Raw genomic sequence first — 255,393 nt, 5'->3', positions numbered from 1 at the left:
ACAAAAAGCATATGGTTTGGAAGCCTTAATACTATTAATCTGTCAATTTGATGAAAACAATCTGTAAATTTAATGCAATCACTATCAAAATTCCATTTTTTTTTGTTTTGTTTTGCAGAAATAAAAAAGTCCATCCTATTCACAAAGAGGATCAAAGGATCTCTAGTTAGTAAAGCAATGTTAGAAAACAAAAACAAAGATAAAGGGTGTAGTCTTTCTAACGTTAAAGCTTAATACAAAGATAAAATGCCCGAAAGTGTGGCTCTGTGGCTAGAGAGAGATCTGTGCCACTCAGACAGTAGAGTGATTGTGTAGCATGCACAGAACTCTGGGTTCAATGGCCAGCATCACACAAACCCTGCATGGTGACACACTCCTGTGACCCCAGGTCTCACCGGTAGAAGGGTGAGGATCAGAAGCCCAAGGTCACTCCTGGTTACAAAGTGAGTTCAAAACCAACCTGGATTACAGGAGAATCTGTCTAAAAAGACAAAGCAAAGCAAAACAAAACAAAACAAAACAAACAAAAAAAAAAAGCAACAACTGCAAAAGTGTGATTCTGACATACGGACAGAATGACTGACCAAGGGAATTGAATAGAAAGCCCAAAAGTAATTGCTTGCCTTTATCAACAAATGATTTTCTGATAAGGGTTTTAAGAATGCAGATGAGGGAAAGACAATTTCCAAGAAAGGCACTAAGAAAGTGGATGTGTACATTCAGAAGACCCTTAACAAATAGAGTGCACAAAAATCAACCTGAAATGAGTCAGAGACCTCACCTATTATAACACTCATAGTGATTATAATAATAAAACAAGCAAGCAAACAAACGAACGAGCAGGAGCTGGAGAGATAGCTCAGCCATTGAGAGCACTTTCTGCTACTCCAAAGGACTCTGGTACAGTTCCCCACACCCACCTAATAGCCATCTGTATCTCCAGTTCCAAGAGATCTGACCTCCTCTTCTGGCCTCTCTGGGCACCAGGCACCCATGCAGTGCACAGACATACATGCAGGCAAAACACCCATCACACATATGCAAAAATTAAAGTATTAATTAATTAATTAATTAAACATCCAAATCTTCATGGAATTGATGTGACAAGGATGTCATGTGTATGTCACTAAAGCATAATAGACAACCAAAGGAAAAATCCAACAAGTTCAACATAAAAATGTGTGCATCAAAAAACAGTTCCAACTGGGCAACAGTGGCACACGCCTTTAATCCCAGCACTTGGGAGGCAGAGGCAGGTGGATCTCTGTGAGTTCAAGGCCAGCCTGGTCTACAAAAGCGAATTCCAGGACACACAGAGAGACCCTGTCTCAAAAAACCAAACCAAACAACCAAACAAACAAACCCCAAACAACCCAACTCACAAACAAGATGTACATGAAAAGATACTCAACACTGTTAACCATTAAGAAAATAATGAACACTATGAGGAAACACCACTTCTTACCCATTCAGTGGCTACTATCAAAAAAAGATGAGCCATGCCTAGTGCCACAGGCCTAGAACCCCAGCAGCTTAGGATGCTAAGGCAACAAAACCACAGGTTCAAGGTACGTCTGAGCTACAGAGTCAGTTCAAGGCCAGCCAGGGCAGCTTAGTTAGACCTTATCTCAAAACGCATATCAAAAGATAAAGTCGGAATACAGCTCAGTGGTAGAGAACTGGCCTAGCATGCTTGAGCCCCTGAGTTTAATCAACGCTACCACAAAAAGATAATAATAAACAAGGTGTCGAAGTCAGCTTCAGTTGCCAACTTGACACTTGGCACCTTCCATGGAGGAATGGTATCTCTTGGATTGGCTTGCGGCATGTCCGCAGGGCAGGGCATTTTCTTGATTGCTACCTGATGCAGGGGGGTTACAATCACTGTGGATGGTGCCATCCCAGGGCAGGTGGTCCTGGGTTGTATGAGGAAGGTGGCTACGCAAGCCAATGAGCATTGTTCCTCCATGATCTCTGCTTCAGTTTCTAACCCTGGGTTCTTGCTTTGAGTTCCCACCATTGCTCTATCAATAACAGACTAGAATCTATAAACCAAATAAACCCTCTTCTCCCCAAGTTGTTTTGGTCACAGTGTTTTATTACAACAACAGGATAAGCAAATTGGGACATTAGGAGATCAACAAAATTTTTTTTAAAAAAAAAGAATGAACAATAACAAGTAGGGCTGGAGAGATGGCTCAGTGGTTAGGAGCACTGGCTACTCTTCCAGAGGACCTGGGTCCAATTCCCGGCACCCACATGGCAGCTTACAACTGCCTGTAACTCAAGTTCCAGGAAACCTGAGACCCTCATACAGACATATATGCAGGCAAAATACCAATGCACATAAATTTTAAAAAAAAAAAAATTAAAAAAAAAAAAAACAGAATCGGCAAAGAGGTAGAGAAGCTGGAACGGTGTGTATTGTTATATTGTTACTGCGGAATGTGAAATGGTGTATCCGTTGCAAAAACGGTGGAAAGTCTTCAGAGAATGAAAAAGTACATCACTGTCTGATCCAACAATTTGAAAGGAGGTGCTGAAAGAGTTGTTTGTTCATCTGTGTCTGTGGCAGCATTATTCACAGCAGGGAAAGGTTGAGAGCAGCCGCAGTGTCCACTGAGGAAAGGAAGCAAAACACAGCATGATGAGAAGCAAGCCACCTTTCAAAGGAACGGAATTCTTGGCTGGAGAGGTGGCTTAACGGTTGACAACCCTTACTGCTCTTCTGAGGGATCAAGTTTGGGTCCCCGCACCCACATCGGACAGCTCACAAATGCCTGTAAGCCCAGTTCCAGGGAATCTCACGGCTCTGGCCTCCTTGGGCACCTGGACTCATATGCACATACCCATACACGGTTTTATATATAGGGACACATAGTTTTACAAATGGAAATAACTATTTTAAAAAAGGAATGGAATTCTGGCATTTGCAATACTGTAGGTGAACCTTGAAAAAAGTCTGCTAAGTGACAGAAGCCAGCCACAAACATATAAATACTGTGTGATCCCACTGACAACAAGTACTTGGAACCAGGCATGAAGACGGAGTACAATATTTGTTGGTAGGGTGTTGCTGGAGAGCTTCTCTCCAGGTTCCATTAAGCCCCGCAGTCCCACAATCCACGTATAAAATAATCACTCAGACGCTTATGTCACTTGTAAACTGTATGGCCATGGCAGGCTTCTTGCTAACTGTTCTTAATCTTAAATTAACCCATTTCTATAAATCTATACCTTGTCACGTGGCTGGTGGCTTACCGGCGTCTTTACATGCTGCTTATCCTGGCGGTGGCTGCAGTGTCTCTCCCTCCTTCTTCCTGTTTCCCCAATTCTCCTCTCTCCTTGTCCTGCCTATAGTAGCGGCTGAGAGGCAAGGAAGAATAAGGGGGTGTTTAAGACCCAGAGAGTTTCAATTTTACAAAATAAAAATGGACAATGGCAATGGTTGTAGAACAGTATGTAACAACAGCATTTAATATCCCTTAAAAATGGTTAAGATGGTATGTGTACTTTAACACAATAAAATAACAGAAACGAATAGAAAAAGGCATCCGGATGCATACTACGACGTGGATGAACACTGAAACCATGACAACGCAATTACACCAGACACAAAAGGACAAACACGTGTTTTCGTTCCCTCAGGCACCTGGAAATAGTCCGCTTCGTGGAATGTGAGTGGAACAGCGGTTCCCAGGAGGAGTGAGGGGGAAGTTAGGCGCTAATATTTCCGGTGGGGATGATGAAAAGTTCTGGAAATGAATGGTGGGGGTGGTGTCATAACTAAGTGTAGGGGTAACTTTGTCTGTACTTTACCCTGAAGCATCGCCCCTAGTGAGGCAACAGGTAACTGCTAGGTACCTGCCCCCCACTCCCGGCGTGGCCCAGATGGGGACCCCCTTAAGACTTGGGAGGAGTACCTGCTCGATCTCTCTTCACAACCTCATGGTCTTGGAGGCTGGTACTGCCAATCAAGGCAGAGCTCTCCTGAGAAACTGGACTGCACCCCACCCCTCCTGGATTCCTAAACCTACTCCACTATTCTTGTGAGTTAATCCCTGAATAAACTCCTGTGACCTTCAAATAGACTCCGTGGAATTTCCACATTAACGAAGTGTGCATACTTTCTTTCTTTGCACTATGTTGCCTAGGCTGGCCTTGAACTCACAGCAACCCTCTTGTCTGAGGTCAGGTTACAGCCCTGTACCACCAAGCCTGACTTCTAAGTAAATATATTTAATATCATCAAGCAGTATACTTAAATATCATTAGAGTGGTGATTTTTACGCTATGTCCATAATGAAAACAAGAGATTTCTCTATAGAATTTAGAGTTGGTATGTATGTAGAAAGCACGAGAGAATAGTCAGGCTGTAAAAAAGAGTTTCCTTCTAAAGAGACAGGTTTATCAGACAATTATGTTGCTCCTTCCTATAAAAGCCAGGAAGGAATTGATGTGGGGATGTGAAACACTCTCTCCAGCGTGGTGGGACATTACAAGGAAGTCACTGTTATCTTGATCCCTGTACCTGAACAAATCTTCTGCTCATGTTTGCTGAGACACTTTGATGTCTGCCCCCAGCCAGCAAGCCCTCCGTGGCTGTGTAAACTTCTCCTCTTGCCCTCCACCCCGGGGGTGACCTGGCACGCTAGTGACTCCTCACTGAGGTAAACGATACCGCACCGTAATAATGGCCACAGTCAGATCTTTCCCTTTTATCCACCTCCTTCCCCTGTGAAGTGATTCTCCCTCACTCCCTCCTACCTGGTATCAAAACCCCAGATGAAGAAGAAAGCTGTTACCTGAAGCATTGTGTGCCCCCTGTAAGAAATCCAATTATTTGTGGTCACAGGAGCCATTTTTTTTTTTCAAGCCCGTTCGTGAATGACCTAAATGTACAGTTTTCTTCCCGCGATCAACAGCGTTTTTCCTTTATTCTGAATTTACAGTCTTAACAATCCCTTTTCTTCTTCAAGATGAAAATAATATCGGACCTGGTTACAATCGCAGGCTAAGCTCAGGACTTCTCTACCTCAGGATTTGCTTCCTTTACTTTTTATTTAATAGTTCCTAGGACTCTAGCAACTTTTTTTTTTTTAAAGATGGCTATAAATAAGACCATAGTTCCCAAAGATTTCTGCCTTGTCTGTGTTCTGTCGAGGGTAGGGAAATAACAAAAAATAATTCAATCGTAGCAGCTGCTATCACTGTCCTGGGTATGCGTCACCGGGTGGAAGTCCTGAGTTGCAACGTGTAAAGCCTCAAATGTCACATGAGTGGAAGAATTCGTTTTGTTTTCTGAAAAGATGTCACACTGCCCTAGCCTGATGCCAATGACACTCCCACAGCTGGAGCATTCTACACATGACCTACTCCAACGAGCTCCATGAACTGGAGAGATGGCGACTCTTTTGAGGACCGCCGTTTGTTTCTTGAAGGCTTTCTGCCATTCCTGTGTGTGAGTCAAATCCACCAGGGATCCTGAGGAGTTAGAGAAGAGGAGATCGAGAGGAGACTTGGCGATAGGTTATGTCTATTAGGCGTCGTCTGTTCCTTTTCTGGACTTCCACATTCAGGAAGAACGGGTAGTACCAGGAGCCCTATTATAGGCCACACAAAGAGGGGGTTGGCCAATTCACTTAACAGCTACCCTGGGAGAGTCAGGATTTTCTTTTTTCCCTTTGCCCAACAATGCTCAGCCTTAAAAATAAAGTTACTCCCACCATCAGAAGAAGGCTCTCAGGCATTTCCCCCCAAAGACTCCCACCTCCCTGTGAAATTTCAGTGCCTCCAGACTACTGGATATCTCTTTCTGCTCTATATTAGTACTTCATAACAATGCTAAGATTTCTGCATCTTTCCAAGAATCAATTTTAGCCCCACTGTGGACAATGTTGTCCCCACTTGAAGGTACTTAGAATAGAGGTGACGAAGACGCGATATGTGGTATCCTCCCGTGGCCAGTCTGGCAGAATGGGAAGGCACACTGACTCTGGGCTGGAATACACCAGGTTCCACTCCTCCCTAGCAAGACCATTTTAGAGATGTCACACTTTCTCGAGGCTCGGCACACTCAGCTAGAAGATGGGAACCGTTCTTCCCTTCAGGACTGTGACGGCATGTGTATTACAGCGGCATGCACTTGTTCGAAATACTCCGAAATACCGCTTCCATCTGAAACACAAAATTCTGAGGCTAGGGATGGAGTCAGTGGAGTGATTGCCTCGTGTGCATGAAGCCTTGTGTTTGGTCCCCAACACCATGTCACACTAGGTATGGTGGTATACACATAGGATCGCAGCCCCAGAGGGGCGGGGGCGAGGACCAGACAAGGTCATCTCCAGCTCATAGCAAGTCCAGCGCCAATCTTGGCTACATCTGACTCTGTCTCTAGAAGGAGGAGGAGGAGGAAGAGGAGAAAGAGGGGGAGGAGGAAGAGAAAATACAACATTCTGCTTTATGAGATTTGCTTCGTATTCTTAACGCCATTCATCTCCTTTCCCAGAAACACATCGGATTGAAATCTAATTTACAAATGAATGTAATAGTGTGAAATGTTACACACCAGGAGCTGGCGAGCATCATCACACATCAGGGTAAAATCAAACGTCACACGCGTGCTCAACCTTTACGACTCGCTGGGACTCCTCTGCACTCTCGGGAAAATCCAGAGACATTAATCACTCTCCTCTCCGCACGTTCCTTCTGGGATCAAGTTTTATTATTCTTTAGTTTCAGTTCCATGGTTAGGATACCGATGAGATAGAAATTGTTTTTTGGTTTTTTTTTGGTTTTTTTTTTTTCTGAGAGAAGGCTACATCAGGCTCCACCAGGCTCCTCGTAAAAGAAATGTAAACCAACCTAGCCTCCTGGGTGAAATTTCAAAGATGACTGGTTTCTCTGGTCCTTTCACCTATATGTTACTATCTATCTCTAAGTCGGGGTTAGTTTTCTTTATAGTTTAGCCTATTGACGGTGACAGTGTAAAGCATGGGAATGTTTGGGGCAGTTAAAGTGGGGACGAGAAGGACTTCATGGAAAATACATACATATGTATGTATGTATGTATGTATAAAACTTCAACGCAATGTGTTTCCAGGATATTCATCTCCCATACATACTTTCATACATGCTCACAATGAAGAACATCAGAGTCATTTTACTTAAGTAAATAGTCAAGATTGGATGACACTAAAAATCAAAAGCTGGAGCTGGAGAGATGGCTCAGAGGTTAAGAGCACTGGCTGTTCTTCCGGAGGTCATGAGTTCAATTCCCAGCAACCACATGGTGGCTCACAACCATCTGTAATGAGATCTGATGCCCTCTTCTGGCCTGCAGGCAGAACACTGTATACAAAATAAATAAATAAATATATCTTTAAAAAAAAAAAAAAAGAATCAAAAGCTAAGCTGAGCTTCTGGCATCACGGCCCACGCTTCCTCCACAAGCGTGGGTGGTGAGTGACAGGTGTTCTTGAATTGGGTTGTCACAAGCCTTTAGACTGTGTGTGTGTTGTCTGTGACCCCAGGGACACTGAGTGGTGAGCCAGAGTCCCTCACGGAAAACCGCTCCCCTGAGAGAAAGCTCACAAGTCTCCTGTGTCCCTTTGCGCATCCTCGGGCCATGATGTGTACTGACGCGTGGGTTTGTTCTTGCCCTGGACAGAGATGAGCAGTCTTCAGTGTGTGCAGTGTGTAAGAGCAATGACGGATCTTAGAGGATACGACCATAAGGTTCATTTCCAGTTCCCACACAGTCCAGTATGGACCCAGTGACCACCCAGGGCTGAGTCTTCTACGTCCTTACACCAGGTTGCTTACAGTGACTGATGGAACCTGTTTCACCTGCAACTTCAGTTCAGAAGTGACACCCATCTCCGCTTCCCTTCCGCCCAGAACCAGTCGCTGCCCAAATGGGTGGGGGAATGCCAGCTCTGCAAAGGAGTCTGAGCGGCCAACATGGTCCAAAGGTGGGTTCTTCCTCAAAACCCCGGGGGAGGGGCTAACTGCAACCTTTTAGTAAGGGTCTAGAGCCTACTTCTCCTCAAGTGTACAGGCATAAAAACATTTGTACCCTGTCTGCTTTTGAGGATAAACTCTGCACTCTTGGCTCCAGCTGTGGGAACTATGAGTTTAGAAAGCCTTGGCTCTAGCAGATGGCTCTAAGCTGGCTCCTATTTAAGGAATAATTTTAAGCTTAAGAGGCCAGTCTATAGTGCTTGATATAACAAATACTCATCGCTGACCATTTACGCATCTTATCTACAAATAACTTTTTTTTTCAAAGCATTTCTGGAATCAAATAGGATTTTGTCTCCCCGAACTGCATTGCTTTTGGTAAAGGCTAATATCCAAATCCAAGCTTATCTGGAACGTCCAGGCACCTGGGACCACAGATAGTGACAAATGAGACTGTCCCCGTAAGCGCAGATGGCTGGTATAAGCTTGTGGTACCAGGACTCATTTTCAGGTATGTGATCAGGCATGATGGAGCCAAGTTATTTTCTTTCATGAACTTTTAATGTTTTTGGCACACTTGAAAAGCGCAATAAAAACGGGAAAAGCATTCATCAATATTAGCAGATCTCGGTAATCCTACTGTTGCATAGTAATATCATCAATTATGTATGGTTCCCACAGGGCAGTGGGGTTCAGGGGACTGAAAACGGAATGCAAAGACTTCTTGCATTTTTCTCCAACTCCCGTCATTAGTTCCCCAGCGTGCCCCCCCCCATCCCTGCCCGCTCACAGCAATCCGCTGGCAAGCCGGGGGTGCTAGACCTTGAAGGACTAGGTGGGCTTCCTCCAGTTCCTGGCGAGTGAAGCATGGCCTTTTAAGAAGTGACTTGGTCTAAAATAGCCACTTGTTCTTCGGCCCATGAAGCACAAGTTTGTTTTGAGTGTGACATACGCGTTTGACCTTTTCCCCCTTTGGTCTGACAGAACCGCTTGACATTTGGGCTACCATCACACACACACACACACACACACACACACACACACACACACACACAGAGTGTAGAGACAGAATTCGACAACAAGCTAGGAGACAGAATTGTGCTTTTGCGTGTGGGCTTCTCCTCACCAGAGGGGCTCAGGTTCTTGATATGTCCTGGTTAATCACGCCCTGAAGTTCAGACAGCCAATGGAACCGGCTTGCAGGGCTGTCTCTCTCCTGAAGGTGGCAGTATGAGAGCCCCAGCCTGAGCAAGAGACTGGCCTGGCGCGAACACTAAGACATGTAGACCGGTACTGGTGGAACAGGACAGGATGGGGAGAAAGAACGGTGCTGAGTCCTCTTGTTCGTTGTCCACAGGACGACCAGCCCTTGTGTGCACGTGGCTGGTGGGTCCCCACATCATGGAGCCTGTTCCCAAGCAGGTCAGGAGCACCTCGGTGGGACTCAGTCGTCCCCCACACCCCCATTCCTCTCAGATAGAATGTCTGCTTCAGGTTTTAGCTCTTTCTCCTTTCTGACGAGAGCATCTCAGTTTCCTGGTGGTGTGTGTGACACAAAGAATTAGGAATTAGAGACCCCAGACCTGAAATGGGCAGAGATAACACACCCCTAAGGACCTGCAACCCAGTGCCCTACTTCCTTCAGATGGACCAAACCTTCCAAAGTTCCGCAGCCTCCCAAAACAGCGTCAGGCGCAGAGAGCAAACCACACAAAGCATGAGCTTGTGGGACATATCAGATTCCTCTGCCGAAGCATCTTTACATCGTCTGGACCACACTCCCAGTGAGCTGGATTGGCCTGAGGGCAGCACCGAGGTTAGGAACCCAGGCCAGGCTTGCTTCAGCTGTGGCTGAGATCTGCCAGGCTGGGAAGGACTCGGGGCCAGATTCATAGCTAAACCTCAATAGGTGGTCAAATCAGGTAAGGACTAAGCGTGGTCTTACAGCTCCTAGACACTGGTAGAAGCTTTATAGGAATCATCACCATCATCACCATCATCATCATCACCATCATCATCACCATCATCATCACCATCATCACCATCATCATCATCACCATCAGCAGCATCATCATCACCATCACCATCATCACCATCATCACCATCATCACCATCACCACCATCATCATCACCATCATCACCATCATCACCATCATCACCATCACCACCATCATCATCACCATCACCATCATCATCATCATCACCATCAGCAGCATCATCACCACCATCATCATCACCCATCATCACCATCATCATCATCACCATCAGCATCAGCATCATCACCATCATCATCACCATCATCATCATCATCACCACCATCATCATCATCATCACCATCATCATCACCATCATCACCATCATCACCACCATCATCATCATCATCATCACCATTACCATCATCATCATCACCACCATCATCATCACCACCATCACCACCATCACCATCATCACCATCATCATCATCATCATCAGGACACTTAGAGCACTGGTTTACACAATCAGAGTGATTAGGTTTCTGCAAATGGAAATCTTACAAGTTGCCCTCATCATTCAATGTGTTTTGCTGTTTTATTGTTAAGTAACCAACCAGAATGAATCCTCCTTACAAGAAGTTGTGAAAGGTGTGGTGCCAGGTAGAATTCTTACCAGCCAGTCCCACAGAAGAGGGACCCAAGCTAGTCAGACCAGGTTAAACTTATCAAATAACGTCATTGATGGAGTCTCCTGTGAAGACACTGAACTACTCTGACCTTGTTGGCTGGTGTCTCTGCTGCATCCTCTGGTCTCTGTTCTTTCTCTCTGTGGTTCTTTGGACAGAGCTGGCTGTGTGACATGATGAATTTGGACTCGGCACACACAGCAGTTTCAAACGTTTCCATTAGGTGGTGACATTCAAATATCGTGAGACCTCATTTTTTTTTAAATCTAGATTTCCATCTTCTCATTTAAAAAAAATCAGACATGGAGGTGCATGCTTGTGATCTCAGCACTTGGGAAGCAAGACAAGAATTTAGAGGTCAGCATAAGCTGCACATAGCTAGCCCCTGTCTCAGAACAAACAAATGAAAAACCAGAAGCTAGAATATGAGTGTTCAGCATGAATGACTGGGGGCAACACGAAGCACACAGAGTGACTGTCGGTGGTTTGTGTGAGAACAGTAGTAACAGTCAATCATATGGCCACAGCCCCTGTGAGATGTTTAGAGTATTTAATTCTCACCCCATCCCTACGAGGAAAGGGTGAGGTTCACAGCATTACCCTGTGACGGTTTCTGCTTTGACTCTTTTCTCCCCCAAAGGAAAGAATTCAGCTGAGAGGCAAAGACAGTTACGGTAGAAGTTTATTTAACAAAGCAAAGTGGATCACATACTCCAGAGAGGTTGGAGAGCCTCCAGAAAGCAGGCGAGTAACGCAGCGGGCCTGTGATGTGGGGTTTTAGGGTGTTTATGAATGTTTAGGAGACGAGTGGCATATTCATGGAGTAAGATTACTGTTTCCCTTCTCAAATCGCAGTGAACTGAATCTCACTTTTAAGATATTTCTTCCCATGATCCTCTTGACAAGTCCATAAAAAACAGGGAAGGTCAAAAACCTTCTGAGGGCATCAGATGCAAATGGCATCGGAATTAATGCAGGGCTTTTCGAGGATGAGGACCTTGGATTAGTAAATGCGTGTAACTGAGAAGGTGCCCTGACCCCTTAATTCCTGAGGCAGTAGGAAGAACCAAAATGAGCTTCAAGGATATTTATCCTACAAAGGGGCAATCTGAACATCAGGAGCCACCACTACCAAGATACAGCTGCAGTCACCTTGGTCCCTTCACGTCTAACACCCTGCCTAACTGGAACGCACAGCTCCCAAGATCTACCTGCCATTGTCCTGGAGGACCTCATACCCAACTATTTGCCTACCCAATCTCAGACTGACAAATACCTCCAATTTCTAAGTGTGGCAAAGGCACACTGCTTTCAACGGCAGAGCCAAGATTCCAACCAAGCAGAACCAAGTGGTAAGGACCAGTTAGTAAATGTGGCCTCCCAAGTGATACTGAGTAAGAACAAACGACCATTGGTATGTGGAAGTCTGGGCACACGTGCCTCTCTAATTAACCACACAGTTCAAGATAGTAAGGAGTCTTGTGCTCAGACCTTTGAATGTTTCTAAGCCTTCTACAAAGGAGGACAATGACCCACGTCCCTTAGATAGTCAGACTCTACACAGCTCAGTGAGGTAGTAAAATCTCATACATAAAAATGCTCAGTTGGTGTTGGACAGATGGCCCTGCAGTTAAGAGCATGTATTTCTTTTGCTAAGAACCTGAGTTTGATTCTCAGCACCCACATCAAGTGACTCACAACCACATGTAACTAACTACAGGTCTAAGGGATCTATCTGATGCTCTGTTTATCCTCCAGGGACACCTTTTCTAGATTCTCAGCACCCACATCAAGTGACTCACAACCACATGTAACTAACTACAGCTCTAAGGGATCTATCTGATGCCCTGTTTATCCTCCAGGGACACCTTTTCTAGTACACACACACACACACACACACACTTAAATAAAAATAATTTTTTTGCAAAAGAAATGCTCAATTACATTCATTGTTATTCTGTCAGGCTTGCTCAGACTTTATTGTGAACAGTCTTAAACTGATGCAGTACCCTTTCTCAGATGCCTGCCCCTTTTTAATTTTAGATAGACACTATCTGGTTCTTGGCCTCATTAATAGTCCTCGGCAAAGACTGCTTAACTGGATGGCAGCATTATATATAATCAAGCTACGCTTTAGTTTTGGTTTCCGTCCTTTGGCAAATATCTACTGAGCATCTATTAGGGTGTATTTATCACGGTAGCTAATGCTTTTAGCTGGTTCATTGTAGGCATTCACATAAATACACGCAGAAAGGCAGAGGTGACTTCTGTTGGCAGGAAGTCAGAACTCAGTGTGAAAATCAAGTAGAGTCAGAAAACCAAAGCTTATCAAAGACATTTTCCTTGTTCAAATCAGAGAGCATCAGCACTAATGAAAACAGGACGCAGACCATGTCTGACATATTTTAGACCATTTAAAGGCAAGCATTTGTTCGCTGCGAGCCACAAATGAGTTGGTACTCCAATGAGGACTTTATAAGCCATCTGCTAGTCGCCTAATGAAGCTAGTAACTATCATTGTTTACAGTTAGGCACCAGGGGTCACGGGTATTTGTTTATAATGAAAGCTTCAATGCGTCACTGTAGAAGCTAACGGAGTCTTCCTTCACGGAGGCTAATTACAGATATAATAAAACATGTTTAAACATCTCTTGGAGTCCATAGAAGAACCTGAGTTGGCACAAGTACAAACCATAGGACTCAGTCTGTTTTCATCTAGTGAATCCTGATTATGGAAGCCATCCATATTTAATCACTAACAGTCCCAGGCTACTGACGGGTCCTTTGCTCCAGATCGCTTAATCACAAGATGCTTTGTGAGCCATCTGGATCCAAGGGTGTTTGCACTGAAGATCTGTGTGTGGAGTATGCAAACTCTCAGCAAGGCCCACAAGTGGTTTTGAGCATGCCTTGCTTTGTTTTGTTAAACAAGAGGGTACTTGAAAGTTCAGCTCTCCGGGTACCCAAGCTGAACCTTCCGGCTTAGTTAATTCATAAAAAGAAAAGGGGGCACAGGAGAAACACTTTGGCTTAGAATCATAGAAACAAAGAAATTGAAGGGCCAAATCAAATTTGACTTTTCAACCAACATTAGAGACCTAAAGATGTAATCCAAATTACATTGGCTTTAGTCTTTAGATAATGGCAGTATCTCCACGGTCCATTTGGAGGAAAATTGGGGCCTGTTGCATTAATGGATGGCAGCCTCCTCATTGTGGCATCATAACTAGGAAGACTTAGCCACAGTACGTTCATACACTGTTTCCTACCGGTCACACTGCCAAGGCCTGAGGTGTCAGAGATGAGAAAAGGCTTTCTTCTTAGTTATAACTGCCTGGGGGTGGTGATGTGGTTCCCAGGTATCCCGTGCATAAGCACCCAGGTCTGATCCCCAATACTACGGGGGGTGGAGGGAGACAGAGAATATACAGCTATTAATAGGAGTAAGAAACAACCACATGAAGAAAAAAATATCGGTACTCGTGAAGTGTTTTCCACTTATTCCAAAGCTTCACGTGTCTCAGCTAGCTCACAAATATATCCATGCCTTGGGGAAGAAGAGGAAATTTGAAACTTTAAAAATGGAGGCAAAAGACAGGGAATAGAGTTGACATAATCCAGGGATGATCTAAAGGGTCCTCCAAGAATGTGCTGTAGACACAGAAGTTAGTGTGCGTGATAAAGCTGGTGTTTAGATAAATGAAGAAAATCAAATTATTCAAAAATAATGCTGATTATATTCATTTTCAGGGAGAAGCGATACCTTTGAATATTGTGTTAAAACAAAATCTGAAGAACTTAATCATTTAAAGAAAAAAACTTGTAAAATCCTGGGCTAATATTTATACAATCTGAATATCCCTTATTTGAAATACTTGATAATAGAGGAAGTTCAGATTTTGTATGTTTTTTGAATTTGGGAACCTTTGGCATATATAATGAGCTATGTGGAGAGTAAAAACAAAGTATAAAACCCAAATTAATTTATGTTTCACATTTACCTTTTGAATATACCCTAAGCCTAATTCTATACAGTATTTTCAACCATTGAATATAGGAAGTTTCTTAGGATAGGATTTTCCACCTGGGGGCATCATCATGTTGGAGCTCAAAATATTTCAGATTTTGGAGCATGTCCAATTCTTAATTTTCAGATTAAAGGTGCTCAATCTTTATGACTTCTGAAGATGACAGAAACCACAGGACAGTCTATAATTCAGACCATAAGTCACTTCTAGAATTCTGTCAGGCTGCAGGCAACTTCAGCAGGTAGCTACAAGCTAGCTCACAAAACATAAAGACAAAAGAAAGGCTGCAATTTTCACAGAAATGCCTAAAATCGATGGGGTTTCAAGATTGCGTGTAGCTGTAAGCTCTGGTTGATCATTTTGATGGATATTAATATCCAGTAAATACGGCATACTATTTCTTGGCTTGTGTGCTTCCAATTAACATACACGATACTGTTTATTACATATGCTTTTCAACTTTTCTTCTTGCCTTACATTTTACCTTCATTTCACGCAAGTGAGTCAGTGGCCCAGAATGGTCTGTTGGAGCATAAGAAACAATAACGGAAACATGCCGTCCATATTGCAGTTCAGAATAGCACCCCCCCTGTGAGTAATCAGCAAGACTCTGGTGCACATGCCAGATGTGAATTCGTGCAAGCCGGGACAAAGGACTCTGATGCTTCCCACAATCACAGAGAAGGAACGGGAGGATAGGAGGCAGGATGACAACTATCTGAAAATTAGATTGCATCCAAGCAGTCCTATTACTTTTTATTTTTTCCGTGTATTGTCTGGATCAAAATTTCGTCACCTAATGACACAAAACCATCCAAGCGTCTGCATCATGCTCGCACAAACTAGGTGGCCTTTCTAATACCCACAGGAAGTTTTCAGACATAAAAACTAAGTAGTGTTTTCCAAGTAGGAGATAATCAATTGTCTTGTGGAAAGCAAGGAAGAAGAAATATCAGTAACAAGGTCAGGGTTATGACAACTAAAAATCAGGGTTGGAGGGATAGCTCAGTGGTTAAGAGCACTGACTCTTCCAAAGGACCCAGGTTGGATCCCCAGCACACTGTGGGGGCTTACAAAGGCCTGGAACTCCAGTTCTAGGGCATCCAGGACCACCTTCTGGCCTCCAGAGGCACCAGGCATGAACTCAGTGTACGTGCCTACATGCAGGCAAAACACTCAGACTAATTTAAAAATGAATGAATATTTTTAAAAGACAGCCTGAGTTTATAGGAATATGACTTAAACAGACAAACAACAACCAAAAAAACAAAACAAACAAACAAAATCAAGCATAAAGACGGGGTCTGTGAGATGGATTAGAGGGTAAAACCCACATGAGGAAGGAAGAAGAGAATTGACTCTGTGAGGTTGCTCTCTGGTTCCCACATAGGTACCGTGGCATGAGAGCCACATACACACATCATACACACAACAACAATAACAACAGTAAATACAACATAAAAGAACCATGAAGCCAGCCCTGAAGTTCATGGCTGACATTATACCCTAGAAGCAGAAAGCGAACAACTTTTGGCAAAAACATCTGTATCAGAAGCCACTGGGTGAACAAGACATTGAACGGCGAAGTGAGAGTAATGAGTTCCATGTTCTACTGTGACAGATCTTTTCTCTGAGAGAGAAAAGGAGAGTTGGGGCACAGGACAGGAACCCTCTCCTTGTATGTGTGTGGCACACCTCAGGAAAAAGACTCTATGGCTTTTAAATGTATTTATCCCTAAAGAGCCATGTTATATAATGCAGACATTTTCTTGTTCCATGAAGGGTTAGTTGGGAAGCGGAATGGTCTTTAAGACCACAGGCATCAAAGCTGATAGAGTACCAGATGGGCATGAACCAGAGAAGCGATATCCTAGGATTCCGAAGGGGTGTGCCCAGGACTGGGGCTGTGGCATCGTGGTAGAATGCCAGCCTGCCAGGCAGGAGGCCTTGGATTTGATCCCTAACCCTGCTAATGAATAGAAAAGGAAAGAAGCACCTCGAAGCTAATGCATCTACTGTCTTAGTTATGGGGCAAGTGGTTGGACAAAAGATATTGTTGGCTCCCAATGAGAGTTGAATGAAATAATGGAATATGTCAGCATAACTGAACTGCCACACTACCTGTCCCCTGGGTGAAGAAAGGGACAGTGATTAAGGCCTGCTTTTTCTTTCTTTTAAACGTTTATTTGTTTATTATGTATACAGTGTTCTGCCTGAATGCATGCTTGCAGGCCAGGAGAGGGCACCAAATCTCATAACAGATGGCTGTGAGCCACCATGTGGGTGCTGGGAATTGAACTCAGGACCTCTGGAAGAACAGCCAGTGCTCTTAACCGCTGAGCCATCTCTCCAGCCCCGGAGCCTGTTTTTCTAAGCTGAGGAATGCTGGTAACTTGGAGAAAAGATGGGCACACAAAATTTCAGTCTTTAGACAACTTTGATGAAGTCACTGTCATCCATAATGACCCATCTGTGCTTGGCAGGGACTTCCTGCCAGTACTGCAGTGGGAAAACATTTGCTAGATCTCAAGTCCAAACTCTATGTCTTGCAGCTTTGACTTGACATGAGCGTTGGCTTAGAGTTCTACAGAGCAGTGAAGACACACTATAGCCAAAGGACTCATCGTCTTTTCAAAGATGCAGACCACAGCATGCAGACCAGCCTGAGAAGCTGTTGAATACCCCCTGACATCCTGGGAGCCGCCAGAAACACAATAACAATACACTAGCCTGTGAGGACATCGTAATAGGGTGAGACAGCGAAAGTGGACTCTAGGTCACTCCCTCACAGGTTCTCCTTCCCAGTTGGGTTCCAAATCAGTAACTACTGACCACGTGCCAGGTCTGGGTTAATGTGTTCTGATAAAGACATCAGAGCCAGAACAGCAACTAGAACTGAGTGTGGCATGGCTGCCTTGGTGACTGTCTGCTGCCACGTGCCACGATTCATTCATATTCATCTTTACTTTCTGGAGCCAGAGGGAAAAACTAGATGGCATTATGAGGAGCCCGTCTTTGAACCACATAAATTCTGAAGGCTGTCACTAATCCCGGCTATCTCAGTCAAAAGAGAATCGTGTTAGGAGCACCTATATGGCTCTTTCTTTTCTATTTGTTTAATTTCTCTTTTTCTTGTGTGTGTGTGTGTGTGTGTGTGTGTGTGTGTGTGTGTGTAAACCACCACACAAACGTGGAGGTCAGAGGACTGCTTGCCAGAATTATTTCTTTCCTTTCATCATGTGAGTTCCAGGGCTAGAACTCGGGCTATCAATCTTGGCTGCAAGTGCCTTTACCTACGGAGCATCTTGCCGGCCCATGTGGTTTTTTTTCTACATAAATATTATTCTGGGATTCAAGAAATTTTTGTTCACAAAACTGATGGCGGGACTCTGCCAGCTAACTGGCGCGATCAGTTTATGTATTATGTATTCTAGAACCAAGGCAATGACACCTGGGATTGGAGGGGGCCAGGATCAGTAGAAGAATGTTTCTGGAGTTGATAGGACCCAAGGATTCAATGTAAGGTGTTATTAAGGACCTGTATGTATGTATGCATGCATGCATGTGTGCATGTATATATGTATGTGAGAATATACGCTTATACTTAAGGAGGCCAGAAGAGAGTGTTGGGTCCCCCAGAGGTGGAACGATCAGTGGATGTGAGTCACCCAATGTGGATGCTGAGAATCAAACCTCAGCTCTCTGGAAGAGCAGCCAGTGTTCTCCACCCTTGAACCATCTCTCCGGCCTCCTGGTCTTGGTTGTTTTGTGAGTCTCTTATCCTCAGTGCTGTTGAATGGACAGATTCTATGACATCATCTCATGTCATTTTGGACCTAAGAAACAGTACACTGAGTTTCTTGATGGCTCCGGTACCCTCACCAGGGCATCCACATCTCCTTCATAAGTGAAGTGTCTTCCCAAGACACACAGTCAGCTGCTCTCACAGAGAGGCCTGTGCTAGCTTCTCTATTTCTCTCAACCTTTTGTTCTCAGAAGCCTCAAAGGCTCTGTCTTCGTGTCACTTCAGGTAATCCACGGCATTGTTCTGAGGTACAGAGTTACTCAAGCAAAGTGCTAGACCCGCTGCCTGGGACTCCTGCTAGGGAGCTAAGTCGTCAATCTCCTTCTGCTCCTACCTTCCAACACTTTGCTCCAACACTGTCGTGTTTATCAACCAAACATTCTCTCCATTTCCAGAGCATGCTAGCCACAGTCTGAGCTGCTCAGTGCAGCTCTTCCTCCCTGAGTCGGGTTACATTGACGTTTAACCCTGATTATGGGCTTGTAGCCAGTAGATAGATATGCTGGCAGATTCCACGAAGGACAAACACTTTCCTGGAAGGTATTGTCTTACTCCGGACTCTTCAGAAGATGGGCAGCTAGTATATTCTAACAAGGCAGCGAGGGCCACCTCTACAGCTCCAGAGCCTTCAATACAGCAATTCAAAGTTTTCACCTAGAACCCGAACATAAGCCATAAGGTCCTGATCTTTGCCTATCGAAGTCCTGGGTTCACCATTCCACCACATCAACTCCTCTGGTTCTTTCTCTTTCAGGTCATGAAAAGAAGCCCTTATGAAGCCCAGGAGCCGGGATGCTGAGGTATAAATGTGACTAGTGTCTACCTACTTTCATGAGACTTCAGTGTACATTGGCAAACAGAGAGTGCACATGAAGATGTATAAATATTGGGGTGATATGGATGGAACTAGCAAAAATCATCCTGAGTGAGGTAACCCAGACCCAGAAAGACAAGCACAGTACCCACTCACTCATGAGTAAGCATTAGCTGTAATGTAAAGGAAAACCAGGCTATACTCCACAGCCCCAGAGACGCTAAGTAACAAAGAGGGCCCAAAGAAGGATGCACAGAATTCCCTGGGAAGAGGATAAGAAGAAACAGAAAAGGTGTCCTGGGTAAATTTGGGGTGGGGGTGGGAGAGGAAGTGGGGGATGGGAACATGAGGGATTGGGTTGGTCTAGTTGGGGGCAAGACAGAAGGGGAGAATATTGAAAGAGATATCTTGACGGGCGGGGTTGGGGGTATTTGGGGTTTAGGGAGAAACCTGGTGCCAGGGAAACTCCCAGGAGTCCACACAGATGACACCAGCTGAGACTCCTAGTGTAGAGGGTGCCTGACTGGCCTTCTCCTGTAATCAGATTGGTGACTACCCTAATTGTCATCATAGAACCTTCATCCAGTAACTGATGGAAGCAGATGCAGAGATCCATAGCCAGGCACCAGGCTGAGCTCCGTGAGTCCTGTTGAAGAGAGAGAGGAGGGATTGTAGGAGCCAGTGGGGTCAAGGTCATGACAGGGGAACCCACAGAGACAGCTGACCTGAGCTCATGGGAGATCAGGGATTCTAGACCGACAGCTAGGGAGCCCGCATGGGACCGACCTAGGCCCTCTGCATGTGGGTGACAGTTGTGTAGCTTGGTCTGTTTGTGGGGCTCCTAGCAGTGGGATCAGGACCTGTCCCTGGCACTTGAACTGGCTTTTGGGAACCCATTCCCCATGCTGGGTTTCCTCTCCCAACCTTGATGCAGGGGGAGGAGCTTAGCGCTGCCTCAACTTGATGAGCCATGCTTTGCTGACTCCCATGGGAGACCTGTCCCTTTCTGAGCAGAGACAGAGACAGAGGAAAGATGGATGCAGGGGCATAGGGGAGGGAGGAGATGGGAGGTGGAGAAAGGAATGAGAGAAGGGGAGGGAGAGGAAACTGTGGCCGGTGGGTAAAATACATGAAATTTTTTAATAAATAAAAATAAATATTGGGGTGAGGTGTAGCTTTTGCCTGGTGCTATGGTTTACATCTAAAATGTCCCCTCAAAGCTAAAAGCTTTGTACCTGGTTGTGGGCTTTGGAGAGTGATTGGATTGTGAGGAATCTGATCTTATCAACGGATCAGTCCACCAATAGGTTTGTGATTGGGTTCTTGCTGTTTGTTTGTTTGTTTGTTTGTTTGTTGGCACAGTCTCATACATCTCAGGCTGACCTCAAACTCCATACGCAGCCTAGGGTGACCTTGAACCTGTGATCCTTGTTCCTCCACCTCCAGAGCGTTGGGATCCCAGACGCGCTCCACCACTCCTGCTTTTGATGAGTCTTTAATTTGCCTGACCGTTGAGGAGAGGTGGTAGAGACTACAGAAAGTGGAGCCTGGGTGGAGGAAGTGATCCCTGGAGCGTGACCTTGGAGACCGTCTCTGCTCCCCCTCTCCATCTTCCTTCTGGCTTACCATGAGGTTTTTCTCTACGCCACCCCCTCGATGTTGTGACCTACAGCGGCTCAGAAACCATGGAACCAAGCGACCACGGAATGAAACCTTCCATCCATGAGTTAAAATCAACCATGGCTTATTATTTTTCCCGGGGGATTTTGTCTCAGTGGTAAAAAGCTGATTAACACACCTGCTATGTTCCGTATAGTGCATAATAGATGCACAGATAAATACTACAGAGAGAGAGAGAGAGAGAGAGAGAGAGAGAGAGAGAGAGAGTTAAGGCAAATATCTTGTGAAGTCACAGCCCGTTTCTACGGCTTACATGGAACACTCCTCAAGGAGTACAACATGGGTTTCAAGGTCCTGTTTCCTTTCTCAGTAGTTTCCCCCCTGCCCAGCCCTACCTTCCCATCTCCAGGCCACAGACCGTGCTGACTGTAGGTTAGCCACGCCCAATTTGCTGTGGCTGATTTAAGTATGACCCTTCTGGTCATAACTGCCACTCTCGCACCGTCTCAGCTCAAATCCTGGCTCTGTGAACTCTGGAGCAGGCCAGCCTAGTCCACAGAGAATGCATTCGTCGTTAGCTCCGGACACCTTGGTCTGGGTTTGATAATAATAAACTCAGAACCGGAGACCCAGCTCAGATTCAAAGGAGAACAGACACTTAAGAAGCCAGAGCAAGGAAAGATGAAAACAAATTCTAGGCTGGTCAACACAGCCAACCAAAAGATGCCTGTCCCCAAGTAGAGGTGAGGAGCGTCCCACTGATGTGGATGGTCCTGCCTGTGGGTGCTATGAATCTTCCTTGGTGCCCCTGGGATCTCCTCCGACCCGGTTTTCTACATCACTGGGGGGCAAGTGGGACTGTAGTCTGGCTCCTTCTCTTTATTCCACATGCCTTGAGAGCCAGAAACTCTGTTTATGCACCTCCCCATGTCTTCTTGGCCCCACACAAGGACTAGATATCTTCCTTATGCGGCAAGGCAGGAAACGGTGCTGACTGGAAGTATCCGTGGCTCAAACCTACATGACTCCAGGATTAGCCAAGGAAACAGGCCAAACCACGAGAAGCTGAAAAGTAGAATATTATCTGCCAGACAGATCCAGGAAGCTGCCTGAACGACAATGCTCAGAGAGAACTGGGCAGGGACTCTGAGTTCAAAACCAGTCTGTGTTCAGGAACCCACAGATTACAGTGTCCATAAGGACACTGGGGTCAGGCTGACCGCTAAGACCCTGTGCCCCGAAGGAAGAGGGCTGGAAGCCCCACCACTCCAGGTTTGAACCAGTAGGATTTGGTTTTTCCGAGGGACTCAAGTATTTGCAAAGGGCAAAGTCTCAGGACTGTGAAAGTCTGGGCGCTTCTACAGTATTTGCATACTTTCTTTCCTCAGTTTTGCTGTTATTTTTTTTTTCATAACAGAATAATATAATGGTGTTGTCTTTTAAGTCTCAATCCCCAAAGCATAGCACAGTGGCTGAAGGAGGAACATCTCAGCATACTTTATTGAACAAAAGAATGTAAGTTGTTAGACAAGGTGCTTGAAGGTTTGTTTTCGTTTGTTTGTTTTGTGTGTGGGTTTTTTCTTGTTGCTGTTTTGTTGGTTTTTTTGTTTGTTTGTTTGTTTTGTCCAGTCTCTAGGTCACGAGGTTTTGGAAACATTATTCCCAATGTCCATTAGAAATCATTTTCGCACCTGGCACTGGTGGCACACTCTGTTAATCCCAGCCCTCGGGAGGCAGAGGCAGGCAGATCTCTGAGTTCAAGACCATCCTGGTCTACAGAGTGAGTTCCAGGACAGCCAGGGCTACACAGAGAAACCTTGTCATGAAGAAAAAAAGGAGAAGTCATTTTTGCTCCAGTCCACCTAGAAGGCTTATGTGGTACCGGGTCTAATTGCTTTGAGAATGGAGTCAATCTGTCAAGTTAAATACCATTTTCCATCACACTGGCCTCATAATTAATCGAGAGCTCAGGGTTAAGGATGTAACTGAACTGGAAGCAAAAGCATGCTAAAAAGCACTGAGGTTTGTGGGAAAGAAGCCCTTGGGCAACCATCATTGTCTCAGATCCTCCAACAATGCAAGGGTTTCAGTCACTTCCTCCTGCGGCATCTTGGTGGCCAGTATGAGAAACCCTGAGTGTCACTGGGGTCCTGAGAAAAGTATCAACATCAAGGGAACCCTGGGAGCAGAGAATGTTGCTGAGAGGATTTCTCTCGGGCCAATGGGAAGCCATGCTCAAACGGGACATCCTGCCTGTGTGAAACAACAGGATCGCACCTCTGTGGAAATACGGCATTATTTTCTCATGGAGTAGGGTCTAAAACCTACACCCCGGTACCGCAAAATCCAGGCCTGCTTTGTCATAATCCGCCTCGCTGTTTTATAGTTACCTGAAGAATGGTTTATGTCATTGTATTAGCTTCCCAACTTGATGGGTGGATCCGTGAATCCAGGTCTTTTCCTGGTAGAATGGGTGTCTGTAGAGGGCACTCAGTGTGTGCTCAATATATTGACTGAGTAGAAATTAAATGATGACCAGCTACATGAGAATAAACAAAGGCCATTGATTCCAAGGTTGCTATAGGCAGGAGTCACCACTGTTGGCTTGCATCTTGCAGAGACTCTGAGACAGAAAACTAAAGTAAAAATGTTATAGTGGGAAAAGAGAAGGCCTTGGCAGGCCTTGCTCAGGCCTCTTGGCATGGGAAGCTGCAAGCAGGCTAAGGGAAATGGGGTCTCCTCTGAGTTGGCTCAGGGATGCGTATTTGACTTTTTTTTGTTGATACTACGTGGGAAGTAGGGATTAAAATTAAGGACACTATAATTTGTTAATCAAATCTTGGCTATTCAGGCCACTAGTCAGAGAGGTTATGGTTTGGCTCCCTAGGTTGTTAGTAGGTACCAGTTGTTAGCAGTTGACTTTCTGGTAGACTATTTTGTGGCCAACTGGCTTCCTAAGCTAGGGTTACCATTACAATTAAGGTTCTACCTATCTATATATGCTCTAACCTTGACTGCTTACAGTCTCTTAATTAATTAAATATTCTTTCCCCCAGCTTATATCAAGGAACAGACTTCCCCAGAATAGTTGGGAAATTGTCACTCTTGCACATTTTTTAAAATGTCTCTAGTATTTTTGTTGCCTTGAGGGCTGATTCAAATCCAATCTGGGTTTGGAAAATCATATCCAATCTGTGGTGATATTTAAGACAGGTTTCAAAAAGAGAATAACAACTACACAATAATCAATTTGGAGGCTACACCTGGTGATAAAGGAAAGCTAGGAACTAGAAAGGTGTGTCTCAACCTGTGAGGTGCATCCTGTGGATTTACTTCATGCAAAATTGAAATCTTAGTAAGGATTAGGAAGGTAATCAATGGAAAAGTATTAATACATTTCACATATTAAATAATGTTAAATATGAAATAATGACTTAGGTAATAACATTTATAGGTATTATTATTCTATACCTTTTAATCTTGGTATTAGTCTTAATAGTTGTTATTAATAGTTGATATTAATTGGTGGGATCCCATTCAAAAAATTATATATATAAGTATGGACAAATAGAGCCATATGGTCGGTTCTGGAGCCTTATGGCAGAATTTGAGACTTGAAAAGTGCACAATAAACTTAGCAAAAAATAAGACTCTAGAATAAGTGTATGACCTTTGTTAGGCTTGGTGGTACACATCTGTAAGAGAGGCACTCAGAAGGCTGAGGTACATAGATTGAAAGTTCAAGGCCAGCCTGGGGCTACATGTTAAGTTCCAGGTCTGAACTGCATGGTACAACTTTGTCACAAAACTCAAGTAAACTAAACATGGAAGACTTGCTGTGTGTCGTAGTCCTGGTCTATAATCCAACTCCGAAGAATGAGGCTAGAGGACTAAGAGTTTGAGTCCAACCTAGGCAAACAGTGGGACAGTTTTGGTTTGAATGAGATATCCTGCACCGTGTAAGACATTTGAATAGTAGATTCCCAGTTGATGGCAATGTCTGGGGAGTCTCGGGAGATGTGGCCTTCTTGGAGGACGTTTGTCACTGGAGGCAGGCTTTGAAAGTGAGAAGACCCACACCATTGTGAGTTCATTCACTCTGCTTCACGCTTGCTGTTCAAGATGTGAGCCCCAACTGCTGTTCCAATAACAGTGTCTACTGTCACGTTTCTGCCAAGATGGACTCAAGCCCTCGGGAAACTTCAGCCCCGATAAACTCTTTCTTCTGTAGGCTGCCTTGGTCATGCATTTTATTACAACAGCAGGAAAGGAATTAATACAGACCCCATTCAAAAACTTAAATGAAAGAACAAATAAAAAACTTATTAACAAGAACTGCTCCCGATCATCAAGCTGACAGTTTAGAGCTACATCTTCACAGTATATGTTCATAAACTTTAATTACTACTATTAAAAGGGAGCGCCGCATATGGTTAGACTATCCTAAACTGTAAAGTGACAGATGTCTATAAATATTAAAATCCTGTAATTATCAGGACAGTTCATTAATTATCTGTCATGTGGATCTTACTTAAAAATAGGACTGATATTTATTCCCAAACATTCATCCATTTAACGAAGAGGCCATGTGTGAGGAAAATAAGATGTATCGAGCTGAGGCCGCTTCAGGTGCTGTCTCTCTTCAATAACCACACAACCAGAAGTATTGTGTTGACTTCAAATACACCTTCCTAGTTTGAATACTGCAAAGCAGAATTTAACCTGAGCTGCAGTGCATTTAATTCCTTTTTTCTGTAAGTCTGTCCTTCTAGATTCAAACTGCCATGTGTTTGTTCCTATTTTTCACTTACATTATCTTCTTCTCACTATTTCCCCATTTCTTATTCCTTGCAAGCTTTCATCTTTCCCTTTTCTGTTTCCTAAACCTTTGAACTGTTTATTGCCCAATCCATCTCCAATTATGAGGGCAACGGGGGAGCCTGCTTCTCATATTCTATTCTATTCCTTACCCAGAGGCTTAGGGATATAGAATAAGTGAAATAAAGTAACTTATTAATAAGCACTGTCTCTGCCGGTGGTGAACTTGGTACGTTTCTACAAGTTCTGCACAAAGCCTTAGGACAATGGGATTCACTTCAGAGTTACTCTATCATAAATTTAGATAAAGATTTGCAGTTGAAGGATTGACATCTGTTTGCTGATGGCCTCATTATAGTCAAATTACATTTTAAAAGTTTGATTTCTGCTGGGCGGTGGTGGCACACGCCTTTAATCCCAGCACTTGGGAGGCAGAGCCTGGCGGATCTTTGTGAGTTTGAGGCCAGCCTGGTCTCCAAAGCAAGTTCCAGGAAAGGCACAAAGCTACACAGAGAAACCCTGTCTCGAAAAACCAAAATAAATAAATAAATAAATAAAAGTTTGATTTCTGAAACATTGCCCAGTTTAAGTATCAAAGGGTGTGTGTGTGTGTTTGGGGGTGTTCAAATGCATTAAAGTAAATGGCAAATTGTTTTCTTTACATTTCATTACGGGGGCCTGTGAGATGATTCAGCAGCTGAAGGTGCATGCTGCCAAGTCCAATAATGAACCTTCAGAGCACTGTGGTATGTGGACACCACACAAACACACACACACACACACACACACACACACACACACACACAACACACACACTAAATAAGTAAATGTAAAAGAAAAACTTTAAATAAAGCCCCATTATTTGGTTAATCTATTTACATTTTTAAATTTACTTGTTAGTTTCTTATTAAATTTCTGGTGAGGTGTGATGGTAAACACCTTTAATCCTAGCGCTTAGGAGGCAGAAGCAGGAGGATCTCTGTGAGTTCAAGACCAGCCTGATCTATATAGTGAGTTCCAGGATAACCAGGACGACACAGAGAGATCCTGGTTTTTGTTGCTGCTGTTATTTAAATTCATCTTTTTCTTGAAATAAAAAAAGCCCTTTTGTCAGCTTTTTAGAATTATTTTTAACAATTTTTCCAATTCTTTCTCCAGTGTCCCATCTTATGCAGCATCATTACCACTTCCTGTTTTATTCCAACTCCATTTCCACTTAACATCTAGATGGTCTAAAACCAAACAGTCTGGTTCTGTAAATGCTACTGCAAACTCCTGTCTCCGAAATTTTCCTCGTCATCTCCTCAACTCTGCTTTGGACTCTCACATTTATAAGGTGGGTGGGGAAATACCAGCAAAGCAAGTCCTTGTCCCAATTTAGTTGAAACAAAATGGTGCTACGAGCTGATGTTTTCGATTTTATCAGATACTGTTTCTGAATGTTTTGAGATGCACCCATTTCTTCCCCTATTAATATGAAAAATTACATAAACTCAGTCTTCTCATCTCAGATGGTCTCTACACTCTGGGACAAGTGCAAAATGTCCAGGAAACACTCTTTTAACTCTGTGTTGCTGGACTTCATCGGTCAACATTTATTTAGGATTTTGGTGACTATTCATAAGTGAAATTTATTTCTCATTTTTCTGTCACTGGCTATCTTGGTTACTGGTGTAGTCATAAAGTGATTTCAGTAACCCTCACTCTTTTTTTATTTTTTTAACTTAAAAACAGGTTTATATCATCGAGGAAACCATTTGTTGCAAACCTAACACTTGTAGGTTTGGGCATCTTCTCACTGGTTGACATTTAACTACCTGTTAGAACTATTTCATGATTATCGATATATGAAGTTTTTCCGTTCCTTTTCAACTCCATTTTTGTAAATTATATTTATTCCAGGAACTCTCCATCTTATCTTTTCCCCATTCACTAATCCCGAGTAAATTCTCTTATAGTTTTTCAAAACCCCTATTCCTTGCATGAGAATGCTTGTTTTATTCTCTAAGTGTGTGTGTGTGTGTGTGTCGGTTTTTTTTTTTTTTTTCATGTTGGGTTTTGCTGGATGGCCTTTCCATTTTATTATAGCTTTTACATTTTATTATGGCTTTTACAATGAGTCTTCTGCATTGCTCATTTTACACTGCATCGATTTCTGCTTCTTATTGATTCCCTGATATTAATCCTTATTATGAATCCCCTTTACTATTTGGGGGCTACTCTGCTGTTCATCTCATTAATTTTTTAAATCTTTTTCTTTTGTACTAAGATACATAAATAAATGGCTATACTTTTCTTTTTTCTTTCTTTCTTTTTTTTTTTTTTTTTTTTTTTCGAGACAGGGTTTCTCTGTGTAGCTTTGCGCCTTTCTGGACTCACTTGGTAGCCCAGGCTGGCCTCGAACTCACAGAGATCCACCTGCCTCTGCCTCCCGAGTGCTGGGATTAAATGGCTATACTTTTCACGGAGTCACAGTTTTACATACAAACTGCTTCACAATCACACATACATGTACTTTCCAAGGGAAGTCCTTCAGGGCTGTGATAAAGAGGCCATGTCTTTAACCCCTAGGCAAGTTCTTCAATCACTCTACCTCAGTTTCTTTATGAAGTGGAGACAGTGACAGGTCTTTCTGGATGGGGCAGAGGATCAGTAAGCTGACACACAGAAACACATGGAAGAATGCGTGGTTCATGGTGATGCTCAGTTGCCGTTCAGATTTCTGAGCGATTATCATTCAACTATGGATTTCTTTTATTTGTTACTTTTAGAAGTTCTTCCATAATTTTTAAAAATATGAAAAGTTGCCCATCTGCTATTAACTTCAACTCAACTGGATTAAGGTAAGAGAATGGGAATGATGTAGTTAAATGGGTTAGTCCTTATCAAATCCCCAAATCATTTTTCATGAAGAAGGAAAATAGAATCCTTACATTCATTCAGAACCACGAAAGTATCCAAACAACCAAAGAAACCTTGGAGGAGCAAGAAAGAGGAAGAGGAGGAGAAGGGGAGAAGGAGGAGAAGTGAGGAGGAGAAAGAGGAAGAAGAGGAGGAAAAGGAGGAGGAAGAAGAGAAGAGGCGAGGAGGAGGGGAGAAGGAGAAGAGGAGGGGAGGAGGAGGGGAGGAGGAAGAGGAGGGGAAGGGGAGGAGGAGGAAGAGGAGGAGGAGAAGGAAGCAGCAGCAGCAACATCTGCTGGGAGGACTCATCACACAACCCAACAGCAAAATATATAGTGAAAAGTCATTGTAATCAAAACAGAAAAGGGCTGGTATAAAAAGACTCCTAGACAAATGGAACAAGAAGGGAGAGAGAGGAAGGGAGAAAGGGAGGGAGGGAGGGAGGGAGGGAGGGAGAGTGAGCAATCAATCCAGCACTTATGGCCAGATTTTTCCTGCTTTGCAAACACACAGCAGAGAAAAGTACATTCCCATCAGCAAATGGTTTTGAAGAATGAAATTATCTCCCGCTGCATATGAAAGTCCACTCAAACTGAATGCAGGACTTCTGAAACTCAAAGCTACTGGAAGAAAACACAGTGGGAAAGCTCCATGAATCTGGTCTGAGAAAACACTCAGGGAATAAAAGCAAAAAAGAGACCAATGGTGGGGTGGTGGGGTGGTGGGAGGAGGCTGCTGAGTTCAATCCCTGAAAGCAAAGGTGAAAAAAAAAAATCTTTGATGTTATGTGATCATTATCCCAGGACCAGGGCAGAGACAGGAGGACCCCGGAGCTTGCCGGTCACCCAGCCTAGCCTAGTAGGTGAGCCCCAGGCTGATGAAAGACCCTGTCACAAAACAAGGTGTATAGCTCCTGATGAACAATACCTGAGGTTGACCTCTGTCACAGACACACAGACAGACAGACAGACAGACAGACAGACACACACACACACACACACACACACACACACACACACACACACACCAGGGAGTGGGGAAAGAACTTATCATCAGAAAATAGAATGTCAAACATCAAAAATAGGTAGAAAAAATTAAAAAACAAAAAACAAACACTTCTCGAAAGAAGGGTATAGATGGCTAAGAGGCTCATGAGAAGATGCTGAGCATCACTATAGCATCCAGAGAATGCAGATTAGATTGTAATGAGATATCGTTTCATTCCCGCTAGAGGAAAAGGGAAAGTATTAGCAAGGACGGAAGGAAACATGTCTGTGCACTGTTGGTAGGAATGTTGGTGAGCTTGGCTATTATGGGAAATGGTGTGAACGTTCCTCAAAACAGGTAAAACTTGAATTACCCTATGATCCAGTAACCCACTTCTGGGACCATATCAGGGCAACTGTAATCAATGTCAGAATGATGTCTTCCTGTATTATAGCCTTAGTCCCAGGAGCCTCGATGTGGAATCAAAGCATCTGTCAGCACGTGAATGGGTAAAGGTAAACTCCATATACTTAGTTAGATCGGGAAGTAGTTTATGATGGTTAATGTTCATGGTCAGTCTGACTGGATTTGGAATCCCTGGGAGACACTTTTTTGACTATGGTTTTGAGGAAATTTCTGCAGAGGTTTGACTCTCACGGCAAGATCCATCTAAGTGTGGTCAGGACCCTCCCATGGACTTGGCTCCTCAACTGAATGAAAGGTAGAAAAGGAGAAAGTGAGCTGAGCAACAACATTTGTCTTTCTCTGCTTCCTGACTGCTGCTCTATGACCAGCCGCCCTGGCCTCCCACAACTGCTCCTTCCTGACAACTGAGAGTGTCAGCTGAGATTTACCTTCTTCCTTTACGTTGCCTGTGTCGAGAATTTTATCACAGCAACTAACACATTAATTGTCCCTAAAAAAGGAATCAAATTCTGTTATCTGGGACAACATGAAAAGATCTTAGAGACATTATTATGCTAAGTCAAGTAATTCAGGCACAGAAAGATTAGGACAAAATTTGGCATATATCTGGAATCTAAAAAGAAGCTGGGGGTTGGGAGGCTAGAGAGATGGCTCAGCAGTTAAGAGCACTGGCTGCTCTTCCAGAGGTCCTGAGTTCAATTCCCAGCAACCACATGGTGGTTCACAGTCATCTATAATGGGGTTCTGAGGCCCTGTTCTGTCTGATGCCCTGTTCAGCCATTCAGAATACGTAAATAGAGTGCTCATATGCATAAATAAATAAATCTTTTTAAAAAATGGAAAATTTAAAAAAAAAGTTAGATACATAGAAGTTGAGAGAAGAACAGTGGTGTCTTGGGTAGGGTTTCTATTGCCGTGAAGAGACACCATGACCATGGCAACTTGTTGTTGTTGCTGCTGTTATTTTCAAGACAGAATTTCTCTGTGTAACAGCTCTGACTGTCCTGGAATTCACTTTGTAGACCAAGCTGGCCTCAAACTTACAGAGATCTACCTACCTCTGACTCCCAAGTGCTGGGATTAAAGGCACATGCCACCATTCCCAGCTTACAGCAACTCTTATAAATGAAAACATTTAGTTGGGGTGACCCACTTACAGTTCAAAGAAGGTTTAGTCCATTATCATCATGGTGGGAAGAAGGTAGCATGCAGGTAGACTTGGTGCTGGAGCTGAGAGTCCTTACATCTTGATCCAAAGGCAACAGGAAGTGAACTGAGACACTGGGTGGTATCTTGAGCATATATGAGACCTCAAAGCCCACTTCCACAGTGACCCACTTCCTCCAGCAAGGCCACACCTCCTAATAGTGCCACTCTCTATAAGCCTATGGGGGCCATTTTCATTCAGACCACCACAGTTACTAAAATCTTAAATGTCTGTGCTATATTAGGATTCTAGAGGGACAGACTGATATACTGAATCTATACAAAGAATGGAAATTTATTGGAATAACTTACAGGCTGTGGTCCAGCTAGTCCAACAATGGCTGTCTACCAATGGAGGATCCGAGAGTCCAGTAGCTGTTCAATCCATGAAGCTGGATGTCTCAGGGGGTCTTCAGTCTACACAGGAATCCCAAAGACAGAAGCAGGCTCTAATGCTGGTGAAGGAACGGATTTACTGGTGAGATCAAGAGCAAGCAGTGCCGGGCGGTGGTGGCACACGCCTTTAATCCCAGCACTTGGGAGGCAGAGGCAGGTGGATCTCTGTGAGTTCAAGGCCAGCCTGGTCTACAGAGCGAGATCCAGGAAAGGCACAAAGCTATATGGAGAAGAGCTGGAGAGATAGCTCAGCCATTAAAGGCTAGGCTCACAACAAAAAAAAAAAAAAAAAAAAAGGAAGGAAAAACATATATATATATGTTCTGTTCTACCAGCATTTGTAGATGTTTTCTGGAGAAGGATTCCCAATATATTAGGTCCACAGTTTTGCCAAGTGTTAGATCTACACTTTTATAGTTGTTTTTTTTTTTTTTTTACTCTTTGGGGCCTGCCACTGAGCTCCCAAATAAACACACAGAGACTTATTCTTATTTACGGATGCCCGGCCTTAGCTTGGCTTGTTTCTAGCCAGCTTTTCTAACTTAAATTGTCTCATTTCTCTTTTTTTTTTTTTTTTTTTTTTTTTTTTTTCAGCTTTTCTTTACTTTGCCTTTCTTCTTTAGCCAGGCTGCTCGAACTCACAGAGATCCTGCTCTGCTCCGAGTGTGGTTAAGGCGTGCGCCACCCGGCTAAATTGTCTCATTTCTCTTTAACTACAATTTTCCTCTGGGCTTTTTACCTTCCTTTATTCCATATGTCTTTCTTTCCTTCTTACTCTGTGGACGGCTATGTGGCTGTGTGGCTGTGTGGCTGTGTGGCTGTGTGGCTGAATGGCTGGCCCCTGGCATCCTCCTCTCCTTCTCCTTTTCTCCATCCTCCTCTTCTTCCCTAGATTTTTCCTCCTATTTATCCTCTCTGCCTGCCAGCCCCACCTATCCTCTCTCCTGCCACACTATTAGCCATTCACCTCTTTATTACACCATCAGGTGTTTTAGGCAGGCAAAGTTACACAGCTTCACAGAGTTAAACAAATGCAACATTAAAAAAAAAATGCAACACATCTTTGCATCATTAAATAAATAATCCACAGCATAAACAAATGTAACCCATCTTAAAATAAAATTCCACAACACTAGTTTGGCTCACAAAATTTTTCTTTTCTAGACAAGGATCATACTGTTAAATCAAGCTCACATTATCATATATAAAAATTTCTCAGTCGCCAAAGATTTCAATAAATACTAAAATATAATGAAATAAAATCTTTCAAAGCAGCACAATACCGACTTCTCAGGTGGAGATGATAGAACACTTGCCTAGCATGAGAAAGACCCAGGTTTCCATTCTTAGAGTAACAGGGGGGAAAGGATTTTTTTTGTTTTTTTTTTTTTGTTGTGTGGGGTTTGTTGTTGTTGTTTTTTTGTTTTTTAACAAAAACAGCCAAAGTAAGTTGAGTCTGGTAATGCAGGCTGTAACCCCAACTACTCAGAGGCTGAAGCAGAGGCTTGTGGATTCAAGGCCAGCCTGTGCTACCTAGTAAATTCTGTCAAAAGAGAGGGAGAAGGGAGAAGGAAGGGAGGAAGAGGAGAGAAGGAAGGAAGGAAGAGAGGGGAGAGGGAGAGAGGGAGAAACCATGTACCCTTGTGTGGAATCTGCATTAAAAAAAAAAAAAATCTGGATTCACTAAACATACAAATTGTTTTCAGGAAGGAAAAAGTCCTTTAATATATAGGTGTTACAGATTCTCCAAAGGACCCGATTTTATGTAACACACACATACACATGTGCACACAACACTGGGTTGTCATTATTGCGGTTTTAATCCAAGTGTCCGTACAAGTATGTTACTGGGACCATCCCCAGTGGCCATGGCACAACAATGGTAGAAGAAATAAACACCAGAAAGAGAAACGCTGCCCTGGTGATGGACCCCTGAAGTGATGGAGACAAAGGGAAGTCTCAGCTGTGGACACCAGCGTCCTGGAGCGACCCTCTAGCTCTGCAGGAACATCCCCACGGCAAAATGAGTGTGACCCCGCTCCTCTTCCTGCTTCTGACCTCGGGTGTAGTAGCCATGCGCAGGGATGCCCCTCTGTGCTCCCCATTCTTGTCCAGAACAATAAATAGATACTTCAACTTAGCGTTTAGCGAAGAGCTATGAAGCGAGTGTGGGAGCACGATCCACAGCGACCACGTGACACACATCCTTCCTCCGCGCTCTTGCTTCCCTCTCCGCCCAGAGATGATGGTTGAGTCAGGACTTCTGTGCTCTTTACTTCCCACTTGTATACATTCTTGACAACAGAAAATCATTTTGCCCATTTGGGAACTTGACATCAAACTTGGAATAAACACAACGCGCAGGTCCCTTAGGGACCTGGTTTCCCCTTCGCATTGGTTCTTCGGAATTGTTTGCGGCTGTAACGGACCCCTTGGGGTGGCCATGTAGCAGACATCCCGCAATGTATTCATTACTTTCTCATTGCTGTGACCAAACCCTTGACCTGAAGCCACTTAAAGAAGGAGAGGTTTAAGCCAGTTTGTAGTTTGAGGGGACACAAGCCACAGTGAAGGAAAGGCATGGTAGCAGAGTTGACTCCATTGGAATGTTCAGATGGGGTTCCTCAGCCTCCTCACCCTTTGGGAAACAGGAAGCAGAAACAGAACAGGAAGTCCACCCCAGGAAGTAGTGAGCTACTTCCTCCAGCAAGACCTTCCTTCCTACAACTCCACAACCACCCAAGACAGCCCTACTACTAGTTGGGGATCTGATGTTCTAACACATGAGCCCGTGGTGGACAGCTCACCTCCAAAGTGAAATACCAGAGCACATCATGACTGCTGTCCTAGTCTATGACAATAATCTGCCCCAAATCCTGGTTTTACCTCTACCCCTTGAGGGTGGACATGTAACTATTTAAACTATTTGGCCAGGTTGTGTTTTATTTTTGCCTTTGACATCCAAGAAAACTGAAAGTTTTTTTACACCCCATTTAGATTTCTTGGAATGTAGAGCTGCTTGGTTAACTGGTGAATTAGATTCTTTAAAAAAATGTTTTTTTTCTACCTTTCACCGTGTTCTCCTCAGATAAGACATCTGGTCAGTGGCCAGCAAACTCTGTGGGTAATAATACTGAATTTCCTCTCTGGAACCAGAAACATTGGAGAAAAGATTTCCCTGCTTGATATATTTACAGCATATCTCTCTTGTCTTCAGCGTACTGGTTATTGAAAATAAATAGGCTAGGTGGTGGTGCACACCTTTAATCCCAACACTCGAGAGGCAGAGGCAGGTGGGTCACTGTGAGTTCGAGGCCAGCCTGGTCTACAAAATGAGTTCCAGGACAACCAGGACTACACAGAGAAACCCTGTCTCAAACCACACGCCTCCAAAAACAAATATCCAGATGTAGCCATGGGTGTAGCTCAGTTGCAGAGACTTTCATAGCATATGCAAGGCCCTGAGTTCAATTCCCAGCACTACAGAGGGAGGGAGGGAGGGAGGAGAGAGAGAGGAGGAAGAGGAAGGAGGGAGGGAGGGAGGAAGGAAGGAAGGAAGGAAGGAAGGAAGGAAGGAAGAAAAAGAAAGAAAGAAAGAAAGAAAGAAAGAAAGAAAGAAAGAAAGAAAGAAAGAAAAGGAGAAATTCATCTGATCTTTCTTTTATTGTGGTAAAATATGCATATCACTTTAACAGTTCCTTTTTTTTTTTTTTCGGTTTTTCGAGACAGGGTTTCTCTGTGTAGCTTTGCTCCTTTCCTGGAACTCACTTTGGAGACCAGGCTGGCCTCGAACTCACAGAGATCCGCCTGCCTCTGCCTCCCGAGGACTGGGATTAAAGGCGTGCGCCACCACCGCCCGGCCCACTTCAACAGTTTCTTAGACATACAAATCTAAGACACTTCTTAGACATTAGAAGCTTTCACATCTTTCCACAACCACCCCCATTTACACGGCCTTTCTGTCACCCCACACGGAAATGATACCCATCAAGCGCTCACTTTCCATTCTGTTTCCGCAGCTCCTGGCACCACGGTTCCACCCTCTGCCTCGACGGACCTTGGTGCTCTGAACAACTGAAGAATTACGAATGAAGCATCATGACAAGGTATGAGGTGGCGTCCAGCCCATCCACTTCACAAACCAGTCTCCGTGACGCCCTCGGCTCCTCCCACAGTGCGAGTCAAACCATCAGGAATGCTGGGGGGGAAATCCCGTGCGGGAGAAACCTTCAGATGAGCAGCGACGTAGCCAGCAAACTCTTCATTGCTTTTGCTGTAATGTTGCTTTTAATTTTATTTTAAAACATAAAATATATTAAATATAGAAGGTATTCAGATACACGTACATTACAGTTAAGGAATAGTCTAAACCAAATATCCACATAACAAGCCGCAACCCACACCACCATACCCCAACCCACCATACTCCACCCCACCCCACCCCACCCCACCCTACCCACCCCGCAAAGAAAATAAGTAACAGCCTTGACAGGAAGCCATGGACAAGAACTCCTAGAAACTGTGACTAGGAGCCTGAAGTGTCGCTCTCCACAGCTGATGGCTTCTGGCAGTGCAGGGGTGCGGGAGTGACAGGGGAGGGGTGAGGGAGACGGGGAGGACTCAGTTCTATTTAAGGGGCAGGCCACCGAGAGTTTGACCGTGCTCCAGTGAATATGCAGATACCACAAACTGATCTTGTTTTGTTTGTCTCTGTTTGTTTGTTTACCCTTTGCAGGGGAGAAGGTCACAAAAGGGGTAGACATGAAGGACTGGGAAGTTAGTGTGATCAGGGTTCATGATGGGAAATTAATAAAATGAAAAAAAATTAAGAAAAGAAGTAGAAGAGGAAGAGGAAGAAGAAGAATAGAAGGAGGAAGGGGAGGAGGAAGAAAAGGAAGAGGGAGAGGGGGAGAAGGGAGAGGAGGAGGGAGAGAAGGAGGGAGAGGACATGGAATGGGGTTGTGGACGAAGCTGTATGTTAGAGCACGGCCTAGCATGCAGAAAGTCCTGGATCCGGCCTCCAGCTCCACAAGAAAAAAACAACACCCTACCCAGAACCCTCAAACTCTCTCAGCACCCCGCGCTTCTCCACTAGAGACAGTAACCCATCCTCTGACCCTTACGAGAATCATTTCCATCTGGTAGCACGTTATTTTGTGGCCTGCTTTTGTATTTAAGTTATAGTATAAAAAAAAAAAAAAAAAAAAAAAAAAAAAAAAAACGATATCTTCACTACTTTACAAACCGCACTCTCCAGGAACGTGAAGTACTGCCACATTCTGTCACTACTGTCACTCAGCCATAGAAATCTTTTAGCCTTGTAAAAATCTCAAGTCTGAACCGATTGTGGGGCTGGTTTTTTTCCCGATCCCCAGCCCTGACAACGGCCTTCACCTTCGGTCTTTATGAATGTGAGGCCTCGAGGTCCCTCAATTAAGAAGGGTAGCAGTAGCTGTCCTTTGTGCCTGGCTTGTTTCCCTGGATGTATTGTCCTCAGAGTTCATCCATGGTGACGCAGTGACTAGCATTAGATGTAACACAGATCTGGTATGATTTATCACGGCTTGGGTGGCACAGTAAGAAGACATTAACAAACAGAAATAGAGTCCTGGGGTGTGGCTCAGTCATACTATATGGGTTAAAGCATGCTCAAAGCCCAGGATTCTGCCCCAGCACTGCAAATAAAATAAAATAAAATAAAATAAAATAAAATAAAATAAAATAAAATAAAAGGGGAATGGTCCCCCCAGAAGGCAGGGAGCATGAGGAATGAAGAGCACAGGACGCTGGAGGTGTGCCCCTAAATCTAGCAAAACATTGCCTGTATGGAGCTAGGTGGTGGTTCAGCCCATAGAAAGCCTTGCCTTGGAAACACAAAGAGCTAAAGTCCAGTCTCCAGGCCTATGAATGGGGGTACGGGGTGTGGGGAGCAGGCTAAGTGCTTGTGGTTAAGAGCACTAATGTATTTTGCAAAGGACCCAGGATGGTTCACAGTTAACTGCAGTTTCAAGGGACCTGACACTTCCTTCTGATCTCAACAAGCACCAGGCATGACTGCAATGCACACACATGCATGCGGACAAAGCATCCATACTCATAAAATAAATAAATTAAACTCTTTTAAAGAACAAAAACGAGCTAACTGGGTGTGGTGGTGCACACTTTTAATCCCAGCCCTAGGAAGGCGGAGACAGTGAAAGACCCTGTTTAAAAAAAAAAAAAAACTGGATGGACCCAGAGGAATTAATGATACCTGAGGTTGTCTTGTGGTCTCTGTGCACATTCACAAACACACACAGGTCTACCCGCACACATGAGCACATAAACACACAGCATTGACTACGTAGACTGATAACAATGTTGTCTTTGGGTGTTAAAAACTAAACCAGAGAAATACAATTGGTATCAGCCGTGATGGTGCACACTTTTAGTTCCAGCACTCGGGAGGCAGAGGCAGGTGGATCTCTGTGAGTTCGAGGCCAGCCTGGGCTACAGGAAATCCCAGGACTTCAAGGACTACATAGAGAGACCCTATTAAGAGAGAGAGAGAAGAAAAGAAGGAAGAGAAGGAGGGGAAGAGATAACTGCCATAATCTCTACAGAGGAGAGTTTGTGTGTCTATCAAAAATCTCAGCTATCCATACCCTTTGACTTAGCAATCCCACCACAACCTCTAGGGATTTCTTGGAAGGTGACATTTCCCATACCATGACTTGTCTTGACTGTTGCTTATTTTGTTTGCAAGTAAGGACATTTTGTGTAACTGCATCCTTGGAACAAACCGAGTTCTGAAAAGGTGACGCTCCTCAGAATTCTCTGAGTGTTGGTGGATGTGTTTGTGGCATCTTTGGGGTTTTACAAGCACCACTGCCTGAAAATGCTCTGCACTTGAATCTCCATTTAAATGCATTGGGAAAAAATCACATTATTTAGAGTGCATGATAAATTACTCGGGGAAGTAGCAAATATTTTTTCTAATATAAACAAAATAGCCACTGATTTATCTGTTTTTCAGTTGCAGAAAATGGCCTCGCTAAAGTAGTCTACATTTCCAAAGCTTTTAAGCTATTTGTTCAAATTCAGAATAAATTCTTCCCCCAAACAGTTTTATTACTAATGATTATATTCGCAAACACCCTTAAGAAGGCTGATTTAATCCACAGTGAGTCGAAATGATTTGAATATTTATGATAAAAATAGTAAAAAGCAACATTTATTATTTCTAGAAAATTGAAAATGGAAGAGACCAGTCAATCTTTTTTTTTCTTCTATGTCCGTGCCTCAAAAAAAAAAAAAAAAAAAAAAAAGTGTGTGGAAGACCCGCAGGCAACAGGGCGAGATGCCAAGGCGAAAAGAGGTTTCTGAAGGAGAATTCTGGAGTCTTCTGAGGCGTTTAGAAGAAGTTAACGGGGAAAAAAAAATCATAAAGTTTAGGATTTTCACTGGTCTGGGGAAAATGTCTAGCAGCATAACACTTATGCTTTAAAGTTGTGGGTAGTGTCGCTGATGGCACACACACAAAATAAAGGAACCTCGAAAAAGGAAAAGGTAAATTAGGGAGCCAAGCGAGGACTGAAAAAGAAAAGAGGATGGGAGAGGGGTTAAGTGTGAGTCCCAAGAGCGGAACTGTGTGGGGATAAATAAACTTGACTTCAAAGAGTAAAACAAAGAGAAGGTGGCGGCATATCTGTTCCCTGACAACTGTCGCATCTCCTGGCCTTCCTAGGAGTTCGGTAAGAGTTCGTCAAACAGAGCAGAACCCCGCTGAAGTCCAGGTAGGATGCTCCCGAGGGGTTGGGGGCAGATGTTAGTTACCCACATTGACCACCAGGTGGCAGCAGCAACTCATGGCCCCTCTGTGGTCCCAGCTAAAATCTGGGCACGCAGAAGTCCTCCTACAAAGACTCCTGACTTAGGAAGGATTCGTATGGTTTTTCTCTCAAGTAACCTCGTTAGTAGAATTTGTTTTCAGTGCAGTCTCCGCATACTACTCCCCCCCCCAAAATATTTCTGCATCTTTAATTATTAACATCAAGCTAAACACACATGGAATTGGGTCAATGAGATGGCTCAGTAGCAAAGAAGCTTGTCCCCTAAACTGGTGACCTGAATTGGATCCCCCAGACCTACGTGGTGGAAGGAACCAGTTCCCAAAGGTTGTCCTCTGACCTCTACAGGTGCTCCATGGTACATGGGTGTACACACACACACACACACACACACACACACACACACACATGTTTAAAAATTGAATTAAAAAGCACATGAAATGGGTGAGATAGCAATAGTTTTGATGGTCAATGTTCAGAAAGAACTATTGCTACACCATGATGCCTTTTAACTGCAGCCATGAATTGACCTATTTCCCCAAAATACAATTACTCAGTGCTTTATTAGTTCAGGCTTAGTCACATATGAATATTCCTCTAGGTATTGCTAAAATAAAAGCCAAGTAGAACAGATTAAAAACTATACTTACTAGCCCCCAAAGGAGTCCCTTTCTTTAAAACCTTCCTCCCAGTCCATGCTGAAGGATGGCACCAGAATAGTTTGAAAGTTGAAGCAAGTAAAGCAAATTAGGAAAGAAAAAGGAATCATTCTCAGAGCAGGTTGATGGAGATTGGCAGAAGCCATTAGGAAGACAGGAAACACAACCTGAGAAAGTGTTGTGGTTGTTTTCTTTGTGTGTTGCTGGGGATCAAACCTATGGCTTCACACATGCTTGGTCATTTCTCTACCAGTGAACTGCACCCGAGACCTGGGTGTGTGGCTTTTGTCTCTGAGTGAGCTTAGTGTTAGCCTCTGCGAGCCTTGTTCAATGTAGTCATGATCACTTTCCATATTCCCTATTCTCTATGTTCAAGCACTCCCTTTCTGCTCTCCGTGGCCAACTGTGGGGTCCATCTATCTCTTGACCCCGGGAAGCTCTGGGTACACAGCCCACACCCATGTCTCCTTTGCCAGCTCAGCCGTCTGTCTACTGAACATCTGTGACAACAAACGTGTGAACCCCAGGGCTCCCAAACCTTTCAAAGTGAGATTCCATTTCACGTTCATGTGGCTAAGGATGCCACACAAGAATGCTGACAGTTTAGGCACAGGTCGTCGGCCTCGCTGGACGTGCATTTGATCGCAATGGATTAGGTTGTGTGCTTCTGAAAGCTTCATGAGTGGCCCTCGACATGGACCATTAGAAAGGGTGCGGAGAGGGTATGGCATCCTTGACGTTCTAAGCCAAGGTGCACAAGGATTAAAGACACCCAGGTGAAAGTCATCAACTCCACAGCCATTGTATAAAGCTGACGAGAGTGAATGGAGGGAAAAACAGTGTCTCTCTTCAGGGCATGGTGATACATGCTTTTAATCCCAGCACTCAGGAGACAGAAGCCGGCAGATCTCTGTGAGCTCAAGAGCAGCCTAGTCTGTATAGTGAGATCCAGGCAATCCAGGGCTACAAAGTGAGACAGACCCTGCCTCAAAAAAGAAAAAAAAAATAGCTACCTTAGGGTTTTATTGCTACGATGAGATACCATGATCATGGCAACTCTTATGTAGGAGAATATTTAATTGGGGCTGGCTTACAGTTCAGAGTAAGTCCATTATCATGGCAAAGAGTACGGCAGTGTGCAGGCAGACATGGTGCTGGGGTGGTAGCTGAGAGTTCTGTATCTGGATTGGCAGGCAGCAGGAAGAGAGAGTGAGCCACTGGGCCTGGCTTGAGCTTCTGTACCTTCAAAGCCCACCCCCAGTGACACACTTCCTCCAATAAGGCCACACCTACTCCACCAAGGCCACATGTCCTAATCCTTTCAAATAGTGCTGCTCCCTATGAGCCTAGGGAGGTCATTCTCATTCAAACCACCACAACAGCAAAAACTCAGAATCTCCTTTATTTTATTTACCATATGGATACAGTTTGAAGGGACATCTTGTCATTTGCAAAAAACAAGGACAATCCATTCATAGAAAAAAAAATGGTTACTCTTTGCAGGGTCAGCCACCCCACCGGCTTTGGAACATCTTTCATGGAAGCAATTTAAAGTGCCTGGGGGATGTCGTAAAATCAGATTTGGTTTTTGTTGTTGTTTTAGTGTGTGTGTATGTGTGTGTGTGTGTGTGTGAATGTGTGTGAATGAGTGTTTTGCCTGCATGCATCTATGGCACTCTTGGAGACTGGGAGAGGGCATCAGATCCCTAAAGTTGTTCAGTTCCATGCAGGCTCTGGGAACTGAACCCAGGTCCTCTGCAAGAGCAGCCAGTGCTCCCAACCCCTGAGCAGTCTCTCCAGCCCCATTGTTTAACCGGGTTTTTGTTTTGTTTTTTTAAATATCCTGTGAAACTGAAAAGGAAGGGCATTTAGCAGATCATAGGAAGCCATGAATACCAATGGAAGTAATTCCAGCCTTCCCTTGTTAAATTAGGCAAAGAGTTACACCAAATTTCAGAGAGGAAAATAATACAATTTGTGCATTAGGGGAACATTTCTGAAGGGTAGAGATTTAAAACCAAAGATAAAACAGGACACAATTGCAGAATTTTGGGCAAGAGATGCTGAGTGTTGGATCCACGCAGTAACTGAAAAATGGGTAAAGGTGGAAATTGAGGACTGAAAAAGTGAGTTCCATACAGTATTTAGGGACAAGGGCTGATGAGGGAGGGGCATGAGTGATGACTGAATAACTTTGGTCATGAAAAGAGTATGGAAAAAACACGTATGAGAAATAATGACTGGTTTGGCTACTGTGTTGGCTGTAACGTACCAGCTCTGGTGTTGAACCCTCACACATCAGCATTGTAGGAAGCTATGCTGAATCTTAAAAAAAAAAAAAAAAAAAAGTCTAACAAGCTGATGCAAGCTCTATATGCAGATTTCAAGATGACCAAAACCAGAGCTACAGATTTAGGGTCCTTTGGCATAGAGAGGTCAGTGAAAAATAGTATGGTACAGGAAGAAAGAAAGAGAGAGAGAGAGAGAAAGAAAGGAAGGAAGGAAGAAAGAGAGGGGAGGGAGAGAGAGAAAGAAAAAAAGAGAGGAAGAAAGAAAAAAAGAGAGAGGAGGGAAAGGGAGAGGGGGGGGGAGAGAGAGAGAGAGAGAAGAGAGAGAGAGAGAGAGAGGAGAGAGAGAGAGAGAGAGAGAGAGAGAGAGAGAGAGCAGGCCAAGAAAGGGCTTAGGGAGCCCAAGACCCTCCTACCCTGACTCCACCTACTCTAATCTGACCTCTGATGTTTAACAGGGCAGGTCCTGGTTAGTATTTAGACAGGCAAGCCCTAGGAAACATTTGATTCTGGGTCAGAAAGTGGCAAAAGGACCAGAGACATAGCCTGAGAAGAATCCAAAGAGATAAGAGAATCAAGTGTCTGTGGACAAGGAACCTAAGGTCAAAATCCGGGGTTGCCAAGGTGTTGGGTTTACCAAGTCCGACACAATGAAGGACCAAACCACGAGTCACTAAACAGAAGTTGGCTGGCTTTGCATTCTGGAGAGAGAGGTCCGTGATCAAGGTTGCTTTCTCCTTCTTCTTCTTCTTCTTCTTCTTCTTCTTCTTCTTCTTCTTCTTCTTCTTCTTCTTCTTCTTCTTCTCCTTCTCCTTCTCCTTCTCCTTCTCCTTCTCCTTCTCCTTCTCCTTCTCCTTCTCCTTCTCCTTCTCCTTCTCCTTCTCCTTCTCCTTCTCCTTCTCCTTCTCCTTCTCCTTCTCCTTCTCCTTCTCCTCTCCTCCTCCTCCTCCTCCTCTCTCCTCTTCTCTTCTCCTCCTCCTTTTCTTCTTCTCCTTCTCCTTCTTCTTCAATTGAATAGTGTGTGTGTGTGTGTGTGTGTGTGTGTGTGTGTGTGTGTGTACTAGTGCATGTGTGCCACCGCATTATGCAGAGGTCAGGACCAACTTTTGGAAGTCAATTCTTTCCTTCCACCATGTGGGTCTTGGGGATTGAACTCAGGTGGTCCGTCAGGCTTGGTGGCAAGTACATTTTCCTACAAAGACATCTTGCAGCCCCAGGTTGTCTTCTCCTAACAGCTCTCTCCTAAACTAGGTGCTGCCTTCTCTACTGTGGTCTTCCTAGTGTGTACGACAGCATGGGAACACCTCCTCCTAGAAGGAAACCTGCCATATTGGATTAGACTTTTGCAGGGGTTCTCAACCTTCCTGATGCTGCAACCCTTTAATGCAGTTCCTCATGTGGTGGTGACCCCAACCATAAAATTATTTCCATTGCTACTCTGTAACTGTCATTTTTGTCCTGTTATAAATCATAATGTAGATATCTGATATACAGGCTATCTGATATGAGACACACACACACACACACACACACACACACACACCAAAAGGGTTGGAAACTGCTGGATTAGATATGACCTCATCTAAGCTTAATTACTTCTTCAAAGATCCCAAATGGTCCCATTGTGATGGGCCAGTGATTAGGAATTCAATGCATGGACTCAGCAGGGGACACATTCACAGGACACATTCACACCATGACAAGTTGTAATGTCTAGAAAATCCTCTCTGGTCAAGCATATGGGGTAGAGCAGCATCAGCTAGCCCTTCCTGCATAGACTATATGCTGGACCAATCACGAGTACTTCACGTAAGCTAAATCACTGAACACTTGCTATAGCGTGAGTATTGATCAAAGGCTTGTGTGTCAAAGGCCAGATCCCTAGCGCAGTGATTGGATCATGAGAGCTCTAGTCCTGGGAATGAATTCGTCAAGTCACAGGGTCATAGCTGAACAGGCTTCTGTAGAGGGTCTTTGTTACCCATGGGAGCTGGCTCTCTTGGCTTCCTCACTGCTGGAGGTCAGAGGTTATCCTCCATCATGAGCTGACTTCCTACTCACATAAAAAACAACCAGGCCTATGGACAACGGGCCGACATCTCTAAAACCACGGGTAGGAATGGACTTTTCCTCTCTCAAGTTGATTTGCCCGGAGTATTTTGTCACCATGACAGAAACAACACTGACCGCTGCAACACTCAACTTTATGAAGCAGGTACTGTGGGGTTCAGCACATCCTCATCCAGCAGAGGGCACCAAGGCACTGAGACCCTGAGTGACATCTCCACTGAGGACACCCAGACAGTAAGCAGCAGAATCTATCCACTCAGCTTTCGTCCTTGAGTGTGCTGTCCACAGCAGAGCCCTCGTCTTAGTTAAGGTTTCTGTTGCTGTGAAGAGACACCATGACCACGGCAACTCTTACAAAGATAACATTTCATTGGGGTGGCTCGCTTACAGTTTCAGAAGTTCAGTCCATCATGATCATGAAGGGGAGCATGGCAGCGTGCAGGCAGATGTGGTGCTGAGGCGGAGAGTGCTACATCTTGCAGACAACAGGAAGTCAACTGACTGTCACACCGAGGGAAGCTTGAGAAAAGAGACCTCAAAGCCCGCCCCTACAGTGACGCACTTCCTCCAACAAGGCCACAGCTCCTGATAGTGCCACTCCCTTTGGGGGGCATTTCCTCTCAAATCACCATGCCCTGAAGGCACGATGTGACTGAACACTAAGTGCACAGAAGCCACTGACTACTCACACTCACAGGTTTTAAGGTGAATCATGGTGGATCATAAGGCAGCCTGAGGAGAAAGGGGGGAAATGAACTATTAGGTGGCCCTAATGCCCCGGATTGAGAAAATGAAGAGAAAGCAACTCTGTTAGGATTCCAAATAATTTCATTTACTCCAGTTATAATTCTAACCTTTGGGGTTGAAGTCCTCCCCAAAGATACTACAAAATGCAAAGAAAACATTCAACAACACATTTTTTTAATGCTTAAAATAAAGATTTCCTTTTGACTCCGGGTTAGCCTCAAGTACAGGCCTGAGAGAAGGCCGCTCATACATGGACAGATACACAACACAGAGAGACACACATACATGAACCTCCACATGTATGCACAGAAATAAAATGACAGGAAAAGAAGTGAAACCACGATATCGGGGCTGTAGAGACGGCTCACTGCTTGGAATCACTGGCTGCTCTTCCAGAGGACCCGAGCTCAGAACTCAACACCCACATCAGGAGGCTCACAACCACCTGTAACTCTACGGTCAAGAGATCAGACACCCTTGGCTGGCCTCCTTGAGCAAGCACACATGTGCGCATTCACACAAAAGTAAATAAAAAAAATAAAAAATAAAATAAAATAAGCACAGGGCCCACGGCCAAGCTCCGGAGAGAGCTTGTAGCCTGTCACTCTGGAGAAACATTGTCTGTCACTTTTATCAAAGACAGAAAAATTCTCAAGAGAGTAGCGCGAAAGCTGGGAATTGGTTCTAGAAAGATCCGAGACACACATCACGTCTTAGATCCCTCTTCCTAGAGAGACAAAAGGCACACAAACCTGGCTGGGCTTGTCTGAGGATAAGCGAGGGTCTTCTGCAAAGACCGAGGTGAGCGTCCAGGGCGCACAGGTGGGTGTGGCTGCGGCCATCCTCCCCTGGGCCATCGATCACCCATGGGGAGTGCTGATTGGCTGAATCCCGTTCAGTCTCACCCACGGAACATCCAGTCAGCTAAATTCACATCCCTCCCTGCCGAATTCCTTCTCTGTTTCCTCCCTTCCTCAAGACTCCAAGGTACTCTTATCCCAAGCTTAAGAGCCAGGAAACCAGCTTAGATATCGGGAGGGGAGAAGAAGTCCTTTATAATTTTCAGCACTTACTAGCCAGAGTGGTCCGAGAGACCTGGAAGTGAGCATGGCCAGTGGAATCAACTAAGCAGGGATCGTGGGGCTCACAGAGAGACTGGAGCGGCCATCGTGGAGCCTGCGTGGGTCTGCACTAGGTCCTCCACGTGTATGTTATGGTTATTAGCTTCGTGTTTTGCAGAGACTCCTAACAGTGGGAGAGGGGGTGTCTCAGACTCTTTTGCCTGCTCTTGGGACCATTTTTTCCTCTCACTGGGTTGCTTCAGCCAGCCTTGATGGGAGGAGAGTTTGTGCCTGGTCTCATTGTGTCTTGTCATATCGTGTTCCATTGATGTCCCTGGAAGGCTTACTCTTTTCTGGGGGGAGAGATGCGGGGGAGAGGGGGTATGGATCTGGGGAAGATGGAAGGTGGGGAGGGGACTGGGAGGGTGGAGGGAGGGGAAGCTACAGTCAGGATGTACCGTGTGAGAGAAGAATAAATAAAATTTTTAAAGAAAAGAAATGCTGAGAGGTTCTACGTCATGAGATTTCTGGATTTAAAAAAAAAATAGTTAAGGTAATTAAAAAAAAAATATGTTGCCAGTGAGATGGTTCCGTGGATAAAGGTGCTTGTCCTGAAAGCTTGGTGATCTGAGTCCAGTACCCAGTACCCAGGTGAGGTTGGAAGGAGAGAACTGAGACCTCGGAGTCGCCAGCTGTCCTTCCGTCTCCACGCATGCGCATGGTGGCCCACTCTCCTCCACACACAGTAATAAAGAAGATTTCAAAACATGCTTTTCTCCTGAAGCTACTGTAAATGTCATGTTGGGGTAAGGAGATAAACAGAGGGGTGGCAAAGAGAGACAAGACCGTCAGAAGACTGTCGGGGGTGTGGAAGATGAGGGCAAAGAAAGATGGAGGGGGCCACCCAATTCTAAATGGTGCCTTCGGTCAGGCACACCCAGACACGTGATCCCAACACCCACATAATCCCCGAGGTGGCTGACAACTGAAAAACTGGGAAGCAAGGTGACCGGCCCCTCAGCTAGTGTAGTGGAACCAGGGACCAACAAAGATCTTTGTGACCTTAGACTGCAGGATCTTCCCTAAGCACCAACCAGTGGGCCATGGCATTGCGTCACACAACTGAAGCTAAGGAGTAGGTAGGCATTGTGGAAAATGTGGCAACCTTTAAGTAAAAGGTTTCTGAATACACGAAAACAAACAAACAAACAAAAACGTGTAACAAAGCTGAGATGTTTTCTCGCAGGGCTTGCACAAAGCTGAGATGTTTTCTCGCAGGGCTTGCCCGTGGTGCACGGTGCGACTTCACTGCAGCCCTGATTCCGGACTGCACGTGGGAAAAGCGCATTGCGCAGGAGTCGCCCCTAGCATTACCGCTGCCTGATGCAGTTCAGCTCGCACTGGACCGTGGAGCGTTATTGGCTGCGGTGTTTTTACTGTGTATGGAAAGTTCTCTGCTCTCACAGGAGGAACATAAACCATTTCACGTCGTTCATTTCAGAAAACAACGCCTTTCCTCTCTACACATCGCTTCTTATTAGCATGTAACGAGTTAGGGTATTTGGGGGTTGTGTTGTGTCAATAAAAGGTTTTATTGTAAAACTTGATCTTGGAGCTGCTGATTGGAGCTTCATCTCAAAAATTATGAAATACGTTTTCTCTTGAGATGAGGACAAACTTTTCAGCCATGTCTGAATGGTTCTGAATATACTATTGGGATTTTCGTGCTATGGATTTATGCAAAGTGGTACGCTCAGTTATAACATCAAACTATCAGCCAACTATGAAAAGTGTTGACAGTGCTCTGCCCTGCAGAATCCAATCCTCAGCTAAAACTTCGTTCTTGATATAAAGCTAAACGGACGTCTCGTTAGTGGGCAGATTCCCTTTAATCATGAACAAATGGTAAAATTATACGTATGCCAACAAGTTGTTTAAAAATAAATTTCTGTATGAGTTATTATCATTGTTTAATTTGTATTTCCTATAGACCAAGGGTCATATAAAAATTCCTCAGCTGCAAAGGGATACTCAATATCTCCTTAGAAAAAAAATTGTTGGGCACATGTGCAGAAAAGAAAATACATCCAGGAAAGGAATGAAAAGGGAGACTACACAGACATACATTTCTATGTATTCCAAATGTGTGTGTGTGTGTGTGTGTGTGTGTGTGTGTGTGTGTGTGTGCGTGCGCGTGCGCGCGCATGCGTGCACGTGTTACCTCTGTGTCATTAACAGAGAAAGAGGAAAGGAAAGGATATGGCAGACTTTGAAATAATGCTCAGGCTCTCCAGCTGGACTCTGAGCAGGGCTTCAAGAATCCGGATGTCAGCCCTTCCTGTGGCTAGTCAACTTTACAGAGCTCTCCAACAGCATGACCACATCATGTGGGTGGTGGTGAAGCTGCACACTCACAGAGACTCACAGGAGAGGTGTGAAGGCAGAGTGGCCAAGGTCTTCACCACTCAGGAGCAAAGGGATCAAAGGCTGGACTTAGCTGACAGGTCTCTTCCCTCTGTGGTGAGAGTCTCTAGCTTGCACCTTGAACTTTTCAAGAGGCCAAGAATTCTGCCTGCCAAGAAGGAACATGTAGTTGTTTCTACTAATCTCTTGTCAATTCTTTATACCCCCCGCCACACACACACACTGAGTAACTAAAGCAAAACATAGCAGTGAACAGTGTATCCATCTTCCTCCAATGAAAGTCAGGTTGTGAAGAATGTGACAGTGACTGGATGGCTGTCTCTGTGAGTGGCAGATGCTCGTGGCCATTCAAGGATACACATGTACATGGATTTGGAGACCAGAGGTCAACCTCGGGTGCCATTCCTCAGAACCTGACTGACCTCTCCCCAGTCCTCCATAGCTATGGTTTTTAACTGCACTTTTACAAATGTTCTTATACATTGCCTTGTATGAACTGGTATGCAAAATGGTTTTGTGATGGGCAACCTTTATACAATTCAGTGAAAATTAGTCGTAGTGCTCTGACATGTGTGTCTGCTCTCTCGGTGAGCTAGAAACCCACCAAGAAGTGCAGCTGATAGTCAATCTAGTGTACCATTAGTCACAGACATCCCAATCTGAGGTTTCTCCGGGCATTGAGCCCAAATCAATTCTGTGATGCTCAGCCTCTTACATTTGTTTTATTGGATGCTCCATAAATTCTTATTCTATGGTCCATGATACTTTGATAGATCAAAATATAAGAATGTACCAGCATGGTGGCACACATCTGTCATCTTGGTATATGGAGGCTGAGGCAGGAGGATCAGGAGTTCAAGGTCATCTTTGGCTATATAGTGAATTTGAGGCTCTCCTGGTCTGCATGAGACTCTGTCTCAAACAAAACAAAGTGTATTTTTTCATTATATATATTATATATATGTTCATTTTGTGTATATATATGCAAATATATTTGTATGTATGTCGTAAGATTGTATATTATATTTCTATCTATCATCTATCTAAAGCATAAGATTATAGTTTACAATCACAATAGCAGAAGAAATTATTTTTTATTAGTTACAATATAAGAGCCAAAATAGACAGGAGAATTTTCTGGCCTTTATGGCAGGTCAGCGGCCATCTGTTTCCTCTGTATTTAGCTGTCTGAACAGTTGGACTTTATTTCCTCTGCATAATGCTTAACTTTTAAGACCAAAAAGTTCTATCTAAGGATGGTGCACAGATGTGTTGCATTGCAAATTTAAACAGGCATTTATATGCGCCTCAGTTTTATGTCTGAGATAGCTGATGGAATTTGGTCTAGAATTATATTTTGGATCATTTAACCCATAATTGTCCCCAGCTTGATTAATATACTGTGTAATCTTGCTCAAAAAAAGCCATTTAAGAATACTGGATTTTTAAAAGATATTGTCAGCTCATACAAACTGTAAAAGCAAACAAAATTATTTATAATTAGTACTATTAGATTTTTTTTTTCTGGACTTGGGATGTAGTTCAGAACACTAATCTAGTATGGTCCGGAGGTTGACTCTCAGCACTACAGAGAAGAAAAAAAAAAAACATTGTCTGTGTGTATAGTCTGAAACTCTAATAACTGTTGTTTGACCAAAAAAAAAAAAATGTTATTTGATGAGGTCTGTATACAGTACGATAAAGATTATTGTTGCATACTAAATAAATAATGATGTTTTGAAGCAGCCTGTGTGACCTGTATTTTTTGGTATTCACCTATGGTAGTTTGAATGAAAATGCCCCCCAATAGGCTCATGTGTTTGAATGTTTGGTTTCCAGCTGGTGAACAGTTTGGGAAGGATTACGAGGTGTGGCCTTGCTGGAGGAGGTGTGTCCCTGGGGGTGGGCTTCGAGGGTTCAAAAGTCCACACCAGGCCCAGTCTGGATTTCTCTGCGTGCTTCTTGTGGATAAGATTTAAGTGCTCAGCTACTGTTCTGGTGCCATGTCTGCCTGCTACCATGTTCTCCGCCATGACGGTCATGAACTCACCCTTTGGAACTGTATACAAGCCCCAGTTAAATGCTTTCTCTTGTAAGATGTCTTAGTCAAGGTGTCTCTTTACAGAAATAGAAAAGTAACTAAAGACATTACCGATGCTGTATAAATTGAACTCAATCGAATGCCTATCAAGGCAGAATCACGGGTCTTGAAGAAATCTCAAGAAACAAAGGCCAACTTCATCACAGGTGAAAGAATTACTCTTCTCCTGGGGGAGAGAGATAGAAAGAGAGATAGAGAAGAGACAGAGACAGAGAGAGAGAGAGAGAGAGAGAGAGAGAGAGAGTGAGAATTATCTTCATACATTTAAAGATATCTTCCAACAAGGAGGGCTCACATTGCATCTTGCTTAGGCTGGTTTGATGTTTGCTCTTTTGAAGAAGTTGTCTCCTAAGTTATTTTCCTTTAGAGAAGCCTCTATTAGGAATAATTTTGCATCTGTGGTGTATGGTGTGGAATGCTCACACACAAGCTTCACCCAATCCCCCATAATATGAAAAGCCTTCAAAACCATTTGTCCAGTAAGAAAATCAGTGCTTTGCCGTCCACTAAATTCCAATCCAGGGAACATTTAGTCCTCAGACCACCGAGTCTACTCCGGCCTTGACGGCTCCTCAGCCTCCTCGACTTGTAGGCTGTCCCTCAGTCCTGGCTTAACTGAAGTTTTCTTGTGGTTAGATGGAGTTAGGGACTAGGGGAAAAGCACTCAACAGGATGGCTTCCCTTCTTACCATCGTGTATCCGGGAATATGCTAACCACATGTGACTTCTCACTGGTCATGTTAACCTTGATCCTGTAGTTTAGGGAGTGTTTGCCACTATGAAGTTACCCCATTTTAACAATGGTGTCTTGGCCGGGCGTTGGTGGCGCACGCCTTTAATCCCAGCACTCGGGAGGCAGAGCCAGGCGGATCTCTGTGAGTTCGAGCCAGCCTGGGCTACCAAGTGAACTCAGAAAGGCGCAAAGCTACGCAGAGAAACCCTGTCTCGAAAAAAAAAAAAAAAAACAAAAAAACAAAAAACAATGGTGTCTCTACCTCCAGACCATACTCAAGGGGTGAAGGATTAGGACTATTCCTCTCCTACTTATTCATTCATTCATTCATCAACCAACCAAACAATCAATCAATCAATATTTTGTATTTGGACCCATGTATAATTTTATTTTGGATTGTAATCTAACATGTTTGGGATTTTATGTTTTGTTTTGGTTTTTGTTCAGACAGAGTTTCATGTGGTAGCCTGACATAGCCTTGAGCTCTGCACGTAGTCAAGGATGACCCCACAATCCTGCTTCTCTCGTCTCCCCCTCTCAAGAGCTGGGACTATAGCATCATTGGTTTATAATCCAATTCTACGTTACTTACTCTGTTACTCAAAATATCCCAGTAGTGAGAGGGTTTACTGGGTAAAGTGCTCCATGTACAAGCGTGAGGTGAACTGGGGGCCCTGGATCCCATGTAAAACCCAGGTACAGAAGAGGTAATACATCTGCAAACCCAGCACTGCGAGGTGGAAACAGGCTGGTCTCTAGAGCTCACTGCCTAGCCCGTGTAGCAGAAATGGCAAGCTCCAGGTTCAATGAGAGACCATGTCTCAATATACAAACAAACAAACAAACACATAAAATAAGTAGATATATAAATAAATAATAAGATAGTGGTAGATAAAGACACTCAATATAACTTTCCGGCTTGCACACATGTGCACCCAGGTACATGCACATGGATACACACCTGTGCACACACACACACTCACACACACAATAACGAGTTTCATCGTGGTGTTTTCATGCCTGTATCCAACATGCTTCTATCATGTCTAGCTCCATGACTATGAAGTCCTGCAACGTGTTGCTCTTCGTTACTCTCCCCACCTGCCGCTCTGCGGTGACTGTGACGCAGCTAAAAACACAGATGTCGTCGTCGGGACCAGTCCCTTGACTTGAGTCCTGGCTTCATTACTCACCAGCCGCGTGACTTGGCTCCACACGTCCAATCACCCATGCTTCAGTTTCTTTGCGTCCCCATACAGTTGTGCCCAGGAGGCGGAGGCAGGTGGATAGCCACAGATCCAAAGCCAGACTGGATCATACAGTGAGTTCCGGGACAGCCTGGGTTAGAGAATGAGATGCTCTTTCTTGTCTCAAAAAATAAAAAGAGTCTAGCCCTGACTAAATGAGTGTATACAAGTGAGCACATAAAGTCGTGCCCTGCTCACAGTGAAGTGCTCAATAATTAACTTTGTAAAAAAAAAAAAAAGTCTCCATCAGATTTATTTGACAAAAATAATCAACAGCCAACAGGAGCCTGATGACTAAGTTTTAAAGGTGTTTGTAAATATTCAGGAATCGTTATATGGCATAAAGGAAAATCATCCCAGTATGGAAAAATCCGTTCATTTAATATTTATTCTCCAAGGGTGAGTGCGTGCCTCTGTGGCAAGTCTTTTAGCCATAGCTTCCCCACACTGCACCCCTGTACTTCAAGTGGAATGCGGTAGGGGCTGCTTTCACTCCCTCTTACCAATATCATTTTTTCTTCTGCTGCGCATATCTTCTTTATGCTTGAAACCTGAATTTTTTAAAAAAAATTTACGTCAAGTCGGATCTTCCTTTGGTTGTGAAGTTTTCGTTTTACTCGGTAGCAGTCCATCATTTTAATACTCCCAGTGAGAAAGCCGTGCGGCAGTGTTGGTATGCAGCTTTGGCATTTTAGGAATATTTTAAATCTCTGAAGTGACAGTTCCTTTAAAAATGGAAAAATATCTGAAATATTTAAGCTTGACAAAGATACAAACGATGTGTTCTGAACCCATCATTTAGACTTATCTCTCTGGGACACCTGCAAGTTCTGTAGGCAGCCTGTGCGACTTCCTTTGAAATGCAAGGCCATTGGTGCACAGGTAAATGAGGTCTTACATAGTCGGGAAAAATTAAAATATTTCCGAATCTGGAGAGAACATTTAGAAAACCCTCTTAACCAAAGAAAGAAGGTGGAGTGTCTTAAGTTTGGTTTCTATTGCTGTGATAAAACATCAAGACCAAAAGCAACTTGGGGAGGAAAAGGTTTGTCTCAGTTTACCGTTTAGAATGAGTGAAAGGTGGGCAGGACTTTAAGGCAGGAACAAAAGCAGAGACCACGAGGGCGTGCTGATCACTGGCTAGCTCTCCGTGTCCGCTCAGCCTGCTTTCTGATACCATCCAGCACCATCTGCCTGCTCAGGGGTGGCGCTGCCCACCTTGGGTCGGATCTTTCCACATCAATTACCACACAAGAAAATGCCCCACAGACCCCCCTACTGGGCAGTCTCAGGGAGGCATTTTCTCAGTAAGGATTCCCTCTTCCCAGATGACGCTATCTGGAGGTAAGCTGGCAAAACAACCAACCACCATGTGGATCTTATTCTAGAAAAGCTAAAGGCCATGGCTAAATACGTATTCTGACTCTCTTTCCCCAAATCGTCTAGTGTAATAACCTAGGCCTGTGACGAGGCATTTTAAACAATGATTCCAACTGACTTCTAACCAGGCAAATGTGGGGAAACTGATACAATCTAAGACCTGATTCTCTACGAGGAAACTAAGGCCCGGGGAAGATGATCCACCCATCCCTTATGCATTAAGCCCCTAACTTTCTAGAAGAACAACAGGACTGTACCCGAGAACTGGGATGATACACTGAGCTGTACATTGCTGGCGGGATTATAAATTGGCACAACTCTTCTGGCAGATAGTTAGGCAATACATGTTATAGTCCTAAATGTCCTTATTTATTTGATTTAGTAACTTAGGATAGAAAAGGCATTTATTTAAAATACAAAACAAAAACAACAAAACAAAACAAAACAAAACCCTCTTTAACATTTGTTTGTTTATTTGTGTGCATGCGTGTGCATGCAAGATCAGGTCTATGGAGGTCAGAGATCAACTCAAGGGAGTTGGTTCTCTCCTTATAGCACCAAATTCAAGTCATCAAGCTTGCCACCAAGTGTCTGGACCTGGTGAGACATCTGTCCAGCCCACGAAATTGTCGCATTGACCACTTGCATCAGAAGCACCCGGGGTTGCTGTGGACGATGCCGACCTCAAGGCTCCACTTGGATCAGCTGGAGCAGATTCTCTGCGTGTGGCATTTGGCAATCTGCATTGGTAGAATTTCGCCATGAAACGTAAATGTTCACTAAGGGTTAGAAAATGCTGTCTTAACAGGTGATCCAAGCCTTAAAAGAAGGGTAACAACATAGAGGGGTACCCGGAGCAGATATCAGAGTCCACCTGTGTGGGGAATGAGATAACCAGGTAAAGAGGGATTTCCTAGAGAAGAGCTTTGGGTAGAGCATCAGAACCCAAGAAGATGACAGGATGAGGGGACAGGATGCCCTGGTGTGGGAGTTTGAGGTCGAGGGGTGGAGGGGACCCCTGTGCAGGGGTGAGGAAGGTTTTGATGAGGGAGTTGACCTGAGTAAGGAGGACATCTGGGTGAGTGAAGGGAAGTGACAGTTCTGAGAGACGGTTCTACACAGAGGCATTGATGCAGGGGTATGTGCGTTAGGGTGAGGAGGGTCAGTTTCCCACTGCTGGAGAAGGCGTTCCAAACGTCGGAAGGAAACAGAAGTGTGCTGGTACTGAGCCTTGGGTTTGAAGTAAAAGAACTGTATGGTTTAGACAGACAGACAGACAGGCCTGCAAACACATCTAAACACGTGCATCCGCCTGGCTGTCCTCTGTCTAAATATTTTTTCCCTCTCAGAGGAACCAGAGTCCTTAGAGAAATAGGTGATGTCGGCTTTGGGATGGAGGAACTGAAGAGGAGTGTTATTTGTTACTTTTCTAGCTGCTGTGACCCAGTGACTGTCAGGAAGGTGGGGTGGGGTGGGGTTTGCTCTGACTTACAGTTCGAGGGAATAGAGTCCATCTTGGAAGAGACGGCAGGGTAGCAGGAGTGTGAGGCGGAAGGCCATGTTGCACCAACAGTCAGGAAGCAGAGAAGAAACAGAAAGTGCCATCCGTCCCACTGTACCCCACCTCCACCCGCATCCCCCACTGCTTCCTCCCGTAAGGTTCTACTTGCTACATGGCCTAAAACCTTTAGAAACAGTGCCACAAAGCAGGGGGCCAAGTCTGTAGGGGGCATCTCACATTCAAAGTACAAGGAGCCTGGATCCTTTCTCATTATTTGAAGCAGGGAGATCCCACCCCACCCCCCTCAAATGTGAGTGGAGCCTTCTGGTGGAAGCCCAGATAATGGACATGGAAGAAGGAAACTGTTGAACACTTGTCTTCACTCTTGTTGACAAGCTCATCTCTCCTATTTCTGAAGCGTTCCTTCACTGATGTTAGAACCCACTTCCAGCTGGGCGGTGGTGGCGCAAGCCTTTAATCCCAGCACTTGGGAGGCAGGAAGATCTCTGTGAGTTAAGGCTAGCCTGGTCTACACAGAGAGTTCCAGGACAGCAAGGGCTTACCTAGAAGGATCCTGTCTTGAAAATAAGACAAGACATGAGATCGAGTCTGTGAGTCTGTTTGTTGTTCATTGGAGCATGGGTCACGCTGGCTAATCTGTGAGCTCCAGGACAGTCTCCTGCCTCTGCCTCCCACCACCAATAGGAGCATTGTGAGCGTGTGAGTACAGACATGTGCTGGGCTTTGTGTGGGATCTGGGGATTCAAACTCATGTCCTTTTGAATGCATGACAAGGGCCTTATCCAATGAGCATCTCCCTAGCTTCTACAATCACATTTTTTTTTTCTGGGGGGCGGGGGAGTTGTTTGAGATAAGCTCTGTATAGCTTTGGAGCCTTTTCTGGAACTCACTCTGTAGCCTAGGCTGGCCTTGAACTCACAGAGATCCACTTGGATCTGCCTCCTGAGTGCTGGGATTAAAGGAGTGCACCACCACTGCCCGGTTCACAATTTTTTTTTTTTTTTTAAAGAGGTTGTTTTTCCATACGGAGGAAAAGCTGCAAATTCAGCCTGGTAAATATGAAAAGAGAATGCCGCATTATGTCTGCCCCAGAGTATGCACATGGATCTTCTGACAGCCTTACACAAGCTCGTGACATCTGAGCAGCTTTTCTTTGGAAGATGAGTTCGTTTTCAGCTTTCAAAGGAGGTGAGGGTTCAAACGTAGGGTTCTCTGGGTGCTAGGCAAGTACTTTACCATTGAACCACACTCCCCACTGAGACAGGGATTCTTGGTAATCACAGAGCCTGCTCAGTGGGGTCTCCTATGAGTGGTTAAGGTAAAGCCATTATCTGGCTGGTGTCGCTTACTATGGAGTCAAAAATGACTGTTTTGGCCTAAGGTGTGGGTACAATAATTAACCAGAAGAGAAGTGGTTAGTTATGGTAATGAGAAAGTCCAGTTTGGCCCAGCACTGGGAATTTTTAAAGGTCTGCATACTTAGCTTCTGAAAGACGTTTTAGATGCTCAAGCTTAGGAAATGTGGATTAGGTTACCTATTGATAATAACTAAATACATTATTTAACTAGCTTGGTTGCACAAGAGTAAAAAAAAAAAAACTCATAAGTTTGATTCAGAAAAAAAAAAAGGGGGTGAGCATATCCTTTTTATTTAGAATTTCCGTTTCTATAATCCTTGATCTCCTTGAGAAAACAAGGAATATTGAAATATTGGAACCAGTTCATCTTGCCTTACACAGAGTCAATTCACTAACAGAACAGTGAAGGCTGGGCACAAGGGTTCATTCGAAGTCGGTTTCCACACTAGCAACTAATTCTTACACACCTCACTGGAAGTGGAGGCCATAAAGAAATAAACAAAATCGTATCACATTACCGAAGAGGTCCAGGCCAAGAATAGGATTATGGACAAGCTACTTAATTCCGTTCCACTCACATTACTTCCTCCTCGAGACTCAATCCCGTAGCTTCAGCAATCTACAGACTTCCAGCAGGTATTCGAAGTCCTGACCTTTTCAATGAGCTTCTACCTTCTTTGCCGAGTATCTCTAATTTCTAAACTCAAATCCTGTATCAGATTCCCCTGGGGACTTCCTCATCTCCCCTCATCCGCAGGTCTGGGTTTCTTTCAACTGCCTACAAACTTGGACGCATCCCAGATTCCTCCTCCCAGTCTCCACTCACCTCTCCCGTCTTAATCTAATCAGTTGCAAATTCTTGCCAGGCCGTTCCTTTGCATCCCCCAGAGCCTTATTTCTTCTAATCCTAGCTCGTGTCTATCTCAAATGTGCACTATCGCCGTGACCTCCCTAACTGGACGGCTCCAGCCAGTCTTGGGTTCCTTCATGCCAGGTGCATTTTTGAACTGGGCTTGTCCGTTTCTTTCCGCAAACGTGTCCCCCCGCCGTGCCTGTCCATTTTGGTATCACATCTTGTGCCCTGACCTTTCTCATGATCATTTGCCTCCTCTTTTTTTCCCCCCGAGACAGGGTTTCTCTGTGTAGCTTTGCGCCTTTCCTGGAACTCACTCTGTAGCCCAGGCTGGCCTCGAACTCACAGAGATCCGCCTGGCTCTGCCTCCCGAGTGCTGGGATTAAAGGCGTGCGCCACCGCCCGGCCTGCGCCACCGCCCGGCCTGCCTCCTCTTTGATTCCGTGATGGGCTCTCCCTCACCATTCCACTCTCATAACAATCTCCCTCCACTAAGGGCTGTGCGGCTCTTCTGACGTGGAGCTGTAGTGTTTAGGAGACTATGTGGGTCTTTGCCTTTTCTCTTCCCAACCCCAACAGCATTATAATGCCACTGAAGTCACCCAGCAAGTGTCCCTTTGCCTCTTGATTCTTCCTCTGCTTATTGTAGCTGGGGCCACTTTCCTTTTAGATAAGGACGTACGATGTGCTTATCTGATGCTTTTAAAATACTTGCTGGATATAAATAGTTACTGAAGGCCGCCAGTGGGCTTTCCTGGTTTTATTAGTATCAGATAACTTCCAGTACACACCCTTGTACACCTTCGGGTACTTTAGACTCCGTAGGCAGATATCGCTGCAGTGGGGTTGCCGGATTCAAATTACGCCGATTTCCAACTGGGGTGGGGTGACAATTTTTGAAGCATTTTAATATTTATCTATGTGCTCCCTTATTTAGTGTGTGTATGTGTATATACGCACATTCCTGTGTGTGAAAGTGGACAGCTGTGTGGAGGTCAGCGGTCAATCGCAGGCCTAGGTCTATGTCTTTTATCTTATGTGAGACCGTCTTCTTGTTTTTCTGCTATGTAGGCCAGGCTGACTGGTCCAAGAGCCTCCCCTCTGATCTCTTAGGAGTGCTGCGGTTGCAGATGTTCAAGGCCGCTAGCTCTGTCCTTGGCTTTTAAGAAGATGCTGTGCATTCGAACCCATCTTCACATTTGTGTGGAAGACGCTTCTCCCCACCGGACCATCTCCCCAGCCCTCTTTAAAATGTGTGCTACCACGTCTGATTTCATATGGCGCTGGAGACTGGGTACTGGGCTATGTCCACCTGGGCTGTATCCCTTTGTGTTTGTGGGGTTTTTGTTTGTTTGCTTGTTTTTTTTTGTTTTGTTTTTGAGACAGAGTCTCATGCAGTCCAAGGTGGTCTTGAACTTACTATGTAGCCAAAGCTGGCCTTCAACTCACCCTCTAAGTTTCTTTTTCTGTCTTTCTTCTTCCTTCTTTCTTCCTTCTTTCCTTCTTTCTTTCTTTCCTTCCTCCTCTCCTCTTCTTTCTCTCTCTTCTTTCTTTTTTTTGAGACAGGGTTTCTCTGTGTAGCTTTGCTCCTTTCCTGGAACTCACTTGGTAGCCCAGGCTGGCCTCCACCTCACAGAGATCCACCTGTCTCTGCCTCCCGAGTGCTGGGATTAAAGACGTGCGCCACCACCGCCGGGCAACTCTCTAAGTTTCTTTATTGCACTGCATCCCCACAGACCATTAACTCTCGTGACAAGGTAAAACCAGGAGAAAGAGAAAGTGAACGGACCCTTTGGTGGGCAGTTCATGGTAACCTGGCATTCCCCAATGCAGCCTGTACACCTTTCCTTGCCAAGGATCGTCTGAAGCCCAAAGCCAACCGAAATGTGCCCATCCCGGAAAGGGGGTGAGCTGTAAATTTCACAGATGTGACGTTTCATTGCTTAACCCTTAGGGAGTCTCCAAAGGAATTAGATTAGAATTAGAAGTCAGAACTTGATCCAAACAGAAAAGGCCCGAGAGCCGAAGCCGTCCTCTCTGTCATTTCAACATTTTTGCCTGCTGTCTCCTCGGCCAACCGTTAGAAGTGAGCCTGTTTCTTCTTGCTTCGAAGTTTTGTTTATTTAGTGTGTCTTTTTGAAGTCTGATGATTAATGGGACAATAAATGCCACCAAACACTCTGAGCCACTTTGGATTCCTCACGGTCGGTCTTTTTTAGAAATTGAATAATATTTAGCCAAAAGCTTACCAAGCTTAGTTATCCTGGGGACTCCTGTGCAGTATTCGTCCCAGGGAAGCAGACTGAACAACCCTAACACCAGTGTGCACAACTTTTACTTTTGAGTTATAAGGTGCTGACGCGCTAGCACAATAAATACTTTCAGATTCTTTAGGGAAAGGGAGAAACTCACTAAGCGAGACTCAAAGGAGGGTGGTTGGTTTTAGTTGCTGATTACATTTTGGCCACGTGAATGGGCCAGTCAGGATAGAGTGTTAGAATCAGTAGGGCAAGAGGTTAATTTTAGACAAGCTCCCTCTACCCAAGAAGATGTCATTCCACTGAGGACTAGACCCTTGACCGACCATTCTCTGGATTGATAGGCCGAGGCAGAACACAGATTAGGGAGTGGAATCTTCCCTCAACAAAGCACAAAGCCCAGCTTCCACGGGCCTTGGCATGGAGACTGAGAAAGATAAAGTGAGATAAATTTTTTTTCTTGGGAACCTCTGTTTCTCTCTGGTTGTCCTTCCAATTCAGTGCTCCTGGCTTTCCCGTTCCTAGGGGATTTCAAATGTCTGCTGGTGCACAAACTGCTTCATTCCGATTCCCAAGATCCCCTCCAGGGATGCCCAGTGCCCTCCTGAAAGCTTGTTTCAAGCCTCGGCCCTTACTGTCTATAGGTCTATGCTCAACTTCTTCTGCAAATGCCCAGACACAGAAAATGTCCCGGCTGACTCCAGATCTCGACAAAAGGAGAAGCTGTTACATGAGCAGGTTATTACCTTGTTGTTATATTAGCACGCAGGATTCACACCACCAGACTGAAGAATGACTGGACTCTGGGACCTTCCTTCCTAAGCTGCTGCCATTTCCAAAGAATCTGCTTAGGGACCCCGAAGAATACTAATAAGGGTGGTGGCGCCCAGCAGCAGGCTGTAAAGGTTTGGGGGCAGAAAGGCTGAAGGACATGGGACCTTGCAAGCTCGGTGTCCACTCTACCAGGGCTTTGTCTTCTTGTCTGACGGCCTGCTCCTACTCAGTGCCGACCAGCACTTAATAGCTGAATAAATAAATGTTTGTGAGAGATCTCCATCTCAGACCAGATGGACTCTTGGTCAAGGAGAGTGTGGTCTCTGCCACCATCCCCAACCCCCCCCCTCCACTTCTTCCCTTCGGGTGATAGCCAACCCCTTCTGGGGGCCCCCCGTCTGGGATCGAGGTGGGGAAGTTCCCGGGACAAACAGCTGGAAGGAAGGGACTAGAATATTGGACGCAGCCATGTCCCTTGGCCTCAAAGCCAGCCAGGGATCGCCAGATGCAGAGGGCCCTGACCCCGCCGGTGCAGCGCCCCGACGCGGCGGCCGGAGGGAGGCGGGGGGGAAGGCGCTGGTGATTCGGATCCCCGGGGCCCCGCGCGTGGCGGCGAGTGGCAGCGGCGGGGTGGCCCTGTCGCTTCTTAAGATCCAGCCAGAGGTCCCCGCCCCACCGTGGGCCCTTAGGGCTGACGTGTCGCGGCGCTCACGGGTCGGGGACCCGCCTTTACTTTGCTCCCCGAGGCCCCGCGAGGTCCCCGGTGAGGTCACCGAGGGCCAGAGTCCCAGCAGAGGGCTGGGGAGTGGGTGGATGTGTGGGGGGCGCCGCGGTCCCCGGGACACGCCCCGGACACACTCCCAGCGCTTTTTGCACACTTCCCCCCCCACCGCCGCCGCCGGGAACCGCCAAAGGCACGGGGGGCGCAGCGTGGGCGGCGGCGGCGGCGGCGGGGGGGAGTTTCTGTGCCCTCGCTGTTTGTTGGGACTTCTTCCCAGGACAGCACGCCCCACCCTTTCCTCCCGAAAGTCTTGTGGTTTCCCTAGAAGACCGAGGGAGAGAGAGAGAGGTGGAGAAGAGTTTGCAGACTTTTTCTTTCTTTTGCCGTCTTTCTCGTCCCGAAACTCTTTAAAAAAAAAAAATCCCTAAAGGGTCTGTCTGGGCCGACGGGAGATAAAAGTCCGGGGTGCTGGAGAGGAGGGAGCAGAGCGGTGCATTCCTTCGCCCTCCCGCCTCCCCACCTGGTCTCGCCGCTCCCTCCCTTCCCCCGCGCGGGGTGTGTGTGCGTGTGTGTGCGCGCGCGTGTGTGTGTGTGATCAAGCCCCGCGTCCCGCCGCGGCCATCCTCTCCCCCACCCCCGATCCCCACCCCACCCCTTCCCTACCCCCTCCACCCACCCCCCACCCCCCGGCAGCTGCAGGGTTAAGCTCAGGAATGTGGCGGCGAGGAATGTGCATGCAGATGAGGCGGGCGCGGGGCGGGGCCGGGCCGAGGGGGCGGGGCGCATGCTAATCGCACGCAAATGAGGAGGCGGCCAGCCGCCGCCGGGCCGTTGCCCCGCGGAGCTTCCCGGATCCGAGCCCAGACGGCGTCGGCCGGGGCAGCCTGGGCGCCGCGACCCTCGGCGGCCGCAGGGGGACGGGGAGGAGGAGGAGGAGGAGGAGGAGGAAGAGGCGGAGGCAGCGGCGGCCAGGAGGAGGAGGAGGAGGAGGAGAAGGAGGAGAGCTCGCTCGCCCGTTCCGACGCAGACATGGTGGACTGATCCCCGGGCAGGGCTGAGAGCAAGGATTCCCGAGGCTTTTTCCCCCCACCCCGCGCCGCCCCGCGCTCCACGCCCCGCACGCCCCGCACGCCCCCTCCGCCGGTGCCCGCGTTCCCGCCGCGTCCCCCGCGCCCCGGGTCCCTATGGAGGCGCCGCTCGCCGGCGAGGCCGCCGACCATGCCTAGGAGAGCCGGGAGCGGGCAGCTGCCGCTACCCCGGGGCTGGGAGGAGGCCAGGGACTACGACGGCAAGGTCTTCTACATCGATCACAACACCAGGAGGACCAGCTGGATCGACCCCGGGACAGGTGGGAAAGCCGGGCCCCCGCCCTCCGGCGAGCCCCGGGGGTGGGGTGGGGTGTGGAGGGGAGAGAGGACCCGCCTCGGAAGTGTGGCGGCGGCTGTTGTCCGGGAGACCTGGCGGGGCGCCGGGGGGCGTGGGGCGTCGCCGGCCTTGCACCCCTGAGGTCTCTCTAGGGTTAGGCGCGGGACCGCCGGCCTCAGGCGCGGCTCTGTCTATCTGCCCGCCAGGCGCCCCTTCTCGGGGCCCCATTGCCCACTGCCTTCCCCACGCCCCTCCAGGACTTGTAGACACTCCCTGCCCCCAAGGGAAGGGCTGGATTGGTGCTCTGGGCTGGCACCCCAAGTCCAGTTAGCCGGCTCAGGGTAAGGGGTACTCGAGACCTCTGCAGACCTCCCGTGCGCTTTAAAGTTGGTCGCATGGAGGCAGAGGGCACCTTTCGACCTCTGCAAGGCGCTCTGGGCTTGGGGCCTCCCGGAGGCCTAAGTGCACAGTGCGCCACTAGCCATCTGGGCCACCTGTGGCCTCTCTCCAGCCATCCTTGCTTGGCTTCCGAGCTCTGACCGCAAGTTTTTGTTAGGACGTAGCTCCAACCATGCTCTAGGGCCCCGAACATGGAGAGGGATCCCAGTCCTGGCTGGACCTTCGTGGCGTTGCCCCTCGGATTAAAAAAAAAAAACAAAAAACACCAAAACTGTTTGGGAGTTTTGCTTCTTACTGTTATTCCTTACCTGGTAACTTGGTCAGGTTTCCTTGTTGAAATGGAGTGGGCACTAGGACTGAATGAACCTCGGCTACGGTTAGCCCGGACCCGAGCTTAGCCCGATTTTGCACAGGTCTCTCGGTACAAGCGTTTCGGTCCTTCCTACCTAGAGATCTGAAGCAGCAGACAGATCAGACATCAAAGAAGTTGGGGAGTTGGAAGTTTCTGTGGCGTGCTCCCAAGTGTTTTGTCTCCCAACTTTCTTTTCACTCTTAGGAAGAACATTTCTTAGGGTTAAAGTTGTTAGAGGGACCACTAGGAGGGCGTGGTGTGTTGTCACACATCTGTATAAACTGCACGTGGGAGGGGAAAGGAGAAGGAAGATCCCGAGTTCAAGACCAGTCTGGGTTATGGGAGACCAGTCTCAAAAAAAAAAAAAAAAAGAAGAAGAAAAAAAAAAGAATACTAAGGAATACTTTTACCTGTAAATTTGAAAACTGACCTTTAAGGAGCTATTCCTTTTTGTTTTGTTTTATATTTCTAGACTGTCTCATACTGTATGTAGCTCAGGCTGGCGGCTTGGAAATTATTATGTAGCACAGGCTGGTCCCAAGCTTACAGCAATCCCCCTGCTTCAGACTCCACAATGCAAGAATTACAGGTACCAGCCACCATGCTGGATTAGTTCCATGTTGTAAGTTTAATATAGCCTCAGGGATGCGCCTGCCCTGTGCAGTTTTATCATTTCCAGAAGGTCTAACTGGCTTTTGTACAATGAGGTCTGAGGCAGTTACAGCTTTTTCAGATGCTTTTCCTGTTAAACAGCCCCCCCCCCTCCTCCAGTGTGAACCGGAAATACTTTTTTACTTGATATTCCCAATCACTCTTTTTCTAGAACTATTTGTATTTGAAAACTATTAAAGAGCAGTTATAAGAAAGTCCCGGGCGGCATACATTTATGGAACAATCCTTGTTAAATTATCCATGAAGAGACGGGTTTAGATTTCCCTCCTGCTGAGGGAAGACACCTGTACCCAGGCCCCACCTCCCCACAGCCCCACGGGCCAGTGCTGGCCCGGATGAAAGTTAGGACAAGAGCCGAGCCTTCACAGTCTCTCCAGGCGCATCAGTTGTCATAAACTTTGTGCCCCAAGCCGGCTGCTTACGCTGTTGTACCTTGAAACTCCTTAACAGAGAGCAAACGTCGGTGCCGATGGTGTGCACAACAGCGGTGTGTGAGGCACCTGTATAAATATTGGACTTTTACAGTTGTGCGTCCGGCAGTCCGGCAGTCCGGCAGTCCGGTGCACTCGGATACCCGGAGTCTCAGGTTAGCTGCAGCCCATGCTTGCTCTTTCCAGGCTTTATCCACATCCTCTGCTGCCTCAGCTCCCAAACGTTTCATTATTTCATCTCACTTGCCCACCAGAGAGGATTAGAAGAATAGGCTGGGTGAGGCAAGTGGGAAGCGGAGTTTTAGGACTTGGCTTCTCCGTATCACTGCTTCATACACAAGCCAGACGGCCTTTTCCTTTAAACTGGAATGGATCGTCAGTTACTAGGAATGCATTTTTTTCCGGAAAGTGGGAACCAAGAGCTATATCGGGGACAAACAGTTTTGACTAAGTTGAATTGTTTTTCCTATTTTCCCCGCAGCTGTTAGGTCTCTAAATACTTGGAGATAGACATTTGAATTACGGGAAATATTTCTGAATTTTGGTACGAGAACTTTAAAAGCAGCCACAGTGACATGCTTTCTTTCCGTGCAACTAAGCAACAGTATGTCTTCCGACATAGTGTTAGAAGTGATTAGAGAAGATATTTGGAGTAACCACTAACTCTTGTTAATTTTGCTACACAGCAAACTTATAGAAAGAGACATGTTCCCCAGGCCAGTAGGGAGTTCATGGATTCTTCGGCACGATCAGATCACAAATCCTGAAAGAAAAAAGAAAAATGACTGGCGATACCGTGGGTCCTCGGCGGTTTGGGATCTTTAAAGACACTTAACTAAAGTGGTTGGAATTATTTCCCTATTCAGTGTTGTGATTTTCATTCCGTTAAGAGTGAGGATTTCGCTCCTGATAGTTCATCAGAATTGATCTGGTATTTTCTGGTTGGACAGAGAATTATGCTGAGTGAATGGGAGGAGGCTGGGGGATTTTATGGCAGCATACTTCCAATAGTCCAATCCAGGAGTACTAGAGCTAGAGCATGGGGACCGTGTTCTTCAGGTACTTTAAGCTTTTGGAGCCAGGCCACACGATGCCGACTTCGCTGGGATGTATTAGACCTCTTACTGCTCTGTCATGGACTAAGTTGGACTTGAGGGTCTGCGTCAACTCTAAACTGTGGATAATGTCACATCCTCATAGGGATGTTTTCCAGCTCATGGGTAGGAATTTGCATTAAAAAAAGTGTATGTATGGGTGTGTTGCCTGTTCCATGAGTGTGTCGTGCCCTTGGAGGCCAGAAGAGAACGTCGAGTCCCGGGGGTTGGAGCTGCTGGTGATTGAGAGCTGTCTTGTTGGTGCTGGGCATTGAACCCTGCCCGGGGTCCCTTAGATCAGCCAGTGCCCTTAACTGCTGAGCCATCTCCAACCCTCTGTTAACACTCTAACTCAGAGACTGGGCTGTCGTTCTTGGAAACCCTGATAACAACAGTACGACGGACCACATCACGTTTACTAGGCTCTGTGAAGGTGATCTCATTTGCTTCTCCCATCCGTTCTCTGAGGTAGGTTTTCTTACCTCACAGTGATAGATGAGGAACCAGAACCAGAGAAGTGTGGAGTCAGGATCTGGTACTAGACAAGGTGACTCTCTAGAGCAGTGGTTCTCAACCTTCCTAGTGCTGTGACCCTTTAATACACTTGCTCATGTGGTGGTGACCCCCAACCATGACATTATGTCCCTTGCTACCTCATAACTTTAAATTTGCTACTGTTAGGAATCTCAATGTAAACACCAGTGTTTTAAGGTGGTCTTAGGTGACCCCTGTGAAAGGGTCATTCAACCTCTCAAAGGGGTCAAGACCCACAGGTTGAGAACTCTAGAGCCTGTGCCTGGTTCCTTGGCTTCATGGAGGCTTTGCTTCCTGAGGGTGTTATTTTGTGGGTTCTCTCTCCCATTCCCCTCTTATTTTGCTCACCATGAACACTCTTTGAGCACACCAGTTGGTATTTATGGTGGACCATAGATCATGGCCAGATGGGCTGGTGTTGTAGAACACTACATTCAACACAGAAGAAGGGATGGGAAGGATTCATTACCTGTTGAGTAAGAGGGCTAAATGAGCAGGCATTATGGTTTTGCATGCTTCTCATCCTTGTGCTGGATGCCAGCCTGAGGTGCAATAAGTGTTGTCCGGTGAAGCTTGCAGGTTGCCACACAAAGCAATTTTAGGTTAAGACTGATGGACCCTACTCTGTAGCTTATGACTAGGGTCAGATATAGAGCGATTGTAGCTTCAAAGTGAAAAGAGACTTGTGTGGTGGTGTGTGAACGGAGGAGGAGGAAGCTCTTGCTGAGCGCACCATTCATTGATGTCCGAGCAGACTGTCCTTTGCACTCAGTGGGCACACAATTAGGATCCCAGGAACTCTCTGAATCTCCTTTGCTTTCAAATCGGCCTGAGCAAATGGACCGACCCACTGCGAACATGTAAATTTCCCAAGTCTTAATTCCACATTACCGTAGCCTTATGTGTCCTTGGTGTGTGGTAGATGTGAACTGAATGTTGGTTAGGTCAGTTAATTGAAGGCTAAGAAATCAATGAAAGAATGTAATTTGAGCTACTCTCCTATTTTAGTTTCTTATTGGGCTTTCAAAAAAAAAAAAAATTATAGCCTGAGCTACCAACAACCGGAGACAATCAATTTTCCAGTTGGATTAGAAATAATGAGAGAAGTGAGCTGCTACATTTCGAAGAATAATATACATATGTGAGTTACTTATTAGAGCAGAAAGCCTACTGTCAGCTCCGCAGTTTTAATTGTACTGCCGTGGTCACAGTTGCTGGATAGTGTCCATCCCAGCAGGCTCAGCGTCTGGGGGCCATGATGCCGAGAGTTAGCCGAGTGGTTATGGTGTTTGCAGTTGTGGAGGGTGGCAAAGCGTTTGGCCTTTAATCACTGGAGGAAGCGTTAAACCAAGCTATGAGGAGGTCTCCCAAGCATCCCCATGGATATGTTTCTGGTTGTCAGCACGGTTTGCTCCTCTGCCTGCCGGAGCCAGCCATGCTTGCTTGGAATATTCGAGTGACCCAGGTTTCTCCTGTGATTTTAACGGTCTGCAGTTTTGCAGTTTAATTTCGCTGTGAGAGTCAGGACAATAGTTGGGTTTTTTTTTTTCTAGAAAGACTGGTATTTATAAACACGCGATTTGGTTGGAGCTGCAAATTGCGAAGTCGTCAGAGCTCCAGTCAGCTCCAGTCAGCCACTGTGACATGTGGCCTCCAAGCAAGTGCTGTTTAACTGTGACGAGAGGAAGCCTGGTCCATTGCGAAGTGTGGAAGCTTCCTGCAGGCCCTGCTGTGCCTGTAAATGGGACTTTCTTCCCTTTCGTGGTAAAATCCCGTAGAAAAGGAGGCTTTCTCAGTGTAGGGGTGTGACCGGCTTCACGTTGCTGATGTGGGAGTTGGTGATACCGTGTGTCACCTCCTGTGTTGGCTTGAAACCAACGAGTCCTGGGAGCCTGGTCTGCACTACAGGCCTGAAGTGGAGATTATTTTTATCGTATGCAGGTATGATAAAGGTTTAGTTTGGTAAGTTACCAAATACTAGACACCTATCAGATTTATTTTTTTTATCACTGGTATTACCACTACTACTGATGTATTTATTTTGGAGACAGTCTCTAGCCTAGGTTGGCATTCAACTTTCTGTGTAGTTGGGGATGACCTTGAATCTCTGATCCTCCTGCTTCCACTTCCAAGTCTGAAGAAGAAAGAAGAGAAGGAAGAGAAGGAGGAGGAGAACAAGATTGATGATGACGATTGTGTGTGTGTATACACGTGGGTGTGATGTGCGTTTGTATGTCTGTGTTTAGTGGTGTGAGTGCACTTGTGTGTGTGTGCGCACATGAAGGACTAAAATTGATGTTGAGTGTCCTCCTCCATTGCTTTTCACCTTATATACTGAGGTGGGGTCTCTCACTGAACCCAGAATTCAGCAGTTCCAGGTAGTCTAGCTAGCCAGAAACTCTTGGGAGTCCTGAAGAAGTAGGCTTTGATGCCAGTGAAGGAATGAACTGGCCAGGAAGAGTGAGGGCCAGCAGTCCAAGAGCAGGCATGTCCTTCTTCCCTGTCCTTCATATAGGCTGCCACCAAGAGGTGTGGGCCCAGATTTAAGGGGGAACTTTCCACTTGAAAAGACCTGGTTTAGGGTGGGTCTCCCCATCTCAAATGATTCAGTCAAGAAAAATCCTTCACTGGTGTACCCAGCCTGCGTTGGGTTTTAGTTCATTCCAGATGTAATCAAGTTGACGACCAAGAATAGCCACTATACCTTGTTTCCGGGTGGTCTTCCGTGTCTACTTGCTTTCATGTGGGTTCTGGAAATCCAATCTCTGGTCCTCGAATTTGCACAGCAAGTGATTTTTACCCTCTCAGCTCTCTCCCACGCCCCTTTCTATTGGTTTCAAATTGTAATGCGTGACGACAGACAGACAGACAGACAGACAGACACACACACACACACAGTCTTGGATACCACAGCCTCAGTGTGGAGGTCAGAGGACAAGGTTTGTGAGTCGGTTCTCTTCTCCCATGGTGGGAGCGGACTCTGATCATCAGGCGTGATTCTCTGGCCATCTCATTGGTCCATTGAATTTCCTCTGTGGGACAGAACCTCTCTCTGTTAGCTCTCGGCTGCTCTGACCCCTTGATTCTGCTACTTCACCTTCCCTAATGCCGAGAGTGCAGAAAACTTGTAAAAACTTGTTAGAAAACTTGTAAAAACAGGCGGATCTCTGTGAGTTCAAGGCCGGCCTGGTCTACAGAGCGAGATCCAGGAAAGGCGCAAAGATACACAGAGAAACGCTGTCTCGAAAAACCAAAAAAAAAAAAGAAAAAGAAAAGAAAATTTGTAAAAAGAATCTTACATAGGAATATCAGAAAAACATCCAACAAAAAAATTACCAAAATTTAAAATAGCGATTCATTGTAGGAGGTATAAATATAGTATTACGTCTTGATATATGGAAATACTAGGTTTTTAAGTTTGTGTGTGTGTGTGAGATGCATGTGTGTTTGTGTAGATATGCATGAACGTGTGTGTGTGTGTGTGTGTGTGTGTGTGTGTGTGTATGTGTGTGTATGTAGGCTAGAGGGCAACTCTGGCTGTTGTGTGTGTGTGTGTGTGTGTGTGTGTGTGTGTGTGTGTAGTCTAGAGGGCAACTCTGGCTGTTATCCCAGAAACACCATCCACTTCCTGTTGAGGCAGAGTCTCTGGGCTGGCCTGAAGCTCAGTAGTTAGGCCAGATGGAGTGGGCTCTGAGTCCCAGGGACCCTGCTGCTCTGCTTCCTTAGGGCTGAGATTATACATGTATAACACATACGGCATTTTACCTGGTGTGCTGGATAGATTTATGTCAGTCATCTGAGAGGAGGGAACCTCAATGAAGAAAAAACGTCTCCATGAGACGGGGCTGTAGGCAAGCCTGTAGGTCATTTTCCTAATTAGTGATTGATGGGGGAAGGGCCCAGCCTACTGTGGGTGGTGCCATGCCTGGGCTGGTGGTCCTGGGTGCTATAAGAAAATAGGCTGAGAAAACCATGGGGAGCAAGCCAGTCAGCAGCACCCCTCTGTTGAAGAAAACTTGTCCGTACAGACATTCCACTGTGCCAATAAAGCAATCTTGAATCTAGGACAGAGTTAGCGATTGGCTGACCGGGATTAGCCATAAAGTTCTTGGAGGACTTTGCAGGGCAGATAGAGAGGGCAGGAAGGGACTCAGGAGGAGTTGGGCAGGGGCCAGTTTCTGGCACTGGAGGTTCCGGCGAATGTGGAGAGAGGATCTGCCAATTGCTCTGCTTTCCTTGGAGTCTTCGGGTCTTTAATTTCTGACTCCCGAGTTTTTTATTATACTAGAAGAAATGAGGTAATAATTTCATCAAGCAGATACACTCCTCCACGGCCTCTGCATCAGCTCCTGCCTCAAGGTCCCTGCCCTGCCTGAGTTCCTGTGCTGACTTCCTCCAGTGACGAACAGTGGTATGGAAGTGTAAGCTGAACGAACCCTTTCCTGCCCGAGTTTCTTGGGTCATGGCGTTTGCTCACAGCAATAGTGACCCTAACCGAGACATGTGGGTTCTGACCATTGAACTCAGGATCTGTTGCTTGCAGTGTAAGTGAAGTACTGATTGAGCTATTCTTTAAATTATTAATATACATATATTTATATCAAATATAATATAAAAATATTGACTTTTCTATGGAAGACTGGTATTATTTATACCAGTCACAAGCTGGCGATGATGATCAAACAGAAAATAGTCCCATGTATTAACCCTGATATACAGAGAGCTGCAACTTTTATAGTCAAGGGTGTCTCCCAATATACTGTATTTGTTTTTGTTTTGTGAATAGTTTTTCATGTATTGCTAGCCCTGCTTTTAGTACATAGCTCACAGTTCCAAAAGTGTATTAGTGAGAATATTTGGGGGCTGGAGAGATGGCTCAGTGGCCAAGAGCACTGGCTAATCTTCCAGAGGACCTGGGTTCAAGTCCTGGCACTCACACGGTGGTTTATAACTGTCTGTAATGCCTGTCCTAGGGAACTGACGCCCCCTTCTGGCCTTTGAGGGCACTGTATACATGTGGTACACAGGTTGACGTCAAAACACTCACACACATTAAAAAAAAAAAAGTGAGAATTTTTGGAATTAGAACTACCCAGGCCGTTATAGGTTAGCAAAATTAAGCTTTGGGGACTGGTTCTTCACCCCATAGCTTATGAGGAGTTACAGAAGTCTAGTTTTCTCTGCCTCTGTGTGTGTGCAGAGGCTTTCCTTTGTGTGCCCTGGCCTGTGTGGGTTAACAGTTTTGAATGTGAGCATAGGTAGCCAATGTTGAGCGGCAGAAACTCGTGCCGTAAATTCCCGATTGAAATTCTGCCTAGCTAATAGACCATTTTATTGATGTTTCTCTGTTATATAAGAAGGCCGTTTTATTAAGTGGCAGTGATCCTCAATAAAATGTGAAACATTGGTAGGCAGCTTTTACCGCAGAAGATTTGAAGGACACGCAATTTCATTTAGTGTAAAGCTTGAATCCCCCGTTTCCTTTGCAGGTGGTAGTGAGTATCGGTAAGAGTTGAGGTTTTTTTCTCCTTTGAAATTGGGAGGGGAGTGAATGGTTGTGTGGATCTGTGTTGTCGCTGTACTGGCCAAGGTGAGGTTTTGGGTGGTCAGTAATCCTGTCCCACACTGCATCGTTTTCTTTTTCCTGATTATCAGGGAATTTGAATGTGATCGAAACAGTTCTTACATTGCTTTCCTCGCTGCTTCCCTTCATTTCTGCTGAGTGGTGGAATTTATGACATTTCTCTTAAGGCAGTAAAAAAAAAAAAACGTGAACTGGTATTATTTGACTTGGCAGACTGTCCAGTGCCCTGGTTTGCTATAGACTACCCAGAACCAGTGTGGGTGTCTGAGTCAGGCCTGTCTTCCCTCTAACAGCACGCCTGTAGGATATGTGCATTCTTGACGGGTTTCCTAATGTCTCAGATGCACGGAGCACACCTGCGTGTCTGCATCACTAATGATTTCATAAAATCCATTCCTGTCCGCTGAGGATGGAGACCTGCTTTGTATGGGTACCACCCCTTTTGGCTCCTCCGAAGGTTACCGGTCCCCACCGGGCACAGCGCTGCGGATCTCCGTATCCATACAAATGAGATAGAAGCATTTCGAGAGCCCTTGCCAAGATTTTCCAAGATGCAGCCATTTGCCGCTGGGGAGTTTATCTGGCACGACCCTATAGTCCTTGACTCACCCATTCACACATTTGTCAAACATGCATTGAGGTCACTGCGCAGGCACAGAGATCCTAGGACACAGCATTGAACAAAGTAAGTTAAGGTCAGACTTGCATGGATTTTCGTATTCTGGTTTGGGGAGGGCAAAGGAATTATGATGGCCTCGGCGACGATGAAGTGACAGTGGCGTCATTAGAAGCTGCTTTGGGCTGGGAGGGCTTCGTTTTTGAGAATCTACATTTAATTAAGGTCTTTCGTCCACTTGGAGATCTTGGGGGAGAGTAAATGGTGCCGGCCTAAGGAAAGAACCACAGTTTTAGTCTGCCGTAGCCCTGTGTGCAGATAGAGAGCATTTCCTTCAGTTCAGAAGGTCCTATCGGGCTGCCTTCTCTCAAACAGATGCAGCGGTTTAAGAAGCTGAGCTGAAAGACTGAGACCTAGGGAGAAGGGATCTGACTATTTCCGCCTTGTAGAACACCACACTTTAAGCTTTTTGGCAGTCCTTAAAAGTTGGATAGTTTTAGTTGGGCATGGAGAGTGTTGTGATCCCATCTCTCGGGAGGCGGGAACAGGGATGTGAGTCTGAGGCCAGCCTGAGCTACAGGCAGGTTAGTGGTAGAGATCTTGTCTAGCTTGTGCAAGGCCTTGGGTTCAATCCCCAGTAAGGGGAAGACATTGAATGATGAGACCCCCCATGTAGCAGAAATCTTAAAAGGTCTTATTAATCAAATCAAACCTGAGGCCAGTTATTGAGGTGAACACTGGAAGATCAGAGAGACAGAACAAGCCACAGCTAACCTCACCTGGCCAACTTCTCAGCTGATCTTGTTTCCGCAGACTGGAAGCCTCTGTGTCCTCATATCCGAATGGCTCTCAGCTGAACTGTGCTGCTAGAAGCCTGAAAGCTTAACCAGCCAAATGCTTAACCAGCCAAATGCTTAACCAGCCAAATGCTTAACCAGCCAAATGCTTCTAGTTTCTGGTCCTCACGCCTTATATACCTTTCTGCTTTCTACCACCACTCCCTGGAATTAAAGACTCCCTTTCTGGGATTAAAGGTGTGTGTCACCATGCCTGCCTGTTTCCAATGTGGCCTTGAACTCACAGAGATCAGAGGAATTTCTACCTCTGGAGTGCTAGGATTCAAGGTGTGAGCGCCACCATTTTCTAGCCTTTGTATCTAGTGGCTGTTCTGTCTCTGACCCCAGATAAGTTTATTAGTGTGTACAATATTTTGGGGAACACAATACCACCACACCCCCATGTTTTATATGTAAAGGTGGCTCAGGAGGAAAAAAATCGCAAGCCTGATGACCCAGAACCCATGTATCTGCATTTCTAATCCCAGTACTCCTACTGTGAGATGGGAGCCAGAGACAGGAGAATCACCTCATGCAGCCAGGGAAGAGAAACAGGATGCTGCATAAGGTGAGGTGGAGGGCGGGAACCAACTTCGGAATCATGGTGTGTGCGTACCTGTGCGTACATACAATACGTGAAATAAATACAAATAATAGAAAGAGACCACTCCTCTCTGGAGAGGGGATTGTACATAGATGCTATTTTGGTGAAGAACTTGGAGCTTGAATTAAAACAATGGCTTCTGCAATAGGAAACAGTGAATGGATTTCTCTGTTTTCAGGTTAAAAGGCCTGAAGCTTTTCTGACTTATTGTTGGGCAAAGACCAAGAGGGGTGTGGCTGGCTGTATCGATTGCGTTGGAAATCAGAGTTCGTTTTTGGACGTCTAGGTCTAAGGTGTTCAAAAATGATACCTAGTGGACATCTGGATGTATAATCTGGACTGTTGCACAGAGAAACCCTGTCTCAAAAAACAAGACAAAACAAAAAGCAAGTTAATACACCCCCAGTTTAGGAGCCGGAAGCTTACAGGGTTGAGTGTCTTGTCTTGAGACCACAGAGCTCAGAAAGGTGTGGCAGAGCTAATCTTCAAGGCCACACTTTAGCCACGTGCTGTCTGCAAGTTACTCCTCGTACGGCCTTTGCCCTCCTGGCTGGGACTTGGAGTCAGAGCTGCTTTTGAGGACTTAGCCTAAATTTCATCATTTGAAGCATCCTCCAATCTTAGCTCCACGTTACGTGGCAGGATCTCAGCTGTTGGACTTGATTCCAGCTTCCGTGATGTGTCCAGGGTTTGCCGCCTCCAGCCGACCTCCAGCCTTCTCAGAGCGTTCCCCAGTCTTCCCAGGTGAAGTGGGTAGGTACCACTCAGTCAAACCATGCACAGCATCATTTATGTATGTCCCCCTTCAGGACCCGTAACAAGATACCCTGGTTAGTTGCACAATTTCAGCCTAAGTTGGTTCTGTCACTTCTGCCTTATTCCAGTGTTGAGCTTCTTTCAGCGGCTGAGATCTGACAGGCTGTAAATCTTCTTTATCCCTGTCATCATCTGGTTCTAACACCCTTTTGCCCTTGGATCGCAGGCTCCTCCCGACTAGGCTCAGTAAACTGTCATGGAGCAGCCCTGTTCTGGTAAAGCCAGAACTGCTTCCGGTCCCCCCCCCCCCCCCCCCCCAGCTCTTTTTATCCGTTTCAAACCTGGTGTGATCTGCTGTGTGAGCGAGCCTGGGTCTCACTCCACAAGTGTGAGTTACAGACCTTGATTGGAATGCCTTTCTACCCTGTCCTAAATCACGGGTGGGGTGGGGTAATGCCAGTATATTGTTCGTCTCAGCCATATTATAGTATGTATGCAATAAATGTCTTAGATTTGGATCCACACTGAGGAGCAAGTGGCAGAAACTCAGGTTTTTTTTTTTTTTTTTTTTTGTTTTTTTTTTTTTTTTTTAATCGTGTTTTTGCTTGATTTGCTTAGCTTGGCTCATGAACCTCACCTGGAAGGATCCATTTAGAAAGATGATTGTGCATTCCCTTTTCCTGTCCCAAACTGTACTTTTTTTTTGGTGTTGGTGGTTATTGAGCAACATACCATATATCTGCTTCTATTTGGCATCTAGTATTTCTAACACTTCTATTGTTTACTTCCTCAGAGAGCCAAGTTTGTGAACTCTAATTAAACGCTTGGATTATGCATGCAAAAAAATCTTTTGTTGCTCTGTTGCTATGAGCAACCGTTGGAAAAGTTAACCTTCCCTTTCAAAAGGAGTTGTAGACAAATATGTGAATTTTAGCAGATTTTTAAGAAGTCATCCTTTAGTGTCGAGAGTTTTACCTAGGACATAAACTGCTACTCGACCATAATTATGGTGAAGGAAGAATGCAGTGGATGTGAATATTGACCGAACATTCCTAAAATACTATTCAAATGAGGCGAGACTTTGCTGGGTTGTGGCAGAGTAGCCAAGCATTGCGTATTTTAGCCACTTGTCTGACTGGATTTGCTGTTGTGGTCTAAAAGAAGCCGTGCGCTGTGGTTTGCCAGGAAAGACCGCGTGTGACTTACCTGAAGCCTCTTGACTTATTAAACAGTCTTTTCCTTTCTTCCCATACAACACTGTCTCCTTTTCTCTCTTTCCCGGCTGTGGTTTTCAACGCTTCCACCATCTGGTCCAGATTTGACCGACTCCTTTCTGATGACTGCTTAGACTTGTTATTTGATTCTGTTGTGTGATTTTTTAAAAAAATTATATTTCTTTGTCCTTTTTTACACTAACAGTGTTTACCTAAATTAGTGTCGGTAGTGAAGAATGCAGATTGGCCCATTTGGATGAATGCCTTGAACCCCGCCTTTGAACACGGGGATAGGTATTCATGTATTCTCTCTCCAGAAGCCACTGGGAATTAGGCTGGACTGTGAAGTCAGGTTCACAGCAGTGAGGAATACTATATAGTGGTAATGTGATGATTTCTCCCTGCCAGGATCCAGCACTCACTGGAGAGGAGCACTTTGCCCTCCTCCTGCATGCTGTCCTCTACCCTGAGAGCAAGCCCTGAGCTGATGGTCTGACATCATTTGTGAGGGATTCTGGAAGGGCCAGCTGGGTGTCCATCTTCAGGACTGCTGGCTCTCACACTTGTTGCTCAATGGAACTGTAACTTTGCCCATGTGTGTTCCAGGGATTTAGAAAAAAAAAAAAGTCTTATTTTTAAGGTCAAATACTTAAATTACATTTTGCATATCTTAATAAGATGGTAGTTCCCTCCACCCCCTTTGGTTTTTTTTTTTTTTTTTTTTGAGATAAGGTTTCTCTGTGTAGTTTTGGTGCCTGTCCTGGAACTAGCTTTGTAGACCAGGCTGGCCTCGAACTCACAGAGATCTACCTGCCTCTGCCCCCCAAGTGCTGGGACTAAAGGCGTGCACCACCATGCCCTGTCAAGGTGGTAGTTTTTAAACTACAAGGATAATCTTAGTTGTTAATTAACTAATCTAAAAGACTCTGGATTATGCTTAATTGACAATTCAGCAATCCATCCATTGATGCTTGTTGATGGGCTTTTAAAGAAAGGAGATCGCAATGGAAATGGAGACATCTGATTTCATCCAGATGCCAGAAGTGATGTTCTTAGCTCTAGGAAGAAACATCATTTTTACAAGTAAAGAAAGGAAGTTTTGCTACTTGTGATTAGATCATTCTAAGTTAACCAGCAATTTGGAGATTAAAAAAAAAAAACAGGAAAACTGGTTTTTCTTTTTGGTCTTAGGACAATGAGAAATCAGTTGGAAAACCAGTTAGTTATCTTAAGAATTTTAGGGTCAGCTACTTGAAAGGGCGTTTGTTTATACATTTCATTGAAAAACTCCTGTATTCATGTTCATGAAATCATGGCATAAAGAATGACATATTATGAATTGATAATGAAAAAGATATTTAATTCTGAGATACAAAGATCTCCACTGTGGTTTCATTTGGGTTAAAACAAATGCATAAAGTTATAGCTTCTGACATCTGTAAACTAGTCATTTTGAACAAGGAATCTTTATTAATGGCTATTCTGGGAGGACATAGAAACAGATTTCAGGAAGTTAAAGTTTATTTAATAGTTATAGAGGCCACTTGAAATGATTTTTTTTTCATTTTTTCTTTATTAAGAAATTTTCTACTCACTCTACATACCACCCACAGATCCCTCCTCCTCCCTCCTCCCACCCTCTAGTCCCACCTCCCTAGCCACCCCATATCCCCACATCCCCCAAATCGAGGTCTCCCATGGGGGAATCAGCAGAGCCCAGCACACTGAGCCTAGGCAGGTCCAAGCCCCTCCCCTTGAAATAATTGTATACATAAATGAATAGAACTGTGCCTTTACAAGAAAGAAGTTGTTTAAATATTTCAAGTTTGTAACTGAGTGCAAAAATATTGAATATTATCTAACTTTACTGTGCTTTTATCTGCATAGTAATTGTCTGACCTCTTCTGGTGCAAGATAGACTTGAATATATAAAATACATATATTTCGTTTTTATAGCATTGGAAATGGAACCAGGGCCACATGTGGCAGGCAAGCGCTCTGACTTCTTGAGCAGCCTCCCAGTTCCCCAATCACGGTTTAAACAGTGACGTTGCAGGAGACCGTGATGAAGCCGTTGATGTGTTAATCTCTGTGTTGACAGTTGCACTAATGTAGAGGTACAACGTAGTCTGTGGGTGCAGGACTGTCAATGGAGAGAATGTCTTTCCTTTCTCTGTCTTTTAGTTGTGCTGGGTTAAAATGGCACCGCTCGGTTCCCTGATTTAGTTAAACATTAGTCCAAGTTAAAAAGTTTTATGCAGGTGAAGATCATCTAAACTGAAAATACCTTGCTTCTTTTTTTCCAATGACTTGAAAATGCTGTGGAGTTCAAATGTTAGCGTTCCTAACGGAGCCGCTCACTCATTTACAGCGTGCCTGTTTTCCAACTCGATAGCAGAGCTGAAGCGGGACAAGAGAGCATGGCCCACAGAGGCTACGTTAGTCCTCTGGCTCTTTTCAAAGACGTTTAGGAAGCAGCCCAAAGAGGGAAGGGCTTATTTGGCTCACGGTGTGCAGGGTTATAGTTTATCATGATGGGGGAAGGCATGGCAGAGTTCATGCTCGTGTGTGTGTGTGTGTGTGTGTGTGTGTGTGTGTGTGTGTGTGTGTCCTCACATGACTCCCAACTAGGAAGCAGAGAGAGAGAGAGAGCTAGAGGGAACCAGAGGCGAACTCTTAAGCCTCAAAGGCTCACCTCAGTAGCTTGTACCACAGCAGAGTCTCAAATAGTATCACTGGGACTAAGTGTTCAAACACAGCGGAGGACTTTTTAGAACCAAACTATTGCAGTGAAGCCCCCCACCCCATCCCACACACACCTTTTTTTTGGGGGGGGGGTTGAGACATGGTTTCTCTGTGCAGTTTTGGTGCCTGTCTTAGATCTCACTCTGTAAACCAGGCTGGCCTCGAACTCACAGAGATCCGCCTGGCTGTGCCTCCCGAGTGCTGGGGTTAAAGACGTGCGCCATCCCCGCCCGGCTGCAGTGAAGCCCTTTTAAGATACTGCTTCTCCTGATAAGCTGGCCCACTTCTAAGTAGTGCATCCCATGGAGTGGCTTGGCACCCATGTCAATCATTTGCCTCCTTGAAGCCTTTTTCTGGGCACCTGCTTTCTCTGCCCCGTTGGTCAGTGTGTCTGACTTCATACATTAGCACGTTCTCAGACTAGCTTTATCCCCGTGAATGGGAAAGCAGGCTTGTTTGGGTTAAGGACAGTGTGTGTATGTTTTCTGTGTCTGCTGGTAAGTTATAATTTAGGTGAAAGTGGGCATGGATTTTGTGTGTGTTTTTCTAGCGCCTTCACTTAAAGGCCAACTAGGAGTTGGTATATAATGAGTGTAACCTCAGTCATCTAATATTTACATTCATCGTACAAATGTAAACAGTTATCTTATCCTTAGTATTTTCTATGAGCCATGCTTTCTCTAAGCTTCCACATGCACTTTTTTCATATAATTCTTTTAAATTAATATTTCTATTTTATGTGTGTGTGTGTGTTCCACTGGTCGACTTCAGCTGTCTTCTTTACTTGCTCTCCACCTCAGTTTTGGAGACAGACAGCGTCTCTCACTGAACCTGGAGCTTGCTGACTGGCTGGGCTGGCTGGCCAGCGAGTCCTAGATATCCTCCTGTCTCTGCAGTACCCGGACTGCAGGCATGGATCATTGCCACCACATTTTTATGTGGGTGCTGGGGATTCGAACTCAGGCCCTCATGCGTGTGTGGCTCTTACTTGACTGACTGAGGCACCTTCCTGCTTATCTCACTTAATTCTTAGCACACTGTCTTGAGGTGGATATGTTCAGTTGCCCTAAGGTTAGACTCCCAATTTCCTGTTGTATTCATTAAAAAAAAAATTCTGTTGCTTTATTATTTCTGCTGACTCTCCTGAGTTCCGAAGCTCTCTTCTTAACCATGGTACTGTCTTCAGGGCACGGTGAGATGCGCCCTTTCCCACCCCACTCCGGAGTGGAAGAGGCTCTGTTGTTCCAGCGAGGACAGGTTCTGCCCTCCACTCTCTTCCCTGAAGTGAGTTTAATACATTTATTGCTTTCGAAAGGGTAATAGCTGTACAGGTGACACAATTCCAAAGAATAAAGGTCTGCTGCTGCGACTCGGCCCTGGCTTCAGGCACTCTCCCCAGGGTTCGTGACTGTGGCCGTGGTCTCCAGTGTGCCTGTGCTCTGAAGGACTGGGACTGTTCAAGGTTCAAGTCCTGGGAGGTCCTTGGGTCAGGGGGACGCTGCCATCTGAAGGGAGTTAGGTAGTTCTTTTGGGACCTAGTAGTTCTTACCCGACCGAGTGGCTACAGAAGCGGGAGTCAAGCCCTGTCTTTGGTGGCTTCCGGTCTGGCCCTTCCTCTCGCCCAGGCTCCTGCCATTGTGATTCTGTTCCCGTGAGATCCTCACTAGGGCCCAGCTGAGGATGATGGCCTTGAACTTCTGAACCCCCGCAGTGTCTAAACCACTGTCCTTTATAAAGTTTCCCAGGCTCCGATATTCCATTCAAGTAATAAGAATTGTACTAATTGATCTATTCAATGATAAGAAATCTTCCATTGCTCCTGGAACCCCGTTTCTCTTCCCAAAGGAGCCATGTATGGTCGCTTTCTTATGTGTTCTTCCAAAGGTAATTTCTGCATATGCAGATCACATGTATGTGTGTATGTGCATGCTTCTACTTGCAACTTAGCTGCAAAAGTTTTTTTTTTTTAAAACACAACTATACATTATTTTCCATTGACTTTTTTCTCCTGCTAGGTCATAGAGATTATATGATCTCTTTGTATATAGGTTTGCCTATAATATTCTCATTTTATGAGTGTGCTGAACTTGTTAAAAAAACACTCATTTATGAACATGTCTGCTTCCTTTTTTGCATTTATTTATTTATTTATTTTGTAGCACTGCAGATTGAACTCAGGGCTTTATACATGATAGGCAAGTGCTCGACAGCGTCCCCTGACCTAAGGACCTCCCAGGACATGAACCTTTGGACAGTCCCAGTCCTTCAAAGCATAGCCACACTGGAGACCACGGCCACAGTCACGAACCCTGGGGAGACTCCTGAAGCCAGGGCCGAGTCGCAGCAGCGGCAGACTTTTATTCGTTTGAATTGTACCACCTGCGCTGCTATTACCCTTTCAAAAGTAATGGAGAAGTGGAAGCTGGTGCTCCAGCCTCTGGTCTTTATTTTTCTGTTCTGAAGAGGGCTTTGTTGACACTGCCATGTGTCTCTGAACTGCAGATCCGGGTCTAGGCTGGGAAAGGGTGCCCAAAGATATGTGCATTTTAAATATTGATACATTTCTTGCTGGCGGTTGCTTTCCATGGAAGTCGTATCAATTTCTAACCCTAGAAACCTGTGAATTAGTGCTGGTCCCCCACACTTCCATGTTTGGGAAGATTTGATGTTTGTAATGGATATGAGAAATACAAGCACTATCACAGTGAAATAGCATTTTTCATCTTTTAGGAAAAATGAGTGAGGTTGAACTTTCCCCTCGCTTGTTAAAAACCATTTATTGAGAAACAGAGGAGGCAGGAACTTGAGGTCAAGAAACAGTTGGGTGGGTACCCGGGGTGGGATTGCCACCATCCATCCAGCTGTTAGCTCAGGTCCTGGACTCAGCAGAAGGGTGGGTGGGACACCTCTGGTGTGAAGCTGGGGAGAGAGACAGGCTGAGGCTGAGGTGGCCTCCTTGAACTGTAGGATCGAGCTGGTTAAAGAGGAGCTGGACTCTGTTCCAGGGCTCCTTGCCCCTGTCCTGGAAAGCTGGAAGGAGCGGGAAAAGCTACATCTGCCAGTGAGAGAGGCGTGAAGGTCACTGAAAACCCGGCCATAAAAGATTTGGGGTGAGGGCGGTGGCGGCGCACGCCTTTAATCCCAGCACTCTGGAGGCAGAGCCAGGCGGATCTCTGAGTTTGAGGCCAGCCTGGGCTAGAGAGCAAGTTCTAGGAAAGGCTCCAAAGCCTTTCTTTTTTTTTTTTTTTTTGGTTTTCCGAGACAGGGTTTCTCTGTATAGCTTTGTGCCTTTCCTGGAACTCGCTTTGGAGACCAGGCTGGCCTCGAACTCACAGAGATCGCCTGCTCTGCTCCGAGTGCTGGGATTAAAAGCGTGTGCCGCGCGCCACACACCCGGCTCCAAAGCCTTTCAAAACAAACAAACAAGCAAAAAAGATGTGGGATGAGCTCCAGGAAGCTGAACTCTGAGCAGCTGAACTCAGTGCAGAAAAAGGTGATTCGAAAGTTGGTAGTTAGGATTGTTGAAGGAGACTTGGACCGACCTGCTGTGGTGAGCTGGATGAGTGGATCACACTGATGGACAGGACCGTCTGGGCACTGCAGGAGAGGAGGATCCCCCAAAAGAAGACAAGGAGGAGGAAGAGTTAAAGAGTCTGACTGACGACTCAAGGAGGCAGAGACCCCCCACAGAGCTGGCCAAGGGTGTGGCAGCCACACGGAGAAAGATGACTAATGGTTTGGAAGATAGGCATGAAAGAGGAGCACCTCCGTTTAGGAAGGATGCTGAGCCAGGCTCTGCTTCCCTTCCACCTGACCAGGATCCCTGAGGCCAGATTGCTGGAATTGACTTTGAACTGAGCTGATCTCCAACTTGATGCTCTCCTTTACCTCTCTACCCCCCCCCCAACCCCCCACCCCGTCTTTCTGACCAGCCTATCTCTGCCTCTTTTTAAAGAACCCGCTGGGCTGGAGGCTGAGGGCATTTGGGAACCACACTTAAGAGGCTGTAAAAGCATGTGGTGATGTCCGTGGCTTGTAATTCCTGTTTGCCGCCGTGGTAGCAGCTGTTTGCAGGAGACCCCATGTATGTGATCGCACGGCTCTTGCAAACAGCAGTCTACTTCCTGCGGGAAGGTGGCTTTTTATGCCAAGTGCCTTCTGCATAGTGGAGGAAACTCAGGCTATGGGGCTGCCTTGCTGAGTTCCAGGTCGAGCCCAGACAAAGACTTCCCCAAGGGAAAACCTCTTTAAACTGTTTCCAGGTACCAGTCAAACCTGAAGGAGCATCTAGGAGGATTTAACCTCCCCCAGAAGAGTAATAAAATAAACTACTGCACTGGGAAGGTTTTTAGCTGTATGCATCTTTAAACAGCTTTACCTTTTGATTGATTGATTGACTGGGGAGGGACATGCAAAATATGCTTTGTCCAAAAAGGTCTCTAATCCTTCATGTTTCCAAACCTAAAAGTAAATGGCGGAATATCATTACTTAAATCCTGGTGTTATAGACATGGATTTTCATTTGTCTTTATTTTTAAATAAATATGAAGCATGTATTGACTATTTTTGCATGTTTCTCCCTATGTAGAGATAGTTTGTGATTTAAGGCATCAATATGATAAATTTTACTAATAATAGACTTCCTAACTTTGAATTTGGATCTGAAGCTCATTTAACTCCTTAGAAATGTGTATGACTAGATCCTGTTGGTTCTAGGGCTAATGTTTTACGACTCTCTGTAACACAAATTGCTAAACAGTCTTATTAATAAAAAAACAAAAAGAAAAAAAACAAAAAAAACAACAACACCCAGAGCCAGATACTGGGGTGAAAGCCGAAAGATCAGAGGGATAGAACAAGCCAGCTACAAGTTTTTACTGCTGAGAAATCCTCAGCCCAAGAGAGCTACTTCCTGTATACTTACGCCAATATACCTTTCTGTGCCCTGCCATCTTACTTCCTCTCTCTGCCCAGCTACGTCACTTCCTGTCAGTATAGACCTCCAGACCTCTATAGTTAACTATAAGTGCTGGGATTAAAGACATGTGCCCCCACACCTGGCTCTGTTCCCAGTGTGGCCTTGAACTCCCAGAGATCCGGATGAGTCTCTGTCTCCCTCCTGAATGCTAGTCCCTCCCCAATGCTAGGATTAACGGCCTGTGCTACCACTGCCTGATTTCTGTGTTTAATATAGTGGCTGTCTTTTTCCTTTGATCCTCAGGCAAGCTTTATTTGTTAGAGCACAAATAAAATATCACCACAACTCCCCACCCCCACCCCAGTGCGGAGGACCAAATGTAGCAAGTGCTTTACCACCGGGCTAAGTCCCCAAGTACGTATTGGTGATAGGTGTTTCTGAGACGGGTCTAATCCCGCCACACCTCCCTGTGCTCTGTCCCGCAGATCGTGGTTGTGATTTTATGTTTGGGTTTTTCCATCCTTCTCTTGTTTTGGAGTACTTCCGCTGTTCCTTGCAGTCAGGTGTTGAGGTCGGGTATCCTTGAGGTCAGGTGTTCCCGAGATCAGGTGTTCCTTGCAGTGGGGTGTCTCCATGATCGGGTGTCCCCGAGATTGGGTGTCCCCATGGTCGGGTGTACCTGCAATCTGGTGTCCCCGAGGTCGGGTGTACCTGCGATCGGGTGTCCCCATGGTTGGGTGTTCCCGTGGTCTGTTCATGCAGCTGTTCATGGTGTTTGGTCTTGAACTCGTTAGGGTCGGGGGAAGATTGATTCCCACCCTTTTTCTTCTCATTGAAGCACAGCTTGTCTCTGGCTTTTTCTTTCCCCCTTGGCTTACTTAGGTTACTTAGTTGTTGAGTTATTTCTGTTATTTTCCCCTAACGTAGCTGCTATCTCTTGGATATTTCAGTATTAATAACTTTTTAAAATTTTTTTCCCCAGACTCAATGATTTTTTACTTTTTGCCTTTAATTTTTTTGAGACAGGTTTCTCTGTGTAGCTTTGTGTCTGTCCTGGAACTCACTCTGTAGCCCAGGCTGGCCTTGAACTCACAGAGATCTGCCTGCCTCTGCCTCCCGAGTCTGTGATTAAAGACGTGTACCACCACCACCCAACCCAGCCTTCTATGTTGACTTTCAGTATTTGAAAACTTGATGTTACTTTGAGATTTTATTTTCATTATTACATTTTATTCATTTTAATTTTAATTATAAGATGATTTATTTGTTTAATCTGAAAAAAGTTAATTTTATTGTACTTCAAAAAAAGCTATATTTATTGTTATTTTATGTGTATAGGTGTTTTGCCTGCTTGTATGTCGATGCAACACACGTGTGTCTGGTGCTGGCAGAGGCCAGAGACAGTTTTGGATCCCCTGGAACTGGAGTTTCAGATGGCTGTGAACTGCCCTGTATGTGCTGGGAATTGAACCTAGGTTTTCTGGAAGAGCAGCCAATGCTCTTAACTGATGAGCCATCTCTCCAGCCCCTTTACTGTACTTTTTTAAAGATTTAGTTTATTTTCAACCATGTGTATCTGAAAATCAGTCTAATTGACTCTGCATTGTTTAGTGCTCTGTGTAAAATCTTGTGCGGCTGGTTCTCCGTCCTCCCTCCTTCCCTCTCTCCCTCCCTCCCTCCCTCCCTCTCTCCCTCTCTCCCTCCCCCAGACAGCATCAAGCCTGTTGAAAATGTTCGACACTCAACTTAGTGTGCCGTCTTAGGAACTGTTTGAATTTCAGAATAGCCAGCTGGGCCGTCTTTGTGGGTGTTTTATTCCCCCCCCCCCCCCCCCCCCCGGTGGTCCCGGAGAATCCGGAAGGGTAGCCCATTCCCTGTTCCTAAGGGCACAGTACGGGCATGCTGACTCTCCTGTGTGTGCACGCTGCCGGTGGGATAGAAATGTGGGCCTTCCCGGGGCTGGTCCAGGGAGAGACCAGGCTCCGCACTACATGAGGCAGTTCTCTGTCACTCCTGCAGAGACAAGGTCAGCACTGCCTGATTCTTAGAATGAGGCTTCCCTGCGGTTTTGGGGGCCCAGGGTCCAGGTTTTCCATGTTCCAGGTGTTGTTCATCAGGAGCCACACACCTTGGTTTTTTTGAGATAGGGGTCATCTGGGACCTGGGGCTCCCAGATCAAGCTGGGGTCACTGGCCAGTGGTCCCCGGATACCAGCCCGTTCCTGTCTTCAGGACTGGGATTATAAGCATGGGGCACTGCCCCATTTTTAAGGGGCTTGTAGGGATTGAACTCGAGGCCTTGGGTTCTTCACCGTCTGAGCCCTCTCCTCAGCCCCTGGGTGGCATTTGCGTTATGTACAGATTGCATGGACACGTGTATGTGGTGTGTGTGTGTGGAGTGATTGCTGTTTGTCAGCCAGCCTTACATCATGGCGTCTGTAGGTTCTTACTGGCCAGATTCCTTCACGCTGGCACTTCTTCAGAATGCTGTGCCCCCCTTTGTCTAGTCCGAGTGGCATGCTCAGTGTCCGTGGAACTTCAGGCTTTCCTCTCTCCCCACCTGCAGCCCGCCCCCCTTCTGTGGCTTTAAGACAGACCGAGTTCTTCTCCACCTTCCTCTTAACGCAGTCTTGTTTCCTTCACTGTGGCGCACATCGTCTGTTTCTGTCTTGCATGCTGACGATTCTGACGAGCTGGATCAGCATGTTCTGCCATGTGGGTTTGTCTGATGGCACCTTATGGTTTGATTTTTGGTCATGGATCTCACCACAGCACTACATAAAATAAATTACATCCTCATGTACCACATCTAGGGGCATGCCATGTTCCTCTGCTCTTCCTGGATGATGTGTCTTTTGGTTGCCCGTGAAAGAGGTTTCGTTGTTTTACATGGTACGGTTACTATTTTTGAATCTTCTAACCCAAATCCAGTGCTGGGGGCTGTCAAGAAGCTGGGTGGTGACAGCGTTTGTGGTACAAAGCTGAGTTCTATCTCTGGAACCCGGTTAAAAAGATCAGTGGCACACATCTACAATGCCGGCACTCCTACAGGAGAAACAAGAGAACCCCCACCTCCACAAGGTGGATGAGAGCTGACTCCCAAACGCCTGTGACTTCTGTGTGTGTACCACAGCGTGTGTGTGTGTGTGTGTGTGTGTGTGTATGTGTGTGCCACAGCGTGTGTGTGTGTGTGTGTGTGTGTGTGTGTGTGTGTGTGTGTGCCACAGCGTGTGTGTGCTCATGCCTCTCACACACACCATACACAACCCACATACACAATAATGAAAAATAGAGAAATAATAACCCAAATCAGGGACGTTTGGTAAGTTGTATTTTTTGAATGAATTAGTAAATAAATTTATAAGTGTGTTTTTGTCCTCCTTTCAAATACTTTCAGGAAATTCTGTATTGGCATACAGATGTCATCTTCAAACAGCATGCTTCAAAATAATCTCATGTAATTGACATAGTTACAAAATGTGAACATCTTAAGCATTTTTGTCGAGCATATTAGTAATTGACCTAATTGTCTTGAGTGCATGGATTCCTAGTGGAAATGCGAGGAAAAAGATTGAAAAGTTTGAATTCTCAGACTCCACCTGGGTAAAAAATGTGACATGGTTTCTGCTAAGGTGATCTTCTGTGACCAGAGGAATAAATCCTGCATTTTCTTGTGACCCTAAACCTGGAGGGTCACTTTCAGGTTAGGGACACTGGTTGCTTAAAACTCATTCAGAGCAAGGACTTAGAGGGTTGGTGTGAGGCTGGAAAATCTGTAGCAGGAGGCGTGGTTGGTGAGTGTTTCATGAAATGAAGCACTGTTTCAAAGGGGGAGGGAGGTGTCTTGTAACTACATGATTTTATACACACACACACACACACACACACACACACACACACACGTTTCTTTTTTCTTTTGAGACAGGGTTTCTCTGTGTAGCCCTGGTTGTTCTGGAACTCACTCTGTAAATCAGGCTGACCTTGAACTCAGGGATTGCCTGCCTCTGCCTCCTGAGTGCTGGGATTAAAGGCGTGCATCACCACCATCCAAAGATGATCATGTATTTTACCACCCGGGACAAGACTCTTCAGGAGTCTGGGATAAAGGCATGTTGATAATTAATGTTTCGATCATGTGCGTAGGCTAGGATTAGCCTAGATTTTTGAAAAAGTCTGTCATGTGAACAAAATACTAGATTTCATCTGTGGGAGAGACAGGACCAGAGGACACAGAGAAGGAGCACACACTTGCTAAGAGTCTTCCAGTTGTTGAAGAACGGAGTGGTGTGCCTCACGGGGTGATGTGCGCTTCATCACTGTGGATGCCAAGACCTTGCACAGCACCTAAGGCTTGGTACTGTGCAGGGTAGGCGAGCCGATCTGTCCCAGTCCGTCAGACGTCTGTGTGGTCTTTCCACGTGTTCCGTAGATGTCCATTTGCTGGTTAAGTGTAGCCTAGCCTTCAGTGTGTTCCCAGCCTTCTACTCCCGAAGGTTAGAATTTACTTCTTTGATGGCTTTCATGGAAGGCCTATCTCCCTGGTCATCTGATCTCTCCTACCAGCTGCAGCATCTGTCCATTCTGTATTATGCATAAGCCCTGCCTCCTCATTCAGCAGACTGCAGGGCTGTCTTTTTTTTTTTTTTTTTTAACCCTTTCCACACCCTTGTGCTCTGTTCTTTTCTGGGCACTTCTCCATACAGGCACGACCCTGTCGCCTGCTGCTCTACGGTCTGTTAACAGTCCCCTCTCACGCATCCTTCTTTGTTACGTTTATTTTAGTGTGTGTCACTTTCCAGCTCCACAAAAGGTGTTTTGCTTTCCATGGCAGAACGACCTTTGAAATTGGAAGGGGGACAAACTTCGGGCCCACCCACTTGTCGCTGTAGTAATGGTACCGGTGGCCATTCCTTGGCTTCTCCCCGGCACCGGTGATCTGTTTGATTCCTGGGTGTTTTGTTTAGCTCTTTGTAGAACTCCAAGAGGCAGGCATGACTGTTTGCATTGAACGAGGAGGTGTAAGAAGGTTCAGTGATCTGTCTGAGGTGACCCAGTCGGTAGGTGTGGAAGCTGGCTCCAAGCCCAGGTCTCTCTCTCTGTGTGCATGCACTCATTCAGCTGATGTCTGGATGCTGGCAGCCCGCCAGACATTGTGCCAGGTCATGAGACGTTACCTTTGCCTTTCCCCACGAGCGCACATTCTAGTCATGGCGGGGGTGGGGGTGGGGAGGTGCGGGGGGGGGGGGGGGGGGGGGGGGGCAGTTTTTCTGTTTTCCTGGGTGCCATGCTACACGGACTGAGCTACACCTTGTGGAGTCGGGAGTCTAGTTGGACAGAAGAACACAGACTAGTAGTTCTGCCTTAAGCTTTGTGAATATTTAAAGGGGATGTAATGACAATGTGTTAGGTGGCCCTGGAGTTACTCTTGGAGTCCGGGAAGCCCTTCTGGGCATCGACAAGTACCATTTACAGGGGCCGGAGAGACGGCTCAGGGGTTAAAAGTATACTATTCTAGTAAAAGATCCGTGTGTTTTTTCCAGCACCCACATCAGGTGGCTCATAGACACCTCTAATTCCAGCTTCAGGAAATCTGACCTCACCTTCTGACCTCCTTGGGAACTATACTCATGTGCACCCCCCCCCACACACACACACAGAATTTAAAAACATTAGGTCCTAAGAAATAAAGACGAACTGTTCACATGGGAACTTGAGGGTGGTAGGAGGAAGGGAGCTGGAAAGAGGCTTGGGCAGGACCATTTCCAGGGTCTGAAGGAACGACCCTGTGTAAAGTCTGAGCAGGGAAAAACTTCATGCTTTGAAAGTTAAGAAAGGGGGTCGGAGTGGGCAGGCAGGTAAGCTTGATCTTAGATTGGACACATTGGCAAAGTTAGCTCAAGGTCTTGATGGTTCATCACTGCAACAAGGTATGTCTTTCTTTGCTTTCGTTTTTTGTTTATTGTTGACTAGGTGTTGTAATCATTCTGTTGCTGGGATAAAACACCAACCAAAAGTTCCTTGCGGGAGGAAAGGGTTTATTTCAGCTTACACTTCTAGGTCGTCATTCATCACTGAGGTAAGCCAGAGCAGGAGCTCCAGCAGGAACTGGAAGGCAGAAACTATGGGAGCATGTGGCGTGCTGGCCCAGTCATAGGTTCATGCACAGCTAGTCTTCTTCTCGGACCCAGGATTAAATGCCTCGGGGTGCTGCCCGCAGTGGGCTGGGCCCTCCAACAGCAACCAACCATCAAGACCGAACGCCACAGGCATGCCCACAGGCCAGTCTGGTGTAAGCAGTTCCTCAGTGGAGGCTTCTCTGAGATGACTGGAGGATGTGTCGAGTGGACAAGCAAGGCTAACCGGGTGGGACACTAGGTAAAACAGTTACGTAACTTGGTATTCAGAAGCTGCTAATGTGTAGAGCTGTGCTACAGACTTCCTCTGTCTCCTCTTCATCAAGTTCCTTCGTCTTGAGGTAACAGTACTTCCTTTTCTTATGTGGCCTCCCATCGTGATTTTATAAACTGACAGGTAGACACAAAAGTATATATCTTTCTTTTCTGTTAAAGACCCCAATACAAAATATTGAATAGTTTTTCTTCACTTTTTTTTTTTGACTTGACGTATTTTGGATACCATTTCATGTAAATATAAGATTTCATTCCTTTTTATGACAGTATTATATTCTTTTATAAATATGAATTTTATCTAATTTATCAGACCAATGTAATATTATTTACTTAATATATCTAATCAGTTCGTGGGATGTGGAAATGAGCTGAGGAGGGAGGTAGAGTCTAGTCACTAGACTCTCGTGAGAGATAACCAGTAAGTGGTTAGTAGCTCAGAGGGTGGGTGGACTTGAGTTCAGATGGTGCTTGGAGGTGGGTGGGACGTGGCTGTCTATAAAGAGGGATTTAAGAAGGAACTGCTGACTGCTGGGACATCAGGAGTGGAAGTGACAGGCGACTCCTGGGCTCCCTGGAGTTAGTATTTGGGAAGATAGTGATGTCATTTGGCAATATGAACAACTTTTAGACATGTTGAGTTTAAGGTATTTGGGAGGCACTTGGGTGGAGGTGCTAGAGGGGTCATTTGACTTGCTGTCCTGAGCTCAGGGGACAGGATACAAATTTGAGAGGTGTCGTAGCATGGTTAATGTTCATTTATAATACTAGTAATTGAAATTTTGGCTCCACTGTGGCTGTGGTAGGATGTGCCAGGAAGCATGCCCCCACTTGTTTTTAATCTTTGAGAAAATGATACATAATCTAGAGTAGTTAGGAAATTCTGCTGGACCCATTTGCAGAGGTTGTTATTTGCTAACAAAATTAGCATATTCATTTGTTGAGTATTCTGCCAAAGTGTTGGCTGCTGGACAGCTTAGCACGGTGTCTTTTTGCAGGCGCGCGCGCGCACACACACACACACACACACACCAGATTGTGGAGTTCTGCAGTTTTCTTTCCCTCCTGCATTTAATCATGAAACACACACCGTTGCCCGCCTTCTCGAGAGCAGTGTTCAGGGGCGATGTTTGTGTTTGGAGTAGTCTCTGTTTGCAGTGCCTTCTCTTGAGCGCAGGTGATTAGTTTCAGTTACCTGTTCTGTCTGTAATTTAGTTCTAGGCTACTTTATTAACTCAGTGTTGTCAGTCACACACACACACACACACACACACACACACACACACACACATAAAAGTGTGTTTAATCCATACTTTCCCAACAACAAAACTTTACTTACACCTGGAAATTGTGCTTAAAATATGAGAAACTGCAGGATGTGGTACCATATGCCTTTAATCTCAGCATTCAGGGGGCAGAGGCAGCTGGATCTCTGAGTTTGAGGCAAACCTGGTCTACATGGCTGAGTTCCAGGCCAGCCAAGGCTACATAGGGAGACTCTGTTAAAAAAAAAAAAAGAAAGAAAGAAAATCTGTATATGTTTATTAATTAAAGTATTTACTTACAGCCGGGCAGTGGTGGCTCACACCTTTAATTCCAGTTTTCAGGGCAGAGAAGCAGGTGGATCTCTGTGAGTTTGAGGCCAACCTGATCTACAGAGCAAGTTCCAGGACAGGCTCCAAAGCTACACAGAGAAACCCCATCTTGAAAAACAAACAAACAAACAAACATAAAGTACTTACATACATGTATGTATATATACATATCTACATCTCTGTTTTTTTTGTGTATATATATATATATATATATATATGTATGTATGTATATATGTAACTCCCTCATAGACTTTTTAACTATAGCTGTACTTTTCTGTTAGTACCGATTTCTTATACCACAAAAAGTAGAAATGGTCAGGGTAGGTGGGCTATGAGGCATTTAACTCTTTAAAGTAGGATTCAGTCAAAGAATTTTTGACCCAAGCATTAGCTTAAAACAACGTACGCCCCTGCCCTCGGACATGTACTTCCTGAGGAAGGATGGAAACCGGGAGCAGCAAAGACATGATAGTAACCACTGGAAACCCTGCATGCTAGCAGGACATACTGGTAAGTGTATCAGAAAAGCTGTGTGGTAAGATGCAAAGCCTAATAGATGGATTCCTTCTATTTAGATTTCTAATTTAATAAAGTCCTCTGTTTTAACCTCATTAAAACTGAATTCTTTTCCACAATTCAATCTCAGGGAAAAAAAAAATCCATAAAAAGCAGGCACAAGATTTGGATTGATTCTTGACCCAAGGGATACACTGATGGAGAGTAAATGTACGGTAGCTGTTCAGCTTCTACAGGAAACCAGCGTGCTATTGGGAATGAGCAAAGCTGAGCTCTGGTGATGGAATGTACTCCTTCTGGAGTGAGGAACTGGAAGAAGCCCCAGCACAGTGTGACATGGCCTTGTCAGTAGGTGACTTAGTACACCTTTACCACTCAGGCCAGCTTTCCACTCCAGGGCTTTCTTAGGAGAGAAATTGCAACATAACCCCTTCACTTAATGAATAAACAAGCTGACATTTCCACAAAGGAGCAAACTACTAATGTATGCAACAGTGAGGATGAATCTCTGCATTCTGCTAAGTGTTTCTTACACACACACACACACACACACACACACACACACACACACACACCGCCTCCCCACTCCTCACCCTCCGGTCCTTTCAGATACTTCTTCCCCAGTTGCTCCTTCCTCTCCATGGAATTTGAACACTACAGATACATAACTCTATGGTCTTTTGGAGATCTATGCTGATGCAGTATCTCAGGCGTTTTTAACTCTATTAACTAGCTCGTCTTCCTGGAAGCAATATCATGCTCCTTCCCCCATTTAGGATGCCTGGCCTAAGTGAAGGACCACATTCAGGTGACTCCATAGGGTATAATTCAGTATATATGGCAGTCTTGAAAAGCTCTAAGACAGATTTGCCACATAGAAGGATGCAGGGACTTTTGGAGGTGATGGAGACTGTCTTACTTAGGGTTTCTATTGCTGTGAAGAGACACCATGACCATGGCAACTCTCATAAAGAAAACATTTCATTGTGGTGGCTCACTTACAGTTTCAGAGGTTCAGTCCATTATCATCATGGTGGGAGCATGGTGAGGTTCAGGCAGATGTAGTGCTGGCTACATTTTAGCTTGTTGGCAACAGGCAGTCGACTGACACACTGGACAGTATCCTGAGCATAGGAAACCTCAAATCCCACCCCCACAGTGACACACTTCCTCCACCAAGGCCATATCCACTCCAACAAAGCCACACTTCCTAATAGCGCCACTCCCTGCGAGTATGTGGGGGTCAGTTACATACAAACCACCACAGAGACCTTCTGTGTCACAGCTGTAGGGGTTGCACGGCAGTGTGCATCTAGTCAGAGTTGGTAGAGTTACACCTCAGAAGTGTGACTGTGATGGATAATCCTGGTTATCACCTTAGCATACGGGAGGGAACCTCAGCTGAGGAATTGCCTCCCTTAGACTGGCCTGTGAGCATGTCTGTGGGGCGTTGCTTTAACTGTTGATTGATGCGGGAGGGCCTAGCCCACCGTGGGTGGTGCCACCCCGGGACATGGTCTTGGGTGGTATAAGAAAGGTAGCTTGTTGAGGGTCCAGCCCAGTCCTGTCGAAGGGTCCTTGAAGGGGGCAGTGAGGATTTGAGAAACTCTAGATAGGAAAAAATAGAGATGTAGGTGAAGAAAATGATAAAGATGCAGGATAGCTTCGGGAAGGTCCTGGGTCAATACCCAGTTGCCTCAAGTTTATTCCTAATGGGATTTTTATACACTAGCAAGGGGAGGGGCAAAAGACCTCCCCCTCTCAGGATCAAAGTACAAACAAGTGTAGACCCTTTCTTAATTCTCTAAACATCTGGTAACCACACCTTCTTGTAATTAGGCATTGAAGCGTAAGACACCTGGTAACCATGCCATTGGCCACAACATCCTGTTATGCAGCTTTGGAGAGCAACATAAACACTCTGACTCTCTGACCTTGAGTGGAATTAGAAACAAACCACAAGTTGGAATCTTTACGGGCTCCCACAGTAGCTGAATGTGAGCTTGGGAGCAAGCCAGTTAGCAGGTTCCTTCATGGTCTCTGCATCAGTTCCTGCCCCTAGGTATCTTCCCTGAGTTCCTGCCCTGACTTCCCTCAGCGATGGACTGTGACCCATAAGCTTTCCAAGTTGCTTTTGGTCAAGGCGTTTATCAGAGCAATGGAACGCAGACTAAGACAATGAATTTTATGCTATTTAATTATACCCAAAGAAGCCTGACTTTCCCATCGATAGTTTCCTGAATCTAGCAGAATGGTTATGGGGACCACAAACCACAGCATGAGGAGTAACCAGCTTGACTCAAAATCTGCTAATTTAAATGCGGACACATTAGGATCTGATGTTATAAAGTCTGCACATATTATATATCAACTAGTAAAACCTTAACATTGTCTTTGGGCAGGGAATAAAACTTGAGGAGCAGTGAGGTAGTGTGAATGAGGACTGCCCCGGAAGTTCAGGGGTCCCGATGGCCCCACCCCCCAGAGCAGGCTGATCTACAGCAGTCAAGATCGGAAGTCCTATTTGTTCCTTGGCTTCACTAACACCAGCTTGTCACTGAGTCTGTGGGAAGGCCGAACAGTGGAAAGCCGCCTCTGTTCCTCTGGGATTTGACTTGAGTCATTCCGACTTCCCGATGGAAGAGAACCTTTTTATACCAACATGGCGTCCTTGTGGCTAAGGCTTAGTGCAGGCCCTAACTGAAGCTCGTTATCTTGTGTGGAGAGCAGTCTGGAGAAGCGGGTTGGTAGAAATACAGGTTCGGCTTCTAGAATTGCTGTCTCAGGTATTTAAAAGGTAAATGTTGCCAAGAAATGGAGTTCCCTCCCCCTTAAAAATCCTTTTGTGTCATCATTGTGTGGCATCTGATTCTGGGCCGAAATGTTACATTTCTGATACATGAGTAAGAAATGAGCCCCTGTACCTCAGAATCATAAGGAACCTAGGATGACTACGAGACCACAGGGCATCTGGTCAGTCCCTGTTGATGTTTACAGAATGCTTTTTTGGGGTTCAAGAGCATTTTCTAGGTACAGAGGGAACAGATGAAACTGTTAAGTGTATGTCAAACCTTTAACTAGACCAACGACACGTCATTGGCTCCCTTATTTGCCCACCTACCACCCTCGACGCGGTACCGACTGCCGTTTGGAGGAGGGTAGTGTCTGTCAGCTTTCCCAGTAGAAAACGGACTCTTCCTTTTTCCCTTTCTCCACCAGACTCTGGAGGAAAGCCACTCACGGGCTCTTCTCCCACGTGGGTGGACTAAGGGCATTGAATCAAAACAGTAGACAATGGAAAGTGAAAAGTATAAGAGCTTCAGAAGCTAAAATCCCGAGGAATAAATTTAACGAAATACGTATAGACGCTGGGTTCTGAAAAATGCCCAAATGATGATTTAAAAAAAAAAAACAAGGCAAATGTGAACAAATGTGAAGGGGGGGTGCACTCGGGATGCAGTCGAGTGGGTAGACTTCTTGTCCAGCATATGCAAAGCCCTGGGTTTCGTCCTCAGCACTGGGTCAAGCAGGCGTGGGAGCACGTGTGGGCTCACGCATGGGCTGTCCCAACCCTTGGGAGGTAGAGGCCGAAGGATCGGCAGTTCAGGGTCACGCTCACCTACATAGCAAGTCTGCGGCCAGAGTGGGATACCTGAGGCTCGATCAAGTAGACAGACAGACAGACAGACAGATAGGGAAAGAGCATTGTGAACTGGAATAGTAAGCGTGTTAAAAACGTTACTTATGACCTTGTCCCTCGTTGACTGTCTGAAGGTGGGATGGGCCACCAGGAGATCTACTGGAATCCCCCTCACAATTTGGCCAGAGTTGGTGCTGTGAATTGCCGTGGTCTGCTGTAGAGTACGGGCTGAACATGTACCAGTGGTGTTGCCCCAGGTGCCAAAAGGGCATGAGCTTCATTAAGTTGGACTGAGCAACTTTTCTTGAATGGATTATTCATGATTACTGACCTAATGGAAGACATCTTGCTTGTCTTTGTAAATAATAATAATAATAATAATAATAATACTTTCCAAAAATGTCATTTCTTCCCCCAAAGTGATTTGCTTCGACTCCAATAAAAATGTCAACACAGTGCTGAGGTTGTGAAGCCTGGTGGAGGGGGCTTCCCGAGCTTAGGAGGGGCCTGGGTTTGCCCCAGCACTCCAAAAACTAAAGACAACCTCCAGCCAGTCTCGGAGCGGTTCTTATACGTGGAGACATGCCGAGTCACAAATGTATATGATGAGCAAGTGCCAACCAACCGGAGTGGAGAAAATAATTTTATAAAGGAAGGATGATGCTGGCTGGGTTGTACTCTCCAGTCATGATTTCCGTTTTCAGAAACGGTAGCCGTCAGGATTCTCCAGAAAAGCAGCATGTACATACAAACAGAAAACGTGCGTGCACGTTTATGCACTTGGACCACAGGCCTGTGGAGTGTGGCGTGTACAGATTGACAGTTAAACAGTCGGGACAATTGAACAGAGACATCTGAAAAACATGCTCACATCGTATCCAGAAATTAAAACAAGATGACTCCTAGCCCAAAACATGAAATGATAAAAAAAAATTGAGAGGAAGTATTTATGGCCTCCTATTGTGAAAAAGAGTTCTCAAATATGCCACCAAATGCCTGATTCTCTTAAAAAAAACAGTTTTCAGCCAACTCGAATTCTTTCAAAGGGATTCTGCTGAGGAAACGAGGCTGACCCACTTTCCTGTTCACAGCCATTTGTTTCTCTTTCCTTTGCAATTCCTGGCATGGCTTGTGTTGGCTCGTCCAGTTACTGGCCAGACTTTTATTGATCCTTAGAAGTTCCTTATATAGTTTAGAAAATTTCCGGTGGGTTCTGTGTGTATCAAGTACCTTCCTAGTTTCAGCCCCCTTTCCCCCTTTCCTCCTTCTCGAGCTCAGTTCCATCCTCCCTCCTTCCCTCCCTCCTTCCCTCCCTCCCTCCCTCCCTCCCTCCTCCTCCCTCCCTCCCTCACTCTCTCCTCTCTCCCTCTCTCCCTTTCTCTTCCCCCTCCCTCCCTTCCTCCCTCTCTCCCTCTCTCCCTCCCTCTTCCCCCTCCCTCCCTCTTTGCCTCGCATCTTTATGGAGTTAGATTTTAGTCTTTAGAATTATTTATTTTATGTGTGTGACTGTTTTGCCTGCATGTATGTCTGGGTACCATGTGTGTGCCTGGTGTCCACGGAGGTTAGAAGAGGGTGTTTGATCCCCTAGAACTAAAGTTAGGGAAGGTTTTGATCCACTGTGTGGGTTCTAGGCCCTAAACTGAGGTCCTCTGGAAGAGCAGCGAGGACTTTAAGCCACGGAGCCATCCCTCCGGCCCTGAGGTGGTTCTGTTTTTACACGCAGGGCAGTTCTTAGTACAGGCGGATTATCCAGCCTCTAATTTATGATTGTGCGTGTTTTTTTCTTGCTCAAGAATCTTGTGTTTTTTATTTCTTTTCAAAGATTTAGAGTTTTATTTTTCACGTTTGGGTCACTAACTCTGGAGGACTTGGTTTTGAGTGTTGTATTGTGCAGGTAATGGCCTCTCTTCCTGCTCTGTAGCTCTTGGTGCAGCTCCATGTACTGAGATTCCTAATGCCTTATAGCTAGGCATGATGATGCCCTGTGACACCAGTTCATACAAATGTTCATGTGTGTGTGTGTGTGTGTGTGTGTGTGTGTGTGTGTGTGTGTGTGTTGTTGTTGTTGTTGTTGTTGTTATAACTATTGCTTTAGTCTGGTTAATTCAGTCTTTTGCTAATGTCATGTTTTCGTCAGTATTTCGGTTTTATTAGAAATCTTGACATTTGGTAGAGAAAGTCCCCAGATTATTTATGTGACGACAATAATACCATTCAAGAATAATGACTCCTTGTTCTTCCTTGCTTTCCCTTAGTCCCTTTATTTCTTTTCGTTACCATACAGTTCTAGCTCAGAGTTGGAATGCAGGGTGGAACTGGTCTAGTGATAATGGGCGTCTTTGTTTGGTCCAGATCCCACAGGGAGAGCTGTCCACCTACACAGGTATTGTAGACATCCGTTATCAGGCCAGGGAAGTTAGCGTCTGGATGTGAGGATGATCTGGCTGTGACAGCTATCACCTTTTTTATTGGCAGGGTTGATTCAGTTGACCTGTAATGTGGGGATTTATCCTGGCAACTCCACGTAGTTAAAAAGGAGGTTTATTTTGGGGTAACTTACAGCCAGTAAAGGGGTTGGTTACAGGATCTGGGAGAGGTGAGGTGCAGTCCAGCAGGGTTCTCTGGAGAACTCTGACGTAGTCTGTTTTCCAGCACCCAGGATCACCAGGAACCAAGAGGGCTGGGACATCTGGATCTCAGGTCTTAAGGGCTCTGTCTTGGCCCCGCCCCAGGGGCAGGTCATAGGTAAGCGTGGTAGTTACCAGAAGCCTCACTGGGGGTAGTACTTCCAGGTCAAAACTGGAACAGCTATCCACTACAGACCTGTCATCAGTACATGTGTCCTTCCCTGGGAGGGAGGGTGCCCCTGCCTCAGCCTCCAGCAGGCTGTCCTGACCGACGTTCCCTTCTGTTTACAGTGCACCATGGACATTTCCTAAATCAAATAAGTGGTTGCTGAATTTTATATTGAGGTTTTTCTACCTTTTGATATATTCACATGGTGGGTGTGTGTGTGTGTGTGTGTGTGTGTGTAGAGAGAGAGAGGGAAGGAGGGAGGGAGAGAGAGAGAGAGAGAGAGAGAGAGAAAGAGAGAGAGAGAGAGAGAGAGAGAGAGAGAGAGAGAGAGAGAGAGAGAGAGACCCAAGTTAGTAAATACATGAATTCATATTCCAGTGTTGAGCTGACCTTGCATTCTTTGGACAAATTTGAATTGGACTTAGATTGCCAGTTTTCGTTGTATTTACTAGGCTTCAGTTTGCTAGTGCCTTATTTTTCCATACTTAAAATGCCATTGAAGTAAGGTATATCCGTTTCAGGAATACACCCCTCCCCCCAACACACACACTTTAAAGTGGCTAATTATAGGATACCATAGATTATTAAGATGAATTCTGGTTTCAGAGTTGTTAAGGTGTTTTAAGATGTATGTCTTAATGCCAATCAGGGGTTTTATTGTTTTGTATTTTATGTTTATGAATATTTGCTTCTTGTCAGGTTTTGTCATTTATTTATATGCGTACGTGTGTCTTTGTATGTGTGTGGGTGCGGTGGTTTGAAAGAAGACGGCCCCCAAAGGGAGTGGCACTAATGGGAGGTGTGGCCTTATCTGAGTGGGTGTGGTCTTGTTGGAGGAAGTGTGTCACTGGGGGGACGGGGCTTTGAGGTCTCCTACGCTCAAGCTACATCCAGTGAGACAGTTCACTTCCTGTTGCCTTTGGATCAAGGTGTGAGGACTCTGTGGTCCAGCACCATGTCTGCCTACCTGCTGGTTTGCTTCCTGAGATGACGATAATGGACTGAACCTCTGAACTGTAAGCGAGCCACCCCAACGAAATGTTCTTGTAAGACCTGCCGTGGTCATGGTGTCTCTTCACAGCAATGGAAACCCTAACTACGACAGGAGGTATGAATGCTGTGTGTGGAGATGAGACGTCAACCCTGGGTGTTGTTCTTCAGGAGTCCCCTCACACCCCCCTCACACCCCAACTCCCTTGACCAAGTGTCCCTGGGATCAGAGGCACTCTAACTAGCCTAGGCCGGATGGCGATCTCCACCTTTCACTTCTGGGATTGCAGGCACATGCCACTCTGCCTGGCTTTTTACATGTGCGCTGGGCATTGAACTCGGTTCTCAAGCTTGCAAGGCAAACACTTTACTGACTGGGTTAGCTCCTCAGCCCCTGGCCTCCCACTCTTCCATCCTCCTGCCTCATCCTTCTGAGTGTTTGAAGTATATCCCACTGTACCGGGCTGTCCTGTTGGCTTCAATGAGACTTTGCACGTTTTAACTTTTTGAGGTCTGACAAAAGAGGTTCTTTCAGAAAAGATTTCTGGAATCACATTCTATAGTTGGGGTTTTCTCCTCATTGTTGGTGGGTTTTTGCCACTATCAAATCAAACCAAGGTATAATATCTGTCTGCAAATTGTATTAATTATCGGACGTTAAGTCTCTCCACTTGGTGCTTAAGTTTGGGATAGTCTGTTCCTTGGGGCCTCTAGGGTCTAGGTAGGGTCACTATCCATTTGTTCTTAAAAAGAGTCTGGTCTTCCGCATCCAAACTTAGTGCAGGGTTTTGCTGTTGGGTTCCTAACCTTGGTCACACTCCGGGTAGAGTCCTACACTACATGGTCACACTCCGGGTGGGGTCCTACACTCACCTTGGTCCCACTCCAGGTGGAGTCCTACACTCACCTTGGTCCCACTCCAGGTGGAGTCCTACACTCACCTTGGTCACACTCCAGGTGGAGTCCTACACTCACATGTTCACACTCCGGGTGGAGTCCTAGACTTACCAGGAAAACTCATGCTTAATTCAGGACTCAGCAGAGTGGTCTGCAGACCAAATTGGACCCAGGGCCTTCGTTTTATTAGTGGCATTTTAATGGAACACAGGAGACCCTGATGTTTTGTGTACTACCTATGGCTGCTTTTGTTCTTCAGCTGTAAGCTGGTTAGTTGCGACAGCATTCATCAGGGAAAGCTGAAGATACTTGTGTAGTGAAATTTGAAATTCTAACTCACTAATTTCCTGATACCCTGTTTACGTGAATACCTGTTTTCAGGCCCTACTGTCCACACTCTCTCAGTTCCTGGCCCAAATCTTTATTCTTGTTAGCTCAGAGACAAAGGTTTCCATGTGGTAGGAAAATTTTCATCGTCTCTGTGTATGCATGTTCTACTGTGGCCGCAGGACATTTCCTGAGGTCCTGCAGTGGTGACTAGCCGCATGAATTGACTCAGTGGTACCTCATGTTCCTTGTATTGTGACTTAGACATGGGGCTGGAGAGTGTGGCAGCTTACTGTCGTCGGGGTTATCACAGTAATGTGGACAGTAGTGTAGGAGTCTAATTGAGCGGAAGCAGATGTAGGAGGGCTACGTATGTAGTCTAGTTTTAGGATCGGAGTCGTGACTTCCGCTACCTTTCTCTAATGAAGTTTCACTCATTAGGAGTGGGTGGCTCCAAGTTCAGAATCCCCCTGCTATCCCCATATAAGCAGGGGAAGCAGGGTGAGGACAGATGTTCCTTGGTGGTCTTAGGTAGCTGGAGGTTTCCATGCCATCTCTGTCTAAAGAATCCACAGTTTCCATCATCGTCTGAAGAATCCACAGGTTACATCCGGGGCTTAGTCTCTAGACTCTAACTCGGGAGTGAGAAGACAAGGGTCTGCCGCTCAAATCTCACTCTTTCCTACATATGAACGCAAAGCCTGAACGGAGCTCAGAGCAACCTTTTGACTGTGTGCCGGGCTGCCAGTAAGAGTCGGGCAGTTGATGCAGAAGCTGTCCTTTCTCTTTGTACAGTGGCCCTCATCCCTACAGTGTCCACAGCTGAACTCCAGATTTGTTTTTTCTCTTAGTGAATACCAACTCCATTTCCTAATAGGCCGGCAAATATTTCTCCTTGCTTTCGGTTTCCATCGGCCCAAACCCCCAAGTGATGACAGAGTATGGGGCCCCGTGCCCAGGCTGTAGTGGACGGGGGTAAGAAGGGACTGTGTCATTTTTACCTGTTGAGACTTTATCTTCTGATCCTGGAGTAGCCTATCCTGCCCTAATCAGGGCAGTTTATTATGCCGTGTGTATGCACACACAGCCATCCACACATTCGTGTGCCCCCACGTGCCAGTTCTGAAAACGTGGCTTGTTTTGTGTCTGCTGCACTCCCAGTATATGTAGGTACTCAGTACGTTTACAGAAGTGAGATGTAGAGATTGGAGCTGCTCAGGAGTATACAGCAAGGAGGCCCAGCCTGCCTCAGATGACTAAGAGTGGGCATTCTGTGTCTTACCTAAGACCCACAAAAATCGAGATTTCTAAATGTAGGGTTGGGAATCTTCTTTTCAAGCAGTTATTGCAGGGTTTGTCAGGCTGCTGGCTAAGAAAGATGACCTGCAGCGTGGTGGTGGTGCACACCTTTAATCCCAGCACTCTCAAGGCAGAGGCTGGTGGATCTCTGTGAGTTCAAGGCCAGCCTGGGCTACAGAGCGAGATCCAGGACAGGCACCAAAACTACACAGAGAAACCCTGTCTGGAAAAACAAAGGCAAAAAAGAAACAAAAAAGAAAGATGCCTAAGCACAGATTTCCTCGTTCCTTGAAGGAAGATACAGGCTCACACAGAAGTATTAAGTATTGTGTTCATCTGCTTGTGTTGCTGTAACAAAATCCAGGAGACTGTGTGAGCAACAGCGACTCTCTGCGCTTTCTTTCTGTAAGGACCTCATCCCGCTCGGCCAGGGACCCCTGGGAATGGCCTCCCCTGACCTGGAGTTCCTCTTAAAGAGCCTGTCTGTAAAGAGAGTCCCTTTGAGAGTCCCAGCTTCCAGAGCGAATGCACAATGCAGGCCAGCACATCCCGCGGCCACCCAGGGCAGCTGTGGCAACGAAGCGTAATAAGGCCTGGTAGGCTCTTCAGTATCTCAAAACTGTATACTTAGGGTCCATTTTCCAGTGTTAAATATTGTGGATGAGTGTGTGTGCATGCCCGCGCGCATGTGTGTACCACATGCACATCTGGAGGTCAGTTCTCGCCTTCCACCTACCTGTGTGTCGTGGGGATTGGCATCTCAGTTTTTCAGCTTTGGTGGCAAGACCCTTTAGCAGCTGAGCTACCTTACCAGCTCAAAGTCAATTGTTTATATGTGATTTGTCGCGAAGAGTTAGGGTCACATCTCTGTGGATCTGGTTTTAAGGTTCTTGGGACTTGTACCTGTGGTGGTGTACCGTGGAGCACACCTTTCTGTGGACGGGGAGATGTTTAGCATGGAGGGGTGCAGTTTTGATATCTTCATGAATTATACAGGATGTTCTTGGTAAGCAGCCAAAGAATGGCCCTTAGTGTTAGAGTCATAGTTTTTGGAAGTGCTCAGTTAATGTTTGATTTTATTCTTACGTAGTTGAATAAGCAGCACTGACTGTTTACAGTAAGCAAAATTGTCTGCCCCATATAGACTTTTTGTTATTGGACATCCCTCCTCAGGCTTTAGTCTTCCTCTGTGCCTGTGAATGGATTAATGACATCTTTGCAGAATTTTCACTGGGGCATCTTAATGCAAAGAGTAGTGAGCCCACAAGCCGTGTGTGTGTGTGTGTGTGTGTGTGTGTGTGTGTGTGTGTGTGTGTGTTCAGGCCCTTTCAGATAAATGACAGACTTTTTAGTACTCTGTCTTCCTGTTCTAAAGATTCATTCCAGTTTTGTCTTCCTTTAAGTAATACACATATGCTTATTGTAATACGAAATGATATCTAAGTGGCGACGTGGGGAGTGTGCTCTCCCTGGTTTGTGGGTGAATCCCTTCCCCTGGACACACTCCTGGCCTGCATCAGTGTGAGGAGCCCTGGAATGGAGCCACGTGGTATGTGTTCTGGCTCAGCATTCAGCAGCAGGCTGATGTTACCCAAGGGGACTAGGGTGTGGGCTGGGTGGTTTCACTGTTCGTATCCTGTGAGGCAAAACACAGAAATGTTCAGTTTCCTTCCATAAATTATATATGAAGTCAAAACCAAGAAAATGCCAGTTTCTTCCCAGAACGAGCAATATAAAGAGAAGCATAAGAAAAAATTCAGTATCCAGGCCAGAATGAGCAGTGAAATTCATCTTGTCATCATCATCAGAGGAGGAACACCAGTTGGAAAGTACGGTGATAATCCTTTCTTCAAATCACACTTGTATTTCATTTTGAAATTCTTTAGCGGGCTGATTTCTGCTGTCAACTGTGTTTTATTGGATTAATATTCCATCAACTTGGCAGCCTCTGGTTTCCATGAAGACTTCATTAATAGTGAGTGGGTGACTTGGCCATGGCATTTGGGATCAGAAGAGAGACATCCTCACCACATCTAGTGGACAGAACACACTGCAGTGGGTGGCGTAGACATGCAGCCTGTGACTCGACTCGGTGCCTCTTGGCTTGCATTCTGGTGTGTGTGTCTGCTGCCCCAGAATCCTGCCCAGTAGTTCTCTAAGAAGTCATTACTAATTGATTTGAGTTGCCTGGAGATGAAATGCGTTCGGTAACTCCATCCTTCTAAGCAGAGATGAACTTCATTTGGATAATTGGGAACTGTTTATAGAGTAGTGAGTTCTATCATTCTTGGAGGTTTATGTATTTTTAATAATATACAAACATTTTAAGGCAAGTGTTATGCCACTTTATTTCTAGGTTATTAAATGAAATACATTTCAAGGTTTTACTAAATTGAAAATGGTGTATATTTTTGAGTTAAGTGATGATTTTTCATCGTTTGGTGTTCCTAGCTTGAATGATTTCTTAACAGCAATACCAGGCAGCAGCTAGGGAATATGCTGGAATCTCTGGTGGGCTCTCCTTTGCCTTCAGTCGTGGGAACAGTTGGCAGGCCACTGCACATCTTCAGAGTCAACCCCAGCACTTTCTCCTCTATTTGAATGACCTCATATCCGAAAAGGGACAAAGAGAAATTCCTTCTAGATAGTAGGTGAGTTGATTCATTAGTATCCCATGAGTTGAATCAGTTTCCTCTGCTGTTCATACAGACCCAGAAAGGAAGTGGCTATAGAGACGGTGTGAGGTAGGACTTTGGGGAAATATGACTATTTGGGTGCAATCTTTGGAGAGCACTTACTAGGAAATCTTACAAGCTGGGTGGTGGTGGTGCACGCCTTTAATTCCAGCACTGGGGAGGCAGAGGCCAGCCTGGTCTACAGACAGATCTAGAACAGGCACCAAAACTACACAAAGAAACCCTGTCTCGAAAAACCAAAAACCAAACACCAACCAAACAAACACACAAAAACCAAAACAAACAAACAAACTAGGAAACCTTACCGTTTGTCTAGCATTCTGTTTTGGAATTTCAGTTGCCAGTTGAAAAGGAAGCTACAAAACTGAGAGCATCTTGATGGAGCTGGATACTAAGATGTACATCCTGGGGTCCAGAAGACTGCTTGACATTAATATCGAGTCTTGGAGCGTTGTTCAGTCATTCATTTGAAGGTTAAAATTAATATCTGAAAGCAATAATTAAGTCCATGACTGCCAGGACTAATTGGAGAGAGAAAACGTGTGATCCCAGACGTCATTACTTATTCCTGATCTGTCTTACTAATAAGAGGCTCTGGTTTCTGTTGTTTTCATACTAATTGTTTGTAACAGGACAAGATGTGTTTAATGAAGCTCATTGTACATGGAATGCTATTCACTGTAATTAGACGATAACAACCAAACAAACATGATTATCTTTAGCAATCGGAAACAGGCTTGTCTCAATAACATCATTTTTGAAGCCACCGTGCCTCCCCTTCTCTTCCGATACTGGTTAGATCTGGTTTGGCTTAAGTGACAAGCTCTGCCAAGAGTAAAACCCAAGGACGTATGGCAACAGGAGATGCCACGCCCCACAGTTTCCCAGTGGTTCATCTGCAGAGGAAGAGAAGGGCTAGTCAATTCAGACAGGTAGTAGAATGACGCAATGGTTCGTTCAGGGCAGGGCTTTGAGCTTGGCACTCTGTATCACACTGCAGCCCTGTGGCAAGGTGCTGCCCTCTTTCTCCCTCAGCTGCACGTTATTTGAAAAACGTTTAAAATCATAGCTGCCTCATAGTGAGAAGTGGATTAAAAAATTCTTACCAAAATTGATTTTCGTTATTTGGAAATAAATTGGACAGGCTTTTTTTTTTTTTAATCCTGGTAAAATGTGTGTGTGTGTGTGTGTGTGTGTGTGTGTGTGTGTGTGTGCATGCACATGTGAGTGTGTGTGTGTGTGTGCGTGTGTGTGCATGCACATGTGAGTGTGTGCCTGTATGTGTGATTTGTATAAGTGTGAGTACAGGTTCTATGGAGGTCATAGGACAACTTTGGGAACCAGTTCTTGCCTTTCTCAGTGTTGAAGCTTGTTTCTGCTGTACTGTGTACTCAGGCTGTCTGTCTGGTGAGCTTCTAGGCAATTCTTATGTCTTCATACATACAGGCCAGAGCATCTGGCTTCTTCACATGGATTCCAGGATCAAACACAGGTCTTTAGGCTTGAGTGGCAAATACTTTTACCCACTCAGCCATTTTGCAGGTCCCAGAATTTTTTTAAAAAATTGTTATTAAAAGCAAGATCAGCAATATTAAAGAAATTTAGAAGTAATTATGATATTTAAAAATAACATTGTGCATGCCTTCTGAGCATAATTTATGCACATGCGTATTTTATATAATTAGAATCATAACATATGTAGCATTCACTATGGGCCGCTGAATATGATTTGTCAATCTTGGCTGGATGCTGGGTAGGCAATAGGTTGGACATAATGGTCCCAGTCACAGCCATGTGGGAGAAGGGAGGCGGGCTTCCCTGAAAAAGAGTTGGATGCTTAAACCCTGAAGCAACAAAAAACTTCGCTACAGTGTACGTGGGATTTCTCAGGTGTAAAACATCTCTGCTGGGTAGGCAGAGGAACTGGCCAGTAGGGATTCAGTTTTGCAAAGGACTGTTCTTTTCAGGGAGTTGACCTGACTTGGTAGGAACTTGGTAAAGGAAAGAAGGAGTCAAGATGTGCATCAACCTGTTTCCTTTTCTAGATCAGTGGTTCCCAAACCTAAGTGCTGTTGGGGAATCCCTGAGACAGTTTCCTGGGGTCATCCGTAGCTCTTCTCACGTACTCAGTTGCTCTGGGACCATGCCACAACTTTGTGTTTTCCACAGACCCAAGGGTGATGCCAGGCCTGCTGGTCCTGGTTTGCTGGAGGTTCCACTGTACCCCGACACTTTCCCTACCCAGGCCATCCTAACATTGCTGGGAAGCAAGCCAGCGGCCACTGGGATCCTAGGGACCCACTGGCTTCTCGTGAGTGGTACAGTAGAGTTTCCACGAGGCTGTTGAGATCGGGATAGGCCGAGCATCAAGGCTGTTATGGCTGGTTTTGTTTGTTTGTTGTTTGAGTTCATGGCAAACCCACGGGTGTGATTCCTACTTCATTTATCTACACAGCAGGGTAAAGTTTCTGGCTTGTGGAATCCTTCACACAGTTAGACCACTTTATCTATTTATCATTCATCACTACTATAGATTTTTAAATTTAGCTCCACCCAAGAACTCGGCTGTTGTCCTGAATGAACTTCAGAGGCTTACAGTTGCTAAAAGCATTTTACTTCTTGCTTCAAGTCCATGAACACAGATACTGGAAACTAATGAAATCGAACATGTTTGGGATCGTGGAACATGGGACACACGTTTCTGGCATATTTCACTTAGGATTTCAGTTTACATTTATTTGGTCATGAGCGATTTTGAGCATGAGAGGGTTGTGACACTATTTTGAGTTCGGTGCATTCAGACGTAAGGACACTGTGAAAGTGTCTCCAGGCCAATGGGAAAGCAATCATGAGACATGCTTTTCTTGGTAAGATATTCGCTGGCACATGGTTACAGATGACATTCTCATTGTTCAGTATGAATGGGAACGGCTTTTATAAAATACATATTGATTGCCGACCCTAAAGCAGGCTGTGGGAAATGTTAGAACTCCGGGAAACTTTAGCTCCGCAGTAGACGATCTTACAGATACCTCCTTAAACTCTGCTTCACTTCCCCCGAGCACAAACGTGGACGTTCGTGTGAGACTGACTCCCCCACACGGCTTTAGGGATGCACCTTTCAACTACATCTATAAATACCTGTACTTTGGTACTTCTACCAAACAGTGGCTTTTTGGAAGATAAAATACTAATGAAGAAAACTGTTCAAAAGTTATCCAAGGATTAATCTGGTGGTATTATCCCGTTTTCATATCGCTTCCAATGAATCTTGAATTTTAATAAGCTTAGAGTAAGAAGCATGTTTAATGTCTTTAAATTAGATTAGATCTTAGCCATGACTGAATATTGTTTGGCTTGCATAGTCTCCCATTTAATATTGTACAAGACATTGCATAAGGAACATTGAGGCCCATCTCTGATTCCCTTGGTTAAGCTGGCTGAATGGTCACTGGACTCTGTTTGTGTGGTGTGTGTTTCTGCATGTACCAAAGGTGGTGGTTTTTCTTTTTCTTTTTGAGATGAGTTCTTGGACTGTCTGTAGCCCAGGCTGTCCCTATCATCCACCTCTGCCTTGTACTGTACGGGAATGACAGGTGTGTGCTGACATGCCCAACTTGGTACTCTTCCTTTCTTAAATTGATGCTGGCTTTCAGAAGATGAACAGGTTTGCTTCTTTCTAAACATCTGGCTATTAAAGTGATTATCCTCGTTCATGTACAACTTCTGGTCCCAATTTGTATCTCTGCCATGCAGAGTATGGCAATGCAGACCTGTAGTCCTAGCATCAGGAGGCTGAGGCAGCAGGCTTACCAGTTTGAGGCTAGCTTGACCTACATAGTGAGCACCAGGGTAGCCTGAGCTACATAGTAAGATTGTATCCATTTCCTTTTGTTGCTGTGATAAAAGACCCTAACTAAAAAAACGCTACATAGCTCTCCTGGAGCCGGAGTTATAGACTGTTGTGAGCAGCCTGAGCCACATGATCTGAACGCTGGTCCTCTGGAAGAGCAGCGAGTTCTCTCAACAGGGAGCCGTTTCTCCAGCTCCCGGTTCTCACCTTCTGTCTGTGGGTTCTGATAACACTCGGGTCATCAAACTTGCCAGCACACACTCTTGCACTCAGGGCCATCTCTCTGGCTCTGGAGTCTTTGTTGTAGGACTGAATTAGTAAGTACATAACCAGAATAGTTGTACAGTACCCTTCAAATTAGACTACATCCCCCAAATTAATCTGAATGGATGCAATTCAAATACTGTATTTGGGGGGAGTTCCTAATTTATTTGTCCTTTTTAGGACCACATTTGTTTTGTGTAGTGCATCACAGTATAGACTGAACAGACAAACTCCTGCTGTGTAAGTAACTCCAGGCTAGTCAGTCCCCCTGGATCAGTTTCTTATACAGAAGGAGTCAGAAGTACCTCATCCAAAGGCCTATTCAGATTCACTGATTTGATATCCGCCCAGAATACAATAGCAATTGCTGACTGTCTTGAATTGGGAAAATTGTATTTGGGAAAATTGTATTTAAGTCCCATGCCGTTCTTGAAAGTTATGGTTCTCAGGGAATGTCTTGGAATGGCTGAAGCCTTTGGATGTAAAAAGAGGAAGGAAGGGCCGGGCACAGCCTCCAGGTTTCTCCTCCAGGATTTCGGTGTTCATGGTGTGCCCGCATTTTTATAATGGCTGTATCTTCCAGAAAGATTCTTATTCTTCTGTGCTTTGGACCTATCCAATGATGGTATTTAAATGATTTCTACTGGATTAGGATGGAGCTTGATCTTTTTTTTTTTTTTTCCTATGGTGTGTGCTCTCTGCTCATCATCTCTTTCCTACACACCTCTTCTGCTTATAGAATCAAGAAAGACAGTAGATAATGTTGCCAATGGCAATCAATGTGTTGGAAGCACAGCCCTGCAGTGTGGGCAGTGGGCTCAGAATTGTTCTGGTGCCCCGGCCTCACATGCAGACCACAGACACCAGGCTTCCACTTTTATAATTTCCCCCCAACTTTCATTCCTTTCTTTCTTCACAGCTACGATATCCCGTTGTATTATAAGAAGCACGTGCATAGATACCTGAAGAACAGCAGTAGTAAGAAGAAAGGACAGAGGAAAGTAAATGACTAGAAGGCATGTCATATGTGTTTTATATGTTAATGACACAGTAGTTAACTGATACTCATAAAGGGAACATTAGGATTTAGTGGGACAGCCATTCTGTTCGTCCATCTGTCCATCCATCCATCCATCCATCCATCCATCCATCCATCCGTCTCATCTAACTACCATGGAAAAGGAGGTACTTGAGCAAGTGAGAACAGGCTTCGTGAGTCAGTGGATCCCTAACTGGGCTTTTGAGTTCACTAGGGAAGAGCTGGGGTCGGCATAGTCATGGTAGCTGGTTTTAGCAGAAGTGAGATTTGAGAACCAGCAGAGGATCTTGGATATTATAGGAAGATGTCTGATCCTCATTTTGTATGTTATTAACACCTTTCAGATGGTTTGGGTGAAGGGATGGTAGCATGGAAAAGATCACAAGGGAGGCTGGGTGGAGGGAGGTAGACTAGCTTGGACAGTAATAGTGTGCCCTACGGGAGGTGAGAGTGTCTGTGTAGTGTGGTTCTCAAGATAGAACTGTCTGGAAGAATTACTACGTTCTGTTCTCCTCTGTCCGCAGTGTGGGATGGAGAGTAGCAAGATGGACTTTTAGAAATGTCACACAATGTCATCCCCTCACTTGGTGCTTCTTGTGGGTGTTGGGGACCTATTTCCAGTCATTGGCACAAGCGTGTCTGGTGAGGGTGGGCTGAACTAGCTTTTCCTGCAGCTTCCTGGCAAAGTTGGCGATACAAATCACCAGTTTTCAACCTATGGCATGGAGCCAAATTCTTCCTGTGTTTGTCACCCCTGCCTGAGGTCAGACTTAAAATGGTGTAGTGATGTTTTTTTGGTTTTTCGAGACAGGGTTTCTCTTTGTAGCTTTGCAACTTTCCTGGAACTCACTCTGTAGCCCAGGCTGGCCTAGAACTCACAGAGATCCACCTGGCTCTGCCTCCCGAGTGCTGGGATTAAAGGCGTGCGCCGCCACCGCCCAGCTAGTAATTTATTTACCAGTATACAGTTCTCCATGTCATTTGTTACCTTGATTCTCTTCAAACCTTAAATTGACAAATGCAGTTTTGTTAATCCAGCCGATACTCCAAGACGTTATTTCAGCTTTTAAAGTTTCTTGTCATCAGTGGCCTTTCAGACAGGTGATTGAGAATGTGCATTTCTGTGGCTGAACTTTGGAAGAAATACAACGTTTTTCATACATTAGAAAATATTCAAGCATCCTAGTGGGAAGTGACTATGTTATAGATGCAGTGTGGCAGACACTTTGACCACGCTGTTGGAGTAGCATCACCAGATTTGAACTGAGCGTCTCCAGAATTATAGAGGGAAGAGCTGCCTGCAGGAGCATTGCGTGGACACCGTTCCAGACCCAGAGCCACAAGAACTTAGTGAAGGCAAGCTTTTCAGCCTAAAACAGTCTCAGAGGCAGTGAGAGGACCGAGTACGTTCCTTTAAACGAGCGTCTTGGACCTCATTCATTCTTGAAAGCACCAGGATGAAGCTGTCAGCATCCGGTCCAGACTAAAAGGGAGGGTTGCGGCTCCCGGGGGGGTGGGGATGGGGATGCGGTGGGGAAGGGGTGCTCCGACCCTCAGGCCTCCAACAGGAAGGAAGCAAACCTTCCTTTGTTTGTTCCTTTTTCTAGAAGAAGTCAACACTGCTTCTCAATCTTCTAATGTTTTAAACTGCAGTGCGCCAAACTGACTCCTTGCTGTTTTTTTTTTTTTACTTGCTTAATAAATTTATAGAGAGTTTTGAATGCTTTGTTGAAGATTCCCAACGGTCCCTGCACAGTCTTAGTGTCTTCTTTTTAATTATGAAGATGACTCTGTGTAGCCGCGGCTTACACATTCATTGGTGCCGTGCTGCCGTTAGACGGGTGGCGGTCCTCACTGCCATCGCTGTCCTCGGTGGCCATTGTCCACTGTTCAATTGTCTCCGTGTAGCTCTGTCCCTGGACTTTCAGTGACGGCTTTGCACGGATGCGCATACATCCTATGCTGCTCCCTCCGAGCTTCTCCCCAGCCCTTCCTCTGGACTCCAGCATCTGCTCACATTTGTACATCACTCCTGAACTCCCGGGCTTTAGCGCCTTCCTCAGATTCCCCCCCCCCCCGCATTGCCTCTGTTTCCCCAGATGTGGTTCCAAGTTGAAAACCTGACAGCTGGTTTAATTTGTAGGAATTTAAGTTGTCAGTTTGCAAACAGAACTAGACCACAATCTAGCCCATGTTGTCTGTCCCGTCCCTGTGTCCCTGTGTCCCTGTGTCCCATCTCCCCCAGACAGACTCACTCTCTCTCTCTCTCTCTCTCTCTCTCTCTCTCTCTCTCTCTCTCTCTCTTCCTAAGCATCATGAGATGTCCGCCCATCTACTTACTAGAGGTCAGGGTTTGGATTCTGGGACGTGTGCATGGCATCCTCTCTGCAAATCCAGGGTCTGATCAAAGTCCTCTCTTTTCTAATGTATTCATCCCAAGAAACCCTTAGTATTTCCTGTGTTCTTTCTGTTTCCTTTTTGGTGGTGGTTGTTCTTTTCTAGAGCACTTTGGCGGGTTGGGATGGACTCAAAGGAGTGAGCTCTTCTGCCAGTTTCCGCAGTAATAATTCTTAAATATCGTGGTGGTATGTGTAGACACAAAATGAGGGGAGAGTGGAGCTGGACCATTTCCTCGGTGGCTCCTTCCAGAACCTCGCTGGGTGCGTGAGGAAGTGGACAGAGTGAGCAGGAAAGGTCAGAAAATGAGTGCCTGGGGAGAGGTGACGCGGGGCCACTGTGAGCAGAGGGTGCCGGGGACTGCTGGTGGCCAGGGCTCCATCTTTAACTCCCTTGGCTTGCTCCTGCCTCCTGGGGAGGGCTGAGTGTCAGCCTACAGGAGAGACCTGGAGCCACAGCTACAGGGACTCACTGATTCGCAGTCCTCCTGCCGGCCAAAAACAAAACAAAAAGCATACCTTGTTTAGGGAGGACTCAGGACTCATCTCTGTGGCTTGGCTTGGGGCGATCTAAGGAGAAGCTGAGGGCTAAGTTAGCCCTGTCAGTTCAGATTTGTCTGCCTGCTTTTCCTTTACTGCTTTTTATTTTGATTCTCTGACTTAACCCCGTGAGGGGCCGTTGCTACATTACTTTGGAAGTTCCCCTTACCTTTCGCTACTCCATGTGGATGGTACTCAACGTTATTAAAAATCAATTTAGATATTTTTCATTCTATGAAGAGATGGTATTTTCTAGGTCACAATACGAAAGTGATTTGCGATCTCGCTTTTGGGTGCCTTATAATTTTATAACTTAATTATAAATAGAATTGAATTATCAAATAAGGTGGCAGGTGGGAGTGGCTTGCTTCAGTGTTCCAGGATGTATTAATTTTAGATAAAATGAAATTAGTATTCCTATGGACAATTGAACGAGGTTTCTGAATTACTCTATTCAGTTGGGATTGACTCAATTTTACAAAATGGTACTTTCAGAGTTTTTGCAGCTAATGAGAAAATGGAACTGAAATTAAAATTCTCTCACAGTGTGGGCAAAATAATTTCTGTGAGCTGCAATTAAGAAGGTCCACGGAAGAGTCACGTTGTGCTCTAATTTCTTTCTGTCAGATTACATGGTTTTTAAGTTTCTTCTTACTTTATTTGGGAAATATATGACTTTGTACAAGTCAGGTAGTCTGCATTACATGATTTTGCCCTTTTTTAAAAAAAGTGATTAAAAATCTCAAAAGACAGGAAATAAGACAAATTCAGTGATTTCTCTTATTTTCTTAATTTTTTTAAATTTTTATTTTTTTCAAGACATGCTTTCTTTGGTAGCTTGACTGTCCTGGAACTCTCTATAGACCAAGCTGGCCTCGAACCCAGAGGTCTGCCTGCCTCTGCCTCCGGAGTGCTGGGATTAAAGGTGTGTGCCGCCGCCGCCAGCTTTTTTTGTTGTTGTTAAATCAAGAATAGCTTGAGAAAACTTTTAAGCCAAGTCTACACTGGGTGAGAAATCTTGTCATAAGACTGTCTTTGGAACCAGCAGAGACATAAGCCCTTTTGGGGAGTGAGGGTCTCAGAATGGCTTGGACTGAGGCCAGCTTGACTCACTCTTATGAGAATAATCTTTGGTGGAACCAAGAGGTTCCTGGACATGGATTGGCCTCTGGAAGCATGGGCACATGTTTTCAAGTGGAGAGGCCAATTTCAGCTGTCTGTGGGCCCGTTCTGTGTGACAGCCTCCAGGGTGGTGTACCCATAGCCCAATCACCATAGTAGTTTTTTTTTTTGTGGCCCTAGAATTCTGCAGAAAAGGCATGTTCGTAGCATTTCCTAGAGAAAGGCACTGCTATCCAGTACCTGGTGCTGGAACTGAGGTGCTGATAACCAAGAGCTGCTTGGCTCCCTGAATGCTGTACTGTCCTTACCTCTGACACACTTCAGACATTCCTGGGCCCGTACACTGTACATTCTGTTCGTTTCGGTCTTATATTGACGGGGTAAATGCCTACGGGAATTCAAGCCATGGCCGGGCAAAGTTGATTTGAGGGTAGGTCAGGGGGTGGGGGCTGGGGGTGGGGGTGGAAAGGGGTGAAAGGGCCCCTTCTGACTTGGGTGTTCCCCCACATTCATGTCAGATGTTGGGAGGGCCTCTCGATCAGGGTTTGGTATGTGGAGAATGGGAAGCCGAGTTGGTAAGATTTCTTCTCTCCCTCCTAAATTCCACCCGATAACACCAGAAAAGCATATCTGACCTGTGTGGCATTGAAGTATTTGAGCATCGTGGGTCGGGTGCTGGGCCTGAGAAGCTGCCGAAGTCGTAAAGGTGGCTGTGGCGTTGATGTGGTGTCTAATGTGACTGAGGAGTAGGTACACTGTTTTTTTTTTATTAGTAACTAAAGTTTACTGTTTGAAGAACACAACAGGCCTTTTGAAAGCACTGTAAGGACTGGGTGTGGAAGCGGGTGTGGAGGAAGGAGATCTCAGCAGAATGCTTTTAGATATTTCCTGTTGTATAAATGCTACATACTTCTCATGCCTTCAGACTCCTAGCAAATGGGAACAGAGCCCATTGAGGCTTAAATTTAATTACTGTTACAAAGAATGTAGAAACTTACAGGTTGTAAAGGAACCTTAAAAACTGGCATGGAATGTAAGTTTTAATTTTTCACCACATATATGTATTTGAATGTAGTATAATGAAGTACACTTGGGCCCAAAGTATTTGATTCTTGAATTGCTTTTGTTTAGTTCACAACTTTGAGTAAAAGCCATGGAGGCTGGACACATTCCAGACGTTAACGTGCCTTGGTTAAAGCGTCTCCAAAATACCTTGGTCATTGCAGCATTTTAATTATCAGTTTTTTTATTATTAATTTTTTTATTGTGAAATGCTGCACATTTAATAATAAGGAAGAGCTCTTTTAGAATCTGCATTTAATCTAGTAAACGAGATTTTGTGTTAGAAGCTTTCTACCTCTAACTTTCCAGTATGCTAAACTTTCCCCGACCCCACACCTTTCTCTCCATGGGTAAAGTGCTATGCTTTACCCATCCTGTGCCTGAAAAACAGCAGCTAATGAAAATGTTTCTTTTAAATTTCCCTCACTTTCAATAAAGTAATTGAGTTTGGGAAGACATTTGGTACATTTATTGTAAATATTTTCATTTTCTTTTATTTCCTTTTTTTTTTTTTTTTTTTTTTGAGGGGGTGGTGGTGTTTCAAGACAGAGTTTTTCAGTGTAGCTGTTGTGTAGACCAGGCCGGCCTGGTGCTCAGAGATCCGCCTGCTTCTGCCTCCTGAGTGCTGGGATTAAAGGCGTGTGCCACCACTGCCCAGTGTAAATATTTTCTTTAGATAAATGCCACACCCGTTTAGGTCATTGCTGTATTGCTGGGTGGGTCAAGCTTGTGTTGACTGGTGGGCAGAATGTTTGGGTTCCAGAATCAGCTACCCCTTAATAGCTTGCTCTGAACAGTGCTCTTCATTTCTACAGACTGTAGTGTTTTGTAAACTCATTATTTCTACCTCATAGAGTTTTGCATAAATAAATAATAACTAAATGAAGTAGGGCCGAGGTGGTGTCTATTGGAAGCATGCTTCAGCCTGACCAGAGAATTTCTCATTTCAGTCAGGACGCAAGCTCCCATCATTTACTCACAGCTTTCAAAATTAACTCTGAATATTCATCAAATATTTCTGGTGTTTATTATTTATTCTGTGTGCTCTGCAGGATACAAAGGTCATTGCAGACAGATCTGGATTCCCAAATCTTGTCTCAAGTACATAACAAAAAAAAAAAATGATCAATGGCTTATAAAGAATACAGATTAAATATCTTGGGATCCAAGGTAGTCAAAACTGCTGGATACTAAGTAACCCCCAGCCTTCTGTCCAGAGAGCTAATGTTCTCTGAAGCTCCATTAAGAGCAGTGGTTTTCGTGATACATCTTGTGGAAGCCCAGAGTTCAGTTTCTCTGGTATCAGAACTTAATACTGTCATCATGGCTCTAAGGGACTGGGTGATACGTTTGTGTCCTAACTAACATCATGTGACCAAGGAAGTTTGTCACAGTGAACACAGGACATCACTGAAGGGGACAGGTCTGTGATGCAGCCAAGAAACATGGTTTCTTCTTTTTTCTTTTTGTGTGTCCATGTGTGTATGGTGTATATACATGCACACCTGTGTGGATGCATGTGTGTGCAGGTGCCTGTGGAGGCTGGGGGTGGATGGCCGGGAATCTTCCTCAGTTCCTCTTCGACCTCATTCATTGAGGTAGGGTCTTCCTGTCAAACCCGGGACTAGCCATTAGGCTAATCTCCCCAGCCAGCTTGCTCTGGGGAATCTCGTGTCTCTGCCTTCTGGGCTGTAATTACAAGTGGGTCACCACGCTCCCCTGACCACTGTGGATACTGGGATCCGAACTCCAGTTCTTGTTCTTGGGCAGCAAGCACTTTATCCGCCCAACCTCAGCCTCTCGGCTCCTGTCTGTGAACTGTGCTGCTGTTCAGAAGATGTGTCCTAACCTTCTGAAGTCAGGCGTACTTAGGAGATCATCCAGCCTACTACGTACTAAGCGTTGACGGGAGCGTAGTGTTGAATCACGGCGTGACTCAGACTGCGTGAAGCAGAAGAGACTTTCCTACACATTGCTCAAGTGTGTGGCAGAAGCAGTAAGCGAAACGCAATACAAATGTAGCAGAAGGCCAGGTGGAAGGGTTTTTCCTCTGAAGTGTGAATTGGATGGGTTTTCTGTGGAGCCTTTCCTTTCCCAGTCCGCGTGGGCAGGCTCTCTTTTAGTCTGGTCATCTCACTCCATAGACATTCCTCTCAGGGTCAGGATTGTTCCAGTTTGGATGATAAATTGTGTGGGCTCCTGAGAGTTAGTCGGTCCTGAGGTGTTAGTGTGGACTAATTTACAGTCTAGCTAATGATAAGTACTATAAATCACACACACGGGCCACAGGCAGCTTCAGGGGCTGAGGGAAAACATTTTCAGTAAGGCCGTGGCTTTGGGAACAGTAAAGGAATCTCTGGAGATGAAAATTGGAACGTGAGTTGAGGTCAGAATGTTAGCAACCCGAAGGCTAGACCTCACATTTTATCTAGTTGGCCATGAGTGATTTTTTTTATTTTTTTTAATTATTTTAAAAGATCCACGTATTTCCTGCCAGATAATACTAAAGGGTTCTTTTTGGGGCATAGAGGTTTAAAACAAAATTGTTAGAGCCTACTGCCAATTAAAAGAGTCATTTAGATTTCTGTTTAAGTCAGGGAGAAAACACGACATGAATTACTACAACCTGAAGAGAACCTAAGAAATCATGAAGTTTTCCAGCATGAATTAACCTCTGGCGTTTGAATCCCATTCTGTTGTTTCACAGATGAAAACACCGACAGTCGGACATTGTTCAAGGGCAGAGCCTCAGGAAGCTGCAGAGAGAGGGAGTTGAACCCCCCCCCTTTTTTTTTTGGTTTTTCGAGACAGGGTTTCTCTGTGTAGTTTTGGTGCCTGTCCTGGATCTCGCTCTGTAGACCAGGCTGGCCTTGAACTCACAGAGATCCGCCTGGCTCTGCCTCCCGGGTGCTGGGATTAAAGGCATGAGCCACCACCGCCCAGCTATGTTTTTATGCTTTTATGGACAGTATTTTACTATTATTTTTTAGGTGGCCATCAGAGAGACACAGTTTAGAATGCCCATTGGTGGGATGAATACTTTATACATACTTAACTCTGTTTACATGATACAGTGTTTACGCTAAAGGAAGCAAGTAATTTTGGGGATTCAAGACAGTATGAAGAAGTAGCATACAAAGTCTTAAAACTTTCCCCTCCTAAACCAGCCAATTACTGTCTTCACGACTGTATTATAAAAAAAATGTTTAAGAAAATTTGTTAGGTCCCAGCAGCATTTTAAAAAGCCTAATCCCGTGTTACTTAATGTCACAGAGAGGGGAGACGTTTACCTAAGTTGACAAGTTCCTATAAAATCGACACTTTCTCATGGACACTAATTTGCGCTCCAAAACAGGGTAATTAAAGGATGGTTGCTTTCTTTGGGCAACAGAGTCTCAGATTATTTAGAGAATAGTAGGTGTGTTGGGCCAATTGAACATAAAGCTGCCTCAGAGGATTAACGTTCCAAATGCTCATTAACCTCAGAAGACAAAAACATCAGATGAACAGTTGCTGTGCCCTTGGTCAGATTCCTTCTAGAAAGACCCATGATGTCTGGCTTAAAACAGCTTCAGGGTGCAGATGCCTAACAACTCAAGCGGGGACCCGGCTCCCAAGCCAGCTCAGAGCAGCAAGAGCATTCGGGCCACCTGCCTGTGATGGGCAAGGCTGGGAAGGAGAAGAGGTTTGGGGATTTGTGGACTGTGGTCCGGTCTGGCGGAGGGTGGGTGCAGTAGAGGGGCTCACTCTCGCGATTCCACCGCTGCCGCTGCTGTTTACTGAGAGCAGGGTGGACGGAGAGGCGCTGGGCGTGGACGGCTGCCGTCGGGTGGCATTTGGAAGGAGCGATCGGCTTAAATTAGCGTGTTTTCGCTGCTTTCTAAAATGAGGAAAAGTGGCGGAGAGTGTCCTGGGCCAGCCACTTCAAATACAGCCCCTGGGACATTTTCCCCACCACTCACCCCCATTTCTCCTCGGCTGCCTTCGAGGTGCCCAGCACCTGCTGCCTGCGTTAGAAACAGTTTGGATGTGCTTCCTCTTCCCAGTGGACTGTAACCTCCTTGAGGGCGAGTTCATGGGGTCTCTTAACAGGATGTTGAATGTAAAAAGACATCTCTAAAAAAGGCCAAACAGCTAAGGTGGTGGTGCATGCCTGCGGTCCCAGCATTTTGGAGACTGAGGCAGGAAGGAGGTTGATGAGTTTGAGGCCAGACTGGGGACACATAGTGAGACCCGGTTGCAAACCAAAAAACAAAAAAGGAAAACCAGGAGTGGGGAGATGGCCCAGTGGGTAGGAGTGCTTAAGGATCTGTGTTCCCAACTCCAGCAAAGCCGGGTGTGGCCACATGCACCTGTAATCCCAGGGCGAACGGCCACCGGGGCTTGTGGGCCACCCAGACAGTGGGAAAACCTCCAGCTCGGGCTCAGTGGGAGACCCTGTCTAAGGCAGGCAGAGACCCTGTCTAAGGCAGGCAGAGACCCGCTGTGAAAGGAGGTAGCACCGCAGTGGGGGGACCCAGGGCCTCGTTTGCCCCCGTCCGCATGCAGACACCACACGCAAAGAACAAACAGCACGCACGGAAGAGTGGCTGAAGAGCGAGGCATGCCGTTTATATTAACTGTTAACCGAAACCTCGCTAGAACGTACGTGCCTTGTACTCAAAGGCGGCCATGTTGCTAATATCGTTATTGTTTCTTTTTGGTTTTTCAAGACAGGGTTTCTCTGTGTAGCTTTGCGCCTTTCCTGGAACTCTCTCTGTAGCCCAGGCTGGCCTGGAACTCACAGAGATCCACCTGGCTCTGCCTCCCGAGTGCTGGGATTAAAGGCGTGCGCCACCACTGCCTGGTGGAAAATTTTAACTTTAAAACTTTCTATGAGACTTCTTCAGGGATGAGTTTACAGCCAATGAACAGAGGCAGCAGGAAGTTTGACTTTAAAAATGAACGTTGGGGACTTATTTTTAAAGAATGATTTTACCGTTTCCTGTTGGTTGTATCTGCACATGATGGATGTGCACACAGTGGGCTTCTACCATAAGGTTCCTACCCTGCTATTTGTCCTCCGAGTCTTTCTCGGCAGGGTGACCACATAACATACGTGACAGGTACTTGTAGTGTTTGTCTCTGTTTTAAAGTAACATTTATGGATTGATTTCCCAGTGTTAGGGCTTTAAAAAATGTTTTTTTTTTTTTCCTATTTGTGCATGGAAGTCAGAGGTGTGTGTGTGTGTGTGTGTGTGTGTGTGTGTGTGTGTGTGTGTGTGTGTATGAGTGTGTGTGTGTGGAGGTCAGAGGTGTGTGGGGGGGTCAGTGCATGAGGTCGATATCTGGTGTTTTCCCTTTTTGCTCTGTGTAGGATTTTTTTTTTTTTTTTGGACAGGATTACTTTGACTCGGTCTTTTGTGCTTTTATATGAATTTTAGGATGATTTTTCTTTCTGTTTCTGTGAGGAATGTCATCAGTATTTTGATGGAGATTGTGTTGAATCTATAGGTTACTTTCAGTCCACTTCACAGCATTAATTTTGTCAGTCTGTGAACATGGGATGGATGTCTTTCCATGTTCGAGTTCCCTCAGGCTCTGTCCTCAGTGCTCTGTAATTCCTGTTGGTGCTGTCTTGCACTTCGTTGGTTAGGTGGTGGTGGTGTGTGGTGGTGGTGAGGCTCCCGTGAGTGAACTGTTTCCTGATTTCATTCTCACGGAGTTTATTATGGGCCTGCACAAAAGCCACTGATTTTTGTAAACTGCTGCTTGCTAAATTTGCTTATTGGCCCCAAGAGCTCTTTTTTTTTTTTTTGGTTTTTTTTTTCGAGACAAGGTTTCTCTGTGTGGCTTTGCGCTTTCTGAGCTCACTTGTAGCCAGCTGGCTCGAACTCACAGAGATCAACCTGGCTCTGCTTCCCAAGTGCTGGGATTAAAGGCGTGCGCCGCCATTGCCCAGCTTAACATTTTTTTTTTTTTTTCCCCAAGAGTTCTTTGGTGGAGACTTTGGGGTCTCATATAGAGTCATATAGTCTGAAAATAGGGATCACTAATCTCAGCCATCCTGGTCCTTTTTTTCTGGTCAGATCCAGCAATAAACTTCTCTTCTTACCCGTAATTTACTTTGGCCAGTGGTAAAAGTGATGTGTGTCTCCCTCTCTGATGTCTGATGCTTGTGCTGGGTTGGAGACCTTACACGTCTAAGGTGCAGTCAGGGATGCTGATCCACACTGGAAGCTGCTGGAGAGGCATCAGGGATGCTGATCCACACTGGGGGCAGCTGGAGAGGCATCAGGGATGCTGAGCCCCAGTGGGGGCAGCTGGAGAGGCATCAGGAATGCTGAGCCCCACTGGGGGCTGCTGGAGAGGCATCAGGGATGCTGAGACACACTGGGGGCAGCTGGAGAGGCATCAGGGGTGCTAAGACACACTGGAGGCTGCTGGAGAGGCATCAGGGGTGCTGATCCACACTGGGGGAAGCTGGAGAGGCATCAGCAATGCTGAGCCACACTGGAGGCTACTGGAGAGGCATCAGGGATGCTGATCCACACTGGGGGCAGCTGGAGGCAAGGGCTGATCATGGAGGCTGGGAGATGGGGTGACACTGGGGGCAGCTGGAGAGGCATCAGCGATGCTGAGCCACACTGGGGGCAGCTGGAGAGGCATCAGCAATGCTGAGCCACACTGGAGGCTGCTGGAGAGGCATCAGCGATGCTGAGCCACACTGGAGGCTGCTGGAGAGGCATCAGGGATGCTGATCTACACTGGGGGAAGCTGGAGAGGCATCAGGGATGCTGAGCCCCACTGGAGGCTGCTGGAGAGGCATCTAGGACATTGTTGGGCTTGCCTTGAGGGAGAAGGAAGTGAGGATTGGTGTTTTTGCTGCAGCGTTACCTGAACTATCATGGCACATACAGCTGTTAGTCAGATTTAAGAAGGAGGTGCCAAGGAGTGTGTGGCAGCCATGTACTAGTGAGTGAGTGAGTGGCAGTGATCAGGCACAGCCTGTGTATCACTAGGGCACTCCCAGCAGCCCGCCTTTCCTCTTGGCCTGGTTAGCACTCCATGGTACAGCTCCACCAGTCACCAGCCTGACATGTTAGCCTAGTTCGCTGGGTTCTCTGCAAGTGTTAAAAAGGGCACCGGGAGGCTTGCTGGTCAGTGAGTTCATAGTCCCTTCATTTTTATCTCGCTTTGATTTTAACCAGGTACTTTTCCGTTCAGCTGCACGGGTGCTTGTCTATAAGTCTACAGTGCCTCTGACTGAGCCTCCCTGGAGAGTCAGGTTTTCAGTTTCTTCCAGGATTGGGTTTGCCTGTCTCTTAACAGGCTCCGAGGGCCTGCTTCCCAGGCGCAGCCTGCTGTGAAGTCTGTGACGCTGGAATCCCATTTCAGGCGGTTGCAGGAGGAGTTGGTTTGTTTCTGGGCTTTTTCTTTGGTGACTTGTGTTCCCCATTTCCCCCCTAAAAAGTTAGCATATGTATACCAAGAACAGAAGTATTCTCGTAGAGAACCATGTTGTCATATAGACAAATTTTAAAAATGGTCCCGTAGTATCATCTGACACCTGTGTGTAAACCAGTCAGTTGTTTAAAAACTTCTGATGTCACTTTTTATTTCCCTTAATAAGTTTGTTTCCCTTCATAATTCAATTAAAGGGTACGGTGGTGGCGCACACACTTAATCCCAGCACTCGGGAGGCAGAGGCAGGTGGGTCTCTGTGAGTTTGAGACAAGCCTGCTATTGAACAAGTACCAAGACAGTCAAGAGACCCTGTCTTGGGCAGGGGGCGAAGCGGAGTTCAGCTGAGATAAACACACCTCAGTTGACATTTGCTTTTTGAGTAGAGCAAATCCTTCAATCTTTGATTTCATTGTGTTTTGATTTTTGGATCTGTTTAATCTTGAACATACCTGCTGCACCCATAGAATCGGCTAAATTACTAGAGCTGTGGCCCTGATGAGGAGGAGCTGGTGAGAGCACATTTTATTGTACAGCAATTATAGTGGTTTTCCCCCTAACTCCTGCGCTGCCAATCTAGAGCTCCGCAAAGCTCTGGTCTCTATGGTTCATTAGCTTTTCTACTAAAGAAACGGTATTTCTGTTAGCAGTGATGGAGGAGTATATTTAGAGCTCCCCAGCCTAGCCCCTGTCCCCTTGTCCCCTTTGCCAGCCTTAGGTCTCATGACTTTGGTTAGCCTCAAATTGAATCTGAGGCTAAGCTCAAAGGGCATGCATTTTTGTGTATGACTCAGGGCTGATCTCCGAAGTTATCAGACATTCCTCACATTCCATATGTCTAATTTTTAGTGCTTGACGGACCTGGTGCTATGCCAGAAGAAAACAGGCTAGAGAGGAGGAGGAAACACCAGAAAGAAAGTCTGTACAGAAGTAGAAAGATCCAGCCATATGTTTAGCTAGCGAGACGAACTCGTGGTATGGAATTGATTTGTAGCATGTTAATGCCATTCCTTAGGCTGCTTAGGAGCATTGCTCAGTTTTCTGATATTTGATTCTTGAAATTCCAATCTAGGAGCTTTAGAAAAGTCTGTGATTCTTTCCATCTGTATATGTGTGTCATACTCAGGGCCAGCACACGGGGTTTTAGTAAAATAAATACTTGCAAAAGCTAGTTAAGTATTGTGGGAGTGACTTCGTGTGGCTGATGGGAGCCGTCAGGACAGATGTGGTCAGCAGAGTCAGACGCGTTGGACATATTGAACGCATACCAACCGCTGTTTTGTCTTCCCAGGACTTGGGGGTTTATGGGGGGGGGGGACAGGGAGGAAGACGGTATCGGTAAGACATGAAGGGTTCTGTGACAGACAGCACACTCACATTGGTCAGAGCCGCTAAGGAAATAAGCAACTCATAAACTCCAGTGACCTCTTGCCCATACAGCAAGTTGGTTGATGACTCAAATGGGAAGCTCTCATGTGAACCACGAGTGTCAGGGTTGGGGATCAGACGTGGTCAGTCAGTCACTAAAATGTATGTTAAAAACTCAAATCTGATGGGGGTGGGTTGGGGGAGAAGGCTGCGGGGCGGGAGGAGGGAGGACAGGGGAATCTGTGGTTGCTGTGTAAAATGAATAGAAAATCTCTTAATAAAAAATATTAAAAATGAAAAAAAAACCCTCAAATCTGTCTTGGTCAAGTATTTTGCATCTACTACAAAGATGTCAAATTAGATTCTCATGTTGATAACTTAAATATAGATTTTGTAAGTTTAATAGGAAATCATTTGTGTAGCAGGAATCTTAAAGAGTTCTTATTAATAAAATCAAACCTGAGCCAGGTATTGGGGTGAATGCTGGTAGATCAGATGCAGAACAAGCCACAGCTATCTCACCTTGCCATTTCCTCAGCTGGTCTTGTCTCCTCAGACTGGAGGCTTCTGAGTCCTCATCCAAATGGATCTCAGCTGAACTGTGCTGCTCAAAGCCTAAAAGCTTAACCAGCCAAATGCTTAACCAGGCCATATGCTTTTAGTTTCTGGTCTTCACACCTTATATATCTTTCTCTTTCTGCCGTCACTCCCTGGGATTAAAGGCTTGCTTTCTGAGACTAAAGGCGTGAGTCACCATGCCTGTCTGTATCCTTGAACACGTGGATTTCTGCCTCTGGAATGCTAGGATTAAAGGCGTGTGCTACCACTACCTATCCTCTATGTTTAATATTGTGGCTGTTCTGTCTCTGATCCCAGATAAGTTTATTAGGGTGCACAATATTTTGGGGAACATAATACCACCACACATTTGAGACGCAGACATTGTAGGAGCCCACTCAGAAATTTTGAATGTCTGTTGTCTCCTTTGTCCATCAGGATTCAGGAAATGTAAATAAGTAAATAAGTAAGGTATCCTGTATAAAATATGTACAGACATTCTGTAGATCTGAATGTAATATAAATATAATATAGTTGCATTATATCTAAATTTAAAAAACTATCCCGTGTTCCTAAGAAAACCGGTGTAGACATCATTTTCTGCATGTCTATGGCCTTTGAAGTGGTAAGCACGCTGTCTGGATGTGCTTTTTGTCCATCTTGAGAAGCTGGAGGTGTACAGACGTCTGACTCATTTACCTTCTCAAAGCTGTCTTTGGAATAGTCAGACTGGGTTTGATTGTGTAGGAAGCTAGTCTGATACCTCTGTGGCCTTCAGTGCCGGAGTGCCTGTATCTCGCTGAGAGGTCTCTGCTTCAGGGCCCAGGAATTCTCTGAACACCAAATGCTCCATAACACGTTATCAGTGGAAGCTCCGGCTTTGCCCACTGCCGCGTTCCAGCATGGGAGGTCTATTCAGGAAGTCTGACAGGCAGGCACCATTACTGGTGCCAGACCAGTGGGTGCATTTATCCAGGCAAGTTCGACAGAGTTGAGATTTGCTAAAACTCTAGCTTTACATTGTGGGCAGTGAGTTCCAGTTCACTGTGAGATTCATCTGCTTTGTCTCTGAAGGCAGCAGCAACAGCTGTGAGACCATGAACAGGTAAAAACCGTAGAGTGGAATTGAAAGCTCAGACGCTTCCCCGGGGTCATCAGGTCTTAGCTCTTCTGGCTCTTTCTATGCCTTTAGGCTAGGAGCCCTGACTAGCTAGATCTCTATGATGTAGTTGATCACTCCTTTCAGAAAGAGAGGCTTTCGGGCTGTGGTAACCCCGAACTTCCCCAAATCCAGCACCTTGCTCCGGTCACTGGCCCGCATACTTTGTGGTGTGTGTAGCCATGTGGCGGGCGAGAGGCACTCTTCTGAGGTCACCTTTATAAACCTGGATCAGACACCATGCTAAGTCAGTATCTAACCTAGAGCTTATCAAAGGATACTTGATACGATGTTGTTTGGGTACAGTTAAAATCCCCAACAACACCAGATTGTACTGGAACTACCAAAGAGACTGCGGTCTCAACGGTGAAGGAGATAAGTTAGGGACATGGAAAGTCTAAAGCATATCACTGGGTGAAAAGTAAACTGAAGTGTACTGCTTATGTAAAAAGCATACCGTGTGTTTTCCCGGCTTCTTGTAAAGTCTAGAAAGACAGGTATTTGTTGTAGAAGGTGCTTTCTAGGAGAAGAATGTGGGAACTTAAGTATTAGGCACAACACTGCAGTGTTTTAAAAAGACGATGTATTTTAATTTCCTACTCACATTTTGGTTTTTTGTTTGTTTGTTTGTTTGTTTTTTGAGATAGGGTTTCACTATGTACCTCTGGTTGTTCTGGAACTTGCTTGTAGACCAGGCTGGCTTCTTGAACTCACAGAGATCCACCTGTTTCTGCCTCCCAAGCATTTTGCATAACACGATCTTCAAAATCGCTTTGAAAAGCCTCAGCTGCTGTGTGGAGAAGTTAGTGCGGAGGGATGAGGATGGAAGCACACTAAGCCTGGGTGGAAGTTCAGGCCGCGCACACACCAGGAAGCTTTGATTGGGGTGGGGGGACGGACAGCTGGATGAGCCGTGTCTGTTCTGGAGCCGCACCCCGTAGGACTTGGATGAACTCAACAAAGGGATGTTGGGCAAGGAGGCCCCTGGAATGCCTCCGGGGTGTGACTTGAGCATCTAGGGTGGCGATACTACCACCTTCTAAGACTGGATTGTTTGGAGGGAGAGCTAAGGTTGAGGGATGCAGTTTTGGAGGGGAAATCAAGTACTGCCCTTTGTGGGAGTTACTTTTGAGGTGGGACTAGGCAGGCCCGTGGCGTGGCTGTGGTACTAGGCAGGCCCGTGGCTGTGGTAGTAGGCAGGCCTGTGGCGTGGCTGTGGTAGTAGGCAGGCCTGTGGCGTGGCTGTGGTAGTAGGCAGGCCTGTGGTGTGGCTGTGGTACTAGGCAGGCCCGTGGCTGTGGTAGTAGGCAGACCCGTGGCGTGGCTGTGGTACTAGGCAGGCCCATGGCTGTGGTAGTAGGCAGGCCTGTGGCGTGGCTGTGGTGCTAGGCAGGCCCGTGGCGTGGCTGTGGTAGTAGGCAGGCCTGTGGTGTGGCTGTGGTGCTAGGCAGGCCCGTGGCATGGCTGTGGTAGTAGGCAGGCCCGTGGCATGGCGCTGTCAGGTGGAACAGCTGGCTGGGAATCACACACCCATTGTTTTTCCTGAAGGTATGTCTGTCACTTGGCATACAAAGATGAAAAACCAGTAGGACTTCTGTGGATTGAACAAACCAAGAAATGCAAACACTGAAATACCTGAATGGGAGAATGTTTTGTGAAAGCTTATAAAATGTCACTAATTAGCGCGGTCGCAGAGACGAGGATGGCTTCCTCAGCAAGCTGTTTAAATTAATACTAAGGATATTGAATCTTAAAGGACAAACGTGGCGGGAAAGAGAAAAGGGCGGAAGATTAGAGAGTGGGGGGAGGAAAGAGGCCAGTGTGAGGAGACCTCTGTCAGGGAACCCTGCTTTTCCTGCCTGCGTCTGGGGTTCACTGGGTTCTTGTGGCCTCTTCTGGGCTCCTTATCAGTAGACTTTCTAGTAGTTGGCTTTGTGGATGTCTGCTCCTGAGCTGTGAAATACTGGAGTATTCCTGTTCTTTGTGGTCTTATCGCATGCCTCTCTGCTGTTAAAGAAAGTATCTTGTAGGAACTAGAGGATTGTTTTTTTCTTCCCTGACACTGGATATTTGTAGAACACTATGTCGATATTTTTTGGCAGCCATATTAAATGCAATGTTAGAATTCTTAAATGGTAACGTGGCTAGTATGGGCCAGACCAGGAAACTTCCTTGTAGGCAGAGTCATCAGGTGGACTTTGTGTATGGAAGGTGCCTGGGAGTGTGGACTCGGGCAGGTGGATTTCCTTACCTCTGAAGATCACTCCCCTTTAACAAACATGGAGTCTTCAGAGAGGTAAGAGGAGAAATCAGTGATGTAGCTTTTAAATAGTGTTCTGTTTTCAAAGGAGCACAGGTTGAGCTCACTGTCCTTGGGAGTTTCAGCACATGGCTAGCTGGCTGTCGACTTTAGGATCATGGCAATACAGGACTACCTTGGTGAACGGTCTGGAACACGTCAGGGCTCACTTCATGGCAGCTGGGAAGCGGAGTGGAGGAAAATGGTTGGTTTTGTGTAGGATTCTAACACTGACACTGTGCCTTTATAATGAAGATTGTTTTGTATTCAACCGAATTATCCACCTCCTTCCACCCTGCCCATGACTACCTCATGGGCACGACATGGCTAATTTTCTGATAGTGTGATAAGAAGATGCAACAAAACATCATTTGTTTCCAAAGTGAGCATGTAGGTGCCACTGTGGAAGCACTATCCACCAGGAGAGGGTAGCCGCCAGAGGCCGCCATTGTATCCAGGACAAACTGCCAGAGGGAGACCCGATCTCTGTGTGTCTTACATCTTGGTGTCGCGGCAGAGGGAGCTTGTGTCCGGCTTCTCTAATGGAGTAGGTTTCTGGGAGAGGAACTGGATATTCTGCATCGCCAAACAGTCCAACACACAGAGCTGCAAGACTCGGGTTCTTCCGTTAACGGCTACCGGGTTCTCCCATTCCCTGCTGCAGTCCAAAAAAAAAAGGAAAATCAATGTTTGTTACTGGTCAAGTACTTTTGATTTAGCCTCACAACCATCTGTAAATTTTATTTTGTTTGGGGGAGTCTTAAAACTCTATTTATCTGTTTAGTGTGTGTGCATGTGTGGAGATCAGAGGACCGTTGGAGGAGTCAGTTCTGTCCTTCTACCATGATAACCTTGGGAATTGAACTCATCTCACAGGACACGGGGACAGGAGCCCTCATCACGTGAACCACCTCACCAACTCTGTGGTCTTCCGTGCTCTAAGACCTTGTTCTGCAGCATGGGTTTACTGAAACAAGGTTGCAGTATAAAATAACCTACAGTCATGCATTTGCCCTGTATTGTATTTCTTTATTGTATCCTTTTGATAAGCCAAGGAGTTCCAGGACAGCCAGGGCTACACAGAGAAACCCTGTCTAAAAAAACCAGTAAGTAAGTAAGTAAGTAAATAAATATATAAATAAATAAAACATCCCTTCACTCATCAACAAAGTTAGGAGATAAATAGTATCTTCATGAAATACTTGAAACTTCAAGAGATTAATATTCAAAATATGTAAAAAGCTGCTGTAGATCAACTTTAAGAAGAAGAAAATCATTGGTATGTAAAATGGACAGAAAATTTCTTAATAATAAAAAAATTTAAGAAGAAGAGGAGGAGGAGGAGGAGGAGGAAGAAGAAAATCAAGCCCTGAAGGAGTTGGCCACCTCCCTACAGGTGATACACCCCATAGTTCAAGTCTGAACTTGCTGCAGAATGCTGCAGAATCCAAATGCTTGTGAGCCTGGGACATAGCACCTCAAGTGAAAAATTCCACACCATGAAATCTTATTTCATGCATGAAAGTATTAAAATTATTGTATAAAATTACCTTTAGGCTATGTGTGTAAGTTGTATATGAAGCATAAATGAATTTCATGTTTAGACTCGGGTTCCATTTCCAGACTATCTCATGCACTTTCAATATTAAAAAAAAAAAAAAATCCAAGCCAGAAGCAGGTCTGGTCTCAAGCATTTCAGATAAGGCATCCTCTGTGAGTAGTAATTAGATTACCCCTACCCTAGACGATCTTCAGGCTGGTGGGATGTGGAATGTGGGTACACATGACTTCTCTTCTGTTGTAGGAGCAAGTATAAGTATAAATGAGCCAAACCCACATGCAAGAGACCATTTGTGAGAATTACATTTTTATTTTTTATTTATTTTTTATTTTTTGATTTTCCGAGAAAGGGTTTCCCTGTGTAGTTTTGATGCCTGTCCTAGATCTCGCTCTGTAGCCCAGGCTGACCTCGAACTCACAGAGATCCGCCTGCCTCTGCCTCCCAAGTGCTGAGATTAAAGGTGTGCACCACCGCCACCCGGCTTATTTTGTTCTTTAATGTGTGTGTCTGTATGTGTTCGTTCCTGTGTGCATGTCTAGGTACACACATGAACTTGTATGTGCATGCATGTGTAGTTCAGAGGATAACATCAGGCATTATCCTCAAGAATGCAGTTCCTTTGAGATGAGTCTCCTGTTGGCCTGGAGCCTGCCAAGTAGACTGGCTGGCTAAGTGAGCCTAGGGAGCCTCCTTTCTCCAACTCCAGAATGCTGGGATTCTAAGTGCATACCCCCCACCATCCCCAGCTACTTTTTTTTTGTTTTGTTTTTAAGGTAAGTTCTGGGAATTGAACTCAGGTCCTCTTGCTGGCAAGGCAAACACTTTACCTACTAAGCTATACCCTCAGCCTAAGGATTACAGTGTCTTAGTACCAATATAGCTTTAAAAGCATGTCTAACACACATTGGGGTTTTGCAACTTTAAAAAATATTTGATGTTTTGTAACCTTAAAAATGTGCATATTCTTTGTCCAACTACTAGGAATTTAATAGTAAATTCCCAAATAAAAATACAAGTAAACTATAGTTATTTGTAAGTATGTCCACTGACGCAAAGATTTCTCTAGATACTAGTACAGACTGCAGCCACACAATGGGAGCAGACAATGAGGGGCTGAAGGGAACCCCTATTGGTCTGCTTTAACCTAGGAGCTGTGTGTAGAGTGTTCCTGTTTTTACGTTTTCTAAAAGTATGTGGATTTATGAACTGAGAAAGTAGTAAGCTGTTGCGGTAGCTACCGCTCTGGGGAATGGAGGCGCTTTACTAATAACGGTGCTGTTGGCTGGTGGAGTCTCCATAGTGAGGAGATAAAGGGGGCTTCTCTTTTAAAATGTGGATGGTATTTTGCCTACACGTGTGTCTTAGCATCTTGTTCATGCCTGGTGTCCTCAGAAGCTAATAGACATTGTCTGATCCCCTGGGACTGGAGTTACAGCAGTTGGGAGTCACCGTGTGGGTGCTGGGAATTGAACCTGGGTCCTCAGGAAGCACCATCATTGCTCTTCACCATGTAGCCATCTCTCCATCTCCTAAAGGATGTGTTTTTAAAGTCGAGATTCAAAGCTCTGGTGTATGTATAGTTTATTTAGTATGAGCTCAACTTTGTAAAACCTATGTATTTTTAATATTTATACCCATGTATGTGATTATTTATAATAAACAAGGAAACATCACATTGTTAACTGAGATTTCTCTTCTATAGTAAGGATAAAGGGATTTTTTAAAAATCCTCTTAGTTCTGCAGTTTTGATAAGTCACACAAGTCCGTTTTAGCCATTTCTCAGCCTTTTTACAGGAGGCGTAAGCAGGAATGTCTCCAGATGGACAGCGGGTTTGTGTTGTCCCGACAGATCCCCTGTGTGAGTGTGCTCAAGCTTCTCCATGCACTCTTCCTCCCTGGACAGTTCTTACCTGGATGGGCTCCAGGGTGTGGTGTTGAGCCGCAGGATGCGGGAGGAGGCCATCTTGGCACACTTCCTTTTGTCCGGACAGTAACTGAACAAGTCCTCTTTGTCTTGCCGACGTTCCTGCCTTCTTGACTGGCACGGCCACTTACATTCTCGAACCGTCTTTCAAAACCAAGTCATCTGACAAGCAAATATTTCTTGGCTCTTAGTGGAGAGGAGAGGTCAGGTTAAAGTGTTTGCTTGACTAGTCTGCTCTTTTCCTTCTGCGGAGTAAAAGCACAAGAAGAGGAAAAGCACTTGCTTAATTACTGGAACCCCCACATTCTGTAATGTAAGACACATTCTGTTACGTTTTCAAAGTTTTCTGTTTTGCTTTTCATTCTGATTTAGAATATAACTATAATAAATAAAGATAAGTCACAAATTTTGATGCAGTACTGGAAGATGTCCTCTCTTCTGTCCCAGTTCAGGCCATATATCAAGTGTCACCTTGATGCCAGCCTTCTTATTGTCATTTGCTCAAATGCGCTTACTATTAATGTGTTCATGTTCAGATGGACCTTTTTAAAAACAAACAAAATAAACAGACAAAAAACAGGGTCTCTCTATGTTGCCCTGGCTGTCCTAAAACTTGCTATGCTGATCAGGCTGGCCTTAAACTCACAGAGATCCTCCTGCCTCTGCCTCTGTCTCCTTCCCAAGTGCTGGGATTAAAGGCATGTGCCTGCCATACCCAGCCATAAATGGAAATTTTCAAAAAGAATAATTTATAATCCCTAATCCTTCCTCTCTAAATGTCATTTATTTAACCAGTGTTTATTATATCCCGACCATGCTCTGAGGCAGCCTCTGTGCTAAGTTCTGTACAGGTGAGCAGGTAGCCGAGGATTCCGGGACTACAGAATGGCATGATGGGGAAATTTAACCAACAATTAAATATGTTTTTTTTTCAACTTTATTATTGTATGTGTGCAGGGAGAGGAGAGGAGAGGAGAGGAGAGGAGAGAGAGAGAGAGAGAGAGAGAGAGAGAGAGAGACAGAGAGAGAGAGAGAGACAGAGAGAGAGAGAGAGAGCATACCAAGAGTTCCTATGGAGATGTGGAGGACCGAGCACAGTCTTTGGAAGTCATGTTCTCGCCTTCCACCAAGGGTTTCAGGAATTGAACTAAGTCAGCGGTTGTGAACCTGTGAAGCTACCTCGCTGACCACTTCTTTTATTAATTTTTTTGTTTATTTGTTTTTAATACTGCCAAATTGTTTCATAAAAGCATTGCATTTGACTGAAGTAACTGACTTTTTCCTATATTATCACCGGAACTGAGTTTCCTCATGCAGACAAAACAAAACCAAGCCAAACCTTGATAGCTTAATAGGCTTAAAATGCGGCCTCAGTATTGTTGCACTTGGCGTTTCTTTTTATTATTAGGGATGTTGAATGTTTCCTCGTTTTTAATTATTTATTGTCTCTTGTGAAAGGACTATTCATTTGGAGTCTTGACTTTGTTATATACTTGTTAATACCCTTTAAAACAACTTATTGAGGCAACCTTTATGTAACATGGATTAACAATTATTATGTGAACATTACAATGGCATTTAATACAGCCATAACACTGTGTCACCCAGACCTGTATTCAGTAAGGTTCCCATTTCTCCACGGCACCTATAAGGAATCTGAATGTTCTGCCCTCTCCCTGTTCTCTGGTAACCAACTGTTAGTTTATCTATATTCTGCTCTTATGGATTTCTATTAACGGTGTGAGATGGAATCATGCAATGTTACTTTCTGTATTTTTCTTTCCCTTAGACTAGTGGGATTTGTTTATTTTGTTTTTGTAGTAGTGCAATTACTATAGGCAAAAGTTCCCCCCCCCCCTTTTTGACATAGACTATTGTAAGCACTGAGGCTTTTGTCTGTAGTGTATCTGGTTCCCAAACAACAGCATAAATGATGTGCTGTTTCAAAGGCCAATTGCTTGCAAGTATTGCTTCTGTGGAGCGTGCTGATGATGTAACTACAGAACTGGGTGTTAAGTGCAGAAGGGTGATTGAACCCTCCAGGTTATCATTTCCAGGCTAGAATCAGCAAGTGGTTAGGAAGCCACTATCTGAAGGAGGAGTGGGGGGTTTGGGGAGAGACTTTGTTAGGGTGGGGGATTGAGTGTGTTTTTAGACCGAAGGAAAAGTGTTACTCATCTATAACAGTGATTGTCCATTGTCAAGATAGCAGCAGGGCCGTCGACTTGATTTTTGGATGCTTGTCCTTGGGGATAGTACTCTAATCTGATGGTTCAGTCTTTAGACTTTGACATCTATAAATATATGCTTAGTGGCTTTACTTATGGAGAGAGTACTCAAAAATTGTGTTGTACAGATGTAGAAAAGTAAAGCATGACATTTGCTTTGGAAGTAACTGTAAAGAAGAGTGTGTATTAACTTTTTCATGAATGAGAACTTCTGAAGGACTGGTTCTCTGAGTTCACAGTCAAATTTATATCTGTCAATGTCATTCTGCTCTTACAACGGTGACAGTTAAATACGTGCTTATTAACCAGTTCAGAGGGAAAACGCAGAATTATTTGTAAATGTTAGCGACGTCATCACAGCTTGTGGCCATAGCCACTTCCTGAAGCTCTTGAATTTTCTCGAGAAATGACTATATGCATGCCTTACTCAGGCTTGTGTGTGTCGATTTGGTACCAGGTATAAGACCTTCCTCTTGTCACTGAGCCTTGCCTCTCCATCTCCTCCTTTCTCATCTCTTCAGGCAGTGTCCCATGACAGCCTCCAGTAGACGGCAGGGGACGAGAGTCCCCAGATCGAGGTGGACAGCGCACACAGGTGCTCTGGACATACAGCTGTGTGGAGGTCAAGAGGCGTTCTTTGGGTGGTGGGCATAATAGACAAGGTCACTTTCTTTGGCACGAGAACTTTTGATATGGTATATAATTCCTTTATCAAAAGAAAAATATTGTTTTCCTGGGCATAAGGCATACCTTATGACGTAAGGTAGATTTTGAGTACAATTCTAACAGCGTGAATTTTTTTAAACTCAAGTTGAATCCAGACTTACTCTGTGATTATACAGTAAGCTTGGCAAATGGTTGCCTTTGAACACATTGCTTTTAACATCTCTGAGATTCCTTTAACTCATCCAACACAGTTTTACTATTCACTGGGCCCTATACTGACTAGCTGTCTTAGTTAGGGTTCTGTTGCTGTAATTTAAAACACCAGGGGCAGAACACATCGGGGAGGAAAGGGTTTATTTCAGCTTCCATTTTTACCCCTTTCGAGGAGAATCACAGTCCTTCGTGAAGGGAAGCCAGGGCCAGAACAGAACCTGGAACAGGGGCCGATGCAGAGGCCCTGGGGAGTGCCGCTTACTGGCTTGCTTCTCCTGGCCGGCTCAGTCTGCTTTCTACAGCTCCCAGGGTCCCCCGCCCAGCTGTGGGCTGGGCCTTCTCACATCAATCATCTGTTAAGAAAATGGACCACAGGCCTGCCGCCAATCTGGCTGGTACATTTTCTCAATTGAGACTCCCTCTTCCCAAATGACTCCAGCTTGTTTCAAGTTGGCATAAAACTAACCAACACACTAGCCCTTGTTTAAATTTTACTCTTTTCCCCTCCTTCTGCCCTTTTTGGGGAAAATAAATAAAAATAAAAATAAATCAGGAACTGGGGCTCTCGCAGTAAGTAACTTGCACCTGGTAGTATAATGAGTTTGTTTCAGGACAAGGATTTGAACCCGGATCTCTTTGGTGCCATATTTTAAGCTCTTAAACTTCTAGGTGAGAGGCTCCTAAATTTTAGCATGCAGTAGACATCCCTGGAGAGAGATCCCTAGAGAGTTGCTAGGACCCAGAGTTTGTAGATCTACCATAGAATCCAAGATGTGTGTTTGTGTTGATAGGCTGGTCCTGGGGGCAGTGTTCAATAGCTTGATGATTCGGAACACAATTCAGTGCCACTTAGGAGCAAACGGGAGAGTTCATGCCAGCTTGTGCCCATACCCACTTACGATAGTCTGGATACCACTCCTGTATGCTCCTTTCTGTCCTCACGTGAATCTTCGGGGAGGTAGTTAGGTTGCAGGAAGGGCGTGTGGAGACAGGGTGATTACCACCTTTAGAGAGAAGTCAAGGAGAGAGAGAGGCCGGTTAGGAAAGCTCGCAGCATGGCTGTTAGAGCTGGTTGCCCTCAGTATTGATTTCTGTGGGCCTCAAAGGCCAGTGCTCTCGAAGCCATTTCCAGATTTCATGCCACAGTAAGGCTGAGGGAAAAAGGTGTCAGGGCTTTGTGTCCGTGAGGGGCTGTTGGGAATTCTCATGCCATTCCCCCCAGCTTTCTGAGGCATAGATGAAGAGCTTTGCTGTTCTGATAGATGAACTGATTTGGGGAAATCATCTGTCTGAGTTTTTGCTTCCCCTCAGCATGGGGAGAAGGGATCCTGACTGATTTCATATGGAAGAGCCATGCCAATGCCGTGAAGTCATAGTCAGTCAGAAGACATGGTGGCGGGCGGTCCCGAACGGCAGCCACAACCTGCCATGGCACTTCGGCAAATGAGGGCTGTGAGGGAAAAGTCAATCTGGAATTGTCTAAACCCCGATCCTGCGGAAAGAAGACTATATAATCTCCCCCATCAGCTTAAAGAGAGAGGCAATAAGGCAGAGCTAGTCTTAAGGAGACCATGTCTTGAGAAAGTCCTCTTGAGAGAAAGAGCATAAGGCCGTTTTGAAAGGTGACACCATGTTGGCATATGTCTGAATACCGGATGTGCCTGGTTCCGTCAGATGTGTGTCCTTCCGCTCAGGGGAATCTTACAGGAGACGTCACAGTTAGACATTTAAATCAGTCAGACCATCCAAATCTGAAATGGGAGTAGCCTGAGATGTATGTACAAAGAGAGAGGTTACTACACACACACACACACACACACACACACACACACACACACACACGCACACTCACTGTGGTATGAGTGTGTGTTTGTGTGCTGGCATGTGTGTGAGGTGTGCATGTACTTATGTGTACACATATGTAGAGGCCAGAGGTCTTTCTTGCTTGTTTTCCATTTAATTAACTGAGCAAGGACTCTTGTTGAACCTGGAGCTCGTCTGTCCCACTGGTCCAGCCAGCCAGCTTTGCTGGGGAGTCCCTCCCTCCCCTGTGCTGGATTACCACCTGGGCTGCTCCTCCTCAGTTTCCATGTGGGTGCTGGGGATCTGAACCCCACCAGTGTTTTGTCCACGGAGCCATCCCCCCAGGCTCTTGATGGGTATTTTTGTTTCAGAAGTGCTGGTATCATTTCTAGAATGATAGCGTTTGGATCCTGGGGCAGCTTTTATTTCTGTTGGGATATCTGCATTACCCCAGTGTTCCCTCCAGATTCCAGTTCTCCTCACGCTCAGCTTGGGGTCATGTGACTGAAGTTGGCCTGCTTCACCTGTAGAGATTTATCTTCTAGTTTTAGGAATGATCTGCTCTGCATTTTTGAATATTTGCTGCTTTTATTTTGTCCTTGAAAAAATGAGACAGTTCAGAGGTTAAAAGCATTTGTAGCTCTTCCAGAGATCCAGAGTTCAGTTCCCAGCCCCCAGGTCATTTGGTTCACAACTGTCTGTAACTCTAGCTCCAGGGCATCTCACCTCCACACTCACTCGAATGCTCCTGCACACGTACACAAATAAGATTTGGAAATAAATTTCAGATGCAATAATGCAAATTCTAGGGACAACTGAGAATTCGAAGAAAATGCAACCTGGACGCTTAATTCGCAGTTGGAATTAACGTGTGCTCTGACGTGTCTGTTTGATGGACACCTTACAGTGTCTTTCTTCTTGTTTGTTGTAGGTTAACGAAGCCCTTGTCCTTCGCTGATTGTGTCGGGGATGAGCTGCCATGGGGATGGGAAGCAGGGTTTGACCCCCAGATTGGTGCCTACTACATCGATCACATCAACAGTAAGTTTTCATTTTAGTGAAATAAAGTGTATCAAAAAACAAAGCTCCAAAAACGTGTACCACTCATTAAGAACACTGAATGTTTTACAAAGTAAGTTGCCTTACCTTAAACTGCTGGGTTTTTTTCTAATGACTAGTATTCAACTCCAGTGACTACTTAAGTACCTGGGTCATATATAAAGAACTTTTCTTATGGAGACAGAGGATGAGGATGTCTGGGCTGTCTGTTGGGCAGGCAATGGTTTATAATCCAGTATAGTTCAGGGGGGCTGTGGTCTACATCCACAGGGTGCTTCTATCTATGGCCCTGCTCCTCTGATTGGAATTCTCTTATGCTTGTCCCAGGAAGAGTAGAGCATAGTCCAAGCTGGTGTGGCCTGGTGGCCGGGAAGGGGTGGACCCTCATCTGGAAGTGAGCATAGCTGTGTGGAAGTGACCCAAACCCCTGTCCTTCTGGCTTGCTGAGGAGGAACTCCTGCTTTCATAGCCTTTAGGTCTGCCAGGGTGCTGCCAAGGCAGAGAATTGCCATGGCCATGGACTTTTTACAAAGACATTTATTTTTATTTTTTAATAATGTGCCTGTGCGTGGGTATGTGCATGTGAGCGCAGGTGCCTGTGGAGTTTAGAAGAGGGCCTCAGATTCCCTGAACTGCTAGAGCTGGAGTTACAGGCAGTCGTGAGCCGTCTGATAATGGATGCTGGGAGCCAGAATTTGGTCCTCTTCAAGCGCACTGTGTGCTCTTAGCCACTGGGCCTCCTTTCTAGTCCCCAACCATATACTTCTGAAACTACATACTTGGGGGCTGGAGAGATGGCTCAGAGGTTAAGAGCACTGAATGCTCTTCCAGAGGACCTGAGTTCAATTCCCAGCACCCACATGGCGGCTCACAACTTCTGTAACTCCAGTTCCATGGCAAAACACCAAAGCACAGGGAGGAAGAAAAACTACATTCTTGGAGGTTTTTTTATTCATTTGTGTAGATGTGAATGCATGTACATGAATATTTATTTCTCTATTGAGCCCTTTAAAAGTTTATTCCAATTGTAATACACAGAAGTCAGGATGATTCACTTTATTTCACTTAAAACTATTTTATAGACCTGAGGGAGTCCATAGTTAATTGATTGCCTATAATTGTAATACACAGAAGTCAGGATGATTCACTTTATTTCACTTAAAATTATTTTATAGACTTCAGGGAATCCATAGTTAATTGATTGCCTATTATCTTATTTTTCTTAAATCAGTTCTTACATCAAAAGATTTACAGACAGTGCTCTTGGATATCCTTAGAAGTTATATCACTATAGAATATATCACGTAATGCCCACCAGTGATGGTTTATAGCTGCCCTATGTGGGTATGTAATAAATTTAAAAATTATTTATCATATTCTATGTGTGTGGAAGTTTTGCCTGTATGTATGTATGTGTACCATATGTGTGCTGGTGGCCACAGTGGTCAGAAGAAGGCATCTAGTTCTCTGGAACGGAAGCTGTAGGTGGTCACCATGTGGGTACTGGGACCCACAGTGGGTCTTTTGCGTGCTCTTAACTTGAGAGGCCAGATAGCTTATATTAACAGTGAATTCTTACAGATAGGTGAGATTCAGGAGCAGAAAGAGCAAAAACACTAAGTTACCAAGTCAATGTTCCAAAGAGCACAATGTGTATGTGTGTGTGTGTGTGTGTGTGTGTGTGTGTGTTACTGAGAACTCAGCACCTTGTGAATGCTAAAACTTTGTGCTTTGTTAGAGTTAGCTTTTAATTTATGGGGTCTTAAAGTTTTACTTGTTTATTTTTAAGTAAATGTTCCGTGTGTGGGTATTTTGTCTACACATGTATCTGCACCCCTTGGGTGCCTGGAGCCCGAGGAGGCCAGAAGAGGGATTGGAGCCTCTGGAACTGGAGTTCCAGATGATTGTGAGTAGCTTTATGGGTCCAGGACTCAAACCTGGGTCCTTTGAAGGAGCAGCCAGTGCTCATAACCACTGAGTTATCACTCCACCCCTACTTGGTGTTTTTCAAATAAGTTTTTCTTGTTAGAGTAGTATTATAAAATGTATAATAGTATCGATCACCTGCCTCCATCTAATGTACAGTTATGGTTTATCAGTGGTTAACCATCAAAAGCCATGCTCTTTTAAGAGTGGCAAGGATGAATTTTAGTAAAATTAAGTTCATTTTAAACCGTAAGGTGCATCCTTACATTACTGCAAATACGCAATTCACTGGAATATCGGAAATAGCTGTTTAACTTTGTAATACTTTAGATGGATAAAATTAGCCTTCTTCCCATCAAGTAAGATTTGGGAAACCAAAAGCCAACCAGTTGCACAGGTTCAACAAAAATAAGCTGTCATGGTAACCAAGTGGGAACTTGACCTGCCCCAGCTGCCCTTCCCCCACCACAGCCCTTTGCTGTGGAAGCCTCCTACAAAGCTGTCTTTTCTTTCTTTTTCTGGACCTCACTCTACCCCATGGGTACTACTTAGCGTCTTCTCCATCTAATCCTTCTCTCCTGTTCAGTATCTTTGCCATTTTGTACTGATTTTCAAAGTTTCTTCTAGCGCGCGCACGTGAGTTTGAGACATAGTCTTACGTCGTCCCTGCTGGCCTGGAACTTGTTTTTTAGACCAGGCTGGCCTCAAAGCCACAGACATATGTCTGCCTCTTTAGGATTAAAAGCACTGGCCTCTGCACCCAGCCCTTCAGTGTTTACTTTATATTTTTCTGTTTTAATATATAAACACTGGAAACTCTCAAAATGACTAAACCAAAACTACAAACGAAGAAGCAAATAACAAATTTCTCCACACCCCCTCAAATCTGTCCCTTCCAGATGTGTCCAACCTCAGCCTGCCCACATGCACCCCAGGAGAGCTATGAATGAAGCCCAGCCCAAATCATTACTTACACAAACATTGCGTTTTTTGTGCAGGTGACTTGTTTTGTGTGTCTCTTGGGTGCGAATCTTGTAGATGCTAATGTTGTGTGTCAACATGTCAAAAGATTTGATATGCAAGTATCCCTTACTGGTTGCAGTCCTCTTGGTAGCCACAATCCCTGCAAGCCGTGGCCTCAGTGGACTCTACGTTTCCCATCATTTCCCAGAGTCCACTCTTGCTGAGGCACCACAGGATGGTGACAGCTAGGCACCGCTGTATGCTGACTGCTTTGGTGTGTCACCATGGGTCATTCCTTTTTCCTGGCTTCTCTGGATCTCGTGGGTTCTTTCGCCTAGAGGTCCGTTTTCAATACGGACCATACCCTTCTAGAATGGGTCTGTTCAGATGCCTCTGTTCCTAAGAGGTTTCATAAGGCCCTCTCCCATGGGTTAGGTGCCGCAGCCCATTCATTTCTGTAGTTCTTGGTACACAGGAAAATTTAAATCATTGTCATCTTGCACTTGGATTCTTCACCTTTGTGAGCCTCGTGGAGGCAGTAACCGCATCTTCGCATCTTACGTATTCATCCTTGGATTCCTGTCTAAAGGTAAACTCAAGAAGGGAGACCTGTGTTATGGAATTCACAGAAGAAAAGCTGACTTTTTTCTAAAGGAAGGATTTGAAGTACGTTTCGAGCATATGTTATACTTCAGGAAGCAACATTCTGAATATATAAAACCTTGATTATCAGAACATGAATTTTTAAGCCCACCACCACTCTGCTTTATTATATAATTGTGGCTTAGTGGCCTGATGGATTTACTGGGCCTCGAAGGACCCGAGTTAGCAACAAGTAGTCTCCTTACTGAGAAGGAGCTGCTCGCTATCTCATTAATCTTTGAGACATTCCTGCAAAGTAGTTTATCGGGAGCAAATGGTATTATCTCTTCTCAGCAGCTGCTCCACACATATGTTGTGTCTTGACATTGTATAGTTTCAGCATTATTTCCTCTTACTTGGTTAAAAAAAAATGCAACAATGAAAGTTTGGTTGCTTAATATTACTGCAAAACCCTCTTAAATATTAGCGGTGAAGCATTTGACCTTGACAGTGAAGGTAGCCTCAGGATATTACGTGTTTGCCTTCACACAGGGGTTGTGTGTGTACGGCCACTAGCCGTAAGAACAGGCTATTTGTGCTTACCTAGAGAGCGAGTGTAATGTTTATGAAGTGTTGATACGACAACCAGGAGGAAGTCACTCTTGAAAGATTTATTTGTGTGTGTGTGTGTGTGTGTGTGTGCCTGCATGAGTTTATGTGCATCGTGTGTGTGTGTGTGTGTGTGTGCCTGCATGAGTTTATGTGCATCGTGTGTGTGTGTGTGTGTGTGTGTGTGTGTGTGTGTGTGTGTGTGCGCAGAAGCCCGGGGAGTCAAGAAGAGGGCACAGATCCCCTGGAACTGGAGTTACAGGAGGTTTGTGCTGCCCTGTGGGTGCTGGGACCATCCGGGTCCTCTGCAAAGCACAGTGAGTAGCACTAATCCCTGGGCCGCCTCCTCGGCCCCAGGAGAACACTTGCGATAGATAGCTCAGCACTGCCGTGACTTTCCTAATGATGGAAGTGTTGTCCACACACAACTGTGCAGACACTGCATAGTTTCTCAATGAACTGTGACCAACGTGTGGTGAACTTGGTCACCTCTGTAGCTCTCAGCCCAAACAACACAGAATGTTTCTGGCTTCCAGTCAGCCCTTCCTTGACGCTGCATTGTTCAGATTGCACCACTATAGCTTAAATTCGCCTGTTGTAGAACTCACTGTAACAGGCTGCTGTGGGATGGTTTAGGATGAGAGAACTCACTGTGTAGCCCAGGCTGCCCTGCTTGCTCTGTAGCTCAGGCTGGCCTCGAACTCACAGAGCTCCTCCTTCCTCCGTGTACCACCTTGCCTAACTAGAAGTAGATTCTTTTATTTGACATGTTTTAAAAAAACAAACAAAAAATCCTGCCCTCATTAGGGCTGGAGGGATGGCTCAACACGCTAGATCACTCGCTGCTCTTGTAGAGGACCAGGCTCCGTCCCGAGCAGCCACAAGGGGAGGCTCTTCAGGAGACCCAACACCCTCTTCTGGCCTCCGGTGGCACAGGCATGATGCGTATACATATGCTCAGGCATGTATACATCAAGTCAAATGAAATAAAGCTTTAAAAATAGACTGTCCTAATGAACAGTGGCATGGTAGAATATGCTTTAAAAGTATATTTGGCAAGGAACATATTTTCAAAATATATGAATAGTTTGCCAAAAGTGAATGTTAATGAGAAAAACTAAGTTCAAAATAAACAGCAAACCTAGAGACTTCATGGCCTCCTTTATATTCTACTATGATGCCAGTATATTATATTTCTTTTTATTGCTTATTAGTATTCCATTTAAAAATCTATTTTGAATTTGAAATTGTTCCTAGTTGGGACTATTAGGAAGAAGGCTGCTATGAGCATTGTTATAGAAGGCTTTTTTTGGGGGGAGAGGTGCGTTTTAAGACAGGGTTTATCTCTGTAGTTTTGGTGCCTGTCCTGAATCTTGCTCTGTAGCCCAGGCTGGCCTGGAACTCACAGAGATCCTCCTGGCTCTGCCTCTCGAGTTTTGGGATTAAAGACATGCTCTACTACCACCTGATGAGAAGGAGAATTTCTATTTCCTCTTTAAATGTTAGAAATGTATCTGTTTATTTTGGTTTTTTGAAGAAAGTCTTACTGTATAGCCAGACTGGCCTTAGATTCCTGCCCATTGTGAGTTTCCTGAGTGCTGGGCGTTTGGCTCATGAGCATTCATTCACACTGTCCTTAACCCCTGCTCCAAGGGTTGGGACCCTGCTGGACTCTGCAGACACCCCCCCCACACCCCCCATACACAATTTAATAATGGTAACAACAAATACATACATACATACACACACACACTCACACTCACACCCACACACACACACTCACACCCACACACACCCACACACACTCACACTACACACACACACACACACACACACACACACACACAACACACACACACACACATATTGATGAAGCTCATTAACACCTGTTTTTTTCTTTTATGGTTGGTAGTTCTGGCTGAGAAATCTCCACAGGTGGTAAAGGCTCCCATGACTGTTCTAGGTTTAAGTTTTTTTGTTTGTTTGATTGGTGATTTTTTTTTGGGGGGGCGGGCGGTTTCAAGACAGGGTTTCTCTGTGTAACAGTTCTGGCTGTCCTGAAACTCACTCTGTAGACCAGCAGGCTGGCCTCTAACTCACAGATATCCACCTGCCTCTGCTTCCTGAGTGCTGGGATTATAGGGGAGCGCCACCACTGCCTGGCTCTAGACTTAAGTTTTTATGGTGCAGTATTTATGTTAATTAAGATTATGATCCATCTTTATTTTCTTCACTGAGTTGATTTAGAGCCTAGGTCGGAAGTGGTTTACTATGGTGTGACTACTTCATTCCACTTAACTATGTATTTCTCTGTACCCTGGATATAATGCCTCCTAGGACTGTGAATGTTCAGTGAGTCATGAATGAGAGACCTCGGGCTCTTGTTCATTTTCCAGTGTGTGTTGGCGATTCTAGATCATGTTCATAGTTCATAAGTGTGGTTACTTTACAATCAATTTGTTAGTTTCTCCCAAAGGAGCCTGTTGGACGTTTGATACCATCTATAGGTAATTTGGGAAGAGCAATTATTATGATACCATGAACATGATAGAGTTTGCCATTTATTTAAAGTGTTCAGATTCTTGGGGTTTTCAGAATGGAGGTTTTTGTCTGTTGTTGTCTTTCCAGTGAGTTCATGTATAAGTTTTTATTTTCTGGATACAATTGCAGTAGTATTATACAATGAACTTTTTTTTTTTTTTTTTTTTTGAGACTGGGTTTCTCTGTGTAGTCTTGGTGCCTGTCCTGGATCTTGCTCTGTAGCCCAGGCTGGCCTCAAATTCACAGAGATCCGCCTGGCTCTGCCTGCCGAGTGCTGGGATTAAAGGCGTGTGCCACCACTGCCCGGCTACAATCAACTTTTATGTACATAATGTACATTTTAAATATCAGTAAAGACAAAGTTTTAGTCATGAGGGAGTTCTGTCTTTGCCCTTGGCAATCAGCCTGTCTGTAACACAGTGGGAACTGATCTTTGCCACCAAAGATTAGTTTTGCCTTTTTCTAAACGTTCTAGGAATGGCACTTCAGATCCGTTCACACTATTGTATAAAGGTGTTCCCTAGTAGTATATGGCTGGATGCATGTATCCAGGAATGGATATCTGGGGTTGCTTTTTGTGAATGAACCTTCTGCGCGCTGCCTTTTGTGGACAGACACCACCATGTATTGTGTGAAGACCCGAGACACGTGTGAGCCTGTGATATTGTCACTCAGTCTTGGAGAGTTCCGGTTGCTGTCTGTTCGTGTTCTGTTGTCCTCTTAAACTTACTGGCTCAGGTGTGTGAAACCGTCTCAGTGTAGTTGTGGCTTGCGTCCTCCTATTTAGTCTTATCAAAAAAAAAAAAAAAAAAACAAAAAAACAAAAACAAAAACAAAAACCTGGAGTCAGATACCGAGGGTGAAAGCTGAAAGATCAGAGCAGCCACTAGAAATCCTCCAACCAAATGGGGGGCCGAGATCCTGTCTCTTAACGGTGTGTGCCACCACTGCCTAGATTCTGGGTTAACTAGTAGCTAGCTCCGCCCCCCGATTTCCAGGCAAACTTTGTCAGAACACAAACAAAATATCACAGGACAGCTAACGATGTTGAGCATCTCTAAATGTATTCATTGCCATTGTGAGTGTGTGTGTGTGTGTGTGTGTGTGTGTGTGTGTGTGAAGAATGTGTTCATATGTTTTGCCCATGATTTTAGTCATTTATCCAGTAATGAGTTGCTAGAACTCTTCATGTTCTCTACATTAAAATCTTGTGAGTCTTTTTCTTCTAACCCATGGCTTCTCTTCTCAGTTTTCTTACAGCAGATTTGAAGAGCTGAAAATTTTCTAAGCCCAATTAATTTTTAAAAACACCTCCTACTTTTTGAGTTCTAAGAAATCTCTTTTCTTTGAGAAGCTGTAAAATGTTCTGCTTTTTATTGTAGATCTTTCATGAAGCATTTACAGTTTAGATTGCTGCTCCACACTAAATTATTTTTCAATTTTTGTGTGAAGTAAAACTGAGGTTCTTTCTTCCCTAAGTAGATATATCATGCCAGGACCGTTTCTTTCTTTTCTTTCTTTAGTGTGCATGTCTGGTTGCATGCATCTCTGTGCACGTGGGGTGTGTGCATCTGTGTACGTGTGCACTCAACTGTGCATACGTGTTAGAGGCCAGAGGTTGTTGTTGTCAGGTGTCTTTCTTTGTTCCTGAACCTGGAGCTCACTGATTTGGCTGGCCAGCAGTGAGCCCCGGGGATCTGCCTCACTCGCTAGCACTGGGATTCTAGAAGCACACTCTTCCCGACTTCGTGTGTCAGTACTGAGGAGCCGAACCCAGTCCCTCAGGCTTTCACAGCAAGCACTTACCCACTGGGCCATTGTCCCACGCCCCACGCCCCCAGAACCAGGTACTCCTTTCCTTCCGAGTGGTTTACCTTTGTTGAAAATTTGTTGGTGTTTGTCTCAGTGACTGTTCTTGTTCTGTGAAGAGACACCATGACCAAGGCAACCTATGAAAAGAAGCATGTAACTCATGTAACTGGAGGCTTCCTTCCAGGTTCACTAACTCTCTGGAGTCTGTCCATGACCATCAGGACAGGGTGTGTGGCAGTGGCAGGCAGGCAGGCAGGCAGGCATGTCGCTGGAGCAGCAACTGAGAAATTACACTTAGCAAGAAGATGGAGGCAGAGAAGGAGCCAGCCGGGGCCTGGAGTGGGCTTTAGTTTTAATAGCCCGGTGACACACGGCAAGGCCGTACCTCCTAACCCTTTATAAATCGTCCATTAACGGTGAACCAAACATTCATATATATGGGGGGTGGGGTGGGCATTCTTATCCAAACCTCCACAGAGTACATCTGTCTATTTCTGAGTTTTCTGTTCTGTTCTGTTGATCTGTGTAGTGTCTTTATGCTCATAGCATACGATCATAATTGCAAGGCGTTCATGTCTTGAAATGGGTTGCTGTGTGTTCTTTAACTTGGCTCTTTACTGAAATTGTTTTTCAAAAATCACAAACTTTTATATTTCCTGTGTGGATTGTAGAACCAACTTCTATTTTAAAACCCACGGTGGAATTCTGAGTTTGTCTAATTAGCTGGCAGCTCCAGGAAGAACTGACTGCTGCTGCTGAGTCTTCCAGGGACTGAGTAGCTCAGGTTAGACCCCTGGGTCTGCACGCCCCCTGCTGTGTGCCCCACTGCGTTCTATTCGGGTGTGTTTTAAAGCTTCATCTTACAACTCTTTTATCAGCAAATGATGACTTGTGTAGAGATTCCTTCTTCTTCAGATGAGAAGAGCTTTGTCTTCTGTTATCCGGTCCAGATTTCTCTTTTCCCTAACTTCTTCCCATCTTTTTGCTTTTTAATTTCGGCAGCATTTTAGAGCCTTTGGTGTTTTGAATTGTTGGAAAGTACCAATACAGACATTTGTACTTTCTAGTCTTTCAGTAGACATGACGCTGGCCGTCCCTTTTGTTCTGTTCTTCTGTAGATGTCCTTGATGAGGTAGAAGTACTCTTCAGTCACAGTTCCTGGGACTTCATATGTAGGGCTCTCTTTATGAACGAGTGCCGAGCTAGTTACCAGGGTTTTCAGTATTTCTTGAAGTGACTATCTGTTTCTTATTTTATTAGTGGGTGTAATATGTTTATTTTTAACATTAAGCCAAATAGACTGTAATTGATAAAATATACAGATGTTTTCAGTACCTACTGGGATTTGGCTACAGGACCTTATGTAGATGTCCCAATTCCTCTGTGTGTGTGTGTGTGTGTGTGTGTGAGAGAGAGAGAGAGAGAGAGAGAGAGAGAGAGAGAGAGAGAGAGAGAGAGAGAGAGAGACAGACACAGAGAGACAGAGACACAGACAGAGACATAGAGAGAGACAGAGAAAGACACAGAGACACACACAGAGCAGACAGACAGACAGAGACAGAGATTTCACTATATAGCCCTGGCTGGCCTGGAACTCACTATGCAGGTCTGATTGTTCTCAGACCCAGAAGTGTGCCTGTCTCTGCCTCCCTACTGGGATTAAAGGTGTGTGTCAGCACACCTGGCCTCAACCCCCTTTTAGAAAGTGGCCTAGTCTTGGCATATACTCTGTACATCTCCCTGCACGCTTTAAATTGTCTGTCGATTACTTATGACGCTAATGCAATATAAATGGTTGTTCTGCCATCTGTTTAGACAATAATGACAAGATAAAAAGAATGTTGATGTTGAACTATATTTTGAAAAATCACATTTAAAAAATTTGAGCAGGTGCCTGTGGCGGACAGAAGAGGGTGTCCGGTCTCCGGATGCTACAGTTAAAGGAGGCTGTGAGCTGTCGAGCATTGAGTGCTGGGAATGAGCCTGGGTCCTCAGCAAGAGCAGCGAGCACTAGGTCACTGAGCCGTCTCTCCAGCCCGTGAATTCTGTTCTGTTCAGATGAAGACTCTGCTTTGTTCTTCAAGCCATCCTTCTGTCATTTAAATTCTTATGTGCAAAAAACAAAAAAAAAAATCTTCCCTGTTTCTATACTTTTCTGTTTGGCTTCCTATTCATTTCATAGCATTTGCTTTTTCCTGGTGGAGAATGGTTATGACAGCTTCTCCAATGTCTTTGATTATCCCAATATCTGTTCATCTCAGGATTGCCCTCTACTAATCGTTTTTGCTCTTGAAGAGTAGGTAGTTTTCCTTTAAAAAAAAAAAAAAAAAGATTTTTGCACTTATTTGTGTGTATGTGTGTGTGCCTGAGCTTATGTGTATACTTGTGCCTGCACTGCCTGTAGAGGCCAGAAGAGGGCACCAGATCCATTGGAACAGGAGTTATAAGGGACTGTGAGCAAGCATGGGTGCTAGGACTGAACCTGGGTCCTCTAAAACAGCTCTTTCTGAGGTCTGTCTCCCCCCAACCCCCCCATCTCTCCCCTGGAAACTGAAGCTTCAGCCTTGCTACATTATTTGACACTTCCCATGAGTGGATGCCGGGCCAAAATGGGAAACAATGAAACTGAGGCGGCCTGTGGTTAGCCTGGGTTGGCGGCTTGACGCTCCTGGGAAGAGGGGACCTTAACTGAGGAGCTGCCTCCCTCAGGCTGGTCTGTGGGCGTGTCTGTGGGGGTATATTCTTTGTTGCTCATAGATGGTAGGGCCAGCCAGCTGTGACCAGTTCCATCCCTGAGAAGGTGGCCTAGACTGCAGGAGAAAGGTGGCAGAATGGGAGCTTAGGAGCCAGCCAGGAAGCAGGGCTCCTGGGTTCTCTGCTTTTGTCCCTGTCCCCGCGTACCTGCCTGGGCTTCCCTCCATGATGGAGTGTGTGTGACCTTCAGTCAAATAAATCCCTTCCTTCCCCAAGTCGCTTTAGTCAATGTTTTACAGTAGCAAGGGAAACCAGGCTGGAACAGGTGGGTCGCTAAGGCTTTTTGCTGTTTACCTAGGATGTCCCCGTCCCCCGTACCCCCCAAGAGCTTTGTCTGGCCACGGCCTCTTCCCCACACTCTTGACAAGAAGTGGGTGTTTGTTTTGGAGTTTGTTCTCCCAGTCCATTTGCGGTCTTGTGAGATCTAGGAAGTCACAAGAAGTGTCACACACAAAACCAGAAGTTTCTGTCAGAGTGTTTTTATTTCCTCCCCCGGTCCTTCCCCTTGCTTTTTCCAGTCTTCCTTTGATTGGGCAGTGGATTCTGCGCTCTGATTTTGGTAGTAATCTCTGGAGCGATGGATGGCGTGTGCTTACTCCATCGTGGTACTCTGAAACAGCCTCCTGGGGAACGCGGGTTTTGTTGGGCTTTGAAGAAAAGTTCTGGTATGTGTGAGGCCTTTATACAGTATCGTTTTCTCTCAGCAGCGCACATGATTCTCAAGCCTCTCTGTTGCTTCTCTGTCTGTATCCTCCAAGCCCCCTAGGTAGACAAACCATTTCTTAGAAGGAAGAAAACAGGGAGATCGTTCGATTTCTTGGTCCTTGCCATAATCATGTAAAACCTAACATAAATGAGACAGATGTGTTGGGAGCTACCTCTTCCGGGTACTGCTGGAGCCCTGTTAAATTCTTTAAATCCCTATGATGCGGATGACAGACCCTATTGTAGCCATTCCTTTTAGTGGTTAACTTTCCTCTAAGCTGTTGGGCACCTAAGATGATCTGGCTCTCTGACTGACACAGTTAGACCATTCACTGACCTCTAACTGTATTGAGTGGAGGAGCACCAGCCGGACAGCGGCCAGGCTGCTTGGGTCTTAGGACTCGAGACTGCCTTGAGGAAGTTGTGTTGTAACTACAGCTGCTGGCTGCTGAAGCACAATTTGGTTTCCAGATGCTGTTACTCTCGCCCTGACTCTTTGGGACGGTGTGGGCTAGATTTTTTTTTTTTTTCCTTTCTGTCACAAGCCTCAGTGAAGCGTTCCCCCAGGCCAGCCAGAGAGCGATTGCCAGGGTAGTCCAGCAAAAGAAATATAATTTGTGTAAATACTATCCTTCATTTGCATAAAGGGCCGATCTGGTTGGTGTGAGCACCGCCCTTTGTATGCAAGTGCCATGCCTGGTGTCTCCCCGCACTGGGGCTCTAGGAAGCTGCTGAGCTCACTTTCCTAGCCTGCCTGGAGACATGTCCGGGTTGGTCTTTTGTCAGCTTGACACAGGCTATCTGGGATGTGGAGCCTCCATTAAGAAATGTCCTTACATGTAGGGAAGTCTGTGAGGCATTTCCTTACTAACGATTGGCGTGGGAGGGCCTGGCTTACTGTGGCGATACCGCGTCTTCGGCAGGTGGCCGGTGGCCCTGGGTTGTAGGAGAAAACGGACTAAGTAAGCCGTGGAGAGCAAGTTAGTAAGCATCCAATGGCGTCTGCGTCATCCTGCCTCCAGGTTCATGTCCTGACTTCTGTCCTGACTTCCCTAAGTGATGAAATACTGCTGTGGATATCACTCTATATAAATAAACACTGATGGCTAATGACCAGAAGTATAGGCAAAAGAAAAGAGAATAACAGAAGAAGAAACATGCACCACCGCAGGAGAAAGCATTAAGACGCTAACACCACACTGCAAGCTATAGATTATAAAAATGGTTAATTTAAGATAAAAGAACATACAAAAGCCTGCACCATACAGTTTATAAGTGATATAAGCGTCTGATGATTATTTATAAGTGGATTGTGGACTCGGCGAACTGAGAGAAGCCCTCCAGCAACAAAATACGACTCAGAATTGTAAGAAGAAATAAAAAACAAACAAACCTTTTTCTCTTAAAGTTATTTTTGGTCATGGTGTTTTGTCATAGCACTAGAAACCCTAACTACGACAAAACACCCCCTATGACACTGGGGGTTTTGGCAATATTATATATATATATATATAATGAATTCTCTTGAATGGACATTTTAAAAATTACTATTTTTTTCAGTTCTTTGAGAACTGTGTACACACAATGTATTTCAATCATATTCATCCTCCTCTCTCCTAACTTCCCCGATCTCCCCCCAACTTCATGCCTTTTTTAAAAATCTCATCCCGTCCAGTTTGTGCTGACCATATATTAAGGGTCCAGGATCATCCACTAGAGCATGGTTCACCTACCGTAGCCACACTCTTAAAGAATACCGACTCTCCCTCCGCTCTCAGGCATCCACCTGTCAGTAACTCCTTAGTTAGGGATGGGAACTCATGATCCACGCCCCGCCTCCGTCCCGGGGCACTAAGATAGCTTCTTAGTGCAGGGCTGTTAGGAGTTCAAATTTAGAGCAAGAGCCTCATAGTCAATACCCTGGTTTCTGAAGCCTGGAATAATTGGCCCCCAGCTCTCCGGGCATGGAAGCTGCCAGCCTCTGGCCCCGCCCACTCAACCCTATATATTCATTCCTTTTCTGTTGCTGTGATAAAACACCAGGTCAGAGGCACCTTATACAGGAGCTGATCTGGGGTTCACAGTTCTAGAGGGTTAGAGTCCGTGGTGGTAGAGCGGAGGCAGCAGGTGCAGACGTGGGGCTGGACAGGAAGCTGGGTCCTGAGGTGTCGCATCTCGAGCTGCCGGAGAGAGCTGACTGGGAATGCTGTGGCTCCGAAACCTCAGAGTCTGTACTCCGCGACACACTTCCCCCAGCAAGGCCACACTTCCCAAGCCTCTCCCAGCGTCAACAGCTGGACACCAGGTCTCCAAAAGCCTGAGACTCATGGGGATATAAGCACTCAAACCACCACAAGCCCCCAGGTCTTGAATGATCTGGGAGCCAGGACTGTCAGCATTGAAAGCGCTTCTCACTCATTGGCGGCTAATGCCCGCTTACAGCCGATAGACCCGATGGCTGATTGGCAGCATGGGAGGAGATGCTAAGTTGAAACTATGATAATTTATATATTCCATGTACTGGCCGAATTCAGGAACTTCTCTTTTTTTTTTTTCCTACCTAGATGTAGATTTGACGTAGATTCTTCTGCTTCTGAACTTTCAGATTTTCCTTCAATTTTTTTTTTATTCTTTCTCTCCTCATTTGTTTAGCTTATATTCCATTTGAAGATCCTTAAACCTTGTCATTTCCAAAGTTGTGACCTCTTCCTTTCCTTAGTGTGTGCCTCTTTATCTGCCATGATGTTTTTCTTTGCGATTACTATCAAATGTCTTTCTTGTCTGTTTCCTCCCGGTCGTCTTCACTGTGATCAAACCTCTGAGAAACTTCTAATCAGTGTTGTCTCCACAATCTTAAAAAAGGATTTTTTTTACCCTTTTATATTATCATCTCACCCGCACTTGAGTTCTTAGGAGTGCTAAAGGAAAATCTTTCTTCGTTTTTAAATCTTTCTTCATTTTTTCTCGTTTGTGCCTTGGCTTTCTCTCCTGCGCTTTTCCAACTCGGCCATCGCAGCCTTATCATATATTTTGTGAAAGTAATGCAGACAAATAGGAAATGGAGATAAAAGAAGTTCACGTTACAAGAGCTAACGTTAACTCATTTTCTGATTCTCGGCTGTACATCGTCTCAACCTTCTTCTGGTCAGGGCACAAACATACTCATACTTGGAGTTTTCAAATTCCGTTATGCTTTCCAGTACAGCTGTGGTGTTTCTTGAATTTCTTTCTTTCACTTGGTGTGTAAATTTCATTACACAAGGTTCCCAGGCTGCCATATCGACCCCTTCGGCAGTGGGGCCTCACGTTTCTGCCAGGTGGTCTTCTAAAATAGAGTCAAGGTCCTTGCATGTGTTTGCGTAGACTCTTCTGTGGCTCACTTCCGAGGTGAGTCTCCCACCTTGCCTGAGGATTGCCATTGCACAGAGAGCAGGGGGCCAGGAGGGAGTCCCTCCCTTCTGCAGTGGACCCATGCTGCCTGCAGAGAGCACCAGCTGATCCTCAGGGCTTGGCCAAATGGTAGCCTGCTGCAGAGTTTCGGGGAGGGAAGAAGGAAGACCATAGGTAGAGCCAAGGTCTTCAGCTGGCTGGAGAACGCAGCCTGGTGAAAGAATACAGAGGAAACTCTTTGGTATCCTGTTTAACTGCAGCTGGATTCGCTGGCATCATACCTTTTCAACCAGAAGAAACCCTGCACTCTCCAAATTGCTATATACTTACCCATCCTTCTCTAAAGACAGTATCTCAATCTGGTATAAATTTGTTATTGTTTGTTTGTTTGTTTGTTTGTTTACTTTGTGCATAATGATTTCCTCCAACATCTTATTTTGTCTAATACATCCAGTAGGGGCTTAATAATTGTACATGGAAGAAATAGGCAACAAATAAATTTTGCAGAGACTTTATAAAAAGGAAGATAAGAAAAGTTGTACATATTTATTTCATTCATTCTTTCGAGCACAGCAGGAAGAACAGAAATCTGCGTTATAGACAGAAACACTAGTCTCTGAAGGGCAATGTTGTCGTCCATGATAAGCTTTTGTGTTCCCTGTCTGTGAAGTCCCACATCCATGAAACTAATGGGATGTGAATTCTCTTGAGATATGCAATGTTTTAAAGCATGTAATATATTTCTTCTTTAATATAGCCGACAGCATGCAAATTACATTGCATTATGATATAGTGATCTCCCAAGGCCAGAAGGTCTTAATAAAAAAAAAAAAAAACACCACATTTGTAAAACACTCTTCTTGCGTGTTTACATTTAATAAATATTCTTTTCAAATCTATTCAGCAAATATAACAGATGGAGATGAGCCTAGTCCTGCCTTATGAAACCTTCAAAGATGCCTTTGGGAGTTATCTTTGTGGTTTATATTGGAATTGTGCAATATTTCAGAAATATAAATGTTTCCTGCCTCTCTTGTAAACAAATCCGAACCAGTCTACTCGGGGATTTCTTCAGACTCACCCAAAACACATTTATTATTATCGAACATAGTACTAATAGTTCGTTACCATCCTTAGTGTTGTTTTAATTCATTAATCTGAGTGTTAATGTTGTAGCAGGATTTCATGGCCTTTTAGCTGTTGACAAATATTTATTTAAGTACACCAGTTCCCAAACATGGGGACAAATATGCCTAGCTGGACCTGAGGGGTGCCTGCTTACTATTCTAACTAAAAACATCCATGTGTTTGCATCTCTTTACTTGATTGGTTTAATAGTTACATATCTCAGCGTGACAAATTCCTAGTGTTTGTTGTCTTACACTTTCTGTGGGCCTTGAAGCAGGTGAGGCCCAGCTGTCCTGGCTACGGTTTCTAGAAACTCGTAGCCAGGGTGCCAGGCTGCAGTCATCCTGCGCTCTGCTCGAGAAGACGGCTAGAACTTGGCCTGTGGTTCTTGGTGTAGTGTGCCTTTGTGTGGCTGGCCGCAGGCCTCCTCACCATCAGGGGCAGCGGCTCCACAGGCCTCCTCACCATCAGGGGGAGCTTCTCCACAGACCTCACCATCAGGACTTCTCCACAGACCTCACCATCAGGACTTCTCCACAGACCTCCCATCAGGAGCTTCTCTACAGGCCTCCTCACCATCAGGGGGAGCTTCTCCACAGACCTCACCATCAGGGGGAGCTTCTCCACGGCCTCCTCACCATCAGGGGGAGCTTCTCCACAGACCTCCTCATGTCAGGGGCCTCCACAGCCTCCTCATGTCAGGAGCTCTCCACAGCTTCATGTCAGGGAGCTTTCCACAGCCTCCTCACCATCAGGGGAGCTTCTCCACAGACCTCCTCATGTCAAGGGGAGCTTCTCCACGGGCCTTCAATCCAGAAGTGCTGCCCTCTCCAGCCCGAGAAAACTTGAGGACCCTAATTTCCCATTTGTCATGTGACAGTTTCTGTCCTTTGAGCCAGAGTGCAGTCATGTGTATGAATACTGGAAATCAGTCTGAGCACTATTAGAATATTAAAGGCCCATGTTGCAGTGAATAAATATATGTAAATAGACAACCGAGAGCTTTAGGCCCTTCCTCGGTGATCTCTGCACATCTTCCATATTCCCCAGAGGGCGGCGCCATGCTGTTTTGCCCTTGAAGATTCTGATGTGGAAGGTCTGCCCATTCAGGACAGCTCCTGTTGAGACAGTGTTTACTCCCAATGATTACATGAGATGTTTATCTTTTGTGTATTTAAATATTTATATCTTTAAAATGAGCATTTAAAAAATGGTGCTTTGGAGAAAGCTCAGCTCTTAGCAGCCAGTGAGTATGAGGCCAGAACTATAGGTCTGAGGCAGTGTAGTGTTCTACTGAGCTACACCATTTTGTGAATCACCCAGGGCCTCTCTTACCCCAAGAGGACCCAGCCTTCCCGGGCCAAATTGTCAGTTTAATATCCTGCCTTATACCCGGGGGTCAGGTCACACATTCCCAGGACAGTCTGGGCTCTGAAAAGTCAGTTCCATGGGCCAACATAGACCTCCTCAGTTCTCTCTTAAAGTTTTAAAATTTATTTCATGTACGAGTGTTTTCATGTGTGTGTGTGTGTGTGTGTGTGTGTGTGTGTGTGTGTGTGTGTGTGTGTTAGGCACTCGACCAGTGAGCTACACTCATAAACCCTTAAGCCAACTTTATTAAGGTGTAACATACAGTGAGTTGCGTCTATTCTCAGTATACAGCTCATGAGCTTTGACAGGTATATATCACATAACCTTTGTAACAACCAAGCTATGGAATGTTTCTGTCCCCTCGAAAAGGACGTTAGCGCCACACTAGTGAGTACTTCACAGGCAGCTGTTGGTCACTTTTCTGCCTTTGGGTTTGGTTTGCCCTTGACCAGGGTTTCATATAAATAACTATTGTCTGGGATCTGATGCAGACATGCACATTGTCTGTCTCTCTTTTTCTTTTTCTTTCCGAGTAGTATTTATTGTATAGATATACCAAGATTTAAATATTTGTGTATTGTGAATAATGCTGCCAATGCATGTTTGTATGCAGGTATTTCCACCAGTGCGTAGTCTCATAGTTCCTGAGTAAGTAAGTTGCCTCTTGCCTACTCTCTGGCCAACAGTGTGTATTCTTCTGTGACTTGTCAGTACAAACATCTCTTAGCCAACTGTACTGGCATCCTTGTAGATTCACAACCCCTGCACTTGGCCTTGTAACCGCCATTTACCCCAAGACAGACACCAGTACATGGCAGCTCCCTGCCCTAGTATGTGGCCAATGCATTTGTTATAAAATAAAATGGTCAGGGTGAGCCGTCTCAGGGCCTGCCTTCTGAGCAGAGGTTATAATTGGTTTGGAGACTTTCACAGTCGCTAAGGGACTTTCTCCTTACAGCAAGAGCAAGGTGGCTTTGGTTTTAATTGTTTTAAATTTTCTAATCTGCCACAGAGTGATTGATATTTTTGGTAGAATAAAAATGAATTCATAGAAAAATAAAATGCCCATAAAGAAATATAAGCTCTAATATTTATAGATTCAACAGATATGTAGTAACTGAATAAAATTGCTCTGAAGACTTAAATGTCCTCTTGATTTTCATCTTTATTGCTGTGGGTATGAAAGTGACTCTGAGGCCGGTGATGGTCCATGGACCAGGCCAGGAGTAGTGCTGATGTACTAGGTAAGAGGGCAGGAATCCTGTGTTAAAGTCAGTGGAAGTGTGGCCCTTCAAAAGTCCATTTGGATCCGAGTATCCAGGCCCTGGATGCTCATGGTGATGTAGCTCTTGTTTCCTGGGTATTGGGGAGCCAGAGAGTTCTCAAGAGGATGATTGATGGATGACATGTGTGTGAGGGGCTTATAGTTAAGACACATTGCTGTCATCACCTGAAAAAGAATGGCCAAGGGCTGGATTTGAAGTAAGTAGAACAACCCCATATCCAGATTGTAGACAAGTCACACTATAGAAGTTTCTGGTAGATGCTTTAGAGGATACAAGACTTTAAACTAGCTAATCCCCCAATGAATAATCCTACAAGCATAATTAAACCCCAGCACAGACTCCCACCTACTGTCTTTTCAGAAACCACACAGATTGAAGATCCGAGAAAGCAGTGGCGGGGTGAGCAGGAGAGGATGCTCAAGGACTATCTCTCCGTGGCCCAGGACGCACTCAGGACACAGAAGGAGCTGTACCACGTGAAGGAACAGAGGCTGGCCCTGGCCCTCGATGAGTATGTCCGCTTAAATGACGCCTACAAGGAAAAGTCAAGTTCTCGCACAAGCCGTGAGTACTGTGTGGCTGGTCACACTCCAGAACTGAAGATGGGATTGTAGAGAGGTGAAGGTCACTCACTCGTCTGTGGAGTTAAATTCTGAGCCCCCTTCCCTCCCAGGCAAGAACTCCTCCGAGCCACGAGAGAGGAGGGGGTTCCCAACAGATGACTCAGAGAAATGCCCCATGCCCACTTGAGGTACAGATCTCCCCATTTGGGCATCGGGCTTATGCCTGGCTGCCTTTTGTTTGGTAAATCTCTGTCTGAACAAGGAAAAGAGGCCAGAGGCATCTGATCCCCAAGAGCTAGAGCCACAGAGTTGGGCGCTGCCCAGTATGGGTGCTCGGAACTGAACTCAGGTCCTCGGGAAGAGCGGCCAGCACTCTGCAGCCCCAATGTGAGCCTGTTAAAGGTGACTTCTGCTCACTGTTGTTCCTGGGGAGGAACCGAGACTGTTGGGGCTCAAGCCCCTCCGTCTCTGCTCAAGTGTCAGTCATCTGGAGCTGGCCGGGTTTAAAGAAGCAGCTATGACGGGCCCAGAACTTTTTAAGTCGTAGCCCCCTAAGGAGCTGCACAGCAGAACTCTTGAAGGACCCAGGACAAGTTTCTTTCAGTATTTTGTAGCCTGAAGGTTTTTTGTTTTATTTTGTTTTAGTATGACAAAGGCTTGGAGAGCCATGCCTGCTGGTTCATGCCTGTGATTCTGGCACTTGGAAGGCTGAGGCAGGAGGATCCCTGCAACTGTGAAGCTAGCCCGGGCTGCGTAGGAAGACCCTATATCAAAAATTGAAATAAGTATGAGAACCTATCTCCTAAAAGAGAAAACAAAAGCCGTTTCTACAGAAGAACCGAAATCTTGGCTCTGGGTGTCGGTGTGTTACAGGGACCAGGAAGGGCCTCGTGCACGCTAGGCATGTGCTGGACCTCTGAACTTTGTCGCCAAACCTCTTTTTATTCTGAGACAGGATCTCACTAAGTTGTTTAAGCTGTCCTTCAGCGCGTCCTTTAGCCCAGGAACACTTGATTTTGCAATCTTTCTCCTTCAGCCTCCCATCTAACTGGGATAAAGGGCTGGCCTGGAATACTGGGGCCTGCCCATAAACCTTGCTTTTAAAATCAGTCAATTCCAAGCTTACAATTATTGCAACGGATAAGTAATGTTTTTTTTTTTTCTCTCTCTCTCTTAAAAGTCTTCTCAGGGTCTTCGTCTAGCACTAAATATGATCCTGATATTTTAAAAGCTGAGATCTCCACCACGCGATTAAGGGTAAGATTGTTTTCATTGTGATTCTTCATTGAACAAACGCACAGCTCAGGCCGTGGAGGATGCATGGGTGCTCGCCTCCCCTCTCTGCCTCGGAAGGGTTAGGGTTAGGAAACTTCTCCGCTCCGCCCTGCCGGGTGGTCTTTCTCCTTTGTTTGAAGGATGGTTGGGATTGGTTTTTTTCTCCCATCCAAGTACTAACCAGGCCTGACCCTGCTTAGCTAGCTTCAGAGATTCAAATGAGATCGGGTACCTTCAGGTAGCATGGCCATAAACTGGGAATGCCTTTGTTGCAATTGTTGGCTCCTTCCTTCCTTCCTTCCTTCCTTCCTTCCTTCCTTCCTTCCTTCCTTCCTTCCCTTCCTCCCTCCCTCCCTCCCTCCCTCCCTCCCTCCCTCCCTCTCTTTCATTTTTGTTTTTTTGACACAGGGTTTCTCTGTGTAGTTTTGGAGCCTGTCCTGGATCTCGAACTCACAGAGATCCGCCTGCCTCTGCTTTCCTGAGTGCTGGTGTTAAAGGCGTGCGCCACCACCGCCCGGCTTGTTGGCTTTTCTTATTAGCACTTAGTCCATGCAAAGGAAATCTGCATCCTGATCATTTATTTTCCCTCTTTGTCTTCCAAGGCGTAGTGCCCTTTCATCGGACACCCTTGTATAAAGGGCGTCTGCAGCTTCCACCGCCTTGTCAGTCTGTCCTTCCGTCTCAGAAAGGATTACTTCCTGATCATTGCTCTAATTATTTTGACCAAGCTGCTCAATACCGATCTTGTTTATCCTTGACGGGGGGATCCCATGGACTGTTCATGAGCGAGTTGCATCGTATGTCCTAATGACCGTGGTCATGAAGCAGGTTATCATCCTAACCACAGACACCTCCAATGCACCCTCTCGCGTTTCCTCTCGTCGCCGTTTTCCACTGGAAGCAATGCTCACCTTGCCAGCCCTGCGTCTAATGCTTTCATTAGCTCTGTAAAACCGGAATGCTTCCCATGTATGTGGTTCCATGGCATCTTTTTTCCGGCATTATTTCGGGATTCATCCACATTCACTTTTAAAGCTAAATAGCGACGGCGTAAGCAGACACATTTCTCCGTTCTACCATTGACGTGTGTCCATTTGCTCCACTTCCTGATCACTAAGAACTGTCTTTATGTATGCATCATACATATTTTTGGTGCATACATGTACACATTTTTTTGTTTTTGTTTGTCAAGACAGAGTGTCTCTGTGGAACAGCCCTGGCTGTTCTGGAACTCACTTTGTAGACCAGGCTGGCTTCGAACTCACCGAGATCTGCCTGCCTCCTGCCTCTTGAATGCTGAGATCAAAGGTGTGTGTCACTACATGCTTGGCATGTACACGTTTTTGATACAAGAGGGGAACTGGTATGTCGGGCTGGCTTAGTTGGTCGAGTGCTTATCTGGCATTCTGCCTCCAAACAAACACACCCACCTCCTGTTTTTTGGTGGATATCACCAAAGTTTTGACCATTCCTGCTTCCAGATATTTGCATTAAGGCTCTAAGTCACTTAATACCTACGACTTTTGCTTACATTCTATAGGTTTTGAATTTTGAATCTTTACTATCATGTGCTCCAAATCCTTTCCTGCCTCTGAGAAATCAAACAGTATATTGCTTCATTTTCAAACAACTGGAGATTTTTACCATTGTTACTTATTCAGCCAATTCTACTTACTGTTTCTTTTTCAATGGTTTTATTCATTCATTTGGTTTCTAGTTCCTTGCCCACCTTCTGCACATTAATATGTATATTTTTGACCAAAATAGCCATAGTACTTTACATTCCCAAGCCCTGACTTATCCAGGGCTGCATCTCCTGTCTTCTGGGTCCTTGGGTCTATTGCTTTTCTGTTGGCTTTTGGTCCTTATAGACGTTTACATCTTAAGAGCCATAAAGTATGTCTGTGGTAGTACAAAGATAATTTTAAGCTTTGAACGATCTTGCATTTTTCAGAGCACTTAACTTTGTTTCTTGTAGGCATTTGGGTCAGGAGCAGATGGTTTAAATCCAGGCAGAATTGGAAATGACTGAAATCCAGTCTTCAGGCCCTTTCTTAGCGTGGGTCTAGCTCCAGTTTACCTCCATCTCTTAGGGCAAAGCTCTCAGAGTTACCCATGAGCTCATGGAAGCAGTTTCCCCCCCACCTACACCTCAACCAACCCCATCAGCTTCATCGAGACTAAACTCTCAGCCTCTCCCCTGAGCTGTGTGGGCCTCACTACCCATCATTCTGTGTATCTGGAGCTCGATTGGGTATTCTAGCCTCTCCCCTGAGCTGTGTGGGCATCATCATTCTGTGTATCCGGAGCCCGATTGGGTATCCCAGCTGCCCTGCTTTCTGCATAGGGGGTCCTTAGGAAAGAGCGCCACATGTGGGTGACGGCTGCTCTCCCTTTAACTTTTGGGCCTTTAACGTAGTTCTGTGGGCTTAGTGGTTCTCCGGTATCTTCAGAAAGACGCTCTGGTTCGATTTTCCTTACAGTTTACTCAGTGGTTCTCAGAAAAAAAATAGCATGAAAAAAGTTCACTTGTGGGTTTGTGTGGGGGCTGAGGTGTATGTAGCTCAGCGGTAGATCTAGGGCCCCAAGTTCAGGCTCCAGGACAAAGCAGAAACCAAACCCCCGAAGCCCAAACTCAAATTCCATCTACAGAACTCTGGATTCTCTTCATTAAGTTTATAAAATCATGTGTAGAAGTGGTCTGCGTCACCTTGTAGTAAATAGTCGTCAGGGCATCACGGACCCTCTGGTCTGTGAAATTGTCTGTATTTCTCGACTCCTGTGTAGTGGGCTCGACTGCTTTGTGCTGTGTCTGTGTGCTGTGTCCGTGTGTTACTGTGATTTACTTCTTATTGTTAGATCGCTCATTTTGAGAACGTGGAAATGAAGGCATTTTTGTTAAAACTCGCTCTTCCCAAACTCTACTACCACTTCCTTGTGATTTTTCAGGAAGTTGCTACTGTCCTTTGAAACGTGAACCACTTTTCATAATTATCTCTAGTGGCACAAGTCAAAGTCACAGCAGACTACTCTAGACTGTGCCCGCAAGGGAGGAAATACCAAAGCTGTAGGAGGGGGATCAAGATAAAACCATAAAAAAGGGACTTAAGGTCTCTTATACAAATAGCCACTAAGGAATCTGTCAATCAGGGATCTCAGGACACCCCCCGCGTGGTCACATCCCCAGACCTGTTTCCCAATGAGTCTTTGACAAGACTTACGTTGTGCCAGGATTTCTGGTCTTCATTAGGACATTATATATTATCTGCCACTGTGCTACATTCAGGGGTCCTTGGAACGTCTGTGTAGAGAATGTAGACATTCTTCAGCGTTATCTGTCGTTAGATAGATGGCATTGATCGTTTAGCACAGCTCCATCTGCTGCTCTGTTTAGGAGCTGCTTTTTTTTTGTCTTTATTGTCTATAGTCATTGTGGTGTGGTAGTACAAAGATAATTTTAAGCTTTGGGCGATCTTGCATTTTTCAGAGCATTTAACTTTGTTTCTTGTAGGCATTTGGGTCAGGAGCAGATGGTTTAAATCCAGGCAGAATTGGAAATGACTGAAATCCAGTCTTCAGGCCCTTTCTTAGCGTGGGTCTAGCTCCAGTTTACCTCCATCTCTTAGGCAAAGCTCTCAGATTACCCATGAGCTCATGGAAGCAGTCCCCCCCACCCACACCCCAACCAACCCCATCAGCTTCATCGAGACTAAACTCTCAGCCTCTCCCCTGAGCTGTGTGGGCCTCACTACCCATCATTCTGTGTATCTGGAGCTCGATTGGGTATTCTAGCCTCTCCCCTGAGCTGTGTGGGCATCATCATTTTGTGTATCCGGAGCCCGATTGGGTATCCCAGCTCTCCCTGAGCTTTGCCTCACTACCCATCATTCTGTATATCGGCATTGTATTCTAGCTCTCCTGAGCTGTGGGCATCTCATCGTGTATCGGACCCATTAGTATCCAGCGCCACATGTGTTGGGTGACGGCTGCTCTCCCTTTTAACTTTTGGGCCTTTAACGTAGTTCTGTGGGCTTAGTGGTTCTCCAGTATCTTCAGAAAGACGCTCTGGTTCGATTTTCCTTACAGTTTACTCAGTGGTTCTCAGAAAAAAAATAGCATGAAAAAAGTTCACTTGTGGGTTTGTGTGTGGACTGAGGTGTATGTAGCTCAGCGGTAGATCTAGGGCCCTGAGTTCAGGCTCCAGGACAAAGCAGAAACCAAACCCCCGAAGCCCAAACTCAAATTCCATCTACAGAACTCTGGATTCTCTTCACTAAGTTTATAAAATCATGTGTAGAAGTGGTCTGCGTCACCTTGTAGTAAATAGCCGTCAGGGCATCGCGGACCGTCTGGTCTGTGAAATTGTCTGTATTTCTCGACTCCTGTGCAGTGGGCTCGACTGCTGTGTGCCGTGTCCGTGTGTTACTGTGATTTACTTCTTATTGTTAGATCACTCATTTTGAGAACGTGGAAATGAAGGCATTTTTGTTAAAACTCGCTCTTCCCAAACTCTGCTACCACCTCCTTGTGATTTTTCAGGCAGTTGCTACTGTCCTTTGAAACGTGAACCACTTTTCATAATTATCTCTAGTGACACAAGTCATAGTCACAGCAGACTACTCTAGACTGTGCCTGCAAGGGAGGGAATACCAAAACTGTAGGAGGGGGATAAAGATAAATCCATAAAAAAGGGACTTAAGGTCTCTTATACAAATAGCCATTAAGGAATCTGTCAATCAGGGATCTCAGGACCCCCAGCGTGGTCACATCCCCAGACCTGTTTCCCAATGAGTCTTTGACAAGACTTACGTTGTGCCAGGATTTCTGGTCTTCATTAGGGACATTATATATTATACCTGTTCTGCCACCTTGTGACTACATGGTAAGCCAGAGAGACGCCCTCCTTGGGAAGGGGCGTCTGTGTAGGAGAGGATGTGAGACATTCTCTCACCGTGCCCTTATCTCTGTTGTTAGATAGATGGACAGTTGGAAATGCGTTTTAGAAGCAGGCAGGCTCCCGACTCTGCTGCCGCTGCGGTTCAGGAGCCTGCTTTGAGCTCTTCGGCTCTGCTAACTCGTGCCTGGGTAGCACTTGGGGAAGGGGATGGGTGTCATTATACAGTCTCCAGGGTCACACAAGCTCCTTGTAAGTTGATGTCCGAGGGTGGTAATTGATGAAGGAACTAACTACGTAGCTCTGGACACCCACCTGCATTTTAAGTCACACGGAGTTTTTAGGTATAAACCAGCACTAGTTACATACTTCATTGCTTTGATGGAGCAATATTACCAAGTTACTGTAAGAAAATTTGTTGCAACTCTGTGGGTTTGGTCCCGGATTTCGGCACCAAAACCTGAGTTTTGCAGTTCTGGGGAAAGGTGTCCTGACCACCTGGGGCATCAGGCAACATCTTGAGCTGCTTAGGACAGCTCTGACAGCTGAAGCTGCAAGGAGACAGTTCAGCCCTGGAGGGTGAGATATCCCGGACAACCCGAGCTTCTCAGAATAGCTCTGCCCTGGAGGTGTCCCGGACACCTGGAGCTGTTTAGCACAGCTCTGACAGCTGGAACTTTTCCTGGGGAGATGTACAGATGCCTATCCACTCCAGATAGGACATCAGTAGGTCAAAGAAACTACCCTTCCTCTTGGTGATGGAGGAGGGTTACTAGGGTCATGTAGTAGGAACATGGGTACAGGGTTACTTCCCGAAGTGTGATACACCTTAGATAGATGTATCATCAAAAAGCCCAGCCGAGCGTGACTAAGGACTCATGACAGTGTATCTCTGGAGTCTTCTGTGCAATTAAATTAAGATTTGATTTGTAATTGGGAATAGAGTTGAAATAATTAATATAAAATATTGTGCTTTAAGCAGTGTTCTAAATAATATAATAAAATCATATCAACGTACTTGAAATAAAAATATGCCATATAATATGATTTAGTACAAATTATCACTATACATGAAAGATCTTTGTATTTGCATTTTGTGTAAACTTTAAAGTGGTACATGCCTATGATCCCAGCCTGGTTGGGCTCCAGGGCCAGCCCAGGCAATCCTATTAGATCATCACACGCACGCGCACACACACACACACATACACACACACACACACACACACACACAGACACACACACACACCTCTTACATTCTGAGTTCCAGATGTTGCTGATCTTACTTCCGAGATGCAGGAGCGACCAGCGCTGATTTGTAACCCAGCATCTGCATTAGATGCTTTAGTCTTCAAACATTTAGATCGATTTGTTTATTAATAGTGGGTGTTTGGCTAAAGAATACAGTACAACTTTCTTAGTGGTTTTGAATGAAATTAAGAATTATATGGCTAAGAAAAAGAGGAAACCAAAAGAGAAATCGAGAGAAGACTGTCCTGTATAAGATCTATACTCATACCCTGCTAGTAACTTCAAGGTCATTTCATAGCACATTTGTGCCCCTTTTTTTCCACCTCAAAAAATCAGTGTCAGGCTTTGAAAAGATATAACAGTCATTCCATGGGTTTAATGATGTTTTATTTCTGTTTTTCTCTAATGATTTTGACCTCTTTGCCTAATTTTTAAGGACTCTGTACCGCAGGCTAAATAATACATGCAAATGAATCCCTTCCTTGACATTGTGTTGTTGAGAGATTTGTAGCTTCTTCTCACTCATGTAAGTCACCAGCCTCTCCTGGCTCTCAAACACTCTGATTTCTACTGTGATCGGAGCATTTTATACTGTTAAATGCAGGTGACATCTGTAGGAAAGAATATAGTGTCTTCCTATGTTAGACATATACATATATGTATATTACATAGTACATATATGTGTAAATAGACAGTATTGGCAGGGGAACAAATACATTTGTAAATGATCAGTTTAGATGGTTTCATGTAGCCTGGACAAACAACCAGCCAGAACAGGAAAAGAAAATTTAAAGCAGACTAAAGGGAATTGTCTTAGATGAAAAAACCACTTCATTGGATTAGGGAGTGAATATGATGGAAATACATTGCATGCCTGTATAAATTTCCAGAGGATAAATGAAGTACATTTTAAAACTAGGTTTTTTCCTTTTTTGAAACAGTGTCTCACTGTGTATCACTGGCTGACCTGGAACTTGCTGTGTAGACCAGGCTGGCCCTGAGTTCATAGAGATCCACCTGCTTCTGCCTCCTGATCCTAGGAGTAAGGACATGCACCACCACACCTAGATTGAAATACAATTATAGGAAAGATTAGGCCCCTTTTATGGATAAGGGAGAGGAGTCTAATTATCTTTTATATTTCTATCATGTGCCCCAACGTTTCTATTCCTTTTTTCATTTTTAGTTAAATATTATTTTTAATTAGCAAAGCATTGAGTTCTGTTATGGACTTAGAAACATAGTTTGTTTCTGTTGCCTCTCCCTCCGTCCTCCCTCCCTTTTTTTCTTATCCCTTCCCTGTACCATCTGATCCTTTTGTCTGGTTCTATATCATTTATATTGTTACATTTTCCCTCTCATAGTTCCCTTTCTAGTTTCATGACATATAGCCCCTCACTTAGGTACACATTAAAAGCTAGGCTCGGGCCGGGTGGTAGTGGCGGCAGTGGTCGCACACTCCTCTAATCCCAGTGCTCAGGAGGCAGAGCCAGGCGGACCAGCCTGGTTTACAGAGCAAGATCCAGGACAGGCACCAAAACTACACAGAGAAACCCTGTCTTGAAAAACCAAAAAGAAAGGAAAAAAAAAAAAAAAAAAAAAAAAAGCTAGGTTCTGTAGAGGGGCCAGAACATGTAGTACTTGTCTTTATGAACCTCCTGAAAAGAAATGTGTCCCCATTAACAGTGACTCCTCATTCCACACACCTCTCTTCTCCAGTCACCCGAGTCCCAGACTTTAACTGTTTCTCTCTGCCTCCCCAGACTTGTGTGATGTGACTGTTTCACACAAATGTCAGTGTGGTGGTGTAAGCAAGAATGGCCCCATGGGCTCATTCGTTTGAATGCTTAGTCATCAGGGAGTGGCGCTGTGTGAGAAGGATTAGGGGTGTGGCCTTGTTGGAGGTGGTGAGTCATGGATGGTGGCCTTTGAGGTTTCCAAAGCCCATGCCAAGCCCAGGTCTTCTCGCTGCCTACGGATCAAGTGTAGAACTTTCAGCATCACCCAGCTCCATGCCTGACTTACGCCACGCCACCATGCTCGCTGCCATGATGCCAACGGACTAAACCTCTGAAACGGTTAGCAAGCCCCCAGTTCAAACGCTTTCGTCTGTAAGAGTTGCCGTGGTCATGGTGTCTTTTCACAGCAGTAGAACACGGACTGAGACAGTCATCTCCAACACCCTGTCTCCTGTGGTTGGCTTCTTTGTCTCTGTCATGTCTGCAGGTCCCTGTGTGGTGGTAGCAGATGTCAAGACAACAGTCCTTCCTAGTGTTGAGGAGCATGCTGTATGTGTCCTTCCGTCAGTCAGTGACCGTTTGAGTCAAAGTTGTTTCCACGTCCGTGAGGCATGTGTACATTTTCATTTCTCTGGATATTTGCTTGGAGTGGAATTGTTACCTGATAACTTGCTGCTTAATTTTATGTGTTTGTAGAGAATTTTTACATTATTATTTTTTATCTTCGGACAGTATATTTCATAGATGTTAATGTGCTTTTTCTCATTGGCTTTAAAAAATTTTTTATTGGAGTTTAAAAATATTTCATTCAACCCTCTCGTTTCTTATGATAAAAATCCATTAATTAGTCATCACAAATGCCCCTCGCAGCACCTGGGGTTCTGATTTCTTTCTTTCTTTTTTTGAAGTTTATAAGCGATGACTTTGGTCTGGAGTTGATGAGCTGGGTGGTGCACATTGGCGCAGGGTAGGAGTAGTAGTCGAGAGAGATTTCCAGAAGGAGCGGGTTGACAGTTGCCCTTTCCTGTCTTAGAGAGGAGCTCCCCGCAAGACAATGGAGAGCCCGCAAAAAGGGAAGGTACTCATTAGTAAAATACCATTTTGCTCATTATAGCTTTAATGCTGCCGGGTTCGCCCCAGGGGCGAGCCTGGGAAACCTGCCCGTCTCCTGATCTTTCGGAGGCTTACAGGTCTCGGATTTACTTTTATTTCTTGTCGTTCGCTCCCTTCTCCTGCCTTTGAAATGAAACAGCGCGCTAGGACCGTGCAGAGTGAGGAGAAGCGCGTGGCTCCCAGTCACACACATTCGATCACCGTGTCTTCCTCGTTTTCAGAAATAACTTGGAAATCAATTTAAAATGCTGGTTTCTTTAGCTTAGTCAGTAGCGAGATGCAGGGAATGTGCCAGTCCTGGGTCTCGTGCCTCTCACTTCGTACTCTGGGTGGTGAGATTTGATTCCGGGGAAACTGATACATGAAATTAGGTGGTGGTTACTGCTGCGGGAAGTTCAGGCATAGAGAAAGCTCCAGCCCTGGGCTTCTGGGCTGTCCATGTCTCCCATTCTTGGCCAGGGAACATGGACACTTCTAAGGTGGAAGAAAAGGTCATAGGTTTCATACATACCACTTTGCTGTAATTCCACCCTGGTCCCTGCGAGGTCCCCACTGTTTTCTGTTCGGGTCCCATACCCCTCACCTCTATAGTAAGAACTGGAACTCTGTCGATATCATACGTGATTAGGAGACTTGAAGATGGGTGTGATGAGCATGATGCCTGGAATAATAGAGCTGCCCGTTATTACTTCATGGAGAGTGTGCTAGGTGTGCAGACCAAGGCTGCCTTAGTCCTCCGGCTGTGCTCCGAACTCGGGTTTTTACAGTTTGTGCCCTGCACTTGAGGGTGGCTTGGAGTGAACACAGAAGCAAAACCACGATCTTCTTACAGCTAGTGAAGAAAGGGGCGTGAGCTATAACGGAAGTCCCTACTCAAAACCAAAGGAGAATTAGAAAGAATGTCTGGCTGGAAATTACATCTGTTCTCATTTGTCGATATAATGGGAGTGAATTGTTTCATAATTAAGAAATAACCCATTTTATTTTGAAATTGATATTTGGAAAATGAGAATCATTCAGGTAGTGTGCCAGACTCCCTACAATAGGAAGGTTTGTGCTTACAGCGGATGTTAGGAAAACTAAACAATGTGAACATAAAGACAGCTCAGGTTGGCGTCCTCTGTCGCTGTCATCCAGAGGTCAGAGGTTACTTTTAGATTTTTAAACTTTCAGTTTTTATTACACGTGATAGGAACATTTAGCATGAGCTCTAACAGGTGGTGAGTGTACAGTGCTGAACTGTTGGTGTGGGTGCCCTGTGCACAGTGTAAGTGGAAGTGTGTCAGCCTTTGAGGAGCAGCTGCCCGGGCCCCCCTGTACCCCCTGGAAGCTGCTCTCCCTCCTGTGAGGCTGACTAATTTGAGTACTTCACCTAAGTAGAATCGTGCACTGTTTATTCTTCTTTGAGTGGCTTCTTTTAATGCAAAGTCCTCAAGGCCCATCCATATTAAACACACATTGCAGAATCTTCTGACTTTTTTTTGTGAGCCTGAATACTGTTTCATTGTGGGTGTCTAGATGTTTCCTCTTTTTTATTTGTTGTTGGACATTTAGTGTTTTCACCTCCTGAGTGTTACTGCAGTGAACGTGAGGAGTGCCGATATCCCTGAGATATGGAATATTTGAAACATTTAAATTGACCTGCCATTCTGTCCCAAATGCTTCTAAGTACAATACTACTTTTTGTCAGTGAGAGATACTGATTGGTTTAATTTAGCAGTTCTACATGGTCTCAATAACAGTTCTTACTGACTCTCTTTTCAGAGGTAAAGGGGTTTCAGCCCATCTCTTGGAGTTGCTATTGACTTTTTGATATACTTTTTTTTTTGTTTTGTTTTAAATAGAAGGGTTATTATCTTTTTAACAAAAAGTACAGAAAATGCTGTCAGCTCCACAAGTACACAGGGAATGAGCTATTGATTACTCGTGGTTCGTTTGACATGCTAATAGTGGATGTCTTCCCGACTCTTCTACATCTTCCATTCCAGCACTGCCCCCTCCGACTCCATTAGCCAGCTCCCACCCAAGTCAGCTCTTTCTTCTCTGGATTCTAGTAGCATCGGCCTCCCTTCTCTTTGAAGTTACAAATTGAGCCTTGAAATATAATTACTTGTATTATTTTCCCTGATAAAATATAAGCGGACACAAAGTGAATCATCAGATTGAACTCCAACACATAAAATGCTGGATCGCCCCTTTAGTCAAAGTACTCGGCTTCTCCACTCAGACATGACTTACACAGCGCCTCCTCTTCCTCTGACCTGCCTCTCACATCACCATGCGCTTCCTCCTCCTCCTTGGCCTGACACTCTTTCCGTTTATTTTGTCTTTTCTCTGGGATTTCTGAATAATGAGGGTATTTGAGGTTTTCATTGTCTGGGTGATCTCATATATTCCCAGACGTCTCTGAGGGTCTGTCTGTCTGCTTTCTCTAATCTAGATGCTTTTCTGAACATCAAGTCCTTGTGTTCCACTTGACCATAAAGTTTCCCCGGACTTAGTCCTTTCATCCCCCCTGGGAACCAAGCCAAAGGGGTCTTTGCTACCTGTCTCCCTCACCCAGTACACTGAGTCTGTCACTCAGTCCCCTGGGTTTCTGCCTCTTCTGAGCTCTACTCTGAAGCACTTGTCCACATCCTGGCCCACGGGTCCTGCTGGTCCTGCTGGTCCTGCTGGTCCAGCCACCAAAGTGTCCTTTAAACTCATGAAGCAGGTCTGGCTTTCAAATCCCTCCCTGATTCTTGTGTTAATGTGCTTCCGATTGGGGCGATAAAACACCATACCCAAAAGCAACTCGGGGAAGAAAGGACTTCTTTGCCTTACACTTCCATGTCGCAGTCCATCGCTGAAGGGAGTCAGGGTAGGGAACCCCAGGCAAGAACTGAAGCAGAGACCAGAGAGGAAGACAGCTTCTTCCTGGCCTGCTCTCCCCCCTCATCCTGGCTCGCTCAGCCTGATTTCTCCCACCACCCAGGACCACCTTCCCTCAGGTGGCACTGAGCCTCCCAAGTTAGTCATTAATCAAGAAAATGACTTGTGGGAAGTCATCTAGGAGTGGACAGGAACCTAACCAGGTCAATTCTCAGCGTGCTTCGCATCTTATTCATCTTCAACATGGCTCCAAGACTGTATCCCAGACCTTCCTTTGTAGTCCCAAGTGTCCTCTTCCTTTGTGAAGGAGCATTCTTGAAGGTCCCGAGAATGAAGTCCTCCCTGGCTTTAGGATTTGGGCACTTGTCCTACTCTGAGACTCTTCCCTTCCTACCCTCCTCACACCTCAGACGGCCTCTGTCCAGTCCCTCACACTGACTTGGGCGCCACACACACCTTATGCTTCACGATACACTGAACTTCGCTACACAGAACCTCCAGTGTCCGGAAAAATTCGTTTCACTGGGTGACTGTATTTCTACAGTACCCGACTCTGGGATTCAGTAAGGACCACAAGGGTGGGAGGTGTAGGAGGTTGTGTCTGTCTGTCCATGCTTCAGGCCCAGACCAGGCCATAGTGGAAAGTCAGTAAGTACTTTTAGGATGAAGAAAATGAATAGAGAAGGTGACTAACTCACAGAGACACGTGGGAGGAGTCAACCTTGAGAGGCTTGGGCAGAGCCTCAGGCAAAGGGATAGCACGTGGGAGGCCCCTGAGGCGTGTGTCAGTGGGCGCATGTGAGAAACCAGGGCGTGCCTGGCCAGCGGAGCCCAGGGAAGGAAGGGAAGAAGTCCAGGGTAGGTTAGAGATACATGGTTACAGGTGCTAATGTGACCCTGACTGGCTGGGCCACAGAGCAAAGAGCGGGATGATGTCCAGCTCCTCACAATGGTAACTATGTGACGGTGACATCACTGATAATTTAAATATAAATTTAATAAACTCATAGACCTCCCCTAGAATTTCTGTGATGGAGAAGTAGTGAAATGTTTCTTAGCTTACTAATGTATGATCTTCTGAAATAATGTGCTGTTACTAATGCTTTATATAAACACTAATGGTCACACTGATTTCTCATGAAAGGTTAAAAAGCTGAAGAGAGAACTCTCCCAGATGAAGCAAGAACTTCTCTATAAAGAGCAAGGCTTTGAAACATTGCAACAGTGAGTATTAAAATACTAAAATTGACTTTACGGCAATTCAAAGCTCCCTAATTTTAAAAAAAAAATAGATATACCAATTACATAAGAGACTTCTCAAAGAAACGTAGAAAGTGAAAGGCTTAAAGCTCTGTGCCAAAAGTCCAAAAGCAATCAACTTAAAAAAATACTTGGAAAAAAAAATCTATACACTTTGAAAAGGTCTCAACTTTTTCTTAATCATTGAAGATGAGCCCAAGAAACCAAAGTGATAATTTTCACTTCGTGTCCTGGACCACTGCCAGCCTCCTCTCAGATTGTGGTATGGGTCTGCCTTGATGGCTGGACTGGGTGGGCTGGACAGGAGAGGCTCTGAGCTCTCCCTGGGATTCTGTCCACCTTTCTGTCTGTCCCGGAGACCATGTGGAGTCCAGCTTGACCCATCTCAAGGGAGTCAGGGCAAGTTAGTTTCTGTAGATGAGCCTGCCGCTCCTCGTTTCCCACATTCCCTCGTTTTTTGTTTTTTGTTTTGCACTCCAGTTCTAAATACTGGCCAGCCCCTGGGGTAGAATTAATATGGGCCGGATTAAGGGGAAATGTAGATAAGAAAAGGTGGCCAGTTCTGGGAGAACCCACGCCGGCCATTCCCAGCCTATAGAAGCCCCTGTTCCCTACTGATGGGGCTAATGATTACCAGACGGTGCCGGGCTCACCTGAGACATTGTCTCCCACGGTCCCCAGTGCACCGATATCTCCTGGAGAGGAAGAAGCCTGTGGTTTTCATAACCTTATGACCACAGAGAGCACCCAAGCTGTCCTGTACCCAGCATTCAGCTGCTTTGTATGTCCTTCTGCGTGGGCAGGGCTGGGTGCCATCAGCTACAGGGCAGTGTTCCCAGGGATTTTCCTGGCCAGGTTCATGTTCCGATAGGTTTCACGTTCTTCCCAGCAGCTTCCTCAGCAGAGTGTCAGCAATGCCAGGCTACCACGGGAACCACCTCTCTGGGAAGTACCCGGCTCCGTTCCTTTTGCCTATGAAATCCTGGTCTGCCTTCTGTTCTTAGGAAATCTGGTGCCATCCAAGGCAGACCCCCATTAAAGCTCATGAATGTCGCTGGGCTGACATGAGCTGATTGTCCTTTGTGCGGAGTGGTGACTTGTATCTTGTGATGTCCACCCACTGCTCTTGCCCGGCAGTCAGACACATGACTGCTTTCTCAGACATTTGTTGTTATGATTCAGCCGTCTTGCCTCATAGATTCGGGGCGCTGACACCCTTGTAGGTCCATTCACCCGAGTGCTTCTCAAGCCTGACTGACACCTGAGGAAGTCTGAAGATACCAGCTGTAGGCCTCCATTGCCAGGAGTATGTGATGGTCTCTCAGGAAGTCTCCAGTTTAGACTTGCAGCGGCCTCAGCTGGCTGCAGGCTAGAATGACTTAGATGTGTTATTTAGTAATTGTGTATCAGCATAAAGCAGGGCTTTGTGGGCAAGAGGAGATCAGACCAACTTTTAAAAGAGTGCCATAAAATTTTTAGCCATATGGTAGACATTTTAAGACACATGAAATGATAAGCCATGTCACCACCCAAGGTTAAAGGTTAGCCAAACTTGCTGTTTTTTGTTGTGTTGATGTGACAATACTCTATTGTTTCAAAGCAGTTTGCTTGCAAACACTTTTCACGGGAATCTAAGGCATGTCTAAGACTGTGTCGGTGACATTCCGCGGGAAAACAATGGACATCTGTGTAGAAATCCGGCTTCCTCTCGGAATGAACCAAGAACAGAAAGATACACTATCTAAGGACAGAGACCGCTCCTGTTGCTCTTAGGTATAGACAAAGCAAAGCCTTTTCCTCCGCTCTTGTTCCCTCCCACTAAAACACTGACTGATAACTGCTGGGACCAGAGACCAGACTTTAAAACCAAACCTCATGGCTAACTCCATGGAAGACTGTTGGTTTGTGTGCCGTGGCTGTGACAGGTTCGTGGAACATTTCACTTCTTCGCCATAGCCAGGGATATTTTTGCTGAATCTTGAATTATGATGTGATTTATCCTCGAGATTTCATTTTACGTGGCACAACAGTTTTATGCTGGGTGAACAAATACCTTTCTGTCTGTCCTTCGGTTTCTGCCCTCACATTTGACTGCGGCCTAACACTGGTGTGGCCTGTGTCTGGGAGGATACCAGGAACACCCCTCTGCTGCCTCCCCAGGTGGGAAATGATAGCAGCACTTAGCAAATCAAAAGCAGGTATGGTTCCCATGAAACTCTGGCTCCCAGGCACATTTTCCAGAGAAGGCATGCAAGTGAAAATCTCTTTCAGATATAGAGTAAATGTTTTAAAGTTTAAAAAAAATTAGAGAGAAATAAGGCTTCTTCTCATTCAAACACGGAAAACTAACAGCATGGCACTTCATTTTAAGAGCAGAAGGTGGTTAAGCCTATGGCACTCTGTGGAGAGCCACCAGGAAGTGAGTAACCACCAAACCACATCATATTTTTATAGTCAGGTCGAAAGAGGCAGGGAAGCGGGAAGTGAAAGGTGGAGAAAGTGAAAGCATGGAACCAAACATGGAAATGAACATTTGGGGTAAAGCAGGGAGGCCTGAGGGAGGGCCCCTGAACACAGGAAGGTAGCTGAGAAATCGCCACCAGAATGCACAACTCTCCGAAATGTGAGCTGCAGTCTAGCCTGGCACAGTGTGGTTCTGCATGCAGGGCATGTTTTACCCTTGCATGCTGAGGGTTTTCACACGGGGGGAGAAGTCATCGGGCTTTGGAGATTCCCTTTAACACACTTTCTGTTTCATGTAAGCTTCTTTATGAAATTCCAGTGTTTGTTGGCTCGCTTTTAATTTATAAGTGCCATGCTTGAAAATGCTGAGACAGCCGTCGGAAGTGGCATTTCTTCAGTGAGTGAGCCTTCACCTGTAGTAAGCTGGTGGATATAGTTCTTGAAGGAGCCGAAGGATGCATCTATAGATTCCCTTCCCAGAGAAGTGAAATGAAGCAATATTCACGATGTTGTTTTCGTGAAATAGTCTAGATTAGTGGTCATAAGATTCCTGAGCCAGGGTCTGGAACTTTGGGATAGCCATCCTACTAGCTGTTTTATGTGGTTGAAGGTTAAATTTGCGTGATCTTGGTCCCAGTTCTTCATTTGGAAGAAGAAACAACAGGACCCCCAAGGCCCCTTCCTATCCTAAACACTGTGTGCGTGCGTGCGTGCGTGCGTGTGGTGGTGTGTGTGTGTGTGTGTGTGTGTGTGTGTAATTTGTGACCCTATTGCCTATACTTAGTTATCAAATGACCTTATAATCAAGTTTATTTTGCTAGGCTTTTAAAGGCTTAATTGCTTGTTCAGTAGCATAAAATATTCACTAAAATAGTACTTGGGGAGATGCATTATCTACACGCTGTACTTGTTTGAGTTAACTTTGTTTGGCATCGTAATTAAGATGGCGTTGTGTTCTATTCAGATGCACCTTTCACATTGAAAGTGCGTATTAATTATTAAATGGCTTAAACCAGATGAGCTCCGAGTCCATTTCCTCTGATTTAGTGTCTGCCATTTCTCTGGAGGGTCTGTAGATAAGTCAGTCCTAAAGCAGGTCTGAGAAACTGTGTGGAGCTGAAGGCTGGTGGAGCAGAGGCATCATCTGTAAGGAAAACCCAAGTCGTAGCATAGGAACCCTGGAGGGACCATAACTGGAGAGAACAGGGTGCTGATCATGAACAGAAGACCCAACAATTTCTTAAAAAGAAGTAGAAAATTTGATTGAGCCCTTCAAAAAACCACGAGTCTCCAAGTCCACTACCTACAGTAATGATGATGTAAAATAAGTACATCCGTGGGGACCCGGGACAGATTGACTCACTGAAGAGCTGTTTACTCAATCCACACTGGCAGAGGGGCACATCTGCCATCTGTCTTCTTCCTAAATTCGAATTCATTCAGCAAGGCAAGAAATTCCATCTCAGTTCATAGCTTTAATAAATACCTTTTAGATATTTGACAGAAGTAGGAAGCCACATAATCCGAATACCGTAAGAGATTCTCTAGCACTGATAAGCGTTTGTCAGGCACTTACTGAAGACTCGCCACGCGGCCCGCACTCCGCCAGGTGTTGCTTGGGCGTCACAGCTGTGAACATGTGTCTGCGTCTGCATCAGCAGTGTTGGTCCCTGCCAGCGCTCTTTCTTGGTTTACAGACAAGGCTGAGTGTGGTGAAGCCTGGCTTCAGCCAGCATCAGGAGCAGCCGAGCATGGGTTTGTGCCTGAAAGTGGTTAGGAAGGGATAAGATAGGATGTAGTGGGTGGAGACGTCTGACCTGAGGAGAAGGGAGAGGCACTCAGTCCGCGTGGGGTCCTGGGAGAGCAATGATGCAAAGTCATCTGCTGAGGAAGGGACCCCGAAACCGGCGGCTCCTCTGCACTTATTTATTTATTTGTTTATTTAAATTTCTTTTCCTTCGTCTCCTCCTCTTTTAATAGAATTGATGAAAAGATGTCTGGAGGCCAGAGTGGGTATGAACTCAGTGAAGCCAAAGCCATCCTGACGGAACTGAAGTCCATCAGAAAAGCCATCAGCTCAGGAGAAAAAGAAAAGCAAGATCTGATGCAAGTATGTCGTGGGGCTTCTGTGTCCATCTGCTGGGGCCCGGGAAGCTCTTCCTACTCACACCGATCGTGCCCACCATGGATGGTTACAGACTCTGAGGAACACACGCAGAATGAGTTGGTTCTCAGCTTGTGAAGGCAGGACTCAGATGTCCTTTTAGACTGAGTGGAGTCGGGGGAGATGGAGCTGGAATCCATATGGAGAGCTTAACATCTTGGCACATCCCTAAACCCATTGGAAACTTCATGTGGGACCTAGATTATCAGGCTTCCCCCTACCAGCGACCCTTACCCAGGGTACATGGGAGTGTCACCGTCATCAGTAGGAAATGGGTATATCTCTTGGGCTGGAGGAGGTTGACCCAGCCAGGGGACAGCCATAGTTACCTCCTGGAAAGCTGCTAGTTGATCCCTTTGGTCTCACTGTTCAGTTTTCAGCCTACAGATCTTAACTCCTCAGGTTCATCCTCGTACAGAGGATAACTAAAACAGCAGCTGAATAATGAGCATTCTGAATATCTGCACCTATCAGGGCCAGGGATCGTCTTGAGACATCTCCTTCTGTCCCTTTTCTCTACCTCATAATTAAAAGGGGGGAGGGGATTAGGAGTTCATCACCATCTAGTCAGGCTTTCAGTCTAGGTCATTGACTAGTGTTAGAGCCAGCGAAGATACTTTGGTGCTTAACCAAACCTCCCCATTTAAATGTGACATTCAGCATGTTGGTTTCCAGATGTTAGCTGAACACGATAGATAGTCTTATATCCATGGGATCTCTCATTTTGGGGATTTTAAAATAACTTACAAGAAGTGATCTGATGGAAAAGACACCAGTGATAAAGGCAGATCCTTGGAAGTGTGGCTTGTGCCAGGTCGTCTCCTGAGGACCTCGCTCACATGTAGTTCCCTTAATCCTTGCTGATGTTGAGGTAGTTAATATGGCCCTCTTTTTAGATGAGTTCTAGCCTAGGCAACCCAATACGTTACTCAAGCTCACAGAGCCAGTAAGCGTAAGACAGAGGTGTGAGCTCAGCTAGCCTTAAGCACGTGTATAACACGTGCAGAACTTTACCCACATATTTTACCATTGTCCCACAATTGTCCTGCTAATTAAATTGGTGACTTCTGAAGTCGCATAGTAGTTCTCTCATTGGAACCTAGAAAGCTTCTACATTGGAGCCTGTGATTGGTCAGGTTAGGATCCTTTTGATTCTTCTGTAAACTTTGGTCCCATCCACAGGTCAGAGAGAATTCTTTTAGCTACAAAAGTACATGGAATAATTAATTAGTAGTTGCTGAGCTCAACAATAGAACTAGAAGGGAAATCAGATATTGGCTATGACTTTCAAACCTATTTGAGCACAGTAACAAATATTTTACATAAAAGCCCAATAACACAATTATGTGCACCTAAAGATAAGCACACAGCCACTCAGAACCAATTCCACAGCAATATTCCTTCTCCTCGTGCTGATAATATGCCCTCACTTTATTTTCCAATATCTTCCATTTCATTGAAACGTGTTAGTCACAAGCTACCAAACTGGTTAACTGTGTCATCATCACAGCTAAGAAAAAAAAAAAAATTACTCATCATTCCATTTACAGAGAGAAAAATAGAAAAGATTTGCTCGCATTCACTGAAATGTTCCTTTGCTCCTTTCTATATGACATAACTTGATGTGTCTGTGTGAGTTGTATTACATGTACATATGTGTACATATGGTGTATGTCTGTTCCTGTGAAAGGTGAAAATTAAATAGTGGATGTCTGTTATATCCTTCCTCCCTCCCTCCCCTCCCCGCCCCCTCCCTGCCTCCCTTCCTCTAACATGATGACCCCCTATCACCCAGGTTGAACTGAACCCTCCCCTCCTTGCCATAGCCAGGCCTGCAGATGTGCATACCAGCTTCACAGCCTCTCACAGCTGTTCTCTTAGCATGGAAATTCTCTTAGCATGGAAATTCTAAACACCAGGTTAATCCCGGCCCATAGCGTTTTGTTGTTTGTTCTTTACTTAGTGCTGCTGTAGGGTTCTCAAAAAGCTTTTGATTGCCCACTTTCCTAACCCAGCCATCACAGCCCCGGGCAGCGCTGTGCAGGCTCACGTCGATGGACTCAAAGGAGGCCAGGTCTATCCCGTGGACAACTTCTGGGTCTCAATGTCCTAATCTGTAGTTTTGTCTTAGTTAGGGTTTCTGCTGCCGTGAAGAGACACCATGACCATGGCAACTCTTAGAAAGGAAAACATTTATTTGTGGTGGTCCCATTTTCAAAGGTTCAGTCCATTATCATCATGGTTCGACATGACAGCAGGCAGACATGGTGCTGGAGCGGAGTCCTGCATCTTGATAGGAAGGCAACAGGAAGTGGTCTGAGACACTGGGTGGTATCTTAAGCATACATGAGACCTCAGAGCCCACCTCCACAGTGACACACTTCCTCCACAAGACCACACCTACTCCACCAAGGACACGTCTTCTAATGGTGCCACTCCCTTTGGGGGCCATTTTCTTTCAGACCATCACAAGTATTAATGTAAACTGAGTATTGGGTCTTGCCTCGGTGTGAAGTTGTGAATGGTAATCTCTACTCCAGATCTAAAGTGAGAGATCGCATTATAAATAGTCAGTGGTTCCATCGCTTCTGTTAAGTGGCAGTTCTGTAGCAGTCTGCTCTCTGTTGCTATAGTGGAAGGCCTAAATCAGGGAAAGAGTCTTGTCTAACTCAGTGTCCGAGGCTGAAAGCCCAAGACTGGCCCCGTTCATCAGTCTGTAGCAAAGTCCTCCTGTGGCTGTGTCACAGTGATAGGCTGCCCCTTAAAGAGATGGGTGGCAAGACAGGAAGCCAGAGCCATTGGGAGGCCAAACCTGTGCTTTTTATAACAACTGTGCTTTCTTGGGAATGAAGCAGGGTCTTTGAATAACTCTAGTAACATTGTATTGACCCCTCCTCTTACAGGCTCTGCTACTTCTAAGCATTGTTAGACTGAGAATCTTCCACACCGGCTTTTAGGGAATGCATACCCCATATTCAAACTACAGCAGATTCCCATTGGAAGAGAGTTGGCTTCATAAATTGCTTAAAAATAAGAATTGCACATACTATATTATATAGTCAAGGCCAAAGACCGGAGAGACGGCTCAGTGATTGAATTCTTGCCACTCTCGTAGAGGACCTGAGCTCCATTCCCAGCACCATCCCAGGGGGTCCCCAACTGCCTGTAACCCCAGCTCCAGATCGGACACCCTCTTCTGGCCTCTATGGGCACCTGCACACACGTGACTCTCACATGCAGAGACATATACAAAATACAAATATACTAAATCAATACAAAGCTAGATCCTGGTGTCCACAGGAGAAGGGAGGCCACCTCCTGAATATGCTCTCACATACTTCTAGAATCACGTACTTGTGCAAAATAGACAGATGACGTCATGGCTTTCATCGGCACGGCTCGTTCCGTTTAGTGACGCTATGGAAAGGGACTGCCGTCCTGTGCGTCAGTCTTAGGAGGTGCTGTGTGCTTCTTGACAGAGCCTTGCGAAGCTTCAGGAGCGCTTTCATTTGGATCAGAACATGGACAGTTCCGAGCCAGACCTGAGATCTAGTCCCGGCAACTCGCACCTCTCCCTGTCCAGACAGACCCTTGATGCTGGGTCCCAGACCAGCATTTCTGGAGATGTAAGTAGCCAGAGGGCATCCGCTGCCCCAGTACTGTCCTCCGCAGGGGTGGGGTGGTGAGGGAGGGTAGGAGCGCAGGGGGAGGGGGTGTGGGGTTGGTGGTGACGGGGATGGGGGTCGGGGGACTGGAACAGGAGCTGGAGAGTATGCATTCAGTATCTCGTCCTCCAGATTCATTTTAAAACCCACAGCCTCGTCTTTTCTGTCAAAGTGCCGAGTGCACACAGTAGGAGCTTTCTCTGGCCGCATTTCTTTACAGAAGCTACTGAAAAGCTAGACTACAACCCAGTTTAACTTCTCCCTGGCTCAGTTTCAGCCGTGTGCATTGGAGTCACTTCGCATGAACATTTAAAGGGCATAAGGAACAGAAAAGTGCTTCTTAAAGCTAACAGGAAGGGGCTGGAGGATGGCTCAGCCTTCAAGAGTGTCTCTTGCTCTGCCAGAGCCTCCCAGTCACAGCCTATGACTCCAGCTCGAGGCGATCTGGCCGCCCCGAACCCCCACTCACAGCATAGACTCACACAGACACACACATGCATGTGCATGTGTTTTTGGTTTTGTTTGTGAAAAAGAAATTGTTGTTATCATTTTGAAGTTGAGTATTTGTGAATTATAGCTTATGTTTGAAACTGTTTCCTGCAATCTGTGTATCACTATTCCCCCCCCTCCCTCGAGCAAAGCCATCACCAAGTATTTAGTTTTGTTAGGTCCCCGGTTAGATTTCTGCCTCTTCCATGCATGTGCTGTGGAAAGGGAGCAGATGCACGCTGACAGCAGGTCTTACCTGTTTGAAAAGTGAATTCCTGAGGTGACTTCATTTACATTTCGTGTAGTTACGAGTTAAATAATGGAAATGTTGGCAAAGAAATCAGGTCCATTTCATAAATTTCATTGACCTATATACCCTTCATAAACTCTCAGATACCAGACACATTTCCCTAATAGTTTTGTCTTGGATTGACTCTGGGGGGAAAGTGGTGCTAGAGTCTTGGGGAAACAGACGAGCTGGGATGAAGGGCGCCTTTCCCCTGCTGAGTAAGCCCTTTGAACGGACGCCCCCCATTTCACAGCCATTTTCTCCAGCTCCTCAATTACTTGGGCTTCCCAGAAACAAAAGCAGTTTACTTCATTCATTAGCAGAGTTAATTGACTTTTTCCTTCTCTTTTTACTAGATTGGGGTACGGAGCAGATCACATTTAGCTGAAAAGGTCAGGCTGAGTCTCCAGTATGAAGATGCCAAGAGAAGGTGAGGGCCGGGGCTGGCTGGCTGTGGTCCATGGGCTCCAAGGATGGTCTCTTTCTCAGAATTAATCTTTGCTGCTGTGGTGACTCGTGCGGCCCCTCCCCCCCATTGTCACCAAGCCTGACCTTGCTGCTCTAACCTGCAAAGGTTACTTCCCGTCTTCCAGCTCTCTCTCCTCCCTGCAAAGCTGAGAAATGAAGAGGATTCTAATTTATTTTTGTTTATTGGTTTTTTTTTGAGACAGGGTTGCTCCATGTAACACTGACTGTCCTGGAACTTGCTCTGTAGCCCAGGCTGGCCTTGAACTCACAGAGATCCACCTGCCTCTGCCTCTTAGGTGCTGGCATTAAAGGCATGGACCACTATGGGGAGACTTTAATGAGAAGTATGGGGATAAAAGTTTCCCCTTCCCTTCTGGGAAAAAAGTTTTGAGCTTGTATAATACATCCAGTCGAAAGTGCGATGGTTGCTTCCTAGACCGAAACCCCGTGCGGTGGCCCAGCCTTGTGCCTTTGCTGGGGACTTACCTCTGAGTGGGCCTTTGTCCTGAAGGCTCCCTACTGCTATCCAGAAGGTGCTACGTGTCTCTTCCATGACAGGCCAGGGAAGGAGGAGAGGATCTCTCCCATTACCTTATCAGCTCTGGTGTTCACATCTTTTTAATTCCTTGACTCTGCTGGGTACCGCACAAGAGAGGACCGCATGGTCCTAAAATAGCAGGTGGATACTCAGATTACTTCCTTATTGTAGCACACCTCATTCTGGGGGTGATGGTCATTCTGATACCATCGATTTCCTTCTTTTTCTTTTAAGAGCTTAAAAATGCCGTTGTTTCTCATCATTTAGGAGACATTAAGAGAAACTGTATCGTCAGCATACAGGAGACCAAGAAATTTATCTTGTTCCCTCTCAGACCATGAGGCCCTCCCAGAGTGTAATGGCTCCTACCATAAGGAGGACCCTCGGACATTCAACTGTGTCCATTATTATTAGAGACGATCAGATTTTAAAGTAATTGATCATAGTCTTAGAGATTATCTGGCTTTAACAAAGTGAGATGGATATTACTATAATGTTTTCCTGTGTGTTAGCCAGTGTTCAAATAGTACTTGAGTTTACTGAAGAGAACCCCAAGCTTCATTCCACCAATGATTAACCAGATGCCGTGAATAAGTCCCTTGGTCATTCTCTGCCACATTTAACTCAGCTCATTTTAATGTCTTTCACTTCCCCCAATAGATTTTAAATGTCTTGGGGGTAGGAACGCTTTTGAAATTATGTTATCTCCTTTCCAGGAACAGAACTGGGAGCTTGCCTTCAGTAGGTTTGGAGGGTTGATCTTTGGTGTGCCCAGTGATGTGACTTCCAGGGTGGATTGTTCAAGGGTCGGTCCTCTTGCTGTGAGCAGTCCAGCCCTGTAACAGCCAGAACTCCGTGGTTCTGCCATGGACAAAGCCCAAGATTCATGCCTGGTTTCCTGCAGGCTGATGACCGTAATTCAGAGTTAAAGTGGACCAGGGCTTACACCAGGGTTTCTCACCAACTTCACCTTGCTGCCTTTGGGTCACCTTGAGCTTTCCCTCGACAACGGTGACCAACTGTGACAGTTAATTACCTCTAGAGCTTAGGTGACATTTCCCTTCCTAGTTCCTGGAAGTCCCTCCCCATTCTACCTGCCAGATCTGAGTGACCGTTCCAAAATAAAATCCAATGTCTACTCATGTGCCCTCAAGTAATAAACGGATACCTCTCTTCCCTGTACCTTGCTGCTACCCCCAGCTCAGCTGGCTACTTTGGTCACATCAAAACTTAGGCTCCTGCCTCTTTGCCATCTAGCAGCACTGGTTTGGGATTGGTTTTAGGTTTCTGGAGATGCTGTCTGGAAGATGACTCTCAGGGGATTTTTCATATGTTGAAAATGCATTTTCCTCCTCAATTCTTAATGTGGGAAGGGGTGAGTTTTCTTCCCTGAACCTGTTTTTGTTTTATATGCTCAACGAAGCTAATAAAATCATGCTTATTTAGCAATTTGATGATTAATTTTCCAGTGCGTGGAGACAGTTGTTGATTGTTTTGTAGTTAACGCTGAAGAGTAGCTGATGTTATATCTCTCGTAAGTCCCGACAGGAGGGGGAAAAGCAGCACACTGCTGTGTGTCAATCTGAGATAGCTTTTGCTTTTTAAAAAAACACAGTAAGAAACTTAAGCACAGGGTGCAGACCTGCGTCACATCTTTGTTCTGAGCTGTTTTTTCATAATAGTTTCTTCGTTTGAAATAGGAGAAACACAGGCCTTTTGCTGACTGTTTTTCTTATGTGGTGTGTGCTCCCGAAGTAGCCAAAGCAGCCATCCACCGGTTCATGCAAGGATATGGGTTTCCTGTGTCAGTACCAGTTTGCCAATAGTTTATTCGGGTCTTGCGCCTTATGGCCGGTGAGCCATCCACTTTCATGTTGTGGGAAGTCCTGATTGTCCTCACAGTGCTGCTGGGCAAGTCATTTCATCCAGGAGACCGGACGTTTGTGCCGAATTGGGAGTTCTGTAGATTTGACCATCTATACCTGGACTCTAGACAGAGGGAAGTCCCCGGTCAGGCAAAACCGTGACACCTGAGGCTACTTTTCCCTCTTCTTCATCCGTGTCTCTGTGGTTGCCACACCAGCCACCTTTGCTTTGCTGGTGAAGGTCCACGGTGCCTGCGCCTGTGCAGCCAAATAACCAGCTAGGAACATAGGTCAGAAGCAGTAACGCCCGCGGTGGTACAAGATTACTCAGTAATTAATGCTTACCCTGCAAAGGCCCCAGTGGAGGGGAGATTTCCCAGTGTGAGGTTTGAGGAAAGTGGGGTGGGAGGAAGCGAGGCCCTGCCCATTGTCCTCGGTGATGTGAAACCTTAATGAACTGATTTTGCCTTAATATGGGTTGACCAAGGTTCCTCTTCCTTTCTCATCTCTTCCTTCTGTGATCTGCTACTGCCTCAGTTTCTACCCAGCTCTGGAAGTACCATTTGACTGGGGGGGATGAAAGATTTACCCAGAAGACTTTAACCTACAACGGTGGCATTTTGGGGCACCCTGACAAGCCTTCCTGTTACCCCACACACATCGGGGATACCTGCCTGTGGTACCCTACTTGAGATGCTTCTGTTCACGTGACCTGGAGTGTGTGGCTGCTGCTTGCTCTCTGGGAAGATGTAGATTGCAGTTGCACCCAGACATTGAATTCCCATTTCCTGGGAGTCCTAAACACGTGTGCTTTCTGTGTCTTTTAGCATGGCTAACTTGAAAATTGAACTGTCAAAGTTGGACAGCGAGGCCTGGCCCGGGGCCCTGGACATCGAGAAGGAGAAGCTGATGCTGATTAATGAAAAGGAAGAGCTCCTGAAAGAGCTGCAGTTCATCACCCCGCAGAGACGCACGCAGGACGAGCTGGAACGTCTGGAAGCCGAGCGCCAGCGGCTGGAGGAGGAGCTGACGTCCACGCGGGGCGTGCCGAGCAGGGCTCTGGCCGAGAGGTCTGGTTTGGTTTGGTTATTTCTGGGAACAGGGTGACTTGAACCTGTGCTTATTATGTCTTATGGTGACATTTCTAGGTTTAGGAATCTTAAGTAACTTCTGCTGTTAGTGGACTCAGAAGCAGCGGGAAACAATTTCCTTTACACAGAGCAATACAGCTCTCCCCCTGTACCCCGGAGTAGCAGTTCCTCTGTGTCTATTAGGGATGTGAAAGTGCTCATGACGGATATCGAGTAACTAAGGAACGTTGACATAAAATCAGGAATGCAGTACATCATGGAGCAAGTCTGATAACAATAGCTATAAACTGTTGCCCTCCGAGGAAGATGATCCAGACTGTTCATACAGCAAATGAGCCTTCCTAGGCTCGCTTTCAATACTGACAAGAAGTCGTGTTTATTGCTTTTAATTTCAAAAGGAGAGGAAAAGACAGCTTGCTCTCTTTGATATCTTAATCAGTCACAAGATGTTCCTTATATGTGACGTGTCAGTTGAAACCCGCTTCTGAAGCAGAGGCAATCATTCTGAGCAGTTTCCTGACTTTTCTGAGGGAAGGTTGGGAGTTCTTTATTCTAAAACATCCAGGGCCGCAAGCGGTTGGGCAGGAGTGTTAATCGGAGGGCACGTGTGTCCCTGGGTGTGAACACACCTGCAGCAGAGCCCCGTGCCCAGATAGAACTTGCTGGCTGCTGTGGCCACGTGCTTGTTTGGCGACACACTGGCCCTTCAGAACCAGTGTGCATCACAGCCCACAGCACAGGAGGAGCCATGCCTGCCCCGAGTGACTCTACACGTGTCTCAGATGACCTGGAAATAAGTTCAGACACCCATCCAGAGCCCAGTTTCCTTTCTTTTTTTCATTCTTTGCCTCTTACCTTCTAATCCCTATTTCTCAATAAATGTCTGGGTTTTAAACGTTAAACTATTTTGATAGTATGGGAACAGTGGGGTGGGAAGGGAAAATCCTGCCATTCCTGATTAGGTCTTAGCATGTGCGTGTTTTGAGTATAGCCATTTGGGGGAGATGCTCCATGTGGCGGCAGCATCCTCGTTTTAGGGAACATGAGCAGGTGTCCCAAGGCAAATCCTCTGCAGACTGCACGTATTCAACCAAATTCTCCCTGTGGCCTCCTTTCCACTTCTGGCCCACCTTCCTCTGCCTTCTCTGTCTAGTGCTGGTGGAGAGTTAGTTTGGGGTGTGAGGGAGGACCCCGGTCGCAAGCACTCACAGGCACAAGAGTGAGGGACGAGAAGGAAAGGGTGAGTTCCACTCTCTGCTTTTGTATCATTTAAATCTCCAGCAGAGACTCATTAGTGAATGTAATGAAGCGGGTAGCCTTTGTGGGCTCCCCGTGGAAAATGCCAGTGCATTCTACGTCGTACGGCACCTACTAAATACCACGTACTGTTCCCTTGCTGTCCCAAGGGGATGGTTTCAGGACCCCTCCCTTCTACCCAAGCCATAATTCCCCTGTACAAAGTGTGTAGCGTTACAGAAAACATACACATGTCCTGTCATAAGCTTTGGACACTTTCTAGATTACTTAGAATTCCTGACAATGGAAATGTTATGGAAATAGTTGTAGCACTACGTAGCTTAGGGAACGATGACCAGGTCGAGTCCATATGTGATCGGTACAAACTCAGGGTTTTCCATGCTTGGTTGAATCTTTGATTATAGGACCAGGTTGTGGAGACTCCTCAGGATTCATGCTCATCTGACCTGCGAAGTGTCTCTCCTCTCCTCCGTGGCCTCTGGGCCTCCTTTAGCTTTGTTGCCGGGAGACAGGGGCACGTTCATCCTCTCCACATTTACAGGCGCATGGCATCCTGCTTGTCTTTTTTATTAGGGATGGTTTGTTCATGAGTGACTTTTACACTGTGTTTGCACACACATCAGGACTGTCAGATTTCTAGTGGCAGGCTGGGACTCAGCAGAAGCAGGAGCTATGGAGTACTTACATAAAACAACGATAATAGTTAGTGAGACGCAGCCGTGGGGTTTGTGCCACATGGGGAATAGGCAGTGTGGTTAGCTGGCTTCACCTGCACAGCCGTCTGCCACTGACCTCATAGGAGCAGGAAGGGCTGTGTCTGTCTGTTGTCTGTGTAATATACTGGTTTTCCGAGTCCTCTGGAAGTCAAGGCACTTGGCATACGCAGTAAGTGCATAGCAATTGCCTTTGGTGTCTGTGGTCAAGGGTGCATCCCATGGCTACGGTGCAGCGCGAGGCGGAGGGACTCCAGTGAGCGCCAGGACCCCTGCTTCCCAAGCAGACACAGCCCAGCAGGGCCTGGCTGCTCTTGGTAAAGCGAGTTTTCTGTACCACTGCACCCGTCTCCTTTTCCTGTTCTTTCCCCCTCACCCTCGCTTCCTACTGTATATGCTTGTGTTTGCTAGTTGCCCCGATCCAGCTGTCCTTGAACCTTGGTAAGTAAGAGCCTGCTCTGTAAGCCACGCCTCCTCAGCGGTAGAGCGGGTGATGGCCAGCAACACCCTAGGAAGGAGAATTCACAGTTTCATCGTGGAGTTCATTGTCAACAGCAGACCCTCTTGGTTCTGACGCAGCCAAAGAAAGCTTCTTGCTGCCTTGCCTTACACTTTTCTCTTTCCCATCCTACTGTGGGTTTCTCATGAGTTCAGGGGTGAACTCAAACCGTGGGCTCCAAAGACACTAAACTCAATGAATTCCCGGTCATCCTAGGTATCCTTCCGACCCCGGTTTCTGCTGCCACGGTATAGCAATAGCAGGGAGCCCCACCGCAGTGGCAGAGGTCGCCCTCTAGCGGTAATAAAGCCTATCTGCATCCATCAGACCCGAAGAGAAGGGGCTCTCCCTTCCTGTACCCCTTTCAGACTCTCGCCCACAGCACTGGCATTCCATAAGCTGTGACTTCCTGTAGCTGACAGACCTTTGCTGCTTCCCACCAAGGGCTCACCCAGAAATCATCAGTGTGCCCGGCTTACTTAAATGTTTTTTTTTTTTTTTTGCTAAGGCATCTGAAGGTTATTTAAAACAAATGGGCAGGGCACGTGAGCACCATTTATTTTTATTTTTCTGTCTCTATCTCAGCACCTGGAGAGAGAGACACTGTCTCTCTTGAACTCACAGCTTTGCACCTAGGAAAGCATTCACACCATCGATACAGTAAAGCAGTCTCTTTTCCATTGAAAAATAAGGTTAAGACCACTGGCTGTTTCTTGTAGGGGACAGAGGTCCAGTTCCTAGCACCCACACGTTGGCTCACATCACAACTGGCTGTGACTCCAGTCCCAGGGGTTCTGACAACCTCTCCGGACCTCCACAGGCAATGCATGCATGGGGTGTGCAGACATACACACAGGCAAACCAGCCGTACACGTAAAAGAAATAAATAAGGTAGGAAATGATCTCCAAAAGATAGCAGACATCCACATCAACCTCTGATGTTCACACACACACACACACACACACACACACACACACACACACACACACGAGAGTACACATGAGCACAAATGCTGAGCACCGGCAGTTCAGAGCCAGCCAGCAGGAGCTGGCACAGCAGCCCCAGAGCATCATTATGGCCTTGAGAACAGAGGACGCCATCCTCCATGACATGTCGTATTAGAGCCCCTTAGGACACGAGGGAATGCCTTTGTATTAATAAAAGTGATATTTAGTTTTAAAACATCACTAATCTCTCAAGTATTTCTCCTGTTGCCAGAGACATGTGCTTTGGCAGGGTTTGGGGCTATCTCCAGATTTTTGTGCCTTCCAGGTCAGTTCATCTTTATGTTAATTTTTCTTCCTGAGTGAGCGATTTGTTAGAGAGATTTTAAAAAGTAGACTGCGCTTCTTAAAAATGGAGTTATAAAAGTTATGAAAGAATTGATCATGCCGGTATTCCAGGAAATGGCAAGAATTACTTTTTAATTGTAACAAATAACGGAAACTGTGGTTGGCACATCAAAGGGATAGGTACCTATAAATAAAATGAGTACATCTCCTCACTCCCCAAGACATGCATACAATTTCAAAGGGTTGGAAATAGGGGAGATTTTTCTTTTTCTCCAAAGCAATGTGGCTAATTGTGTCTATCACCACCTTGCAGGGCTGTGAACAGGCGTGATTGTTCTGTGCTCTGCAGAGCACTTGCCCATGCCTTACTCCGTTTGATCCCTCTAACTGCCTTATCAGGTAGACACAGAAGGCTTGTAATCACTGTTCACAGACGGGAAAGGTGAGCCCCTCCAGCTGGTGGCTTGATCCTGGGCTCACAGACAGCAAATCCCAGAGTGGGCACTAGGCCCTGCCCTCCTCGGGTGACGTATGAGGCCCCATGGCTGATGCGATTTGTGTAGGCACTAGGCTTATCCTTGGATGTGTGACCTATGTTGAAACGAATTTGCTGTTCCGAGATAAAATTCTCCAGTTCTGTACCTATGATAATCTGCTTCAGGTGACGAGGCAGGATTGGGCTAGGAAGGCGCCGACACTCTTGGACTTGTTGAAACGGTAACGGCAGGTTAGCTCACACAGTCTCCTGAAGCGATCTTTCTCCGCTGTTAAATCTCCCAGGAAATTCCCAGTTTTCAGGAATAAGTGCTGTTTTATAGTAGCACTTGCTAAATTCAGTACTTCAGGTGGCCTTTTACACTTCCTTATTATTGCCACCTAATGTTTTCCAAACGAGAGCCAACGTACAGTCCTTTAAGATTCTCGGCTTTGTTTAGGCTTTTGTTACCAACTTCAGAAAAGTTTACACCGTCAAGAGTTTAGTCTTCCTGGCTTTGGGACTGGATATACGTCTCCAGCTTCATTTATCATGGCTGTAAAGCTTTGCTCCTCATCTGTTTCCCTTTATCAAGTTCATCCAGATGTCCTCCTCTTCCACCTGATCCTGGGATACTGAGTTTTTCTGTTGTTTCGTTTTGGTTTCTACATTATCATTTGAAAATTAATTTCTTTGTTTTTTTTTTCTAGATTGAAATTAGAAGAGAAAAGAAAAGAGCTGCTACAGAAACTTGAAGAAACTACTAAATTAACTACTTATTTGTATTCACAACTGAAAAGGTAAGCTTGCCAGGTCCTTGAAGGGAAATGTCTTTCACAGCATCCACGCAGGTCCTGGGTCCTCGCTGGTTGGTTTTAGCTGCTTAAAAGTAAACAATTAAATTATGCCCGCTCAGTTGATGTTTAAATTACCAAATTTAGAAACAGTTTTTTCCCCCTATAAACTCCATATTTAAGTTTAAAATGCATTTTGAAAATATCCTCCAGAAAGAGGGTTTGCTTTTATCCGCCACTGAAAACTTAGGGGAACAGCATGTTTCTGCTGCCATCCCGTCTTTTACCAAGGGAGATGCAGAGATCTGCCGTGAAATCGCTGCCGCTGATTTCTTACACCAGTTAGAATAGTCACTTTACATGAGTGAGCTCCTGGGTCTGTTACCTGATGTCTTTATAAGAGCCTTTCTTCTTAGCCACCGTGGCTACAGTGACGTGTTCGTCTTTTCCAGGATTTTTAAAGTATGAATTTGCTGTGGATGGCTCTGCCTGTTGACTTACAGATAGGCATGTGATTTGACTTAAACTTTTGCAAAAGATGTATCCCTGGTGGTGGAGACAATGATCTCACTATGTAGCCCACACTGTCCCGGAACTCACTCTGTAGAACAGACTAGACTCACACTCACAGAGATCCGCCTGTTTCTGCATCCTGAGTGTTGGGATTAAAGGTGTGCCCCACTCTACCCACCTTTAGTGGTTATTTACTTACTCATTTATTTATTTATTTTGGAGACGGGGTCTCTCTGTGGAGCCCTGGCTAATCGGGAGCTGGCTGTGTAGACTAGGCTGGCCTTGAACTCACAGAGACCCTTCTGTCTCTGCCTCTAAAGTGCTGGGACTAAAGGTGTGCACCAGCCTCCTGGCCGTGTATCGTGTATTGTTTAAAAAGACCAGACCTGGGGGCTGGAGAGATGGCTCAGAGGTTAAGATGAAGGGCCCGGGTTTAATTCCCAGCACCCACATGGCAGCTCACAACTGTCTGTAACTCCAGTTCCAGGGGATCTGGCACCCTCACACAGACATACCATGCAGGCAGTGTATGTACATAATAAATAGATCTTTAAAAAAAAAAAGACCAGAATTTCTGAGGTGCATGAGGAGAGAGCAGCGTTGCTAATATTAATGAGTGGGTAGGGAAACGGTTGTTCCAACAGCGAACGCCCCTGCCCGGGCTGTAGATTTAACTCGGGCATCACCATTTCCATCCCTTCCTGTCTGAAGGAAGCCTGTGCTGTAGCTGTTCTTCTGCCTAGTCAGGTTTTACAGTGGACTGTTCTTCTGTCAGCCTCTCCTCCAGCACCCTGTCCATGTCCTCGGGGAGCAGTCTGGGGTCGCTGACGTCCAGTCGGGGCTCTCTGAACACCTCCAGCCGAGGATCCCTCAACTCGCTCGGTTCCAGTGAACTCTACTACAGCGGCCAGGGCGAGCAGATGGACGCAGATTACCAGTACAAACTGGACTTCCTTCTTCAAGAGAAGGGTGGCTACATGCCTTCGGGACCCATCACCACCATCCACGAGAATGAGGTGGCCAAGTCTCCCAGCCAGCCTGGGCAGAGTGGACTCTGTGGGGTGGCAGTCGCCGCCACCAGCCACACTCCCCCGCTGACCGAGGCCTCCAAGTCAGTGACGTCCCTTTCCTCCAGGTCCTCGCTTTCATCCTTGTCCCCTCCCGGCTCCCCCCTGGTCTTGGACAGCACATTTCCGGTGTCTTCTCATGACGCCACTCTGCACCAGTTCACTGTGGACTTCGAGGACTGTGGACTAAGTAGCCGCTTTGCTGACATTGGCCTTGGGGAAAATCAGGTCTTGCTGGATTCGGATTCAGGAGCGTCCCAGTCTCTCTTAGAGGATAAGGGCCTTGATGACTGCACGGGAGAGCTGCTGTATGAAGGGACAACAGGTAAGTGCGGAGCTTTGCTTCCCCCCCCCCCCACAGCCCCAGCCGTTTCAGGAGGGATTAGGTCACCCTTTCCACGTATAAAGAAAGGGTATGGTTCCCTTCTCATTCTCCAGGCTGTTCATTTAAAGAGCATTTAATCTACACCTAGACTTTGTCTCTGTCAAATAAAAGTTGCCATTGCAGACAGGGGGGGATATATTTATAGCTCAGTGGTAGACAGCTTGCTTGTCTCGTGTGTGCAGATCCTGGGTTCAGTACCCCGAAATAAAAACAGGGGCTGAGGAGATGCTGGAGTCGGAGTCCAGATCCATCACTGATGGACAAGCCGCTAGGGCAGGCTCACACCTGCAGTCCCGGCGCTAGGGATCAGAGCTGGGAGGACCCGACCCGCTGAGCTCCAGCTTCAACCCTGTCCCCAAGAGTAAGGGGGAGAGTTTCTGAGGAAGACACCGCCTGTTCTGTAGTCCAGGGGTCCTCTGTGGGTGGTAGATGCCTAGGATGCATTTTATCAGCAGTCCACACTTCCACCTGGACTCTGGTTCAGAAATAGCAAAGAGACAAGGACTTTCTTTTAAAACTGCCCTGAAACAGACGAAAACAAAGTCAATTAGCATGTTGGCTGATTAGCGCAAAGGTTCCGTGGTTGGCTTGCTTGGCGAGTTCTGTATACACACCGTCTTTGGTGTGTGCCCAGACTCCCCTTCTGCCCCAGTTACTTGGTGGCTTGTAGTCCGGTGTCCGGAGTTACTCTGCCATCTGCTGGCTGCTCTGCCAGCTGCAGGTCCAGGAAGAGATGGGCCGAGTGCTTCCTTCCCGACAGATGCCGAAACTCTGGAATGCTTTCGTTTTAACATTGCTTTCCTCTGCTCTGTGGAAGCTGTCTGTGAACGCCATAGGTGTGAAGAGCATATGGCACCCTTGCTGTACAGTGCCTCCTGTGTTCTGAGGATAGTCCACTCTACAGCATGTTTCAGCGCGTCCCACCATGCAGAAAGGACAGCCCCTGTAGAAAGAACCCTGTCCTTGCTGTCTTAAGGAGTGTTTTTATGTGTATACACAGGTGTAGGAATTCTAAGTATATGTTGACTGGTCAATTGAGATCTTTAAAGATGTAGATGAATCCAACTTGATTTAGGAGTGTCTGGAACTGAACAGTGAAGTGCTGTGTTCTCGTTAACGACCGGGGCAGAGCTGGAGTGGATGAGACCTTCCTGCGGTTTGTACGCCTTCTTTCAGGGATGTGCCAACATTACAGGCCATTCTATTAAAATACTGCCGCCGCCCCCACACACACACAAATAAGCACATGGGAGATGTGTCCATAATGGCTCTCCACAACAGAGAGCCACTGTGGGCCTCACAAGGGCCTGTGAGAAGAAGTACATCGGAGCACCATGCCTGCACTCTCGTCTCTAGCCTCTTTGGCTGTTTTGGTGAGCAGCCTGTCCTGTCTTTTAGACCCATTCCTCATCTGCATAGTCACCCTCAGAGAACGCCATCCAAGTGTGCCTGACACATGCACGCATGCAGTTTGTGGTCATTGTTATCCTGTGTGCTGAGAAGAGCCCATGAACGCTGGTGTGCTCACTCTCTTCACACCACACTCCGGTTCACGCAGGGAGAGGAAGCAGGGCACTTTGGTGGTTGTGCTATTCTTTTGTGCCTTTCGGGGCACGAGACTTCCTGAGCATCTGTACCGGACTCCGCCCGTTAGGTCTCTGGAATATCCTCTAGTGAGCATCTCTCAACGTCTCAGCAAGTGGTGAACCCAGTCCATCAGGGTAGGTGCTCACAAAGCAGCAGGGTCCCAAAGCCTTCAGCACAGGGGCTGTCACCGAGTGATCCCGGGCCCCCGGTTACACAGGCTGGTGGCTCATGGCTGCCAAGTTCCTAATAGTTGAGTTTGCCAGCGGCTTTGTTGAAGACTTTGGGGCTGGAGACAGGTACCTGGAGAAAGTTCTCATGAAACCATTTTTTTTTTAACCTCTTAAGTGTTACATAACACTGTTGTTAAAAGGGCACCGTAGGCCTGGCTGTGGCTCAGTGACAGAGTGCTTGGCTAGGACATCTGAAGCCCCGGGTTCGAACCATCTCCAGTACCTCAAGCCAGTCACTTGGGAAAATGCACACAAGGCTTTGTTTGCAGCTCACTCTCAGCCTCCTGTCTGGAAACAGCGGAAGGCGTGTGTCTTAACCGTCAAGACTAACTGTTCGGGCCCCAGGAACATCTTCCCACCTTTAAGGGCGGGGGCACGGGGAAGGACACTGTTCCTGTCTTAACATCCCAAGGCCTTCCACAGGTTGAAGGCAGGCCGTCCTGCAGGCCGTTTGCTCTCTCGGCACCAATCCCCGCTGCATGACAGAAACCAAGGTGGAATAACTATGAAGTCTTCCCACAGTCAGTCTCTGTCATTGTCAAAGTCAGTTTTCAGACTGCTGCGGTTATTCCTGGGGGTAATCAATAAATCATGTCATCACCTTCACCCCTCACAAAGGGGGGGCGGGCACAGAGAAGGCAGTTCATCATCAAGGCACACGCATCCCCACTGCCAGAAATGAAAGAGAAAATGCCGCAATCAATCCTGTAATCGGAAGCCTTAAAACTTAAACATCTTAACAGGATGTACAGTCATGACTCAGAGGGGGGCCGCGTGCATACCAATCCTGCTCCTCGGGCTCACTCACTGGAGGATGAAAGCGCTCCACGGGCTTGCAGCTTATTAGAGTACAGAGCACAACTTTCAATGAATGCTCCTCGCTCCCTGCAGGATGCTGGTGTATGAATATGAGTTAGAGATAAAAGTTAAGTGGGAGCTGCTGCTGCTAAAGATTCAGTAGCACACAAAAAATTTTTTGTGTTTTTTTTTTTTTTAGTGGTATTAGCTGGTGAGAATTCATGGAAATCAAAAGACGTTTTTTTCTTTAGTTTCTGTTAGAAGAGGGGCACAGGGGAAGGAGAAAGGGGAGTGTAGAGAGACGCGGCGAGCGAAGTCTCCTCTGTGGAGTTGCTGGAGTTGGTCAAGTAGGGCCAGCGCCAGTGTTTGAACGGGGCACATGGCTGCTTAGCCACGGCCTGTGGTTGTTCATGAGAGCTTGAGGCAGAGGAGCTGGGGAGAATGGGAAATTGTGGGTTCCTTGCCTTAAAGTATCTTAGGGCAAGGACCTGTGAGATGGGTCAGTGGATTAAGGTATCTGCATCCAAGACTGACACCCTGAATTCCATCCCACAGGATGGAAGCCGAGAGCCTCTGACCTCCACATGTCCCTCCCCTCCCCCCCACGTATTTTTTATTGTTTTTTAATTGGGGAGATGGTGTTGAGAGCTGGCTCAGTGGCTAAGAGCACTTGATGCTTTTGCCGAGAACTTGCGTTCAGTTCCCAGGACCCACAGGGTGGCTCACAACTGCCGGTCCCAGATCCAGATCCAACGCCACCTTCTGGCCTCCCTGGGTACTGCGTGCACATGGTGCAGTTATATAAATATAGGGAAAACATTCAATGCACTTAAATCTTTTAAAAAAATTTTTTTCGCAAAAGAAAAGACAGGTTTTTCCCAAGTAACCAAATCCCAGACCCTCTGAATCCCAGCATCTCCTTTCATATCGTTTGTTAAAATAGGGAGTAATATTCTTGACTTTAAGAAGAAGGAAATTGTACTTTGGTCGTCTATGGTGTGAGTATTTTACACTTGTCCCAATAAGAAACGAATGAGTCTACCACTTTCTCTACCTTAGATGTGGAAAAGTCATTACCCAAGAGAGGAGGGATCCATCTGTGTGGAGACAAAACTGCTTGTGTGTCAGCCGCCGCCTCTGATGAGTCCGTGGCTGGAGACAGTGGGGTCTACGAAGCTTCCATGAAACAGTAAGGAACCTGCAGGGTGGGACACGTTCAGCCCTGCATGCCTGTCAGCCAGGCTGGTGCACACTGTAAAGTGCGGTCCCCTGCATGCCTGTCAGCCAGGCTGGTGCACACTGTAAAGTGCGGTCCCCTGCATGCCCGTCAGCCAGGCTGGTGCACACTGTAATGTGTGGTCCCCTGCATGCCCGTCAGCCAGGCTGGTGCACACTGTAAAGTGTGGTCCCCTGCATGCCTGACAGCCAGACGGATGCACACTGTAAAGTGTGGTCCCCTGCATGTCCGTCAGCCAGGCTGGTGCACACTGTAAAGTGTGGTCCTCTACCAGAAACCTCCTGCCAGTTAAGGAAATGACAAGCAGATTGATGTACTCAGAGGCAGCTGACCTGGGATTTCAGACAGCGATTTTCCTGGGAATTTTGGTGATTGGCCAACTCTTGCTTGACATCAGAATACCTTGGTTAGGCGTCTGAAAGCCCCCGATACAGTGGGATAGCCTCATGGCCTCAGGAAAGCCAGATGTCACAAAGTTTGTTCCCTAAACTCAAGTCAGACTCTCGATGGAGTTGAAGAAGCCCGAATCAGTAGCTTTCATGGGGGTCCACTCCACAGCAGTGGGATGGGAAGGCTGTTCATTCAGGTTCCCTTGGCAAGGAGTAGCCATAGCAGTCAATATCCCTCTTACCCGACTGTCCGCCTGCTCCTGGCCTAGGCCTGGTGAAATGGAGGACCCGCCCTATCACGAAGAGGATGTCGCCATTGTGGAGACCGCCCAGGTGCAGATAGGACTCAGGTAAGCCAGGGAGGGTGGAGGTGAGGCCTGCGGCCGAGGTTACTCTCTTTGATCCATTGTCTCCTCTGACAGATACGAGACCAAAAGTACCAGCTTCGTGGTGATTATAGCACAACTCCGGAATCTTCATGCCTTCTTGATACCTCATTCTTCAAAAGTGTAAGTAGAGTCAGTAAAAAAATAAAAATAAACAAACCAGGAACCTTCACATTTTCCCTCTTACAGTAATTCTGCCTATGAGCCAACAGTTCATCAAAATGAAGGCGTGGCGGGAGTTGGGGGTGGGGCAACTCAAGAGATGACTTAGTGGGTACGAGCTCTTGCTGCTCGTCCAGGGGACCCGGATTTGCCTCCCTAGCACCCACATTGGACAGTGCCCGCCTGACCACCCATAACTACAGTTCCAGGGCACCACTGCCCTCTTCTGACCTCTGCAGAGACCCGCACATGGACACACACAGATACGCGTAGTTAAAAACAAAATAGATCCTTTTTTAAAAATGAAGGTAAGGGGAGAAATAGCCAGGCTGATTGTGTCCGAAGCAACCGTAGGGAAGGATGGAGAGAGACGTGTGAGAAAGGAAAAATGTTAGGTCTTTATTCAGATGGTTATTGTTAAGGTTAGGAGTTAAGTCTCTCTGGTTCCTTTCTCTGACCAGAGGCTGTTCTGGGGCCTGATTGCTGGAAATATGATTTTAATTTTTATTAGTGCATACTAGTTACTAGTATTAGTTTGGATAATTTTTTTTCTGATGTCATACATGAATATGTAGTGATTACATTATGCATTGCCACAGAAATAGGCTCCATGAAAGAGCATGCTTTTACCTCTCCATGGTCACGTCCAGTGATCAGTCATTTCTCAGTTGCAGTTACATCACTGTATTAGACCAGGAATCCCAACGAAGTGTTGATGTGATTCTCCGCTGCCCATTGCCTCAGGGCTGTTCCTAAGAGAGCTGGTTTCTCAGCTCTTTATCAGCAGTCCGCCTTAGAGCCAGAGTCTCAGTGACTCTCTTAAGAAGGGCTCGGGGCTGTGTGACATAGAATACCAAGTCTGCGTGTCTCCTCTGCCCTCCTCCTTTCTGAACATGGCAGGACAGAGATGGAGGGAAAATGGCAGCTGAGCGGTTCCCATGACTCCATGTCAGCCAGGCGGCTGTTTTCCTAATGACAGAGTGTCTTCCTCGGAGGCCAGGACTTCAACAGAGTATGTGTAAGAGCCCTGGATGTTTACTAACAGGTTACCGTTAAGTTCGCATCCTCACAGCCTAAGGGGGTGGGGCATGCAGGGGCGGAGCTAGATGGAGACTCTTTGGTGCTGACAGAAAAGTGGAGAGTGCTTGAGGATCCATTGACGGTCATCAGAGCATCATAGGATCCCGGAGGAGAGTGGGCTCCGAGGACTTCCTGAAGGAGAGAATGGGGCCCCACTTTGTTAACAAGATTCGCAGAGCCCGTGAGTGGGCACGAGGCGGACCCAGCTGCAACAACCCAGAGCAGCATTTGGGGAAGGCAGTTTCATTTCCAGTCTGGGTGATAACGGAGTCTGTGGCTCTTAACAAACAGGGTTAACAAGACTGTGGGGTCTGAACAGTGAGAACCAACTTTAGTGTGTACCCACACCCATGTCTTTTTCCAAATTATTTTTAGTTTATGTGTATGAGTGTTTACCTGCATATATGTCTGTGCACCGTGTGTACTCCTTGTGTCCAAGGAGGCCAGAAGAGGGCATCAGATCCCGCGGGCACTGGAGTTACACATGGTTGTGAGCCACTGTGTGAGTGTTGGAAACCAAACTCAGGGCCTCTGCAAGAGAGTAGATGCTCTTAATGTGGAGTGATCTCTCCTGCCCACGTCCTGTCTTTCTCTTTATTTAAACATTATATTATGTGTGTGGATGTTTTGCCTGCATGAACGTTTGTACACCATGTGCAGTCTCTGCTGCCCATGGAGGCCAGAAGAGGGCATTGGGTCCCTGGAACTGGAGTCACTGGTGGTTGGGAGCCACCATGTGGTTGTTAGGAACTGAACCAAGGTCCTCTGGAAAAGCAGCCAGTGGTCTCAATCACTGAGGCATCTCTCCAGCCCCTGCCTTCTCTTCTGAACCTCGTCAACTCAGCCATTTGATGTGGAAACATCTTGAGATGAGCCGAACAGATCAGGGGTGTAGAAGAGCTGAAGGCTGAAGGAACAGACGTCCCTTCCTCTCGTTTCCCTCTCTGACATGAAGCAGAAGGAACAAAAACTCCCTTCTCCTGAGCTTGCAGCCCACTTGGGAAGCTGAGCCTTTCATTAGCCGCCACTGGAGTTTTAAGTGCTGAGTCTTTGTTATTAATGTTGATACAAAAAAAATGTGAAATTTTTAGTGATGGGTTTGAATTTACAGATTTCCCTAACTAGAAAAAATATTTTAGAATATCCATTAGACAAGAATGGGGACGGGAAGCGGGGAGATTTAGTGGACTTCTCTTTCTGAATTAGGGAAGCACCTCAGGCTGCTCCCGGGAACCGTGGGTCCTCCTTGGGTGTCAGATGAACCCCTGAGGAGCACTGGGAGCCTCTGCTGTCTCTCACTTGCCTTTGCACGTACACAGAGTGAGATCCTTCTGCGAGTTCGTCTGTGCCGGTGGCGGAGATGCTAGACAATGATATTTTGGAAGTGCCGCTTCAGCTGTTTTCCGTCTTGTTCACAATATGCTCCTTAGCCTCTCTCTGTCTCTGGTAGGGGGATAGATCCCATTCATTGGCTTGTTCATCAACAGTCTGTTGTTGGAGGCTCAGGATGAGGGTTCTGGAAGAGAAAACCACCAGTGTCCATGTTAGCGTGTCCCCGCCTTCCCCGGCTGGAAATCCACTTACTTTCGAGTTGATGTACGTGGGGAGGTCAGCCCTGCAGCCCTGCAGACTCTTCCTCCTCACCTCGCCTTTGCTGCAGGTCTCGTGGTGACGGCAGGCTGCGTATCCCATGTGGAGGGGCCCAGTGGGCACGGGTGGGCTAAGAACAGAGTGTCTGCGGCTGCACGCGCGTGGGCCCGTTATGGCCGCGGCGCTTTCATCTGATAATGCCCTCCATGTTTCCTCGTGTCCTCTCTTCTGCAGCTAATTGCACATGATGGCTGCGGATCCACTGTAATTGACGTGCCCGTGAGATTTCACTCCGTTCTTGCTCTTCGCAGGTATTTTAGGGTTGCTGTGCTTCCCTCCTCGGCAGACGTGAGCTGTCTATTTCGAACAAAAGTCCACCCACCCACGGAATCTGTGCTCTACAACGATGTGTTCAGGGTGGTCATTTCTCAGGCAGCCCTGCAGCAGAAGACCCTCCGAGTGGACCTTTGCTCCGTCGGTAAACACCGCAGAGAAGAATGCCTGGTAGGCGCCTTCGCCCTCCCTCTCAAGGGACACCGTGATCCCTGTTCTGCAAAGCTGTTTCCTACTTACGCTTTGCCAACAGCAGCCACTGCTTAAAACAAGCAAGCAAGCAAACAAAAACATTTATTTATTTATTTGGGGGTGGGTGTGTTCACGTGCCAAGGCACGCATGTGAAGGTGAAAAGGTAACTCGAGGAATGAGTTCTCTTCTGTCGCCATGTAGGTTCTAAGGATAGAACACAAGTCGCCTGGCTGGGTGGCCAGCACCTTTCCCCGCTGAACCTTCTCCCCGGCCCTGTTTTTTTCTGTTTTTCTAGAATGTTTTTCCTCACATTCCAAATTTTTTAAATCTGCTTAGAAGTTTGAATGCCTGTAAAGCTTGGCTTTCCAGTGCTACTCCTTGAGTGTGGGAGAACTTTTGCCTTTGCTCCTACTGTCTCTGTGGCATGAGCTTGCCGTTCCCAGTGCTAAACTGTGTGTGGAGCACTTTCTAGAATAATCTCCTTTACACCGGAATAGTATCACGGAAGTTTGATGATGGAAAGTCTGATCACCCACTTTGGGATAAACAACTGCCCCAAGTGGGTTATGCTCTTGGCAGATGATGGAGCTGGCTATCAAAAACCGTCCCATCCAAATACACAGATTCAAACTGAAGTTTAGCCCATTTGCCTTTCCATGGTATTAGATCATCTGAACAGGATTATTACTGTTGGAACAATGTGATTAAATGTGATAAGTGATAGAAAGGTTTCGTACTGAACTAACTGTGTGTTTAGGATGCTGTCATGCCCAGTTAGGCTGCCATCTCCCTCTAGACAGCCTGCTCAAATGCAGCCATCCAGACAGGAGCCCACGTGATCAAAGACAGCTGTTTCTCTATGGTCCAGTAGGAGACGAACACATGTTTAATGATGACCACAGGAAAAAGGAAGATAGTTTTCCTCTTTTTTTCTTTATTTGGAAAAAAAAAAAAAAGATACTGTCTCAGAATAAAATTAATAACGTTAGAATGGCACCGAGATGGTTGTTGGGCATCAGTCAGGTGTCGTCGGCGCAGTAGAGACGGTGTTACCACGTGCCAAAGGCTCCAGTAAGATCTCTGAATATGTCCATTGGCAGCCTCTCAGAAGCAGTGGAGTCGGGATTAGAATCCGGCTGTGGCTAGGTGGGATCTGAATTTGCTTTTATCTTTCCTTTTTTGGCATTCTAGTGACCCACAGAGCCAAAACAAACAAAAACAACAACAAGAAAAAACTTGCTACATTCTCATTTAAGAGCAAAAGAGAGTCCCAGTCTTTATACTCTTTCTGAATTATGATGTATTGTCATAACCAAGGCATTTTCTGACATATTAAAAGAAGTACTTTGGTTTCTAGTTAATCATTTATTTGTTTATTTTTTAAAATTTTTATTTAAATATAATTCCGTGTTTAGAAAAAGTTGCATGCTTAAGTCATTGGGGAAATTAGTTGAAAAAAATTTAACGTTACAAAAAATAATCCCAGGATTGGCAGCTCCATTGGGCATTATTTCTTACTGAGCCACAGCTGAAGGTATCAGTATGCCCAGATTTTAAAGAACCCGCCAGTCCTGAGCAGGGGAGATGGCCCATGGGTTAAGTACCTGTTGTAGGAGCATGAGGATCTGGGTTCAGATCACACACCAGTGTAAAAGCAGGACTCTGTAGTGCATGCCTAACCCTAGCACTGGAGGGGTAGAGGTGGACGGATCCTAGGGCCTTGATTCCAGATTCAGTGAGGGACTGTGACTATCACAAATAAATAAACAAACAAACAAATACATAGTGGAAAAGAAATTGAGGAAGGTATCTCAAAGTCATCCTCTGACCCCTGCACATACATATGTACACACATGAAAGTACATGCACACACACAGGCACATAAGCACCAAACATAGGAGTGTGCATGTGCGTGCGCACACACATGTGCACGCACACACAGCCAGTGCTTTATGTCACCGATAGTGTGTTGGTTCTGCTTTAAGACAAGCCCACCCAGTCATCTTTGTCTTACCAGGGAGAACAAACACTCATTTAAACTTTTCATTTTTTTCTCTCTCTATTTCTTCCTTTTCCCATAGGCTGGGACTCAGATCAGCCTGGCAGATTTACCATTTTCCAACGAGATTTTCATGCTGTGGTATAATTTACTTCCTTCCAAGCAAATGCCTTGCAAAAACAAAGAAGAAGAAGAAGAAACCGAGGCCCCTGCAGTTCAGTCAGCCGAGCGGGACCTGGAGTCTATAGACTTGGTGAGTCACAACTGGAAACCAGCATGGCTGAGAGGCCTAGCGTGATGCGGACGACAGATGTGGACCACAGATGTGGAAGACAGCGTGCTCTGCTGTCATTCACGAGCTTGTCTTCCTCCTTTCTCGGCCCCTCTTTGCTCCCAGCATCCTAAGAAAAAACATTTCCAGCTTAGATTCAGTGGGACTTATAAAGGCATCATACCTCTCCCATAAAAATAATTATTAGAGGCTTTGTTTTTTGCTTTTTGGTTTTCTGTGATAGGGTTTCACTATGTAGCAGTCCTGATTGTCTTGGATCTCAGCCTCGAACTCGCAGAGATCCACCTGCCCCTGCCTCCCAAATGCTGGGATTAAAGGTGTGCGCCACCGCCCCGGCTAGAGGCTTGAGTAGAGCAGAGTGTGGTCATCGTCCCAGGAGACGCCCCTGTGCCTGTGACCAGTCACTCATTTCTCCCTGCTCTGTATGTTGCTTATTCTGGGCATTTCATATCAGTGAAGGAGCGTGAGGTTTGCTCTCATTTGACTCGTTTCTTTCACTTAACATAGTCGTGTCAGGTCTGTCCCTGGGGCACAGTGTTGGCGTTTGCTTCCTTCTTCCAGGCAGTGTTCTAGTGCCGAGGTCCCGCTGTTTGCTTACCACTCCTGTGCTGATGTGCGTCTCAGTTCTTTCTACATTTTGGCTGATGTGAATGATGCTGCTGTGAAAACCTGGATCCTAACATTGGTGTGGACCTGTGTCGAACTGTACTCACCAGGTTGCATAGTAATTACACTTAACATTGTGAAGGGTTGCAAACTCTTCTTGATATATGGAGTAGTTGCCTTTTTACTATTGAATTATAAAAATTGTGTGTGTAAGAAAGAGAGAATGTGTCAGGGTCTCACTATAAGCCCAGGCTAGCCTACAGTATGTTGTGTAGAATAGGCTGGCCTCTAACTTTGCAATCCTTCTGCCTCAGTTTTTCTGTGTGCTGGAATTATAGGTGTGTACCACCACACTCAAATTTCTGTTTTGGTATAAGTCCCTTTTCAGGTTTGTTTTGTTTTGTTTTTGCAGAGATTTTTTTTTCTCGTTTTGCAAGGTGTCTTCATTCTCTTGTTACTTTGATGGAAATGCAGCTTGTCTCTCTCCCAGCTCGTCTTCTGCTCTTCTTTTGTTCTGTTGGTGCCATATCTAAGACCAGTGTCGTCGCATAAAGGTTCCTCCACTGTAGTCCTTGTGAGTCTTACAGCCTTCTGTATAGACATCTGATCCATGTGGGTTATTCACACAGCCTATGAGGGGGTGGGAGGGATCCCGTTTCATTCAGTTGTGTACAGATGTTTAGTTGCATTTCCCGGAGCCTCCCACTTCTGGGGTTCCAAGAGAATGCCATGAAAACTCAGATCTTCATGCTTTCACGACAGCACCTGCCCAGCAGACCTCTCTTCCCGGCCCTCTTGCCGCTCCCTTCAGTATTGTGTGGTATGTTGTGGCCAAGGCACATGGTCAAGAAAGCCATGTCACCAGAAAGGAAATAGTAACCTATAGTCCCGACAGGGGCAGAGACAGACCCTGGGCTTTCCTGGCCAGCCAGCCTCAACTGCTTGGCAAGCCACGGGCCACGGACCAGTGAGAGACCTTGTCTCAAAACACAGCAAAGCCCACCAAAGCCCCGTAAGGAATGACAGCCAGGGCTGTCCTTGAGCTGTGAGGGCTTGCACACGTGTGTGTACCACACAAGGAGCGGTAAACGCAGACATCGTTATCTTATTCCTGACTTTAAAGATGTGTGTGCGCGTTTGTGTGTTTGTGCCCCCACCATGCATCCATGAGTGCATGGTACCCGTGGAGGCCAGAGGAGGGCATCAGATCCCCTGGAGTTGTGAGCAGCTTAATGTGGATGCTAGAGACCCTGAAGAGCAGCTAGCAAGCGCTCTCAGCCACTGACCACTGAGCATTGCTCCATTTCACCATGAAATGATGGTTTCCAGAAATCCCCTTTGTCAGATTGAAGAAGACTTTTTTTTCTAGATACCTGCATGTTTTGATCATTAAAGGCTGTTGAATTTGCCAAGTCTTTTTTTTTTTTTTTTTGTAGCTACTTAGGTTTCCATATAGTTCTCCATCTTTCATTCAGTTGCTACTGTTTAATTTTAAACATTAAATTAATCTTGCATTCCTGGGGTAAATCTTACTTGATTTAAAAAAACAAACAAACATGTAATATGTCTTGTTTTTTGTTTGTTTGAAATAAGCATGTTACTACTTCGGCGAAGATTGCTTTCTTGTGTCTGTATTTATTGTTTTTCTACATGTCTTTGTTTTTCTCCATGTGTGTGTATATCCACTGGGTGTGCATGTGTGTGGAGACCAGAGGACAACCTCAGGTGTCAGGCATTTTACACATGATCCATCTTGGTCTTTTTTTTTTTTTTTTTTTTTACACAAGGACTTTCCCTGGAACTGGGGCTCATGAATCTGGCTAGGCTGGCCGAGCAGCTCACTGGGAGATCCTCCTGCCTTTGCTTCCCCAGTTCTGGGGTTCCAGTGTGAATCACCACACCCGGACTTTGAATGGTGGCGGGGGTCAAACCAAGGTCCTCCGGTTTGTCCCGCAAGCTCTACAACTGAGCCGTCTCCTCTGCCCTCCTAGAACGGGCACTGAAGCGCTTCCTCCTCTCTCCACTGAGGAGGAATTTGAAAGAATATGGCTGCTAATTCCTTAAAAGTCTGGTGGGTCAGCAGCCATGTGGGCCTTAGCTGTGAGAGGTCTCTGGCTCAAAACCCCATGTCTTGTTTGTTCTGACTCTCAGAACTGTGGTCTTGCATTTGTTGTGGCGCCTTTGTCTTTTTAGGAGCAGACTCATCTCAACGAGATCATCTTAATCTGTTCTATAAAACTGTTCATAATGTTCTCTCAACATTGAGCTCATATCTGGAAGGCTATCGCGAGGTTCAGCCGTTAAAAGCGGAAGCGAGGCCCGTAACGTCAAGAGACCCCACCTTGTTCATTCCAAGACTCAGTACTGGGAACCTCCGCACTGGTTTTCTTGATCAGGCCAACTGCAGGGTTGCTGACGTTCTGGGTATTTCTGAAGAAGCAGCTGAGGTTTTACTGGCCATGTTTCCTCCTTGGTCTGCTACTCCCCAGTTCTGCTTGCTCTAGGACTTCACTGCCTTCTTTTTGTGCCTTCTTAAGGGGGAAAGTTGGCTCTTGGCCCGTGTCTTCCTCTTCCTTGCAGCCCTAGTATCCCGACAGTTCTGCTCGCACATCCCAGACGTCTCTCTCCACTCAGCTCCCTGTTTTCCCAGTGCCTTGTCATCTCCCTCAACTTTGGCTTGCTTGGGAAGGAAGGTTCATTTCTGCAGATTCCTTAACTTCTCATATCCCCTTCTGTTGCTGGTCTTTAATTTCATCCCAGTGTGACCAAAAAGCCACACTTAGCATGACTTAAGTCCTTTTGAATTTACCGAAGCCACTTTTGGGGCCTAGTATATCCTAGAGAATGTCTTGTGTGCACTTGAGAAAAATACTTGTTCAGAGTGTTCTACAGATGTTTGTTAGTTCTGTCTGGTTTACAGTGCTGTTCCGTGAATTTTATTTCACTTTCTTATCCTCTTCTAATCTCTGTCTCTGGTTTTATTTTGTGGGAAAGGGCAATGGAGAGATTTATAACAAAGTGCACAAATCTTACCCAGTCCGAGTTTATTGCAAAGCGATAACACCTGTATAACTGTGATCTCCATCAAATCACAGCGCTTTGCCAGCGCCTCAGAACCTTGCCTTGTGCCCCTCCCTGATGTTGCCGCCGTCTCCTAAGGGTGTGTCGTGTCCGTCCCCGTCCCCCCCCCCCCGTGTCCGTCCCCCCCCCCCCCCCCCCCCCCCCCGTCTGACGTGACTTTGAGTTTGATGTGATTATATCTGACATCTTGGGAAACTCACTTTTTACTCTGTAATTACTCTCATTCACTCTCATTGTTAGGCAATTTTTTTTTTTTTTTTTTTTTTTTTTTTCGAGACAGGGTTTCTCTGTGTAGCTTTGCGCTTTCTGGAACTCACTTGTAGCCCAGGCTGGCCTCGAACTCACAGAGATCCGCCTGCTCTGCTCCGAGTGCTGGGATTAAAGGCGTGCGCCACCACCGCCCGGCAAAAGGTAAGTCTCCGATTTAGGCAATATTTTATTGTGTAATTGTATCTCACTTTATCTGTTCTGTTGCTGCTGAGCGTCTGAGTTGTTACGAATTTGGGATTACTGTCGCTCTTCATCTGTGTACATACAGTTGATAAAACTACTGCTGTCTTCTCTCTCTTCTCTCGCTGTGTGCATAGCTCTAGCTTAGACTTCTAATTTTCACTTCCTTGATTATAATATGCACACCACTAAATGGGTGTTATCTTTTATAAAGTGTATATTCTGGTTTTTAATTCATTGTCTTTTGTATTTCGTTTGATCAGAATCCATACGTTTGGAAATGAGTATTTTAAAATAAATTTATCACGAGTGCCTGCTACTTTCTGTGACTTACCTTTGCTTTTTTTTTTTTTTTTTTTTTTTTTTGTTTTTTCGAGACAGGGTTTCTCTGCGTAGCTTTGTGCCTTTCCTGGAGCTCACTTTGGTAGCCCAGGCTGGCCTCGAACTCACAGAGATCCGCCTGGCTCTGCCTCCCGAGTGCTGGGATTAAAGGTGTGCGGCACCACCGCCCGGCACCTTTGCATTTTCTTAACGTCATTTTTGGGTGAATGGACACACTCAGTTTGAATGAAACTTTGCTTCTCAGTTTTGCCCTCATGCTCCGTACTTTCCTTTTTAAGGACTGTTTGCCTCCAGGATGTGAGGATTTTTGTCTGTTTTGGTTTTTTTAAGACAGTGTTTCCACATAGAGAAACTGGCTGTCCTGAAGCTGGCTCTGTAGACCAGGCTGACTTTGAACTCACAGAGATCTACTTGGCTCTGCCTCCGGAGTGCAGCGATTAAAGGCCTGTGCCATCACCGCCCAGCTAGGATTCTTTTTTTTTTCCTTTCAGATTTAGTGTGCAATCCTTCTGAAACTGATCTCTGCATAGGCTGTGAGGGGTGCAGGTCAGGGCTCCTCTCAGCCTCCTGGTAGCCGATTCATCCCGCATCGTGTGTTGACATCTTCCTGAGCTACACCGCGGCCATCGCCTTTGTGATGGTCCAGGCGACCTGTGTGTGCTCGTCCACTCTGTCCCATGTTGTTGGGACTGAGTCGTCTGCCTTGTCTCAGTCCTGCACTCTCCAAAGGCTTTCAGTAGTTCATCATCTAAGGTGACTTTCCTAGGGATGGTCATGGGTGGTCGTTATCGAAGGAAGGGAGTTAGTTGTCTTTTAATTTGCTGCTGGTATTTATCATACCTAAGTGCTGAACTTCGTCAGACATTTTTACCCTGTCTCTTAAGGTGATTATTACATAGTTCTATTTATTTCTCTCTGTGCCATAATTATTAATTAGCTTAAGTTTGTGTGTGTGTGTGTGTGTGTGTGTGTGTGTGTGTGTGTGTGTGTGTGTGTACATACAGGGGATGAGGGCATGCATACCACAATGCTCGGGTCTATAAAGTATTTGAATAAAGCAGACTTCACCATGGTACATTTTTTTTTTTTTTACATATGTACTGAATTTGCTTAACTGATTTTTTTTTCTTGTCTATTTTCATGAGAACTATTAGTCTTTTTCTCTGGTCGTCACTGGCGCTCAGGCATTGAGGGCTTGCAGACTTCATTGGGTGTTGGAAAATATTTCTTTTCTACTTACCGCAGAAACTGTTGTAATTAGCTATTTCAATAAAAATTTTAAAATTTGACAAAACCTGGTAAGAATGCATAAAAGGCACAAATTACTGATATCAAGAATAAAAAAAAATAATGACAAAGTCCTTGTAGACGTGAAAAGTAATAGAGTACATCATGCCAATTTTAAAACCCATTTCTTCCTCAATTATTTGGGGGAAATCCTAAAAAAAAAAAGTATCAGTGAAGTGTCCAGGGCTCTGCAAGAGAGAAGCAGCCCCTTCGTGAAAGTCAGGTGACAGCTTGTAGAGTCCCCCGAATGGCGCCTCTCCGTCCCATCCTCCATGCACGCCGTTTTGAGTTAACCTGAAGGACGCTGGGGGTCTGGGCGTGGAGCTCAGTTTCAGAGGCCACTTGTAAACTAAAGGTTCGGTTTCTTTCCTAGCCAGGGCTGGTCTGGTTTTCTCTACGGGCTGTAGATTTTCACAGAATTTGTCTATTTATTCTGTTTTTAGTAGCGTCATTATTACTGTGGCCGTGCTGGGAACAAAGCAGGGCCACACGCGCTCGCCAGGGTCTGCCGCCAAGTGAGCCGACCTGCCCGGCGTGAGTCAGCCCTGGCACCTTATTGGCTTCCATACCCAAAAGGACTTTTTAGTCCTGACGTTGGCACTCTGTGCCCATTGTATGCACTCTTACCAGAGATTTGAGTTTTCTAATCTTATTAAATAACTAATTTGGAGCCTGTTGATTTTCACTCTTATTTATGTGTGTCTTTACTATTCTGCTTATTTCCGCTTTCACATTATTTCTTCGATCCACCACGTGGGGGTTAATTTGGGTCTCTTTTTCTTAAGACGGCGCTTAGGTAGCTGTTTTATTGTCATTGCGTGTGGGGCTGAAAAATGCTTTTTACACGTGTGGTGTGACAGAATTATCAGGAATTCAAAACACTTTACGGTCTCCGCAGTGACTTCGTTATTACTCGTAAGTTTTTAAAGGATGTTTACTCATTGCTGGGTGGTCGGAGCTCTTTAGTTGTGTGGCTGGTTTGGGGTTTGATTTTACGGTCTTCAGAGAACAGAACGTGCTCCATTCCGCCATGCTTGCTTTTGGCGCAGCGTGGGCATGTTTGGGATAAACATTCCATTTCTCTGCGAAGACTCTGTGTTTTGCTATCAAGCTGCTAATTTTGTTTTTGAGTTTCTTACACGTAGTGGGTTTTTGATTTGCTTGTTTATCACTTACTGACAGGAATATTAAATCTCATTGACCATGATAGCACTAACTATATTTTTCCTTTCAGTCCCAGTAATTTTTTGAGTCTGTGTTAGTAGGTGAATATAAATTTAGCCTTATATTGTTTATCTTTGTGTCCAACTATCCTTTTATTGTTAAGAACTATCTCTACCTCCAATAATACCTTTTGTTTTAAAGTCCACTTTGTCTGATGGTGGCAAAGCTGTGTGAAGTCCTCTTGTAATGAACCATCTGCGTGATTTATCATTTTCCATCACTTTTCTTTTATTATTTCAATTGTTCTATTTGAAAACAGCATGTAGCGGGTGTTGGTTTATTGCCCAGTCAGTATCTTTTTCTTTTAATTGAAAAGTTTTGTGCGTCTACAATCAATCTGTTCACGTATTTGGATTTGGATTTGCCTTATAATTGGGTGCTGTTATTAGCCTCAGCATCGTGCCCACCCCCTTTGGATTCATCCAGGCTTTTACATTTCCTTTTCCTTCCCAGTAGCTCAGCAGCAGCAGGGCTCCCCAGCCACACCCGGCAGATGTGTCCGTGACCCCCTGGTGGCCATGTTGCCCTGCAGAGGGCACCAGCCCTTCCCTGTGCTCTGCCCCCGGTGTCCTAGACAGCAGCAAGGCCTTCACTGTCTCGGCATCCCCAGCCACTGCGGCTGTAATTTTTTTTTTTTGCAGTTCAAAATGTGCCAGCAAAATCAGCATGTCTGTTTTTTCGATTCACTTTCTCCAGAGATATTTACAACTCTGCACATATATGGTTTTGGGGGGGGGACTGAGCACCTTACAGCTTCCCCGTTGAAGTGTTGACCTAATTATTCCTCATCCGTAAAAACTCGGGAGTCAGATGTCAGGGAGAGAACATGAATGGTCACAGGAGCAGCTGAGGAGCCAACAGTGACCTCCTCTCCCTCTCATTCCTTGATCCAGAAAGCTGAGACCCTCGCTAAGCCCCTCCCTCCTACTTCCTGTGTCTCTCTGTCTGTCCTCAGCCCTCCAGAACCTCTGTGGCTAATTTTGGTCAGCCCGGAGCTAGCTCCGCCCTCTGATTCAAAGCAAACTTTATTGTCAGTCTCGGGAGCACCAGAATACGAGCAAAATACCTCACAATAGCACCTAGTGCTCTTGTGCTCTGGAGTTGCTATAACTAGATGAAGGGATAAGACCGCCCTCTTCCTCTGTGTATAGTACTCCTTTCAGAATTCCCAGCCGTGGTGGCTGAGTTTAAATGCTTTAGTGTATGCGTGTCTTATTTCCCCACAAGTTTTAAGCAATAACTGTGCTGAGAATAGCGATCTCGGGGGACAGTTACATTCAGGGTTTATATCATTCTGTGTTCTCCTGGGTGTAGGTTGCTCACAAAAAGTCTGATGTTTATGCCTTTGCGTTCAGGTTGGCATTTTTCCCTTGCAGCTTTTAGTGGCTCCTTTGCTGTGTTTCATTCAGGGGTTTTTCCCTTTGTGTGCATGTATGTTGTGTATGCGTGTGTTCGTGTGTGTGTGTGTGTGTGTGTGTGTGTGTGTGTGTGTGTGTGTGTGTGTGCATATGCACTCGCGTGAGCATACCTGTGCAGGCCAGAGGACAGCTTCGGCTCTCATTCCTCAGGTCTCTCTCACTTCATTTTTGGAGACAGGTCCTCACTGACCTGGACCTCACCTTAGTGGTCAGGCTGGCCGGCCCCAGCAAGCCCCAGGTATCCCGTCATCCTCAGCTCCCCGGCACTGTTTTACAGATGCACGCTGCCCCATCGTTCTTTATACACGGGTTCAGAGAACCATACTCAGGCCCTCATGGTGCAGGGCCACAGCTCACTGACTGACTGGGCGTCTCCCCAGCCCTTTCCATGTACTTTTGGTCCCCAGACTTAAGGAGGGTCTTTCTTCTCTGACTGTGTGTTTACAGTTCTAACCGCTTCCTGTGTTTGGAGATCTATTTCTTCCTCTTAAGTTTGAGGGATTTTTAGCTCTAGTCTCACTGAATAGATTGTCAAAGCCTTTAGAGGTAATCTCAGCTCCTTATGTGATGGTTTGGTCTCTTGACCATATCCCAGGGTTCTTGGAAGTTTGGGTCATAGTCATTAAAGGGTTTTCTCCTATGTGTCTGTGGGTACTGCCTCGACCTTGTCATCCTCCCTGAAATGTGTTCTTGCGTGATCTTGTTTACTGATGCTGCACTCGGCTGTGTTTGCTGTTTAATTGATTGATTTTTAATTTGCATAACTTATGTTTGGCTCTCTCTGTTTCCTCTATGCTGTGCATGTCACTGGCCATTTCACACGCGTGGGTGACTGTCTCGTCTGGGTCCTGAGATGATTTCTTTTCTTTATTGATCTGCTGATTTGATCTGGCATGTCAGCTAACTCATCTAATTTTTTGGGTGTTGGGGTGTCTTGGTGGAGTGCTGTCTTATAATGGAGGCTGGCTTGTGCTTTTTTTTTTTTTTTTTTTTTTTTTTTTTTTTTTCCGAGACAAGATTTCTCTATGTAGCTTTGCGCCTTTCCTAGAACTCACTTGGTAGCCCAGGCTGGCCTCGAACTCACAGAGATCCGCCTGGCTCTGCCTCCCGAGTGCTGGGATTAAAGGCGTGCGCCACCACCGCCCAGAGGCTGGCTTGTGCTTTTTTACTTCATCCTGTTTTACACACCTATGGGTGTGCCCACACCCTCCTGTTTTACACACCTATGGATGTGCCCCACACCCTCTGTTCTTACGGGTTTTTGGGTTTTTTCCTTCCTTTCCCACTGCTTTGTTCATTCATTTTACCTGAGTTATCGTTGGTCAGGTAGTGCTGTGAGCGGCGGGAGGGGGCTGACCGAGGGAACCAGTGCGGTGGCCTGCCTGTCCCCAGGTCAGCTGCACCAGAGGACACTTGAGCACCTCATTGTGTCCCAGGTAGGTCCTTAGGATGCTGGTTGAGGAAATGTAGTTTATAGGCTTCGGGGGCTAAGAGTATCCACACTTAAGTAGTGAGGGGAGGGGGGATGGGAAGCGGACCGTAAAAGTGAGAGGCAAGTCTGTGGTTAGAAGGATAAAAACAGTAGAAAACGGGGCTGGAGTGATGGCTCAGTGGTTAAGAGCACTGATTGTAAAGACCTGATTCAATTCAGCACCACTGAGCTAACAACTGTCTGTAACTCTTAAGATCTGACATCCTCACACAGACATACATGCATACACCAATGCACATAAAGATAAATAAATGGTTTAAAAAAAAAAAAAAAAAAAAAAAAAACAGTAGAAAACATTGTGTGTATAAAAGCTTCTCCATGATTGTACATACCAACTACAACTAAAAACATGAAAAATAAATTTAAAGCATCCTTCCTGACACGGCGACCCTTCAGTACAGTCCCTCACGGGGTGGGAACCCCAGCCATAACACTGGTTTCCTCGCTGCTTCATAACTGTGATTATGTAATTACACAGAGAATTAAATAATAATCGTAATGTAAAAATCTGTGTTTCCAGGGGTCTTAGGCGACCTCTGTGAAAGAGTTATTTGACCCTCCAGAGGGGTCATAACCCACAGGTGGAGAACCAGCGCTTTAAAGGATTACTTTTTTTTTTTTTTTAGACAAAGTTTCTCTGTGTGACAGCCCTGGCTGTCCTGGAGGATTACTATTTTTAAAATAAAAAGGCAGCAAGATGAACTAGAAAGTTCTAGCCCTTTGTCTGTGTGTTTCCCAGTTGGAGAAGTGTGCCCCCCCCCCCCCGTTTGTTTTTCTGGTCAGACTCCACAGGTTGCAGCAAGGACAGGAGTCCCAGGAGGTCAGCCGGGTTAAGCCACCCGTTGGGCCATCTGAGGCCCCCACATAACTCGTCCAGGCAGTGGCCGCAGGGTGTCAAGACTCTCGGGTGCTGTCAGACTCCTTTACTAAACTGGATCTCCACAGCCTGTGCCGACCCTCTGGGCAGTGCTCTTCTGTGGTGCAGATCCTTTGATCCTCCCAGCAGGGGCAGGGGTTGAGGGACGGTAAGCTTCCTTGCTTCTCTCTCCACCTCAGGCTCCCATAAGGCGATGTGCTCCACTTTTCCCCACAGCACACTCAGCTCAGTCTCTGGTTTTGGTTTCCAGTGGTGCAGACCATTCTTCCAGTTTTCTGTCTCCCGAGCCCTCAGGGTGATCCGTGCCCAGAGTCCTTGAACACACTTCCCTTGGTGAGACTGAGTGCCACACAAGCGCCTTGGTGTGACTGGGACACAAACTAACCTCTCTGTAGCTCTTTGTCTTCTCTGTTGGTGGCTGTTTGTCATGACCTCTCCTGTCCGTTCTCGTGATCTCATAGGCCTTATGCTCTGTCATCTTGCGGCTGACCCACGCTACAGTGTAAGGATTCCGACAGTCTCACATATCCTTTCTCCTTCCACTGCTGGCAAGGGTCTCTTCCTTAACTTGCAGCAGCTTCATTCCAGGCACCGATGCACTTCTCTTTGTGTTCATTCTGGAAGAATAATCTGTAATTTCATAAGTTTTCTTTATACGAGTTGTAAAAGCTTAATCTCTGTCTGAGAATCTGCGGTGTGTGAATCACTTGTGGGTCTGCCTCTGTTGTCTGTTGTTTCTGTTGGCTTCTCGCCATTAGCTGTTAGTGGAGTGCTGGCTGTATTGAATGAGGGATTGTAAAAGCTCCAGCTTTTTTTTTTTCTTCTAGAGATGAGTTGATGTTCTTCTGGGAGGCAGGTGACAACATGGGAAAGTTGCCCGCATCACCTGGGGGTTCTGAATTCCTGGGGGTTCTGAATTCCAAGTTTTCTCTCTCCCGAACCCTGCGAGGCATGAAATATCGGCTTAACTGTTTAGGCTGCTAGCAGCTGGTTTTGGCTTTATTTCTCAGTCTTGCACTGTACAGATGCAACTTAAGGAAAGACAAAAGCCTGACTAGAAACATCCTGGGTGATGTCAGACCCACTTCCCCATTCATTTCCCCCAGCCCCTCTTATGTGGACCACCTTGGTGTCTGCACTCCATGCTAGCCTTTTTATGCAGTGAACTGTGGGGCCGAGATCCCAGGCAGCCCATCTGTTTAGCCTGCGGCCTCACGCCTAGGTTGACAAATGCCTTTAGAGGAAACCCTGGCAGTGATGGTCACCTCTCTTGTGTCTTTGCTCTCCCTGGGCCCTCAGCCCTCCAGCCCTGACAGCTCCTGTCAGTCTGGTTGCTTTAGAACATCTGGGAGTTTGTCTTTGTTTTGGTTTCATTTTGTTCAGCATTCATGTTTGTTCTCAGCAGGAGAGCTGGGTCTGGTACAAACTGCTTCTTCACAGCTGGAAGTGTAAGTCTGCATCCGAAGAGTTTCTGAATCATGTGTGGAGTGTCTGGTGTTAACCGCCGTATGGTTTCTGTTCTGCAGGATGCCGTGTCCGCCTTACTTGCAAGAACTTCAGCGGAGCTACTGGCCGTGGAACAAGAGCTGGCCCAGGAGGAGGAGGAGGAGGAAGAGGAGCTGAGGCCCGAAGAACAGCGGGGTCCAGGGGGAGATTGGTAAACAGCCACTGCCGTTCTCGGGTGGGGGGACTCCATTCTTTGTTTCTCTGAAGCTTCTGGGCCTTTGCAGGCTCATATCTTAGTTTGGAACTGTGGCAAACAGTGTGACATCGGGGAACATGGCTGTAGAGTCCCTTCCTGGTCACTCGAGTGTTAGAGAAGAAATGGCGTGACTGTGGCCAAGTCAACACGTGGGCTGTGCCGTTTGCTCTTGCTTCCGGTGATGCTGCTCACTGCTTTTCTGTGCTGTTGTTTGTCTGTCTAAGCTGTTGTTTGTCTGTCTGCGCTATCTGTTTAGAAAGCTATGGTACCTTATTATAGACCAGTGGTTCTCGAGCTGTGGGTCAGATCCCTTTGGGGGGGCCAAACACCCCTCTAACAGTGTTCACCTATCAGATATCCTGCTTATCAGATATTCATAATGATTTCATAACAGTAGCAAAATTACAGTTATAAAGTAGCAACAAGATAATTTTATGGGTGGGGGTCACCACAACATGAGGAACTGTATTAAAGGATCGCAGCATTAGGAAGGTTGAGAACCACTGTTATCAAGTCATAGCTAGGTAAAAGTACCTGTCTTATTTCCATTTCTTTCTCTTTTGACTAGGAGTATCATTTAGGCCATTTGTAGGCAAAGTTGCTTTTCAGGAAAGAGCATCCAAGTAACCTTTGCAGTATTGGTCCCTCCCCTAATCCTTTTTCTCTCCTCCTCTGTATAAATAGCCCATCCTTTAAGGATGCCCATGTGGCGTATCTATATGTCTCTGCATGTGAAGACCATCTTCCCAGGTTTTCACTCTATTCTCTAAAATACGTTTTAGTGAATGCTTCCCTTTTGAGTATCGTCCATAGATAAACACATCTGGATTAATTTTTGTGTGTATAGTTGTATTGTTAGGTGTGGTTGGACTACTGTTATCAGGTCTGGTCTGCACTTGTGTGGATGTGTGCGTGCCGAGATGAAGCCTGTGACGAAGGTCACAGATGGTCCTGTCCAGGGCCTTTGGAAGGAAGGCTCCTGCGGTGAGATGTGAAAGGCTTGGAGACACCCGGAGAGGGGTGTGAAGGTTCATCGTAGTGTCTCAAGCACTGAGCTTTGCTCATGCTCAGAAAGCACAATGTACCTCACACTTCCGGGAATGCGCTTAGTAGGTTAAAGAGGGGATGGAGGGGGCGGGGGGCGACTTCCAGTTCCCTGTAGTCCTCGCTGGTTCTCCCTCGCGATCATTTCACGGCTAGACATTTCATAACCAGTCTCTGTCACCTTCCAATATGTCACCAATTGCAATTAAGCCTTGACACTTAGAAGTCAGTGAAAGGCTTCTTTCTATTCTTAGGACATGAAACTCAGCAAAGCCTGCCCCATTTCAAGCCTTCACAATACTCCTACTGTGTACACTGTATAGACTATGGTCGTATTCTTTTAAAATGTTTTCCGAAATTTTTATTTGTTTTTATTTTATGCATTTGGGTGTTTTGTCTGCACATATATGTGCACCGTGGGCATGCAGTGCCCTCACATGCCAGAAGAGGGCGTCTGCCCCTCTGGATCTGGAGTTACAGGGGATTGTGAGTCACTACCCAGGTGCTGGGAACCAAACCTGGGTCCTCTGGAAGAGCAGCTAATGCTTTTAACTGCTGGGCCACCTCTTCAGCAGTGTGGTGAGTCACATTCTTATCACCACCCAAATCCATCCGCAGCTTTTGTTAATGAGCCTGTGAGACCGTGAATCATCTGATAGCCCAGTAACGAACACTTTACACAGGTCTCTGCCTGCCTGATGATGAACAGTTAGTAATGGGTAATCTTCATGCCTTAGCTAAGAATAATGAACTGTTACATGATTAATTCTATAATCAACTGAACAGTACCAAGTTAGTGACTGTCATGATTTTATATGCTGAAATTAAAATTTGTATGTGGTCCTTGAATATTTCTATTGAAAATCTGGAGACTTGGTCAAATTTCATCACTTATAACTTAACATTAACATTAAAATGAGCATTTTTGTACCATGCTGTGGTGCTTTTGCTCTGGATTCCTGGAACATACCATGAGAATTTATTTTTCTTGATCTACTTAGTTAAGAACTTCAGCCGTCACAGTATGTCTTGAATCACATGTATGAATCTGTCGTTTCTCCGGTAATGGATTAACATGCCCAGTCACACTGCATGGAGTACGCCTGCCGGACTGAAAATGGCTTTTGGTTTTTGTTTTGCTTTGCTTCTCCATAGCTTAACAATGCTAAGAGAGGCCTCTGATGAACCTGTGGCTGCTAAAGAGGTTGAAGGTCACGTGGCGGAGAGCGGCCGCTGCACTGGAAACCCGAGTTCATGCACACGTAGACCTGATACGAGTGAAGACGATCGTGCTGGAGACCCTGGTCGGCCACCAACTGGAATTCCCACCCTGGTAAGTGTTCTGCTTCCCTCTGCTAAAACAAAACCCCGGAGATGCCATGTGCTCCAGGGGTCCTTGTCTTCTCTTTCGAGTACATTCTAAATCGGGATTTGAGCCCCGAAGCTGACTATGAAAGGCGTCTATGGGAATATCAGCAAGAGCATTGAAAACACTTTACAATTTTCACATGGGCTCAGAATATTAATTTTTCCTTTATAGTTGGCAGAAACAGTGCTCACTGCTCTATGTCTCTATAAATGTTATGTGAGTGCTTGTTAAAAGTGTTGTCTGGGGCTAGAGATGGAGCTGAACTGGTCCAGTGCTTACAGCCCTGGGGGGATCCCCAGCACAGCTGTGACCCTGGCTCTCAGGGGGTATCGGCAGGAGGATCATCAGCTTAGTAGTGAGTTCAGGGCCAGCCTGACATATACAAGGCTCTGTTTCAAAAAATAAAAAAACAACGACCCAAATAACAACAACAACAAAAACCAACCAAGTATTTTCTGCCCAGGTGTGGGGTTCCTGTAATCCCAACCCTCAAGAGGCCGATGCTAAAAGGTCACGGGTGCAGGCCAGCCTGGGCTCCACGGCAAAACTCTGTCTCAAACAAGTATTTTTCTATTTTAGAGAAATCGGGGAGCAGGGGCTACTTAATGGTATCAAGTTTCAAAATCTATTTCAGTGTTAAACATGAAGTAAGGATTTGAAGTTCATCCTGGCTGGCTGGAGCTCCAGCTGAAACCTGCTCTGAAAGATGACACTGACCTGGTTAGGCACGGGTATAAGGAGTCCCTCTCTGTCCCTCCAGCCAAATAATGACAAATAAGACACAGAGTCTTCTTACTAATTATGAAAGCTCGGCCTATAGCTTAGGCTTGTTCCTAACTAGCTCTTATAACTTAAATTAGCCCATATTTTACCACGTGGCTTTTACCTCTGTCCCATTCTGTGTGTTCAACTTGTTCTGCATCTGGCTGGCTTCTCTGTCTTTCTTCTTCCCAGAGTCCTCTCTGTCTCTGGAAGTCCCACCTAATCTCTCCCTGCCTATCTATTGGCCATTTAGCTTCTTAATTACACCAATCACAGCAATACATTTTCACACGTTATACAGATATCCAACAACATCTCCCCCTTTTTGTTTAAATAAAAAGAAAAGGTTTTAATTCTGACATAGTAAAACTATATATAATAAGAACAATTATCAGGTAAGAATTACATTCACAATGTCTAGTCCATTTGTATTTGGCAAATTTGGAGAAAATACTATCTATCTTATCTTGATGAATTTAAAGTTTTATACCTGAATCATTTTTTTTTATCATAATTTGTATTACCATCCTAAAACTAGCTTTTTAGACCTCATTTTTCTTAGATAAGCAAAGCTTCTAAGTCTCTTAGCCTCATATACTTTATGCCTCTTTTGTGAGATTATTTTCTGAATTTGGTAACAAGGAAAACTGTAACTATAACTATCTATTTTCAACTCCATCAGAGGCCTGAGAAGGATATAAATTACCTGAGTAAACAGGAAGTACAGAACAAACAACTTCCAAAACTGTAGAAATGATGGAAGCAGCTGGCTGCCTGGAGAGTCACCCAAGGTTCCTCTGTAATGTTGGGGCATCCATCTTTAGCCTACAGACCTAGAATTTCTGATAGACTTTTCTGTTAAGCAGGAATTTTGAAGGACTGTCCTGTCTTGTCTTGGCAAAGTTTGGCAGTTGCTTTCTTTTGTGTCCTGCTTGTCCAGTTTGGACAGCATTCTGTCAGCAGTTAAGACAAGGGCAGTTTTTTGCCCACATGGCTAGCCTTGCCACATTGAAAGCAAACTCCATCTGGAGGTTCTTCGATACCTATCACCCTTTTTTGAAGTAAATTGGTGCTGCCAGGAGCAGACATGTCTCACTGTTGTGAAAAGCCTTATGTTATTAAAGCATTTTAAATGCTATATTCTGTAGGTCTTTGAAGTGTTTGAAGACCATCTGTCTATCTAAAATATATTTCTATATGACCTTCAAAACATACCTAATGTGACTACAAGTTTGATTGTTAGAGATGACTACTAACCTTAGTTTTCCTAAATGGTTTATAATAATAACTTTTAAGGAATAGAACTCTACTTTACATTTTTAAATGAGCTGCATGGGTACAATACCTTAAACAAGAGTAGAAACATATATACAGTATAACAAAAATAACCTTAAATTGTATCAATATGTAAAAACCCATACCAAGGTAAAATATTTGAGTCTAATGGTTGTTCAAAAGTAGATGTAACAATCCCATCATTTCTGTACTATATCCCTTCTTTTTTCCCTTCAGAAAGAGATCCCTGAATCTGTTCTCCTTTGTTCAGCTTTTTTCCTGACCATGACCAATAACAACTTGTAACCAATCCCCCTAAAGCATGGCAAACATCTATAACCTATCAAATGACTAAAAACCACCTACCCAACTCTTGAGAATGTGGGTGTTGTGTTCTCTAGACTGCTTCCTGTTATCTGGGGGCAATGGCATCTTTGGGGAACCTTGAGAAAATTGGGATAATGGTCAAGTCCTGGAAGAGCTAGCTGTATTATTTGTTGTCCAGTCTCTGTGTAATGGGAGAGAAAGTGCAGGGCTTATCTGAAGTCCTGACTGGAATATCTCAGTGAGGCTAGACCATCTCAATGAGCAGCTTTGAAGTTGTTCTGGATGCAAAAATTTGAGGAAACTGCAACAGAGGCTTCTGAGGCTAGATCACCTGGGATACTTGTTTTCATTATGTCTGGTCCTTTTTTTCTGAAAACACAAACTTTTAAAGGTAACATATATATCTGCATTAACACAAGTATGGAATGTGCTGTGTGCACAAATCAGTTAAAAATAATTTTTTTTGTTTTATGTTTAAGCAGGTAAAAGGCATCTGTCAACTTTATAAGTCCATTTGGACTGTATAACTAAACCTCTATCCATGCCATATGAAAAGATGATGTAATAGTAAGTCATGAGGACTCTTTAGCCACCAAGATCTATCATCCAGTCTCAGAGCTGTTCCCATATTTGAGGATCAGCACATACATCACCTGTCTTATAGTCTTTCTTGGTTTCTCTCTTCATGTCTATAGTCAAGATTTTTCAGGAGGTCTCTCCTAATCAGATTTTATCTTCATTAAGTTGAAGAGAACTATAACTTTTTGTTTCCTCTGGAAACAAAGGTATAACCTCTCTCCCAATGCAACGTATTTCCCAACTTCCATTTTGAAACCAAGACATTTCAAAAGAATATAGCTGGGTTTAATTCAGCAATCCTTTCCATAATCCAACATCTCTCAGCATCTGCCATTTGCTCATCAGCATTCAAAGATTCAAAGTCAGCAAAGCACCATACAGGATGCAGATGCCTTGTTTCTATTTCTCATCTTTACCTGACTTACTCTTTTTGTATTACTTTCCTTTTTCTTTAAAGACTTTATGATTTTTAAACTATTATGACTGTCTATAGCCATTTTCTTTTCTTTCTTTTTTTTTAAGCACCTGAGCTACTTAAACATATTGTATTTGTTTAGAGGTTTTCTCCATCTGAACCTGACTTTTTGCACATTGGCAGCCTCCTCTGACTGTGTAAGCCAAATCTCAAACTACGAGGCTACGGCTGCCTGGCTCTGGTTAGCACATGGCGTGCTGGTGGCGCCAGCCTACCCAAGAGACCCAGGAAGCTGCTTGTTCAGAACTTTTTTTTTTGACCCATAATTATGAATAGGCAATTTGACCCCTTAAGAAATACATCAGGTGCTGTCATTACCAGGGTCCCCCAACAAAATTGCAGTGCCTGTGGATCACTGAAGGGCGTGGAGATAAATCACTCTGGAGACAGTTTCAGGGAACAGCGTCTGCTTTATCGCACATGAACTACCACTTATACAGTGGAGCCTGTCGACTGTGATTGGTTAGCACATTACCTTGGACCCGGTGGTGAGAGCTCAAGCCACCAGGGTCCCTGTGCAGAAGGAGATGTGGAGAGTGCAGACTCGTCCACTGGCCAGCTACTCAAGCGCAGTGTGCCGGGTAGGCTCACCATCAGGTTATGCCTGCGTTTTCTGCTACAATCAAGACATCCGGAATGGGGATACTTCCTGTCTAAGACTCAAGGATGAAGACACATTAGAAATAAAGACAGATGGCCGCTTGCTGATGGAGCTGATATCTGGAGACACTTCCTCCTCTTCAGTTGTGATTTTGTTGTATTTTCTTCACAGATCCGATGAAACTTCATGGTCCTTCACAGCGGTTGTTATGTTCATCTAGTCTGAGTGCAAATTCCACTTGTCTACAATTTTATGTTATTGGGTTTTTTCCATCTATTTTTTATTTATGTTGATGGGGGTATTGCCTGCATCTGTCTGGGCACCATGTGCCTGCACTGCCCACAAAGGCCAGAAGAGGGCGCCAGATCGCCTGGAACCAGAGTTGTAGACAGTTGTGAGCTGCCGTGTGGGTGCTGGGAATTGAACCTGGGACCCTGCAAGGGCAGCCAGAACTCTTAACTGGGAGCCATCTCTCCAGACGCTATATTGAATTTTTTTTTTTTTTTTTTTTGTTTTTCGAGACAGGGTTTCTCTGTGTAGCTTTGCGCTTTCTGGAGCTCACTTGTAGCCAGGCTGGCCTCGAACTCACAGAGATCGCCTGCTCTGTCCAAGTCTGGATTAAAGCGTTGCACATTTTAAATCCTTTTTTATCATTATACCTTGTTCTGACAACACTACTCTTTAAGGACAATGCATTTCCAAGTAGGAGTCTTCACATAGAAAGCCTCCCTTCCCTCTCCTTTATGAAACATGATGCTCTGTAGGGCAAGCCTTGCTCACAGTGCTGGAGGAGTCTCTGCTTAACTTTAGCTGTTTGCTCACGCCCTAGAACAGTGGTTCTCAACCTATGGGTCATGACCCCCGCAGGGATCACATATCAGATAGTCTGCATATCACATACTTAACGATTGCTAACGGTAACAAAATTACAGGTATGAAGTAGCAACGAGATAATTTTATGGTTGGGGGGTCACCGCGACATGAGGAACTGTATTAAAGAGTTGCAGCATTAGGAAGGGTGAGAACCACCGCCCTAGAGGAACGGCACCCATAGGAACATGCACCTGCCAGCCGCTGCTGAATCACCCGCTCTCGCCGTAGGTCGATAAGGAGACGAACACCGATGAAGCCGTGGATGGCAACCTGGCAGTTCGCCCCAAAGACCGCAGCAGCCTGGGCTCCCGACAGCACCCCTTCGTGAGAAACAGCATGATAGTGCGCTCACAAACCTTCTCCCCCGGCGAGCGGAGCCAGTACATCTGCAGGGTAAGGAGAGCCGAGCTGCCGGAGCGCTGGTGATGGCGGCCTCTTCCCCTCCTGCAGGGAGTGCCCACTGATGCCCGGGCACCCGGGCTGCAGAGCCGGCTGGAGACAGGAGGTGTAGATTGTCACCCCCGGGGTCCTTTTCGGGGGTTCAAGGTCCTGCTGGCTCTAGTGTAATTAATTGACTTGGCAAAGAAGTAAAGTTTAAGGATTTAGATGCGAAGAATTGTTGAACTTCTGTGTTTAGAAACATAAAATGGCGTGAGAAATGTATTTTGAATATTTCGTATGCCTTTCTAAGCATGTTGATCTCGCCGAAGAGAAAATGTGAATTGGATTGTCCAAAATGATGTTCTAAGACCTTGCGTCCCTGAATCAGACTCGTAGTCCCGGGAAGAAAATTGTGAAATTCACATCAGTTTCCCCAAAGTCGACCTTAGGAATTATTTATGAACTATAGTAAATGGATTTCATATTCCATACAACTAGATAGGTACTCTTAAAATTCTGAACTTACCAGGCAGTAGAATACTCACTGAGCACCTGCCGAGAAACAAAGACTCCGCCCCCTCCTCTTTTGCACAACTTCTGTTCTTGTCGATGAGCCAGACCATAATAATAAGCATGCTGAAGAAGTTGTGAGTTGCTATTGGTGGACTCAGTGCCCTGGGAAACAGAAGAGCAGGCTAAGGGGGTTGGGGTGACCCGCGCAGAGCCTGAGCCAGGGGAGGCGTGAGCATGCGCGATGTGGACAGCCCGGCCCTCGGCGCTGCGCTTTAGAGAAAACAACCCACTGTTGGCTGCAAGTCGAGAACTCGTTGTATCAGAAACGAGTTCTCTTTCCACACAGATCTGATCCCTGCTACCAAAAGCCTGCTCTTTAAGTTCTTTCAGAAACTTACGTTGAGAAAACCCAAAGAATGGGGAGGAAATGAGTTATGGAAGATGTTCTTAAAAGTACAGTGCACGGGCTGCGGATGTGGCTCTGTGGTTGATCGGTTCCCTGGCGTGTGCGGCCCCGGATTTGATCCCAGCCCAGCAGCGAAGGGCAAAGGAGAGGGCGGCGGTTCACGTGTCTCACACCTGCTCTGTTCTGTTGGTTATCTTGTGATTATTTTCTTCCTCTCTTGTCTTTGGTCACCAGTTAAACCGGAGCGACAGCGACAGTTCAACCCTGGCCAAAAAATCATTGTTTGTGAGGAACTCCACGGAGCGGCGCAGTTTGCGGGTGAAAAGGGTGCGTATTCCCTGAGCCGGACTTGAACACAAATCCCAGGAGGGTCAGATGTCAGCGTCCCCAGCTCTCGGGCTGGGGACCAAAGGCCCTGGACCTCCTGGAGCTGCGGCTGTGAGTCACGTGCTGGGCCAGGGAGGATGTGCTGGGCCCTGCTTTGGCCCTGTGCTGATTAAGGTGGGAAACTGGTTTGCAGCGTCTTTGGAGAAGGTGGTTGCTGGGTCCCCAGAGTCAGTGAGTTGAGAACCACCACCATCTAAAAATGGGGGCTTCAACGTCTCCACCATGTCCGGCTCTTGAGTGATTGTGGGAGAATTTAAACCCAGGCACCTGCCCTGAGGGAGCAGATTTTCCACAAAGGGGTAGCACATGGGTGCTTTGTGCAGGGTTTGCAGAGAGGAGGAGGTGTCTTTTTTATTACAAAGTTAATCACTTGCATGAACAGTTAGTTTTAGGCATTGGAAGTGAACATGGATAGGCCAGTTCTCACTTCTTTCTAAGTCACCTGCCTTCCAAAGCAGCTCTTGCTTTTAGGGGACGGCAGCTTGGGGGCATTTTAACCGCAAGTGTTCAGGACCTGAGCGGAGCTAGGTTACTCATAGCTTAGTTAAAAGAACTCCTCGAACTAGACATGGGTAAGTCCTGAAATGTTGCTTATGTTGGGGTTGTTTAGCTGGCTTTTAAGAAGGCAGATACGGGGCTGGAGAGATGGCTCAGCAGTTAAGAGCACAGGACCTGAGTTCGATTCCCAGCACCCACATGGCAGCTCACAACTGTCTGTAACTCCAGTTCAAGGAACCTGACAGCCTCACACAGACATATATGCAGGCAGAATACTAATGCATATAAAATAAAAATAAATTATTAAAAAAAAAAAAAGGCAGATACAGCTCAGTTAACTGTGAGGGTGGCATTCTGACTTAGGAGTCGCAGCGTGAAAACTGTGGAGAGGTCCTAAGAGTACAGAGCACTGCAAAGATTTACCTGTGTGGCTGTCACGGTGAGTCACGAGGTCGGAGAAGTCCCCTTGAGGCGCTGTACTGAGCCCTCCTCACACTGGCTCTCAAGAGCCGACTCTGCCAGCTCTTCACACGGTCTAAACCAGTGAGGTCTACCCGTCCATGCTGCCCTCTTCTGTGAGAGAGCTCACTGTAGAGACTCGATTGCCAACACACCGCTGCACACTAGTCCTTGTGGAGGCTTCACGCACTTTTGCTGAAGTGTGTGTGTGTGTGTGTGTGTGTGTGTGTGTAATGGGCGTGTACATACCACAGTGGATATGGAGAGTTGGTTCCTGTCTTCCGCCTCGCTGGGGCAAGGTCTCTTGTTTCGGCTGCTTCACTGTGCACTCTAGCCTAGCTGTCCTGGGAACTTCTGAGTAATTCTCCCATCTGTGTCTCCCCGCTTCTTATGTGAATGAGACGCATGCTACCACATCTGGCTTGTTGGCTTGGGTCATCTGCCCTGTGCGGCTAGCATGGTCACAAATGGGCAAATCACCCTGGGGTGGGAAGAATTTCTGGCCCTGAAAAGCAAGTCATGTAGCCGAGGCACTTGCACATCTAGATATTTCTTTCTTTGTGGTGCATGTGTTGGAAAAGACGAGGATTGACTATAGGAACCTAGTAACAATGTTACAGAAGCCTAAATATTTAGTGATGAGATATAAGTCGGACAAAAAAGGAGAGGGACCAGAAGACAAAGCTCTTCCAAGCTGGGCTGGGTGGTAGAGGCCTGTTACGTGACGCTATTCCTGGGCAGACATCAGTGAGTACCCGTCTACTCATCCCAACAGACCCGGTATGAATACCACCAAAGGCCAGCTCTTTAATCTTGGAGGCACCTGCTCCAGAACCAGGCCCTTGTCTACTCCCAGGTACTTGGAGGCCAACTAGGAAGATCACAGTTCAAAGACGGTATTCAAAGCGACTCTAGGGCCAACCTGGAACTTAGTAACAACGGCCTTGAAATAGAAAGAGGGCTGGAGGTATAGCTCACTGGCAGGATGCCTAGACTTACAAGGTCCTGAGTTCAATTCCCAGTACCATTAAAGGAAAAATAGGTATTCCAGTTTGGGTGAGGCCTCAGTAGAAGAGGACAGAAAGGTCCCCTCCGTTGCGTTTGTTATGACCACCCTGGTTACTCCAGGTCTGCAAACCAGAGTAGTTGTATCACATAGTACCCGTTCTCGGGAACTTCCCAGCTTCCACCCCCGCTCCTTGTAGCCTTCCTTCTGTTATCCTAGGGGAAGTTCTTTCCCTCAAGTCAGTCTGACTCGCCCCTGGGCCCTCGGTCTCTCGCTGGCCTCTTGAGGTAGTGAAGACGCAAATTCCCAGTTCCCTGCTGCGTACAGCCTCATACCATCCTCCGCTCCAAGTCCTCAAGGCCAGAGACTGCGTTCTGTTCCTGATACTCTGCCCATCACACACCTGCCAGCAGGCATTTGCTCCTGCCTAGCCCAGAAAGTAGACGGCGCACAGTGGGAAGTCAAGGAAGGAGCTGGACTGTAACCATCCGGACCTTAGGACGGACTCAGTCTGCCCTCCATTCTGGCCAACACCCACAGCGTGGTCGGAAAGGACCGAGCTGCAGGGGATTCTGGGTCCTGAATGGGAGGGTATATAAGTATTGTGTAATGTTTTTCATTTAGCATGGGCTTTGCTATCCACTTAAAATGGTTTTAATTACATTTGTTTATTTGTTTCTTTGTTGGGGGGTGCCACTTTCTGTGTGGGGATCGGGGGACAACTTTGAGGATCTGGTTCTCTCTGTCCATGTGGGTCCCAGGGATAGAACCCAGGTCGTCAGGCTGAGCCCTCTCCCCAGCCTAATGCCCACTTTGTAGATCTCCGTAGTTCAAAACGATCCAGCTTTATTTCATGCTCAGCTACTAAGCGGCAGGCTGGCCTGATACCAGTTCCTGCCGTCCTCACGGGGACCCAGGCTGAGGGAGCTCCCATCTCGGGCTCACTGCTGTGTCCCCAGGAGGAGGGCAGAGATGTACGGGTCTCACAGCGCCTTTGACAAGGGTCTGCCTGGAGGCGATACCTCTCCCACCACCCTGCCATTGGCCAAAGCGATCCTCGTGGCCCGTTATGCCTCCTGTCGTGTGAGGAGGGGCAGAGATAGTAACGGGGGATCTGCTGCGTCTCCTCCGCAGGCCGTCTGCCAACCCACCCTCAGGAGGACTGCTCAGGAATGCCCGGTGCGCACGTCTCTAGACCTGGAGCTGGACCTGCAGGCCTCGCTGACCCGCCAGAGTCGCCTGAACGATGAGCTGCAGGCCCTGAGGGACTTACGGCAGAAGCTGGAGGAGCTGAAGGCTCAGGGGGAGACCGACCTTCCCCTGGGTGTGCTGGAGGACGAGAGATTCCAGAAGCTTCTGAAGCAAGCAGAGAAGCAGGTATGGAGCTCTGGGTCGCACACCAAGAGGGCTGGTACAGAAACATCCTTGGGGTGGCGGGCACCTTGGAGCAGGGTCCCGACATAGGCATCTTCCCATCCTTTTCCTAGGACTTGGGGCATGGCCACCCCGCCATTACAGTGCTCTTCCGACCCAAATATTGCTGTGGCAGTGGTTGTCCACTCAACCCCAGGCAGCTCGGTAGTCTCCTGACAGGAAGGGAGCGTGGCGGCATTTCAGTGTTTCAGCAAATGGTACACAGTGTTTACATTTCAACGCTCTCAAGATTCAGTTAGCCACCGTAACTATAAATACATTGCTAACTTTCATGTTTCTAAATTTTCACTTTCCTTCCTTGAAAAAAAGATTACATTTCACTTTAATAGCATACGTTTGCCTTTCACTCTAAAAAACGTGAATAGAAAATAAGGTAAGATGGCTGAATAAGCAAATACTTTGTTTTGTTTGGGAGGCATCTCAGTATGTAGCCCTGGCTGGCCTGGAACTTGCCGTGTAGACCAGGCTGTTTCAGAGATTCACCTGCCTCTGTCTCCAGAGTGCTGGGATTAAACCACACATAGGTTGTATTGTCCTTATTGCAGGGTTTTTTGTTTTGTTTTGTGGGGTTTAGTTTGTTTTTTGAGACAGCTTCTCACTGAATAGTTCAGGCTAATCTTTAAAAAGACCTTTAATCTCAGCACTCAGGAGGCAGAAGCAGGTAGATCTCTGGGTTTGAGACCAGCCTTGTTTACATAGTGAGTTCCAGGACAGCTAGGGCTATGTGGACAGGCCCTGTCTCAAAAATACAAACAAAACAAAAAAAGAGAACATGTAATCCCCCTGCCTCAGCCTCCCAAGTCCTGGCATTACAGGCATGCACCATCCCTCTTACCAAAAATCAAATAGTTTAGAGGGATTTTTTTTTCTAATGTGACACCTCAATATTACTGAATCTGCCTGAGTATAATAATAATACTGGTTTATTCTCAGGGTTAGGATTTATATTTTGGCTTAGTGCGATCTGTATTCATTTCTACACATAATCTTTAAATAGAGCTTTTCATACATCTGAAATGTTACAAGTGCCTAAACATTATTCCTTTCATGTGGCCCTTTGGGCGGAAGTCTGAGGCTCAGCAGATAATTCCTTGAAATATCTAATAGAAAAGGATCCCCCATAACAAGTTTCTCTTTTGAACAGAAAGGCTTGGTCCCACCTGGTGGCAGTGTTGGGAAGCGACTGGGCCACCAGGACACTGAGCTCCTCAGCAGAGGACCTGGTGGCTGAAGGGGCTGTTGGGAAGTGGGGGTCTGGCTGGGAGAGGGGAGTCACCAGGGTGCCTTTGACAGGCCTTCCTTCCAGATAAGCCTGTGCTCCAGCGCCCACCCCCACAGTCATTTCCTGCCTCTGCCTGGGTTCAGCTGCGGCAGAGCCACTGGCCGGATCTGCAGCCCTGAGCCAGAGGAAACCTTTCCTCCCTTTAAGGCATTCTCTCGGGTGTTTTGCTACAGCAACAGAAAGTGGCTAAGGTGTTGAGGAGGAAAGAAGAGCCCAGACAAATTTGAGATTTAAAAGAGTCAATTTAGACAAATACCTAGGAAAATAGAAGAACTAAGAAAGTTGAAAAATCCTGTCTCTTAAAGAAATGACAGCAGAATTTTAAAGTCTATCCATAAAGAAAACATCAAGTCACTATTAAGTTCCACCCAGTTTTTAAAGAACAAATTGTCTCAATTTCATGCACTCAGAGAGAACATGGCACCCTTAAATCTGTGTTGTAGCAAGAATCTTAAAAGGTCTTATTAATAAAATCAAACCTGATGCCAGGTATTGGGGTGAATGCTGGAAGATCAGAGAAGCAGAACAAGCCACAGCTTCCTCACCTCGTCAGTTCCTCAGCTGGTCTTGTTTCCTCAGACTGGAAGCCTCTGAGTCCTCATCCCAATAGATCTCAGCCGAACTGCTGCTCAAAAGCCTGAAAGCTTAACCAGGCCCTAGTTCCTGGTCCTCATGCCTTATATACCTTTCTGCTTTCTGCCATCACTTCCTGGGATTAAAGGCGTGAGTCACCATGCCTGGCTGTTTCCATTGTGGCTTTGAACTCACAGAGATCTGGATGGATCTCTGCCTCCAGAAAGCTAGGATTAAAGGTGTGTGTGCCACCATTTTCTGGCCTCTATATCTAGTGGCTGTTCTGTTCTCTGACCCCAGATAAGTTTATTAGGGTGCACAGTATTTTGGGGAACACAATATCTATCACCACACTATGTGGCTAAATCCGTGATTCTAAAAGAGAAGATAAGCCAGGTGGTGGTGGCGCATGCCTTTAATCCCAGCACTCGGGAGGCAGAGGCAGGCGGATCTCTGTGAGTTCAAGGCCAGCCTGGTCTCCAAAGAGAGATCCATGAAAGGCGCAAAGCTACACAGAGAAACCCTGTCTCAAAAAACCAAAAGAGAGAGAGAGAGAGAGAGAGAGAGAGAGAGAGAGAGAGAGAGAGAGAGAGAGAGAAGATACTATTCAAAGGAGACTCACAGGCTGATTTCACTATGACTGGAAATGCAAAAGCCCTCCCTACAATACCAGTAAACCGAATCTAATGACATATTTTAAAAACATTTTTACCATATTGAACTGTGGGAGGATATTTAAATATTAAAAATTTTATTAGTACACTCACTTAACAGACTTCAGAGGGAAACTATCAGTCAACTTGATGGGTGTAAGCAAATACTGATAAAATACAGTGGACATTAATATTTAAAACTCTTAGTGAGCAAGAAGATGGGACATTAACCTTATGCAAACTGACAGAAACCAAATGTAATCCTAAGCAAAACAAACACAAAGTCATCTCTTTAGAATCAGCTGAGTGAAGTAGTGCACGCCTTTAAACCCAGCACTTCAGAGGCAGAGGCAGGGGGATCTCTGTGACTTGGAGGCCAGCCTGGGCTACATGGTAGCTCCAGGCCAGCCAGGGCTACAGAGTGAGACCCTGTCTCAACAAACAAACAAAACAACAGCAACCAACGTAAAATGAGACGCAGACTGTCTTAGTCAGTGTTTAGTTGCGGTGAAGAGACACCAAGACCAACTTGACTCATGAAAGAAAGCACTTAGTTGGGGCCTTGCTTACAGTTTCAGAGACTTACGCCATCGTCATCACTGGCGGGGAGCATGGTGGCGCACGGGCATGGTGCTGGAGCAGGAGCTGAGGGCCCCATCCTGATCCATAGCCAGGGAGACGGGGCCTGGTGTGGACTTCTGAACCCTCACCCAGTGACACACTTTCCCCAACAAGGCCATGCCTCCTAGTCCTTTCAAACAGTTCTACTCCCTGGTGACCAGCCATTCAAATACGTGAGCCTTTGGGGGGCTCTCCCATTCAAACCACCACAGAGACTCAGCCCTCCTCAGCCTTGTGCCCACAGTGCTAGTCAGCGCCATTAAGAAAGCAAAATGGCTGGAAAGAAGAAGAAAAGCTCTTGTTCTTGGCAATCAGAAAAGCAGGAAAAATGAACAAGTTATTACCTATAGTAAGAGCGTTTATAAGATGAGTGACAAGGAGTGACGCCGTCTGTTCTGCGTCTCTTAAGCAGAGCATCCTGGTCAGGAGAACGTGGGGGATGGGGGCTCTTCTCATGGCAGACAGGAGGCAGAGGGCTGGCATCAGGGCCAGGGTCTGATCTTAAGGCACCTGCCTTAGGGCCCACTTCCGCCATGGAGGCCGCACCACCCTAAATTTCTAGTCCTTTCCGAATCAGCACCACCACCACCTAGCAGCAAAGCCTCCAACGTGAGCACTGGGGGGCGTTTTGTATTTGACCCGTAAGATGTTTCATGTACCAGCTAGAAGAACGTCAGTGTTGACGTTTGTACCATAGCAAAGAATAGCATCAAGTATTAAATTCAATATGCAGTGTAGGGAAATTACCAACTTTGTCAGTAAGGACAAAAATCCCTACCGAAACACACCACATTCTTATAAGACAGGGTTCAAGATGCCTTCCTGTAAGGGCTGGTTACTAAATACATTCAACTCTGGGGCCATCATGTGACCTAAGCCACCATTATGAGGCTTTGCTATTTTACCACAAAAGTAACCACCAAGAATTCTAAGTAAGGGTGCTTCCTGCTCTTCCAGAGGACCTGAGTTCAGTTCCCAGCACCCACGTAGGCAGCTCACAGCTGCCTGTAAGTAAGCTGGGGTGGGGCACATCTGACCCCTATGACCTCCAACAGACACATACATACACATAGTTAAAAATTAAATAAAATCATTAAAAGAAATATAAATACATGACTATGGCAGTATTCTAACAAAACTTCATTTAAAAAATAAATGACAGACCATAGTGTATCAATCAGTAATACAGAAGAATTACTATACAGGGATTGTCTTCCAAAAATGTACCATACAGTCTCTTTCCAGGCAGAATGCCTATTTGCTTTTTCATGGATATTAAAGAAAAATCTGAAGAAGGAAAACAAGGGAGGAGATTCTCTCTACAGAAGTCAGGATTTATTAAAATAGTCAAGAGTAGTTCAACAGTGTGGGATCCAGACGAGGCAAGAGACTGGTCATGGTATTAAATCAGTGGTTCTCAGCCTTCCTAATGCTGCGACCCTTTAATACAGTTCCTCATGGTGTGGTGACCCCCAACCATAGAATTATTTCATTGCTACTTCATAACCGTAATTTTGCTACTGTTATGAATCATAATGTAAATGTCTGTTTTCTGATGGTTTTAGGGAGACCTCTATGATAGGGTTGTTCAATCCCCAAAGAGGTTGCACCCCACAGGTTGAGAGCAGCTGTATTAAATAGAGCCCTGGAACAGGCACACTTGTGTGTGGAACAGTTCTATGATCTAGGAGGTAATTCTATTCGTAGAATTACCTAATTGTTAGCATTTTATTATCACAGGTTCCTGTATAACAGTGGGTACTGGCTTAGGTCCCTGCCTGGTGTATGGCCAGCGATGCTCAGCACAGTTGCCATACAGACGCTCCTTGAGTCTCACAGGCCATGTCATTCTGCAGTCTCCACCCAGCCATAATTGAGAACAGCCGAGTGAGGTTACCTCGCCAACAGTTCACTAACACTGCATTGCGTGTGTTTCCCTCACAGAGCAGGTCCTGTGCAACACACAAGATGATGTCCACATGTATGAGGCAGATCTGATCCCTGGAGCTCAGAACCGCCTGGAGACCCTGGAGATCATGCCTTTCCAGTTTGGATTTAAACACCCAAGGGTGCTGGGATGTGGAGTGAATGAGGCCCTGGCCTGAGGGTGCACACCTGTAATCCCAGCGCTAAGGAGATAGAGGCAGAAAGACCACAAGTTCCAAGGCCGCCCTCTGCTACGTAGCAAGTTCAAGGCCAGCCTGGGCTACATTACACCTGGTCTCGATAAAACGAGAATTCCCAAGAGTCAAGTCATGAGTTGTAGCTCAGGGTCGAACGCTTGCCCAACACATGAGAGGCCTTGGGCTCTGTACCCTACGATAGGGAAAGAAGTCAGAGGGGTGATGGCCAAGGTCTCCTTTGCTTTGCCAGGCTTCCCCTTCCAGCTTTGGAAACTTGGCATCTTGGATTTCTCTTTAGTAAAATGATGCTTTATCTCATCACTAATCTGTGGCCGGTTCACTATTTTTTTTTTTTTTCCGAGACAGGGTTTCTCTGTGTAGCTTTGGCACCTTTCCTGGAACTCACTCTGTAGCCCAGGCTGGCCTCAAACTCACAGAGATCCGCCTGCCTCTGCCTCCCGAGTGCCGAGATTAGAGGCGAGCGTCACCACCATCCGGCTTCATCTCACTGTGAAGTGATGGCTAGCATGGGTCTATCCCTGTGGTGTCTGGTGGTGGCTATGGTCGTTGGCATGGAGAAGAAATGCCATCGTCTTACCAGAATCCCAAGCCGTGCTTTCTCATGGGCTTGGTTTCCGAGTCATTTTGCCACCAAGATAGTGAGGGAAGGAGGGGGGGTCTCTGGCGAGACTTGTGGTGGAGCCCAAGATAAAGACATTTTCACTGATCGGAGTGGGAATAGATGCCAAGGCCCTAAGTCTGCCCCCACGTGGGCAGGTCCTGTGCTCTGATGCCCCTCAGAGGCCCCGCCCCTTAATGTTGTTTCAAGGGCAGCTTGATGGCCACGTGAGGTTTGGAGGCCAGTGTTCCCCACCCAGACAGTGCCCGGCCCTCTGCCTTGGGACAGCGTCACAGCGAGTGCGGGACTCACAAAACAAGGCGCATTTATACTGCTTTAAAAATGACGCGCGTCCCTGAGCACAGAGAGTTTTATCTTTATTTTTACCAGCTCTGTGGGTAGACAAACTATTTGTGTCGTGTGCTTTTTTTCTCAACAACTGAGCTTTGAAGTTAACAGCTCTGAAAATCCAGACTGTTCAGCTGTGACCCTTTCGTTATAGCTGCAGAAGTGTGCCTCACCTCTGGGACGTCTTCTTCTGTGTCTTCACCTTCACACCCACTGGGCAGTGTGCACACGGGCACAGCAGCCTGTACACATGCACACACACACACATGCACACACACACACACACACAGCCCTTTCACTTCACTGGGCAGTGTGCACATGGGCACAGCAGCCTGAACACACACACACACACACACACACACACACACACACACACACACACACATGTACACACACGCGCACACACACACACGTGTACACACACACACACACACACACAGCCCTTTTCTTTCCACCATTTCCCTGCAGTGCTGGGGATCTGTGAATTTTGTCAGGTCATCATAAAGTACCTAACGACGACCCTGCCAATCGCCATAAAGACACCTGCCTCCTGGAGAAGCCGCGGCTGGAGCCCGCAGCAGCAGACCCTGGGTCGGCCTCCCTAAGCCGCCATGTCGGCAGTGGGAAGTCTCTTTTATAGCATTCAACAGAAGCCAAACGTCCGAGCCTCAGATTGTGCTCCTCCTGAGGAGGCAGAGTGGGAAGCCGGGGCTGTAAATTAGACAGCTGCATCCCTTGTCCCGTCAGCTTCCCATGGCTGTCAGTGAGTCACGGACCTTTCTGCAGGTCAGGTCCTCTCCTGTCTAACGCATGGAGGGTGGGGAGGACCCTGTTCTTCCAAAGACCCGGTCTTGTCTTCCTCCGATTGTTTCCCTGTCAACATGCCGGAGTGCTGGAGGATTTGGGGGTTTTTTGTTTTGTTTTTAACTTCAAGTGATACATATCTAACACTTTTGAAAGTTAGGCTACACTGAAAAAAATTGCAAAAGATATTAATATTCTGTTAGGTCTTGTTCCCCTTGAAAGTCCCGGGTGCTCTGGGGGAGGCAGAAAGCAAGCGAGTCCCATAACGGCTGTTGAGGAAGGAAGGCGAGGCAGGCCAAGGCCTTGAGGCGACTCCCTGAGGAGGGGAAGGGGACTGGTAGACCGGAGATGGACCAAAAGACGGCAAGAAGCTGACTGAGCAGTCCCTGTGCGTTCACAGGACAGTGTGTCTGTCACTTGGTGTGAGAGGAGCAGAAGCCTGTCACAGGCCAGGCAGTGCCCCCAGGCCATGCTAGATCAGCCCCACTTCCCAGGCCCTGGGGAGACGGGAAGGAAGTACCCTCGAAGGACACCAAAATTTGCCGTGGAAGCCGTCCTCTTAAAGCAGCTTTCAAAAAAAAGAAAAGAAAGCCAAATCCAATCCACATACCGTAGTTTCCCCTGTCCAGAGTCACGTACATGGTCTCAGTTGCCCTCAGTAAGCTAGAAATGGTAACTAGAAAACTGCAGAGATGAAGGACTGGTTAGCTCCAGGAATTGTAGTGACTGTTCTGCTGTTACTAGTTACCGCTCACCTCCCACGATATCACAGTCATCTAGTTACTGTCATCTCTCACTGTACAGTCATCTAGTCACTGCTCATCTCTCACAGTACAGTCATCTAGTTACCGCTCACCTCCCACGATATCACAGTCATCTGGTCACTGCTCATCCCTCACTGTACACAGTCATCTAGTCACTGCTCATCTCTCGCTGTACAGTCTTCTAGTCACTGCTCATCCCTCACTGTACAGTCTTCTGGTCACTGCTCATCTCTCACTGTACAGTCATCTAGTTACTGTCATCTCTCACTGTACAGTCATCTAGTTACTGCTCATCCCTCACTGTACAGTCATCTGGTCACTGCTCATCTCTCACTGTACAGTCATCTAGTTACTGCTCATTTCTCACTGAGCCAAAGTCATAATTCCAGATATACACTCAACTGTGTTTGGTCAAAGCCATACATGCAGACTCAACAGAGAAAGCGAGAGTCGGGCCGAGGAGGTGAGTCCGTGACTCTAAAGCTTGTCACTTAGACAGGACCACCTGACTTTGGATTCCCAGCACACATGTAAGAGGCCAGGAGGAGAGGCATGTGTGTGATCGGCCATGCTGGGTTAGGGCATTGTGGGGACCCCTTCTGCTCAGTTTTGTTACCAACTAAAAGCACCCTAACTTATTTTTCTCTTTCTGGGTTTTTCCCCTTGTTTGTCTTTTTTTTTTTGTTTGTTTGTTTTTGTTTTTCAGACAGTTTTCTTGTAGTTTGCGCTTTCCTGAACTCACTTGGTACAGCTAGCTCGACTCACAAGATCCGCTTCTGCTCCCAATCTGATAAAGCGTCGCACCCCCCGGCCCTTGTTTGTCTTTTTACTTGTATCAGGATTGTTAGTGTTGTTTATTAATGGGGTCGGGGGATCTTGAGCTTAATATATAGCTCAGGCTAGCCTAAAGTGATGGCAACCTTCAGAATCCTTGAATTATAGACAGGATCTACCTCATCTGCCTTCTTATTTTTATTTAGTTATTAATTCAGTTGGTTTGTTTTTGAGACGCAGCCTCTCTATATACTCCAAGCTTTTCTGCAGCTCTCTATGTAGCTCAGGCTGTCCCAAATTTAGAATCTTCCTAGTCAGCCTTCCAAGTTACTATGCCTAACTCTTTTTTTTTGGTTTTTTTGTTTGTTTGTTTTGTTTTGTTTTTCGAGACAGAGTTCTCTGTGTAGTTTTGCGCCTTTCCTGGGACTCACTTGGTAGTCAAGGCTGGCCTCGAACTCACAGAGATCCACCTGGCTCTGCTTCCCGAGTGCTGGGATTAAAGGTGTGCGCCACCACCACCCGGCCCACTATGCCTAACTCTTAAAAATAATTTTTAATATTAAGTTGAAAAAGAAGCTTGTTAACCCAAGAAAACATTAACATTCTTTTAATTTTTCCAATTATTACACTCTCTACTCTTTCCTATTGTTTTTCTCATTCATTAAACATGATCTGTTTTGCTCACAACTCTCCCTTCTGAGAGAGTGCATAGTCCACAGGAATAATGTACCGGGAATGACGAAGGACTGAGGTAGTTAGTAGGCTTAATGATGTGTTGACTCGGACTCCGAGTGATTGACGTGTATTCGCCCATTGAAGTGCTTACGCCCAAAGAAACAAAGGCCCAAGGTCTGCCACATCCCTCACTCACACTCATAGCCAGGAAGTGCTCGAGAGGGAATTTGAAGTCAGACAACCAGCCGCAGGGTCTGCCATCTTCTCCACTAACGTAGACAATCCCTACTGAAGGCGACCGTCCGTATTTGCTGATTTGGTGAGCAGAGGAATGCAATGCAGAAGCAGCCATTAGTGAGCAATGTTATCGGCCCATTTGTATTAGTGTATATATATAATACAGAATATCTCAGTGTCGTCAGCAGTGAGAACTCCGTGCCTGACGGGGACTAAGGGGTGTGGGCCCTGATGGTGTCCCCTCTGTCCCTTCACCTAGCAGGTTACACGTGTGTTCCTGTGTGAGGGTCTCAGAGCTCACGTGCCAATGGTACACGTGCCATTGCCCAGTAGGTCGGGTGCACTTTAGTGAAGCTCTTTAACGGGCTAATCTGGGCAAAGGGGGCTGCGAGGCAGGAAGGAGTTTGCGAGTGTATTTGCCAAAAAACGTTACCGGTTCAATTTCTTAGAGGGAGGCTGGGAGGTTTTCAGTTTTATGTGTTTGTTGTTGTTTTGTGTTTGAGAGTTCTCGGGCTTTCCAGATGTAAACATTTTCAACGTGGTTAAAGGAACTCGCCTCTGGATTAGGCGGCGCCTCCTCCCCTTGGCAGCCCCTGAGCATGTGGGCATTGTCCCCGCTGCCCAACAAAAGACGCGCTTGACCGCGCGGCCTGCCCTCCAGCTTAGCCTTGCAGCACGGCTCTGGTTCCTCATCAAGACGCTGACCTGTGGCCCGATGTGTCTTTCCTTCGCCAGGCTGAGCAGACAAAGGAGGAGCAGAAGCAAGACCTGAACGCCGAGAAGCTGATGAGGCAGGTCTCCAAGGACGTGTGCCGGCTGCGGGAGCAGAGCCGGCAGGTGCCCCGGCAGGTGCAATCCTTCAGGTAACCGGCTTCGTGGGGCCGGCTTGTGGTCTTGCCCTCCTGTGGTGGGACTGCACAGCGGGTCACCCCAGGACTGAGGGACAGGGGCCACCGTGTCTGTCCCTGGCGGGAAGGTAGTCGCACACGTGCTCCATCCTGAGGTGGCGCCCACTGAGCCGGTCTCCCCAAGAACCCAGAACCTCTGATCATCATGAGTGCATCTCATTGAGAAAGCTTTGCCCAGGATGTAGAAAGAACACAAAAGTTCATAGCTCTTTGGGGGACATTGTCCACTCATTTTCTGGACATTCCTTGGGTCCCTCTCCCTCCACACACAGACACACCTTGTACTGTGCTGATCCCCACAATACAGCCAGAGAACACACGCTTCCTGCTCCTCCAGAGGACCTCCAGTCTGAAAGGACAGAGTTCCATAATGCCACGTGGAGCTCGTCCAGTGTCCTGTGGATAAATAAGGATCATGAGAGCATATAGGAAGAATTTCAGTCTGTGGAGGCCAGGTATACAGGCGCTGACAGGTCAGCTCAAAGGAAGGCATCACTGGAGTCCATGGTGGCAGGATCCCGCCAGACCTTCAGGCACTAGCTTGGTGGCTGTGGGGAGCAGTACAGACAGAGCCACCCAGCCTGGGGGGTCAGGCCCAGCCCCCCAGCTTCACAGGAGAGCTTGTCAGGGCCTGAGTGCCACACGGAAGGATTTCAGCTGCGGCTTTGGGTTCAGAGGGAGCCTGTGGGGCAGGTATTGGCGGCACAGAGGACAAGACTGAGGCAGAGGGGAGGAGGACGTTCACAGTGAGGACTTCCTGCATCCTGCGTCCGCATAGCCTGGGCTAACCATGCTCTAGTACAGCCCAGGTAACTCCATCCAGTGGACAGTCAGAAATCAGACTCTTAAGGGGGGGTTAAGGGTCACACGGAGAGGAAAAGAAGAGCCTGTGGGTTCAGTGTGGTGGTCCCCGCGGTGGAAACGGGCGACACACCCAAGCAAGGTGACCAGGAGAGGCACTGGTGTGGTCCTGGAGCTGAAGGCCTGGAAAGGACAGACTGATGGACACTGAACCAAAACAGAAAAGGATTAAAATGTCCCCAGATAGTGCGACATGGGGCTGAACCAAAACAGAAAAGGATTAAAATGTCCCCAGATAGTGCGACACGGGGCCTCGGAGACCTGTGTATCCGTTGATCAAGTGATAGGAAAATCACAGGGAGCTTTTCTTTGTTGGTGTATGTCCATCTTAGTTTTGGCTTAGGTTTTGTAGAGAGAAGTCCTGAGAGAGCGTCTCAGCTTGGGCCAGCAAGATGGTTCAGTGGTCAGAGGTGCTTGCCGCCAAGCCTGCTGACCTGAATTCAGTGCCTAGAACCCACGTGGTGGAAGGAGAAATCCAGTTCCTATGAGCTGCCCCTGCCCTCCTCACACGTCACCCAACACAGACTCTCCCTCCCCTTCCCTCTCCTCACTCTCTCTCACATTCACACACACACACACACACACACACACACACACACACACACACACTAAATAAAAGTGGCTCTGAAAAGAAAACATTAACGATGAAGGCTCCTGTGACTTTAAGTGCCGTTTCTGGGATCGTGGAGACAGCCTTGGGGCTCAGGATTTCCGGGGTCCCACTGAGAGGTGCTCTCCCTCCCTGTCTCCCTCTAGGGAGAAGATTGCCTACTTCACACGAGCGAAGATCAGCATCCCATCCCTGCCCGCTGACGACGTGTGACCTCGTGCGACCTCGCGGCTTAACAAGACTTCTCACCTGCCCACTGTCCGAGGGAGGGTCCAAGACTGAACCTTTATACTGTTTTGTTGTTTTCTATTTTTTTGTCGGGGGGGCGGGGCTTTTGTTTCCTGTAACACAATGTCAACTCTTGAAGAACTTTGATTTCACACCGATTTCATCAGGTTAATTTGTAAAGTACTTTGAATGTAACTCTTACATGCTTTGGGAAGGACAGACCATTCACAGAAGGAATGAAAACGGGGCGATCTGGTCCACACGGGTTGTGCAGCAGCGGGTATGTGTTACCCCTGGGTTCCACTGTGCAGAGCGGAACAGAGGCGGCCGGTGCCCGGGCTCGGCCTGCTGAGCCAACTGCAGGAGGCAGCCGTCCAGGAGCCGTGACCCTGGCACCCCATCACACTCCTGAGCTAGAGAGCCGCACTTCCCATCGAAAGTGCATGCAAGCAAGCACCCATTGCTCTGAGTCCACCCGAAACAGGTGCCCTGTTCCTCCCGTCGGCTGTGTCCGGCCACCTTGTTTCTGCTCTCCTAAACTTGTCTAAAGAAAGCCAAAGTATGAAGTGCTGAGTACAAGAATATGAAAAACAAAGGTATATTCCTACTGTAGAGAGAAAAGGAGGGGCCCCCAGCTCCCAAAAAGCACACTCAGGAACCTCACCTCCTCCTTGGGTGGCTGCAGGGTTTTGTCCGTTTCTGGCCACACCGGGTTTTGTCGTAGGGATAAAGACAAAGCCAGGGAGAAGCACGTGGTGGCCCTGGGCTCTGATGGCAGTGCAGAGGGGACACTCATAGGTAAGGACCCAAACGGGAGTGCCTGAGGTGCAAAGGGGACACGCCCGTATTCACTAGGTGAGAGCGGAGGTCAGGGTGCACCCTCATGAGATCAAACTTACTAGATAGACCTTATCTATCAGCTGCCATCTTGAGGGGACTCTGTCAGTGTCACAGTCAGAAGCAGAAGCAAAGGGTGGGCCTGAGGGGACTCGCAGCGTGGACTGCATCATTTACAAAGACATTTTCTGGGGAAACAAGCTTGAGATAGAAACTGGTCAAAGTGCCCTGTTCTCCGGGTTAGGTTTTAACTCACCAGACCCGGGCACTTCTTTAAAAGAGAGAAAGAAAGGATCAGCATAGCTTTGCCAGCATAAAAGTGTTAAAATACATAGTTTTTAGGTAATTTAAACCATACTTAGTCTGTCATACTGGAAGAAGCCGTGTTTTGGTGAGCCGTCTTATATAGCAAGCTAAATTATTTTTATTTTTTAATGCAAAATAATTTTATAGGAATTTAAAAAAAAAGAAAGTTAGGCAAGAAAAAGATCTGTTTGTTTAAAAAAAAGAGTTATGTTCTGCTGGAATCCTCATTAGTAAGAATTTTTATCTTCCTGAATCTATGCATATTTTAGAAAGTTCATTCTATCAGAATCAAAATTTACACTTAGCCAGAACGTCAGTTTTCAAGTTACTGCACCCTAACACTTCAACCGGTTTCCCCCCTAAATGTTCCACAGCTTATACCCAAGTTCTTAGAAGATGTAACTGGACCTGGCACTACTTGGAACAAAAAACAGCCTCGTGGCAGACTGAGCCCAGTCTTCCAGACTGCCCGGTCTGCCCTGTGGGTGACTGGAGGAAGCTGGAGTGCCATCCATCCTTGTCAAGGTCAAATGTGAACAGCAGGGTTTTATTTAATATAGCGCTCAATAAAGGTCAGCTGTCTTCAGCATCGTAGTGTGACCCATACAAATGTTCATAGAGTTTTGTGTAGTTGTACCGTACAATTTTATTTTCATTTATTTATTTACGGTCTTATTTATGTTCTGTTTAATATATAGTTTGGTTCTGGCCATTTTAAATGTTGGGCTTACAAGAGGCTATATTGGAGTATTTACAGCTTTATGATCTTCATCAGATTTATTGCTAACTTTTTGTAATACAAAAAGTCTCAGATGAGTATTAAAGAATAAAGTGTGTCTCAGGCTGGTAGTTCACAGTTGTGACTGGGGGACTTTGATTTTATTTTTACAAAACATGTTCATTTCGAACATGAGAGAGACTCGTTCTAGTTGAAGCCTTTGCCCACACTCTAAAAGTCAGCAATAGTGGTATGTACTAACATTACAGGCAGCTTTCTGTAGGCTCTCACATTTGTATTAACCCATGACTCCAAAAGCATCTTACTAACTCCATCATAAAACCATATGGACACATACAAATTTTAACATTATTAAAATATTTTTAAAGGTAGAATTTATTCTGCACAGGATAAAAAGGATTTACTATTTAGCTCTCACATTTGGATTATCAGTATATTATTACAGTTTTATAGATCAGACTCCCAAGTGTTACAGGCACAAGAAGGGTATTACTTGCCAAATGAACAAAGTTTAACTGAGTCTACGTAGCATACAAATTCAGTACATTTAAAATGTTTTGCTATGAATTTATGTTATATTAAATATGATCATCTCAGGACTGAACTAAATATTTCATCAGGTTAAATTCTGAATATGTTTCTGTTTTCACTTGTGCTGTTTGTAAAAGTGTGCAAATCCATCACACAGATGACCTTGCACGGTGGCACTTTCCCTGTGTTTCTGGATGGAAAATAAGTTCGATGATTTTTTTTTTAAAACAAAGAGACCTATTTCCTAATACTGTATTTTAATGTTTCTTATTGTTCGGTTAATTTCCCTGATTGGCACAAATACAAGAATCTACTTGAACCATGTACCAAGCAAATATAAAATGTTCCACGAAGAATTCCTCAAGCCAGAAGTTTGTCATGAATGGTTCTTGTTTAGACTGTGTACATCAAGGATAAATGAGATGGAGTATTTTCATTTCCCAAGGAAAACAGGGACTGACGAGTATGCGGTCCCTAGTTAAACTACCTGAGCTGGCAGAGTTCTTCAAAAGGAGGCAGCCCTCCCAGAGGGCACTGTGCCCACACACACCAGTCCCGTCCTCTGCCACAGAGCCAAAGCAGGCAGGACATCCCACCCTGAAACACAGGGCACAGAGAGGCAGGTGCACTTTTGTGTGGCAGATTCTACCTGAATTCCCAGGACCCAAGGTGACTGCCCAGAGGCAAGCATGGATGTTTCTGATGTGGGAAGGACTCTCTAGAGACACTGAGGTCTCTAAAAAGGGGGTGTCCCGTTGAGTCCCTTAAAGACCAAGCAAGCGTTTTATGTTGTTGTTTTTACTGTCATTGGTTGTCATGTATTTTAAATAAGTATCCACTGAAACCTTAGTTTCATAAGTTATCGTAGACACCCGAAAGTATATCATCAGCCATCACATGTGTATCCCACATGGTTCCTCTCCACATGAATGATCCTGTCAGAGTTACAGAAGTGCTCATAGAATGCTTTATTTCCCTGTTCCCTGTGTGTGTACAGTCACAGCCTATTTTAAAGGTTGATGAAACGCTCAGGCTCATTAAGGACTGATTACATTAATAGGTCCTGATTCATTTGGCCTCCAAAGAGAAAACAGAAATCCTTTACTCAGTGATAGAAAGAAATTGTATTGGAAGAAGTTAATAGTCACAGAAAGGAAGTACACGTTTCAGAAAATCAAAATCACAGGGAGTGGGGGTGATTATAGCAGGAGATCCTACCAAGTCCAGCTGGAGCAAGCGCCTGCTGTGGAGAGGCCGCTGGTCCCTCTGGCTTAGATTTCTGGCTTGGCATGTTTCAGCTCCAGTTGCTGACAGTCTGGTAATCCTGCCACTGCATAGTGGCCCGAGGCTGGGGGAGCTGGGCTTGAGCAGGCTGCACAGTGCAGCAGACAGCCCCCTAGTACAAGACAGAAGCCAGCAAACCAGCCCAGGAAGAGGGCTTCCCCGAACTCCCACCTGGGCACAATCTCAGGCATGGTCTCATCCCAGAACTCCTGAACCGTCCTGTGGGCCACCCAGGAGACAGGCACCAGGACCATCACGCCCGAAGTCCAGAGCAGGAGCCCTCCCAGGATGAGCAGTCTCCTCTTCAGACCCTTCTGGGTCTCTCCAAGCCTCGAGCAGTCCAGGCCACAGCCAGAGGCCAGCAGCCCCAGCAGCCCCAGCCCATTCGACAGAGACATCAAGATCCTGGCGCTCTGGAGTTCGGCTGGCAAAGCCAGGAAGGAGTCGAAGGCTTTGCACTGCCTCCCCACTTCCTCCTGGATGACGCAGGATGCCCAGAGCCCCATGGTCCAGTTCTCCATCTCGTTCAGTTCCAGGTTGAGGTTCTTCCAGTGGGGCAAGTAATTTGTGAGGCAGGCTAACACCCATCCCAGCAGGGATAACAGAAGCGCAGCCCACTGCGCGGCCGTCCGGAAAGCTAAGCCCATGAGAACGTCTTGTGAGCCAGGGCCAGCCCCGACGCCTGCCCCGAGCTTGCAGGAAAGTGTGACACTTCTCACTTGCCGAGCTCAGACATACTTTTGCATTGTGTGTCTAGGAGGACGCCTGCCAGGTTTACCATTGTTTGATTCCATGTTGAAAAGGTTTCAGGAGAGGACAGGGAAACGCCGCTAGGAACCAGTAATGCTAAGGTGTGGCCTGGGGCCGTGTTTGTGTCCCGTGGGCCGAAGTTTGTTCCAGAGCACTTTGTCAGGGAACCCCTGAGGTCAAGTTGTGCTAATCCTTCCTTTGTGAAGCTCTACCTGGCTTTCACATTCCCGAGGCTCCTAACAAGCCGGAGAATTAAGTCTGAATGTAAAAAATGTTTAATTGAAGGTTTGGGTTCAGCTCCTCCTGCTTTGTGCTGCGCTAATTACACATGTCAGATTTTCATCTGTTAAAGAGTTTCAGGTTTCAGTGCGTGTGGTATGATAATACTGGGTGTTCCCATCTTTGCAAAAAAGAAAAAAAAAAAGGTTCAGAGAGAAGTATTTCTTAACCAAATAAATCAATCTTATCAGGAATCCCTCTAGACTTGAAGTCAGGCCTGTTTTGAAAAGTCTCTTTGGCTGCACATATTCCAGAGCACATGAAACAATACTGAACTGAGTGTCGGGTCTCACTTATCTGCATGCCTTTGTGTTGGGCCCCCTCACGTGCATAAGCCATAAATGGATGTCAGGCTTTGAGAATGTGAATTTGGAGGAATTTTTCTTTTCTTTTCTTTTTTTTTTCTTTTTGCTTCTTTGCTGAAAATAGCTTCCTGGGCTGTAGGAAAAACAAGCAAGAGGGCCTTTGGGTCAAAATCAACATCGTTGCTCTCCACTCCACTGTCGACCCCCACGTTGGTCATTTTTCACTGAACACAGAAGTTTTCCTTCTGACTAATGAACTGATACTCTAAATAACAAGAAAACAATTCCTCTGGGATTTTTTTTTCTTCCTTTTTAAACTTGAAGCTTTTGAGTAGAGAGGTGAGGGCAGAGATTGGTGGCTACCACTTAAAAATCGCAAAGGCCCACAAGGTTCTGGTGGTCCATCCAGAACATCCAGGAACATCCAGCTTCCTGAAGTCCTGGGAGAGTTCCGCCGTTTCCTGGGAACATCTCAGCAGGAGCAGAAACCCTGGATGACGTCTGGCCACTGGCTTTAGCCTGTGGCTCTCCTAATGCTTGAAAGAGTGCAGACTGTTACTTTCTTTGGGAAGTGGAAAGTAATTATTCTTTCCCGCCACAAACAGCGACACAGTTTTCCCACAAAGTGAATACGTCAGAGCACTGGGCTGACTATACTGGTCAATTGCCAGCACACGCTGGATTAAATAACCAAATCAATGACATTTTTCCTCACATAGCTACATGACGTCATCATAATTGCCTTATAGACTTCCTTTCATCCTTCAGGTTTGAGAGGCAAACCTCTTGTATAGCCCAAAAGAAAAAACAGTTATTGAATTTAAAAAAAAAAAAGAAGTGAGCAGCACAGTTTAGTTACATACAGAGACCTTTAGTCAGCAGCTAAAGGATGTGACTCTGCCCTGCTGGCGGCGGCTTATACCTCAGGCTGTGCACTTCCGTTTTCCAGGCATGAACCATGGTCTCGAAATCCTGCCACTGCATAGTGGCCCGAGGCTGGGGGAGCTGGGCTTGAGCAGGCTGCACAGTGCAGCAGACAGCCCCCCAGTACAAGACAGAAGCCAGCAAACCAGCCCAGGAAGAGGGCTTCCCCGAACTCCCACCTGGGCACAATCTCAGGCATGGTCTCATCCCAGAACTCCTGAACCGTCCTGTGGGCCACCCAGGAGACAGGCACCAGGACCATCACGCCCGAAGTCCAGAGCAGGAGCCCTCCCAGGACGAGCAATCTCCTCTTCAGACTCTTCTGTGTCTCTCCAAGCCTCGAGCAGTCCAGGCCACAGCCAGAGGCCAGCAGCCCCAGCAGCCCCAGCCCATTGGACAGAGACATCAAGATCCTGGCGCTCTGGAGTTCGGCTGGCAAGGCCAGGAAGGAGTCAAAGGTCTTACACTGCCTCCCCACTTCCTCCTGGATGACGCAGGATGCCCAGAGCCCCATGGTCCAGTTCTCCATCTCGTTCAGTTCCAGGTTGAGGGTCTTCCAGTGGGGCAGATAGGTTGTGATAATGGCCAGAACCCATCCTAGCAGGGAGAGGGAAAGCCCTACAGACTGCATGGCCGTTCTGAGGACGAAAGCCATTGGGAAAGACGTCGTCGTAACTCAGCTACTCTATAGGATCCGCCGCCCTGTCTGGCTGACCGTGGTGTGATGGTCCTGATTCTATGCCACCCGGAATATAAGCTTTGCCCATTAACTCTCTGGGCACTCTGAACTACGTGTTTGTTCCTCTTGAATATAGTGTTTCATGTAAAGGGTAAAGGACTCTGTTAAAAGCTATGAGTTAGGCTTTCTGATAAGGATTTGATCTGTTCCCTTCCAATTTGCTTGGTAAAATTCTATCCCCAACGCTTGACAAGTATAAGTCTAAGGATGAACAAAGAGGTCTCTATGACCCCTCACCCTAACGTACAACGGAAATCTTTGTGCTTCAGTATGGATTAATTAGATCTTAAGTGGTGATAAAAGGTCAGGTCTTTCCACAACAGGACCTCATTGTAGTAGCTGCAGCTGAGATTTCAGGGATGTAAAACAAGGCCTTGTAAAGAAAGGTAGACTGTTTCCCTATAATCTATTCTCGGCGTTCCTTAACCTACACAAGAGCTGGGCCCGTGTCCCTGAGTGTCACAGGGATTCGCTTGGGACTTGGCATGAAGCTTTCCTCAGATTCCTTTGAAAGCTAGAGACTGGTTCACCGTGTTAATTAAAACGAAAAGGACCTGGGTTGATGCCCAGAGAAACTCGGTGAGGAAAGGGGCATTGTGGGAAACTCCAGCTCTCCCTTACTCTTCCGTCCATCCCTCAGTAGGCACTGGGTAAAGCCTGATGTCTCCGGCAGTGGTTTGTTCCTCAGGACTCCGTTTTCCTTGTCTTTTCGGCTGCAAAGGCCGAAGAGCTGCAGGCCGGAAGGTGTCTGTCCGCTTCAAGACAGAAGTCTGGTATGAGAACAAGATGGGCCGACCTCTGAGGCCTTATCTTGTTGTTTTGGTTCAGGACACACCTTGAGAGCATACCTCAGGCGAGCGTGACCCCCTCAAAGAACACTGGGCCTCCCAGGCCAGGACAAAAGGCCGCATGCTCCGGATTCCCAGCGCTGTTCCGTCTCTGGCCGGGCCCAGCCCCTCAGAGCCCACGGCCTGGATGAGTGCAGCTCGGTGAAGGAAAACCACCGTGCTTCATGGAGCACAAAGCAAGGCTAGTTCAGGATGGGGGAAAATCACTCACGGCGCCGATACAGACTCCAAAACCCAGTGTATCCTCCAGGAGCTGAAGAGTTCTAGAGGGTGGTGTTTACTTATTTATTTACTCAGCTTATTTTTTTTTTAAGGTTGTCCGACTGAAGGCATGACTCAGTGGTAGAGTCCTTGACCAATGTGCAAAGGGCCCTGGGGTCCATTCCCAGCGCTTCAAAATTAGGGTTGCCAACACGTGACTTTTTCTCCTTCCTGGGTGCTCAGCTCAACCCAGGGCCAACATACACTAAAGCAGGTACTCTGCCATGAAGCTATCCCAACCCTTAGTTTCCTTCTTTTTGCCGATTTTCAGGATCCCTTAGGCTAGGTCAATGTCCTTAGTGTACACATAGAGGCCCATGATCCAGAAAGGGCTGGCACTGGGCTGGGCCCTGTCACCAAGAGATGGGGTAAGACAGAGCTCAGATGTCCTTTGCAGAGACTGTTGGGGTGATGGAGGTCCAAATAGCCACCACAGATAGGGAAAACACGGATGTCCCGATGAGACATCCTTTTAAAAAACATAATGAAACAGGCCATTTTGTGAGATAGTGAGTTCTCTGTCCCAGATGTGTTTAAACCAAGAAGGTTGCTCTGGCTAGGGCAAGCTCTGCTATGAGGTCAGTTGGACCTGTATAATCTCTACACACCTTTCACACTCACTTCTTACAGCTTTGCAAGCAATGTTGGCTGAGTGTGGTCTGGCCTGGAATCCAGTACCTAAAAGGGACCCCCAAGAAGAGTGGTACAGCCCCACCAGGACCCTGTGGGGTCCTCATTTGAGTGAGAAAAGATCACTGGCAAACAACTAAATCAGGGGGCCGGAAAAAAAATGAAGAGCTTTGAGGCAGGCCCGGTGGCTCAGTGGTTACCTGAGCCTCAGTGGTCTCAGTGGGAGACCTGCTCCCAAGCCTGATGACCTGGGTTTCATCCCCAGGTCCCACACGGTGGAAGGAGAGAACTAACTCCTGGGCGTCATCCTCTGATCTCCAAAAATATGCAGTGGTGTGGGCACACTACACACATGTACCTAAATAAAAAAATTCTAGTTTCTTTAAATTTATTTTACCTTTTTTTTATGCGTATGGGCATTTTACCTGTATGTATACCTGTGCACCACATCTGTGGGGCCGGAAAGAGGGTGTTGGAGCCCTTGGAACTGGAGTTGCAGATGGTTGTGAGCCACCATGAGGTGCTGGGGAGTTCAACCTGGGTCCTCTAGAAGAGCAGCCACTGAGCCATCTCTCCAGCTCCTAAACTAATTACATTAAGAGCCAGGGGCTTAAAGGCGGATACCTGGACCACAAGGCACAAAGGTCCATGAAGGAGCCAGCAAGTGGAAGGGAACCCCAGATACAGATCCAGGAAGGCCTCCCACCTCTAGAGCGTGGATGGAGGGGATACTCAGCCAGAAGACAAATACTTTCACCCACTCACTCTCTATTCCATATATGTTCATTCTGTCTCGGGGGCGGGCAGACAGACAGACAGACAGAGAAGCAGAACTCACAAAGTCAGCATGCACTGAAAGAGAACGTGCACAACCATCCCAGTTGTCCAGAGCTTGTCACAGGTTTAACACTAAGAATCACACACCGGGAGAATGCACTTGGTCCAGGGCGTCGAGAAACATGCCGTAACCAACTGTCCCGATACACTGTCATTTAAGACAATCCTCTGTATTTTGTGACTCTGCCATTTGAGCAACCCGTGAAGACACAGAGGTGCTGAAAGAGCCTGGGTGTGGGGGTCACACCTTTGATCCCAAGGCTTGCGAGACAGATGCAGGCTGATCTCAGTGAGTTCGAGGTCAGCCTGGTCTGTGTAGTGAATTCCAGGCCAGTCAAGGCTACATAGCATCTCAGAAAAAAAGAAAACTGGAAGACCGTGTTACTCATGACTGACGTAGGTAGGTATGTTAAAGTTATTTTACTGTAAGAAAATACTAGAGACAAGTTTCAAAGAAGGAAGGAACAACATCCAGTACCACTAAAGCAGAAGCAGGATTCTGACTTTGGGTCCACATAGTAAATGCCTGTCAATAAAATAAAAAGGGGAAAAATTGTTTTGACTTAGTTCTGATCTCTTGGCCCACTGCTCTGGGGCCTGCCTGTAGTGAAGCAGCGTCGCATAGTGAGAGCAGCTGGAACTCAGAAGAGCAAGGATGCCCCGGAACGTGAGGCTGCAGGGGTGGCGGGCAAGGATGCCCTGGGAACGTGAGGCTGCAGTGGGCAGTGGAATGTTTAATACCAAGTGCCAGGATTTCAATATAAAGATAATTAAGAACCTGGAAAGGTTATAAGCAAGCATGTGGCGTGATCACAGCTGCATTTTTATTTGTTTATTTATTTATTTATTTATTTATTTATTCATTCATTCATTCATTTATTTATTTATTTATTTATTTTAATTTTTCGAGACAGGGTTTCTCTGTGTAGTTTTGCGCCTTTCCTGGGACTCACTTGGTAGCCCAGGCTGGCCTCGAACTCACAGAGATCCGCCTGCCTCTGCCTCCCGAGTGCTGGGATTAAAGGTGTGCGCCACCATCGCCCAGCCACATCTGCATTTTATAAACTAACTGGTAGTCCCAGGGCCCTTCTTTCTTCTTTGTATCACCGAGATCCAAAAGTCACAACCAAACTGTCTCCAGACAAGCAGTGTGGCAGTGCCCGGGGCCTCGGGCAGGGCTGGCTCTGGACGCCCATTCCGACAGCTGGCAGCAGAGATCCTGCTGCAGGGACGGGGCACAGAGAGAGCGAGACTACAGAAGACACTGGCAGGGGCATAAGTCAGCACTGGAGGGCGACAGATCTTAGCTAAGGTCAAAGGGAAGACGAGACCTCCTGTTGCCAGAATAATCCTTAAAAAAAAAAATCCCTCCACGATTGGTGAGACATCTCAGTAAGTAAAGAACTTGTTGTCACACCTGACGACCTGAGTTTGATCCTCAGAACCCACATGATAGAAGGAGAGAGTTGACTCCTACAAGTTATTCTCTGCTGTGGTCTTTTCACATACATGTATCATACATGATACATGATAGGTAGGTAGGTAGGTAGGTAGATAGATTAATACATAGGTAGATGATAGATAAATAGGTAGGTAGATGATAGATTGATGATAGATAAATACATAAATAGGTAGATGATAGATAATTAATAGATAGATAGATAGATAGATAGATAGATAGATAGATAGATAGATAGATAGATAGATAAACAGACAGATAGACAGGCAGGCAGATGGACAGATACAAATATGAAACATAATTAAATAAAAACAATTCCTCCAGCTCTAGAGTTCCAAGCCTACCATTTCATGGTGTGTGCTCCAGCCTGGGCCAGGTTACAGGTCAAATGTTAGGCACAAGATGAAGTCTCTGTCATGGTTGGAGACCTGGCAAGAAGGATGTCCCAGTGGAGCCAGCTATGGGAAAGGCCATTTTACGCCTCTGTGACCAGCACCTTGGGTGTGCGCTCCCCGCAGGGACTGCCCTTTCTCCCAGTCACTGTGACATGTCAGAAAAGACAAAGGGATTCTTCCTGCCAAACACAACTCCATTTGATTAAAGAAAGCCTGTAGTTCCAGAGACTGAAGCAGGAGGAACACCTGAGCCCAGATGTTCTGGGCCGGCCTGGTTCAGACAGCAATACCCTGTCAACAAAAAGGAAAAGAAACAAAAAAAAGCTATAGTTTACTTTGTTTTTAATATACTCTTATCCTAGTAAATAGTAATTCTCAGCTCATTTCTAAGGCCAAGGCTCCTTGGTACTCTACCTTACAGTACCATGCCTTGTGTTTTATACGTACTCATCAACATGTCTGTGCAGTGGATGGATTTGATAGCCCTTCTAGAATAAGGACAGACTGTCAACACCATGGATTCTGTGCCCAATGCCATGCTGATGGTGACACCAGCTGTCCCTACACCTCTGGTGTTACCAGCTACAGCGGGGTAGGAAACATTGCTGAGGTCTCTTGGGTTGCAAACAAGAACATCCTGTTTCAGGATTGGTGGGCATGGGCATGCTTGAGGTCTAGGGAAAAGACTAGAAAGTGCAGGAACATTGCAGTGCTCGTAGTTATTTTTGGTACTTTTGAAATGTTCTGCAAAGAACATATAAGGTGAAAAAATAAATCTGTAGAAGAAAAAATAATCTGCTGGGCTGAACTCCCTTCTGTCAATCACTGTTCCAGGTAGCGATTGTGAAAGCACCTTTTGTGTGCCAGACGCTGCCCAGAGACCCTAGTACCAGTGGTCTAAAGCATGGAAGGGTCAAGTCACTGACAGATGGTGCCAGGGTGCGTCCAGATCTTTGAAGCCCAAACACGAATTCCCGGAACCCAAAGGTGACCTGGCATGTCCCTCCCATCTCTGTTAGAATGTTGTCCCTCCTAAGGACACCACCCAAGGAGCTTATTCCAAGAGCACTTTGGATTCCACCCCATAGGTGGGGTGGTAGGTTCGGCCACACTCTGCAGTGCGAGCATTCCCATTGTGATCCCTCTCAGATGGCTGACTGGGAGCTAGGGTACAGCAGCCACCATGAGAGGATTTTGTCACACAGAGACCATGGATACAAATAACTTCCAGGCATACACCATGGTAAAATGAAGCAAAGTAATTAAGAAGTGTTAAGGGGTTTTGTGTGTGTGTGTGTGTGTGTGTGTGTGTGTGTGTGTGTGTGTGTTTATGTGTGTGTGTTTATGTGTGTGTGTGTACTTGTGTGTACACCAAAGGCATCACGCTCAAAGCCACCTACCTCCTTTGAGACAGGGCCTCTCATTAACCTGGAGCCTACCAATTAGGCCAGACAGACTGGCCATCTGAGTTGGGGGCATCCTCCTGTCTCCACATCCCCAGCACTGGAATGACCACTGCACACCATCACTCCCAGCATTTTTACGTGGGTTCTGGGGATCGAACTCAGGCCCTTTACGCTTAGGCAGCAAGAACTTTATTGACTAAACCTGTCTCCCAAGCCCAAGAAGTGATGTTTTGAGAATTAAAAATATTTTTGTTTTTAATGTAACTTATACACGTTTACATATAATTCCATATTTAATGATGGTTGTGTTCAATAACCATTCCCCAGTATCCCCAAGACCTTCAGCAGGTGAGACAGACCCAAAACATCACTGTGATGGGCCCATGTGTTCCAAATCAGTGTCTCCAGGGAGCTGGGGCTGGATTCTGCAGGCTAGAAAACCCCTCTAAAACTCTAACGAGTCTCAAGCACATCAAACTTGACCTTGGGGGCACCATGGCCCTTAGGCTCACTGCCTAGAGTTCAGGTCTCGGAACCCTTGGGATCCAGCTTACCCACTGAAGCCAGCCTCAGTGGCAAGTCAAAGGCAGAATTGGCTCGTCAGTCTCAGCCAGTGCCAGGTCAAGGCAAGATCAGCTAGTGGGACTTCGTCAGCTCCCAGCCTGTGACACATGTGACTTGATTTGTGCTGTCTCTCTCTAAGGTTATCTGAAACTGATGAGGCCCCTGGTGGTCTGTCTCAGGCCTTCCAAAATATGCCAGCTTGCCTCTGAGGCGGAGGATGTTAGTGGTTAGGAGAAAAAAAAACCACATACTACCTTTAAAGCCATTTACTTCTAACTTGCACTAATTAGTTCAAATTTATAGCTAGTCTGTGTATTAGTTCAGTGTCCTTGAGAGAGATTGATAATAGATAGATAGATAGGTAGATAGGTAGATAGATAGATAGATAGACAGACAGACAGACAGATAGGATAGAGAGATATGATAGATAGATAGATAGATAGATAGATAGATAGATAGATAGATAGATAGATAGATGACAGACAGATACATACATACATACATACATACATACATACATGTGGTATATATGTGTGATAGAATATTTTTTGGCTCAAAAAAATAAAATCCCAGGGCTGAGATGATTCAGTGAGTCACAGAACTTGCCGTTCAAGCCTGAGAACCTGAGTTCAGATCTCCAGCATCCACACGAAAGGCCGGACATGGCGGCTCGAACCAGTCAGTGCACAGTGGAGGCTGCTTTATTCCACGATGCAAACACTACCATCACCTCCATTGGACAGATAAGGAATTGGAGATTTAAATAAGGCAACTGACTGGCTTGGGAACAGTATCACAAAGAGACAAGTCCGGGCCTGTTCGTGTCCGGCCTTAATCTTTTACATCATTGGTCATTGTCACAATAGCCTCCCCATTTTTGTCATAAAGCTTGCTTGCTGCCTGTCAGTGCTCGTTCTCTGTGGTGATTTCTTGGACCAGAGTCCGAACGCCAAGTGTGTCCTCCAGCGACGGGCGCTGACACTGTAAGAAGTATCTGCTGGCCTTGTAGATGTAAAGTTAGAAACTGCAGCAGGAACGGCCTTGAGGGGGGGGGATTAGGAGAATTGTCCGAAGTTGGGACACAGTCTCCACCTGTTCCACAAATAGGAGTGAAAAGACCTCCCGCTCGGGATTAACTGGCTTCTTTACCTTGTAAATCCTTTCTAAATATTAACCCAGGCTCTCAGTTCTCTGACTAAGCTAATTTCCAGCTAACAGATGGGGAAATCATCACAAACCAGGATGGAGGAACAGCCTTTGGCACCTGTTCCCATCAAGGTGGGTATCTAGTGACTCATGGGATCCCAGAGGCGGCAGATGCCCCCAGACATCACAGCAACTCCCTTTCTGAGAAGCTGCAGCCTGAGAAGGTAGTTGGAAGTTCAGGGTCGGGACTTGAGCAATGGCCCCAGGATTCGATTCCTGGGCTCTTTTCACTGTTTCATAAGGTGGGGGACTCAGCAGGAATCCACAGCCCCGTTTAAGCCCGGACCAACACTGGTACTTGTCCTCTTCTCCAGGTCAGAGACCGAATGCTACACCAGCATCAGCCAAGCACTTGTCACATACTGGAAAGTGTGCTGGGAGTGGTGGCGGAGGAGGGCTTGGGGGATGGGAACACGGGGTTCTGGACCGTGCAGCCCAGCGCCAGGCGCAGCCCCACAGGCCACTCCATTCTGACTTTCCCTTTCACCAAAGAGACCTGCTGTAGGAAACCTCTGGTGTCGCCAGCCAGTCACCCAACACGTGTTTCTGTGTACGTGTGTGGCACACTACGAGCTTGGAAGAGTGTGCATGTGTGTGTGTGTGTGTGTGTGAACATACATGTGGACACGCTCGCATGGGAGGGCCAGAGCTCAGTCACTCTCCATCTCTCTCTGAACCGAGCTGACTGGCCAGGGAGCTCCAGGGATCTGCCCGCCTCTGCATCCCCACCACCACCACCACACCAGCCTTTTACATTGGTGCTTGGACCCTGAACTCTTTTGGGTCTTCATGCTTGTGTGGCAAACACTTGTGTGAGCATCTCCCCAGCCACTTCAACAAATGTTTCTCCAGCTGCCACAGGCAGGGCCCTGGGCATACCGGGGTAAACAGATCTTTCACATCCTGCTTGTGCCAGGTGGAAATGGGGTCGGTCTGGGTAGAAAAGTACACATTTGATGGCTAAAGGGAACCGTCTATGGGAGAGAATTTAAATGAGCATCTAGGATTCTCCCTATCTGCCCTAGTCGACTGTAAGTGTGACACAGCCTGGAGTCACCTAAGAAGGGAATCCCAAGTGAAGAATTTCCCCTGAGCAGAGCGGCCTATGGGCATGTCTAGTGGGGGAGTGTCTTGATTGTTAATTGATGTTATAGGGTCCAGCCCACTGTGGGTGGCACCATTCCCTGGGCTGGTGGTCCTAGAATGTACAGGAAAACCAGCTAAGCAGGAGCCTACTAGGGAGACAGAAAGCAACATCCCTTCATGGTGTTTGTTTGTTTGTTTGTTTGCATTGGGGGAGGGCAGTGTAGCTCTGGCTGTCCTGGAACTGGCTCTGTAGACCAGGCTGGCCTGGACTCACAGAGATCCGCCTGCCTCTGCCTCCCGAGTGCTGGGATTAAAGGCGTGGATTAAAGGATTAAACCACTGCCTGGGCTTGTTTGACTTTTATTTTTATGTGTATGTGTTTGTGTGACTTCAAGTGCCCTGCATGAGTACAGGATCCCAAGGAGCAGAAGAGGGCATCAGGTCCTCTAGAATTGGAGTGACAGATGGAGGTGAGCCATCATGTGGTGCTGGGACTTGAACCCAGGTCCTCTGGAAGAGCAACCAGTGCTCTTAGCCATGAAGCCATCTCTCCAGCCTCATCCTCCATGATTTCTGCTTCAAGTTTCGGCTTGAGTTCCTGCCCTGATTTTTCCTCAACGACGGACTATAACCTGGAGCAGTAAGCCACATAAACTCATTCCTCATGCTTCTGGTCAAAATGTTTTATCACAGCAATTAAAAGGAAGCCAGACCAGCATCCACATTGGGGTCCTCAGACCCGCCCCCCTAGCCTGTCAATCATTGACAGGCATCCTTGGAGGCAGAGGAGGGGAAGCCCTGTTTCAATTGCTCCTTGACTCCCCAAGCCTCAAAGATCCTGAAACATACTGGAGGAATTCAGATCGCATGCCCTCCAGACCCTTCTAGAGAGTTCCGGGGGAAATCCCCCTGAAGCAGCACACTGATCCAGCCCCAGCCCGGGACTCTGGCAGATCGGCAGTTCCACACAAAGCAATGCGGAACTTAGTTTATGTGCAGCTTAGTTTAGGGGTGGGAGGGAAGCGCGGGTCTCCCACCCCATCCAGGTTCACTTGCTCCTGCAGGAACGCCTGCGTCAGTCCGCGGACACAGTGGTGTTTGTTCTCTCCGTGGGTGGCTCCATGTCCGCTTCCGGAAAACAATACACTAAGGAAGGCCGACATTTTCACTCTTCCATTTCACTGAGAAAGAAATCCGGCGCTGCATGGTGCTTTCAGTGGTAACCTTCTCCTTTG

The 255,393-nt window shown here is 46.0% G+C and overlaps 2 protein-coding genes across 3 annotated transcripts; one reads left to right on the top strand and one right to left on the bottom strand.

Moving 5' to 3' along the window:
* The first annotated feature begins 62,826 nt into the window (after window positions 1-62,826).
* Wwc2 (WW and C2 domain containing 2) lies at window positions 62,827-241,527 on the top strand. Its single transcript, XM_028854535.2, has 23 exons — window positions 62,827-62,995; window positions 137,360-137,469; window positions 156,915-157,118; window positions 158,298-158,374; window positions 171,405-171,484; window positions 175,964-176,093; window positions 179,627-179,773; window positions 180,947-181,020; window positions 184,289-184,531; window positions 189,500-189,589; window positions 190,872-191,488; window positions 195,223-195,352; window positions 196,059-196,139; window positions 196,212-196,298; window positions 199,319-199,511; window positions 201,615-201,785; window positions 214,128-214,258; window positions 216,503-216,680; window positions 221,837-222,001; window positions 223,143-223,235; window positions 226,393-226,635; window positions 236,901-237,028; window positions 238,691-241,527. The coding sequence occupies exons 3-23, from the start codon at window positions 156,968-156,970 to the stop codon at window positions 238,755-238,757; spliced, it is 3,276 nt and encodes a 1,091-aa protein (XP_028710368.1). The 5' UTR covers window positions 62,827-62,995; window positions 137,360-137,469; window positions 156,915-156,967; the 3' UTR covers window positions 238,758-241,527.
* Window positions 241,528-242,290: 763 nt separating this feature from the next.
* Window positions 242,291-245,664, bottom strand: LOC114681187 (claudin-22). Of its 2 annotated transcripts, XM_028854533.2 has the most exons (2): window positions 244,776-245,664; window positions 242,291-242,509 (listed from the first exon to the last, which is right to left on the bottom strand). In XM_028854533.2, exons 1-2 carry the CDS (start codon window positions 245,380-245,382, stop codon window positions 242,457-242,459), a joined length of 660 nt encoding a protein of 219 aa, XP_028710366.2. In that variant the 5' UTR covers window positions 245,383-245,664; the 3' UTR covers window positions 242,291-242,456. The 2 variants fall into 2 exon arrangements, with proteins under 2 accessions (XP_028710366.2, XP_028710369.1); XM_028854536.2 differs by lacking the exon at window positions 244,776-245,664 and having other exon boundaries at window positions 242,291-244,585.
* Between the last annotated feature and the right edge of the window lie 9,729 nt (window positions 245,665-255,393).

This window comes from Peromyscus leucopus, chromosome 17, assembly GCF_004664715.2.
Source record: "Peromyscus leucopus breed LL Stock chromosome 17, UCI_PerLeu_2.1, whole genome shotgun sequence".
Classification (NCBI taxonomy): Eukaryota; Metazoa; Chordata; class Mammalia; order Rodentia; family Cricetidae; genus Peromyscus; species Peromyscus leucopus.
This window is presented reverse-complemented; position numbering and strand designations above follow the sequence as displayed.

Coding starts and splice junctions, on each gene's coding strand:
- Wwc2 (XM_028854535.2), top strand. CDS start 156,968: ATGCTCAAGGACTATCTCTCCGTGGCCCAGGACGCACTCAGGACACAG. Junction 222,002..223,142: donor GGAGCCAGTACATCTGCAGG/GTAAGGAGAGCC, acceptor TTTGGTCACCAG/TTAAACCGGAGCGACAGCGA. Junction 237,029..238,690: donor CGGCAGGTGCAATCCTTCAG/GTAACCGGCTTC, acceptor GTCTCCCTCTAG/GGAGAAGATTGCCTACTTCA.
- LOC114681187 (XM_028854533.2), bottom strand. CDS start 245,382: ATGGCTTTCGTCCTCAGAACGGCCATGCAGTCTGTAGGGCTTTCCCTC. Junction 242,510..244,775: donor GGGCCACTATGCAGTGGCAG/GATTTCGAGACC, acceptor ATGCAGTGGCAG/GATTACCAGACTGTCAGCAA.